This window comes from Equus przewalskii, chromosome 18 (assembly GCF_037783145.1).
Source record: "Equus przewalskii isolate Varuska chromosome 18, EquPr2, whole genome shotgun sequence".
Taxonomy (NCBI): Eukaryota; Metazoa; Chordata; class Mammalia; order Perissodactyla; family Equidae; genus Equus; species Equus przewalskii.
In genome coordinates this window covers 47,950,252-48,238,609 of record NC_091848.1, presented here as the reverse complement: position 1 = coordinate 48,238,609, position 288,358 = coordinate 47,950,252, and the positions used below count along the sequence as shown (strand labels likewise).

Below are 288,358 nucleotides of genomic sequence, written 5' to 3'. Positions count from 1 at the left end.
AAGCCTGGAGTTCATTAGTGGGAGGACACTCACTTATTTCAAGGGTCACTGACTAATGTAGAGGAGCTTGTCTCTGTGCTACCCGAGTCCCAAACCATTCACCTGAAAACGGTTTAGAAACCCTCTCAAGTCTATTAGCTTTCTATGCAACCTAATTTATCTTTGCTGGGCTTTGTATTGTGACCCTGTCGAGTCGAGGGCCTAGCTTTGATTATGTGCTGCCCCTTTTTTTTTTTTTTGATCACTTTTCAGTTAAGCAATTGTCTTGGTTTAATTGGTTCTAATGATTAAAACTTTGTTTATATTACACTGCAATTTTTTTTTATCGTGATGTTCAGGTTAACGATTTCATTATTTACTTCCCAATACAGAAGTTCTACCTGGAAGAAATAGTCTTTTTAATTGGACTGTTTTTATAGGACCATTTTTGTTGTAAATGTATTAAGGTTAAAATCTAAATTTTGGCAAATAAGAGAAATTGCCTGTTCTTGACATTACAGAGTTAGATTGGAAACAAAGAGATTTTATAACATTATTATACTGAGAGAGAGAATGTAACAAGCATAGGCTTCTGAGACTAACAGAGCTGGGTTTGGATTCTGCACTAGGACTTAACGAGTCTTGGGACTTTTATGAACTTAAACTCATCTGTAAAGTGACAATATGAATATCAACCGTATGCAAATTGCTTGAAAATTATAGATGTGTAAAAACATGATACTAAATCTAATGGTAGCTATTATTTGTTTTAGTTTTGCCACTAACCAGCTACGTTATCTTGAGAGAGCTACTTAATTTCTTTCTTTCAGGTTCCTCTGAAAAATAAGAGGGCAGGACTAGATAATTTCTACTTTTTCTGTCAAAACTTAGTTAATAAGTAAACCCTCTCTATTGGTTCCTTGTATAATTTTCCAATAGCCAGAGTTTTTCCATGTTAAAATTTTCCAAATGAGTAAAGATGACACTAGTTGGAATTTGGACAGTAATGCAAGGACAAAGTGACACAAGGAAAATAGCCAGCAGGAAGTGTTTCAGTATGGACAGTCGGGACAAGGACCCGAGCAAAAGCTATCACATTTAGAAGATAAAACCAAGAAAAGTGTTTAAGTCATCTGTTTAAAGAACTTGTATTATGATTCCCTATCAGATTTCATGAGTGATCTTGGGAAAATCACTGGAAAACTTTAATTGACCTGCTTAATCTCAGCTTAATCAACCTGTGGCAATGCGTACGCCTGCTACCTACATAGTTCTTTGAGTTCCCATTAAAAAAGGGAACTAAATACATTAAACATGATCATCTTTATACTTGTCAATTATTTCTGTTTACAACATATTTACAATATCTGTTTATCTGCCTTGTGAGGAAACAATTTTAAAATATGACCCCTAAGCTTTATCTCTCATCAATAGCAGTGGTTTCAATTTTTAATTTTCCTTTATTACTTTGATACAGCTGTACTATTTTCTAAATATATTTTACAAAAGCAACTTAAAAAAGCCATAAATCCTATTTAATAATTCAAACCATAAAGACAACACCACAAAATCTGAAACCTGAGAATATAGACTTTCTCATTTATAAATGCATCAGAGGAGATGGGACATCTTTTCTTCTATTTGCAAGCAAGGGGTCAAGACATATAAGGAAAAGAGTTTCAAAACTAAGTGCTTGCACAGATCTTTCTTTATCTGAAATCTGTACTCTAAATTGGCATAAATTAGCTTTACATGAAAATCAGTATTTTAGCTGGGGTTGGGGATATGGCTAACTAGGCTCTGATAGTTTTTCTGTGATAGAACAGCTCATCCTGAATCATCTTATGATAAGAAAAAATAACAATAATAAAGTATTAAAAGCAACACTAATATCTACCCTCCTTTGAGCTTTTCATAACAGGCTCTATGACTCAGGACTTTACGTACATTATGCTTTGCCTGGTAGGATGTTTCTTGTATTACATTGAGAAAATATGTACGTAAATATAGTTTAGATAATTTGAAATGTCATATAATAGCTTGAGCCCATGGTCAATTAGCTCTATTAAAACTCCACACTCTCTAAATCAAGAAATCAACCACTTTTTAAACACCTATAGGTATCAAAGCATGACTGATTTTAGAAAGGCGACCCATTTTACTCCGAGCACTGAGTACGACAGTTTGCAAAATTTCTAATTCTAATTTGAGATCCTCACCACACCACGAGACTTCTTCCGGGTCAGTTTTTCCCAGTTACCACCAAGGCAGCCTTATGGATCTTTGCCACTGCTCTTGCAACTCATTGTATTCCCTTTCCAACTACATTCTTCCAACAGTACAAAGCCCTGTTTTGGACGAGAAAAGAACAAGCAAGCACACTAGTCATCTTCTCCAATTCTAGTGTACGAACCATCAGGGTCAGTCCTGAGGAAGAAAGAAAATACAGTATACAGCTTCCCTCTGCAGGCACCCTGCACGTTTATTTATAGTTGTACTTTTATTTATTATTCTTATATGAACTGGAAGCTGGAACAAGTAAGAAATAAGTAATTAAAGCTACAGGGAGACTTTCAAACTCTTCTTAAATCTGCTCCATCATAGGAGGGTGTAAGATTAATTTAAATTCTTATTTTATATCCTGGGAAGAGGATTAACCTAGCATGCCAGGACAAGAGGGAAACGAAATGATCTTGAACTTTTTTAAGATGCTTATTTTCTTTAGGATTCTAAGAACTCAGGATTCTGTGAGAGTCTGGCTAAAGAATGAGGAGAAAGTAACACTACCTTGTATGACAACATTTTCAATACAGACGGCTAGAGAACACCAGAGGCAAACTTGAGAAGGAAGATCCAGGCATGTTAGTAACAAGTGACCAAAAGAAATCCAAAGAATGCTTAGAGATGAGGGAGGCGATAGCAGCATCCTGTCCAAGAACAGCAGCAACCACCATCCCTGAGGCATAGCCAAATCAAGCAGGAATGGCAGAATTTCAACAAAGTATTGAACATCAAGAATGCAAAATGAATCCCTAGCTAAAGGTAAAAGTCAATGAGAGGAGTTGGACATGAGAAGTGTCCACTTGGTGGTCGATATTAGGAGATTTTACTCAAAATGATGAAATTGTATGGCTTCCATCCTCAGAGAAGTTAGTGAAAATTAAGCCAACTGAATACATGAGTGAAATACACATGCATTTTGGGAACCGCTGCTCCAGAATGAATCCTACTTCAGCCTGATGGGAAGCAGTAAGAAGCAATACCACTACCAGACACAGTGTCAAAAGCTTCGAAGTAACTTTGCTTTTACTACCTCTTTAGGCTTGAGGATCTCAGCATAAAAACAGCTATTTCTTGACAGACAAGAACTCAACTAACAGGAAAACCACATAGAGAAAACTATAAAACTAAACGCAAGGGAAACCTATGTCTACTTCAACTTGCTAAAGGCTTTAATGAGGCTGCACTCTATTTTTGCCCAGACCCCTCAGCAGGCCAGGTCTCAAAGCCTTACCATCACCTCCAGCCTCATCCTGTTTTGGGCCCTCTCTTCTGGGAGGCTTTCTGCTTCCTAGACCTTGAGAAGGTCTGGCAAACACAGCTTAGGAAACGACCGAAGCAGAGTGGTGATGATACCACAGATGTCACTGCAGGAGAAAAGGGCCCCAGTTCCTGGGACACTGAGAGCTCACAGGGTTGGATCTGACATTCCTGATGCATCACACAGGCACCCTCATTGGGCAGACTCTGCGATCTGTCTTGCAAGTAGAAGAAAGAAATTAAAAGCTGTCAGTGCCAATGCACATCTGTAGAATGAACATGACCCCCTGAGCCAGTTCCTTCATGCTCTATCTGGGCCTGAAGATCCCAGTTTGTTTCTCAAGCTCCTTGTCCCCAACTCCTCTCACTCCGGGTGAAAAGTCGTCATTATTTTTCGTACGGAAATATGGCAAACTCAGATTTTTGCTACCCTCACCCCTACATCATTGAGAAGGTCACCATCATCTTCCTGGGCACTGAGTACCGTTAGCTTTGTATCTACCACCTCATCTTCTTCACTTTGTGGTGGTACCACAGGTGGTGGAAGAATCTGGGGGCAGCAGGTCTCCACTTTCTCCTTCCTCTTGCTCTTTCTTGTTCTCATCGTCCTTACAGCCTTCCTAAGAGGTCTATGTTTTTTGGGGATTGGATCTAACTTTCTCCTCTGGACTGGAGGCATGACAAGATCTTGCGAAATGACATCCACATGACTTTCAAATGTCCCCTCCAATGGCTCTGATGATGACTCCAAACTTCTCTTCACAAGGTCACTCTCCCATAGGTGGAATCTATTCTCTGTATCTTGAGTATCTGGTGGTATGTTCAAGCCATCGGTGACATGTTTTGGGATGGAGAGCAGAGATTCCCAACCTCTCTCACTGAGGGTTTTTTTTTTTTTGACCCACTATGCTGACCCCAGCCAGCTTTGCAGGAACAAGGAGCTCACCACAAAAGAACCAGGAGTCAGATGCTAAAGGAGGCAGTTAGTACCTTGACTCTTTCCAATGATTTATCCTCAGCAGTCATAAACACAACAGCTCTATTGATCTCAGATCTCCCCTCTGGACTTACCCAAAGAAGTTCAATGGCCTTTAGAATAGAGTCCTCAAGGTGATCTTCTTGGCCTGAGAGGTCTCAGATTTCCTAAAAGGACAGAAAAAGTCACTGAAGTAATTTTTCCATGGACAATGGAGTTCCTCCTGCCAAACCTCACATGAATTCCTGGGCAGGAACAGTATTTAATCATTATCACTCAATTTGCTATGTTATCTTTTATTATCTTATAATTTAAGTTCTAAACCTCGTAACTATGTTTTCTAACCAGATTATACGCTTCTCAAGGGCAGGGACTTTCTTAGACTTGTTAGTTTTCTATAGTGGCTTGCTAGTACTAGGAGCTCAATAAATTGAACAAGTGAGTGAAAATATGAATAGGTTTATATCTCAGTGTACAATGACAGGAGATAAAGCTGCTCCATAGAAAGAGTTATATAGAATATTAGAATGCTAACAAGGATGTGGGCCCTAGTGACAACCTAATCCAGTTCCCAAAATTCATAGATAGGGAAGTTGAGGCTCAATTAAGATAATGACCTGCCTAATGCTGGCTTGGAAAATTTTTCTGTAAAGGGCCAGATACTAAATATTTTAGGCTCTGTGGGCCATACAATCCTGTGACAAATACTCATCTCTGCATTGTGGCACAAAATCATCCAAGATAATAAGTAAAAAAATAATCATGGCTGGGTTCCAATAAAACTTTATGTACAAAAACAAATGGTGGGCCAGATTTGACAGCACTCTGTAGTTTGCCAATCCCGGGCCTAAAGTGATATAACTAGTTAGCAGCAGAGCTGGGATTAAAAACCAAATCACCTAACTCCCAGCAAGTACTCTTTCCACAAAAGAGTAGAAGACTATAGAATAAGAAAGGGCTTTTTCAGTTGAGAGAAGGGCTTTAAAGAAAGAAGAGATCAAAATATGCCTGGGTATGCAGTACTTCCAAGATGGTCTCTGACGACCCTGAGTCATTTACACAAACCACTAGTAGCCAAAGTCTGAAATGGTCAATTTTCAAACAGATCTAAATATTCAGGAGTGGACTGAGTATTTTCCATCACATCTGCTTAGGAAAGCATACTATTTAGTTCCTTCTTGACTGAGGAGAAAATCCTGTAGATAGATAATGGAAAATACTTATTATTCATTTCTTGAAATTACTGTGGCCTGGTGCATACAGTTCCACAGTGCACATTCCAGTGATCAAAAGTTTCAAGTAACTACAAGAGGAACATGGAAGCAGAGGTAGGATAGGTTATCTAAGAAGCTAAAACCTCACTTCCTAACCCAAGATACTCCTTAATAATAGAAGTGACCCTAGTATTAGAGATTAAGTTGCTTAGAGCCTTGAGGTTATTTTTATATTCGGGGCTTTCTGAGATCTCTGAGGTCCCTCTAGAACTCTCCATTCTATTTTCTTTTCCACCCCTAATGTGTTTCTCATGTTATTACTTTGCCTTCACACAGTAGATGCTTAACAAATACTGGTTGAATGATGGATTCATAGATGGATGAGTAAATGAATGAATCAATCAACCAAATGCTTTTAGAAAATCCCTTGGTTTGTGGCTGTAAAGAATAAAGCAGAGTTGATACACTCTGCAAGAGGATGCCAAGTACTTTTTAAGTTACCCTTCAGTGAAGCCAGTAGTGCCTTTACATAGTAAATGTCAATAAAAGTTCCAAGAATGAACTAATGCATTTGATGTAAGCCACTTAAACTACATGTCAAGTGCAAAGAATGTTACTTGTCACAAAAGATAGTATCTAAAGACAGAATTTACTAATATAGTAAGATGCAATTGGCTTCAGTTACACACTGTTAGGAAAGTTTGGTAAAATCTTTGGGAGAGAAACAAGCTCATGTAATAAATGAGAGAATTAGGCTCAAGTTCCATCTGTCCCCTCTATCAGAAGCACCTATGGATGCAGGACCTAGAGAAGCAGGAGCCATAGCAGCCCCCAAAGAGGTGAGGATAGGACTGAAAAAGAGAAGTCAGGTGGGCAAATTCAAGCCTCTAAAAGTCAGTTTGGCTTCTCTACCACCTTGGCAATGACCAAGTCAGGCCCTCATCATGCCTCAACTGTACTTTGACAACACTCTACTTCCTCTAATCCACCCTCCCCAAAGGAGCTAGAATGATCTTTCTAAAACAAATCTGATTGTGTCACTCTCCGTTTAAAGCTCTGTTTCTTATTCCCCCAGCAAGATACAAATCTTTTATGATCTGACTCCACATCAACTGTCCAACTTCAAGTCCACCACTTACTCTCAGATATCTTACACTGCTGCAAAAACAGACCACTTGCCATTTCCCGAGAGCATCATACTTCTTTAAACACTTCCTTTTGCCTGCAATGCCCCTGCTCCTCTTCACTGCCTGGCCTAGCTATATATCACCTCTTCTAAAAAGACCTGGATGATTTCCTCAGGCAAAAAAAGAATTGATTCAAAGATCATCCCATCGAATTATAATAAGCTGTTTAGGTACTCATGTCCTTCACTAGGGTTGGTGCTCCCTGAGGGCAGGAACTCTTGCTCACCACTTGATCCCTAGTGTCTCCATGGCACTTGGCACCAGGAAGGTGTTCGATGTCTGTGGATTTCAAAATGCAGGTCTTTACAGGCTATCTCTCAGGGCCTGGGCTCTAGAAGCCAATTCTCCCCTTTCTCTGAATGAACAAACACACTGAAGTTTGGGGGACAAAGCTGAGTAGCACTGGCCAGGACTCAGCTACAAATCCAGGTACCAGTCCAGAGCCTGTAATGTCAGTAGCTGCCTTCACTCAGACAAAAAAAGTGCTGCTCAGGTAGTGGTTAGCACTACTCCACACAATCCCATACTAGAAGCATTCTCCCACCCATGTCCCCACTAGCATCCCAAGGAATGCTACCTAAGAAGGACCTACAGTTATTTAGGTTTCTGGCTCCCTGAAGCCCCCCTTCCCTCCTGCCCCTACCATACTTCTCTATCTTCCTGGCAGACTATCAGCACCCCTTGACCATCCCTATGTCCCTGCCCGGCTCCATGTGGAGCCTCCCTAAAATCTCAGTGATCCCTGGATTGCAAGTTTTTACCTGAAATTGGCTGTCTCCTTCCCATAGGACACACACATTCCCATAGGACACACACCCAACTCCAGGCCCTGACTCTCCCTTTCACTGTCCTACCTGAGGAATCTCTCTCCAAGGAAGGGCTGGATGCCTTTATATGCAGGGATGCTGTTCAACCCACAGAGTTTGTTTGCCTGACAAGATGCAAAAGAGATTTGTACCACATGAATCTCACTGAATCTGAAGTCATGATTCCCCTGGATTGCACATATCAGAACTTATTGGGTGTATAATACATATGAATTCACATGTCACAATCTGAGCCCACTTGTCTCCATAAATCTGCTGCACTTCAATGTGCTTTGTGATTGATTTTTCTCTCCATTTTCACATATTACTTGAAGCAAAGCTGAAAGTATTAAAGCCCTTGATGAATTTGCTGCCTAAGCAGACTCAAAGCCAACTTAGAAGTCCAAAAACAACAAATCTCGGCCACTGAACTTCTGGTTAGTCCTGCAGAAGAAACTAGAGAAAAATTTCACTAATCATTATTGACAGTGGACTGACTATCCCTCTTTAAAAATGGGAAAGAAATGATTGGCATGAACCAACTTTGCTTCTCAGTGACCCTCTAGAGAATTAAATAACTGAGGCATCAGACAACAATTTTCTTTGAAGACGACCTTTCATATTAAATGAAAAGCTGAAGAGCTAGTCTCGAAGGGAAAGAAAATGAATAAACTGTGAGGGCAACTACTCATTCCTGAATACACAGTGAAAAAGAGACTAAAATATGACAGCAAACATCGCAGACTGCTGCTTTACAAATTAAGTATATTTTCATTTTCAGAGTAACATTTATTGAGAGTCATTTACTTATTAACATTTATTATGAATCAGACAGTGGGAAAGTAGCTCTTTGATACGGTTACCGAAAAACGTACACTGATCAACGTAATTTAAATCAGTTGTTTTCTAACTTTAGCAGGCATGAGAAATACATGGAGGACTTCTAAAACACAGACTTCCGGGCCCTCTCCCTAGTGTTTCTGATCAGTAGGTCTGGATAAGCAAATAAGAATATACATTTCTAACAAGTTCCTGAGTGACGCTGCTGGTGTGGAGACTGCACTTTAAGAACCACTGAAGTAGATGATCTCAGTCACAAGGTGAGACACACTGACTCGGAACACATTAAAAGGGGCATTTCTAACCACTTACTATGACCAAATGAAGAATGTACAGACTCTGAATGATTATTTGCTGGGTTGAATTCTCCAATCATGCTGCCTTCCCACCTGCATTTTGAGCTTTTAGGAGGATGTGGCCAAAAGGCAATATGCTTGAATTGTGGATACTCTTGATTCTGGGCTTGCCGACAGGTCTCTTCTTCATGAGCACCTCTGTCCCCCAACAACTCTCCTTCCAGTCTCAACCTCAGACTAGACACAAGTTTCAGAATGTGAACGCCAAAGAAGCTAACTATTAAAAAGCCAGGAATGCACATATAGAGGAGTCATGAAATAGTTTTATTTTTCTAAAGAAAATATTTGAGCATTATCCCTCTATTTAGTTATTGCTCTCTTCTAAAATTTCATCATCTCATTTTAAAACTTTACCCCTCTGGGCTGAAAATCAGTGCAGAAAAAAAGATGCTGTAACCTTTGGTTTAGCCGAATAAAACAATAACAACACACTCAGTGGGTGGTTAAATCTGATAATATTTTGTGCTAAATTTTCTGTAGTAATTCAATTAAAAATCCTGTGGCCAGCCACCAGAAAGCATACAGATCACCAAAGTTTTATAGTATTTCATATTTGGTCTTAAAATAGCCTATATCAATTTGGTGTCTTTATTTATTAACTTAAATACTTCAAGTAGAGTTTCTCTCAAGTATAATTTAGGATAACCATTTATACTTGTGCTGTTTAAAAACTTCAGCTGGCTCACATCATTATGGTGCTTAAAATTCCAATTGAAAGAGGGTGAAAAACTAATCAGAAAGAGAATACATTACAAAAGCTGTATGAATACAATCCCCACAATGTCATCGTTTCTTAAAGGTTCTGGGGATTCAATTCATGCTGGCTCCTCCATGTCCTCCTCCAATCAGCAGGGCCCTGGACAAGGAGTACTGCCACTCTAAGCAGCTGAAGCCATTCAGAATCACTGAATCATGTGGTCACGTCGAATCCTACCAGGGTTCCTAGCCAAAGAGTCAATGATCCTGGGCTCTCTTCATGCCTTCTCTAATGACAGCCTTGGAGCACTCCAGAAAACTTTAGCATTTCCTTTTTTTAACCATAAATTGCACATAACTCTTCCAAAGTCTTAGTGTATAATTTCTCATAAAACTCTTTGAGATCCTCTGGTGAAGATAAATCGCAAGAATTATTGGACTTTAAATTGTTATCCTTCAATGTGATATGCACTGGATCATAACTCTATGGCTTTGGTTCCTTCATAAAACTAAACCACGAAGCCATTCTTTTCATTTCAAGCTTAGAAGCACACAGGCCCCTGGGTGAAGCAACATAAACACTCTTGAGTAATTTCTCAAAACCAAATCTCTTCTACAAAAACAGACTTGCAACTCAGTGGTGTACAATCTCGCCTCTGAATCTGTGAAGTTTGTAGTTCTCAGGCCACCCAAGCAGAATGGTGAGACTAATGTTCATGTGAAGTGGGACAGGCCTTGGAACTTCTAAAATTAATTATGGAACTTGGGTTTAGTCCCATCTCCATGACTCTGTTGCCCTAGACAAGCCACCAAATTAGGTGATTGTTTTCTGGAGAAAAAATGAGACTTCAGGTCTGCAGAATTTTTTTTACCTCAGATTCACAGAATTAGTTTCGCCAAAATTACTGGTTCACGACACACTCTCAACATTGTTCCATGCATGGCCTTCTTTTTTACTTATTGCCTTAAATACTTATTAACAAATACTCTTAGGTATACACCTGAGAAAAAGTTATGTGAAGTTTCTGCACATAAATATGCAAAGAAATTGTTCATAGAAGCACTATTTACAATATGAAAAACCAGGAAAAAATCCAAAGGTCCATTGTCAGGACAATGTGACAGACTCTCACAATGGAACAGTAAACAACTGTCAAATGAAGAAACTACAGCTACCCACAACAATATGGAGTCATTCAATGTTTCTGAGCCTCTATTTTGCCCTGTTAAATGAAGACAATAATACCACTACCTTAGCTTTTTCTGAGGACAAAGCAGACACTATATGTAAAAATCTTTTGAAAATTATAACTAGTAAATATTAGTTCTTTTCCTCCTCTATTATCTATTACTTTTCTCATCGTACAAGAATAATCTGGAAACATCACAGTGAAGAGCAGGAAAGCAAGATAATCTGGACGATACAAATTTGGAATCACACTGCAGGGGTTCAAATCTCTCATCTAGCAATTATTTTCGAGGTAGATTCAGGTAAGTTAATTAACTCTCTAAACCTCAGTTTTCTTTCATGTGAAGTGAAAACAAAATTAGCACATATTTAAGAGGGCTTCAGTGAAGTAAGCCAAGTGCTTAGCACACTGCCTGACACACCGTAAGTGTCACATTGTTGATAGCTATCTTATGAACAGGGATCCCTGTTACATTTGTCTAATGAATAGAGTTGCTTTCCTCTGTCTTCACTCACCCTTCACTCTCCCAATACTACACATGCACACACACACACGCACTCATGCACACATATATTTTCTTTGCTTTTGCCTGGTCTTCAGCTCCTCATATCTAGATCAAGATTAAGGACAATAAATAACCACAATAATTAGGCCCAGAGTTCCTGCATTGGACGTCAGGACAGAAATAGGCTCAATTTCATTAGATTATAGTACCCTTAAATACAAAGTTCTTCTCCAAAGAATTTTTTTCAGAATTTCCATTAAAAACAAGGTTCATTTCCATTTTATTATTTAAAAGACCTGCAAACAGGGAAAGGCAACCATTTTCACAATCCACATGGAGTAATAAAAAAGTATAAGAATAATTCTTTAAACGTAACACAACATAATTGGAGTAAAAATGACTAAACTGCAGTATTTGAAACATAAACATTTGAAGGACATATTTTACATTTGTTGAATTTGTTACACCGGGCAGGTCATAATGGAAGAAGCTGGGACCTACAACTAGACCTGCCACCAGGGAGGATGGCCCAGCTGCAGGTGCTGGGAGGACGTCCAGTCTGGCAGGCAGAACAAAGCCGCTGAAGAATATGCCAGTACACAAGAGTGAATAATGCAGCCAGGAAATTGGCATCAGGAGATAAAGATGAAACGGCGGAAGTTGACTCAATATGAAAGCATAGCATGGTGCCAAGGAATCCAAAAGCAAAGAGTGTCCCAACTTTCAAGCAGGCAGCATCAGACAGCCTAATCTGTGACAGTGGAGCCTCAGTCAGCCTACAGTACAAGGGCTGGACGCTGGTGGCTGAGAAAGAGAAGTGGCAAGAGTAAGGTTGGGTCTTATGTGTTCCTAGAGGACTTGGACAAACCTGGCAAATGCCTTAGACAGGAACTCAGTCCTGAGTAACAAGACAAAAATCCAGGTGCAAGAAATACAGTGCAAGGTAGATACTGAATCCAAGGAATAAGAGACAGGTATGGTTCTCGAAAATGGCATAGGCCAAAGGCAGACAAGAAGCCAAACTAATTTGATGCTGAGGAATAGAAGTGTTGGGTTACAGTTCCTAAAATGCCTCCTCTCCCAGGTCAAGTCTGGCCACAGAGAGCTTAGAAGGCTCAGTGAACAAGCTGCAGTCATGGTGAGAGGAGGGCAGCAGAAACGGGAAAACAAGAAGGACTTGAAAATAAGAAGATCAGGAAAACCAGCCCTGCAGTTGCGAAATTACAATCAATATAATGACCCTGAAACTTTCTAGAGGACAAGTAGCAGCACTCTTATTTAAACCAAATCCCAGTACAACAACCACAAAAATAATGAGGAAAGTCCATGTGAGTTTGTTTTAATGAACCTGACCTACAGTAAAAAGATAGGCTCTTTTTTTTTTTTGCTGCCTTGTGCACAGAAAATGAAAAAGCAGCTTTTTTCCTATTTTCCCTCCTTTTCATTAGTATATGAATTTAACCTATGTGAATGAACTGCCTTTTGAACTTCTTCTCATCTCTGAGCTACAAACATTTTTTGTGTCCTTGTCCTCCCTGGAAAGAATGGAGAGATTTTTCAGGTCTTTGCCATTCTTCTGAGAGCAACAGCTTCTGACATGGCCCTAAAGCACTGAACTCTGATAATAAAAATACGATGTAAAAGTTATTTATGTATTTAGCACACCACTACGATCTATTTCTTGCCACAAAATGGCACACGCACACAAATGCTTGTCATACCCATGGCCCAATTCATTTAGAAGAATCACCACAAAGCCATCCTTGGAAGTCAAAGATCTCTTTTGGGTATAAACATTCATGAGATGGAGAAGGAGTAGTTTCACAAGCCAACTGTGCCCCATTTCTGCTGTGGCAGCCTATCCCTTACCAGTGCAATGACCACTGGCAGCCTGGACCTCTAGACTTTGCAGACGAAACCAATCAACAACTGGAAAGTGCCTTCATAGTCAATGTCAGCATATCCTAATGAACAAGGGATCTTTAGCTGAGTAGGTATTCATGAAACTGCTCGTAGAATGCTCCAAAGCTTGATAATTAACAATTGTGTGCTACAATTAATTCTTGTTTATGCTTCAGATATTCAGGCAAGATATTATTTCTTGTGTATGACAGATTCATACTTCATGCCGAATCTCAAAGCAGCAATAAGAAAACAACATCAATTTTGGTTTTGTTTTTATTTTCTTCTTAATCCAACTGCTCAGCCATTTGTATCTCAAAACACTGTGCTGCCTTGTGTTCAGCAAGCAAATTCCAGAGCCCAGGCAAAGGACCATGGGGGAAAAGCTAGCAAAGTCTTCCAAGGCTTTCCCCAGGCATTCACAAACCCTTGGAGGGTGCCAGAAGGGACAAGCTAAATTAAGGAGATGACACTGAGGTCTCAGCGGTCTTAATTCACTTGCATGGCCCCTGTGGGCATGTTATTTCATTCAGCAATTGTTAATTGAATGTCCACTATGCACATGGTACTACTGTTCAAAGGTTTGCAAAATGAAGAGATTTGATAGAGTTTTTCCAGATCCTTTCTAGGTTTATGATTTCACAAGTTAGTATTCTACAAAACACACAGACCAGCACCTCAAGGAGTTTGCAATTCTGAAGGTGCGATCAGATTACATAAACATAGAAAAAACTCATAATACAAGGCAGGATCAATAAGCGCCAAATACAAGAGGCAAGTGTTCTAAGACTGGAGAGGAGAGAATGTTTTGAGGGCCAGGTTGAAGAGCCCTATGGCAAACTCCAGCATGCATCAGGGTTTGTTGAAACACATCTGTGGGCCTCACTATCAGCGTTTCCAATTCAGTAGGTCTAGGGTATGACCCCCAAATTCACGTTTCTCACAAATTTCCAGGTGATGCTGATGCCGCTCGTTCAAGAACCACATCTTGAGACCCAATGCTCCATGGGAACCCATCAAAGCTTATCCCACTGGAGAAAAACATGCTGGAAGCAGTTTTTTAAAGGTAACCTGGAGATAGTGGGTAGGAACACCTAGAAGGAGGTTGACAGATTTACAGTGGGCCCAGGGAGGGCAGCGGTCCAGACCAAGGATTTTGATTTCAAAGAATCGGCTTGACTAGCACAGAATTGATTTAACTAGCAAACTGGTTATTTGGTGACTTTAGCTCAAAAGGATTCCTGATGCATATAATAGAACCTTGAATAAGGATAATTTAACAACGCTGTGTCTAAATCTCTCCAGGGGTAAAGAATCCCTTGGAAACCACATCTAGCCTCAACATGGGGCTGTCCAGACTGTCCACATATGAGAGGCTCAGAAGTCCCTATTCATATTTCTCTCAAGTTTCTCACAGTACGTGAGATTCCTACCACTTGAGTCACTGCTTTGGGTGAAGGTGCCGACTCCCTAAAGCCTATTAAAGGTGCTGCGTCTTAGCCTGCACCTCAATTAGAAACTTGCTCCTCTGTCAACACCAAGGGACAAAAGTAGTTCTCCTGTCAAAACTCTGGTTTTAGGAACTCCAGTCTCCCTCACGTTATCTTTCATAGGGAGTCATCTGGATCCTCACACACTCCAGCCAGTAATTTAAGACATAAGAATCTCTGCATCTTTACTATATGCAGAGGAATTTTGGAACAGGAGTTATATGCATGTCAGCAAATTGCAGGTTTTTCTAGCTTGCCTTCAAAGGGTCTGCCCTGCTTTACTGTTTCAGGTCAGCCAGCCAAGGCCTCTTAGCACCCACCCACACCATTCACCTCTTTACTCAGCCTCTCTAGGCCAAATGTCTCCACAACTTTAGCTACTTGACTCCCATCTGCCTTTCCCCACACTCAAAACCAAAGGTCATTCCTAACCTCTGTCACAAGGTTACAGAGTTTAAAGCCCAATAATAGGGGAGTCTATCTGAAGTCACACTGAGCTTTTTGTTCCCAAGAGCTGGCCCAGCCTCGCTTTGCTCACCTGTTTTGGTAATTCATAGTGTATGCGAAAGTCCCTGTCTCTATTTCTTGTGGATGTGGGGACCACTGACTCTGATATTTGTCACTTTGTCAGCCCAGGCCCTGTCCCAACCCTTTCTCAAACATTTCAGCATGAATTTACAGCTATCTGTAATCCACCCAATCCCTGTCCAAAAAAAAGCAACGAGCCACAGAGCTTTAATGATGGTCTTTGCTATTCACTGTCCAAAGCACAAAGCTTCCACAGTTCAGTAACAAGGTGGAGGAGATTCCAGCCCGATTCCCTGGCCCTCTTCTGCCCGCTCCTCCCCAATTTGTCCACGTTATGGCAGGGTCTACTTGGTCCCCTTCTGCCCAGGTCTCTAAGGGGCTCTCTGTCCTTTATCCAGGCACTCTTCCGCAGGGAGAAGAGTACCCTAGTCAGCTGGCATAAGGGCCTCAGGCCAAATGCTGAGCATAGAGATGAATTAAAAACACGCAGATAAACAAACACAGTGGTCAGCTATCACTGCTGTGACTTCCTAAATTTAGATAAAAGACCGGAGAATTCATGTGAAAGGGAGAATCCTAATACTATTTGGAAATAGGCCAGAGAGTTTTTTAAATAATCAATATGTATCTCAACGTGTAAGAAGTCTGCTTGAAAATTACTTTAAAAAAGAAAGAGGATTTACACCTGTTGCATCTGTTTGATGGCCCAGACAGAAAAGCATGTCTAAAGATTTTGTCACAGTGTAATGCAATCTCCCTGGATTGTTGCCCCAGGTGCCTGTTCCTCAATGAAATCTATCCTTAGAGCCTCCCACATGTCACACGAAATGGAAGGGAAAAAGAATAAAAGGTCCTTGTCCCCCCTTCCGGAGTTGGCACTAGTAAAAACTGTATTCATGAAATTTTGTTTCTAATACAAACATCAACTTTTCACCCAGCACCGGATTGTAAAAGTAATACATGCTTGTTGTAGAAAATATAGTAAATTATAAAGAAAAAAAAAACACCTGTAATCTCACTAACTAGCAAGAACCACTTTTAATATTTTGGTTTATTCCCTTTCACGGTTTTTTATTTTTCTATTTACTCTCACCATTAGACAACAAACATGTCCTTGTATAATTAAATGTTATTTGAAAATGTCAGCAAGGCTGAGTCTACACACTTGTAATGAGAATGAGCATATATTCTCCCATTAAACTAAACCCCATCTTCTGTGAGACAGAGAGAGATAGACCTACTTCTCATTTACTCTAAACTTGACCTTGATATCAAACAAAAGGAAAGAAGAAAAGGAGAGGAAGGTACTGGTAATTACAATCTCTGAAATGAATTGAGGAATAGGACACCCTGCAAACTGCACTTTCCTCCCTGAAGAGAGTTCCAGTAAACTCAAGAGAGGTGAGTGTGGTGTCCAATTTTCTTTCCAGACCTAACAGGTAGGTCTTTAAGATTTTACAGTAGAGTCCAGTCTCCTGGCTAGTGACCCTTGTCCTGGAAGCATGAAAGGCATTAAGAAAAAAAAATAAAATTCAGAGTTCCAGTTTGAAAACTCAAAGTAACCTGGCTTGGCAATAATCCATGTGAAAAAAAAAAAGAATTCAGGGATTTTTATTAAATTGACATGAGTTTGATATGAACCAATGTGTGATATGTTTTCTATAAAAGCAAGAGAAAAAAACTTTAAAACCCTAATAACTTTTATATGGAGTTTGCAGGTGACAAACTTTTTTATCTGAATTTTTAAATAACTTTTTTAAACATAGCTTCATAGCTATGTTGACTTGGTCATAAAAGTAGCACACAATCATTTAAACCAATTTCTTTTACAGTTTATCCTCTGAACAACTCTGAGGTGAGTGAGCAGTCAGAGGAACATTGTTATGCCACTTTCAGAGATCGGTCACTCAGAGTCTGGAAACGTTAAATGACTCATCCAAGGTCACATAGGAAAGCAAAGAACTGGAGTTAGGAACTTTTCTTTTAACTTAAATCCATCATTCTTTTCAGATAATCTATTTTGAGCGTCTTTTATAGAAATATGGTTTGTCTATATCCTGTCCTGTTCAGAATTTATAGAGTTCTATCCAATTCTGTCACAAAATACATTGTAAGAGGATAATTGGTAGTCTCAAGTTGGCCCTCCAGAGGAGGGTGACCAAGATTGTGAGAACTATGGAAACCATGTTCTACGACCAATAACAGATGACAAAACTTGGTATATTTAAGTTAGAAAGAGAAGATAAGAGGACTCTTTTAATGTTTAAAAGTCTGTCAAGTGGACAAATGGATGGGTGTGCAGACTTGTTCCATGTTGCTCCAAATAATCAGGCAAGAACAACAGGTCAAACTTCCAAAGAAACATTCTTACACAAAAAGAGATTTGTCTTTTGAACCAATGGAACTGTTCAACTGTGCCGAAAACTGCTCTCTAGGATGGCGAGCTCCTCTGCACTGGAGGTACAGAAGGAAAAGCTGTCAGGGATGCCACGATGACTTTTTCAGTTCCTGTATCTTCAGTCTACTTTTCCTTTGTTTTCCTTGGCTCACTAATGCAACATATAGTGCACAGAATGTGACAGAAGACAAACTACTATGAGCCAGGTGCTTCCAAACTGTGTTTCCCAGATGATAAGCATCTCCTGGGGTGGTTGGTGGCCCTGCTGAATCAGGAGGCGCAGAGGCCTCAGAGGAGGAGCCTGGGAAACTGTTAGTTTTAACAAGTTTCCCCAGTGATTTTTATTATCATGAAAGTTTGAGAAACACTTTTCAAAACCTCATTTTATCCATTTAATTTTCACAACAATCCTGGAGGGCACATGAGAAACTAGGTTCAGTGTTAGTAAGCAATGTGGCTCCAGTCACAGAGCTAGGAAGTGGCAGAGTACTCCCGGAGTTTGATCTGGAGCCTGAGATCTCTCTTACCCTCCATGGGATTCTGAAAGAAAGATGTGAAGGAAGGAAACGGGAAACTTGAAGAAGACTTTTATTAGATGTGCATTTTGGATTTTCAAAAACTAACTCATGAGTCCTCGGTATGCATGGTAAAACGTGGAGGGACGTAATTGGTAGTGTTCCAATTTAAGAAGGGACTATGTTGAAGTTCACTTTTTTGTCATCCGTGAATAATTGTGAAAAGAGTGTACTAACCAAATAATAATTATTTCAACATATTACAAAGAAAACAACATTTTAATGCACTTAGCAGAAGCAATTTACATGCATACAATTAATGTGCTAATTTCAGTGATCTTTAACTATTCATTAAAACAGGCTTGGCAGGTCCTGTACTTGGCAACACTGTTAGTCATTTCCTGCTATTACTTTATGTACTCAAAAAGTAATCAGCCTTCTATAATTTAAGACTTTTCACTAATTAAATAGCCCTTTCTCTAATTATGTCCAAATTAGAGAGGTCAGTATGTGGATAAATATGTTTGTATTTGGTACATGTATTCAGAGATGGTGATTTTTCTGTATGTGGTAACAAAGACCAATACGTGATCAACAGTCTTTAACACAGAGTAGAGGGGAATGTTAGAGGGTACAAGAAAGACCTTTTGACTTAAAATCTAAGCAGCAGAGGAAAAGTATTCTCTTTGAGCTGGGCTTTATACTCAGCCTTGTAAACCTCCCAAAGTCTGGATTTGTTGACCTTCAGGGAATATTACAAGGATCATCTGTTTTTTCAGGCCTTGCCCAAGAGATGAAATGGAACAAGGGTTCAGGGAGAAAAGGTGTTAAAGGTTGTGTTTGCAGAAATGTGTTTGCTGACATTGATCAATGGGTAATTTTGTGACTGTAGGTTTATTCACATAGAGGTTCAAAAAACAGATCAATAATAAAGCAATGGTGAAAAAGCCAAAAAAAAAGGTGATTAATGAAAAACACAGTGGAGGTGCAATCTGCCATGCAGTATAAACACTCCTTCATTCAGCACCCTATAAATAAATATGCATCAGATAGAAAGAGAACATTCCCGTGGAATGTCATTAGAGCCAGGCAGAATCTCATCAGAGCACATGCTTCAAAGAGCAGTTCGTCATGTCCACAGAAGCAAGTTTAAATTCTCTTGTGTAAAGTCTCTGTAAGCAGTTCCACTCTTGCATTATGCATGATTCTGACATCTTGTAACATGAGCCGTGTTCTAATAGTGATTTCCAATTTTATTTCCTGTGTTATGTTTTAACGATGCTATTTAGGTTAGCATTTCACTTTGGCCACATAATATCTTGTTACATTTTCTCATACAGCATTTAATTATGGTAGCAGTATGGTAACCTAGTAATGTATAGATACACAGGGATTTACTGCAGGCTTTAGAATTTGTTGCTTTTAAAGCCAGTCTTTGTTCTGCCATTTTCAGTGTGCCAATTTAATATGTAATGATGAGTGTTAGGCAGGATCCCAGCTCCTTACACCAGGAAACTGATAATAAGTAATAACAAGCTGCCCTAAAAGTGAACACCAAAACCAAGACAACCGAACATGACAGTGGGTTGTACCTCTTTCCGAGGGTGACAACATGCAAATTCTTAAATATTAAACTCCAGGAAGGGTTAACCCGACAGAAACTAGTGAAGAGGTCGAAAACTTCACTCTCCCCCTTCTCGTGTCTTCCTCTTCAGCCTCTTTCTCCCAGGCTTTTCTCTCTACTGACCTTTGCCCTTAAAAGAGGATTTGAAACCAGTCTTCACAGCCTAGATGATATCACGTCAGAGAATATCCTCTCCACATTTCATGTGTACCTAAGTCTTCTTTATTATTATGGAATGTCGGTCCCCAACTTAAATTATTTCATCAGTCCATAGATAAGTCTTGGGTGGTATTGAGTAGCAGATGTGAAGCCAGTCTTCTCTCCAGATCTCGGTTTTTAACGGTCCGGAGAGGATACATCTATGTTGCATTAAGGGTAAAATTAAATGCTTTCAATTAATTTCTTAATTTGGTCCATGCCTCACAGCACTGGGAAATACGCTGATTCTTTTTAAACTTTTACGAGGTAGTTTAAGCATCTTTACTGATAACCAAACGATTACCAAGTATGCTCCTCTCTGTGAAATGTGATAGCTACACCTAAGAAAATTATGTTTATGTGTCATATGTGTTATGTATGTAACATACTGTATGAAAAGCAACTGTTACATGCCAGTTGCTTTACATACATTATCTCATTCAAGAACTCTGCATAAACTTGTGCCCTGGACAAACGTGTCCAGAGGAGCAGGCAGAAGTCAGGGCTGAAATCCAGCCCAGGTTCTCCTTGCCAAATTTAGGAAAATACATGTACAGTGTTAGCCCTAACAAATGAATGCTTTTCACTAATTGGTCCTCCCAGAGGGACATCTTTTTCTAATTCACATAAAGACACTGTATGTGCTAGTGTTAGCTGGATCTCATTTCATACTCAAAACAACTCCATGAGGAATGTATGCTTATAGGTGAAGAATACAAGAGTTACAGGGGTTAAATAATTTGTTTCAAACCCCAAAACTACTAAGACAATTCAGAACTTGAATTGCAAGCATTAAATACCATGCATCCTCCCAAAAAGGGAAAGTGAGGGAAACTCCCCTATTTCCCTTCTCCATGTCTTCTTAGCTCAACTGTTTGAAGCACTGTGCTCATGATACTACCGCACCGGCAGGCAGGCTGGGTTAAAGGCAGTGAGCTACACTTTGTGCTAAGTCATGGCTGCACTCCATGCATGGTGTGCTTTAGAATGAAAAGCAAGGAGAGGAGGGAGTTGGATGGTGTAGTTCAGTAGTTCCCAAACTTTAGTGGGCTTCAGAATCACCTCGGAGGGTTTGTTTAACAGATCTCATTTCATGGCTGGACCCCCACCCACAGCGTTTCTGATTCGGCAGATCTGGGATTGACCTGAGAATCTGCATTTCTCACAAGTTTCCAGGTGACGCTGATGCCACTCACCTAAGGACCATACTGGAATAGTGTACAGGATCTACCCATTAAAAAACTAGAACTCAGGCTGGCCCCATGGCCGAGTGGTTAAGTTTGCGCACTCTGATTCAGGGGCCCAGGGTTTCGCCAGTCTGAATCCTGGGCGCAGACCTAGCACGGCTCATCAAGCCACGCTGAGGCAGCGTCCCACACAGCAGAACTAGAAGGACCTACAAATAGAATATACAACTACCTACTGGGGGACTTTTCGGAGAAAAAAAACAAAACTAAATTAAACCTAAACAAAAAAGCCACTAGTCTGCAAATGAGTCAGGACTATTATCTAAGAACACAAAAACAGCACAGGTCTTGGGTCTCACTTTTCCCTCTGCCCAAATGAAACTGCTTGCAGGGTTATATGTTATCTTTAGCTTTCTATTTACAGCCAAATTGTGTTAAAGATTAAAATAACAATAAGAGATAAAAGGGTACCAAACTGACCCGTTTTGGTGTTAAACGTCCTGCTAAATATTACCTTTGGGGGAAATAGTACTGCTGGAAATGTTGGAAAACAAAGAACTGGAAGCCTGCCCTACTAAGTGCATATTTATTTTAGTCCCTTTACTCATTTTTCCTATGTGGACAATCACATCACAGTTAATCATGAAGAGTTTCCCTCAGGACTCTTCCTGAAGTGTGAAATAAATATTCCAATAAAATGTTTAGTAGAGTGCATCCAGTTTCCAATTAAAGAAACCTGCTTGTATGGTGTCATAAATTCCTTCCACGAAACATTTCCTTTGTGCAGAAACACTTTCATCTCAAAATAAATCTTAAGATAACCCTATTTTGTCAAGATAACTGAAAACTGTGTCTGGTGAATCCTCCTACTGCCACCTCCCCCTACACACCCCCTAAGGAATAGTCAGTCTATACAAAATAACTTGATCTTGTCTGTATATGCAGTCAGCCACTGTGATGTGAAGGACACTGTTAGTCATCTTAATAATCCATACGTATCACTCCATAATCAATACTGTTGAGCGTACCACCTGAGGGATCACATAAACCAATTCTGTCAACAGACACTGAATGATTACCTAGGGCCACCAAGCATTTATCCATAAGGGATCCAGAACAGTCTGGTTCTTACTTTCTTACCCTACTTCCTTTTGTCCATTCCACACTTTTAATCTTCTTTTAACGAATCTCAATTCTCCTACTCCGTTAGTAACATGAAACAAACACAATGAGGCACTCCATTTTCTGAATGGTGGAAGCGCAGATTCTCAGCATTTAATTAGAGCTAATTTAAGACAGTTTTCTTAGCCTTCAAGACAAAGTCCCTCAAGGGAAATAGTGACGCAATTGTTTGATGTCTTTCACTTGGCTGGATGGCTCATCTTTGGAGTTCTTAGTGATGTCTGGGAAAAAATCAGACAGGTGGGCTTGTCTTGACTCCCAAGGAAGCAGCATTGCCCTGACAGTTCTGGAAATCAAGTTTTTCTGGCTCTGAGTTACTGACAAGTATTTCTCTGGCTTTAAGGACAGCCTTGCTTGGAGAGCTATTTTCTTTGATGGGGATGTCAAACTAATAGTGATCACACTGCAACAATGAGGCTTTTCCTCCCCTTATTAAAGCCACAGGTAGAAGGTAGTTATCTGGTTTTCACATGAACTATGAGAAATGAGAATTTCCTAAGGCTTTTTTAAAGGGACAAACTACTGAGAAATTTTTAATTGGAAAAAAATTATAATTGTTGTCATCTGAAAAGGACCTAAAATTCAATATATCATACGAGAAAACCTCATTAGAAGACTAGGGCATCTTCTTGTGTATGACAGACCAAAGCTAGAATGGTAATTGACTAGAGTACAGGATTTTAAAAGAATCAGATTTGCCTCTTTATCTCAAGTTGTTTTCTCAAGGAACATTTTTAACTCCTTGATTCTGAAATGATGACAATAATAAGAATAAAAATAATAGTGTAGAGAGATAACTGGTGAGGCAGAACTTTAAGTTTTCTAATGAGAGAATATGCATTTTTAAAACTGCCAATTCCTTCAGCTTCTACAAGTGGAGACATTAATTAGCTGTGGGAAGAACCATTTTTAATTAAGTGGTATAAGACAAATAGTCATCCATTGTTATGGGTAAAGATATTACAGGCTTCCTTTTTATTTTTCCCCCATGACTGAATCTGCTCCACCCTAAATGGCTTGGAACAGGGATCTCCAAGAATGCTGGGTCGGAAATGGGCAAATTTCTAAGGTGATTTCTGGAAAGAAAGATGAAAAACTACCTCCATTCCCTTGGAGCTTGCAGGTTATTCAAACACCTCTAGCTGGTTAAGGCTGAGAAGGCCGAGGTTAGCTGGCGTTACAGGATCTTACAGGCTGTTCAGAGAAAACTTGCCATGAGAAATAGATTCTGGACCAGAGAGCCAGGCTCTTGACCAGACTGGAGTGTCTCAGACACAGATTATTTCTGTGGAAAACTTGTCTGAACCAGCCACCGTGGTACAGTGGGTTTGCCACAGGAAAAAAAAAAAGCTATGCGAGTACATGTATGTTTGAGTGTGTGTGGATGCAAACCTAAGAGTTGTCTGATATTGGAGGTCCAGCTGTCTGCTGGCACTGAGTGACTGTTGCTGGGATGACCCTGGCTAGGAAGGCCTCCTCGCCCTATGCAGCCCTGCACCCTGAGGAACCTCAGAGGGGCACATCAGAAAGGTAACATTTTCAAACAGCCAACACCTATGCTGTGGGGCCAAAGGCTGCAGACAATCAACCAAGTGATTTCTTCTTGATGGGATCTGATTATAAGGCCAACTAACCACAAAGTCTAAGATAGCCTCTGGGTTCCTGGGCTCTGTCAGGATAGAAATGTTCTTACAAAGCCAAAATGGCCACTCCAGGTCATATTCAACAGACTATTTAAAGAAATAAGACCCCATTTTGTTCTGGAGTTCATAATTGCTGGTGAGTCTGTGCAAAAATACATCACTTAACATTTATTTAAAGCTTTCTATATGCCAAACACTGTGGCAAGCACTTCACAACTAACTCAATCTTTACAATGTCTTATTCGACAAAAGGACCTACTTTGACAAAAGATCATACAGTTATTAAGTAGAGAGCAAGAATTCAAACTCAGTCCCATCTGACTCAATGACAGTTTAGCAATACAGAAGAATTCAGTTAGTATTACCAATCTCGAATTTTATATGCTATTACGAAAATATCTTCATAAAGAAAATAATAATTAGCTGAAGCCCTGTTCATTTAACGGGTTAGCTACTTAATCTTTCTAAACAAATCCCCTAGAGATAGTACTGATTTATTAGAGAAAAACGCATGCAGTTCCATATAAAAGCGACATTTTCAGAGAGTAAGTTCTAGCTAATTCCGAAGGTAGTCAATGATGTCAATACACTTAATACGTTACCAATCAATATATTCTATACTGTACAACCCTCCCTCACATACCTAATCTTAATTGTTCTCAATAGAAGGTCCTTAAAGGCCTTGAGATTTTAATAGAATTAAAGTTTTATTTGCCAAATTGAACGGTTTCCTTGTAAAAAAGGGCATTCAGTAAGTTTTAGCAATAATCCAAGCAGAAACTACTTTCCCCTCTTGATTTTCCCACTTCTGTTACTGGTCCCCTTGGGCTCCCAGGCACCCAAACTGAAAACCCTGAGGTCAGTTCTCATGCTCCCTCTTCCTTCACCTCAGGAGTCAGTAAGTCACCAAGGCCACTGACTCTTCATTTACATATTTATTTACTTAATTATTTATTCCCACATCTTTGAGGAAGTTTTTCTTCCTAGAGCAACCGTCAGCCATTATAAATTCTACCAAAGATCACCCCACACAATATTTCAACCCTCTGAATTTCCCTGCTGATTTTTAGTCTCACCTCCCTGATCCATCCCATACAATTCCAAGACTGACTCCCCAAAACACTACTTTGTGTATAATTGAGAGAGTACATTTCAAGGCCATTATATACCAATGTTCAAAAAGGACTCCAATACAAAATCATCCAGCTTCAATGGTGCTCTTCTTGACTATTCAAGAATATATTAAATCCTTAGGCTAGCACTCAAGAGAATTCACAGCAGGACTTCAATCTGCATTTCCAGATTTCTTTCCACTGCTGTCCTTCTAAACTCATCCCTTGGCTCCAGCCTAAACATTTTACTTGCAATCCCCGCAAAACATCTTGTATTTTCCTGTCTCTGGGTTTTTTACTTCATTTCTCTAACAAAAGAGTTCCTTTCCTCTTACTACCAACCTATATTCACTTTTCCCATCTTACAAAGCCCAGCTTAGATTGTATTTCCTATAGGAAATTCCCTCGGCCATCCCATATAAAAGAAATAGTCCATCCAAAGTGTCAGGTGTCTATTCCACTTATTCAGCACAGAACCATGCCATGGAATTACTGGTTCCTTTTCCATGTATATATCGTTATTTGAACTAGATTATAGAAACTTGCAAGTAGGACCTACATTGCATATGTTCTTAATCCTTTGTGGCACTTCTTGTTACATGTATATTTGTACTCATAATATTTTATATTGTATAAAAATATTCATAATTCTACCTCACAAAATTCCACTTAACTTATTTTGGGAAATCCACTCCTGTGTGAGGATTTGTCTCCATGACCCTAAAAGAAATAAAATGGAGTGATGGCAGGAGATTGGAACTAGTCAGATCAAATTTAGCTTCTATTTTGGTTGTTACTTAACATTAAGCTCTTTTTTTCAGAGCCCTAAGGTGAGTTACCTGTCTAGTGGCTAAAGCAGTTCTGTTCTTCCTCATGTACAGAGTCTGCAATTGGCATAAATGTTCAGTTTCGGTAGATCTACCAAGTGTCACCCATCTGACTTTGTGACTTAGATGGATTTAACAGCTCATACCAAAGAAAAAAGACTCTTTGATGACCAGTGACATCCCTTAAGCTGACAAAATCACTTCCTAGTTATCCCTGGTATCTCCCACACCTAGCCCATTAGTAAGTGGCAGCTCTAAAAGATGCTGAAAGTTGAAGCAAAAAATGAGAACCAATATCAGTCATTTAAATACTGACAGGCCTTAGGCAGACCAGATTTTTAAATTAGCCATTCTGAGACAGATACAGGATTTTGCTGTTAACATCACAAAGCTAAGTCCCCTGGCTTTCCTGTGTGGCAGGTTTAACGCCTGGGAGGAGTTTTCACTGTGGCTCAGATGGTGGCTGGCCACATGCACTATGCCTTACTCCCCTCCTCTTAAATCAGTTAACATCGTCCTGAACGCCACTCACACGAAGACAATTGATGTGAATCCTGCCATTTCAGGTTAAACGAGCCTTAGCAGGGTTCCAAACATGCTTGGGGAGATCCTGTGGCCTAGAGACCTGGCTGCTAAAGGCTATTTGCTCAAGGGACTATGAAACCTCTTGCAAGTTAATTCTTCCTGGAAAAGAAGGAGTCAGACCCAAAGGCTCAGCAGATAAAACCAGCTTGGTTTCTGCCCTTCCAGCCCTCAAGGGACTCATATCTGGAGCCCAAGGAGACAGAAGCTGTGAGTAAAAACTGAAAGACATTGGAGTGCAAGTTATTACTACTTTGGAAGAATTTCTAATAAAAGATAACCCCCAAAATGGAAGAGAGGCATTCCCCTCACCCCAATTCACTACAGAGTAAGCTCCAGTTTCAGTGGCAGTGGCAGCCCCCGCAGAAAAGGCCGAGTGCAAACACCCGATAGGGTAGGTAAATCAGTCGAGTTCAGGAGTATATGAGAAACACTTTTGTTGCCATCTCAGCAACACCTGAGCAGGGGCGGGAACGCTGTTCAGAGGGCTAGAGTCCAGCAATGACCAGTGACAGCCAGTGAAATACGGTCAAATGATCAAGGTGACCCCATTTTTACTCAGGGTGCCTTGAGTAGAAAAAAATACAGTTAATGTTCACTGAGTGCTTTAAACACACCAGTACTTTTTACTTACTAGTTTATTTGATCCTCAAGTCAACTTTATGAGGCAGGTACTAATATTGTCTTCTTTTTATAGATGAGAGACCTGAGTCTTAGAGAGATTAAGTAATTGGTCCCAAGGCTAGGAGCTGATCAGTGATAGCCTGGGGATTCAAACCCAAGCTGTGAGGTTCCAGAGCCTGTCGGATACCCACTAAAGTCTACGGGCTACTTGCTTGTGCTACAGAAGGAGCTAGGAGGGCTTGCTGTGAAAGCTAAATATAAATTCTTTGCTCTAACAAAGGCCACAATTGCTGCAGCTGTTTAACATTAGCTGAGAATCCACTACAGCTAAGTGGGGATCAGTACCCAACCCTCTAAAATGAGCCAGGGAATCTCCACAGCCCGGTGAGGGGACATCCCAGAGAAGGCAACCTGCCACCCAGCCAGACCGGTAGAGGCAGGTGCAGGATTCCTGACAACTCCCGCAGCTGCTGCCACACCGTCTGAGACTTTACGGCAAGTGCTCACAGAGGTTAGCGCATTTGGGGAGTTCTCATCCCCCTGATATGGACAGAGGGAGAGTGAGACAGTGTCCTACTTTCTGTATGTTGGGAAAGCTCAGTATGGTACTTTCTTGGGCTAGGGTTTGGGACACTGGAATTCTTCTTCCTGGTTTTTCCTGAGTATCAGTTTCCTCACTCTGAGTATCCATTTCCTGTATTATAAAAGGAGAGAGTTGCAACAGCTCACCTCTGAATTTCTCTCTTTGATCAAGAAAGACTCTCAATTAGAAAACTGGGAAAGCAGCTTTTACATTTGTACTGTAAACCTTTACTATGAAAGAAAGAAAGAAAACATTTCAAAAATAAACCAATGGAGGTAGGGCTTGTAAGAAAGGTAAACAGGCAGCAGAGAACAAGAGAGAGACAGAAACATCCCAGGTTAGTAGCTCCTGCAGAGGGTGAAAGGTTTTCTCCAGGTTTGAACAGAAATAGATGAAACCTTTCTTCAGTGTGTAAAAACATCCTGCAGGGTATTTTATGGGCCAAATTAAGTCAGAGCCTTCTCCATTTAAGACCCAACATACAAAAAGAATGAGGTGGAGAATACTAGAAAGTTCTAAAAGTAACTCTGTCGGCTGACAATCAGGGACACATTTCTTGACCTTGTAAACAATGGGATTTTAGATTCATCTCTTTTAGAAGAGAGTGAAACCTTTGTCCCTTAGAATGTTTTAAACTAAGCTAGACAAAGAGTACCCTGTTTTAGAAGTGTCTGTATTGTATTAAAGAGCACACGGTAGAGAATGGTCGGATGGGGATCCCCAGGGGAAAGAACTGGGTGACCTACAACTTCTCTATTCTTGTGGATTTCTGCTATCTTAAACCTTTTGCTGCAAGCAGCCAGATCCCAGAGGAATGGAGAATTGAAATACAACAGGTGGCTTGGCTGGTTCTTTCCAACAGATGTAGAAGAAGCATGCCAAATGTTCTGTCACCAACATCACCCAGAGTTCGTTGCTCGCTCTCTCGCGCGCGCTCTCTCTCTCTCCCAGACATACACAGCACATGCACACTCATCACCCATGCCTTTTCTCCCTCCCTGCACTTCTGGAAGGGGCCTACATAGGCAAAGGGAAGAAGGCTTTATTGCCGTGCAGTGTTAGAACCTCCCCACACCAGCGAAGAGGCCAGTCATGCTTTTTATCTCGTCCTTGCCCTAACAATGTACCCAATTTAGATCTACCTGTAGGCAGTTGCAGACAGAAACCTAAACAAGAAACCAAAGCATCTTGAAATGTAACAACAATATAAGAATTCATTCACTCAAGAATGATTCAAGTCTCTGATCCTAAATAGAAACAAAAACAAACCACCAAGTAGACAAACTGAGCCGAGATTTTGTTACTGTCTGTTACAACTTTCGTGTCATATATATTTTATAACATCAGATCTTAGAAAATGCCTAAAGATGATTCAGGGTACAAAAAACTGGGGGGAGGGGGGCAGAGGAATCATGTAATTCTCATTTTATTAAATGTCATCATAATTTTACTGAGTGTTTAATATGCACTAAGCAAAATATTGTCCCTGCCCTCAAGGAGCTTTTAGCTTACTAGAGAAAATGGACATGTAAACACCCAATTATAATAAAAGAGAGAATTCTTATTATTGAGGCAAAACAAGCATGGTAACACAGAGGAAGGAAGGATTCTGACTGGGAGGTTCTAGTTAGGGACACCAGAGAAAGCATCACAAAAGAAGGAGGCTGAGGAGGAAAATACATTTTTTTTTCACTTAATCATCTTATCTCCAATTTGCAGATGAGGAAATTAAAGTTCAAAGGAATTAAATAACTTTCCCAAGATAGTTAAGCTGTAAGAGACAGAACTTCTGTCCAAACCTCAATGTCCGTCACATGCTTCTACCATACCTAAGTAGTGACCCTGGAACTGATCCATCAGGAGGTGAAGGTTCTAATAGATGGAATCTGAGGAATCAACGTGAGTAAAGACACAGGGGAGTGAAAGTGCACTGCAAACTTGGTGAACTTCAAGAAATCCAATAAAGTTAGCGCCTCGAACACATGGGTTGATAATAGAAGATGAGATTGGAAACATTTAAGTGACAAATGGAGATACAAAAAGTGGAAATCATAGAAAATAGAAATCACAGGTCACTCTCCCAGTTGCTTATCTATGTCTCGCCCTCCTTCAGATCAACCTTGGTTTAAGACAACCCTGCTACGTTGGGGGCATATATGTTAGATACTCAACACTCACTGGATGACTAAAATTGTGACCGTTTTCTTTTAACAATCAGATGAGAGAGAGATGAATGGAATATTTTAAAGTTTAACTGATAATATGATGTGAAAAAGAAGAGGAAGATGAGAATAGGAAAATATAGCCTAGAGAAATCAAATCCACAGATTAGCCTAAGTCCACGGTGCATTTATACAGTCTTCAAAGCACTTGAAATCCTATCACTGGCGCATGTTAACCTATTGCAAAGCTTTAGAAAATGGGGTAGGAAGAAAAAAGGCATTTGGTGTACATAATTTGTGCAAACAGTATCAGAAAAATGAGCCTGTCTTTGGCTACTGCCAGAAATTGAACTCTATGGAACCTTCAAATTCAGCCTAATTTCTAGATTACTCAAAATAGTTTATCTCACAACTCAATTTATATATGTGGTCTACAAGATGGACATTTTGTATAATGTCATCATTGTAGTCAACCGTATCCACATTACATTACAAAATGTTCCTATACATGATAATCAAATTAACTCAGCAAAGGTCCAATTTTTCCTTTTCAAAGACTATGTTTTTTAATTCAAAGAATTAAATCTGAATATATTTTTCCTTAGTACTACCTCACTACTTCTAGAATATGGATGTTCTTTTTTATATGCTTTATTATCTTTATAAAATATCAAACAAAAGTGCTTTCCATATTTCCCTGCCAAGTCAAGAGAATTCCAGAAATGTACTGAGTTTCTATTGACTCAGTAAACGTAAGGAAGAAATCTAAAGGCTCTTAACATTGTTTATGCTGAAAATGTATCAAATTCTATTCTGAAAGTACACTGACCTATAAAAAGTATTTGTCTTGCTCTGGTAAATAGGAGCCCTAAGTAAGTGGATATCAGCGTGAACTGAAGTTTTCTTTGTTCTAATCAGAACTGATGTATCAGATCACTTAATGATGTCCGTGTCACATAGGAGAATCATCCATCCCCCAGCTTGTCTGCTCTGCAGCGTAAGGTACTCACCAAACTCAAAGTGAATAAAGAAAGTAGAGTTTTTTAATCCTACAAAATTGATAAATCTCTCTGAAGACAGATTATAACAAAAAGATAATTTGTTGAAATTGTCATTCTCAAAAACACCTTCCTCAGAAATAAAAATAATAAACAACTTTCAAAATGGATTTTGCACAGTCTGGCAGCTGAGATCAAGAATCCAAAGGCATCATGGATATCCCAACAGCAAGATTAGCAATTCTATCAAGCCAACGGCCTTATATAAGACTCAAAAGGGTACTAGGAATCTGAATTTTCACTTAGCATTCTTTCAGAGTAACTTTATTTCACTTCCTCTTGCCCTTTGCTCTGTCTACACCAAAGCAAAATATGGAATAAGATGTCCCTTTAAGACTCAGTGCAGGTGTCACCTCTATGGCAAGTCCTCCTTTATCTAACAAGTTCCACTTAAACCTCTCTCCTCTGTGCTCCCACAGCCCTCTTATGCACAGCTCAAAAGGTGCAATTACTTGCTCTACCCTGTAGTCTTTGACTTGTCTGCTCGTCCTTAAGAATAAGAGCATTACTTACCCAATTTTGTTTTCCCATTGCCTAGCTCAATATCTGGGACAGAGGAGCTGCCCAATAAATGTTTCTTTGAATGAATAAATGATAAATGAACAATACCTATTCATATAATAGGAAGATCTTTGTATACATATGTCCAAAATTGCATCTTCAGACCTTTCTATTTATTTCCTTTCCTATATTTCAATACACAAAGATATTCTAATTTTGCCTTTTGTGCATAACCTGGAACATACTGACTTTCAGCACTATGATTTCCATCAGGCAACATATCTCACCAAAAGTGTAAAAAAATACAAATTATACACATATTTTACCTAAATATTACTTGAAACAATGGCACAGCCTTATGAGGACAGTGAATTTATAATCTGAAACTCAGTGATTGTGTTCTACTGTGACTTGGGTATATAATTCTTTCTTCAGGCAAGGGGCTGTCAATAGGCAGCTTCAAAAATAATGAATGTTTGCAGTAATAATTTCATGGGTTGACTGAAAGTTAATAGCCTTTATTTCCAATTTAGGCTTGTGATATGTTCCAGAAGAAACAGTCTCAAATGAAATACGGTCTATTACAATACTACTTAACCCTCTCTTATTTTGTTAATCCTTTGTTGCTGTTTTATTTGGTTTTGTATTTACAGCTGAGACAGACTGTGTTAGCCACTTCATTTTTGACTTTGCTGTGTCTGTCTGAGCCTTTCTCAGTCTCCTTCCCATTACCCAGGAGATGGATGTCCAATGACCAATTATCTGAGTGATGAGGACCCCTGCTTCAGCTCACTACTGCCAGCCTCCCTCTTGGCCCTTTTACTATTCAGCATCAGGGAAAGGAGGAAACAAAAAAGACATAATCTACATTAGTTCATCCTGCTTATTGCCAGTAGATCAAACGCAGGACAAGGTTAAGACTCTCAAATTAATAAAAGTCTTTGGTGTTCACAGTTGTGGAAAGGTTTGACTACCAGGAATACAAAATTCAATAGGCTTGAGTTTGCAGGCCCACATGTACAAAGACAACTGAGCAACTTGTCACTATGTATAGAGTATAAGCTCAGCATTTGGAGGAAGGAAGGAATGAGACAAAAACTGAGGTGGTATTGAAACCTCTTGGTTGCTGAGTGTATAATATCACGCAAAACATTCTTTAAAATATTGGCTCTTATTCAGGGGCATGTATCAGGTTCACTTGAGATGATTTTGCAAAATTATACATAGCTGGGATCTACCCTAGAACAAATGAATCAAAAGCTCCAGAGGCGGCCTAGACACAAGTATTTTAAAAACAGTCAAACTCTCCAAGTGGGTCTGATGCATATTTCTGATGATAATAAACCATTGCTTAATCATTGTCCAGATAGTGCCCAAACCAATTAATTTGATGAGAAAAGTGAATAAAATGGTTTACAATAGTCATTGGCAGGACTTTTCCTTTTGATCCTCTGTCATGGTGCTCACAGCAACAACGGCTAATATGCTTTATATGATACTGCTGCACAGAGAAGCATCTAACACCACAGACTCATTCTGCAAAAGAACGGGTCAAGTCAATAAGTATAGTAGTCACGTTGAATCACCTTTTATCTAAACTAGATTCAAAAAATTCACATATTTAGGCAAAAATTTCACCAAGAACTTATTTTTAAACTCAATGAATAAACTACAGTGGATAATGAGAATTCATTCAGTGTTCCCCTTTGCCTGCCCTAGAATCAAAGAGGTCCTTATAACCCAAAGCTAGTAACTAGATACTCTATAAAAGTGAAGGAATAATTCTACTAAACTACATCATTTAAAAATATTGTAGGTACTACCAGAAAAGATGTGGATGAATCTGAGGATGTTTCTCTCCTTCTAGAGTTGATGTCAAAGTAATTGAGAGTAAAGGGATGAGAGCAGCAGCACCAAACAAAAGAAATTTTCAATGGAAACATAACATCTGGTGTGGGGTTCATCAAAAAAAAAAGGTTGGTTCAAGTAAAATGATTCCTCTGCAGAGTTAAAATATAAGGGACAAGAACACCAAAGAGTTGACCTCTTTACCAGAACGAATGATTCCCTGGACAGAAATCAAGAATGCTTCTATGTTCTCAACAGTACTCATCATCTTGCTGGCCTTCAGTCAATGTTAATAATTGTAACATGTCTGTCCCTACTGCGACCCCCGAGAGAATTTGTCTTCCAACTCCTTTCTCCTGAGAAGAGCATCCCTTTCCCTCTGCTCCGGGGCCAGCCCACTTCCTTAGGCAGGGGTGGCTCTCCTCCAGATCCAGACCATTCCTGCTGGCAGCTCTTGTCTGGATCCAATTGGCCTCAGCTGGAGGTCCAGATGGCTCATTCCTTATTCCCCAGCAGGGCTTCTGCAGTATCCACCCCTTCCTGGTCTCTCTGCCATTAGTGCCATCAGACTTTGAATGTTTTCCCTAAATCCAAACAGCCATTTCGTAAAGCATGTAGATTTTATTCCCAAAGAATAGAGTCAGCAATTGAAGGAAGGCAGTTTCAGGAAGGGTACGATATCTTTAAACAATGTAAATGAACGAGATCCAATTGTGAAGTATTCTGAAAGGTGATTTTTATTCATGGTATTTCCTGCATGTGTAAACAACTTTTACGTCTATATATCTACATCCATCAACTGACAGATATGTCAGACTGACAGTTGGTCAGAAACAGTTTTAAAAATAGCATATAGAGAAAGTCAGAGATATAAACATAATAGGGAGATATAGAAACGTAGAGGTAGAATAAATACTCATACCCACAGCTACATCTACATAGACATGGACACAAAATTCTAAAAACTAACTGGATAGACACCCTGTTTAAAAGTTCTAATAGCTAAATCTATATCCAGATTATCTATATAAATATTTTTAAAGAGTTTCTGACCATCTGTCAGTTTACCTATGGTTGCCATACTATACCCAAATTCAAAGAGTATATTTGGGGTGATCCGACTTAAAATATAGACCCTACGTCAATTGCAAAATTCAATCTGGGAGACTTTCTAAGGCAGCCAAAACTGAGAGTATATTTACCTCATTTGAAGCATACATTTGGAATGGTCTGACTTCAGACTTGGGATATATAGAGTTTACAAATTTCACTTTGTGCACTCCAAAGAACCTTCCAGTCATCTCCTGGAACAGGTGAACTGAGGAAATGTGTTAGTTTCCCATGGCTTCTGTAACAAATTACCACAACCTGGGTGGCTCGAGACAACAGAAATTTCTTCTCTCACAGTTTTGGAGACTAGAAAGCTGAAGGTAGGGTGTTGGAAGGCCACGCTCACTCTGAAGGCTCTGGGGAGGAATCCTTCCTTGTCTCGTCTAGCTTTTGGTGTTTGCTGGCAATCCTTTGCATTTCTTAGTTTGTGTCAGCATCACTCCAATCTCTGCCTCAATCTTTACACAGCCTTCTTCTTTGGGTCTCTTGTGTGTCTTCAAATCTCTCTCTTCTTATGAAGACACCAGTCATTAGATTTAGGGCCCACCCTAATGTAGTGTGACCTCATTTAACTTGATTACATCTGCAAATACCCGATTTCCTTAAGGTCATATTTCCAAATAAGGTACCAGAGGTTATAACTTTAACTTATCTTTCGGAAGACACAATTCAACAAACAACAGGAATTTAACCAACATGACTAGAGAACCCACCTTACGACAGGCACTATCAATCTGGGGAGAGAGGCCACAGGCCATGAGACGCTATGAACAGAGAAAAAAAATAGGGCTGCAACTAGGACTCTAAAAAGGTTAAAGAAAAAATTATTGTCCAAGCTAAGATACTTTCAATAGTGAAAGTGGGTGTGATGAATAATTATGCCAGGACAACAGGCACAAACCAGAACTATCCTGAACAAACTATAATATATAGTCACCTTAACCCTCAAGGGAAAAATCACAATATTAGACTCTTGAGTTGGAAGTATTATCTTGCAGCTGAGTTTCTTCTCAAATGGGCAACTGAATGTGAGGTGCTCTAGAGTGAGGCACAGCAGGGATTCATATTTGTAATAACGGACAATCACCTCTTTAGAGCAACACTAGTTTACTGAAAGAAATAGCGTATCAGTATTAAAGTGTTCTAGTTTATCTAATAATCTGCAACTGTTTTGGCTGTGAACTTTTTCCTGCACTTATAAATACAAAGACTTAGCTACATTTAAGTCTGAATCTCATCTTCCATTTATGTTGGTTAGCAGCTCCCAAAGAACTGTCTCTGTGTTGTCTTTCCTCAGTGTATTTGATCACATTTGGCAGGAATGTTACTGGTTCCCAGAATCTTGTTTCTCATGCCGCCAAAATTACACCTATCATCCAACTCCTTGAGAACAGGAAAAGCTGACTGTACAATAAGTGCTTGAGCTATCCAAAGGCACTGAAATTCAAATGCAATAATAGAGTGAGAAGTTTTGCTTTTGTTTTGATTTTTGTAGGAAAAAAATTCAACCAGCTGATAGTTTATCTTAAAAAGTAGGTCACAGAAGGAAAGGCTAACTACTCAATTAACTAGAAGGTTGAAACCCCAAAGTCGGTAAACCACTGTGTTTGTCTTTTGAAAGATTAGCCTTTTCGACATCTTAGATATCTGCCTGCGTCCTAGATAATAACCAATTACATAGTTTGGAGCCCCTAGATTACCCACCTACAATGTCAGGTACTAGGGTAGCTACATAAAAATAAAACTCCACAAGCCCACAGACATTTTTGTTGAGTATTCAGGATATACTTACACATATAACTAGAAAAAGGCACTAACAAACTGGTGACTCCACCTAAAAATAAGAACATCTTAAGGCAGGACGACAATCAGTGTGGACTGGAATCATAAAGAAATTCTCATAGTGAGTGCTATAAGTGGTACTCCTTGAAGATGAGAGGATAGAAGAAAATATACCAAGAGGGAAAGAGAATATGTAAAGGCACAAACTGAGGAGAGAGGAAGGAAGGAACATTTATGAATTCTTATGTGCTATTCGGAGTACTGGACACCTCATTTACATTATCCAGTGTGACCCTCACAACAAGCCTGGGAGGGAAGTATAAGTGACAAACAGGTCATTAAAGTGGCACAGCTGGAAGCAGCAGAGAGAACACCTGAGCAAAGATTCTCTGAATCCAGAACCTACTTTTGTACCATGCTACCCCATGGCATCTCTTCCACATAGGAAGGAGACTGGCCAAGCAGCAGCCCAGCCCTTAGCTGGAAGGGAACAGGATCTCCTGAGCAAGAGGAACCTCAGCTCTCCAGAGCGCCTCTTCAGGAAACAGTCACCCCACTGAGGTGACGTTTCCTAATTTGGAAATGGCACATAATCTTCATTTTCTCTTCTACAGCTATTTAAAGGAATTACTCTAAGACTTTGGTTGTTACAAGGAAATGTGTGGGGGAAAAAAGTGACTTTACACAGCTGCCTCTGGGAGTAATTTTTAGCAGCTTGAATTTATATTAAATAAGCTATAATGTAAGTGTAAATGTGATGAGTCAGTATACTGCCATTTTGTATATTTCAGGGCCATTTTTCTTTACTTGTCTGACATGAATTAACAAACTTTTTTTTTCCTTTCACATACAAAGGATCATACAGGAAGGGATGGGGAAAATAATCATTTAACTCATTCTAGAAGTTGTTCAGCTTGGCTACACATTCAGAGGTCAAAGTTTCAAAAGTTTTCAAATAATTACTACACAGATAGTCTATATAGGAATGACTAACTGCTAAAGGGCAGGAAAGTTTCCTGGATAAAGAAGTGCCTTGGACTCACATAACTTTTAATATGTACCTTCTCATTAGTGGCTAAGAATCCCTGGGTTTCTTAGTTCACAATGATAAAAGGAGCTATTGATGCTATCTCTTTACCTCAACACATAAGACCTTGTTTCCACTGGCTAATTAGTGTTGGTAAAGCCATGTGAAATCCAAAGATAAAAATGCTGTACCTTATACATATCAGATGTTGGTGAATGTGTCATCAGAGCATTATCTGAATTTTCTTAAACTGAAATATAGATTCTACTTAAGGTGCTTCATACTCCTTAAGATGAGGACTTTAGCAAGGTAAGTTTCATTCTCATTAAACTCAAGGTTTTATCGAGGCAAACCCAAGTAGCTAAAAATATGTAAAAACGTCTTCCTCCCTTGGTTAAAATGGGCAGATGCCTGATGCATGAACTTATAAACAGGTTAAGAGCAAACAACTTTCCTTCCTCAGTAACGCTGAAGAAACCTGTCTAGGAAAAGAAAAATGGGGAGGTAGAAAAAAGTGAAATGCTTTTACAAGTTTGTTGGAAAGAGTAAAATCAGAGCTCCCTCAATCTGGAACACTGGCTCATTTGAAGATTTTTACTATATACCAGACTCTGTGCCAGGTATTCAGGTGCAACCTGAACATGGCAGACACAGAGCTTGCAATCTAGTCAAGGAGGCATACAAGCAAGTCAGCAGTGAACAAAGAATGTGGTAAGTGATGAGGAGATTGCACCCAGACTCGGAATATGAAGGAAGATTTCCTAGAGAAAGCAATGTCTAAGCTGAGACATACTATATGAGGATGAGTTATCTAGATGAAGATTTGAGGTCGTCTGGGATGGGAGTCAGAGTGGGCTAAGGATTTACTGGGGATGTTCCAGGCAAAGGTAATCTTATGTTCAAGGGCCTATGGTATATTCATACTATATTCAAGAAACTAAAATAAGTTCAGTACGCCTGTGGCACTAAGAGCTCCTTAGAGAGGAAGTGCTTCATAAAATCCACTGAATGACACAGCCACGAGCCTGACCCTCAAAGAGGCTAAACCCCTTACGGCAGACAAAACAACTGTGACTCAGTCAAGGACTAACTACACAGAAAAGAAGAGTTCAAAGATCAAATCAGTGGGAGCAAGGATATCTCACTTGTCTGCCTCCTCTCTTCAGCATCCCTGGTCTACCATGAAAGCACTGTGAAAATCAAGAGCAGGATACACATAATGACTCAAGCTCCTTGGAAGGTTTTTAATGTTTGTCTGAGCATAAGTATGCTCTCTGGTTCTCTTGCAAGAGGAAGAGGTAAATTAAAAGAGCACAAGGAAATAGGAGTGTCAGGATTTGATGAGGGTAGGAGCATGTGGTAAAGAAGCCACATGGCAAAAGCATCAGGTAACCTAGGAGAGGGCAGGAGTTGGTCAAGAATTTAGTGAGTCAATACATACGGCCCTTTGATCTCAGTGGGAGTTCAGGAAGTAGACTAGAAAATTGCAACATGAGGTATATATAGTAAAGAGAATAATTTTACTATTCTCTATTCTAAGACCTAGTCACAAAACTATTGGGTAAAAAGTGGGTACGGAGCTCCTTTGAAATGTCAAATCCCTTATAACCCCGTTAAGTTGTAGTCAGAAACTCCAGCTGCTTCCATCACCAGGAAAAGGGCAAATTAACATGGAGGCAGCCACATTAATTTTAACACACCACTCACTGCAATGGTCAATGTTCACAAGGCTTATATGTCACCCACAAATGGGTCATTTTCCAGAAGAGGATTATTAGACACTTGAGTTAATCAAAAGGTTGGAGACTCCATGCTCCTCTGTGGCTCCTCCTTTGCTGGTGCGGACTTACTGCTGTTTCTGGTAGTGAGGACCACGCCACTCTGGGCTATCTCTGGGAAGGCCCACTAGCAAGAGGATTGGTAAGGCTTGCTATGCAGTTTTTCTCCTTGTACAGTTTACATGGTTGTGTGAGTGTGTGCGTGTGGCTTAAAAGTAAGACAATAGAACAAAGAGGAGGAAGGAAAAAAAGAGAAGGGAATGGAATGAGTGAGATATAAGTTTAAAGGAGGAGAAACAACATGCAAGAAAAAAAAATGAAAGGAAAGACAGGGCAACAGAAGTATAGCAAGGGTGGAGAGTGAGGGAACAAAACGCTGGGTGAAGCACAGGAGGCTGTCATTTACGCAAACTTTTACACAGACAGACAGAATTATATGTTGTTTCAGGGATACAATTATAAGCAGTTTTTAAAACTCTGACTGGAGAGATCCCATCACGTTCAGAACATGGTTCCCTCTGTGAGGGAGCAGGGAGGACAGGACTGGCGAGGTGAAGGAAAGAAAGGCATCGTTATCTGTGCTTTAAGTCTAAAACAAAAGGTGAAAATGGCCCCACTTTTAAATCCCAGGTGGGTACATCAGTGTTTGCTATGTTATTCTCCGTAGTTTTATGGTGTGTGTGTTTAACTTTACAAAAGAGAAAAAGGAAAGAGGGCAAGCTGGAAAGGGTTTTGATGACACTGTAAAGCATCAAGGCACATGGTCTGCCAGCTAATTACCAGCAAGGGGGGCAGGCAAGTACTTCATGTCACAGCATGGAGCTGTGGAGCCAGTGGAGGGCAATTTCCCATCCAGGAAAAGGAGAATTATCTTTGGTGTTCCTTCTAGTCGTGTATGCTTTTCCTACCACCACCTCCAAGAACCACTCTGGCTGCTCAGCAATCACACTCTGTGGCTCAGCTTTGTTTACTTTCTGAGGTTGCTGATTAACTGATGTGTTTTCTGTCAACTGAAATTTATAGACACATTACCATGTTTGACAGGCACTGAGAGCTACAGCACAAGAATTTCCTGAGGAGAAAAGTGCAGCACGCACTATCAGAGGGCTCAGACTCCCTGCTGGCCACGCGGCGTTCCCTGGTTGATTAACGCCATTCGTGTGAAATGTTAAAAATCCTTCACTAAAATTCTTGCTCATCAAGTGCCTGCATTTCTGAAAGGTAAATTTTCTTCTAAGCCAAGATATCACAGTATAATAGATACTCATAAACAGATTCTTACTAACAGGTGATGTTCACCAAGCAAGAGAAGCTTTTCATGTCTTACAAAGGGGAGTAGGAATTACAGCTTCCAGCCAACAGGTTACCCAGGCTCTGGATAATTGCAGGGCTCAACAAGAGAAAGTGAGGTGCTCCAAAAGACAAATAAATAGAGGCAAATATACAGAAAGAAGACCGATTTGCGTATTTTATTGTACAAGAGCTATCACAGCCTGAAGGAGTGCACAGGTCAATGAATTTCCTGAGGTCACATACAATGAGGTTAATAGCAGATAGAATCAATGGTAACCCTACATCTCAAGAGGAAAAAACAATGACACATAGAGTGACTTTTAGATAGCCTCAGGCATAAAAGGGGCCTTGAACATAAAATCCAGGTGATCTGAGAATGTTTTATTGAAGATTAGAGGTAAAATGGGATTCTGTGACTTAAGAAGTACAGATTACTTTTTGCCTATTTATATATGTCATGTCAATGCCCACTACCGGCCCACTAGCCCCATCTTACCAGAAATCAAACTAGGCAAAAAGTAGCTGAGGGTCACAATGCAATGCAGATGACAAATCATCACTTCTAGGCCTTTTCCTAGCTACCAAACCAGCCTGTCTTCTTACCCTTATGCTGCCTGTAGCATCACCTGCAGTTGTTTCAATGTATTTGAGCAAACTCTCAAGTAGAAACCAAAAACTATCATATGGATACAATTAAACGAAAGAAAAATTCTTAAGTGCTTAAGATAAAATCTGCGCCCTGGGCTAGAGTCTGAAAGTACTGAAAGGGTCAATTGTGGCTTTGGAGCCTTTCTGGTCCACGGTAGGAATTTCACGAGTAGAACTGGTAGCAAGGGAACAATTGATCGCTCACCTGAAAGCAACTGCCAGGCAGCACTGTCTCTTTGGTGGTTTTGAGCTAAAGGAGAGGCTGGTTTGTTTCCTCTCTGATAGGAATTGACAGTTAAGCCGCCAATCTTCTAACCTTGTTATAAATATATGTTACATACATGATCATGTGCATCCATCCATGTGAATACATACACACAGAAAAATATAACCCCCAAATATATTTACGTCGGTATAAATTTCTTCAGGAAATACTGGCACCTTGTTTGAGATGGGAGCCAAGTATTACATAACCATGTTATAGTTCTCTCCTTACTAAATGAGCCAAAAAAGAAAAGACAAAAATAAGCACAGTGAAACTGAAACAAAAACTGGAGTTCTGGCAGATGCTTTTTTGTGTGATTTTTTTTCTAAAGCGGATGAAATACAGATGCAAATAAAAACTGAAAGTTTAAATGTGTTTTGTATAAATGTGAGGAGTAAACATGTCGAGTGGCTGAATTAGTCGCATATGTGTTGAGAGAGAAGTGTAATATCATTTGAAGAGCTAAAATTGGAGGTGAGCAATGACTATGACTGAGAAACAAATTATCTAGGTGATAGTTTCGATATAGGAGATGAGAAACAGAGCAGAGAGGCTAGAGGGAAGGTGGGGGAACATTCTGATCAAATTAGGTTTGGTGGGGGTTTGATAAGTGTATGGGGAGAGGAAAGTGAGCTAAGTGCATAAATAAGGGAAGGGAAGAGAGAGAAGCTCATACCAACATACTTTAATAAGCAACCAAATAAATATAATTTTAAGTTAACTTGCAACAGTGATATTAATATGCGGTTAAAAGGACAGACGTAAGCAGCAGGGTAGATGAGGAAAAAGCATGCTAAAACTTCGTAACAAAGAGAGGACCAAATGTTTATATCATGACACCTTAGTTATCCGAAGCAGTGTCCCAGAAAGATGGAGTGTAGGTCTTCCAAGTAAGTGGACATAAAGATTAATGAAAACTTAACCTCTTAAATGCCATTACAAAACAAAGTAATCATTTTGCTGAAAATCTCACTGAGATGTATAATACTCCTCCCTGTTCAAATAAATATATAGAAGAGGATTTACTCTTTTCTTGGTAACACAAGAGTCCTTATCATGAGCATCACGCTGATGGTTCTGGGAGTCACAGGCCATTAAGGACTTTGGATTTCAGACTGGACTCAGTGAATTCCTCCCACCTATTAGTCTATTCTAGCTGCCAGTTTTTAGCATCTCTTCCCTATGTGGCAAGTCCAGTGGTATGGAGGGCAGCCTCTACACTAAAGGACCTCAGACTCTCTGCTGCTCCAGTTACTTAATCAGTTTCTTCCTTTGTCCCTGGGCTGGCTTCCTAGACACCTTTTGTTCACTTTCTGGTTGTAACGTAACACAAAGTAAAGGTTGAGAGCGGGAAAATTAGTTTTGGGCATTTTAGGTAGTATTGACTCAAAAAGGGAAAACGTGGTTCTACTCTGCTAAGTAGCAAAATGTCTAGACTTCATACATGGGGTGTATTCTTATTTAGAGATATTTTCTGCTAAATTTCAGATAGGGAAAATTGTATACTACTGGATAGCTAGGAGGGTGGGGTGCCTTGGTATTACCACCTCGCCTTCTCTCATTTCTGAGTCTCCCCTCACACTCCCCCTTGTTCAGACTGCGCACACTCAGCCTTGATCATTTTCCAGTTTTTCACATTGCTACTTCTGTGATGAAGCAAGAGCTCCAAAGAAGTCCTGCTCTGTTATGCAGTCCAAGACAGGACGTACTCAAAACAGCACCTTTGAAAAACATGCCACCCACCTTAAACACAAAATCTTCCACAACTCCTACTTCTTGTAGATAAAGCATTTCCTCCCTAACTTAAGCAACACTAAATTGCTACTAAACCTAATATTTCCTTTGGATTCCTTTGGTCTTAGGTACAAGATACAGCTACGCTGAGTGTGAGTGTGAATGTGTACCCAAGCTTAACACAATCACCTGAATGCCTCATGGGGAGTTTTTTACACTTCCCTCTAAAATTGGTTTCTTTGTTAACATCATCTACTCAATTCCAACTCCTGATGATCCTGTGTACAACAGAGCAGAACCCTGCCTGGTATTTTTGCTCCATCCTCTTACCTTCTGGTGCTATTCCAAACAATGCTCTACTGTTATTCACAGGGTTTTCATGGCCAATTTTTTCAGAATTGGGTGGCCCAGTCCTTCTTCCTAGTCTGTCTTAGTCTGGAAGCTCCCCTAAAACCTGTCCACCATAGGTTACTCTGCTGGTATTTGAAATACCAGTGGTAGAGCCATCAGCATCACAGCAACACACAACCACCACAGTATGACAACCAAGAGAAGGATGGTGTGGTTTCTTGACTGGGAAATGAACCCTGGCCATGATTGTGAGAGTGCCAAATCTTAACCACTAGATCACCAGGGCTGGATCTGAAATTAGTAGGTGTAGATAAATGACTCCTATTATTCCAGATGGAAAGAAAGTTCTGGGTTTGTCATTTGGCTTTGTTTTGTTTTTCTCTCCTTATTAAGAATGGAAATATCCTGCACTCAGCAGTCAGAAAAATGTCTTCATTGCTAGGAGTGTCTGGATGTCATGACAAAGAACTAGAGACAGATAAAGAGGTAGAATGAAAAGTCCTAAATAACTTAATAACTAGACATGAGAATCTGAAATTCCCTCCAACTAAACGGAAAACACAGAATGGAGAGGAAGGCAGCATGAATGAGCAAAGGGAAGGCTGGACGAAAAAGCAAGAGCAAGATGCTTACCTAGACTCAGGTCAATGACCTACTCATTCCTCAGGAAGCAGTTGGTGGTGAAAGGATGAACCGTCCTTACATGGCATGCTTGCTTCCAAATGACTGACGACAAGATGCCTTCAACTCTAAGTCCTCCAGCTTTCTGGGGTCACTCTTCCTTTAGTTTATATTTTAAATAGCTCAAGCCTCCATCCTTCATAATCCTATAAGGATTTTGACACATTTCCTGAGCATTACTGGAGTCAAATGCTCTCACAGTCACCTCTTTCCTGCTTTATAACACAACCAACAACAACTAAAAGTCGGTGTCACATCTGTGTTTTTAAAATCCTTCAATCAGCCTCTACTCTTCCCTCCCTACCATCATGGAAATTTCTCAGTGGAAACCTTTCCTCTCAAAGCCCAGCTTCCTAACACATTGCTGCATCAGCCACCACAAGCATCCTTAAATCTCACCTTTTTTAGTGTCCCTAACCTCTAGCTCCAAGGCTACCTGAGCAACCTCCAGATTCTCTTTTATGCAAAGTTATTCAGCACTCAGCTTTGCCCTCTACTTCGCAATCGTGACTGTACACCGGAATCACCTCAGAAGCATATAGCACACCAGCTTCCAAGACCCGCACTACAGCAAATGACTTCCAGTCTCCGTGGAGGAGACCGAATATCACATTTTAAAAGCTCCCAAGATGATTCTAATGTACAACTAGCACTGAAAACTTCTCTAGCCCAGTGCTTCTTGAGCTTTAATGTGCATAGAAACCACCTGGGGATCTTGTTAAAATGCAGATTCTGATTCAACAGACCTGAAGTGGGGTCCAACATTCTGCATTTCTAATAGGCACCCAGTACCACACTTTGAGTAGCAAGATTCTAAACCAGTGGTTTCCAAACTTGCTACATATTGGACCACCTGGGGATCTTTAAGAACTACAGACGCCTGGCTCCTAGCCCCAACATCAGGATTTTTAAAGTTTCCTGGATGCTTTCAAATCCCTGTTTTAGACCATGAATCCAAGAAGGGTAAGTCTGTCATATCTGTCATCTCTTCCATTTCCAAACCGAAAGCCATCTCTCCAATATGAATTTGGCTGCTCCTCTTGTATTCAAAAGCTTCTGCAACTGGCTCTTATTTTAAACAGCACTTTTCCATCCAAGTTAAAGGATGTTGTATGTGTGTCTAAGACAGCTATTTAGTAATCAGTATGCTATTATCAACTAATACTTTTATTTCCAAAGATCCAATACAATAATACCTTTAAGTATTACCTTTAGCAGATATTTCCAAGCCCAGGTGGACTTTTTCACCCATTAGGTCTCAATAATAAGACGAATAGGACATTGGTCCATAGTTGGTACCCTGACATGGGCTCTTTATAAAATTGGTACCTAAAACAAGGATGTCAAGGTCTTACCCTGGGGGTAATCAATGAGTTATTCATTGCATACGAGTCCCATCTGGATGTCAAGATAATCACTGGTGAGTTTATATGGAGAGTCAGTGGCTGACTACAGCACTGGCTTTATAAGCAGACACTCCTGTGTCTAAATTCTCTTCAAAGTATTACTTGTGTGACCTTGGACAAATTTATTACTTTCTGAGCTCATTTTTTCCCACCTATAAGAATTAGAATAATTAAGTCTGCATTACACACACATCGTATATATAGAGAGAGAGAATTTAAATCACTGCCTGTCCATAACCCTGTGCTCAATAAACATTAGCATCCTTCCTTTGCATATTATACCCCAGCCAGTTTGCAATTATAGTTGGCTAGTAAGATTTTTCAAACTGTCAGTACTTTTGTAGCTTGATTTTATATCTCTCTCTTTCTAATTCAGGGGAATACTATAAAGCAGAGCAGTTATATTAGATGTTGTGGAGAGGTGTGAGGGGAGTAGACATGTTTACCGTATTTGAAAAGTATATGCCCTACTGTCAGACAGGATAAACATAAATATATAATATATAAAAACACATACTGAAACATGCAGCTAGTTTCAGCTGTGCAAAGAATCAGACATGAGGGCTGTACTGTTGCTGAGAGACCAGGCCCTGGGGCCATCTATCTGTGAAAGCTGCACATAATGAAGAGTTTGTACGGAATTGTTAAGGCACAAAGGAAGGGCCTTGGTGTGACAGAAAAGGGAGAGTGGGCAAGCAGAAGACTACTGTTTAAGCAGTGTCGCTGGCAGTCTTCAGACGCAATACAATCCCATCAAGAAAACTTGACAGATTAGAATTGAAAGACCTACATTTGTTAATGACTGAATATAAAATGAATTAGATTTTTAAAACTTAAGATTCAAAGGTACTATGGGATTCTCCTTTTTGTTCTCTGACAGTTCTGCAGTGTTCTATACAAAAGAGAGAAAGTTCAAGGGACTTAAGAGGGATCCTATTACCTTGAAGATCAGTCTGATCTGCAATTGCCTTGCTCGGGGACGTTCTTTCTGCTGAAACTGGAGACCTTTGAACAGTTTTCACTTCAGAGTACTCTCAATTCTTTTCCTAAAGTGAAATGTGCATTTGTCACGTGTATTTGGCAGGAAGTACAGGAAAGTAGATAAAGCTTTTACTGTACTTGATACTCTGACAATTTGAGTTTCATTCACTTATAATGAGATGGCTAAATTCCACAATAAATAATAGCTGTACCATCCTCTGCTCAACAGGGCTCCATACTTGTGTAACCAGATGGTATAAACGGACATGCTGAAAAGTCAGCAGTCTCACTACATATTAACAATGTTGAACTGATCAAATACCCTTTAAGATTATAGGTGAATGGATGCTGTGATATGAGATAGCTGGGATGGGCAGCTGGTTTTCCAGCGCTGTTCAGCAGTATTTTGAGCTTACTTGTCTTCTTACCATTTTTCTTTTTTTTCTTCTTCTTTTTAAAAAATCATCTATCAAGGGCACTCGAAAACAAGGATTTTGCAAAATCCAACTCTTTCACTACATTATTACTACTCTAAAGAGGTCAGGAATTCCCCTCCCAACTTCTTACATGTAGAGCCTCAAATAGATGTGTTTTCTCTACTAGAAAAAGCACAAGACTTCAGTTTGGGAGCACCCCAATAGCTAAGCACTATGAATAGAACAAACGGGTAGATTGTCTATCCTACCTGAGTCCTTATGTATTCAATACCTCCTTCAATTCTGTATTCAAGATGTGGTGGTTCAATATTTAAGTTCCCTATAACCTCACACTGAGAACACAACAATGAAATGCTGGAAAATCTCCAATTCTTGAACCCAGCATTTAGCTGAGGTTGCAGGGCAATAAACTAACCTGATATCTAAGGAAAAGCACTCCAAGGATAGATGGAAAGCAAAACTTGTTGACCTGGCATAGATGCTGCTGTGAACATGTAACAAGAATTCAGCTAAAATATTTAAAGAATTGCTAACGGCTGAGTGTGGGCTAGCAAGAGGATATAGAACGCCTGGGGGCTGCAGACATATGGGGAATTTGCACCGACTTGCAGGCCCACTCTGCATAGACTTTGCCAAATGTTCACAAAAACAGTGGAGAGAATACTAAGAAAGGCTCCCTTGAGACGCAGCACTGAGGAGGGAATAGTCCGTGCTGGAAAAGCATGAAACCCCACTTGGATGCTTCTCTCCTATCTTTCCTAGGATAAAAGACCTTAAACTGTTGAAGAAGGGAAAAAAACCCTGTTTCCCTTCCCTTTGGGCACTGTTGAAAACCCATTGTAGCTAAGGAACTAGAATAGGAAAAAACTCTCTACCCCTACGGGAGGGGTAGGAATAAGTGCTGGGCCCAGACCATTAAAGAACTCCAGCTGGGTAAGTGACAACATCAACAGAAGGTCCTCCTTTCATGACCCAGGACACAATGGCTGCCTGAAACGAAATCTTAATCTGAACAACAGAGAATACCACCCCCCACACCATAACACACACACACACACACACACACACACACCCTTACCATCATACAACTAAAGTTGAGTAACAAGGAACAGCAGTCTACTTTTGGGAAAGGAGCAAGATCATGGAGGGAGACCCTCTCTGAGACACAGCTCAAATGGAAGATCTAAAGCAGAAGGTGGAGCAGCCATTCAGAAAAACTTTCTGGTAAACTAGCCTGCACCCTAAGCACAAGGTAATGCTAAATGATTTGAAGTTGGTACTACACAGAAGGTAACCACAGCAACAACAAAATGCAAACAGAGCTCAACTCCTGACTTAACTGACCCAATTTCTGCCTACACTAAAGGCCTAGCAGAAGAAAAGGTGTTATGTCATCTTCAGGCATAAAAACTACCACAGTCTTTGCTATCTTACCCAAGATGTCTAAAGGCCAACAAAAAGTTAGGAGGCATCCAATAAAGCCAATAAAAAAAAAATACATTGTCAAGAAACAAAGCAATACATATACCCAGTCTCAGACAGATATGATACAGATGTTGGAAATAACAGACTAGGAATTAAAATTAACTATGATTAATATATAAAAGGCTCTAGTAGAAACATGCAAAGTCACATGGTAATATCAGTAAAGAAATGGAAACATAACAAAAGATCAAGTGGAAATATTAGAAATTAAAATACAATAACATAGATAAAGAATGCCACAAGGGGCTCAACAATAGACTTGACTCAGCAGAGAACAGAATAAATGAAATTTATGATAAGTCAAAAGAAATTAACCAAATGAGACACAAAGGTGGAAATGGATGAAAAAAATGAACAGAGCATCCAAAAGCCATGGAACAATATCAAACAGTCTAACATATGTGTAATCAAAATGCCAGAAAAACAGAGAGAGAATAGAGCAGAAAAAAAAGTTAAAAAAAAAAATAGCTGAGAATTTTCCAGAATTAACAACAGACATTAAACTACAGATCCAAAAGTTCAGAGATCACCAAGGAGGGCAAATACAAAAACACAAAAGGAAACAACTAGACATATCATATTGATACTGTTTAAAACCAAAGACAAAAAGAAAATCTTGAACACAGCCAGAGGGGGCAAAAAGATACATTATCTACAGAAAAACAAGCATAAGAATTACAGCAAACTTTTCATCAGAAACAATATCAGCAAGAAAACAATTGAGTGGCATCTTAAAGATGCTGAAAGAAAAACTGTTAACCCACAGTTATACCAATGAAATTTCTGTTGAAATAAAGGAGAAATAAAACTTTTCCCAGACAAACTCAGAATTTGCAGCCAGCAGACCCATACTATACAATGTTAAGACAGTTCTTCAGGCAGAAGGCATATGATACCAGTCAGAAACTTGGATTTACAGAAATACAGTGATGGGGCTGTTCAGGGCAGGCTGCCCCGAGATGTGCCACTCTGGTATGTACATTATTTTGAGCTGAAGACAATAAAGACTAAGAAGACTCAGGAAGAGCGTCCGACCTTGCCCGCAAACTGCCTAAAAGACTTTAACACAGAAGGCCTGTCCCAGGAAGGACCTCATACTATATGACAGCTATAGTATGATGGAAAATAGGTGTGATAAAAGGATACCAACAAACCCATTTTTTGGTCCAGCAAAACCTGCTTAACAAACATTTGCATTCCATCTCCATGTAAATTGTCTTCCCCTCTGAAATCCCAAATCACTACCCCCAACATCCCCCTTGCCTGTAGCTGAAGACATTTAAACAGGCAGCCTCAGCCAGACAGCTGAACTACTCAGTTTCTCCTGGGTTTCTGCCATGTGTATATGCTATTAAAGTTTGTTTGATTTTCTCCTGGTAACCTGCCTTTTTAATTATTTGACCAGCCATAAGAACCTTAAGGAAAAGGGTGGGGGGAATTCTCCCACTTGCCCAACAAAAGGAAGAACACTAGAAATCGAATAATGAATAAAAATATAAAATTCATTTTTTCTTAATTTTAATTGCACTAAACAATGACTGCCTAAAGCAAAACTAGTAGCAATATATTGTGTGCTTATAGTACATGTAAAAGAACAATGTGTGACAATGGCACACTGAGAGGGAGGGACTGGAGTAAACTGTTGTAAAGTCCTCACACACTGGTGGGAAAATACTGCACCTTCCAAGGGGGAATGGAGATGGATTATAAATGGGCAAGGGGAATAACAGATTGTGTCTTTATTTGTTTTCATAGTTAAGTGGCTGAAACCCAGAGGCTTTCAGCAGCAGAGCTGAAAGTGTGGTTTTTAGTTTTATGAATCAATGATTACAAAGAAAAAGCACTTTTTCAAAAGTTGGCAAAATACACTGGTATGAAACACACTGCATGTCCACGGCACTGAAGTTTTAGTTTTCTATTCTGGGCTGAGATTTTTTTTCCCCTATTGTATTATTCAACCATGTAGTTGTATTTACTACACAGAAAGTGCTATAATATAGACTCTGATTATTTAAAGATGAACACTGTAAATGGTCAGGCAACCATCAGAAAAATTTAAGAAAAAGAACAAATAATAAGCAACAGTGGTTAAAAAATGGAGTCATAAAAAATGCTCAGTCCAAAATAAGGAATAAGAAGAGGAAAAAATAAAAAGTAATAAATAGAAAACAACTGACAAGATGATAGATTTTAGTCCAACGATCTAAATAAGCACATTAAATGTAAAAGGTCTAAACACATCAATTTAAAAGGCAAACTGTCATAGTGGATAAAAGAGTACAACACAACAATATACTGTCTATAAGATACTCACTTTAAACATAAAGCCACAGATAGATTAAAAGTAAAAGGATGAAAAAAGTTACACCATGCTAACACTAGAGACAGAAAGCCAGAAGACCTGTATTAATATCAGACAAATCAGACATAAGAACAAAGAATATTGTCAAGGATGAAGAAAAATATTAAATGATAATAAAGGGGTCAATTCTCCAAGATAATATAATAATCCAAAACGTGTATGCACTTAACAACACAGCTTAAAAATACATAAGGCAAAAACTAATACAAATGAAAGGAGAAATAAATGATTTCACAATTACAGTTGGGGATTTTAATACTCCTCTCTCAGTAACAGAAAGAATAAGTAGGAAAAGAATCAGTAAGGATCTAGAAGACCTATCAACCAAATTAATCTCATTTATATTTATACAATACACTACTAAACAACAGAATACACATGATTTTCAAGAGCACATGGAACATTCACCAAGATAGGCCATATTTTGGGTTATAAAGCAAAATTTAACAAATACAAAAGAATTGGAAGTATACAAATTATATCCTCAAACCTCTACATATAATCAAAGAAAGGCAATTAAAAATAAAGATAATACTTTCTACCTAGTCATTTGGAAATAACTTTTTTAACACTAAAATACAATTTTGGAAAAGATTGCTAGAATAGACACACTCACAGCTAATGGGAATGTACATTGGTACAATCGTTCAAGGGAATATCAGACAACTTATTACAAACTTTAAATTTCGAATAATTTTACTTAGAAATTCATCGTAAAAGTTAACACTAAATAAATCATAAGAAATCTGCACAAAATATGTATAAAAATTTTCTTGCAGTATTATTCACAACAGTAAAAAGTGGAAGTAATTTAAATATATATCAATATATTAACTCATATAATAACTAAATATCCATTCAGTGAATACTATGTACCAAGAACTGTTCTATACACTGGACAGCGGGGAACAAGACAAGCAAGTTTCCTACTTCACAGACCTTTCATTCCCCTGGGCAAAACAAACCATAAAAAACCATATAGAAATAATTTCAAGGAGGCTGGCCCCATGGCCAAGTGGTTAAGTTCGCACATTCCACTTCAGCAGCCCAGGGTTTCGCCAGTTCAGATCCTGGGCAGGGACATGGCACCGCCCAGTAAGCCATGCTGAAGCAGCATCCCATATAGGAGAACTAGAAGGACCTACAACTAGAATATACAACTAGGTAGTGGGGGGCTTTGGGGAGAAGAAGAAAAAAAAGATTGGCAACAGATCTTAGCTCAGGGCCAATCTTCAAGAAAAAAATTAAAAAGAAGTAAGTTCCAGTAGCAATAAGAAAATTTATGAATTCACTAAGTAAATTTTGGTATATTTATACAATGGCATGCTACGTAGCTATTAAAATCAAACTGTAGGAAAAACATATTGACTTGGGAAGACGTTTCCACTATATTGCAATTTATAACATGCTCTATGAGATATATACATAAACTGAATGGTACCATGTTTGTCACAGGAAAAAAGTGTAGTATCTGAAAAATAACACAAGAATATACCCTAAAATGTTAATAATAATAATTTTTCAATTGTGGATTTTTTTCATTTGAACTCTGTTTTCCAAGATTTCTGAACTGTACATATATTACTTTTGTAATCAGAAAAACATGTTCTTGAAAATGAGGTTAAGCCAGGAAAGAAAGCAAGAAAATGAAATAATAGAGGGGAATATTTTTGGGCTAGTGGTTCTTTGTCTGTATTTCTTTGTTTATATTAGGATGGGAAATTTCATTAAATGTATAGGTCTAAGAGAAAGAGCAAATGCAAAAGGATATGGTAAAAAATGCAAGAGAGAGTGATAAGGTCCAAAAAAAGATGGAGATTATGGGGTCCTAAGCACAGGAAGACCAGCCTTGAAGAGGAAAAGGGACACATCTTCCTTTGAAACAGGAAAAATTAGAAGGTGAATAAAACAGCAAAGATAGTTTAGATGATGCATAATAAAAAGCTTAGAAGGAAATAAAGTTGGGAAATCTCATAATAAATATGGACAATTTCCTTAATTAAGAGAGAATCAATTGTGTCTCCTCACAGTTAAACAATCAGGGATGAGTACATGGGCTTGGGAAGAGCAAAATCAGATTGGATGGCCAAATGAAATAAACATGAAAGGGAGTCAATTTAGATGAATAAGGGATTATTGAAGAACTATGAGGTACCAATCACATTTGGAGAAACCGAGTAATAGTGAGACTAGCAATATTGCCATGCGACTTTCTCCAGACTCACTTCTCAGTATAGAAACAGAAGCAGAACTGAGATTAAAAAATAAACTGGTTCTCTCCATTAATGCTTGCAAAACACTTTAAATTCCATAATTGAGTTATGCCATAGGACAGAAAATAATGTATTTTAACTGAGTATTTTATATTTTGGAAAAACATAGAAATGAACTGTTTGCTGGATGGGATTCTTCTTTTAATCATTACATAATTCATCTTGTCTTTAAAGGAAAAACCTTTTCTCATAGTTGTGAATAAGGGTCATCGGTGTTAGAATGTGACAGTTTCTGTCACTATCTGAGAAGTGTCACATATCTGAGACATATCTGAATTCTCATGGGTTGGCTAGCTCTAGGTGGTATAAGTAGAGCCAGTGTTTAGATTCCACTATCACACCTTCATCTTTTAAATCCAAAACTTTCCCTTATCTATGGTTAGGAGAACAAGACAGAAAAAATAGATTTCTTTCACATTACCTCAAAAGGCCTCTGATTAGCATGAAAGCAGCTGTATCAAGTGGCAAAGTCTTACTTTGGTTCCCCTGGCTCCTATAAACACCATATTCAATCATGATCGTGATTAACATCATCACCCTTTACCAAACCACTTGTACCTTTCTGTTTGGAACCCCCTACTGCTTCCTTATGTCTTACAAGTTCAAAATTCTTAGCCTGGTATCATCTTTTTTACCCAAAGTTACCTCATCTATTCTTTGACCACTTTAAGGACACTAAGACTGTTTTGCTTACAATGGCAAAAACTTGGCACCTGGAGAAAGTTTAGTAAACATGCCATATACAAAAATTTTAAACACTCAAGAAAAATGTATGCAGGTTGGTCTTCTTTGATCTGTGTCTAAGGCTTCTACATGCTTGGCTGATAAATCTTTGCTTAACTCCTTCATGGCTCTGTAGAAAAGTGGTGGTTAAAAAGAACAGCCAAGAGAAGCACTTCTAGAGAGAGTAAGGACCTATGAAAATCTACTCCTCCATAAAAGATCCTCTAAAAACATGAGGACATTGGTAAAAACTGTTAAAATCAACTTTTTCATAGCTCTGCAAAGTACCCAAAGCCTTTCAACAATCTGAGGAGTGTTCCATCAAGAAAAATGGCTGAATCTCATTAAGAACAGCAAACTCCATGACATTTTAACTTGTCCTATTCCCATTCTTCTCTCCCAGCTGCATGATAGGTTTGTAGACCAGTAGTCTGAGAACCATGGTAGCTATGAAAACCAGCAAGCTAGCAGCCGCTGGAGGGAGCAAAAGGAGTACAGAGGCCCCCACCAGTAGCCCTATCCCAGAGAATTGTCATTATTAGATTTATTTGGCAGCTCCCTGGAAAAGTTCCATTCAGAGAGGTTGTCTTTAATTAATTCAAAATTTCCTCAGTGAGGAAAGTCTTCTCCCCTGGATGTTTGTCAAAAGTAAAAAATATTAAAACAAAGCACTATGAAAATATCCTATGTCAACAAATGAGATAACTTAAATGAAATGGACAAATTCCTAGAAAGATACAAGCTACAAAAACTGACGCAAAGAGAAACAGAAAATCTGAGTAGACTTATAACAAGCAAAGACATTGAACTAGTAATTATAAAACTTCCCACAAAGAAAAGCCCAGACCCAGATAGATAGCTTAGTGATAAATTCTACCCATTAAAGAAAAATTAATTCCAATTCTTCACAGATTTTCCAAAAAATATGAGAGAACACTTCCCAACTTGATCTATGATGCCAAAACTAGACTAAAGACTAAGCTGTCACAATAAAACTACAGACTAACATTATTGATGAATATAGATGCAAAAATCTTTAACAAAATACTAGCAAATGAATCCAGCATTTTGTAAAAAAAAAAAAAAGAAGAAGAAGATTATACACCATAGCCAAGTAGGGTTTATTCCAGAAATGTAAGGTTGGTTTAACATCCAAAAATCAGTGTAATAGACCATATTAATTAACAGAAATGACAAAACCACATGATCATCTCAATAGACAAAGAAAAAGCATTTGATAAAACCCAACCACTTTCATGATAAAAAAAAAATTTAACAAACTTGGAATACATAAAACTTTATTAACCTTATAAAGAACATCTACAGAAAACCCATAGCTAATGTCATACTTAATAGTGAAAGACTGAATGTTTTCCCCCTAAAATAAGAAAAAAGACAAGGATGTCTACTCCCACCACTTCTATTCAACATTGTACTGGAAGTTTTATCCAGGACAAGTAAACAAGTAATAAAAGGCATAGAGATTTGAATGGATGAAGTAAAGCTATCTCTATTTGCAGATATGACCTTGTACACAGAAAACCACAAAGAATCCACACACAAAAAAATTAGAACTAGTAAACAGGTTCAACAAAGTTGCAGGATACAAGATCAATATAAAAAACCAATTGGGGGGGGCTGGCCCCATGGCTGAGTGGTTAAGTTCGCACGCTCCGCTGCAGGCAGCCCAGTGTTTCGTTGGTTCGAATCCTGGGTGCGGACATGGCACTGCTCATCAAGCCACGCTGAGGCAGCATCCCACATGCCACAACTAGAAGGACCCACAACGAAGAATATAAAACTATGTACCAGGGGGCTTTGGGGAGAAAAAGGAAAAAATAAAATCTTTAAAAAGAAAAAACCAATTGGGGGATCCAGGGCCGGTTGCCTAGTAGTTCAGTTCAGCACGCTCCATTTCAGTGGCCCAGGTTCAGTTCCTGGGAGTGGACCTACACCACTTACATGTCAGTAGCCATGCCATGGTGGTGGCTCACATACAAAAAGAAGGAAGACTGGCAGCAGATGTTAGCTCAGGGCAAATCTTTCTCAGCAAAACATGAAAGAAAAAAAAAACAATTGGGAGCCAGCCCTGACGGCCTAGTGGCTAAAGTTCAGTGCACTCCGCTTCGGTGGCCTGGGTTCAGTTCCCAGGCACAGAACCACAGCATTCATCTGTCAGTGCCATGCTTAGCAGCAGCTCACATACAAGAACTAGAAGGAATTAGAACTAGAATGTACAACTATGTAGTGGGGCTTTGGGGAGGAAAAAAAGGAGAGCAAGACTGGCAACAGATGTTAGCTCAGGGCAAACCTTTCCCAGCAGAAATAAAAGCCTGTTTCATTTAAAAAAAAAAAAAAGCCAATTGGAATTCTGCACACTAGTAATAAACAATTAAAAAAATAAAATTGAGAAAACAATTTCATTGACAACAGCATCACAAAAAAATAATTAGGAATACATTTAACAAAAGAAATTAAATACATAGACACTGAAAACTAACTTTGTTGAAAAAAATTAAAGAAAACCTATGTAAATGGAAAAAACATCTCATGCTCATAGATTGGAAGACAATAATTATCAAGACAGCAATACTTCCCTAATTGAGCTACAGAGTCAATGCAATCCCTATCCAAATGTCAACTAAATTTTTTGCAGAAATTGACAAGTTGATCCTAAAACTTATATAGAAATTCAGGGAACCCAGAATAGCCTAAACGATATTGGAGAACAAAGTTGAAGGTCCCAGACTTCAGAACTTACTACAAAGCTATAGTAATCAAGACTGTATCATATTGGCATAAAGACAGACATACAGATCAATGGAATAGAATTGAGGTTTTTTTTTAAATCATACATTTATGATCAATTGATTTCAGACAAGGGTTCTAAGACAATGTAATGGAGAAAGAACAGTCTTTTCAACAAATGGTGCTAGGACAACTAGGTATCCACATAGAAGGAAATTAATTTGGATCCCTGCTTTATACCATACAGAAAAATTAACTCAAAATTGAGCATAGATCTAAATATAAGAGCTGAAAATTTTACATTTTAAATCACACCATCAAAAAAGTGATAACCCAACACAAAGAATTAGAGAAAATATTTGCAGATTATATATCTCATAAGGGATTTGTATTCAGAATATTAAAAGATCCTTAAAGCTCAATAATAAGAATACACTTAACTCAGCTGAAAAATAAGCAAAGGACCTGAATAGACACATCTTGAAAAAAGATACATAAATGGTGAAAACACACATGAAAAGATGCCCAAGATCATTAGCCATCAGGGAAAGTCAAATCAAAAGTACAATGAGGTACCACTTTATATCTACTAGGATGGCTAAAATCAAAAAGATAGAAGACGACAAGTGTTATCAAGAATGCGGAGAAATTGGAACGCTCATATATTGCTAATAGGATTATAAAATGGTACAGCCACTTTGAAGAACTGTTTGGCAGTTTCTCAAAAGGTTAAAGATATAGTTACCATAGGACCCAGCAATTCCACTCCTATGTGTATATCCAGGAGAAATGATAACATATGTTTATGCCAGAAGTTGCATACAAATGATGACAGAACCATTATTCAAAATTGTCAAAAAGTAGAAACAACCCAAACGTCTATCAATGGATAAATGGATAAACAAAATAGGGTACATTCATACAATGGAATATTATTCAGCCACTAAAAGGAATGTAGTATTGGTAAGTACTGCAAAATGAATGAACCTTGAAAAGATCATTCTATGTGAAAAAAGCCACACACAAAAGACCACATATTGTATTATTACACTTATATGAAACGTCCAGAATAGGCAAATCCCTAGAAACAGAACATAGACTCGCGGCTGCCAGAAGCTGGAGGGAGAAGCAAGGGGAGTGACTGTTACAGGATACGGGGTTTCTTTTTAGTGCAATAAAAGTATTCTGCCAATAGATATTGTATAGTTGCACAATTCTATGAATATACTGAAACTCACTGAGCTGCACAATTTAAAAAGGTAAATTTTATGATATGGAAGTCATATATCAATTAAATTGTTATCCCCCCCCCCCAAAAAAAAGAAAAAGAAGAGCATCCCAGTAGCTGAGATAGCCACAGTCAAAATGATAAAGGTGTCAAGGAAAGAGGCTTGCAGCTTGGGTGATGGGGGAATGGCACATCTGGCTGAAAATTTGTGTATCTTTCCAAAGCCCAACTATTTGAACCAAGGAAGTAGTGGGGAATGACAGGAGATAAAACTATAAATGTGGGTCAAGAGCACTTAAAGAACTTTGAATATTGTTGTGTATGTGGTGCAGAGCCCATGAAAGAGTTCTAGTGAGCAGGTGACCTGATTTCATAAACATAATCTCTGTTCATGAGGATAAATCCATAACAAAATTGAGCGCCAAGCATGCTACAGCATGTTGGAAAGAAATATAAAGGAAATAAATTACATGTTCTCTAGATTTAAAAGTCTTCAATAATGACAAAGAAGAGAAATTTTCAACCATAGTGAAAACCGAAAAAGAAACAAAGTCTTTCTTTTCTTTTCAATGCAATAAGTCATAAAGAGCAGAGATCAGTAAAAATTGGAATGAACAAACTACAAAAAAAGCCACATGGAACACACGGAATTCAAAGTAGGCCTTAAAGAGTGAGTGGAATTTAGATAAACTGAGGAGAGAGGTTATCAGAGGTCAAAGTATTAGAAGGTGAAGTGACTTTGTCAAGCCATGACAGATATGGATACAGTCATGCACAAAGCCAATTTCTTGGAATCTATGATTTGCTTCATTTTTCACCAACTCTGGATGAGATCATGAGAATTGTCTCTTAAGTTCTAAACTTCCAATTCTACCCAACTTCAAAACTACAGGGTCACCAGAGTAATATTACTAAAATATCATTACCCTGGCTTTGATGGTTCTTTACTGCCTCCATTATAATTTTCACACACCTAGTTAGGAATCACGGCATACTTAGCTCTTTAAAGACAGTCATCTTTTCATCTTCCAATTTTCATCTTTCTTCTCCCAGTTCCCCCCAGCAAACCTTGCTCCTGGCCACTACCACAACCAGCCCTCCTCCCAGGAACACTCAACTATTCGTCAATCTCCAAATCAGATTTTCCTTCACATGCCACCACATGTCATTGCCTCTTTGCTCACTTTTACTCTGCCCACCAAAACGCTGCTTATTCTTTAAGGCCAAGTTCAGTTAACACATTTGTTAAGTTTTCCTGAGCCTCCCTCCACTCCCCCATGCCCAGATGGTAATGGGCCTCTCATGGCTGCTTCCACAACATTTCCTATAAACTGCTTTACCGTTTCTTCTTCATCTCCCTTCACTTCATCTCCAACACTTACCTTTGGAGTGACCCGAGGCTCAGCCCTTCGACCCCTTTTCTATCTCTCTCACTCCTTTAGTGAGTAACATAAATGGCACGTTAGAAGATGATGATAATATGATTTGTTGCGTCTACTTCCTCCAAGTCTTTACTCAAATGGTGCTCTATTTTAAAGCTGCAATTCTCATCCTAACCTCAACACTCCATATTCACCTTCCCTACTTTATTTTTTTCTTTAGAACACTCATTGCCTTCTGACATACTATGTATTATACCTGTTTATGTTTCATTATCTGCCTTGCCCATTAGAAAGTAATCTCATCTGTCAATTGTACCTCAGTAAAGCTGGGGGAAAAAAAAGAAATTTCCACAAGGGCAGGGTTTTTCTTCTGTTTTGTTGACTATTGTATCCCTAGCATTAAAACACTGCCCGGCACACAGAACTCACTCAATAATCTTATGTTACAAAGCACATTTGTTATATAAATCAATTTTCTAACATGAGTTGAATTCACTCTCTTGGAAAGTATACATCATTTTCATCAACTCTTCATTTGACTGAATCCTCATATTCCTAACTTTCATGTTTTCCCAAGAGATGAACAAAGTGTTATCCTATATCTCAACTAACAACTTTTATTTACATTTTCAATGTGGATAGCTTGCAAATAAAGGAAATTTAACTGAATCTCCTCATTTTTCTCATTGCATAGTTGACTTATGACACCAATAATGCCAAGAAGAATTTTATAGAAAACCATTAAATTTAGAATTTACGTAAATGGTGTTTATACACTGTCACCAGGTTGACCACAGAAAATCCCAAGAACTGAGAAAACCAAAGTCACCACAGCCAGATACCTGATAGAGTTAACGTTGACTTACATTCAGCACGAGACATAACAACTAAGGACAACAGGCTAGTTGGCTAATGGAACCGAACGTCGCCTTTCCTACTACTGAAAGCTTGAGTCGACACAGGGAGCCACAGTGCACTTCCCGATGGTGAGCTTCAGGACTGGGGAGACCAACCCCACACACTAACTTGCAGCACTGGACAGACGGCCAGACGTCCCCACTCAGGAGCCTTTCCGGGAAAAGACAGACTCTACCTGGCACGGCGCCGAGGGCCAGGCCTCGACCTGCACACCCTTAGGCGTGAGCGCTCCCAAGACGAGCAGAACGAGCACAAGGCAAACCCAGTTTCTCCCCTCCGTCAAGTCCGCCAATAAGATGAAATCCTTCCCCTTGCTGAGAGAGGAGCCAATGAGGCGGGAGAGAGTAACGGAAGTGTTCAAAGAAAAGCCTCCTCCCGGAAACTAGAGGAGCCGGAAATAGGGATTCCTACCAGTAAGGGGTCTTCAACCTTGACTCTGTTGATGTCAGGGCTGTCTTTACAGAGAATATTTTGAAGAATATTCGCCTGGCCTGAATCTTTGAGATCAGTATGCATGTACTACAGAAGACTCTAGTTTCCACTCCAGGCAACATTTCAGGGTGAACGGAGAAATACGGTGCTCTTATTTTCTCGCAGTTTCGTAGGGTACTAGAGACGTTTGGACACTTTAAGCACCAAGGTAAAATGGATTGAGCCTTCTCAATCTCCGAAAAGCAATTGTTAATTTTTATATTTATCACAGTATTGTATGCAGAGTTTAAAGGCTTATAATGAAAACCAGGATTCCCTGCCTCCAACCTATCCTGCTACCAAAGATAGTCACTTTCAACATTGTGGCTCTTTTTTATGGCACTTAACTTTGTATAAAATGCCTAATCCGTTATGTCTTGATTTATCAAGTTAAACATTAGTTCCTAACTTCTTCATATTTGGAGACATTAGCAGTCTTACCCTGTTTTATCTTTCCCCTTCCCACAAAATTAAAAATATCATATATCAGTATTTGGTATCTGCAGTAATGTTTTCTGCCAGACCACACACTATTACGTTTTCTTCCTAATCAAATTTCATTTTCTCCCTGGAGTTACCAATTTCTTCACTTTTCTTTTGGTTTTTTCTTTACAATTTTAAGTATTCTTTATTATCCATGCTAATTTTTCTCACATTTGCCAACAGGCTCATTTCACTTTTCCACATAGTCAAACCTCTTTTTTAAAATATCTGTAAGTTCTGTGCTTTCCTTGAAGTCACTGACCCCTCGACTAGTTGCTCTCTAGATTTCCTGTACAGCTCTCGTCCTGGCACTTGCCTTTGCCATCGTCTTAGAAATTGCTGTCTCTTCTCTCTAGTGTTGGATCTCTTGTTTCCAGATTCGATGTCTTCTTCTTTTTCTTGAATTAACCCCTCATTTTAGAGTAACTGCCTAAAAATTAGAGAGTGGGAGGTAAAAGTTTTTAGATCTAACATTTTTTGAAAGTGACATTATTCTGTTCTCACAATTTCTTTATAATTTGTGGATAGAAAATGGGGGTTGAAAATCGTTTTCTTTAGAGTTTTTAAGGCATTCCTCCTTCTATGGCTGTTGAAAAATCTGATGTCATTCTTAATCCCAATAATTTGTATGAAACCTAGTTTTTTTTCTTCTGTGGAGAATTTTAGGATTTTCTCATTATACTGGTGGTCTGAATCTCATGAGGAAGTACCTTGGTTTGGATCTAATTTTCTTCTTCTTTTTGTAATTAATTATCCTGGAACCTCAGAAGGAACTTTCAATCTGGAGGTTCATGTCCTTCATTAATGGAAATTTTCTTGTTTTATTTCATTAGGAATTTTTCTTCCCATTTTCTCTATATCCTCTTTCTGGATCATCTGTTATCCAAATATTAAAACTACTCAATTGGTCTCTGATTTTTTTAACTTTTTCTCTCCTTTTACCCTTTTATTCTATTTTCTGTGATATTTCCTTGACTTTGTTTTCCAACCTGTATACTGAACATTTTCTTTCTTCAAGTATTATGTTTTTATTTTTTTAAAACGTCATTCTTAATTTTCAATCCTTTAATTTTTTTATCATCTAGTTCTTATTTCATGATAATAGCATCATTTCATCTCTCAGAGAGTGTGAATCATAATTTTTTTAAAAAGTTTTCCTCTGATTCCTGGATTGCTTTTATTTTGGTCAAGTTCCTTTTCATTTGTTTTGCTCTCTTTCATGTTGTCAGGAGATCCTTGATTGCTCATTAAATTTGAAAGTGATGTACTGTAAGACTTATTGGAAACTCCATGAATAGACAAGTCTTATTGAGAGTGTGCACTTCACTGTGGGGATTGGGTGGCCAGCTAGCATTTTCCTAGGTCATACAAAAATGTCAGTATCTTTGGTTATTTTCTCTGTGGCTTTTCAATTTCCCCAGAGAAGGATCCTTCCAATTCTTGCCTTTGGGAGGAGATGACTGCTTATTTTCTGGGATTTGAGCAGGGGAAGGAGAGGGCTGTGTTCTAATCGTTCATTGTATATATTTTCACTTAATCTATTCTGCTTTGAATTAGCCAGTTTACCTACAGCCATCTTTGTGCCTGACAACCACAAGTCTAGAGTGCTTATGGTTAAATTTCTTCTGAAACCAAACCTTTCATTTCTTCTGGAGGGGGCAGAAGGGTGGGCACATGCTGCATGGGGTAGGGATGGGGACCTAGATGACTGTCTAATCTTAGTTCACATCTTAAACCAATTCATTTGTTTTTAGTCCTCATCATACCTCTTGTCATTCAGGTGGCTATAACAAAATACCATAGACTGGGTGGCTTATAAATAGCAGAAATTTATTGTTCACAATTCTGGAGGCTAGGTGCCAACATGGTCAGGTTCTGGTGAGAGTCCTCTTCCAGACTGCAGGTTGCAGATTTCTCATTGTGTCCTCACATGGTGGAGGAGGCAAGGAAGCTCTCTAGGGCCTTTTTTATAGGGGCACTTATCCCATTTATGAGAGCTTCACCATTGTAACCTAATTCTCCCAAGGACACCACCTCCTCATAGCATCACCTTGGGGATTAGAATTTCAACGGATGAATCTGAGAGGAACACAAATATCCAGACCATAGCACCTCTCCTTGTGATTAACTGGTACCTCTAGTGTCTGAGCTTTTCCATGGTTTCACAAATGAATAGATTTGCAATTTGTTATCTTCCTCTGTTACTTTTAAGATTCATCTCCCTCTGCTCTGTTAAGTATTTCTTCCATCCACTTGCCATATTTCCCTGATTTTTATCTTCCTTGTTCACTGCTATATTCCTTCCCATTCCCATTGTCTTGTATTGTATAAATCAGTACCTTTTTTATTCCTTTTTGTAATTTTTCTGGAAATTTGAACACATTCATAGGTGAACACATTTGTTCAATCAGCCATGTTTACCTGACAGGTTTCAGTGAATTTTAAAGTGACTGTATTCTGCTAAGCATATAGAGCATACCAAACAGTTCAGGATTTGGTTTCTTCCCTAAAAATCTTGAGAATTAAATTGCACTTTGAGATAATAGTTCAACAATAGCCAAAGGGAAGTAGAAATGAATAGCATTTCATAGTATAGACAAGAAGCAATATGGTTGTTTAAATGAAAGATTGAATGATATGTGACCTTGATGTTGAAGAATCCAAAGGCTCTGGACGTTGCACCAAGTTGTGGTGGAATAAGAATTCCAAATTCCAGTGCATGTTTGACACTGATGATTGAAGTCTATTTGATCTATTGATCTATTCCTAAAGTTCCTTCTCATACCCATCAGCATACACAACTCCTAAAATGCTTTAACGGACTTGTTGTAATATTGTGGTTTAAATTTTTCATGCATCTGAAACTGTAATAATTTTCATCTAATCTGTGCCTATTATTTATCTCTAAAATGTTTTCTTAAAACGTACTCATCCAGCCGTATAGTCTCTTACTTTTTCCCTTAATCTTCTGACTAAAAAGTAATGTAATATAATAGGAATATTTCTGATGGCTTTCTCCCCATTCTCCCAAAGTCCCAATAAAAATCGCAAACACACATTGAATTCTTATCTGGTATATGTGTATAGATATGTTTCTCTAGACCAGGAAAGAGGTACTTGGAGCTGTATTTGCAGAGGTAAAAAGAGCCACAAGTTGCTATTGTTTGATTTTACAAAATAAAAACATGAACAAATCCTGTCTTAGCTTGAAGTTTTAAAGTTTTAGGGCTTTACAGAACCTTACAGAATTTCAATCACAGCTTTCTAATATTTTACAGCCCTGCCAAGTTAAACAGCAACAGTTGTGAGATTTATCTGCGGAACACGTGGTTAATGACCTTTAAGGCAACTTGCCTCGCATGTCAACTAGAAGAAAAACATGAGCTATAACTATTGAAATTAGTTACTTTTCTTATTTTTGCCCATTTGTGTAACTCAATATCTGGTATAATAGTTGTAACATAAGGGCATAGAGGTATTTTTAAGGACAGTTTTTCTCTAAAAGACGTCATTTTTGAAACTAATTATTAAGAAAATCAGAGTTTTTGGCATTTTGATCTAAAATATGTCAGTGTTTCTCGAAGTAATTGGGTTGATTTTTTCTACAAATGTGTATATTGGCTTATGTTAATCTTGGCTGAACAAACTGTTACCATGAGATGGTGTTTAAAACAACTGGTGGGATTTGTGGAAAACACATTTCAATGGCTAATAACTTGCCTTCGTATTACACATCTCTTCAAGCAGCTCAAAGGAGTTTATAAGACATTTGTTTTTATTATAAATGTCTTATAACATCTTATGAATACTAGACATTACTTTTATTACAAAGAATTTTTATTCTTCCCATAAGGAATAATTGTCAATGAAACGTTACAGATAAGAAAACTGGAATAGCGATGGAGATTTTATTCACCAGTAAAAGATCTTTGTTCTAAAACAGGGAGCAACAATACTTACCTTAGGTTCTGTATTTGTGACCCATGCTTATCACCAAAAGTAGGATAGTGTCTAGGTTAACAACAGTCTACAACATGGAAACAGAAAGGGTTCTGGCACTCCAGGGTGCCTAGTGGGACATTTGCAGGCTTTAGTCACATGGGCCTGAGATTAAATACTGGTCTACTGCTTCTAAGCTGTTTAGCCTGAGAAAAATTGCTTTACTTCTCCATTTGTTGATGTAAGTAAAGGCACCAGATCATGGCAAAAAACAAATGGAGAGTATTACTAACTTGTTCAACAGAGGCAGCAGCTAATGGGTCAAGACTTTCCGGTCCCTGGTCAAAGAGGCAGGAACCTGCGTGTCTCGAGGGAGACACATTTAGGTGAAGAGAAATTTTGACAGACTTCTTCAGGAGAAACCTGGCCTATTCCCTTGTGTCCTGTATTTTAGACATTACTTTGTAGTTTTGACTGTAACCTAAGGTTTTCTTATTTTTTTAATTCTATATATAAAATAATTGTTGCCTTCACTGATCCTAAAAATCCAGAGCTAAGAAGAAATCATAGCAAACCTTCATAACTTGTATTATTCTGGAAAACAAGTTTTTCTGCATTCCTGAGGATATGCATCATGCTTAAAATGTTAAGTATTTTGGAAAGAAGTATTTTTAAGCCATATTACATACTTTTCTGCCTTCTTAAATAGAGTATATGAAATATAATTTAAAATCTTTAATGATCCATAATCTTTATTGTGAGCAACTATTGGATCATGCTCTATTCATTCTTTTAATAAACAATTTTGAGTGCCTCAATGAAAGGAAAATTTCTTCTTTGATGGACTTACACTTTAATATGTAAGAGACAAAAGAATTAAAAGTTATAGAGCAACTTTACAGTAACTATGCTATAGATAACCACCAGGTACTGCAGGAGCTCAGAAATGATGCACCTAATTCAAAGCTGGGATGTATGCTTTCTAATAAGGAATAGGACAAGTTTCCCAAAGACAGCTGGAGAAGACGGAAGGGCATAGAGAATTCTCGGTACTCAAAGAAGTGTGGGTTGGCACTATAATTGCACTATAATAGGGTGAGGTGGCAGAATTGCAAGATATTTAATGATGGAGAGGTAAGTATAGACCAGATAATGAAGAATTTTGAATGCCAGGATTAAGAATTTGACATTTATCATGAAGGCTATTCGGAGCCATTGGAGACTTTAAGGAGGAGACTTAGATGATCAGACTCATAGTCTGGAACGATTTTTCTGGCAGAAATTTGAAGATTACATAGCAGGAAAATGAGACTAGTGATAAAAAGACAAATTAGGAGCCTACTGCAGGATTCCTGGTGATGCAAGTTCTTATGACTCTGGAAGTGTGGTAGTGGCTGTGGGCATAAAAAGAAAGAGACAGATCTGGGAGTTAGGAATAGTATCCGGGAGTTAAGAAAAGAACTGACTTCTGGTCCCAGCAATTACAGAGTAAGGGGTATTGGACATATTCTCCACTGTAAATACCTATTAAACTAGAAAAATATACGAAGCAATTTTTTTTCTCTGGCATTAGATGAGAGAGAGAGGAGCTGTGATCCTAGAGAGAAAGAAAATAGATGGCATAAGCTCGCATTCACCGCAGGTTTCTGGGTAGGGACACTTTCCAAACTATAATATACATTAATAGAGCCCACATAAAGAGAAGTTATCTTGCTGGTAAGAAGAGAGATTAAAGTTCATGGATTGTGAAGTGGCTGGAATTAGTCAGTCAGGGTACCAGATAGCAGGGAACTAAGTAAAGATAAAGCTGCAAAAATTTGCAGAGTTCTCCTTCAGTCTTTGGCTGTATTCTAAGCTGAACAAACATAGGGAAAGAGTAAATTAAACCTAGCAAAGAACAAATACTGGGAAGCTATGAGCTGGATGTAGATATCCACATTGCACGATGCTGGGAGATATTGCAGTTAAGACCAACAGAAGTAGTGAAACCTTACTGAACACTCTGGGCATTTTGAGATCTCCAAAAGGCCATGCTTTTCTGAGTAGGGCTTTTCCAATCCTAAAGTAAGGATTGTTCCAGATCCATCCCAGTAAATCCTAAAACAAAAACTAAATATTTAGAAAGCTAAGTTGCCAGTAAACTAACTTACCCCTTAAAGGGTCAGACTCTTTAAAGAAAAACAAAATAATCCAGATTCTCCACAATGTGTCTTCCACAACATTAAGCATGCGATCAAATATTATAATACATATGAGGCAGCAGGAAAATGTGATACATGGCTCCCAATCCCCTAAAAACCAGCAGTAGAAACAGAATAAGAGATTAGAAAGATGTTAGAATGACCAAACAAGGATTTTAAAACAAATATTATAAATATACATTCAAAGATTAAAAGAAAAATGTGTACATAGTGAGTGGAGAGATAGAAGATCTCAAGAGATAAATGGAAACTCTAAAACATACTGAAATTAATTTTAGATCTCAAAATTACAATATATGTAATAGGGAGAAAATTGCCATCTGGTCTTAACAGCAAATTGGACTCTGCAGGAAAAAACACCAGTGAACTTGAACAGAGATGCATAGAAAATAGCCAAACTAAAGCACTCAGAGAAAAAAGACCAAACAAAAAACAAAACAAGACAGTGACCTATGGAAAATTATCAAGAAGTCTGGCATGCAAGTAATCAGAGTTCAGAAGAATAAAAGGAGAATGTGCAGAAAAATATTTGAATAAATAATAGCCAGAATTTTCCCAAATTTAATTTAAAAATCAACCCACAAAGCCAAGAAACTCAATAAACCAATAACAGTCAAAATGCCAAACACCAAAGATAAAGTGAAAATGTTAGAGACAATCAAGGAGAAAAAGACACATACAGAAGACTAGCAATATGAATGATCACTGACCTCTCCTTAGATCCAATGTGAGCCAGAAGACAATAGAATGGAATCTTAAAGCACTGAAATAAAAACTATCAATCTAGAATTTCATATTCTCCAAAAAAAAATCCTTCAAAACTGAAGACAAAATAAATACATTTTCAAATAAAAAAAGGCTAGAAAACCTTATTTATCAACAAATCTGGACTCCAAGAAATCATAAAGGAAGTTTCTTAGGCTGAAGTGAAATGAGACCAGATGAAAATTTAGACATACCAAGGAATGAGGAGCACTAGAAATGATAAATATTGAGGTAAATATATAACATTTTTGTATTTGTTTCTTAATATCTTTAAAAGATAATTTACTTTTTAAAAGAAAAAGTAATAAGAATTGTGAGAAATCTCATAAATGTAAAAGTAAAATGGATGACATCAACGGCACAATAATCTGGAGGGGAGTAAATACAAGTATAATCTTCTAAGGTTCTTAAATTAGGCATCCCATGATATTATATTAATCCAAGTAGACTATGATAAGTTAAGGATGCATATAGTAAACCCTAAAGAAATGACGCACACCCACAAAGAAAGAGGAACAGTAAAAAGCCAAGATAAGAGATACAATGGAATACTTATAAATACTAAATTAATCCCAAAAAAGGTAAAGGAGGAAAAAAGTGAACAAAGAACAAATGGGATAAATAGAAAATGAAAAATGAGTGGTAGACTTAAATACCAAAGTATCAATAATTATATTAAATGTAGTAGCACTAAACTTATAAATTAGAAAGCAGAGATTGCCAAACTCAATAAAAAAGTAAGATCAAAATATATTCTTTTTTTTTTTCCAGGAAGACTGGCCCTGAGCTAACATCCGTGCCCATCTTCCTCTACTTTATATGTGGGACGGCTACATGGCTTGTCAAGTGGTGGGATGTCCGCACCTGGGATTCGACCTGGTGAACCCTGGGCCGCTGAAGCGAAACGTGCGCACTTAACCTCTGCGCCACCAGGCCAGCCCCAAAATATATTCTATTTAAAGAAAATCTCATTGAAGTAAGTAGACACAGAGAATTAAAAGTAAAATAATGGGAAAAGAAATACCATGAAAACACAGTAAACTGAAGTTTAAGTAGCTATATTATTAGCAGACAAAATAGACATTGGGACAAGAAGTATTACCACAGATATAGAGGGATATTTCATAACTAAAAAGGAATCAATTCACTAAAAAGACATAACAATCATTAATGTGTATGCACCTAATAACAGAAGTTTAAAATATCATGGAGCAAATACTAAATGAAATAGAAATAGACAAATTAGAGTGTAAGATTCTGAAACGTCTCCTTAAGTCATTGACAGAACTAGATGAAAAAAAGTAAATACATGGAAGATTTGAAAAATAGCAGTTACCAACTTAAACTAATTTATTTTATAGAACACTACATCCAACAATGGGAGTATATACATTCTTTACAGATACATATGGAATATTCACCAAGGGAGAGCATATGCTGGACCCCATAGCCTGCCACAGTTTCAAGGATGCTAGCGGAAGACAAAACACTCCAGGGTTAGAGATAAAGGAGATTATTACTCATGCCAATAGCTATAGCCAAAGTATCAACATTAGTGCCAGTTCACTGAGCACCAATTCCCACAGGCGGACACAAAGATCATCCGATGATAACTGCATACACAGTGGAGTACATTATAGGATAGGAACCCTGAGTTTAGGGAACCCAAATCTTTTTATAATAGACAGTAAGCCTGCCTGACCTTTGCCTGGAAGGGAGACATTATCTTTATTGTATTTATTATAATGGACAATAAATAAGGCTGCCTTTTATTCTGGAGGGAGACGCTATCTCTGTTTTCCAAGATTGTTTGCTATATAAATATCCTTGAAAAGATATTCCAGAACAAAGGCCATCAGTCCCTCTGCTCACAAGACATGCAGAAAGGCAAGAGATCCATAGAGATGTGTTTACTAACAGTGGCAATGGCATAAAAATAGGCACATAGATGAATATAATACAATAGAGCATCCATGAAGAGATACGTACATTTGATCAATTGATTTTCCGCAAAGGTACCAAAACAATTCAATGGGGGCAGGAAAGCCATTTCAACAAATGGTGCCAAAACAACTGGGTATTTATATGAAAAAAATGGACCTTTTTCCCTACTTTAAATAATACGTAGTGGTTAATTGGAGATGGATTTCTGACCTAATTGACTTCCATTGAAAATATGTGAGAAATTCTTCATGACTATGGAATAGGCAAAGATTTCTTAGGACACAGAAAGCACCATGTAAGAAAATTTTACAATTAAACTTGATAATTAAAACTTCTGTTTATCAAAAGACTATTTAAGAAAATGAATAAGCAAGACATAGATTGAGAGAAAATATTTGCCACAAATATATCTGATAAAGGACTTGTATGAGCAGAAAAACTAGATTGTACCTGGATCAGGAATTTTTAGAATGACGAGGGGCAAGAAAGAAGAGAGTACTGAATGAGTATGTGAGGTCTTAGGTCACCAGATGTAGACTAGATAGGAAAACATGTGAGAAAGTGGACTTGAGATACTGGAAGACAATTAAGCCGTTATTGGACCAGAGGTTATATCCTTTCTGAAAGCAAATACAGGTGCAAGCAAAGAATGAGAGTGGAGGAAAAGGAGACAATAATCAGAAAGAGCATTACTTGGAATTTAAGATTTCGGAGGTAGAGCAGACCTGAGAAACAGTGAGATGAAACAGTCTGACTAATACCAAGGTACAGGTCAGCCCCTGGCGATGGGCTGCTTAAAAACTGTGAAGTAATAATGGTGTGGGAATAATGAAGGGATGTTGGCAGGCACTAAGAAGGAAAGGAAGCCAGTGAGCCAGGTGCCAAAGCTTTCCATGATTATGGAATAATCACAAATTCAGCAAAGGAAAGTGAGAGCAGCTAGTTTATAATGGCATAGTGGACACTTATTATATACCATGCGTGGGTAGGCATTTTCATGGTCAATTTTCACAATACTCCTATATTATCCTCATCCTCATTTCACAGATGATTAAACTGGAGTTCATAGAAGTTAAGCAAGTTGCCCCAGCTGATAGAGTTTGTGCATGGCAGGACTGGATTCAAAACCATATCTTCTTGAATCAAAAGTTAGTGTCCATTCTGACATATCATACTAACAGCCAGATAACCTGGGCTATAATGAGAAGGAATGTGAAGGGGGAGTGGTGCTGGTCAGGAAGAGGTCAGAGGGTCAAAAGTGGGGACAATCCACTCCTAGATCTCAGGAGACCAGAGTAGGATCATAGGTACCTACACCAAGAGGGTTGAGAAAGCTTGGAAGAGGTCTTTTACCCTCTTCAAGCAAGGTATCAGTTAGTATAATCAGGTTGATGAATCATTCTATAAGGACCGTGGGTGTGTAAGGGAGGTTTCTATGGTCCTTATGGTCTATCATGGACCACTCAAGGACTTATTACTCCAAGCGTAAACTGAAATTTTTGAATAATTAGGTATTTTATTTATAGATATTTTGGCTCTTTTGCCTTTGTCTTCAAGCTCACAGTTCTTACTTCCCATAGTTGCCAATGTCTTTGAATGTAGAAGTACCTCTCCCCTCTCCTAATGTGTTCCTTCTAACCTAGAGGAGGGTTATAGGCCAGATAGCCACGCTTATTAAAATCACAGGCTGTATAAAGCTTAATAAAATTATGTGCTGCGTAAGAGCAGGTTGGTTTCGAGAGGGGGCTGAGAAGACCTTCTACAAATAAGGAGCAAGAGCTTTTGTTCATGACATCTATTTTGGTTTTGTCTTTGGTTTCAAGCTATGTTCTTGGCAGTTGAGTTTGCTGGTTAACTAATTTCCAGATAGGTAAATATTTAAATATTATTTAATCAACCTTTAGTAAATTTAAAATGAATGATATTAAGCCAAAAATTGTTCAATTATGATGTCTTCTTTTTGTTCTATATATTTATTCATCATTTGGAAAGTAAACTAAAGACATTTTTAATGAGCCAAGATCTAAATTCAAACAAAGTCAATTTCTTCTGCACAACTGCTGACAGCATCATTGGATCTATGAGCTGAGCCTAGAGCTATCCTTTACATTGGCTTGAAAATGGTGGTATCATGATTAATGAGGAGAGAAGAAGCCTAAGAAGGATCAGAAAAGATATATTAAATTTTAGGGCCACATATCCTGTGACAATTTCGGAGAAACCTAACTACATTCAAATTTTGTGTATTATCTTTCTCAGTGACATAGACTATCAACTTACTGTTTTAAGCTACATCATGAAGAGTCCACTGGTCTGAACTACTAACGTCTTTGGGAAAGCTTGTAGGAGACATATGACTATAATATGTGGATTTTATATAATGATCATGTATTACTCTTGTGCTCAGAAAAAAAGAAAGCATGATAAAAATGAAAAAAAAAACTAAGAAAAAATATACACAGAATTCACTAGATGTTCAAATCTGAACTCTGAAACAAAATTGAAATTCCACTAATTCAGAAAGTGTGTAACAAACTAATTCTTGACTCTGATGGTCTTTATTACAAGTGCTGGCTCTGAACTACCATGTGGGCCCCAGCAAATCAAGCCAAGTGCCTGCTACATTTTTCCACATATTAAAATACCTCAAAAAGAAAATCCAGGACTATCTTAGAAAGAAAAAAAAAATTGACATTAAAAAGACCAACCTTACCCTGAGGAGAACGCGGGAAAGAACAGAGTGTGTAATCCCACCAACTTGTGTTGGTGAAAGCTTTTATCTGAAGATGGGAGGACAGAGAGAATGGATGCCTAGAGCTCTATTTTCTTTCTCTCTTTCCTCCTTTTGACTGTTCCCTGCAATACTGACAAGTCATCTGATTCTTGCACCAAAGCTCTAATATAGGGAGCAATTGCCGTTATTTTTAGGACCATCACCACCTGCAAACAAAAGAAATGTTAACTTGCCTCTGTTGTCTTTTTTCCAGCTTTCTAAGTTGAGATTGAAGCATTTTTTTCCTGCTTTTCATAGAACAGACCTATGTTATAATTTATAAATAAACCAAATTGTCAGTTGTTTGTAACTCATTATTTAGGTAGAAAACAGTTGTTTGAGGCAGTTGTTGCTTTTTAAAGAAAAATCACATCTGTATGTATTTGAGGTAATCATGAATTCCAAGTTTGATTCGGTAATCAACATATTTTCAGTTGAAATTCTGAGGAAGAGTATGAGTAAATGTTACTGGTTTTTTTGTCTTTGGGATATGTGTTGTATTTAAATTTGAAGTTGAAATCTTGGGTAATTCATATATGAAGCGATAGAAATTATATTGTAATCAACAAAGTTGAATTTGTGTTTCCTAACTGTGCAATTATGTTTATATGCAGAATACAAAGCAGAGGGCCTTCTAAGAAGAAGGTGGTATGAGTGAATTTAACCTTGAAAAAAGAATTTTCTCTTCAACCATTCTATAGCCTCTTGTGAATGTTTATAGAATTCATAGAAGAATTGCAAGAGAATGTGCTGGAGAATCTAGGGAAATATCATTTAAAAAAAATAACCTTAACATTTAACATCATCCGTGTTATATTGATTTTCTTAGCCGAAGTTCCATAAAGTCAAATTGCCTGCACATGTTTTCCAGCATGTAATATTTGTAAAAAATAATCCCACTGGAAACGATGATAAATGAATTTTCCTATAATTCACCTTGGCCAAAGCCACTTAGTCTGGCTGCACTAGCATGATTATTGGTATGAGGACCAAGAGTGGGATACAAAATCAAACTACAACCGCCACAGCAATGGGTGGGAGCAGGCAGAGGACTGTGCAGGCATAGGTCACAGGCATAGGGCCAAAATCAGATTCTTCTCCTCATATGGGCAGAACACACAGCCACTCACAAAGTGTGATTTTGAATCATGGAATGTTACAGCTTATGGTACGACTGAGGACCAAAGAGATGAGCGCAGCAGAATAATTACTTAAATGTTCCTCCCCTGCCCTCCGTTTTCCTAGTCACCATCTTGCAACTTGAGCCACTCGATGGGAAGACTCTCCCTGCTTTATGGTGGCCAACACTGGAGTCACCACAAATCTCAAACACTCATTTTTCTAAGATCAAAAGCCTTGAGGCAGGTGTAGGAAAAGAAAAGATTGAAAAGGCATACCGTCAGCTATGTGCTCTCTCAGCTTTTCCACACCCATCCGAAAGTCCTGGTTGACTTTTATTGCTGCTATCATCATCTCAGCACACCAGTCTTCGTGTTCCCCCAGAGGTGGGTTTGTGTCTACTATGAGGCCTGGGGGCACTGGAGGGCCTTTCTCAGTGTTGCTGTTCCACCCTCAGCTTGCAGCAGTCCCTGCACACCTGCACCTCAGAGGGCATTTCCTGAAAGCTCTTGCCCCTCCCTCAGCAGTAGACTGCTGTTGCTTATTATCTGGTGCTGGACTCCTGCTGGGACTGGGGGTGGTTCTTGATTCTCCTAGCGCAGCCCCACTGTTAGGCAGAGTCTGTGCGCCTGGGCCTTGAGGATGAGGCCTTTTCAGTGTTCCTGCCTCTATCCCCATGGCAACCAAACTTCCCCTTGTTTCTGAGGCTCCAAGAATGTCTCTCTCTGGTCTCCTGCCCTGACCCCAATCTTTCTTGTGAGCATCCAGGGTAAGGCCATGGAGGAGAGTTTGCAAATGACTGTGAACTCCCCTTGTGAAAAGGGGTCTCAGTTATTCTAAACTGATATGCTAGCCCACATTTGGCCTGTAGGAATTTGTTGACATTTTAGCTGATTTCTTCTCACCTACTTCCATGAAGGCGACCACTTCCTCTCGTGCTCTACTACAGATGAAAGAGTTTCTGTGTCCTGTCCCTTCTCAGAAGGCTTTGTTACTCTTTGAGATTCAGTTCCCTTAGCTGCCTTGCAACTTCATTTCTCTGATGGGTTTAAGAAAAGATATGGGAGCCAACCCCGTGGCCGAGTGGTTAAGTTCGCACACTCTACTTCCCAGGGCTTCACGGGTTCAGATCCTGTGTGCAGATATGGCACCGCTCATCAAGTCATGCTGAGGCAGCATCCCACATGCCACAACTAGAAGGACTAAAACAACTAAAAATACGCAACTATGTACCAGGGGTCTTTGGGAAGAAAAAGGAAAAATAAGATCTTTAAAAAGAAAAAAAGAAAAGAAAAGATATGGTTTTTAGACTATCCAGATTATTTCTGTTGTTGATATGGGTATGACATTTTTTGTGGCTTTCTGTGTCTCAAATAAAAGTGGAACCTCTAGTTTCTCATTATTGTCTCAAAAAAAATCCTTAAAACTTCCTTAAATTTTTTAAAATCATAATAGTCTCAGTAAGTTGAAAGAAGATGAGGACCGATCATTCTGTTGCCTATAGTACTTTCTCTGGCTTTTTCCTCCCAGGGTTGGGAAAAAAGATTATGGGCTTAAACCAGATATCTGGCTGGTGAACTATGAAAGAAGGGTATGGGAAGTGTTCCCTAAAGCTTCCAATACTCAGGGTCCTGATCACCCAGTGTTACGGACTGAATGCTTGTATCCCCCCGCCCCATTAATATGTTGAAGCTCTAACCCTTGGTGTGATGGTATTTAGAGATGGGCCCTTTGGGAGGTAATTTGGATTAGATGAAGTCATAAGGGTGGGGCTTTCATGATGGGATGAGAGCCCTTGTAAGAAGACAGCTTGCTCCCCCCACTTCAAGTATACAAAGAAGAGGTCCTGTGAATACACAGCAAGGTGGCAACCACCTACAAGCCAAAAGAAGAGGCGTCAGAATGAAACCCACCTTGCCAATACCTTCGTCTTGGACTGCCTAACCTCCAGAACTGTGAGAAATAAATGTGTTATTTAAACCACATGGTCAATAGTATTTTGTTGTGACAGCATGAGCTGACTAATACACCAAGTATTGAGCAGTCAGGAATTATCTGAGAGAAATTCCTTAGACCAGTGAAATGTTATGGTTGATCACGAGTGTGGGAATCTCTAATCTAGAGAGGTTTTAGTTGTGGGGTGGCTTTTTGTATGACCCCAGCATAGGCTTGCATGGGTGAACCAGGCCATTTAAGAGCTAGAAAAGGATGGACCCAGGCGACTTGAAGATCCAAAGTCACTCCTATGGGATGGTCAACAAAGAGAGCAGCAACATTGTCGCAAGGCTCTGATTAAAACACACGTTTTCCCAGATAGACGAAGTACCCTAGTGGGGACTTCCCTTTCCTGTGTCTCTCCTTTGTATATCTGAAGGCCTTTTTTTTTAATTGATTTATTCATTTAGCAAACACTTATTGAGTGCTTACCACATGCCATGCACTGTCCTGGGATGTTGTAATATATTAGAACACAAAACAGACAGAGATCCCCACCTATACTATGGAGTTTTCATTCTGGTAATGAGAGACAGAATTAAACAATGTGTGTGATAAGTAAGTAAACGATATAGAACAAAGAAAGTTGTACATGCTACAGAAAAAAAGAAACAGTAAGAGGAATCAGAATGGTGGGGATGTAAGTTACAATTTTAAGTTGGGTATTCAGTGTAGACTCCAGGACAAAGGTACCCATCTGAGCAAAGACTTGAAGGAGGTGTGGGAGCTGGCCATGCAGGTAACTGGGGTAAGACTATTCCTGGCAAGGGGAACAGCCTGCAAAAAGGCCCTGAGTGGGAATGTGCGCAGTGTGTTCCACAAACAGTACAAAGGCCAGCAAAGGGCTCTGAGAGTAGTAGAAGTGGGTGTTAGAGAGGCAAGGAACGGGGTTGCAGATCAGATGAGTATAAGTAGCAGGGCTTCTAACCCCATGCCAAGTCCCCCTTCTACGGACGAATGATCCCCCTCTTTTTGTCTCTGGCTTTTTAAATAAAGAAGACCCTTATAGTGTTCCTGCTGGCAGTCACCAGACAGGGACTGGTTGGAGGGAGGCAGGCAATAGATGTGTCCCAGATTAGTAATACAGTAGTTCACAGAACAATTCTTACCAGATAAGTGGAGCAGCTTACCATCGAGAAACCTTGAAATCAAGGCAGGCCGTTGAACAGAGTTGCTAACTGTGTAGAAATATATCAAGATTGTAAACAAATAAAGAAGTAAAAATGATCCATAAGCAAAATGATAAAAAAGAAAATTCAGTCTTACTAGTAATCACCAACATATAATTTTCTACTATCAACATAGATTATTTCTATATAGTCTAGTTTGATATTCAAGTTTGACAGACTAGTCCTGGTGTTATCAAGGGTAGGGAAATAAATTCTCCTACAGTATAATTGGACGCGTGAATAGGTTACAGCTTTACTGGAGGGCATTTTGGCGGTATATTAGCAGCTCCTCTTAACCAGTTTTTGGGATTAACCAGCACTCACCAATCTCTCTACAAAGCACACTGACTTAGTACCCTCTGCACACTGAACGCTTGGAGCTAGGGGGCTGCTCTCAAATTCACCTAAGCACTGCTGCTTTCTCAATGCTTAGTAACCAAAGGGATTTATCTACCACAAGGCAGTTATGTTTTTCCTAAACTTACCATTTCAGTTCTATCCATTATTATATTGTTGTTTAACTAATATTATACAATCTGATGAAATAAAAATGATTTGTTTTCTGAGTGGAAACCAAGTGCTTTGGAAAGACTTAATGAATATAAATTTAAAAAAAGAAAAGAAAACTGCTGTCAAATTAGGTGTGGGTGAGTCAAATCCAAAAGAAAATTGTGAAAGTCTTGGACAGCTGTTTTTCAAGTGCCTTAGGTTCTGTCTCCATTTTAAACACAGTGAAACAGGAATCATAAATGATGTGTTCGTTATAGTTGTGATTTATTAAAGAAAGATGACGCAGAACTCCAATAATTAGAATGTATTGAAAACAGAAAACCAAGCAAACAAATGAAAACTCTGACCCAACACTTAATTACTGGCAAGTGAAGGTACATAAAACAAATAAAATAAATAAGGTATGCATGAATCATTTGAAAAGATTTCCTGCTTTACACAACTTCTTTCAATTAGCCTGTCGCTTATATTCGGCAAGAGGGCTTCTAATGTATTTATCAAAAAGCTTGAAACCATAGGTCACATTACCAATCTAAAACACCAGACAAATACAAACTAAGGGACATGCTACAAAATAACTAATTGGTACTCTTCAAAGGGGTCAAGAGTTTAGAAAACAATTTGGAAAAGATTAAGGAGACATGATAACTGAATCAACATAGTTTTATGAATTGGAATCTGGAACAGAAAATAAAATATTAATGCTGTAGCTCAATTTAATATTTACCAATGCTAATTTTTAGCATTGGCAAATGTGCCATGGTCATGGAAGATGTTAATATTAGGGAAAGCTGGTTAAAGGATAAATAGGAGCTTCCCATACAAGTACTCTTTACAACTCTTCTGTAAATCTGAAGTTATTCAAAATAAAAAAATAAAATTTCATTGTATGGAAAAAATACCCTTTACCCAGTTCCAGAAATTCTACTACTGATAATTTATTCTAAGGAAATAATTTAAGATGTATGCAAAGATTTAGTCACAAGATGTTAATTGGAAATAAATACAAAACAGGCAATTGGTTAAATATAATTAATCAATGGCATATTCCACAGCTATTAAAATGATATTTTAGAAGTATTTTTAATGATATGGAAAAATATTTGCAATATACTATTAAGTGAAGAAAAAAGATTTGAAAATAGCCTGTAGAGTTTGAATCTATTTGCGTGTGTAATTATACCCTTCCACAGAAATATACATACACACAAATATGCACAGACAAATCTGTAGAAGGCTAAAGATATTATGTTAACAGGATTTATTGCTAGATTTTGGGGTCAGTGCTACTTTATTTCCTTTAATTTTAAAATGTAGTGCATTTTATGATTTAACTGTGTCCAATGAACTTCAAATTTTTTCTTTCTCTCTTCTTTTTTTATGCCAAGTGGGGAGGTAGAACTATTTTTTTTCCTCTTCTTCCTCTTCTCTCTTCCTGCCTCCTTCCATCCTTCTTTCTCTTCCTCTCTTCCTTCATTTCTCCCTCTCCCCTCTCTTGCCCTTCCTCCCTTCCTTCCCTTTGAAGAGAAACTATTGCTATTATCAATATCTTTGAAATTGCTTTAGGGAATCTTATTTGCATAAGATTAGTGGCTTCCTGGGATATAAGAGTACAGGAGCTAAAACCACTTGGCCCCAAGATTAAAGATTATTGAAGTCTGTTTGTTGGAATAAATTAGGATAACCCCAACAGAGTCCCAGTGACCAGGAAAGGCAAAAAAGCCACAGAAATTAAGTCACCATGAGGGCCAAAAACAGCTCAGACCAAGTGGCATGGCTGACAGAAGGGAGGTTCTGCATAGGTGAACCTGCCCCAAATCAGTCTTCCCACAGGCAGGCTGTGTCTTCCCAAAGTAATCATGTGACTGAATCCAAAACGCTAGAGCACAAGAACTTCAGTACGATTTTACCATGGATCACCATTGTCCTAGTCGAGCACTGAGGAAGGTGTTGGAGGGAACGAGGATCCTTCTCTGAAATCTTGAAGAGTCACTGGACAGTGATCTGCACTGGCTGATGCAAAAGCTCCTGGAGCACAGAGTCCATCCTAAGTCTCATCCTCTTGGACCCCAGCCACTCTTAATGATTACCAGGCTTCCGGTAGCATCTGACTTTGGCAGCAATGCCAGCCACAAAGCAGCAGCACAGTGTTGGAGGAGGTAGTGGCTTTTTAAAGAGCAACCAACATCCACTGGCTGTTGTGAAGTCCACCAACTCAAAGGGGTAGAGTTGCCAGATTTAGAAAACTAAAATACAGGATGCCCAGTTAAATTTGAATTTCAGATCAACAGTGAATATTTTTTAGTATAAGTTTGCCCCAAATGAGGCCTACTTATATTAAAAAAGTTGCTTATCTGAACTTCATGTTTAATTGGGAATCCTAGGCGATGAGTGCAAATCCCCACTCTAACAGGGTACTCATATATTACTTCTCATTTTTCTAACTTAGAATGTTACGAAATAAAATATTATAATGGGAAACATTTGAGCTACACCTCATTGCAGCTCTAATGTCTTAGCAGATAGATATTACAAAGAAGAGAAAAGATGGGAGAAGACAGCTAACCCCAGGCACTCTTCTAGTAAGAGGGTTCGTATTACTCTTGAACTAGAAGTCTCTACAAATTGGATTTAAAGAAGCACTGTTAGTCACAGGAATTGTTTTAGGCATTGTTTAATTGCAAGGAATATAAGAGCAATAGAGCTGGTAAGAAGACAGGAAGGAACAGAACCGGCCCTTGAAATATGAAAGGGAGGCTGGGGAGGAGAGGTGTCAGGGAAAAAGAGATTGGATTTCTCATTGACCTGTTAATGTAAGGAAGTAAAGTCGAATACAATACTTGGAAGTGTGGTTCGCTGCTGGGGGCTGTTATTCACACCTCACTTGAAAATTGGGACACTCCCAATTACATCTGCAATGATCATTTGTTACTTGGGTAATAAAGAATAATGGTTATTAAGAAGCAAAAGAAGTAAGCCAAGCTTTTGGAAGTCAAGAATTCAGGTAAGAAAAGGGAGAAAAATCAGGTCACTGATGTCAGGGCAAGCAAATCTGGACTCTAGAAACCGTGTCATAATCAACCACCCTGCCAGGATAGCATGGATTCATAATTCCTGCCTAATTCCAGGGCAGGAAATACTTGACCTTTTAGTATTTTCTGTTAAAGGGGGAAGATGGTGAGCAAATTCAGGGCTCCCTGGGGCTGCAGGTGATTGCAAGGACATTATCATAGTTACCCTTGTGATTCTAATGTCTAGGCCTTTGTTGGCATATAAATCATTCAAACTGTATGGAAAGAATTAGTCTTACAACTGGAGTCCTAACATGAGGTATAGGTCAAACAAAGTTGTTAAGCTTTCTTCAGGAACAAAGGATACAGCCCTTTTGCACCAATCCATTTTGGAACCATGATTCTTGCAATACAGTGGATAACTAAGTGCTTAATAAATGCTTTTTGATGGGAATTGGAATGTTTTGAATGGTAATAGAAGGGTCAGAAGAAGACTTGAAGGGAACATTGACTGCCACCCACAGAGAGACCAACTTGACAGACAAAGTCAGCTGGGCAAATATTTGGCTTGCTGTATTTGTTTCTATCTGTCCTTGTCCCAGAAGGTTTTAAGAGGGCTTACCTGGGCAAATGTGTTCTTGCTTGGTGGCCTAGCAAGGAACACACATGATGGAAATGAGTTGTCTCTTTCTAGTTGTGTCATGTTTTCTTCGGCAAGGGTGTAGTTCCTTCTGGAACAGTTAAATCAAATTAAACAATTACTAAGTCTTCACCTGACATTCCATCTGCAAATGTGTTCTTCATATTTTTTCTTCAGTACATATTTGCTAGGAAATATTAAAAAGACTTTAAATCAACTATCAAATTATTGAAATTAATTCACTCAAGCATTTCTCAGGTCCTAATATGTGCTAGGACCTTTGCTTTGTGTTAAAAAAAAGATTCTTTTTGATGGAACCAAGCAATCCCTCTGCTAAGCATATGTCTAAGAATGTCCATGAGTATTGTCAACAATAGCAAAAACTGGAAGCAACTCAAAATTCATCAACAGTCTAATGGATAAATAAATTGTAGAATATGCATACAATGAAATGTTATTCATCAACAAAATAAATGAATTTTACCTATACTCATCAACATGAATGAATCTCAAAATCATCTTGCTGAAACCACAGACAAATTCATGAGTATGATTAAATCTGTATAAAGTCTGAGATTTAGGGAAACTAAACAATATAATAATGTTTAAGGATAGATATCTAGATGGCAAAACTACAAAGAAAAGCAAGGGGAATAAAAATTTAGGATAGAGGTTACACCTCTGGGAGAGAGTAAAAGGGAGACATTTGGACAGGTACCTACAACATGCTGGTAATGTCTTGTTCCTAACACTGAGTGGTGGGTTCAGATATATTTATTTTACTATTATTTAAACTTTACAGATAGGTTTTGTATATTTTTTTGTATGTATGATATACTTTAAAAATTCATTTTAAAGTGGAGGTTTAAAAAAATAATCGAAGGAGAAGCCACTGGGGGATATTTTTTCTATTTGGTCTCAGAATTACCAAATCTATAAAACATATTTTAGCTAGCTACACTTAAAAAGAACTTTCTCTAGGTTTGTAAGTATTCAGATGTTGATGTAGTGGGCAGGTTAGATGATTAACGGGGGAATGTGGAGAAATGGGGAGTATCTCTAAAGAAAATCTGTTCTCTGTCTTTGCCTTTAAAATCGTCACATCTTGTTAAATAAGAAACTCATGTCTCTATTTAGGATAAATTTAAAAAGAGACAACGAATTAACTGAGATGACATCCCACTATAGGTGACTACAATATTTATTAGCTGAGAGTAATCAACTGAATGTCACACAAAATTAAGCCTCAGAACTGACTGGAGGAGTCAATAACCCCATTATACAGATGGTGAGACTTTGAAGCAGAGCTGGCCAGTATTAAAAATATAATATTGGAGATGTTTAAAATTTTTTCCTGGGGCACTTAATTCAGAGGCCAGTTTTTCTTTAGTAATGAGAAAGAGAAAAAAACGATTTCTAAGTAGATTTAGCAGGAAAAGGTAATGGAATTGGGAATGCTTAACCTGGAGAAAGGAAAACTGAAAAACAATTAATGGCTTGCCTCAGACCCAGGAGGGTTTATGCAGGAGAGCTCCGAGCAGGTGTTTCCTGTGTCTGGAGAAGAACAAACAAGAGACATTGTATTTAAGTGGAAATAGGACTAAGATAGATAGATAGATATAGATGGATGAATACATGTACATTGCTGTATGTTTTTGTTTGTAAGTACATAAATCTGGAAGGATTTGCATCAATAGTTAACAGGAATTTACTTCTGAGAAATGGCATCAGGAGAGAGCAAGACTTGGGATATGCGTCTTTAACTTTCCATACTTCTGTATTACTTGATTTTTTTTTTTTTTTTTACAATGAGCATGGATTACTTTTGACTATTGTAATTTAAATTATTAATAGAGAGAAAAATTGTAAAGGGAAAGCTTTGGGTTCAACAGCAGTGGTGGCTCTGATTATTGCGTCGGTTATCCCTGTTACTCCATTATCCCTCCATTGGAAATAAGGAACTTTTAACCATGAGCCTTGTCTTAGGAAGCATTGTTTACTTCCGAGAAATAGAAATTCGCTTGGGCTAGCTTAAGCAAAGCTTTCCAGAGGACAGAAAGTACATCTGGGCTGGCCAGGAACTGGAAAGCTGACAGGAAATCTCCAGCTCGAAGTCTCCCTTTTCCCTGCTCCTCGGTGCTTATTCACTTTACTCTTCTCTTTTTCTACGTGGGAACAATTTTCTTCTATTTTCTGTGCACAAGAGACGATGTCCTCCATCGCTGAATCTACATTCTTTTCCAAGACTAGCTTCTACAGCCAACTGCCTAAAAATTCCTCACATTCTCAAATCCCAGATTTCCCTCTGAAGTCAGTCATCTGTACAAAGTGTTACATTAATATATCTGTCTCTCCAGTTCACAGGGATTGCAGGCGAGCTCTGAGAACGGGAAGTGGGCAGGGTCTCTAAGCTGGAATGAGGGGCAGGAAGGGAAGAATAGCATCATTTCTAAAGGGTCATAACTCATTGTAATGGCCCGCTAAGGTTTAATTTTGGGGGAATATGCTATCTCCTCCATATTTCAAAGTTCAATGTCATATATATTTATAGTATTTACATATGGTTTTTTTAGTAATATGACATTTGAATTTTCATCAGACTGTTTTATCCATGGAAATTTCTATCCAGATTACTCAGAAAAGATACAGTTAACAGGGTATGGTTTTAGAAGTCAGAAGTAACTCTGCAAACTGTAAAGCCTGGGAGAAGCCTAGGGGACATCAAACACCCGTGTCAGCAGGAAAGGCGAGAATAACGAAAGTCCCCCTGGGCCTCTGGAGGAAGATGGCAGGCCATCAGCTCCAGACTACCTTCATGGGAGTCTGTCCATGGAGATGCCACCAGTCTCCCCTAGACTGATGCTTTGCTGAATGTCTAAAGTGGAAGGAAAGGCTGAGAGCAGAAGTCATGACTTTAGATATGTTCGTGAAGATATTGTGTGGAAAATGAGTGATAGAAACCATTTTCTAACAGAAAACTGAAAAGGTCCAATTTTATGTATAGAGAGACAAATGCAATTAGATCAAATTAACAAGAAAACCCTTTGAGAGGATAATTCCCTTTTTATTGCTGTGACCCTAGAAATGGATTGTCTGCTCCTTTGTTTTTCATCTTTATTTCAGCAGTACCTTCCTTCAAACTGGATATTTGATTGAGTAAAAGATAGTTGAGACGAGAGAAATCTATTTACAGTGAGAATCTATCCATTGTGAATCATATCTTAATAGTTTGGCATTGTACACCTGATCACATAAATTTTTTTCAGGCAAAGGAGATAAGAAAAAGTACAGACTAGATCAAGGACACTTCCAAAGTCAGCTGGGTTCAATGGATTAATAAAGAGTACCAGAAATTAGTTAGTGTAAATAAAGTATGAGACAATCAGTGAATATAATCCAAACTAGAAGAGTTTCATTTAATATTATCTATAATTCTCTTGAGTTAATTAATTTTATTGGTATGAGGAGATGGAATTCATGGGCCAATAGCTTTTTAAATATATAGATGCTCCTCTCTAGATAAGACTTCATACTTTGCGTAGGTCTGCAGTCTCGAGACATATGCTGTCAGTAAGCCCCCAGTAAGATTCAGTAAGACACAGTAGGGAGCTCAGTGCATTTTAAAAATCAGGTCTGAACAATCTATTTTAAACATTTTTTTGCATGATAAATAAAATCTTTCCAATTAAATAACGCTCATAAATTCCAACAAAACGACTTATGGGTTAACCACTTGCCTGAATTTAAACTAGTGGTTCACTGCTCTCAGAGTATGATCCCCGGGGCAGCAACATAAGCACCACCCAGAAACTTCTTGGAAATACGAAAGTTTAGGCCCCACCCTGGACCTACTGAATCAGAAACTCTGGGGATGGGGCCCAGCAATTTTAATAAGCCTTCCAGATGATTCACACGCACGCTGAAGTTTGAGAACATAGATTTAAACCATTCTAGTCTGATGACCTTTATTGAAAAAAGGAAAAAATCCAGGCCATTGATAGGAATGAAGTTCCCCATCAAAACAGCAGCATACGTGTTTTTAAGGCTTGATGGATTAATCATCCAGCCTGGGATATAAAGATTAACCAAAATAATTGCAATTCAGCAGCCTTTAAGCATTATATTATTTTAGATAAAAGAAGGCAAGTTTCCATTTTTCAGGTAAAAAGTATTACAATAGTGTTACAATGATTTTTCTTTTGCTATTGAGGATTCTAATTATGACATTCTCTGTAATCATAGCTCTGCAGAAACGATATTCTGGTAATGACAGAGAATACTTGTTTCATGAGGTTGTCTAATTCAGGAACTTGAATTGAAATTTTCAAAGTAACTTTCCCCTGGCCTAAAGATTTTTATACGAGTATTCTATGTTCCAAAAGATCATCCTTTATTCATACCTCATTTTTTTCACCTTCATATTTTTCCCAGGCCTGAAACTTCTGAGGACTTCAAAGGATCTTATAAATGCTCGTTCGCTTAGGGCATTGATTGCTATCTATTTTATGGCCTAATCGCTCTGTTTCTTTTTCCTACATCCTCTCCGTGCTTTTCAGATCCCCCCTTGTTGATCTGCAAGAACCCTTAGAGGCTAGTAATATTGTCCAGGGATTAACGAAGCTAATTATAGGTTAGAAAGCCAATCTGAGTTACTGAGGATATTGATAAAACTTTTACAAGACTTTCACAAAAATCTGCATTTGGATAGATTTTTAGGCCTAATCAAACTCGCCTGCAGACATATGGCCTTTTTTAAAATGCACTCATTTAAACTACATTATTCTGGAGAAGGGTTTTAAATGCACTGTCATTTATACAGAAAATAAAGTATTACTTTGATTGGAAAGGAGGAAGATATCAAAGACAAAGGCAGAAAACACAACCACACTTACATAAAACTATGTAAGCTATGTAAAAATAAGTAAATAAAGTCCTGTTCATTTACAAAAATGTTTCCTTTTTGGGCTTACAAATAGAATAAGAAGTTTTCCTTTTTTAGATCTCTGTTCCTCTTCAATATATATTCTCAGTTATTTAACTTTGAAAGAAAAGGTATATAAAATATAACTTTTGAGAACAACCTGAGATACTGTTGAATTAAAAATTAATTCCTAAAAGTTTTCCTCTATGAATTTTATGATGAATATGATTTAGATATCACATATCTTAAGATATTCTCATTACAGCTGCCCAGAGTTGTATAGCCAAATTTTCCCTAAAAGATTCCCAAATATTTGAAGCTATTCATTCAGTACCAAATATATATTTCTCAATCACTGGTGGTAGTATTATTCTTGGATATAAAGGCTTGGATAGCAATGCTATTATTATAGTATTTAAAGATCCAGAAACACCAGAGATTTGTCCCAGTAGGCGCCCTACTATAGGAGGAGTGACATGTCCATTTATTTAGGCCATCTGTATTTATTGAGCACCTACTCCTGGCCAGGTTCTGGGATATAGTAATGGACAAAAAAAAACACGTTGCTACTTTCATAGATCTGACCTGCTACTTGGAGTGACAGGTCATAAACAAATATACCACATAAATATTTAATGTATCAGATGTCCAAAATTGCTGAGATGAAAAAGTCAGTTAAGGGACTAGAGAGTGAGTGGGATAGAAGTGGACAGGGAAAGGTACTCTTTTTTTTAAGGTGGTCAAGTTAGGAAAGGCCTCTCTGAGAAGGTGGCCGCTGCAGAGAGCAGAAAATTAAGTGCGGGAAGAAGCTTTATGAACATGAGGGTTGGGAGAGAAGGTGAGCGAGGGGCAGTAGAAGAGGATGGTTAGGTAGCCGGGCACCAGATCACCAAGGTCTGTGAAAAACAAGGTAAAGCATCTGGGTTTCATTCTGAGTGGCATAGAAAACATTGAAGCATTTAGAGTAGAAGCTTGACTTGGGTTTATAAATAATCACTCTTGCAGCTGTATTAGCGGCAAAGTTAGAAGCAAGGACATCCATTGGAAAGGATTAAAACAGCCCATGCCAAAGGCGATAGAGACTTGGATTAAGATTGTAAAGACCGATGGGGTGAAAAGTGGTCACATTTTGGATATATTTAAAGGTAGTGCCAAGAGTGTTTACTTATAGGTTAGATATGGAGTAGGAAAGAAAGGGGGGAATCAAGGATGATTCAAGGTTTGAGACTTGAGCACTAGAAGAATGAAAGCAGAGCAGAAAATACACTCATGGCAAGAGCAAGAAAACATACTTTATGATTAGTGGAAAGTTCAACTTCTCAGAGGACTCTGTCACATCCACTGAAGGAGAACTTAGTAGAAGAAGGAAATACTAGGCAAGAGAGAGCAATGTCCGGAAAGAATGAGGGCCGTTTCTGTCAGAGCATTCTGCAAGAGAGGAGCAGGACGTCAGTGGGAGTCAGGCACGCTTGTCATGGGCCACCTGCATGTGGCCTATTGACAACAGACCTCAGCATCCTCCCATGCAGATCAGAGTTGGAGATAAGGAAAATGGAGATAAAGAAAATAGTGACACCATATAATAGTAACTGATAGAACTTGGGAATAATAATAAACCTCCCCAGAGAAACCTTAGAAATAACTGGGAAATTTCATGTCTACTGAAGGTTGTGCAGTAGCAAATGCGAATAAGAGCCATCAAACACAGGTTAAAGTTAGCTTAATATTTATTTCATTCAAATAGAGCATGACTAATCTAGGATTTCTTACATGTTTCTTTGGTTTTAGAGATGTTATAAATGAGAAATGGGAAACTGCTTTCATTGCTACCATTTTTCACTAGATATTTTTTTTAATTGCGACTGATATTTTAATGAGCATTTGGGCTTCAAACATCTGTTAACTCTTTTCGTCTTTTCACTTTTATCATCCATTTTTACAGATGGGAAAGAGGAAACAGGCACAGAGAGGTTAAGTAACTTGACTAAAGCTGCACAGTTACGGCAGAGCAAAGATCAGATGCTTGACAGTCAGGCTCCTGCACACTTTTTATCAAAATGGCCCTGACAACTGTGATGCTTGCTTGTTATTTTCTTTCTGTCCTTCGTCCAACCTCAGTCTTGGAACTGTCACTTTTTGCCACTGTCAGTCTATATGCAACCAAGCACCCTTCTCTGTGTCCCCCACCTGAACAGACCACTCTCTGAGCCACCCGGGTGGTAATCACAGGAACGCGCTGGCTAGCGCTCTGTTGAAGGGAAGAGCAGAACCCTCTGGCATCAGGCATGGGAGAGGGTCCTCCTGCCCGGAGAATCTTAGAGAAATATTTTGCAATTATTTTTCTATATTATGATACAGAAAATAAACATTTCAAAGTGGCACAAAATGGCATTTTAAATGTCTAAAACCATTCTTTCTATATATTTTACCAATAAAATATATATACAGCTATCAATATATATTTCAACACTAATAAAAAATCAGATTTCTATGTGATTTTACTTATTTTGATATTTCTTAGGCAAACTATTTGTGATCTTCCAGAATCAGACATATAAAGACAGTCTACCAAGAGTTTCGCTGAAAGTTTTGTTCTAAGATATATTACATCTTTCTGTGCACAGTATACATAGTACATGCTGTAAATGGAATTTAAATCACTACAAATATGGTGAAGGAGAGATAAGAGGGTTTATCTAGAAATATAAACACCTCTTCTCTGAATATACAATATCAACTGTCACTAAGAGCTGATGATTATTTATGTAATAGAAAAGATGCATTTTGGCTTTTGTGATATACACAGCTATTTTTCTCAATTATTCTTGCCATTTCACCCATCATACCAGGAACTACCTCAGAGATAAGAAGCAATGACCATTTTCTTCCAGGAACAAAGTGAGAACTATTTTGTTTCGTGATGTGATTTTTCTTTCACAGCTCTGAAAGCCTTGTTGGTGTGGAGGAGTTATTTCTTAAAATTCTCTTCAAACCAAAGATAGAGTAGAAAAAAAGAGAGAGAAGCCATGAGTATAGCACTATTTTCATATTTTAAAGGAGCACTGAAGAGAAATTAAGATCAAAATGTTCAGGAGAAGTTTTAAGATTATAACCGATGGAATCCTAAGTGGAAGGCTGAGTTTATGGCTTAATACACTTTGATAAGAAAAAGTGAACTGTATGAGTTAGATGAGAGAGCACAGATGACTTATGACCAAGCTTTGTTCTTGGGAGCAACCTTATGACAATTAGGAACCACAGTATATTAAAAACAACTGCTTCTGTGTTTATCCTGGATGATACGCTGGTGAGCTTGTCATTGTGAAAGGGAATAGAAAGAACTATTTTTACAAAACCTATAATTAACCCAAGGGACTTTCCACTGAATTTATAGCTTAGTAAGGATTCTAAATGGATTTAAAAAGAAGGCGAATGTAGCTATTGCATTTTCATGAATAACTCTCAAGGGCTGCAATTGACATGAAATAAGACTATCACTCCTCCTTTCCAAAAACTAGCACTGCTTCCAAGATTGGGGAAAATTTCAGTGAGACACAAGTGGAAGATTCCTTGAGTGAAACTTGGAGCATAATCTCTGTTAGAGTAGGGAGGCTATTGGTCTTGTTCATGGCTATATCTTTAGCACTTGCAACAGTGCATGGTACTTATTAGGAGCTCAACAAATACATTCAATACATGATTGAGCCTAACTAGGGAACCATACATGTTAGATTTATGACACTGAGAGTCCCTGATAAATGAGAGGGAGCCAAAAGGAAAGATTACCTGGAAATGTTGCAGTAACTCTCTTCAGGGCCAGTTAAAGAACTTCCTGTGATCTCATCTGAAAAGTAAAATTAATTAGAGGAAAAAGTGTCTCCAGTTTAAATCTTTGAACCCGTAGCATGCACTGTTGTTGTCCCAGCCATATCCTTTTGGGCTTTTCACACTGTGGTCCATTCTAGTCTCCAGCTACCAGCATCTTCATCTCTTTGCCAGAGGGCTCACCTGGCTGGCAGACTCAGGGCTGGCTTCTTGGGTTTATGACCAATGCAGTCTTACAGGTTCCTGTACTCAGAAGGGGGCCTCATGTTTGGGGTTTAATTCTCTGCATTGCTATATTGAAATTCGTAGTAAGTTTATCCTTAATTCTGTGTTCTGTAAGTGAAGTCCAGTGGGACAATAAAACATGTACAGGAGGCTTGAAACCGCCACTCATATGCATTCCCTTTTCTTGCTGCCTTCCTGCCTCTCCTCTACCCTGACCCAGTGACTTCTGCCACCCTCAGCACATGGTGGTGGCCTGGGCACAAGTTGAATGAGAGTCAGGGTGAGGTGGTATGCATTCCCTTTTCCTGCTGCCTTCCTGCCTCTCCTCTACCCTGACCCAGTGACTTCTGCCACCCTCAGCACATGGTGGTGGCCTGGGCACAAGTTGAATGAGAGTCAGGGTGAGGTGGTTGCACGCAATCTATCCCATGTGCCCCGTTGTAAGATAGGATGGGGGAGGGAGCAGGCACCTGTGAGGATCTGCGCTTGTCCCATGAGCATGCCTGTGCCAGAGGGCGCACGACATTGAGCAAACAGCAAACACTCACACGCTCCCATACACACCCACACATGCACCGTGACAGACAGAGACAGAGGCACCTTTTTCTGGCTTTTTGGACAAGGAGCTCCACTGTCTTGTTTTGCTCTGGGCCAGGCAAACCCAGTAGTTGACTCTGCGTGGAACCCTCTCGCCCATAGGCATGGCAGACCGGCAGTGCCAGAGAATGAATCTCTACTCCACCCCCTTTACCCCACATTTGATGGCTGGAGTCTGTGGGAGGATTCTGAGGGACGTGGTCTCCATTGGCTCCAGAGCTCTCCAGCAGGATTCAGCTCCTTCTATCCTGTGGTTATTTGCTTGTTAAGGCTCTTTATTGGCTGCCTTCCCTGCTCTCCCTCACTTCCTCACTTCCCCACTGGTACTTCCTAAGATCACCTTCCAAATAAACCACTTGGATTTGAATCCTTGAGTCTGTTTCTGGAGAAACCCAGAGTAAGATAGATTCATAAGCCAACATTTGAGGCATTTCTTATATCCTTCACTAATTAAAAAATGAATACCACCAGTAGAGTGGAGTGCTTTCTTCCACAGGCTTCTCTGTGATTCAGAGGCTTTGGGATTTGTATTTTTGTTTGCTTTTTACTATCTAGGATACATAACCAAACTTAATCATCTCTCTTTCTTTATTTCCTCCTTCTCTGATTTGAATGCAAAGCATTGTACTCCCCAAGGTCCTCCCTACTCTATAATTCTATGAACCTCCTGGCCTCTCCCTGAAAGAAAAGGAAAAGTTGTTCTATACCTGTTACCACAAGACACAATAATTTTCTGTGGATTTCTGAATTCTGCTATGGAGGTGTTTTTGTTAAACATGACTCAAATTACAAAGAACCTACACAATGTATTTCTGATGATTGTTTATTCTAGAAAACAAACGTTCAACTGAATTGAAAAATGTGACTTCAACATTTCTTTCCAGATTTGGGAAAGAAATTGGAAATGGTGGAAAGGTGTTGGGATATGGGTTTTTTTAGTAGACCAAAATATGTTTCATACTTAACTTTTTCTAAGTTTTAAATCTTTATTTTATAATTTTATTTTTTATACCATGAAACTTGATTTATTATTATTCTATGTGCTCAGGCACAGCTCCTTTCTGCTAACATGAAAGCAAGAGAGAATTTGGAGAAGATGCTGTCAGGGTATTGGTCAAACCTCCCATTATGGAAATGCCTTTGAGGCAAAAAATATGATGCTGAAAATTAGAAATTAATTTCCACCTGCTCCCTCTTCCTGCCAATGATTCATGGACACTTGGATAAAACTAGTTTCAATCAAGGGCCAGCCCAATGGTGTAGTGAAGTTCACGTGCTCCACTTCTGTGGTCCAGGGTTTGGCGGTTCTGATCCTAGGCATGGACCCAGCACTGCTTATTAAGCCATGCTGAGGAGGCGTCCCACATAGAAGAACTAGAAGGATGTGCAACTAGGATATACAACTATGTACTGGGGTTTTGGGGAGAAAAAACAAAAAGAGGAAGGTTGGCAACAGATGTTGGCTCAGGGGCAATCCTCCTCAAAAAAAAATTTAAAAACTAGTCACAATCATTGATGAAAAGGTCCCCTCCCTTAGCATGTCTGAGACCTAATAGATGCAGAATAGATAAAACCAAACAGGCTGCTAAGGAAAATCCCAGATCATCTCCTAACATAAAGTACTTTATGCAGACCTGAGAACCTCTAGGTATAACCCTGACTACCAGGTCTTGACTTTGAGCTCTCTGCTTGACCCATCTCCCCTGATTCTTCAGTTCTAACTATCCTCTAAATCTATCTACTTCTCCGTCCTAATTCCTTGTCCTGGTGAAAAGTTCATTCTTTCATTCATTTGTTCATTCTTTGAACAAAGATTAATGGGTAACCTACAGTAGGATTCAATGAGCTATAATTAAAGTATAAATGGGGTCTGCATAAACCTAGGATTTTGTTAGAAAGGCAAATTCCTAGTCCCCACCACAGACCAACTGAATGGGAATCCCTGGTGGGACCAAGGATCCATGTTGTAACTATCTGTCCAGGTGATTCTTATGCACCTCAAGTTTGAGAGCACTGGTCTTTGTCTGGATTGGGCCCTATAATTTGCCTTTCTGATAAGTTTTCAGGTGATATTGATGCTGCTAGTCCAGGGACCACACTTCGAGAACGACTGATCTAGAAATTATTGTTCCTGCTACCTAACAAAAGCCTGAGTCCAAATCTTCCCAAATTATCTTTCAGCTTCAACCTCTGCTTTGTCCAAACTGAATTCAGTTTTATGGTGTATGTTTCAGGCCCAAGTTGCCAACTCACAGCTTTTTAAATTTGGTAGCAGTTTGAGACAGCTGCCACTGTATCCTGTTTGTATCATCGCTCTCATTATCTTCATTTTTGTTTCACGTGCTTTATCTGAAAGCCTCATGGCATGTTGAACTGGGAACAAACGTAGAATTAGATTCCATGAGTTTAAACTATAAATTTACCACATTACCTGTCTACTTTTGAACAAGTCACATACCATTTATGAAACTTATTTCCTTATCTGCACAATGGAGATGAGATGGATTGGAAGAGATTATCCATTTGAAAGAAGCTAGCGAAGAGGTCTGGCATATAGTCGGTGCTCAGTAAATGTTATTTAACTTTTTATATCACAGTACTCTCCCCTTTTTTAATACCATCTTATACCAAGTAATGACATGAGATATGTCAAAATCATTAAACTTTTCAATCTTGTGTATGTCTTCAGACTGCATTTAGTTTTATTTAAAAATTGATTTAACTGTATTGTCTATATTTTATTCCTCCTTCATTTTAGTGACTTCTAGGAAGTATAAAAATGCTAATTTTTCAAAACATCCAGAGTTTTAAAAATTAAAGCAGACTATATAAATGTTACAGTGGTAGTACAGTGGTAGTACAGTGGCAGTACTATATAAAATGTACAGTGGTTCTAATGTTCAGTTTCCTATACTATTTCCTTGTTATTTGATGTCAAATAAAAGTCATAGCTAAATGTACCCTAAAATTTCTCATTAGAAAAAAATAGCTTCAACATTGACTAAGGCTTTCATTCATGCACCTGAAATCGCTTTATAGGCAGTAGCTAATTAAGTTTTAAAACACCTCCATCAGGAAAGAAAGAATTAGAACACATGGATTAGAACCCTGTAGCCTAGTTTAAGAAATAGGGGCTCACACCAGATCTATCAGAGTAAACTGAAAAGATTACAGCACAGCCAGTCCGTTCATTTCTATCATTTTAATGAGTGATGTGGAACTCCAACTTTGAAATAGGTTTTTTAAAAAAAATCATATTTACATAAAAGTAATGCATGCATGCATATGCTTACAAAAATCAAATAGGACCTAAAGGGTTATAATGAACATCAACAATTTCTTTCTCTACACCTCCCCAACCCGGAGTCCTGTGTCCTAGAAACAACCTCTCTTTAACTACCAGCTTCTGTGTTTATGAATAGTATGCTTATGTTGCTATTTTTGATTGGCCAATGTTAGATACTGTTCATGTCATTCTAGGATAAATGAAGATTTAGCTGTTCCAGCACAACCACCACCACCCCTCCCCCATTCCCTCCCCTGTACTTACATCACTTTTAATTAAATAACCTAACAGTGTTTAGAGAATTTTGAGTTTGTATGAATGTTCACTGCCTATCAAGTCGTTGTGCTGTCAATCAGTTGTGCTGTGGTTACATTTCCCTTCTCATACAGCTTTTTAGTTTTTTTCCTGGAATTCCTAATTATTTTACTTTGTTCTTGCAATTTCTTCTTATAACCATCCTTATTTTTTTTCTGAAGACCCATCACATCAGGTATATATCAAATGAGCCCCCCTGTCTCTCCTGCCTGAACCACAGAAAGTTCCCGTGTCAAGGTTCTCCGTCACCTGGAGCTGCTGCTCTCCAGCCCTGCTGCATAGTTGTCCTGGGACGGCCCTTGACTACTCTCCTGGGTTGCAGCCACTGTTCCCTTGATTTCATGCCTTTCTATTTGCTAGTTTACTCCCTGTATTACTGAAGACAAATTTTCCAAGTCTTTGATGACTGAAATGTTTTTCTTCTACTCTCTACCCTCCACTCATTAGATACTTTCTATAGGTATAGAATTCTTGGTAGAAAATCATTTTCCATCAGAATTTTGAATGGATTTGTTTGTCGTCTTCTCAAGACAATAAATGACTGTAAATAAACCCAAAGGTAATGGATTACATGTGCCATGGTCTAGTTTGGTGTCCCCATATATAAGCATCTTAAGAATTCTTGGGGAATGGAAGAAGAGTATAGATCATGTGGGAACAAGATTTTGTTTAAGGCAGAACTGGCTAAATAATTTGACGGGCCCAGTGCAAAAAGAAAATGTGGGGCCCTTTGTAAATAAAGTATTAGAAATTTCAAAACAGTGACACCAGAGTGTCAAACCAAGCGGGAGGGCCTTTTAAGCGCAGGGTCCTGCTCAACCGCATAGCAGCACACCTGGGAAGGTGGCCCTAGTTTAAGATCTGGCCCTATGGACGTCTCCTTAATCTTCAGCCCCTCACTAATTTCACTGAGCCTTATAGTCCCATTTATGAAATAGGAATAATAGGATCTGTCCTTCCAACCATGCAGGGTTGTGGTGAGTTATATACAGTAGACCCTGCCATCTGTGGTTTCATTTTCTGTGGTTTCAGTTACCACGGTCAACCACAGTCCAAAAATATTAAATGGGAAATTCCAGAAATAAACAATTCATAAGTTTTAAATTGCACGCAGTTCTGAGTCGCATAATGAAATCTCATGCTGTTCTGCTCCATCCTGCCCAGGATGTGAAACATACCTTTGTCCAGTGGATCCACACTGTATCCATGACCTGCCCATTAGTCACTTAGTGGTTGGCTACTAAGAGACATCCGGGTTATCAGATCCACTGTCACGGTATCACAGTACTTGTGTTCAATTCACCCTTATTTTACTTAATAATGGCCCCAAAGTATAAGAGTACTTTGTGATCCTGCCAATTTGGATATGCCAAAAAGAAGCATAAAGTGCTTCCTTTAAGCGAAAAGGTGAAAGTTCTTGACTTAATAAGAAAAAAAATCATATGCTGAGGTTGCTAAGATCTATGATAAGAACAAATCTTCTATCTGTGAAACTGTTAAGGAAAAAGAAATTTGTGCTAGTTTTGCTGTCACACCTCAAATATGTATGTATAGGGGAAAACATAGTAGATAGAGGATTCCGTACTATCCTCAGTTTCAAGCATCCACTGGGGGTCTTGGGGCATATCCCTCACAGATAAGGGGAGACTACTGTATAACATGGTAAAAATAATATATGTGTAAGCACTATGTAAATCAGAGGAGTGTAAAGAAGAGTAAGCATATGTAGAATATTTTCCTGTACCATTGATAAAAAGGGTCAGGTTAGCATGTACTTCATTGTATCCTCTTTTATGGTTGGATAACTGATGTAGATACTCCATAGCTTCAAATATATCTTTTAGAGCCACTCCAACAATGGAGTTTTATACAAGAGAAGCTACAACTCATTGTTGATCATCACATCATAACCTGAATCTCTAAAATAATGGACTGTTCAGCTGAAGTCTTCTACAAATTTCACCTTACAAACAGCATTTTAGAGTCAACGCTTAAGTTGTGAAATACAGGTAGTAACTGAGAGTGCGATTTACTATTATTCTGCCCTGTGCTTCATCTGGTGACCCTATTATAAATGATAAGCTTTTACCCAATCTCTAACTATATTCGTTGGGAAGTGTGTAGATGCTCTGTTTTGGTGTGTGAATCCTGGCTTAGTTTCTAACCAGCTTTGTGACATCAAGTAAATTATGAAATTTTTCAAGCCTCACAGGGTTGTTGTGGGGATTAGCTAATGTATGTAAGATTTCAGATCCATAATAGATGCTCAGCAAATGGTTACCACTATTGTTATTATCTTAAAAGGAAGAATAGGAATAATAATTTTATCTTTTAAATGACCAAGCATACCAATTTTTGTCCAGGCAGATTGTTTAAAAGACAACCCAGTTCAAACATGCTAATGTAGTTTCGTGAACAGAAATGAGTGCTCAGCTTCTTGCTAGATCAGCTCTGAGGCTTTCGCTCAGGGGTCCATAACCACTGCCTGTTTTTGTACAGCTCTTGAGCTAAGAATGATTTTTATACTTTCATTTATTTTTTTATTGAGCTATATTTGACATACAACATTATGTAAGTTTACAACACAACATATTGTTTTGATACATTTACATTTGATACATTGCAACACAACATATTGATCTGATACATTTGTCCTGCAATATGATTGCCACTCAGCATTAGCTAACATCTCTATTGTGTCACATTATCATTTCTTCTAATGTTGGGATCAAGTAAGATCTGGTCTCTTAGCAAGTTTAATGTTTATAATACACGGGGTTTTTTTTGTCTATAATGTACTTGTAAATGATTGAAAAATAAAGTTTTGTGACATCTGAACATTATATAAAACTTAAATTTCAGTATCCATAGTTTTATCGTAACACAGCCACACTCATTCATTTACTATTGTCTGTGGCTACTTTTGGACTACAACAGCAGTTGAGTTTGCAACAGAAACTCTGTTGCCTGCAAAGCCTAAAATATTTACTATCTGGATCTTAAAAGTTTGCCAGCCTCCCCAGGACCAGCCCCATGGCCAAGTGGTTAAAGTTCTGCATGCTCCACTTCATTGGCACTGGTTTGTTGGTTCAGATCCCAGGCATGGTCCTACTCCACTCATCAGCCATGCTATGGAGGCATCCTACATACAAAGTAGAGGAAGATTGCCGCAGATGTTAGCTCAGGGTTAATCTTCTTCAAGTGAAAAAAAAAAGAGGAGTATTGGCCACGGATGTTAGCTCAGGGCAAATCTTCCTCACCCAAAAACAAGAAAAAACATTTTGCCGACCTACCGTTAGACCATCAGCCCTGACTTCTCACTGTATAGCCACAACCCAGTGAGACCATCCTAGCACCGTCATGCTTTTGCCCCTCTATCTGGAAACAGATCACCCTGCAGCACCCGGTGTTCCACCCATCAAACCATCCTGACTCTGCAGCTCCTGATCCTTCACCCATCTCCTATCTTCTGCTGCTCTGGTGACTCTAACCTCTGCTTCTTGTCTTAACTACAACTTGCACTTGCCTCTGACATGACATCTGCCCCTGCCAGTCAGAGAGGAGAGACCAGCACATCCCATTCACATATAAAACCCATCTGGTAAGAATCTCATGTGTTTTCTGGATGCAATTTTGGAAAATTTGGTGCATTTCTTCACTGTGTATATTTTCACTCTTATCCACTATGGATATTAAACATCTGCTGTATACCCAGCACTCTACTATGTAAGAGGAAGGGGGCAGGGAGCTAGAAAATGGAGAGAAAGCTGATTTAAGGAAGAGGAAAGGGACAAAGGAAGATGGTGAAATAAAACAATCAGGAAAATGAACCAGTTACTGGTAGACTATAAGGCACAAAATAGAAGAATGAATTAATGAAAAAATAAATAAGAGATTAATGGGAGTGACTGAGAAAAGCTTTGCTGAGAAGATAAGTGGGAGAAACAGGTAGGTGAAATGAATTCTGCATCTGAACATCCCACAATATGGGTCACAAATTGCGGAGCCACCTGCCTCCCGTCTCCCACCTTCCATCACCACTGTCCTGCCACCCAGTCCCCGCAGCAATAAACTGCAAAAACGCCCCTCCGCTGAGACTAGAAAATGGCAACCCTCTGGCTGGACCAGTCATGTAAAGGCCCTCTCTCCTCCAGCGAGGGAGGCAGGGCTGCACGAGGGCACAAACGTGGGTGGACAGGGGTGGCTTTCAGTTTCCATTTGCACCCCCAGAGCCCAACACCCTCATGTGCAACACAACCTGACCAATAATACATTGCAGATCTGAAACAGTTGGATCCCCAGCTGACTCTCATGTTTAGGCATGTTTTGTTGGAATCTTCCAGTGTGTTGAAACAACCTGAATTAACGTTTGACAATATGCTCTGTTGGTGAGGCTGTGGTTAAACAGGTACTCTTCTACATTGCTGGCAGGAAAGCAAAAATCGCACAATCCCTACAGAGAGGAATTTGCCAAATTCTAGTACAATCACATATGCATTTACCCTTTGACATGGCAATTTCAATTCCAGGCATCTGTTGTAAAGATATCCTGGCAAAAATACAAAATGACTTATGCCCAAGGCTATCCTTTGAGGCATTATTTAGAATAGGAGTAAATTGGAAACAACCAAAACATCTATTAACAGTAGACTGGCCAAATAAACCAGAGTTGGCAAAGATTTTCTATAAAAGGCCAATAGTAAATATTTTAGGCTTTGTGGGCATATGATCTCTATTGCAATACTCAACTCTACCATCGTAGCACAAAAGCAGCCACAAACAATAAACGAATGAGTGTGGCTGGCTGTGTTTCAATAAAACTTTATTTATGGACACTGAAGTTTGACTTCATATAACTGTCATGTCACAAAATATTATTCTTCTTTTGATTTTGTTCAGCCATTTAAAAACAAGATTCATTCTCAGCTTGAAGCCCATACAGAAACAGGTGGCAGGCTAGATTTGGCCCCCGGGCTGTAGTAGTGTGTCAATCCTGAAACAGACTAGGGTACATCCCCACAATGGAATCCTATATAGTTGTGTAAAGACATGAAGAAGATATGTATATACTGCTTTGGATCCACAATGTAGTAAGAGAAAAAAAAAACAAGGGGCACAATAGCGTTTATAGTGTGCTTTCGTTTGTGTAAAAAATTGAAGGAAATATGAGTATATATGTATAATGTTTATATGTTCAAAAATAAGTGAAAAAAGGATAAACCAAAAACTAATGAAAGCAGTTACTTATAAAAGGAAGGATGAAACAGGGTGCAAGGAACAGGAATGGACGCAAGATTCCCGTGAGTGTAATCTGTAATATTGTTTTGACTTTGGAATATAGTTTTGACACAATTAACAAACAAACTGAAGTCACGAAAGAGAAAATTGGTTTAGCTGTCAAAATTTAAAAATTGAGATATTTTACAAAGAAATCTAAATTTGCTTTCTCTTGAAATATTCAAAGATGTGGCTGGCATCACTGAGTTTGCTTTCCCACGTGGCAGCCACCTGAGGAAAGCAAGTTTTAGCACCTTCCTTTTAGCAAGACATGTATTCTCTGATCTGATGTAGGACCCACCCAGTCGGCTTCACTTTATCTTGCCTGCTTGGCCTGTGCAGGCATTTAAGTTTGCGACTTCCACTTAGGAGAAGCAAATGAATTAATATTTGATGCTTAGTATGACAGTAACAGGAAACTCTTCAGTGTTTTGAGCACAAGTATACAATGATAAAAGTAGTATTTCAGGGAGATTAACCTGCCAGTGTTATGTGTAAGGATTTGGAGTGGGGAAGAGCCTGATTCCAGAGAAACTAATCCGGATTCAGTTATGCTGTCATAAGCATGAGATACATTGACCTGGAGGGGTGATGGTTGCAGGATGGAGAGAAAGTGAAGAAAAAGCCACCAGAATAGGAAAAGAAAGAGAATGAGGAATTACATTAGAGCTGGAAAGGACCTGTGAGAGCATCTAATCTCAAGCCCTATTTTATAGGAAATGGAAGCCCAGAGTGCTGAAGGATTGTACTTGAAATTTGACATCTGGTTAATATTAGGTTAAGATCACTATCTAGGTTTTCCAAGTCTTTTGTTTGTTTGTTTGTCTGTTTGTTTGTTAAAGATTGGCACCTGAACTAACATCTGCTGCCAATCTTCTTTTCTTCTTCTTCTTCTTCTTCTCCCCAAAACTCCCCAGTAGATAGTTGTATATTCTAGTTGCAGGTCCTTCTGGTTGTGGTATGTGGGATGCTGCCTCAGCATGCCTCAGCGGTGCCATGTCTACGCCGAGGATTCAAACCAGTGAAACCCTGGGCCTCTGAAGTGGAGCACATGAACTTAACCACTCAGCTCTAGGGCCGGCCCTTCCAAGTCTAAAAATGGTGTAATCGTCACTAAATTTTTATTATCTTGAGATTGAAATGCACAGTAAAATACAAAACTAGTAAAAGAACTTTATACGCTTATAACCATATAAGCACTAACTGCACCATGGTGCCCCCAGCATAAAAAGCAGAGGCCAGTCTGCCTGGTGGCAAAGTTGTACCACTGACAGAACTGGATTCTCGGACAGAGAATTGTTCTTGGGAGAGAAGATAATAAATTTGAGTTTTAAACATGATGAGTAGCGAAACATGTAATTGGTGATTCTAGCAGGCAGTTGAAAATCTTTGCAAGTAAGCACCTCTACATAAGATATTTCTGTTTATTGCTATTATAAATTGATATCAATTTATCCAGGCTACTGAATCTGTTATATTAAAAAAAGAGTTGTCATTATACATTTGTCAAAATGCATAGACTATACAATACGAAGAATGAATCCTAATGTAAAGTATGGACTTTAGTCAATAATAATGCATCAATATTGGCTGATCAGTTGTAACAAATGTACCACACTAATGCAATATGTTAATAATAGGGAGAAATGGGGAGGATAGAACATATGGGAACTCTGTATTTTCTACTCAATTTTCTACAAACATATAACTGCTCAAAACAATAAAGCCTCTTGATCATTTTTTTAAATCTTATTGGTCAAAAGATCTACCAGTAACCTATTATGAGGCTACAAAATCAAAATTGCCAATTTGCTCCCTCAGTGGAGCTCTACTGGAAAATATATTCTTACAAAATGCACAAATGGCTAAATGCCAACCTAGATTTAAGGGAATATTACTGTTTGCTTTTAAAAAGAATTGTGAGAATGTTTTAAAAATCAATTTAAAAATCAGTAAAAAAATTGATTTTACAAAGGGAATTGCTTGAAACTGATACACAGTGTTCCAGGTGTTTCCTACTGAAATTTGATCTGTTGGTCATTGACATTATTGACGAGATTGGTCTTTGTACCTGACAGGGGTTTTGTACTACAAGGTGGATTGCAACACACACTCACTGATTCTATGGCCAATGGCTGGACACTATACGTACAAGACTGCCAGAATGAACCACATCATCACCAACCCAAATGTTTCAACCCTGTGGGAAATAAACACTGATCTCTAAGCTATACTGATAATATAGTGGTCCTTGGGTCATTATCTTCAGAGTAATAAATCAATCCAGGGTTGTTCACATAATAATGTAATCGCATTTTCATGACCTTAAAACAGGAAAAGAGTGACTTGTCATTCATGTTTTCTCTCCAAGGACATTCTAAAAGTTCTTTTTCTCCTCCTCCTTATTCTTGATTATTATGTTTTTTAAATAAGTTACTGCGTAATGAAAAGAAAATGAATGAGAACATATGTAGACACTGGCTCTGTTATGCCACAGATTTAGAAAATTAGAGTGTTAGAACTTCAAAGGATTGACTTAATTATTCTGTTCCAATGGGTCTCAACTGGGAAGCTTGCACACAGCCACTCCACTGAAAGCCATTAGTGTCATGTAAACTCTTCATTTTAAGATGAAGAAACCAAGATTCAAAGACATTGGTTGATTTGTACAAGCTCTTTTGTGATAGGTTCTGGACTTGAATCCATTTCTCCTGTCCTGTATAGCATCCTTCTTTTCACATCATGTTACATAGGTCAATTGATTCAGTTCTGTGTATCCTCGGCCTATATCAACAATAAGCAAATATGTTAAGATGGGATGATCTCTACCGCCCGTTGCTTCCAGCTCTTTGATTCCACCAGTTAGTGAACTGTGGGTGGGTGGGTGGGAGTGGGTGTGGGGGAAGAGGTAGTAGGATTTGGTTTTGATTCTTTTTTCCCTCTTTCTCTTAATTCTAAAGCAAACAAGGAAATAAAATATGTTGGATCCAGCATGCCTATGGAAATTAGACTGTAGCTGGTCTGAACAGTGACTTCTAGGGTCACCCTGTGTGTCACTGCACATACCAGGATGATCTCATGTGGTCTCATCTTTTGCAAGTAGACTAGCCTATCACTACACCTTCCACCCAACTACTCCTCCGGGAGTAGGGTTTTAGTCAACAAAATACACACACTGGCATAAACACTCAGTCTTAAAGTTCTACTTGTTTCCAGAACACTCAGGCTGTCAATAGCTGTTAGAGTCATCATTCCTACTTCACGTGAGTATAGTTTTGTATAATTCCCCTTGTACAAATGAATACCATCTCCATGGCTGTCTTACTTCTCTCAATTAGGATGATAAGATCTCATTCTCCTTTCTGCCTGGCAGAAAGGTCTGGAGAAGCTTTAGGAAGCCTGGTAAATTTCTCTTTCTTTTGTACTTCCTCACTTCCATAGTTTATAGTCCCCATAATACAAGGAAGACTGCTTTTCAATATACTCTCCAATTTTGAGAAAAGCAAACTGCCAGGAGCTGAATTGCTGTCCTATGGCCAAGAGGCAATTCCTGGCTTCTGGCTCTAACTTCTCTGTGTACCTCTTTGAATTGTGAAGATTAGTGACACAGTAGGTCCCTGTGGGCTGTCTTGCCTTGTGAGAAGGCCTTTGGGTACGTGCTCTTTCCTATTTATCCCCTGATCCAAAGACGTCATACAGCAGGAATTCTTGAGATCAAAGGTACACTTCAAATGCCACGTATTATAGTACACTATCTTTGTATAGTGTAATAGAGAGTCCAGTGTCCTAGAGAAAAAATAAAATTGGAGGTACCATCCTCGAATATCTAGAAACTACTCTTTAACAGAATCCCATTAATCATTAACACATTTGAGATTGTTTATTTTACAAACCTGGGAGAGAAACTTAAGAGTTATGGCTTATACGATTAGAAATCACACTTGCAAAAATATTTCTAAATCTTCTTAACTCCACAATGTTCAATATACAGTTGCACATACACTTTAAGAAGAAAAAAAGAAGATATTGCTTCAAATACACTTAATTTTTACATTTCAAGATAATAAGCAGAGCTACCAGGACAGGCTACTTAGGAGCTTCAACAGCATCCATCAGTTTCATCATTAGCAGCATCACTGTCCTTTGGGTGAACACTTTGTATGAGGTAGAATGTGTCTCTGTTCTCACCAGAGCAAATAAGAGAGCTGATAGAGAGGTGAGAGCAAGCCTGCCTGTTCCCCATGAAGGGCAGGGAAGGAGAACTAGTCAGACCTCACTCTGCCACCTGCCTCCCACATGCCTTTGACTCTGTGTGCCGTATTCGTCTTTTCCTTTAAACTTGGACTGTTTGCATAGACAGGCAAAAAATTGCCTCTAACCTTATCACAAACACTGGACGATTATACCGGACTTTTAAGAACCGCCGGATGCCGCTTCCTCTGGGCAGATTTTCAGGTTTGGGATCTGAAACTTGAAAATAAAGGAAAAGCTCAATGCAAGAATGCCTTTTTAAATTGCTCTTTTTCTCTTCTTTCCCTTTTCTTCTACCTCCCAATTTATGGAAGGGGGAAATACGTAAATAAATATGGACTATATTCATTAAAAGAATTATCTGTTCTTTGCTTTTATTCACTTGTACATTTAACAGATATTTTTTTAATGTATCTATATAGAGGCTAATTGCTGGGTTTGGTAATATTATAAATAGACTTAAACCCTTTTTTGATTACATGTTTATTGTTATTGCAAGCAAAGCAAAGGGGATAAAGAACATACAAACATGTGGGAAAAATTTTTCTAGACACTGTCTTCATTCAACTTTAAGAATTTGTTATAAATCCAGGAAATACCATCTACCTCAAAGCAGGCCCACATTGGACCCACTCACAATGAAATTACTGAGTTAAGAAGATTATGCATTTATAACTTGATTTCTCATTTGTAAAATGCTTAATTAACATCCCACTTGATTCTCAAAACAGGTCTTTGAAGTCAGTATTATTATTACCCCCATTTTAAAGAAGAAATAGAGTTTAGATGATATGCTGGTAGTGAATGAGTAAGTGGGGAAACTGAGCTTCCAAACTTGGTTTTCTGACAAAATGCCTGTGGCCCTGCCGTATCACCCTGCTGAGCCTCATTCGAGTCAGAGTCCCTGCGGCTGTCCCGAGAGGAGTGACGGACAGATTTCACACAGCAAAATGTCAGCTGGACAATCATATTTTTTGTGTGTCACTTCAGGGAGACCACGGGGTCACCACCTCTTCTAGTTTTCTTCAGAGACCTGTTATAGGACCACACGTTCAAAAGCAGAAGGGAAGATAAATCTTTACTCTGAATGTGGTTTTGAGGTACTGTGTGGCCAGCACCTGCAGAAGGGGCTAGACCCTCCTCAGGGCTCAGGCGAGACCCACAGTTCCCTATGTGCATTTCTGTCATGAGTGTCTTTCATAAAGATGGATGCAAAAAAAAGGGACAGAGGTCCCTGCATAAGGTGAGAACTTGTGAGCCGAGAGTATGTCTCCCCGAGCAATATTCTGTGGAGATGGTTCTTCACAAGCCTGATTTGCTCTTTAAAGGAGACCTAAAATCCCTCTGAAAAGAGGGGTGTGTGTGTCCCAATAATTTCAACAATTAAAGAAAAGCAAGTTCCTGCACTCAAGCAAGATGATAATAATAATAATGACAGTGTGAAGAATGGGACACTTTTACTTATTTTGTCTCCATTATTCTGAAATAATTTCACTTCAGGCAATTCAAACATCCTCGAATTTTTTTCCATCTCAGAGTATTTAGGTAGAATATAGCTAATTTCTAATTATAAGAAAAACTGCTTTCTAAAATCACAATAGCTGTGAGTAATTGACATTTGTTGGTTAGATAATGCTGCAATCATTCCTAAGACAATTCTTGCAAAAGACCCATACTTGGAGTAGCAGTGTGACCCGATCCTAGCCAAAGAAACATGAGGGAGGTCTCCTGGAAGGCTTCTGGGAGAAGTTTTAATATAGTGTTGAAGAAATGGTTGTTGACTTCCAGTTCTCTCTTCTTGCCTTTAACTTGGCCATGATGCTGGAGCTGTTGCAGCCTTTTTGTGATGATGAGTATCAAGGTCATCATGGTGAAGGGCCAGACATCTCTGGAGACCATAAGTATAAAGACTGAAAGAGCCTGGGCCTTAGATGGCATTGTTAATCAGCTGAACTAACACCCACAATTGGCTACTTCCAGCCTTCCCCTCATGTGAGGAAGTAAATCCCTCTTTGTTTAAGCTACTATTCTTGAGATCATCTGTAATGTGCAGCTGAAAGCATTCAATTGTGTAAATTTGAGCTGGTTACTTAAAGGGTTTGAACCTTGGTTTCCTTGTGTATAAAACGTAAGAAGGTTGAACCCTTTTAGATCTAAGAAGTCTCTGATTCAAAAAGTACATTGGCCCTATTATATTAAGAAACAATTTTTTTTAAAAGATACAATACACATTTCAAGCTTCTGTTTTCAATTTTATAAATAGTATTTTCTTTGTAGTGACATGGGAATAGGAAACAGTACATATTTTAAACATATTTTGCTATTATTTGTTTATTGTTGAAATGATTATATCACTTTAATGCAAAGTGTTTTGTGTTTCTGTAATTCTTCACAAGCGTGGGTCCTAGTCAATGCAATGGGAATATTCCACTGAACTTATAGGTAAAGCAAAAAGGCACAATTTATGTTCCCGCATACAAATACTTTCAGAACTATTGGCTTATCACTGAAAAGTATCTATTTTAAGAGGACTAAGACTTAATTACAAAAGGCCTATCAATCCAGTCACTACTCTGAGCAAGCACAAAAAACATACCTTTTCCAATGACAACTCCAAAGAAAAAGTCTTTTTATTGTTGCTATTTAAAGATCACAATAGGAGGTCTTGCTTGGTGTCATTGAAAAGGAACTGTCTCCATAGGGAAAAGAATGAAAGTAAGGAATTTTTAAAGCATTTCCTAAGTAGGATTTGCAAGAACAGACTTACAGGGAATGAATATTACCTTCGTTTTCAATAGGATTCCAAGTTATAACAAAAACTGTCGTTGTCTTCTCACATATAATTTTAAGAGTTTTAAATGATAGAAGGGTCTTAGCTACGTCTGAAGATTAAATTCCTGAGAAATTGCATTTATTTTAAATCTTAAAAATTAAGATTTGTAAGAGCAATTCTAATGAGCAGAATCTTTCAGAGTATAATATTTGGAGTGAAAGGCTTAAAAACGACACTGTGTTGTTACTTTTATGTCCTTCAATTTCTTAACAGTTAATATGTGAAAAACAGCAGATACAGTCTTTCTACTCTTAACATTTTAATAATTATAAATCAGCATGATTCATGATATAATTCTACTTTAAATTTTGGCTGAAATGGTAGAATATTTTAAAAATTCAATTTAGTCTATTCTTTTTTAAGTTCCTTTTCAAAACTTCTCAAAACAATTCATATTATACTGGATTTAACATGAGTAATAAATAAGTAAAAAAAGAGTTTACACTAAGCTGACAACTTGTTTATAGTTTTTATAGATGGAGCTTAAACTAGTCAGAATCTCACAACATTTCTGAGAACTTAAGAAAATCAAATCGAATTTGTGTTGCTTCTGTGTAAGCAAATCCTTGTAAATTTGTTCTTGCCTCCGTGTGACAGATGACGGCAAACAGTGAGATGGCACTTTTCCTTACCAGGTGGCACTTCCAGGCAGCCTAATCACCCGTCTTTAGGGTGTCTTTCAACTCACAGAGATCGTCTCTTCCTCACTCTCACTATTAGCAAGAAAACAGAAGGGAAAGTTATACATTTCACTCCCATTAATCTCTCACTCCGATGAGCTGGGAGGTGGAGACAATCAGACACAAGCGGATAGGAACTAGTTCAGCTCTCTAATGACCGACCTCTCCTGGGTCCTCAACACTGCCCTGCAATTTGACCACATTCCTATGGTCAGCTCACTCTTTTATACTCCATAATAATTATTTCCAACTTCTACTTCTCAGATTCCATCCTCTTCTGTACCTCTTATACTCCCAGGACTTTGCATTCTCCTTTAAAAAAATAAAAATTTTAAAAAAAGCTTCAGGGGCTGGCCCAGTGGAGCAGCGGTTAAGTTCACATGTTCCACTTTGGCAGCCTGGGGTTCATCAATTTGGATCCTGGGTGCAGAGCCACACATGGCTTATCAAGCCATGCTGTGGCAGGCGTCCCACATATAAAGTAGAGGAAGATCAGTGTGGATGTTAGCTCAGGGCTAATCTTCCTCAGCAAAAATGAGGAGGATTGGCAGCAGATGTTAGCTCAGGGCTAATCTTCCTCAGGAAAAAAAAAAAAGCTTCAAAAAGAAAACGTCTTTAACCCTTCAATCTCCTGCCACCAAACTGATGCTACATCTCCTCTTCTTTCTGACCCAGAAAAATGGAGGAAACATTTCCTCTTCTTATTCAAGGCCAATGTCTCCACATATTCTGGCAATTACATTCCTTCTTTTTTTTTTTTTTTAGATTGGCACCTGAGCTAACGATTGTTGCCAATCTTCTTTTTTATTCTTCTTCTCCCCAAAACCCCCCAGTACATAGTTGTATATACTAGTTGTGAGTGCCTCTGGCTGGGCTACGTGGGATGCAGTCTCAGCATGGCCTGATGAGCGGTGCCATGTCTGCTCCCAGGATCCGAAAGGGCAAAACCCTGGGCCATTGAAGCGGAGCGCACGAACTTAATGACTTGGCCACAGGACAGCCCCAACATTCCCCTCTATATTTCCAGGAAATTCACAGGCTTTCTCTTCTCAAGTTTTAATTGTTTTGAGTAGGCAATATATATATGAATGGTTGAAAGTTCAAAAATTACAGAAGAGAATATGGTGAAAAGTCTCTTCCATTCCTAGTCCCCGTCACCTGTCCTCTCCTTGGGGCAAGTGTGCTGCCAGAGATATCCTATGCACGCATGAGTCAAGGTACACATACATATTCTTGCTTAAGTCTTTAAAAAAATACACTTTACACACTGTTACATATTTTGCTTTTTTGGAGACAACATTAATTCATAAAGTATTAGTTCGTTCTTTTTTAACTACATAGTATTAATTATGAATGCCCCACAAATTATTTAACCTGACCTCATTGATGGACATTTAATTTGTCATCAAAGTCTTATTATTATAAACAACATTGCGACAAATAATTTTATAAATTATTTCACATATGTGAAAATATATCTATAGGTTGAGTTCCCATTAGTGGGATTGCAGGGTTGAAGAGTAAACACAGTTGTAATTTTGATAGATATTGCCAAATTATCCTCCATAGGTGGCAAACCCAACTACAGTTCCACCAAAAATGTATGAGAGTGATGACACCTAACAGAAGGCCATCACAAAGTTTTTTGCTGATGTCATACTATAACTTTAATTAGCATTTTGTTTTTTATAAGAAAGATTGAACATCTCTATCAAATATTTGTAATTTCTTTTCTATGAATTTTCTTTGCATATCCGTTTTCTATTTTCCCATGTTGTTGTGTTTTTTAAAAATTGATTTGTAGAGTTATTTATATGTAAAGACGGCTTTTGTAATATGAGCTGCAATTTTTTTTGGCCATGCACAAAATTTTTTATAGTCATATTTATTAAAGTGTTACGTTTATGGCTTTTGGCTTTTGTGATACACTTAGAGAGACCTTCCCTACTCCAGGTATATGGGAAAAAAATTCTTGTGGTTTCCTCTACTGCTTTTGTGATTTCTGTTTTAAAGTTTACTTTATACAAATTTTACAGATTTCTTGCTAAGATCATTTCTAGGTAGTTTATCATTTTTTATTGTTATTGTAAGTGGATCCTGTCTTTTATTAGATCTCCTAACTTGTTTCAATATATGAAGTCTACTAATTTCCGTATATTAATTTTGTAGTCAGTCACCTTACTGAATTCTCTGATTGTAACAGGTTTTTAGTCAATTGTCTTAGGATTTTCAAGTGTACACTTATATTAACTGTAAATAGTGATAATCCCACTTCCTTGTTTCTAGTGTTTAAACCTCAACATTTTTCCTCTTTTTCATTTTCTCTATTAGTATCCCCAGGATAACTTTAGACCATAGTGTGATCCTAGGCATTCTTGTCTTCTTAGTCAAGTAACTTTAGATTGTAGATTATCTTCCAACTTCCTAACATCATCATCTTCTTTCGTCTCCTAGATACTTCTAATCTTGAAAAACTCTGTGAGGACCCCATATTGTACTCCAACTACTGCTCCCTCACATTTCTTTCACAACCAAATGCCTTGAAAATTTTGTCTATACTAGTTCTTATAGAACTATAGAGAGAAGGCTCTTCCACTCATTCCTCCATTAATTTCAGTCTAGTTTCTGTTTCTACCACGAGGTACATCAGATGCACTGGCCTACGAATCATGTGATACTCAAGAAACTCTCTTTGGTGTGGTGATGGTTGCAAGAAGACTCAGTTTCTGAGGTGACAGTGACAGCGGTGAGGGAGGTGGTGTCTGATGGGGTTCAGAACACACTACCCCCAAATATGGCACCTTCGCATGTTAAATATTTTAAGCTGAAGGAGTTTGAGAAAATGGTGGAAACAAGAAGGTCACTCTGACGTTCCCCCTCCCCTTCTTCCCTGAAGCAGGTCTTGGGCTCTCTTGTGAGAGATGCCCTCCCTACACTTGGAGGAGAGAAGCATCCTTATCTCCAAAGACAAGGGGACATGGAGAAGAACCAAGCACGCCTTGCTCAGTCTCCCCAGTGTACTACACTTACTTTGCACTCTTTGCCCTTTCATATTTCTCCATGACCATCGACTGTTCATCAAAACTGGGACAAAAATACTCAGGTTTAACTGTTTCTTTGGGTCTTTATCTCCTATGATGGCTCCTGTGTCACATAAAACTTACATTGTATGTTTTTACAAAAATTTATTGTCTGCTATTCTCCTGTTAATCTGTTTTTATCAGTTTAATTTTCAGACCCAGCCAGGGACTCTAAGAGGGTCAAGGAAAACTTTTCCCTCCTCTACATGTCTAAGGTACAGTTCAAGCCTTCTCCTTGGTGCCAAATGTGGCATCTAGTGTTCAGTGAATGCAGCAACAGCATCCTCTCTTGATCACCGCTGCTGAGTGACTTTGGACATTGTTTCTGGCTGCTAGTCTCCAATCTACTTTACCAAACCTCCCAGAGATTTAATGACTGCCCAGAGATTTAATAACCCAATATCCTTTTAATAAATTCTATTATATGTTATTAATATGATAAATTCTGCTTATATCAGCTACAGTTGGTTTCTGTTACTTGCTCTTCATGAGATTACCAATGTCCTCATTTTAATCATGACATTCAACCTAACTGATCATTCCCCCTTTCTAAAACATTCTTGTCCCTCGGTTTCTGTGACATCACATTTGTAGTTTCCCTTTTTCCTCTCTGACAACTCCTCAGTCTCTTTTGCTAGACCTGCCTTTTCTTTAACATGTCATTTAAATATTCCCATTTCTCTGGATTAGACCTTACCACCTCATACTACACTCATGTCCTAAGTGAACTCATATACTTACATGGCTTGAAACACAGCCAATTTGCTGATCACTTCTAAACCTATCTCTCCAGCATAGACCAACGTTATCAGTTCTGCAGCTGGATATCTGAGTACACAGCATATCTGTTTGGGTGTCTCATATGTACCTCAAACTCAAAGTTATAATATTTTCCCCTAAAATTGTCTTATCTCAGTGGATGGCATCACCCTGTATTCAGTGCTCATGTCAGAACCTTAGAATTATTCCTGACTTTGTTCCTCTTACCCTCAAAGCTAGTCAATTTCCAAGTCTTACCAATTCCTTTTCAACTCTGTTAACTTCTCTATTTTCATCACTTTGGTTCTAACTACCATCACTTCTTGCTTGAATTCCTATATATACTTAACTGATTCTTGAATTTACTCTTATTCTTACCAATCCATTCTCTCAATGATATTCAGGTTGCACTTTTTAAGAATGGAAAGTTGATCATGTCACTTCTCTATTGAGAATTGTCAATGGCTTCTCATTACTGTTAGGATGAAATCCAAAATATTTAATATGACTAAGAGCCTCCTTTACCTGAACCCTTTCTACCTCTCTAGTCTCTTATGCCATTCTCCTATCCTGTGGTAGTCAGTATGCAGCCAGAAAGCCAGAAACCGAGGACTATGTCAATGAGTGAGATGTTACCTGAAGATCGGGAAGCTTCTATTCCCCCTTGGCCAGAGCCCACTAACCTTCACTTCTATTTCTATTCTATTTGTCTCTTCTGGAGACACAAACCTGGTCCTACCACTGTTGGAACTAAACAGGCACTTTCCTTTCTACAGATGCCGCTGAAAACCTCTACTCACTACTCGAGCCCAGAGTCTTCAACCACTTTTCTTGCTGTGACCAGAGCCTCCACCAAAAGCGGAAAAAAAATGGCATCTTCATTTCTCCTACTCAAAATGTCCTGCCAGTGCTGCCTAGTGGCAGAAATTAACAAGAAATGTGCTGACAAAGGAATCTGCAAAAATGTGGTTTGCTGGTTTCCAGCCCCCGCAATTCAGAGAACACAGGTCAGGAATGGAGCTGAGAGCTACGTACAAATACTGGCACATGCTCCTATTCTAACTCTTCAAATGGACCAAACTGTGGGCTTTCCACTGAACCCTTCCAAGACACACACACACTCCCATAGTTTTCATAGGTTAATACCAATTGATTTTCTGGGTCTTAGCTTAAACAACAGTTCATCAATGAAGCTATTTCTGACTCCACATATTAAGGCACCCTGTGACTTCCCTCACAACATTAATAAAATTGTGACAAAAAAATCACATAATTATTTATTTAATATCTACCTCCCCTGCTAACCTGAAAAGTCATTGAAGAGAAGGACCTCTATATCTTACTTACTGCTACATCTCCACTGCATGGGGCATGGACAACCTGGAATAAATATTTGCTGAATAAATGAAATGTGTCTTCTATCATAGCATTTGAAAGAATACTTCCTTCATTCATTGCCAATAATCCCTCCAGGGACAAAATATTTAATAGTTCTGAAAGGTTATTTTATCATTAGGCAAAAGGATCAGTTTCTCAGGGATTTCTCTCATGTTGTTATAAACACAGAAATTGGCAGAAATGACATATTAGTTTCTCTGGGTGAGTTGTATTAGAAGTATGAATGCCTCGATCTTTTTCGATAATATAGTATATTTCACAGTAGTTTAAGTAACCATGGAGATAGTTATGGAAATAGATAGGAAAAGACAAATTCAATTAAATAGATGGAACTTTTATGAAATGCGTAAAGGGCAGTGAACGGTAACAGCTAAGCATTAAAGTATTTGATCCTGAGAGGGATAGAACTGATTCTCTTGACAAACTGGCTTGTAGCTCCTCAACTTAGTTCTATCCATTAGGTCAGCTCCTTTGTTTGGCATTTTACTGCCATAACAGAAAGGCTACAGGGTACTAGAGAGCAGCAGAGCTATCAGCAGTCTGTTATCTTTAAAGCTGGCTTCCTGATTCTGAGATTGGATTTTAAGAATTTTAACACTCAAAGTGTTTGATCTATTCCTAATAGGTGAGTTGTATCTCTGCTCTTCCCTCCTCATCTGCTTAGAATAGAATAATCCATAGGTTATGATTTGTGGGGGAGGGTGGAGATGAGGTTACTGTCAATGAACTTTAAAATATTACTGAGGCAGAGGAAAGAGCGAGAAGATAAGTTAAATTAGAAGGCGACTGAGGGCAACTCATCTTGGAGAGCTTCAGTATTTTCAGGGAAATAAGCAGTAATGTTATCCAATGGGAGTGCATGGGTAAGGAAAGAGATAGAGGCCTGAGGAGAAAGGGAAAGATTTGGAGCAGTCACTGTAAAGGTTTCAATAAGGATGACTATACGAGTTGTTGAGTAGCTTTGAGAACCTGAGGGGAAGTTTGGTACCATAAAATTTCAGGAATCATAACTAGTGCCCTGTTGTGATTTTATCAAACAACTCCTCTTCTATGGCAAGAATGCCAAATTTTGTTAGTGAGGGTCCACAAAGCAGACAAGGACTGGTGGTGCATTATTGAAAGTTTGCCATGGAGTCCAGTCTGGATAGGAAGGTAGAAAAGCCAGGATGGGAGTAATGAATTTGCAGATAAGTGTTAGAAGACAAAAATTGGAAGACAGAGTAAATTCAACAGTGATGGTAAACTAGTTGGAAAACAGGAGGCTAAGTTAGAAAAGCTCTTCAATGAGAAATTTCCACAGAGACCAAAGGTCCACAGGAGGTTGAAAAGTATTGATTTGTCAAAGACTTCAGGTAGAAGCAGAGTAAAACTGTGCACAGAGGTTCCAGAGAAGACAGGTTGTTGAATAAAGGCTACAGAACAACCAGCTAGAAGTAGACACACCGAGCCCTGTGACAGGCAGCATGGGTTGAAGAAGTGGGAAAAACCAGAAGCTTTCTGTAGAAAATGATGCAAAAGATCTTAAATTTTAAGAGAAAACCCCATGTTATGTTTTGTTTGAGAAGGTAGGAATGTGAAAGGCAAGGATATGGGAATATTTGTTCATAGTGGAACAGTGATTCTAAAGAGTCTCATGAAGAAAACAAAAAGACTGCTCAGGAATGGAGTGGGCCTAGGGTGGTGTTAAGATAAGCTAGATAAGATAGTCAGAAGTAACGCTGAGTTTTATGTTAAGGTCCTTGAGTGTTGGTCAAAGAAAATGCCTGTTTCCCCTCTACTCTACTCACACCAACTTCAGACACCAAATGTGTGTGTGTCGGGGTCGGGGGTGGGGGTTCCCACACAAAATAATTCTCCACTCTCTAGACCAACTGGGTGTGCTACAATTCAGTTATGACACTACCTGGAGTTACCACAGGTTAAGGGCCCAGTCCCACAAGATTGCCCCCATTTCAGATGCCAATCACATGTCCCAGGTTGTCACCTGCACTTCTGACCAACTGGCTATAAATTGAAGGATTCCACAGCCCCCTCCTGGGGTTCAATAATTTGCTAGAAGTGCTCTCAGAACACAGGGAAACACCTATATTTGCTGGTTTACTGTAAAGTGATACAACTCGGGAACAGCCAAATGGAAAAGATATGTAGGGCAACGTATGTGGAAGGGGAGCAGAGCTTCGGTATCCTCTCTGAGTGCATCACCCTTTCAGCACCTCCATGTGTTCACCAGCCTGCAAGCTCTCTGAACCACTTCCTTAGAATTTTTAATGAAGGCTTCATTATGTAGGCATGATTGATGAAATCATTGGCCACTGATGGTTAAGTCAATCTCCAGCCCCTCTCTTGACCCTGGAGTTTGGCAGGGTAGGGCTGAAAGTTCCAACCCTCTAATCACTTGGTTGGTTTCTCTGGCAACCAGTCCCCAATTCTCCAAGAGCCACCTCATTAGCATAAACACAGATATGGTTGAAAGGGGCTTATTATGAATAAAAAAGACACTCCCCTCACCTCTGTCACTTAGGAAATTCCAAGGGTTATAGGAGCTCTGTGCCAGGAAACTGGAAAGACAAAGATCAAATATATATTTCTCATTACATCACGATTAGTTTTCTACTGCTGCTGTAACAAATTATCAGACTCAATGGCTTACAACGCAAATTTATTATCTTATAGTTCTCTAGGTTACGAGTCTAACCCAGGTCTTACCTGGCTACAACGAAGGGTTGGACAGAGCTGCATTCCTTTGTGGAGATGCTAGGGGAGAATCTGAGTCTTTGCCTTTTCCATCTGCCAAACATTGCCATATTCCTTGGCTTACTGTCCCTTCCCTCCGTCATCAAAGCCAGTAATGGTGTTTCTCTCTGACCGTTTTTCTATATTTTCTATAGTCATATCTCCCTCTGACTCTTCTGCCTTCCTCTTTGACTTTTCAGGACCCTTTTGATTACATTGGGCTCACCTGAATAATCCAGGATCCTTTAGCTATTTTTAAAGTCAGCTGGTTAGCAACCTTAACTATTTGCAAACTTAATTCCCTTTTGCCACATAACCTAACATATCCACAGGTTTTGGAGATTAGAATGTGGCTATCTTTGGGGGACCATTATTCCACCTATCACGGGAGGTACACTGCAGAGGATGCTGAATTAGCACAATCTGGGTAATGAAAGGTAGAGTTTATCAGAAGTTTCAAGATTTCAGTTGGATGTGGGAACATGAGCCTTATCAAAATTCCACTCCCAGTTTGCTGATGATTGCTATGCAATTCATGAATCTATGTTTAAAAATACTAACGCAGCTGCTAACTACTACTAATAAAAACAACAAAAAGTAACACCTCTTGGGCTTTATACATCAGGCCGGTTCTAAGGTCGTTATACAAACTAATTTTATCCTTTAACACTGGGAGGAAGGAATAATCATTTTCCCTATTTTCATATGAGGAAACTAAGAAAACTGGTAACTTGCTCAAGGTCACAAAGTAGAGATTTTGAACTGAAACCCAGGCAGTGGAGCTCCAGGGCTTTTAACATTACATTATACGACCTCCCTTTGTGCATCTCTCTGGGTTGGGAGACTTGGGTAGCTGAGGAGTTTCTGTTTGGGATTAGATACCAAAGGGTACAAGTTAGACACAAAGCTCCAGGTAATTAATTAGGGCAGGATCTGTTGAAACACCCATGGGAGGGTAGGGGGTGGGGGAAGGGAGAGTGGCTATTCATTGTACTGAACCTACACAGACACCAGATTTCTTTAGTTCAGTTCAATCTAAATACAACAGCAAAACCATGCACAAAGCTATCCTTTCTTTTTCCCTGCCTTCCATTCAATACATATTTGTTGACTAATGACAATATAAAAGAAACTGTACTGGGCATTACATGAAACTGAGAGATAAGACAAGGGAATAATATAAAGTAGAAGTAAATCATACAATTTACTCAATAATTCATAAAAGCATCAACGACATTATTGTAACCTTTGTCATTTGACGCCCCCCCTTTTTCTTCTTCATGATCTCTCCTTTTAATATCCCTCTGCTTCTACCCACGTCTTCATTACCTTGAGTGCTTCTCTTTCCATCCTTTAGTCGTTCCCATGATCTACCAGACAAAATCCGAAATTCTTTATAAGGTTTAAAAATACCCTGCCTACCCATCTAACTTCAATTTACTTTTCCCCTAGTTTCCCTTTGCATGTTACCCTCCAGCAGCACAGAAATACTTGTGGTTTCCAAAACACATCATACTCTGTCATGCCTCTGTAACCTTCCGCCTGTCATTCTCCTCTTCTTTCTGCTGCTTCTACCCATCCATATGGAAAACTAGTCCTTCTTCAAGACTGTTCAAATGCTATCTTTGCTGTGAGGCCATCCCAGTCTCCTGTAGGCAGACCAGGGACTCCTCCTCTGCTCTCTCCTATGCTGTGCATCCCTCTACTGTTTGCAAGAATATTGTCATTGGTATTTGGGGTCACGACTTGGGTTTTTCCATTCCCAACACCTAACACACACTCCAGCACATAGTAACTCTATTATCTTTGCTAAATTAACCTACCATATTGTTATGGCATAGCTCTTCTTCCTGCCTGAATATCAGTTCCTCAAACTGTATTGTTTGGAACCCTAGTATCCCTACAAAAGAGTTATATTATAAATATTATAAATAGGGCTGTATCATAAATAGAATTAGGCTTTAGATAGCTGTGTGAAATGTATGTTTGTTTTTATTGTAGATTTAGGAGAGAAGTCTAATTCTTATTTTCCCACAAAATCCTTTTATCTTTTAGTTCCATAATGATTCTCAAGTGTAATCAAGGTCTGTAAAAAGAAATAAATCACCTAAACCTCCTAAAATTAGAAATTTCTATTTGTTTTTACCACAATCTAGATGAGGAACAACAAGAAACACAAATCATACATATATATGACTAAAACACCAACATAATTAATTCCAAATTTACTTATTTCAAACCCACCTCTGTCTAACCTGAATTATTGCCAGTGAAATAGAACAAATGTTGCTCATTTGCCTTATTGCTTTTATTTACATTAATTGACAGATTGATGTTGGCTCTGTGATTTTAAACAGTCTGATTTAGAGAAAAATAACTGTTACAAGGGCAGATTTTGGGAAATGGTCACTGAAAAATAGAGCATCAGTCAAAGTCCAATCAGGAAAACAGAAAACATCCTACATTCCAGAGGGAGCTTAGTAGTAGAGTATTTTTACACAGGGGGTGCAGGGGGCTCCACACCAAAAAGGGGAACACTGAAATGATCCAAAGAGAGGAACCATAGGGAGCCCTTTCCACCCTTGGTGCTGGGGGAGCAAAAGGAAAAGGTTGGGTTACTAGATCTCAGAAGCTCAGAGGAGGGGGTCCTCTGACAAGGGCTCGGACCTTGGAGAAGTGGGCACAGCCTGACTGGTGCTGGTACCTCTGAGGAGTCGTGATGAGTCTGGTTTTTAGAGTGTAAACCAAGTGGGAGGCTGGGACCAACTGCTGACGGCAGGTGAAGGGCTATTACCGGTGAGGTAATATTGACAGGAACAGGAAGCAGACAGAAAGGAACAGTGTCTTCTCCTCTATCCCAGCCTCCCACCCTCCCTCCAGTGACTTCTACTGATAGAACCTACCAGGAGGCCAACGGGTAAAGGAGGTGTATAGTTTGCAGAGCCCCAGCCCCCCTATTACAAATCCCAAGTGTGGAAGTGTGAATATGGAGTAGAGAGGCGATAGCTTAGTAAGCAGCATTAAGAGCAATTAAATCGAGAGACTCAAGCAAAAAGCAATGGTCAGTTAAGAGTAATCATCTTCCAGCTTAAAAAACTCAGCATGATCACATACTCAAGACTTTAAAAATTAATATTCTTCTGTAGAGTTTGTCTGCCATTAGACATGCACTTGAGCATGTTATGTCACCATACTTATCATTTGATCATCCAATCTGGGACCTGTATGGCAGATACTGTTCTGGGTGGTTGGGTTTCCACAGTGAAAAAATAGATAGGTCCCTGCCTGCCCTTGTGGGACCTTCATTCTAGTGAAGGGAAAACAGACAATAAATAAAGACATAACGTGTCAGATGGGGAGTGCAATGGAGGAAATAAAGCAAATTAAAGGGAATGGGGATTGGGGGTGGGGGCAGCTCTTTCATATAGGGTGGCCATGGAAGATCTCAATAACAGAGTGAAATCTGAGCAAAGACTCTAAGGAAATATGAGGGAGAAAGCAGTATAAATACATGGGGGAAGATCTTTTCAGTAGGAAATAGTTGCATTTGATAAATGTGAGATTGGTGGAGATTTTGCAAGTGGGTGGACTTTTTTTGTGGGTTTGCTGTTTGTTTTTAACTATTTGCATAGTTCTGCTTCAGAAGACTGTGAGTCTAGCTGGGTAACATCAACTTATTATCAAATGTAGTACCAAGTTCAAACATTGCACACAGCGTTGCTCATCTCCACTACTGAGGGAAAAGCTATACTTTCTCACCCAGCAGATCATAAAAAGTTTGCTGATGGTAAAGGGAACTAGTTGAAGTACATAATGGCCTATCACTCCCATAAAACACTTCCTTTGTTTCAAAGTCAGCTATGAAATTCTAATAATAATTGCAAACCTGCAATTCGGATTATTTGAGTAAATGTAAGGTACCCCGCACTATACATAATTACTTCTTTGCTAAGATGTCAACCTTTGTTTTTTGGTTGAGTTAATGAACGTCGATAATTGGCCAACCATCTTTGAGGCAGAAAGTGGGATGGACACCATTGGTACTCTTAACTCAAAACAATGAAATCACTCTTGGCATTAGGATCATGTTGCTTTTTGTTCAAATCATTTTTTTATTGGAAAATACATGCATACTTTGGATTCAATGGTGCCAGAAATATTGTTAGCCATACTTAAGTATTTCTCCAACTAGTTTGTCTCTCAAACAATAAAGGTGAACTTAGACAACTAAAAATGGTATAAAACCCAATAATACTCTCACGTTAAATGTTTTTAAAAAATCAACAGTAATTCTGGTCCTTGAAAAAAGAAAACGAGCTGGACCACATAATGTAAAATCTTTTTCTATAGCTAGTAATAATTTCCAACAGGAAAGTGGAATGTCTTTGGGCTCTTGGGGTGTCTTGATGTAGCTATGTCTTCATTTGAGGAGATTATAATTTAAGACTAGACACTTAAAAAGTAGAAATCTGAGCTACTTCAGTAACTTTGTTTTTAACTTTAAAAAGAATCTTGAGAGGTCAGTGGTGCCCACTGGAAGGCAAGAACTTGTTCTGGCAGGAAAACCACCACCCATGGCTTGTAGTATTTGCACTTAACCTCTGTGCCTAGGTTCCTCTGGCTGTCAAGTAGGGAAGAATAGTAATTGCTACCTTCAGTGAGACATAGGAGTGTGCTTTGACATCCTTGGCTGAGGATGCTATATCAACACAAATTATTGTTATTAGAACATAACGCATGTAGGCACATAAAACACCAGCATAGTGTTCTTTTAATGCTCCTATAACATCTATAAATACTGCTCTTCTATGCTTTCCCTTCACTTTAGTTGAGAGGAGAATATATTCATAGCATGCCACTAATCCGATTTCTCAAAATATGGAAGAAATATATTTCTTAAAGCTCCGTATCATCCTTTTGAGAAGCACTAAACCTGTTAATCCCTCATGGTCTCTGTAGCAATTGCACGATGGCCCCCATATTAAGCCTTTGGCATCTTTTCAACTGTTGGCTAAATTACTTTTTCTCGTGACTGGAACCATCAGGGAAAGGCTGGGGTAATGAAATTGGCTAGCGATATTAAAATTTTGGTTGTTTAACATTTAACTGAGTATCAACAACGTGTTAAAGTGCTGTCTAAACAGATAATTAGCTGGTTGCTGCGCAGTGGGCTCTGTCTAAATTTAGCAGTGAAATTAGGTTTAGGGAATGAGAAAATAGGAAAAGGAATTTTCTCAAGGGAAAACGGTGGTGTCAGCACAGCTGAGGAATGTCACAATAGCTACATTTCGTCAATTATGATCATCATCAGGGGATCTCCCAGAGCGAGGCAGGACAAGGTTTATTCATAAGTGCATCCCAAGGATAGGTGATGGAGAGGAGTGGCTGCAGGAGACAGGCTTACAGGGACAGCAGAGGCAGGCAGGCTTCCAGAAGGAGAGAGAAGAGGAAGGGGGTGGAGGAAAAGAGGTGCTAAAAGAGCGCAGGGAGATACGATGGGAGGCGGAAGTTAGGGAAGAAAAAAGAGAGGTGGGCAGGGGTAGAAAGGCGTATAGCCTTGGAGGTGAGTAAAACATTGTGTAAGCCAGTGGGTGGAGGGCGGGGAGAACCTCGTGAGTGAAGGGGGAGGACAGCGTGATCTCGGCGGCAGGCAAGCATTACTTTAGCTGAGACAGACGGCTAAATCCTTATTCGACTTTCTTACTGGAGCACATTTGTAGCTCTCTGGTGAAGATGGCAGGACCTACGTAGAATTAATGGTGACAGGACTGAGGACGTGTGTCCTCTGCCTCCAGTCCCCCCACAGGACAGTCCACACTGTCCATCACCCCCGCAGAACCGCCAGTGGCTGTGGCTCCGAGGTCAGGCCACCAGGGCTGTGCGTGGCGGGCGGATGCAGAGGGCAGGGCGCGCAGCCGTCTGGGGTGAGGGAGGGTCGTGGTAGATCACAGACGCTCCCCTTTCAGGCAAATGTTTAATACTTCCCGAGGTCGCTTTCCCTCGGTCAGTTCAAAGGCAAACAGGCAATGAAACTAAAATTACACGTGCGAACATGCAAATGAAACAAAACTAAAGAAAAACACCACCGCACTCTAGGCGCTCCGATTGGGGAAATCCATGGCCTCCTGTTGCCAGTCGCCCGGCGAGGATAGCGGACAGCCCGGCCGCCGGAGAAGCAAGAGGGAGAAAGAAAACCTTCCGGGGACCCTCTCCTCGCCCGGCTCCGCTGACCCTTCCACCAAGCCGCCCTCCCAGAGAAGGGGGCAAGAAAAGCGCCCGTGCAAACGTGCCTCGGCGGGCTGGGGAGTGGCGCCGGGGAGAAGGGCGGCCTTCGGAGAGCACAGCCGTCCCGGGAAGAGGAAGGAGGAGAAAGCCCTCCTTTCAGCCCCCCGCGCCCCGGGCGAGGAGGGAGGCGACGAGTCTAGCAGGCTGCGTCCCAGAGCCTCCTAGACCTTTAGCATGGGCGACGGAAGGGCAGCCCCATCCGGCCTTCCCCTCCCCATCCCCCTGCCCGTCCCGGGCCCACGCCAGAAGGACAGAGCCCGCCCGGCGAGGCGAGCGGCAAGCACGCCGGGCCCGCCGCCCTCCGCCTCCGTCTGCGCCGGAGCCGCGGTGGACCCGCGAGGGGCGGAGTGGGCGAGACCATTGGAAGCGCTCGGGAGGGGGGACGAGGCAGGAACGAGGGGCGGGGCCTCCTAACCTATTCCAGATTTCCCCGTGCTGTCTAAAGCCCTGCGTTGGGAGAAACCCCGTTATCAAAGTGGAGAGAAGAGATTTCTTTTTGGAAAGGGGAGGAGCGTGTGTAGGAGGGCGGAGGGTGGGGGGTTGCCGCGGCCGGCACGCCGGGCTCAGACCGGAGCAGGGAGTTGCGCGGGGAGGGCGGGCGAGTCCCGGCGCCCGCTCGGAGGGTCGGCTGCCTCTCCCCCTCCCGCGCGGGCCGGGGTGGTGCGTTCCGAGTTCCCAGGAGTTCGAGGCGGGCGGGTGCCGGGGGGAGGGGAGTGGCGGCGGCGGCGGGCGGCTCCCGCCTCAGCCTCGGCAGTGGCGTCGGCGGCGGCGGAGTCGAGGCAGCCGCGAGTGCTCGGCTGAGAGGCAGCCGGCGGCGACGGCTCGAGAACTGGGAGTTGAGGGCGCGCGCGCCGGACCTTCCGCCGCCGCCGCGCTGCGGCCGCTTCTGCCGCCGCCCAGAGCCTGAGGCGCGGGGGCCGGCGGAGCCGGGGGAGCCGGGGGCGGACGAGCGGGCCGGGGGGAGGGTGGGGGATGGCGCGGACCCCGGGGCCGGCTCCGCTGTGGCCCGGAGGCGGCAAAGCCCAACTTTCCTCCGCCGCTCCCCCCGGGGCCGGGCTCCTGCTGCCGCCCCCGACGCCGCCGCCGCTGCTGCTGCTGCTCTTCCCGCTGCTGCTCGTCTCCCGGCTCTGTGGTAGGTGCCCGCGGGCGGAGGGCGGCGCGGCCGGGGGGCCCGGGCGGCGCGGCGGCCGTGTTCGGCGGTTGGCTGCGCGAGCGGGCGCCGCGCACTTGGGGTGGAAACTTTTCGCCGCGCCCGGGGCGAGGCCGGGAGGGCCGGGGCCGCCGAGTGCGGGGCCGCCCGCTCCCGCCCCGCCCCTCCCCTCCGGCGCCGCGGGCCGAGCGGACGGCCGGGTTCGGCGGCGGTGCTTTCTGCCCGGACGCCGGCAGCTGCCTGCGCGGGCTCCTCCGGGGACCGTTACTTGTTCGCGGTGTCGCGGAGGCAGCCGAGAGCGCGGACTCGTGGGCCGGGGCCGAGGTGCCGGGATGCCCGGTGGCCGCCTCCTTTTTCCCCGGTGAAACTTGAGCTGTGAGCCCGGACACCTTTCGGGAGCGGAGCCCCAAGAACGAAGCCTTCGGGTCCCCGCCCCTCCTCGTCTGCCACCCGGGACAAGGCACCATGTTAGCCCCCTCCGCAGCATCCCCTCCGGCTCGCTTTGCTCGGTCCTCCGGCCCCGTCCGCCCGGGCAGCCCCGGATCGCTTTGCGTCGAGCCCGTCGCTGCCTTCCAGTTTGCGGGACGTCTCTCCCCCTGCCCGTGTTTATTTTAGCGAACCCTGTTTGTCCTCAGGGCTTCGATTTCTGGGTGAAATACCTGATTGCATCGACTGTGCCCCGGCTTGTTCTCGTCAAGACAAACCCCACGCCTCTTCCCCATCTCTTTCTTCCCTCCTGTTAGGTTACAGTTTTCCTGTCGCATTTGGGAGCTAGTCTGTAAGTTCTGTTCCTAGATATTTGAGACCTTGTTAAGGGTCGTATAAAAAAAAATCTGCTTTTCGTGCAAGAGAGATGTGGACGTAAGGGATCGATAATGGAAGGCGGCGGTTTGGGAAAGTAAGACGGCCAGGCTTTGGGGCTTAGCTGTTTTTTGGTAACACCGAGAAACTGCAGGATATTAGTCATTTGGAGACTCTTTGGTGAGGAAGGTGGAGAAGCAAAACTTAAGCTCGCTCAAAGATTGTTTTGCTGCGACGTTTTTCTAGTACGTACAGCTGCTGTTGGATCTCAGTGTTTAGGGAAATCTTAAATGAAACCAGAAGTTTTCCCAGTATTTATTAGAAAGAGAGGTGTGTGCGGATTTCTTGGATACTGTGGTTTAGAAGAAAGAGAATCCTGTTCCGGGTAGGTGTGTCAGCGTAGTTGGTTATGAGGGAGGCAAAGTTTTCAAGAGATTGAGTGCCCCTTGCAGGTTGAGAATTTCCACTTGCAGTTCGCCACCACGTTTCAAGCACTGTAATGAAAGTTTCTGATTTACGGAGTATAGAAGGATAAGTGGCATGTTATCTCATCTGCATTGTTTCTGCAGCGGCACTCCCCAGATGTTTGGTTCCACGGCACAGTTTTTAATGCTGTTACCTCTTTCAATTGATGCAGGATTCTAGACTGAACTTGTGTACTGTTCTTTTCCATTGGAGAGGATTGTGGATTACACTTGGGTGGGAGGAAAGATGGAGGGGGTGTTAACAAGTTTACTATCCTGATTTAGATTGTGTTAAGGACTGAGAGAATATTATTTGTACCTCCAATAAGTACTTACTGGATAAGGCTTATCTAGCTAGGCAAAGCCCTATGGAAGACTGAAGCTTGGTAAGAAGGACAGCTCATACAGGGAACTCGAATTTGGGTAATGATTTCACAGTGATTGTGCACGTGAAGTGTTGATTACTTTTTGAAGGAAAACATTGGTTTTAACGTGGAAGAAGAAAAGAGTTTTATTTCAAGTAAAATTTCTTTAATGTGCTGTTGGAGGGATGGACTTGATATTTTATTTTAGAGTCCTAAAAATTCAGTCAGTATAGGCAAATAGACTGCTTTAAAGAAGGTGTAAGTTGAAGTTATTAGGGTCAATTCTGCTTGTAGTTGTAGAGACAGACGCTAGCTTTGTGTTGCTGTGCACTGCTCGTTTGAAGAGCTTCCTTTTTTGGCGTGTAGTGTTATAACACCCTAATTTGTGAATCCTTATGACAAGTTTTTTTTCATGAACTTTTCTGTATTTTAGAATTCAGTCTTTGAGTAGGGTACAGTTGCAACTTATGGGTGCTTAGTAAGTGCGGAGACAGAGTTTTCTTCTTGTAACCTGTTTGTTGATCTAGTGTTCATAGCACTCCTTACACACCAAACTTACAAGGTTTGGCATGTACTAATGCTTGACTGAGTAGTCAGTTTTAGAGTCGAAGAGATTTTTAGGCTTCAAAGAGATGACTGTCTGATGATATGTTAATCAGAATGCTTTACTTCTTGTATCACATTCGGATTTTGTTTCTTTTTGCTTCTATTTTTGATATGCTGCTTACATTTAGCATTGCTTTAACTATGCTCCACTTCTACAATATCATCTGTTAGCACTGCATAATTTTTATATCATGTTAATTTGACTGTTAAAAAAAACCCCTCGCAACAGGTAGACTTGATATTCTGAAAGCTATAAAAAAGTTACATAAGATTTGCTGTTTTGAGGGTGTACGTTATCTGCCTTATTTGAAGAACAGAACTTTTAAAATGAGAATTTTCCAGGTCAGTTTTTTTTAAAAAGTCTAAGAAATCCCTAGGTATAAAGGTCAGGGGGACTAGATTTACAATACCATGTGACTTGATAAACTTTTTTTAATTCTGGGATTCCATATTTCTTTATGATGGCAATAATCAATTCGTAAGTGATCAGATTTATCTCACTTTTCCTGTCATCGTTTTTCTTGAAGTAGAGCGTATTAGCAGGAATGTGGTATTGATGTAAGAGAAGATAGACTATTTGACCTGTGCAAGTTCCTGTTTGAATCTGGGATTCTACAACTCTTTCCATTTTTTCAGCAAGGTTTTTGTCTTAAGATGGATGTTTAGAAGATGATAGGAAAGAAGAGCTAGTATCATATTGAATCTTCGACAGCACTGTCAGTACTTTATCCCTACTACTGGATAGGCACTTTGGGACATGAAATGTAAATAAGGCAGAGTCCTGGCTTCAAGGAGCTTACAGCATTGTGCTAGACATAAAGGCAATAGATGACTATAGGACAGTTTGGTGTTTATGATAGACATCTGCTTGAGGTACTGTGGGTTGCCCCAAAGAGGGATGCATAACCTGTAAGGTAAAGATGTGAATGTGAACTGAGAAAAAAAATTACTTTTTAAAATAGGAATTGAGTCAGATCTTATTGAGATTAGACGTTGTGGTAGGTAGTACAAGTGTGTTCTCTCTCTCTCTGCCGTTTACTGTTTGATTCTGAAAAGACTGCCACTTAACTAGCTGTGTGGTGTTGGTGAGCAAACTTAAAGGTTCTCATCTTTTAAAAAACAGACAATATTATCATCTTGCCTATAGAGTTCTTGTGAGGATTAAATGAAAGAATAAAATATAAACATGTAGCAGAGTGCATGGAATATAGTAAATGTTCAAATGTTAGCATTTGTTATATTACACATTATAAATCAACCAGCCTTGTATTCATCATTCTTAAATTCTACCCTGATGTCTTGAATAATTGAATTTTCAAGTTTGAGTCTATAGCCCAGTCAGTACTCTTTAAATATTTGTTAAATTTACTTCAGCTAAATATACAGATGACTAGTTTTCAGGATATTAGGATACAGTGAAATTAACTCAACTGTGTAATTGTATAGGACCTAGTTGAATCTTCTCTTAATAAAGTAAAATGCATTTTAGGACTTGGCAGTGCCATAAGGTCGCTTAGAACACTAGTGATTATATTGAAAATATGGAATTGGAGAGGGGAGTCACAATTTTGCTTCTACTTTATCAAGTTACTCATAGTATCAGGTTGGGGCCTATAATATATTGCTCATATGAATCTTCTGCATCCTAAACAGATATGATTGGAAAGTGAACCAGATTTAAAAGCAAGCCAAAAATATCAAATCATCCTTTCTTGCATTTAGCTACAGCATCAGAAATAGGAATTGGAAAAAGCTGGGCAATTATATATTTGTGGTGTGTGTGTCTATTTATTGTCTTAGCTTGTTTATCTCCCTTCTGCTTACATGTATTTATATGTATTTAGTTTAGTGATTCAACAACTCTGATGCACATTTTGCATCTGTATAGTTAAGAAATAAAACTTATGGCTTATTACCTACTTTTTGAGATTATTTGAAGAGAAGCTGGCTGTGATACCCTTGTTAAAAAATGGAGTATTTTGATATTCGGTAATTTACCCCTTAAAAATTAGCGAATAAATAATATATTGCTATACCATATTCTCTAAGTCCTTGTAAAAATTGACAGTGAGGACTATATGATTTGCAAAAGATATGGCATTCAATTAATAATGGCTATTAATATGTACTTGTAGGATAAAATCAAATAACCCTTAAGTCAGTAATGGAATGAATACTAAAGATGATTTTGTGTGCCAAGCACTCAGATCCAAAAGTCTAAGTGCCATTAATGTCATTCTTTTGATTACCTTTTATATGTTTACCTAAAATTGTCCGTAAAGTCTTAAACCTGTATCTTTTCCTGAATTTCATAAAACTTATGATTTTTATTTACAATAGGCTCTGAAATAGTTTAATCATTTATTTACATAAAATTTGTTGTGAATCTTTATCAAGGATGAGCTTTTTTTCCTAAATGACTCACTTGTTATAGCGTACGTCATTAATTTAAAATTTTAGTGAGAGCCTCCTCCTCTGAGTTTAGATACAGCCATGTTGTAGGTACCATAGTGGTTTTAGAAAGGATATTGTACTGCGTACTTAAATTGTGAATTTTACATATTCTCTTTAATATAGCCTCCAGGGAGATTGTTTTTTTACGAGTCTGTTGACTGCCTGACATTCATTCTGCTTGTTGAGTAGGAAAGAACTGTTGCTTTGTGAGTAGATATTCATAAACTGGAATTTGAGGCTTCTGTAAAAACATACCAGCTCGTAACTGGATTAAGTGGCTAAGAATTAACAGTCTGCTTTTCAACACTTCAGATTGTTATTTTGTAGGTATAAGATAGTAAATTATACATGTGACTCTGTAGATAGGAGAGGTTATAATAGTTTTTCTTTTTTTTGTTAACTTTACTTCATTTTCTTTAACTTTAATGGTTAAAAAAAATCATACGTCTTCTTATTTTAAATAGGTTGCTGTTGTACACAGTAGAGGCTCTTTAGTTTCTCAGCCTAGGTTTCTTCAGAAGAAATAAAATTTAGAAGCGGGGAGGGGCTATAAATCATTATTCTCAGTTGGCCAGGATCAGGAAAGTAGGGTGTGTGGTAGATTCAGATCCTAGTTACCAGAGAATCTTTGTCAAAACAACATTCCACACCCCACTGTGGACTTACTGGATCAACAGTTTTTGAAACAGGAGTGGGGAGTGGAGCCTTGAGATTGGGGCATTGTGTTTTGAGAGACATCTTCAGATCAGGCTTTCTTTCCTTGACAGGTGCTATTTATTACAGCATTTTTATTTCAAGAGCTTAGCAGCAAAATCAAATTTAGTCTAAACCAGCATTGTCCAATAGAAATATGGTGTGAGCCATTAACATAATTTTAAGTTACCTGATGCCACATTAAAAAAGTAATAAAAAGTGAAATTAATCTTAGCATATTTTACTTCAACACAGTGTATCCAAAATATTATAATTTCAGCATGCAATTGATATTAATGAACTGAGATATTTTACATTTTCTTTTTTAGTTAGTAAGTCTTCAAAATCTGGTGTATGTGTTTTACACTTACGTATGGTTATTTGTACTAGCTATATTTCATGTGCTCAGTAGTCAAGTGGGGCTGGTGGCTGCCATATTGGACAATGCAGGTCTAAGCTAGTCATTGTCTCTGATAGCTTCTGCCCTTCTCTGGTCCTTACTCATAAGGCCTAAAATGACATTACTTTTCCTTCCTACCTAGTCCAAATCTGAAGTGCCCAGTTTAAGATTAATTTTCTCTTTGAAGCCCTCCCTCACCATTTCTTGCATACAGTGAGTGAGCTTTTCTTCTTTCTAAAGTAATTACTGTTTATATTTGTTATTTAGTATTTAATTATTAGTTTTTTCGTGATGTGTGCTCTTTGCGGTAAAGACCTTGCCTCAGGCTTCATTGTATGTATCATAGCATGTATCACAGAATAAACACAAATTATTTTTAAAGGTATATAGATTTTAACATTGGCTTTCCTTCCCCACCCCCATTAATAACTATTTAAGGAATTGACCAAATTTGCTATACCATAAAATAATATCAAGAAATACTGGGTTTATGATTTTGTCTTCCAGATTGTAATAAAATAATAAAATAGAATAATAGCTGTAATAAATAAATACTAAAACTTTTCTGAGTTTGACTTCATTTACTGTCTGTTCATAGATATCTTTCAAATCCTTCGTCCCTGGAAGCCTACCCTTGTCTGTGTTTAACAATGTGACATGTAGTCATTAGTGGGAAAAACATGCAAATTCTATTCATTTTTGTGTTTTTAGGTATAGAGCAGTTTGCCAAAGTGGTTCAATGGAAGACCAGTCTCAGAAAATTTGTTTTTTGAAGAAAGTACCATGGTTGAATACATTTAGGAAGGGGAAAAAACTAACCATATAACCCCCTCATGGAAAGTCACTATGTATATTAGTTTTATTAGTGGTCTAAGAAATTCTGAAGTAAAATATCCTGTTTCACTAACTAATTAAATGCTTCTTTGTGTAATACCTGTTATATTGCAGAGGCTATGTTGTGCAGAACATACTGTAGGAAATATATCCTTAGAGACATTTGTATACTTGGTATTATTTCTATCTTGACATTATTCCTATTTCTGCCTTCCAAAATAGGGGAAAATAAATATATTAAATAAATAGGTATATTTAATAAACTAGGTTGACAGTTTTAAAAATGTTGTTTGATGAGATAGTTCTTCACTGGTTTTTCTTAAAATTATTTTTGCTGTCTTTAGTTCTGTCTCTTTATTCCCCATTGTCTTAATCATTTTGAATCTGAGGTATTTGCAAAATTGACTTTCTAGGAGGAATACAGTTCTTCCTCTTTGGTATTGCAGACTAGGCTATGTATCAGTCACCCCAAGATATGTGTAGTTTAAGCAGCTTCTTTGGGAAGTACCTCACTTTATGTAAAACACATCTCATTCTGGGTTTGAGTTTTAGGAACAAAGTGCGTAAATTTAAGATTTTTTGTAAGTTTGGTAAATTTTGTAATGGAAATATGTCAGTGGTGTTATTGAGAAGGCATGAAAAAAACCAAGAGGCCAATATAAAAATAGATACACTCGGCTAGGACTCCAACTCAGCCTTTGAAAACATTGTATATAATTAAGAGTGTGCTTGACCCTTCTAATGGCTTCAATTCAGACAAAAAACAAAATTATCAGTGAAACGTTAGCATTGATATACTGTGGTAAGATCAGTTTCATGTAGTAACAATTTTTGTGAGTTATCGGTGATAGACAAGGTTGTCATTACTAAAACATCTTAGGCCACCACTTTTGAAACAAATTTGTATGATTTCTAATTTAGTCATATATACTGTGGGCTAGATTAAGATTCATTTCACAAGTGTCCTGTCACCGTGAACTCCAGACTCCCTTCTAATTTGATTTAGATTAGAAGTAATCATTCATGGTTGTAAGTTCAATTTAATACTAAGACAGTAAACTATCTAGTTTTTAAACTGCCTAGAGATTACCCCGGTTCCGGTATTTTAAATGCAAAATTTAAAAACTTCTTAATTTTTTTATATTTATTTTTTAGTTGAAGAGATTCAAGTGGGAGAAGGTACATAGGTAGAAGTTCTGTCCTCATTAAGGACACAGGGCTAGAACACCATAGCATTTTTCACTAAACCATGAGTCTGCTGTGCATGTGTTAATGGCTGTAGCATCTACTCTAAATCTCTGATTTCTGCTTGTTAAAAGAGGTGAAAAATTACTACCAACATAACATCCTTGGGGAACATATGCAAATACTGCAGTTATATTGAATATCAACTTTTATAGTAGTTTCCTTATTCCTATAAGCAATTCTGAGATTATAAACGTAATTAATTTGATGATAGTTTCATTTGCCTAGTTCGTATTAAAACCTGAATGAACTTTAATATTGAAATAACAGTAAGGAACTCCTATTCTCTTTCAAGTTGTTATCTTCTGTTTGTTGTATTCGAGTAAAATGTCAAAAGATTTATTATTTTTTCTTTTAAAGCTAGGATAGCCCTTACAGTTGACTGACTGATTTTGAATAACAAAAAGAAGACATATCAACACTAGAATTAGTAATACTAATGAAAGCGTCTATTCTTTCTTAGCAAGAAATGAGTGTTGAATTAGACTGTTGACATTCTTTTCTGTATTTAAGTAGATTATTTTTACACTTTTCAATGAAAAAATGTTTTCAACTTCTAGATTAGTAAAAGAGTCAGCAATTACGGTGGCTATTTTGAAGCCATGCGTTGTTTATCAAACTTATTTTTCCATTTGTATATGAAAGAATCTGAGCCTTAATACTTTTATTATTTTTATAACTGATAGTGAAAATGTTTGAATATATAAGTAGCTGGTGAAATTTGTATATAGCGTGCCAAAAAGTCTCTTGTCTTCTAAAAGCTTTAATCCTAACAGCATCTGTTAAAATATAAAAGCAAATCTGAAGTTCCCTAAGAGAAATAACACATTTGTCTTTGAGGGTACTACTGTTGCTTTGCTGCCCTCTACCGTCTTCTAAAATAGTTACTCTAGATTTTTTTTCCCATCAGATGATTAAAATACTTCCTTGACCTGTGAGTGTTAAATTTCAGGAATGGGTTGAGTACTATTTATTGTTAAAATATGGTAGTGTTTTATTAGTCGTAACAGTTGATCTATCCTTGTAATGCAAAAAATAAAACGCTTAGAAATTGAAGCAGGGGATAGATTGGGGACTATTGAGTGTCAATCAGGAAACACGTTCCCTCTACATAGTGTATTTTTCATGTCTTTGATGATGTCTATGGGTTTATTGCTGTGGACCCTAAAACTGGGGGAGAAAGACCCAACATCCTCTCTGATTTGCTGAACTTGAAGCAGCCAACCAAGTGCTAGGTAGTATTGAAGGTACCACAGTGGAAAAAGACATGGTGGCTGCTCCCAAGCTTATAAACCCATTAGTAAGACTAGCTGCATGTTAGAATATATACGTAAAAAAAGATATTTGTAACAACATACCAAGTGATATGATTCAGCCTGTAAAACTCAGTGAGGCCTGGAAGAATCAAGGAGAGCTAATTAGAAGAGGTGAAACTTTTGAGCTATGTCTTAAAGAATAGATTAGAGTTCAGATAGGTAAAACAGGGTTATTGCAAAAGAGAAGAAAATGTTTATTAAAACACAAAGCATCTGTTGTACAGAAGGGACTATGCTCGGCCCCGTGGAGTCTTTGCCCTTAAGAAATGTACAATTTAATTGTTAGGAGATTGAAATTAGAAAATTGTGTATATGTGTGTTTGTTCTAAACCCAGTTTCTTAACCTCTCTGCCTGTTTTGTTTCCTATACAGTTGGCTAAATAATACTTCTTTTACAGAGTTGCTGTGAAAATGAAATGAAGTACTAATTAAACTGCAATAAAGTGCTTTACAAATACAACTAACAATAATGCAAGGGAAATGAATTGTCTTAGAAATATAGACAAAGTTGTGGGATTATAGAAGAAGGAGCACTTTAACTGGGAATGGAGGAAGACTTGACACAGGACCTAATTTTCTAGCTGAACCTTGAAGGAAGAGTTTAGATTTCCACTTATGAGGGAAGGTCAATGACAAAGAAGGCATTCCAGGCTGAAAAGATCACTGACCTAAGGACTCTGTGGAAGGAATTAATGTTCCCAAATGGTTTAAGCATGAGCTTTATGGAAGGAACTCATGGATTTTTAAATACTTTGCTGATGCTGAGATTACACTGTGTGTGGTAGGCAGTGAGAAGCTTTTGAAGGCAGGTAACTAGTGAGTCTGTGATTTGAGAATATTGTATAGCTCTGACAGCAGTGTAAAAGATATATTGGAGATATGAGAAACAAGCAAAAGGGAAAACCATTGCAGTCATCCATGGGAAGAGTGGATTGTGGAGATAAATGGCAATTTGGCAGAAGAATTTGAAGAGAGGGTTGGATCTGAGAAGGAGATTACATGGTATTTGAATATTATTGTGGGTGGGGAAGGAAGATTGGATATGAACTTATGTTTCTCTGTTAAATGACTAGGAAAGGACAGTAAAAGGATTGATAAATCAATTCAGTAACTTTTTGGAGATATTTTAATTGCAGTGCTTCTGGGGCATATTTTAGATTTATGGTTGGAAATTTGTTATGAGAAAGTAGGGGATAAGATTTGGAATTGGGAATTAGGAGGATTTAGGTATTTGAATTAGATGAGCTGTTTGAGAGAGATAGGAGGCAGATGGGGAGGAGAGAAAGAAGGAGGGAGGAAGGGGAAGTGGAAAGGGGACTGGGAAAAATTTTCAAAGTTGAGGCATTTTGATTGGATAAGAGGGTGGGAAGAAGGGAAGAGAGAATCTGGGGAAAAAATCTTGGTAAAGAGACCACTACATTTAGTAGTGAAGAGGAATGCCTTGATGACTCAGTAATTTGGTAAAAGTTGTTAGGAGAAAGAAGTCAAATTCCAACAAATTTACAAATGAGGGGATAGTGAAGAAGTAGTAGGGTAGAGCCTATCAAATTCCAACAAATTTACAAATGAGGGGATAGTGAAGAAGTAGTAGGGTAGAGCCTACTCTTGGGTAAGATGAGAGAGAGAAAGATGAGAGATTAATTTGAAGGGAAAGAATAATGTATCAGTTGTTATAGACTGTGAGTGTTTGTGCCGTGCCACAATCTGTATGTTGAAGTCCTAACTCTCAGTGTGATGGTATTAAAAAGGGTTCTTTGGGAGGTAATTAGATTTAGATGAGGTCATGAGATTGGAACCCCCTTGATGGGGTTAGTGCCTTTATAAGAAGAGGAAGTGACACCAGAGCTTCCTCTCTCCACCATGCTGAGCACACAGCCAGAAGGCTGCCATCTGCAAGCCAGGAAGAGTTCTCACCAGAACCTGACCATGCTAGCACCCTGATCTTGGACTTCCTATCCTTTAAAACTGTGGGAAATAAATGTTTGTTGTTTAAGCCACCATAACAGCCTGAGCTAAGACATCCATCAAGGTACTTAATTACAAACATCAGAAACTTAACTTTGGTTAAAACAAAGCTTACTGAAGGATATTAGGTGGTTCAGGTAAAAATCAAGAACCAAAGAAGGGTAGGCATCTGGAACCATATCCAGAACCAAAGCCAAGATAATGTCAAAGGGCAATCTGTCAAGGTCATTGCTTGCTGCCTGTTGAGACTGGGTATTATAGCTTTGCCTCTTACACTGGCATTGCTGCTCTTAGAAAATGGATATTATTGTTGTTGCCCAAGAGGATATATTTTCCCTGGGTGTCCACTAAAGAAAGTTGGAGAAAAGCTTTACAAAAAATTTTTGTGGTGAGACTTCTCTGTCTTTGAGAGAGGAGTGGGAGAAGCACGTTGATATGGCAAGGTCCAGGAACAGAAAGTAAGTAGAAACATTAAAAACACAGCTGAGAGCTAGTCTTGGAAGAGCTGAGAGGCTCTTTTACTGGACAGAGAAAAAGAAAATGATAGGTGAAGATATAGAGATACTTCCATGTATAAGAGGGGAAGTTATGGAGAGGCTTTGATCTTTAGTGATTTAAGTGTTATATTTTCAGAATAAATGAATGTAGGGTGATGTTGAGACTCACTAGTAGAACCTTTGGGCAAAAATGGGGTAAGATATCAACTAAGAATGAATAAAATGATGGATCAGTATTGAAGGCATAAGATGAACTTGTAAAATATGAATGATGGTGTGGAGGTAGTAATAAGGTTTATATTGGTGGTGGTTAGTATTTAATTGAGCGCTGTGTCTGCCAGAGTTATCCTAGGTACTGTGAAAAACTATCTGATAAAAGAATAAAGTGTGTTTTTGGGGACCAGTTGTATTTATGTATTGAAAGAAATAGCATAGTGCCAAACTATGGAATGTCTTTGAATATGATGTAATAGCGTGTTATAGGAAGTTTGGGAAGAGAGAAATGATATAGAGAAAGTAGTATTTAGGAACTACTGATTTATCATAAGCAGGATAGTCTAGATGTAGAGTTATAAAAGCCTGAATTAGGATGGTAATGGTAAAAATGAAAGGGAAAAGTTTGAAAATGAGATAATTGAAAGGCAAAATAATACCTCTTGATCCCAGGATATGAGGAGTGGGGAAAATGAGTGTATTTGGAGTTTTTGCATTAGACAGATGGGAGAATAGTGTAAATACTGCTGAACATGAGGTTTAGGTAAGAATTAGTTATCACATGAAGGGTGTATTAATTTCCTAGGGCTACCATAACAAGGTACCAAAAGCCGGGTGGCTTACACAACAACGGAAATTTCTCTCTCATAGTTCTGGAACCCAGAAGTCTGAAATCAAGGTGTCAGCAGGACCATGCTACCTCTGAGACTCTGGGTAGAATCCTTCTTTGCCTTATCCTAGCTTCTGGTGGTGGCCGTCAATCCATGGCGGTCCTTGGATTGCAGCTGCATCACTCCCATCTTTGCCTCTGTCATCACATGATGTTCTCCCTGTGTGTTTGTCATGACATGTTCATCATCTTATAAGGACAGCAGTCATATAGGATTAAGGCCACCCAACTCCAGAATAACTTCATCTTAACTCAGATCTTAATTATATCTGCAAAGACCATATTTCCAAATAAGTTCACAGGTGCTTAGAGTTAGGGCTTCAACATGTCTCTTAAGGGGGACACAACTCAACTCATAACAAAGGGATAATGATTTTGGTTTTGACTGTTGACTGTGAGATTTGAGGCTTAATGTAACTCAAAGTGCCAGGTAAATACAGCATTTGAAGATGTGAGGTATGAGCTGGTTTGAACAAGACTTGCGATATATATTCATGAAATACTAAAATTTTTTATTGACATATATGCACACAAAAGTTTGTGTGCAGTAGTGTGCAGTCGCATGAACTATTATTAAATGAGCATATCCATGAACCGTCAAGGAAATCTTTACCAGCACTCCAGAAGCCCCTCTTACACTCCTTCCAATCACAAATCCTTCTCTCTTCCTCAGTAATAACTGCAATTCTGACTTCTAGCATCATAAATTAGTTTTACCTGTTTTTGATCTTTACCTAGTACGTCTTTGCTGATATTGTGAAATTCATCCATGTTGTTGCATGTGACAAACAGTAGCTTGTTCTTTTTTTTTATAGCACTTTGCAGCATTCTGTTTTATGACTGATCCATAATTTATCAGTTTTAATGTTGGGCGGACATTTGGGTTGTTTTCACTCTGAGGCTTTTATGAATAGTACTGCTATGAGTATCACTGTACCTCTCTTTTGGTGGTGAAATTGCTGGTTTATTTTTTGCATGTTTTTGTTGAAAAAGTTTTCCATCTATGCAGTCATGCCATCTGTGAATAACGAAAGCCTTTTTTCTCTCCAATCCTTGTGCTTTTCTTTTCTTTCCTTTGCTTATTGCACTGGGTAGGACCTCCACTATGATATTGAATTAAAGTGGTGACTGCAGGCATTGTTATCTCATTCCTGATCCCAGAGGTAAAAAGTGTTCAGCATTTCAAAATTAAGTGTGATGTTTGCTGTAGTTTTTTTTTTTTTTAATAGAACTCTTTTTTATCAGATTAGGAAAGTTTCTATTTCTGCTTTGCTAAGAATTTTTAGTATGAATGGTATTTAATTTTATCGAATATTTTATCTAAGTTTTGAGATGATCATATGATTTTTTTTCATTTTTTTATAATGTGAATTACATTTTAAAAAATGTTAAACCATCTTTGTGTTTCTGGAGTAATTCCAGTTTATTTTTGATGAATATTTCCTTTATTATATCACTGGATTCAGTTGACTGTTGTTTTCTTTATTTTTTTCCCCATCTATGTTTATCAATTAAATTTGCCTGTAGTTTTCCTTTCTTATAATGCTCTTGCCAAGTTTTGGTATCAAGGTTATGCTGGACTTACAAAAAAAATTGAGAAATGTTTCATCTTTTTCTATCCAGTGCAAGAGTTTAAGATTGGTACTATTTTTCTTCTTTAACTGTTTGGTAGAATTCATAGATGTAAAGCCATCTGGGCCTGGAGTATTTTTTTTATGTATTTAAAAAAAATTCTTTGCTAAAGAATTTTTAGTTACAGATTGTTTTTTAATAAGTATGGTACTATTTAGATTTTCTTTCTTCTTGTGTCAGTTTTGGCACATCATGCTTTTGTAGGAATTTGTCAGTTTTACGCTTTCAAATCTATTGACATCAACTTGTTCTTAATGTCCTATTACCTTTTCAAAGCCTGGAGGATCTGTAGTGATTCCCCCCCTTTTCATTCCTTATATTCATATTTTGTGTCTTTGGTTTTTGGATTAGTCTTGCCAGGAGAACCCACCTTTGACTCCTTGTTAATCCTCTCTATTTTATGTTTGTTTTCTATTTCATAATTTTCTGTTCTATGTTTTCTTCTACTCTTTTTGGAGGGTTTATTTCCTATTTATTTTCTGTTTCTTGTGATGGTTAGATTATTGATTTTCAGCCTTTCTCTTTTTCTTATATATGCATTTAAGCCCATATATTTCCCTCTAATTGTGTAACTGCATTGCATGAGATAAATGTTCACAACATTCTTAAATTTCCATGTAATCTTTTTTTACTCTCGGATTATTTTGAAATTTATCACTTAACTAAATGTATGGAAATATTTTAGTTACCTTAGTTATGGATTTTTAGCTTAATTACATGGGTCAAAAAACTTGTGTCTGATTTCAGTTTTTGGATACAGCATGCAGTTAATTTTGATAATTCATGTATACTTAAAAAGAATGTACATTGCCCTTTTTGGGTTAATTGTTCTCTCTCTATATATATATCACATAGGTCAAGTTGGTTGCATTGTTCAAATCTTCTTTATCTCTTCTGATTTTTTTCCTGCTTTTTCAGTTAATAACTGAGAGGTGTATTAAAGTCATATACTATGATGTGGACTTGTCTGTTTTTTCTTTTGATTCTGTGAAGTTTTTTTTTAAAGATTGGCACCTGAGCCAACAACTGTTGCCAGTCATCTTTTTTTTAATTCTTCTCCCCAAAGCCTCCCAGTACATAGTTGTTTTTTCTAATTGTGAGTGCCTCTGGCTGTGCTATGTAGGATGTCGCCTCAGCGTGGTGTGCTGAGCGGTGCCATGTCGTCGTCCAGGATCTGAACCAGTGAAACCCCGGGCCGCAGAAGCAGAGCACATGAGCTTAACCACTGGGCCACAGGAACGGCCCCAAGTGTGAAGTTTTGCCCTGTACATTTTAAGGCTAGGTTGTGAGATACAATCAAATTTGGAATTGGTATATCTTTCTGGGACTTGACCCTTTTATCATTATTAAATAGCCCTCTATCTCTAGCGGTACTTGTTGCCTTAAAGTCTAATTGTCTGCCTTTAGTATAGCTACATTAGGTTTATTTTGGTTAGTGTTTGCATTTCATCTTTTTCCCAACCTTCACTTTCAACCTTTCTGTGTCCTTAAATGTAAGATGTGTCTCTTGTAAGCAGCATGTAATTTTTAAATCCAGCCTGCTAAGTTTGTCTTTTATTTGACGTTTAGTTATCTATAATTAATTTAATCACTTTCATATTTGTTTGAATCCGCTATCTTACATTTTGCTTTCTGCTTGTCCCTATGTTCTTTGTTTTATTCATTGATTCGTTACTTTCCTTTGTATTAGTTATTTTTAATTCCATTTTTTCCCCTTTTTGAATTGTTAGTGTTATAGTCTTTTACTATTTATTTAGTGGCCACCTTAGAAATTATAAAATACATCCTTGACTTATTAAACACCGAATACAAATTAATAAATATATAATTTCTTCCCTGACAACGCATGGACCATCAAACCCTTCAGCTCTGTCCCCATTCTGCCATTAATGCGAGTGTGTTTGTGTGTGTGTGTATTCCTTAATACATTATTATTGTTTTATACAATAAATGTTCATTTAGTTTTCCCTATGTGTATTTACCTTTTCTGTAGTTCTTCATTTCTTTCTGCATCTTATAGTTTCCATCTGGAATCCTTTTTCTTCTGCCTGAAGAGCATCCTTTGTATTTTCTTTCTTTATTTTCTTTATTTTATTTTCATTATTTATTTTCATGAATCTGTTCATTAAAATTCTCTGAGTTTCTTTGCCTGAAATTTTTCTGTTTTCTTTTGAAATATATAACAGCTTTATTGATATAACTCACATACTGTACCCTTCACTGACTTAAAGTGTAAAATTCAGTGGTTTTTAGTATATTCACAGAATTGTGCAACCATCACTACAGTCAATTTTAAAACATTTTCCCCACTTCTACCCCCACAAAAGTAATTATTCTCCCATTTCCCCTCACTCCTCCCAATACCAGGCAACCATTAATTTACTTCATGTCTTTATAGATTTACCTGTTTTGTACCTTTCAAATAAATGTGTAGTCTTTTATGTCTGGTTTATTTCATTTAGCACAATGATTTCAAGGTTCATCCATGTTGTACATATGTTAGTACTTCATTCCTTTTTATTGCCAAACAATATTCTGTTTTGTGGATATATCATGTTTTATTTATCTGTTCCTCAGTTGGTGGACATTTGGATTATTTCCACTTTTTGCCTATTATGAATAATGTTGCCATGTACGTTCATGTACAAGTTTTTTTGTGTGGACGTGTATTTTTTACTTCACTTGGGTATTTAACTAAGAGTGTAATTGCTGAGTCTTATGGTAGTTGTAACCTTTTGAGGGACTCGCAGTTTGTTTTCCAAAGTGGCCGTACTATTATACATTCCCACTGGCATTATAGGAGGCTTCTCCACATCCTTACAAATACTTCTTATTATCTGACTTTTTGATTGTAGCCATCCTGCTGGGTGTGAGGTGGTATGTCATTGTTGTTTTGATTTGCATTTCCCTAATGGCTAATAATGTTGAGCAAATTTTCATGTGCTTCTCGGCCATTTATATATCTTCTTTCCAGACATGTCTATTCAGATCCTTTACTCATTATTTAATTGTTTTATTTGTGTTTTTACTGAGTTGTAGAAGTTCTTTTTATAGTCTAGATACAAATACCTTAGATATATGACCTATAATATTTCCTTTCTGTCTGTAGCTGTATTTTCATTCTCTTCATGTCCATTTTAGCACAAAAGTTTTTAATTTTAATGAAGTCCAGTTTATTTCTTTTTTATCTTTTTGTTGCTTTTGGTGCCATATCTAAGAAGGCTTTGCCTAACATAAGTTCGTGAAAATTAGCTGCTGTATTTTCTTTTGGGGTCTTATAGTTTTAGCTCTTACATTTAGGTTTATGATCTATTTTGAATTAATTTTTGCGCATGCTATGAGGAAGGAGTACAACTCGTTTTTTTAAATGTTGATACCCAGTTTTCCTAAGACCATTTGTTGAAAAGACTGTTCCTCCCCCGTTGAATTGACTTGGCAGCCTTGTTGAAAATCAGTTGACCGTAAATGTGATGGTTTATAACTGAACTCTCCGTACTGTTCCATTGATCTATATGTCTATCTTACGCTAGTTTCACACAGTTTTGGTTACTGTAGTTTAGCCACATATTTTTTATTACTGTAGTTTTGCAGAGTCTTGAAATTTGGAAGTGTTAGTCTTCCAACTTTGTTCTTTCTCTTGTTTGGTTATTCCTAAACCCTTTAATATTTGTATGAGTTTAAAGTGAACTTGTTATTTTCACCAATGATGCCACCTGGGATTTGGAGATTGTGTTGAATCTGTAGATCAATTTGGGGAATATTGTCATTTTAACAGTATTGAGTATTCTGATGCATGAACATGGGATGATTTCCCCTTACTTTAGATTTTCTTTAATTTCTTTCAATGTTTTATAATATACCGAGGATAATTTTTGTACTTCATTAAGTTTATTCATACTTATTTCTTTATGATGCTATTGTCAATAGAATTGTTTTCTTAATTTCATTTTCAATTGTTCATTGCTAATTTATTGACATATAGTTGAATTCTGTGTATTGGTCTTATATCCTGATAATTTGATAAACTCTTTTATTAACTCTAATGGTTTTTGTGGATGAATCTCTTAAGATTTTCTGTATATAATATCATATTCTGTAAATAGAGATAGTTTTATTTCTTATCAATTTGGAAGCTTTTAATTCCACTATTAAGTATGATGCTAGCTCTGGATTTTTGTAGATACCATTTATTGGGTTGAGAGATCATTTGAATTGCTTTTTCTAATTGCCACATGTTATATTAGGTACTATATTTCTTTGTGCTTTTAAACACATTCAGTTATGAATGTTTCCTGTAGCTTCCCATTAGCTTCACTTGTTACTTTCTAGAAGAGCTTAATTTCATGGGTAGAATTGGAGATTTTCCTGTGTACTTCCATTTCAGAATTATAAAAATCTTAAATAATGCTCTAACATCTGTGATTTGAGTGCTATATTATTATTAGTAACTTCAAGATAAATCCCTGTTTATATTCAAAAGTAGTTTGGGTCTGTTCAGGAGACAAAAACTATGCAATAGGTTAATTAGGGAAAGTTTAACTTAAAGAATTATTAACTTTAGTAAGAGAAAAACTATACAGTATAAGGAGACTCTATGGTATGCTAGAGCTGAGGGAGTGTACCCAAGGGAGGACAAACTTGGAAGGGGCTCAGACTTTGTTGAGAAGGTGTAGTTTACCCCACCTGATAGTGGAGCAGGCTGGAACTCGTCTGGAGATATTAGGCAAGAAATAAGTTATCTTCTGGGAGTGCAGGTGGTGGTGAGTGTTTAGTGGGAGTTCTAGTGCTCGTGGGGGCATTAGACTTTTGAGAACATTTGAGCTGCCTGGGGTCTCTGGTTTCTGTGTTGTGAGGACTGAGGAATGGTTGTTGCCAGGCTGAGGCTACAAAGCTGTGGAGGGACTGAGTTCTGGGCTCATGGCTGGGGCTGGTTCTACCTGATATCCTTACACCTGCACTGGCTCTACCCAATGTCCTCACATCCAAACTGCCAACTGCTAATCTGCACTGGATGTGGCAGGAGAGCCTCTTCCTCCTGCAGTATCCTTTTAGCACCATCGTCTGAGAAAGTTTAACACCATGTTCACATTAAGTGGAAGTACTTAAAGGAATTTCGTTTATCACAGAGCATGTATGGAAGATGCATTTGGAATTGAGAGGCAATAAATCGATAACACGTGTACCTGCATAGCATAAAGGTACTTAATAGGAGTTCCTGCATAAGATTAGAAGCTAAGTATTATGTGTTTTGTTTATCTCTTAGGGTAATTGAAGTGGAAAATGTCTCTATTAATGCTTTTCTAGAGACTTTGAGAATTATAGATTCATGTAAATAAAACATTTTGATTTAAATATCTAGAAAGTATGTGGAATAAACAAAATATATGTAATTCTTTTCATATCTCTTCTAATCTGTTTTTTTGAGTGTTGTAACTTGCGTTAACATCTGACTTATATGAAATACTTGTTTTTTAGGATGCTGATGTACTGCTTTAGGCTATCAAATTTTGATAATTACTATATTTCATCAAAATAAGAAGTTATTGATTAAGAGATACATTATGATTTTATATACCATTAAGGAATTAAAAAAGAAACTATGACAGTACTTTTCTATCACTTAGAATTTTTATTTTGTGTGTATTGCTTCTACTTATTGGGCTTTTATTTCATACTTATCAATATTTATAGGCATAGTTTTTTAAAATCATCATAACTTGTATGCATGCATGAAAAGCACAGTATAAGTAGAAAATCTGTTTAACGTATTCCTGTTGCTGCTTCACATTCAGAGTCCTACTTTGTATTGATTTTTGCCTCCGTGCCATGAACAGCTCTTCGATGCTGTCTTTCTTCAAAGATGTGTTATAGGGTCCCCAAGAACACTGTTAGATTCAGTAATTCTCTAAGAAGTAAGACTCACAGGACTCGGCATATAGTTGTACTCAAGGCTATGATATTATAGCAAAAGTTCCCACAGACAGCAAAGGGGCATAATGCAAAGTCTGGGGAAAACAGAGTCCCAGTTGAGTTAATAGGGTACTCTTAAGTCCCCCAAGAATGACTTGCAACAATATGGATGAAATGTTGCCAACCGTGGAAGCTCATTAGAGACTCAGTGCATAGAATTTTATTGGACACTGATCACCTGATTACATAGGCACTCCCTCCCTAGCACATATGCAAATTCCAGATTCCCAGAAGGAAAGTAGATGTTCATCATAAACCATAGTGTTTATACAAACAGTTTAGGCACAGTGAGCCACTATTATCAATTAATGATGGGAACTTTCCCAAAATCTGAGTTCCTCACCAGCAGCCAAAGCCCATCCTTGCAGAAAGGCCTTTTCAAGGATAGCAGTTTATGGTTTCTGTGGTTAACCCTTTAATACACAAAAGACCATCATCTCTGAGATTTTTTTTTTTTTTTTACAAGCCTCTAATATCCAGCCTGCAAGTTTCCATTTTGGTGCTGTCCTGATCTTACCAGAAGGAATTAGTGGAACATACAGTTCTTGTTGTGTTAAAGCTCATATCATAGGCTCCACACCATCAGCCATGCTGTCAGGAATTATAACCAAGTTTGCATATGCACAGGCCACCTGTACCCCAATTTTAGAGATGTGGAAAAAATCTGCATCTTGGAGTCAGTGGAAAAAAGTAACCTAAAATTTTCTTTTTTTGAGATTGCTTGCTGTATTGAAGAATTTAACCAGATTCAAAGAACAGTAAATGTTTACTGCTGAGAAGATTTTTATGGAAATTTTGGTGGAAGAGAGTAGCGTGGTTAGATTATAGTATAAATTTTGGGAGTCTAGCTTTGACCATCTTTTGTACAGAATGTACAAGGACAAACTGTGCTGAAAACGACTCGAGACGTCTAGCCTGGCAACATTCAGACCCCGTCCTCTTCCGCTTCCTCTTCCCCCTTCAACAATTTTACATGTATAAAAGTGAAACTGCTCGGAAGTTCTAAGCCCTGTACTTTGAAATTGTATTGTAGTGCTTTCTCCCCACCCACTCCTCACTCTTTCAGTCAACATTACTAGAATTGGACCTGGAGAACAGTTTGAAACCACTTTGCTAGTCCAGATTCTTCCTTTTCTAGATGAGGAGTCTGAGACCTATCAAGGTTATAATTGTGGTTTTTGTCCGTCTTAATTTGTAAAATTCTTCTCTAGATTTGGAACAGAGAAGAAAAATACAGTGATTCTGGGACTTTTGAGTGGTCTCTAAGTCTGAACATCTTCCCTGTTTCTGATTGTATTGTTACTACTCTTATTTTGGGCAGTTATTCTCTCATGCCTAGTTCAGTGCAGTAGCCTTCTCTCTATATTAGTTTCCTAGGGCTGCCATAACAAATTACCATAAACTTGGTGGCTTAAAACAACAAATTTATTCTCTCACACTTCTGGAGTACAGAAGTCCAAAATCCAGATGTCTGCAGGGTCAGTTTCCTTCCAGAAAGCTCTAGGGGAGATTCTGTTCCTTGCTTCTTCCATCTTCTGGTGGCTACAGATGTTCTTTGTCCTGTGGCTGCGTAACTCCAGTCTCTGTCTTTACATGGCCTTCTCTTCTGTCTTTCCTTTGTGTGTCACTTATAAGGATCTTTGTCATTGGATTTGGGGCCCACCTAGATGATCCAGGATATTCTCATCCTGAGATCTTCAATTTGATTACATCTGCAAAGACGGTTTTTTCAAATAAGGTCACATTCACAGGTTCACACTTCCTAATTGTTTTTTCTGTATCTGTGCTTTTTTCCACTGTCATATGTGAACCTTTGCTAGATAAATTTTCCTAGCTAATTTTTTGACTTCTTATATTTTCACACTATGATATTCCTTATTTTTTCCCTCCTGCTTATTTACACTTTCCCTGACTTGGCTTTAAGCTCTTGAAGGGTAAGGAATGTTGCTTCCTCCTTGTCCTTCCTCAGCATAAAGCCTGGTCAGTATAGGGAGGTGTTAAATAAGTGTTAGTGAAAAAAATGGATGTGCAAACAAAGTGAATTAAGAATTTGCCTTTCTGGCTTCATCTCTTTTATTTTGTTACCAATTCTGGGATTTTTCTGACTTCTCCAAACTGTCCTTGCACTTTCTGTTTCTGTGAATCTCTTTGCATTTGTTCTTTTTCCTACAGTGCCCTTTCTCTGCTTGGAAAAAACTTGCCTTGCCTAAGATCCAGCTTAAATTCCACTGTTCTTCCACAAATTTACCCAAATAAAATTAGAATCACTGGGTTAGGCTTAGCTGAAGGAAAATTTCCCTTTCAGAAGGAGCTTTTCTCACTTTACAACTCCTCTCATTCCTTCTCCCAAATCTCTATAAGTTTGCACCTTTAACTAGCATGGCTCTTGGAAAGGTGATATATCCCAGTTTAGCTTGGAATGTCTAGGTTTGCAACTGTTATTCTGGCAATATTATCAGTAATGCTCCTGCACTTCCCTTTCACTCTAAAGAATATTTTGGCTTGGATAACAAATGATAGAATCACTCTACCCATAACATTCACTGCCTTGTGTGTCTTATTTTCTCTTCCAGATTCTCAGCTCTTGGAAGTCTCAGGCTATACTATTTTCTACTTTATGGTACCTAGTGCTTAATATTCAGTGAATGAAACTCAGTAAATATTTGAGGACTTACTATGTGCCATACATACTGTATTTTGTCCATATTAGCTCACTTCTTTTTTCAACCTAGACTTGTTTTGTAATATCTAATCCCTTCCCCCAGATGTTTTTCACTTAGACCGGCCTTGGGAAATCTTAACTCCAAATCAGTTCAGGTCTACACATTCTTTATGCTTCTCTCTTGACTACTCGTGGTGCTTGGGTAGAAAAAAACCGTATAACCACACAGATTGGTGCCACTACGGAGTCAGGCTTTAACTTGAAATGGACCTCCAACAATCCTTCTAGCAATTCTTCCTTTGGTGTTTAATCAGTGCATGCTCCCGTATTTGAATTTTTTCTTTTAAATTTTACTGAAACCTTGTTAATTAGCTGATAATAGTCCCATTTTATAGGTGATAAGACAGGCTCTCAAGTACCCAGGGTTACACTGCTAATAATTTAGACGTCTGTGTGTTGTTGAATCTAGGTTAGTCTGGCTCCAAAGTTCTTGCTTTTTTATTTCACCATGTTAGAGTTCACAATTTTAAGCCTCATTCTTGGGTCTGAGAAGTATTGTACTGCTGAACCATAAGCTCCATGTACTTGTTTAGAGATGTCTCTTTTAAAACAGTAAGTTTGAAATTTTTGGATTATTAATGCATATTGTATAAATTTTTATGTGGATCATTATAGAAGGCTTTCATTTATGAGAATAATAGATCAATGTCTTCGAAGCGCTAGTTCTGTACAATGGCTACTTCATCTGAGAATATTTACATATTCATAGGCCTTCTGTTTTTATGTATCACTTGTAATAAGGTAAAAGTAAATTAAAGAATCAGAAGTAAATTCATTGTATGGTTAAAAAAATAATTCCATTGGTTGAAAATTGTTTACTGTTGATTATAAATTTTACTGCTGAATAACAGTAAAGCCTAGGAGAATACAATTACTAGAGTATTTTGGGGAATAAATTTTATGATGGTGATTAAAACTCATAATTTTATTAGTGTTTAAAAATTGCCACAATTTCACAGGTTGAAATGGAATTCAAAGAGCAATTTGTTAGTAATTGTTAGGAAAACCCATTCTCCCAAGCATTTCACGTTTGGTGGAAGTAGTGCTAATTTGAGAACTACAGCTCCCCTTCACCTTTTATTTTGAAAATCACTAAGCTTTTGAATGTCTTCACTAATAAGGCTTCTAGGTTTTCTTTCTGTGAAACGTTTAGTATTTATTCATAATGTGCTCAGCATAATGAAGTTGGAAAGATTACTTTTCAAAACCAGGAGGCTTCTTTTCTGTGTTTTGCCACTAGCTATAGGATAAGGGCAGTTCACTTCACTGTGACTCTGTAAAATGAGGTAGATCAGATGTCCTGTAAGTTTTCCTCCTGATAGAAGATTTTGTGCTTCTGTTCTGAAAATTTGAAGGAATTGTGCTTTTAAGCATAAATTCAGCTAAAGAAGACCTTTATTGATGTTGGTTGGTTAAACCAAGATGTTTTCTTTATTTGAAATTAAAAGGTAGCGACTGAGAATATATAGTGGAAATGACATTTTAGAGCATTTTCTAAAGGCTGAAATTGATACTTAAAAATTAGTAAAGATGATATGTTACAGTGGGATGAAATTTATAGTTAGTGTTAATGTATAGGAAATACTGTAGTAGAAGTTTGCTATCTCTTGCATCTGTCATGCCCTGTATTGGTTTCATGTAAATCATTATTATAGAAAGCCTCTAGAACCTCCTCTCCTCTTATTCTCACGTGAAATCCTTGCTTCCTATTTTAAGGAGCAAATAGAAGTAGGCAGAAAAGAACTTTCACTACCATATCTACCAACCTACCTATCTACTGGTAGACTCTGCCTGCTACAACTGATGCACAATGAACGGCCAATGGTATCCTTTCCAGTCCTGTCCCCTACTGTCTGTTCTCAAAGATACCACTTCAACAATTGTCCCCCCTTCTCCTGTAAACTTTCCTTTTCAATCAGCATAAAAATATGCTGTAATATCTCCCATTAAAAAAAATACTCTCCCTGAGCCATCGTCTCTTTTGAGCTACTTTAATCAGCAAGTCTGATCTCTTTGCCTGCCTTTATAGTAAAAATCCTCACAAAAGTTACTTATGTGTTAAATGTTCTCTAATCCCTCTCCTACTCTCATTTTTTAATAAAACAGCTTTACTGAGTATAAGTGACATATAATAAGCTGCACATATTTAAGGTATACAATTTGGTAAATTTTAACAAAGGTATGCACCTGTTAAATCATCACTACAATGAAGGTAGTGAATGTTATCCATCACCCCTAAAAGTTTCCTTGTAAGTCCTCTGTAAATCATCCATCTCATCCCTTCTACCCCTCTTCCCTCAGGCAGGCACTGATTTGCTTTCTGTCACTATAAAGTAGTTTTTATTTTCTAGAGCTTTCTGTAAATGGACTCATACTCTATGTACTCTTTTTCTGTCTTTTTTTAATCATAAAATATTTTGAAATTCATCCATGTTGTTGCATGTGTAAGTTTATTTCCTTTTATTTCTGTGTAGCATTTGGGTCTATAAGTATTCCTTTTTAAATTTTTAAGTAGACTTTATTTTTTCAGAGCAGTTTTAGTTCACAGCAAAATTGAATGGAAAGTATGGAGAGTTCCCATATATACCATGGATCCCCTTCCCCACAGTGCCCCCCCTAACATCCCCCACAGGAGTGGTACATTTGTTACAATCAGTGAACCTACCTTAACACATCATAATCATCCAAAGGACGTAGTTTACTTTAGGGTTCACTCTTGGTTTTGTACATTCTATTGGTTTTGACAAATGCATCTACCATTATAGTATCATACAGAGTAGTTTCGTTCCCCTAAAAATTTTCTGTTTTCCACCTATTCATTCCTCTTTGCCCTCTCACCCCTGGCAACCACTGATCTTTTTGCTATATCCGTAGTTTTACCTTTTCCTCAGTATCATATTCAGTATATATATATATATATATAGTCATTCAGTATATAGCCTTTACAGATTGGCTTTTTTAACTTAACCCTATGCATTTAAGGTTCCTCCATGTCTTTTCATGGCTTGATAGCTCATTTCTTTTTAGCACTGAATAATATTCCATTGTCTGGATGTACTACAATTTATTTATCCATTTGCCTGCTGAAGGACACCTTGGTTGCTTCCAAGTTTTGGCACTTAACGAGTAAAGCTGCTGTAAACATCCATGTGCAGGTTTCTGTGTGGACATAAGTTTTCTGCTCATTTGGGTAAATAGAAGAGCACAATTGCTGAGCATAGGGTAAGAGTACATTTAGTTTTATAAGAAGCTGCCAAACTGTCTTCCTAAGTGACTGTACCGTTTTTCATTCCCACAGCAATGAATGGGAGTTCCTGTTGCTCCACATTCTTGTCAGCATTTGGTGTTGGTCAGTGTTTGGATTTTGGCTATTCTGATAGGTGTGTAATGGTATCTCATTGCTGTTTTACTTGTCACTTCCTTAATGGTATGATGTTAAGCATATTTCATACGCTTATTTACCATCTGTGTATCTTCTTTGGTGAGGTGCCTGTTAAGGTCTTTGACCCGTTTTTTAATCGAGTTGTTTTCTTTCTTATTGTTTAGTTTTAAAAGTTCTTTGTATATTTTGGGCAGTGGTCCTTTGCAAACATTTTCTCCCAGGCTGTGACTTGACTTCTCATTCCCTTGATGGTGTCTTTTGGAGAGCAGAAATTTTAATTTTGATGATGTCCAGGTTATCCATTATTTCTTTTGTGGATCCTGTCTTTGGTATTGTATTTAAAAAGTCATAATCATACCCAAGGTCATCTAGATTTTTTCCAATGTTATCTTCTAGGAGTTTTATAGTTTTGCATTTTACATTTTGGTCTGTGATCCATTTTGAGTTAATTTTTGTGAAGGGTGTAAAGTATGTGTCTAGATTCATATTTTTGCCCGTTGCTGTTGAGTTATTCCAACACCATTTGTTGAAAAGACTCTCTTTGCTCCATTTTATTGCCTTTGTCAAAGATCACTTGACTATAGTTGTATGAATCTATTTCTGGGCTCTCTATTCTGTTCTGTTGATCTATTTGTTTATTCTTTTGCGAATGCCACACTGTCTTGATTATGTAGATTTATAGTTAAGTCTCGAAGTCATGTAGTGTGACTACTCTGACTTTGTTCTTCTCCTTCAATATTGTGTTGGCTATCCTGGGTGTTTTATTTCTCCGTATACCTTTTAGAATCAGTTTGTTGATATCCACAAAGTAACTTGCTGGTAATGTGTTGAATCTATAGATCGAGCTGGGAAGAACTGACATCTTGACAATATTCAGTCTTCTTATCTATGAACATGGAATATCTTACATTTATTTAGTTCTTTGATTTCTTTGATCAGTTCTGTAGTTTTACTCATATAGATCTTGTACATATTTTGTTTGATTTATACCTAAATATTTCATTTTTTGGGTGTTAATGTAAATGATGTTTTTAATTTTGAATTCTAGTTGTTCATTACTAGTATATAGGAAAGTGATTATATCCTGCACCTTTGCTATAAGTGCTTATTAGTTTGAGCAGTTTTTTGTCAGTTGTCTCTGATTTTCTACATAGACAATCATGTCATCTGTGAACAAAGTTTTATTTCTCCCTTTCCAATCAGTATACCTTTTATTTCCTTTTCTTCTTTTTTCTTTAAGATTGGCACGTGAGCCATCTGTTGCCAATCTTCTTTTTTTTTTCTTTCGTTTTCTCCCCGAAGCCCCCCCAGTACATCAGTACATAGCTGTATATTCTAGACGTAGGTCCTTCTGGTTGTACTATGTTGGATGCCACCTCAGTGTGGCCTGATGAGCAGGGCCATGTCTGTACCCAGGATCTGAACTGGTGAAATCCTGGGCTGCTGAAGTGGAGCACGCAAACTTAACCATTTGGCCATGGAGCTGACCCCTATTTCCTTTGCTTATCTTACTGCTTTAGCTTGAACTTCTATGATGTTGAAAAGATAGCATAGAGAGGACATCCCTGCCTTGTTCCTGATCTTATCACGAAGGCTTCTAGTTTCTCACCATTAAGTATGATGTTAGCTGTAGGTTTTTTTAAATAGATGTTCTTTATCAAATTGAAGAAGATCCCTTCTATTCCTGGTTGCATATTTTTTTTTATTGCTGAGTAGTATTTCATTGTATGGGTATGCCACAATTTATTTATTCATTCACCTGTTAATGGACATTTGGGTGGGTTCTGGTTTTTGGCTGTTACAATTAAAGCTGTTATGAACATTTGTGTACAAATCTTTATATAGACACACACTTTCTTTTTTAATGAGTAAAGACATAGGAGTGAAATGGGTGGTTGATATGGTGCTTGTATGAACTTGAAGAAATTGCCAAAGTGTCTTCCAATGTGGTGGTACCAGTTTACAGTTCAGCCAGCAGTGTAGGAGAATTTTAGTTCCTCCACATTCTCTCCAACATTTGGTATTGTCAGCCTTTTTAATTTTAGCCACTCTATTGGATGTGTAGTGGTACCTTGTTTTGGTCTTAATTTGCAGTTCTCTAATGATGTTGAACATCTTTTCATGTACGATTTGGTGATGTATCTGTTCAGATCTTTTGCCCATTTTTTTTTATTGGCTGTTTGTTTTCTTTTAATGAAGTTTTGAAAGTTCTTTATGTATTTTGGTTTCCAGTTCTTTATCAGATATAAATCCTTTATTAAATACATTTTGCAAAGATTTTTTTCCCATTAAGCAGCTTAAGTATATCTTTTTTTTTTTTTTTTTTGAGCAAGATTAGCCCTGAGCTAACATCTGCCACCAGTCCTTCTCTTTTTGCTGAGGAAGATTGGCTCTGAACTAACAGCCAAGCCCATCTTCCTCTACTTTATATGTGGAATGCCTGCCACAGCATGGCTTGATAAGTCGTGCGCAGGTCCGTGCCCGGTATCTGAAATGGCGAACCCTGGGCTGCTGAAGTAGAGCACGTGAACTTAACCTCTACACCACCGGGCCGGCCCCTCTCAGCAAGTTGTATAGTTTTAACTGTACAGGTTTTTCATAGCTTGTATCAGATTTGTCTCTATTTCGTCTTTTTAAATTTTTGATGCTATTCTAAACAGCAGTGTTTTAAATTTCTTTCTCCAATTTGTTGCTACTAATACATAGAAATACAATTGATTTCTGTATTTTGATGTTAGGTCCTACGTAAGGACTACTTAGTGTTCTTGCTGAATACCCTTGTGTAGCTTTTTTATAGATTCTGTCATGTTTTCTACACCGATGAGTGTGTTTTCTGCAAATAAAGACAATTTTATTCTTTTCTAATTGGATGCGTTTTATTTCTTTTTCTTGCCTCATTGTACTGGCTAGTACCAATGTTGGACAGAACTCAGGGAGACTGGCTGGCTGTTTAGGTTCTCTTTCCCTATGTTGAGGCTTTGGAATTGATTCCAGGTGGTAGGCTGAGGCTATTCATCAAGCTCACCTTGTGTGTTTACTGTCTCTCAGGGATCAGTATCCTTTTGTGCCTGTTGATCATTGTCTTGAAATGGTTGTTTCAAGCAGGAGGGTGAATCCTGTTACTCCTCCTTGGCTAGAAGTTGAAGTCTTTATAGGATTATAAATTCATTCCAATCAGACTTTTATCCTCACCACTCACTGAGACAGTTGTTAAATTTATTGATTACTTATCACTTCTTCTCTTTTTTGGCTTATTGGCAGCATTTGGAATAATTGATCACTCTTTTTCTAGGTAGTTGCTTCACTGACTGTGCAGGATGCTTCTTGGTCTTCTTCCTTCTTCCCTGGCTACTCTTTTGCTATCTTTTTTTTTTTAATTTTACCCAACTTCCAAACCTTTAAATGTTTGAATGTGCACCATGGGTGCTTGTTCTTCATGCCATTAATACCTTGTAGATGGTTTCATTCAGTCTCATGACTATTATATGTTGGTTACTCTAAATTTGTATCTCTAGTCCGTCTCTTTCTCCAGAAGAGCATACTTTTATATATCTAGCTGCTTCTTCAGCGTATCCATTTGGTTGTGCAATATGCGTCACAAATTTAACAAGTCCAAAACTGTAAAACTGCACTTCTGAGCTCCTCTCTACCTCCACTTCTGAGCTCTACCGTCTGAGCTACCTCTAATGCTTAAAAATGCTCCATTTGCTAGTTGTCATTTTGGTAAGTGGTAACTCCATCATTCCACTTGCTCACACCAAAAACTTTGGAGTAATTTTGGCTTCTCTCTTTCTCTCTGACTCAATTTTTTGTTCCATCAACAAATCCTGTTTGCTCTGCTTTCAAAATATAGTTTAAACACTGTCACTTTGATTACCCTGGTGCAAAGCCCATCTCTCTCCTCCATTAACAAAATAGGTTCCTAACTGGTATCCTTTGTTTAGTACTTGCCTCCCTGTCATCTGTTCCCAACATAGCAGAGTGATCCTTTTAAAAGTTAGAATATGTCACGTTTCTGCTAAAAATTTTCTAGTGGTTTCTCATTTAGGATTAAAGCAAAATCTTACAATGACCTGTATAGGTCTGGTTCCCTCCTACCGCTGTGGCCTCATCTCCTATCATTCTTCCTCTCCTTTCACTCTAGGGACACTGAAAGGTTCTTTCCTCTCTCCCCCTCACTTGAAAAAAGTGCTTTAATGTTTTCTCAAAAAGGCCTTGTTTTATCACTTCTAGATCTAAAAGCTATGGTGCTACCCTAAGCAATTAGCGTCCCTCTTACCTTCCGTACTTTCCTCCATAGTTCTTACTTTCTGAGATGTCTTTTTATTTTCTTGTTAGTTCTTTTTCTCTGATTAAAATGTAAAGGAAATAAAGACAGGGACATCTGTTCAGTACTCTTCCCAGCACCTAGAACAGTGCCTGGCTCAAAGTAGCCACCTAATACATACTGAGAAATTAATGCCCGGGGTTCTCTCAACCATTTTTGGTATGTGATTCAGGTTTCTCCTTAGAATATAGGATGTCCTATGATCCCAGACTTATCTTTTCTAGTTATAACATGACAGGAAGTTAGAGATTCTTTCATAGAACCCTAATAGAATTTGAATTTGCAGCTTATAAATAGTTTCACATTTTATTCTTTAATTCACTTGGCTCTGCTCTTCTATGCTTTTGTGTTTTGGGAATTTTGTTGAAAAGACTTTTTCAGTACATTTTCAAAGTTGACATGACGTAAACATTTATCAGTTTAAAACAGTTCAGATTAATTATTGAATGTGCTGGTGATAAATTTGATTCATCTAAAATGTGTTTATGCTGAAGTTGTTGAGGATACCTAGATGCTGTGATTTTACTAATTTTTTGAGAATGTATGCTTCAATTGTTGCTTCAAAAAGCTGTTCTAAATTCAGAGGGGTCTGAAAGGATCCATACCTCAGAGATCCTTGGAGGTTTCTAGTTGGACATAGAGTACAATAAATGTTTCATTTGTAGTATATTTGAATGTACCTCTTTGTAGATCCTGACATTTGAAAGATCCTTGGACCTAAAATGTCCAAGATGTCTGCCATTTCCTGTAGGTTGAGAAATCAAAGGTGATAAAAGATGGTATCAAAGTGTCAGAAAGGATAGTTTTAAAGATAGATTTGTGATGACTTCAACTACTTCTTGGTTCGTTCCTGGGAGTGAGAGAGGTAAGAAAGTTAACTGTTGCCACTTTATTCATACTTCCATTTCAAACACTTTAATATGATCTCTAATAGGAATCTCAAGTCTTTTTGTTTATTTTTGTTTTTAAATAACTCATAGAAGTTATAGTACATGAGTCATTATATTTTCTTTTTCTGACACAAGCTTCTTGTTGGATATATATTTCCAAATGATTTGTATCGTCTGGGCACTCTAAATCCTGACTGAGTGACTACTCAGATACACATGAAAACTCCAAAGAGTTGTATTTTTGTAGTTGTAGTGTTTTCATGGGAGCTACAGTTAGGGGAACTTTCTCTCTGAAAGGATAATAAATTGGATTTAATTAATTAGTTAATGATACAAAACTTATGAATCAGATAGACACACAGAGCAGAAACAGAGCATCATATCTTATCATGTTTTTCCTTGGCCCCTTGAGTGTTCAGTAGCTGGGAACACGTTATGACAAAGTTAGGGTTTTGCCAGATATGATGGTTCAAGTCTTTGCTCTTCCTTAGACTCTTTATATTCTAGGCTTCTATCACCATTAATGAAGAACTTACTTCACATAATTTAGGTCTTTAGTAATAAACATTTATGTTTCCCCGAGACATGCTTCTGCTCTGCAGTCATACTCAGCTTCATATGGGAAAGTTCGGAGTGAGAGTAGGCTCAGTGTTTGCGATGCCTTGAGTAGTGAGGCATTCTAAGATTCTTTGGTCTAAGAACCACAATGGAAAATCTGTTATTCCACAGGGAAAATCATCTTCAGAAGTGATTTTTAACTTTTGAGTTTAGTTTAGGATTAGAAATGTATTAGACACTTTGTTTGCAAGCAACTGAAACCAACTCTGGCTTAACTAAAACACAGAAAAGGAGATAAATCATTAAAAGCTAATAGAATCTAACAGAGAACCAGACTATCAATATTTGAAGGGTAGTGTAAAGCCTTGCTCAGAGGTTTAAGGATTGAAACAACAAAAAACATTACACCAAAATTTACCTTTGCAATAAGCAAAAACTACTCAGAATATTTTTGTAGAAAGTAAAAAATCACTCATTACTTCCTAGAAATTAAAACAAAAAGTGAGTGTGAAAAACCTGATAGTTACATTAATATTTATTTGTTTACTAGTATAGTTGAACACATTAAAAATAACCATTTATAGTTTTTTGTAAATATCTAGTCAAACTCTTTGTTTACTAAGGGGTTAGTTTTTCTGGTCAAATCTGTCAACCTTTTGCTTGGTGTTTTTTCTGTCTTTGCTGATATGCTGAGAGAGTGGCTTTCACCATTTAAATGTTGCAGAATATTTTTTGTGTATTTTTGATTCAGTGGATCTGTGTTTTTCTCCTATCTCTAAATACTCCCTTGAGTAATAGTGGCCCACGAGGCCATGGTTTTCATAGGTGGAAAGGAGATAGAATTAGCACTATCCCTCCCGGGTTATTCTGATACTTAATGTCTTAGATCAGATTGCTATAACAAAAAACACTATAGTCTGGTTTAAACAACAGACATTTATGTCTCACTGTCCTGGAGGCTGAGAGGTTCAAGATCAAGGCATGAGCAGATTCAGTTTCTGGTAAGGACCCTCTTCCTGACTTGTAGGCATCCACCTTCTCACTTAATCCTCCTATAGTGGAGAGAAAGAGAGAAACAGTGAGAGAGTTCTAGTCTCCCTTTTCTTATAAGGACATTAATGCCGCCTGGGGGCCCCATTCTCATGACCTCATATAAACCTAATTGCCACATAAAGGCCCGTCTCCCAGATACCATCACTTCAGAGGTTTGGGCTTCAATATCTAAATTTTGGAGGGATACATTCAGTTCATAACACTATCCTTATCCTACCTCTTCTCCACTTCTACCTCAGGAGGAGAATTCTGTTTATTTTTATTTTTGATTTGCTTTTATTACTAATATTACTTATTATAAATGATTCTCATGTCAAAGAATAGCACAAAGTAATAACTAAAAGTTCTTTTTTTAATCCTTAGTAATCCCACACCATAGGAGTAACTAATATTATCTGCCAGAATATGCAAAAAGTAACTGTCAGTATATGCACAGGTGTATGTGACTAATTTTTTACATTTAGATCTTCAGTCAGTCCATCAGGATTTGTGTGTGTGTTTAGTATAAAGCAAGGATCCATCTATTTCCAAATATTTAGCTGTTGTCCTTTCAGCATGTTTTGACTAATTCATTTCCCCACACATATAAAATACTAACTTTATACTATATGCCAGTATATGTGTTGATGTATTTGTGTACTTTCAGTTGTTTTAAGATACTAATAGTAAGCTTTTTATTATTTTTACTTTAGTATTTCCACTCCCTCCTTCTGGGCCATTGTTTTTGAATATTTCTTAGCTATTGTCCTTAGTCTAATTTAAAAAATTTTTATCAATTTTCACTGCAGTTACATTGAATTTGTTAATATGGGGAGATCTGATGTCTATGTGGTATTAAGTTTTCCTGTCCAGGAACATGACATATCTTCCATCTATTCGAGTCAGTTGCTTAGGTTTATAGGTTCTTTACAACTCTATTCATAGATGTTTTGAATAGTAATATTTTGCAAATATTGTCTTTTTCTGCAATAAATTTATAGACGTTATCAACTGTTATAATGTGTTAATTATATATTTTCTATACATTTTGCGTGTCTTCTAAGCAACGCTATTATTTAATAGCCCTTTACCTGACCTTATTAGGGTTTTCAGGTAATAGGTTTTTCAAATAATAATTCTGTCTGTTCCTTTCTAATACTTATCCTTCCGTTTCTCTCTTATCTCATTACACTAGAATGTCCAGTCTCAGTTGAACAATGATAATGATACTGCACCATCTTGTCTTGATCTTTCTTTAATAGCCATGCCTCCTTTTTCTGTTTTAGTGTTGTAATGGCCACTGATTTGAGAAGAATCTGTTATTAAGAAAGCTTTTCTTAGTTGTTAGGTTTTGTTTTTAAAAATCGGATAGTGAATGTTAAACTTTATTAAATGCCTTTTCAGCATCAAATGAGAAAGTCTTGTGAGCTTACAGTGTGATAAATAGTGTAAAACTATTCTTAAGTTCTTGGAATATCCTACTTGGTCATTGTGTCTTTTTCTTTAAATACAGACCTCAGTGTTATTTCATAATATTACATGCAATTTATAATTAATACTCATAAACTGCTCTTTCATTTGTGTATTTTCTGTTTTATTATTAGGCTTATGATAACTTGCTAGAATAATTTAGAATACTTATGTATATATTTTATGTATCTTGGATTAATTTTAAAACAGTAATTATCTATACTTGAGAGCATGATGGTACATATTTTGGGCTTGATACTTTTGGGGGGCAATGATTCAAAAAAATATTTTTCTTCCATAGCTGTTAAATTTAGTAAGTGTGAATTGTCATTTTTTGTAATATCCTCAGTCATCTCTTGAATGGTAAAGTTTTCCCTCGTATTTATTTATTTATTTTGTTGTGTTTTTTTTCCCTCCCAAAAAAGGTTCATGGAATAATATTGTATAGTATTTGTCATTGTTTAGAACTGTTTGAACATGTTTAAACATATTTTTCTTGATTATCTTTTAAGCGATACCCTTCTGCATTTTTGTATTTATTTAAAAATGTTGTTAGACATAACTCTAAATTTTAAAGGTATTGTTTATGCAATTTCCATTTTTGAGTGTTTATATCAGTTGGCTTCTTAATCTGAGTATTTATTTTGTCAGGACACATATGTGAGTCATAAACTCTTCAAGAATTTGTTATGTATGTTCTAATATTGTCAGTGAGCAGCATCTTGCTTGACTTTAGTATTCATAAATGTTAGTCTTCTTTCCCTTAAACTGATTTAGATTTTGTCTGTTGCTTTTAGGAAGGAAATCAGTATTATAAGAGAATTTGATGTCATTTCATTTTAACTTTTGTTTGTGAAATTCTTTTTTTCTTCATGATGAAAAATGGAAAAAATTGATTTCACATTTATATGTGTTTTTAAATTTTAATTAATTAATTAATTTATTTTTAATGAGGCTTCTTTGGGACTGCCATGCTTTTAGTCTCTTTTTCCCATACCATTTTGTCCAACTGGAGAGCACCTTAATTCAATGGGAGGTGGTGTTTTGGTTTTTTTTTTAAAAGGTATGCTTTTTTTTGGCGAGGAAGATTGGCTCTGAGTTAACATCTTTTGCCAGTCTTCCTCTTTTCTTCCCCCTTCCCACAGCGCTAGCACATAGTTGTATATCTAGTTGTAACTCCTCCTAGTTCTTCTATGTGAGATACCACCACAGCATGGCCTGATGAGTGGTGTGTAGGTCACACCCAGGATATGAACTGGCAAACTCTGGGCTTCCGAAGTGGAACGTGGGAATTTAACCACTATGCCACCAGGCCAGTGCCAAGTGTTTTTTTAATTAATTATTTTTTGGCAGTTGATCTATCTTAAAGTTTTTTATAGAGATTTTTGGTAGAGGAATCCTCTAAAAGAGGGTACTTTGGACAGATCCTACATGTATTAGTTATCTTTTGCTGAGTAAAAATTACTCTAAAACTCAGCAGCTTTAAAACTACTGTTTGTTATCTCTCAGTTTCTTTGGGTCAGGAATCCAGGCATGGCTCAGCTGGTCCTTTGCTTCAGTCTCTCACAAGGCTGCAGTCAAGGTGTCAGTAGGGCTGGGATCTCATCTGAAGACTTGACTGGGGAAGGATCTGCTTCCAGTCTTACTCTTGGTCCAGTCTAGTACTTTTCCCACTGCAGCAATATTGGCGGGTATTTGATCTATTTGAGAGTCACTCTTTGGGTCTTATATCTAGCCCCAGGAATATCTAGCATTTTTCAGTCCTTCTTGTTATTCAGTCATAAGTGTGTGTGTGTGTGTGTGCCCCTATAGGAGGGGAAAAGGGAGGGAGGGGGGAAACAGTAAAGGAAGGAGAATGGTCATATGTTAGCATAACTTTTTTCCATTTTAAGACCTATACTTTTTTTTTCCCATAGGTGCCTTAGCTGGACCAATTATTGTGGAGCCACATGTTACAGCAGTGTGGGGAAAGAATGTTTCATTGAAGTGTTTAATTGAAGTAAATGAGACTATAACGCAGATTTCATGGGAGAAGATACATGGCAAAAGCTCACAGACTGTTGCAGTTCATCATCCTCAATATGGATTCTCTGTTCAAGGAGAGTATCAGGGAAGAGTCTTGTTTAAAAACTATTCACTTAATGATGCAACGATTACTCTACATAACATAGGATTCTCTGATTCTGGAAAATACGTATGCAAAGCTGTTACATTCCCCCTTGGAAATGCTCAGTCCTCTACAGTTGTAACTGTGTTAGGTAGGTATGCTTGAATTGTATGTTTTGGTGGTATTGGTGAGGATTATAATAAAAGTATTTTCAAGAATTTAAAATGATTGAAATTATATATAAATTTATGTTTAAAAGAATTCATATATGATTTTTCAAGTTGTCTTAAAATTCTGTGATTCTAGGCTCTCTTAAACAATGTCTGTATCTACCTGCCTATCTTATATATATATATATATGTAGTTTTTAGCTATTTTTTCTTCATGAAAGATTGCTTTTTATTTTTAATAATGCTGAGTTTCTTTGACATATTTATTTTCATTATTTTCCCTCAAATTTTCAACCTTTAAATAATCTTTCTCCTTTTTTTTGAGGAAGATTAGCCCTGAGCTAACTGCTGCCAATCCTCCTCTTTTCTCTGAGGAAGACTGGCCCTGAGCTAACATCCGTGCCCATCTTCCTCTATTTTATATGTGGGACACCTACCACAGCATGACATGCGAAGTGGTGCCATCTCTGCACCCAGGATCCGAATTGGTGAACCCCGGGCCGCCGAAGTGGAACGTGTGCACTTAACTGCTGCGCCACTGGGCCTGCCCCACCCATTTTTTTTAAATGACTGTTGTCTTGGAGCCATTGACTCCTTCTGTTTGGTTTTTAAATCAATTTTATTTCTGCTGTTGTGGATTTGCATAGCTGTTTGAATCTTGGTCTCCTGCTCATAATGAGTGATCTTTTACCTCTTCCTCTCTGATAACTGTTAAAGTTTATGGTGGAATTTAAAATGAGCTTATTAGCATTAAGATAGCCTCTTGCAGTGAAAGGTAAACCAATTTGGAAATGCTGTTGAATACTTTTGGAATATTAGAACAAGAATTAAGGAGTAATAGCAATGTTAGCCATTTCCACCCGAAGTGAGACTCCTTTAGTGAGCAGGAGGAGGAAGATTGTGCCGAGTCTTCCTGTTGCCTATCAGGGACTTTGTCAGGTCTGCTGATAGATCCCCATACTCAGTCCTTCTCCAGTTTTCTCCCAGATGTTATTCTCTAATGAACCTTTGTGCTCCTCACATGGTCTCAGTGTCTGCTTCCAGAGAACCAAACAAGTACACAGCTCCTATCATCTAATGGTTTAATTTCCTGAAATGCAGGAAAGCAATTTTGTCCAGATTTGTTATGTTTTTTCATGTTGAGAGATATAATATAAAAATAGAAATAAAATTAAATATTTGAGGACTTTATATGTTTAAGACACTGCCCTAAGAGCTGTGGGGAAATATAACTTAATTTACGAATTTGGTGCTTCTGAGAAACATTTTGATTGGAAAGCAAGGCATAAATATCTGAAATATCAAGTGCAGGCCATCAGGTTTTTTACCTGAGGTCGCAAAGTTCAGTGTCAAGAAAATAAAAGATAAATAGTTTGCATGTGGAAGAGAGCTCATGGGAATGAACTTATTTTTTGCTTTAAATTTTAGTAATTTTTCCTAAATTAATACAGTAACAATGGTTTAAAACTCGACTGTTTATAGTATAAGACGTCATGATTTTATCAGCACCTACTTCTCTAGCTTGATCCATTCCGTCCCTTGCTCCACCTCTCCCAACAACCAAAATTTTATGCTCATAACAGACTATTTGTAGTTCTCTTAACACCTGTCTGTGTTTTTACGTGTATTTTTCCTCCTACCTAGATTGCCACCTTTTCCTCCTGTCTCTCCCTGCATTCTTCTATTTAACTACTATTCATCAAACCACATCCTTTTGGAAACCATACTGGAAATATCTAGCCCCCACACAATTTGATGTTGTTTTGCTCTTTTGCTGTTCTATCTTGAGCATATTTTTGTTGCAGCAGTTACCATACTGTCTATTATGTTTTCTCCAGTATAAACACATGGTGGACTGCAACTCTGAGCTTTAACACTTAACTTTATATTTCTAAAGCCTATGAGAGTTCCTGGTATGTAGCAGTCATACACTAAATGTTAAGTAGGGTGTAGGAATGGATTGGCAAACTTGGTAGTCTGGAAGTGTTTTCTAAAAAAACAGTTGAGCCAGTCCTTGAAAGGTGGGTAATTTTTGGGTAGGCACAAAGGAAGCAAGCATAGGGAGAGTAAGTGAGCCAATGCAGGGAGGCAGAAAACATTTCTTAGGGCAGAATTTCTTCAGTGTTGGCATAGTTGAAATTTTGGTCTGGAATTCTTTGTGATGGTAAGCTGTTCTGTCCATTGTAGACTGTTTAGCAGTATCCATGGCCTCTACCCACTAGATGCTAGTAGCAATCCCATGGTTTTGACAACTTAGAATGTCTTCAGACATTGCTAAGTGTCCTCTGGGGGAGGGTGGAAGAGATCTTTAACTGTTGAGAAGCTTCGTTGGTGGAACTACTGAATAATTTGTTGATGGTTTAAAGGATTTATATAGAGTACAAGACTTGAAGGCTAGAAATGTAGAGTAGGACCACATTAAAGGAACTTGAATGTTAGGATGGGGAATTTGAGCTTTATGTTATGCAAACTTAGTATACAGTGTTGTGTTTCTTCTCACTTCCCTGCTTCTGCTCTCAGACTCTTGCTGTTTAAAATGTGGTTCATGAACAGCAGCGCTGGCATCACTTGGGAGCTTGTTAGAAATACAAAATTTCAGACTCCTCCTAGACTTATTAAATGATAAATCTACATTTTAGCAGGATCCCCATGTGATTTATATACACAGTAAAGCTTGAGAAACACTGCTTTGACCACCTTCTCACCTTGCTTAGAGGGATGCCTAACTCATATTAGACCTGATTTAGGAAGTATTGAGATGAGAGTTGTGATTTAGGAAGATCAGTCTGATGTTTGGGTTTTTTTTGGTGAGGAAGATTGTCCCTGAGCTAATAACATCTGTTGCCAGTCTTCCTCTATTTTGTATGTGGGATGCTGCCACAGCATGGCTTGATGAGCAGTGTGTAGGTCCATGCTCCAGATTCAAAACTGTGAACCCTGGGCCTCCGAAGGAGAGCATGCGAACTTAACCCCTATGTCACTGGGCCAGCCCCCCAGTCTGGTGTTTCTGATGGATTGAAATGAAGAGGTCCTGAAATCATGATGTCTCAGCCATGAGGCCATGAAGGCTTGAAATTTTCTAATTTCTGCCACTTGAGTGAAGAAAGAAGCTATTACAAAGGAATAACTAGCAGTACTTTATAACTGACTGGATATAAGAAACAAGGGAAGTTTGAACAATAACAGGTTTTGAACCTTGGTGATTGAGTAAATCTTATTACCATTAATTTAAATAGGCCTGTCTGAATGAAAAACAGGTGTTGGGGATTGGGAGGATGAGATGATGATGTTCAGCATTTGGTTTTTTAGTTTGAGGATATATAGGCAAAAAATATGAGGCAGGTGGTTAGAAACTGTGGAGTCAAGCCTTGTTTCAGAATTGGAGAAAATTAGGGATCATCAGGGAAGTAGTGTTTATCAGATAAAGGTTTTTAAGGGAGATACAAAAAGTAACTGAAGGCCTAGGGCTGAGTATTTTATTATGGAGAAGGTTGGAAGAAATAGAGATGAAGAGCTCAAAGAGAGCTTTCAGGAAACTTGGGCAAAGTCATATTATTTCTATCAAGAGAAAAAGTTTTTAAGATTACTCCAGCAGCTTTTTTCCACAGTGAGAGTTAAATGTTACAGAAATTGAAGTGAGTGACCGTTTTTTCATTTCTCCTATGGATGATGCACATAGTATCATTCCAAATGCATAGCCCAGAAGTTAGCTCCTTACAGCCTTAGGGAGTTAGTGCTTAATTCTTCTGGAACTGATTGGGAAGAACTGCGCTGAAGTAGCAAATTCTACCAAGTTAGTCAAAGACAATAGCAAGGAAAAGTATTGAGCCTGTAGATTAGGTGGTGATGTTAAAGTTTCAATGGAGTAGTAGTAATAGAAACCAAATTAAGGGAATGTGATTTAACACAGAACTTTGGGAAAATTGAAGAACAAATGCCCCATAGTAAAAGAGTTGTTACACGATTGGTTACTTCCTCTTGATGGGATATTACATAGTTGTTAAAATTATGATTGAGAGGTATTGCTGCTTGAAAAACAAAGCCTCAAAGTTGTAGGCATGCCATGATTACATCTGTATAGAGACTAGAAATAGAAAAAGAGAAGGAAATGGAAGAATATGATGACTGCATTAGCATATCGGAGCTGTGGATAATTTTTCTCTGTTTTCCCAAATTTTAGTAATGTTACTTTTTCAATTAAAAAATAGACTTCTCTTGCTGGACGTGCTGGAGTAACTGGGATTGGACTTAGCCTCTCTCTCTAGGAACAAGAGTACCAGGCAAATAAGAAACTTTCTGTTTTGAGGAAGATTAGCCCTGAGCTAACATCTGCTGCCAATCCTCCTCTTTTTGCTGAGGAAGACTGGCCCTGAGCTAACATCCGTGCCCATCTTCCCCTACTTTATATGTGGGACCCCTACCACAGTATGGCTTGACAAGTGTGCTTAGGTCTGCACCCGGAATCTAAACTGGAGAATCCTGGGCCGCCGAAGAAGTTAACCGAACTCAACTGCTGCACCACCAGGCCAGACCCAGCAGTTTTTAGTTGTTGGACAATAGGCACTGTAGGATTATGATCTCAAACAAGGTGAGTCCTACAGTTGCTTCAGCTCTCTCCTTAGCAGTTTCCAGGCTACTGCTCAGTGACAAGGAATTGGAGCAGCGCTTGGGGCCTCACTGAATTTAAGAGATTGGACTTCAGGAAGGACAGGTGATTAGAATTTGTGGCGTAGAATACTGGAAAGAGGGAGCATCAGAGAGATGGGGAGAGTGAGAGTGAGCGAGTGCTTTAGAGACATATAGAAGGGCTCTCTGAAGTCTTTAGTACTGATGTGTGTACATGTGAGAGGAGACTTTTGAGGTGGAAGAAGGAAGCAACAGAAAGCAGAAGACCTAACAATATCCTGGCGTTCATATAGGGCTGGGGAAACTTCGTGTTCCCTCCAATGAGAGTACACAGGGCATTGGATAGCATCTTAAGGGGAGGCAACAGCAAAACTGCTGGACAAGGAAGGGGGTGCAGAGAAGTTAACGAAATACTGAGGTATTTGACAAAAGTAACTTTAGAAAGCCAATAAAATTGATAACCAGGAGATTGAGTCCCTTCAGAGGAAATAGGAATAATGTAATTTAAAATTGACTTGAAAATAAATTTTTAAGTTCCTCAAAGATAAAAGTTTCTATTACTAATGGCATAATTCGTTCAGACCAACTCACCCACAGGGGTTGAAATATTAAAAAACACCATTGAAAGCTTCAAAGAAATAACAACATAATAAGGAATATAACTAGAGCAAAATCTAAGGAGAGGATGAAAACGTAGAAATCAGCCTAGCACTGAAAGCTGAAAGGTGCATTCAACCTGAGGACATTTGACAATTCAGAAGAAACACTGGAGATGCTGAGCTAAGATTTTGGGAGCCTTGAGAAGTGAGAGAGGAAAATAAGTGCAATTCAGCTCAAGATGGGATTTCTAATAACCATTCTCATATTCACCTGGTACCTAAACGCTTATATTTTCAGAACAGTAGTAAACCAGAAGTAAATCAGCCTTCTCATGACTTCTAGGCCTAGTTTATATGACCCAACTAATCTGAACTTAAATTAAGGAGATGCTGGACTGGTTAGTGTTTTCAAGAGCTTGGCAGAAGAAAACACATCTTTTCTGAAGGAAAGCTACCTTTGTTCTAGACCTCAAATTTGCTTCTACCTTAATTAGTCAAACATGGGCATGTAGTCTGCTTGAATAGCAGGCATACAAGTAAGGCATACCCCAGAAGCGGTAGCCAGCACAAACAAGACAACACAAACAGATGTGCAAAGATATAAGATGTTGGAATTATCAGACACAGACTGTTAAACAACAATACTTGCCATTTGAATAAATAAGTCAATCTGTAAAATTTCTGTAGAGAACAAGAAACTATATACAAAAACATCACACAGCAGTTGGCCTCAAGTATTTCTTAGTATATGAAAGCAGTTAACATAAAAGGAAAATAAAAATTGATATGTTTCACTACATTTGAATTAAAAACTTCTGCTGATCAAAATATACCAGAGGGGCCTGGCCTGGTGGTGCAGTGGTTAAGTTTGCACATTCTGCCTTGGTGGCCCAGGGTTCACTGGTTCAGATCCCCAATGCGGACCTATGCACTGCTTGTCACACCATGCTGTGGCAGGCATCCCACATATAAGGTAGAGGAAGATGGGTGTGTATGTTAGCTCAGGGCCAGTCTTCCTCAGCAAAAAGAGGAGGATTGGTGGCAGATGTTAGCTCAGGGCTAATCTTTCTCAAAAAGGAACACACCATGGTGTAAAAAGACAAGCCCTAAACTGATAGGAGATACTTGCACCAGTTATAATCAAAAAAGGACCCTCCTCCCAAATCAGTAAGAAAAAGCAATTGGCTTTAATAGTCATTTTTCTGAAGAAGAAATTCCAAATTGCCCATAAACATGAAAAGATCCTTAACCTCATTCATAATCTGAGAAATGAAAAAGTCTCAGTGATATGCCATTGCGTGCCTGCGAGACTGGCAAACATTGCGAAGTCTGACAATATCAGTTGTAGTGAGTATACAAACTAACAGGAACTCTAAGATTGGGAGTAGAAGGTACTTTGGAAAGCTTTTTGGCATTATCTGGTGAAGCTGAAAATAAACACAATAGTAGCACTGCCACTGCAAGGGATAAACTTGAGAAACTTTTGCTCAGAAGATACCAAGGTAAATGAATGAGAATGCTTTTAAAATTGTTTATACCAAACAGGAAACAACACCAGTATCTAACAGTAAAGAAATCGTACAGCAGTTAAAGCTAATATTTATACAATTGCATGTAAATCTGAGTGATCTAAAAATAAAAAGTAAAAGAAATGAGTTCCAAAATAAGAGACTAAGGCTAAATGTTGCCACCTAAATGAACTTCAAGAACACAAAGTTGAATCAAAGAAAAACTATACAAAAATACATGTAGTCTAAGTCCATTCATGTTAAGTTTACAAACAGGTAAAATGAAACTTGTTTAGGTTTGCATTTGTTGGTTGTAGAACTATCATGAAAAGTAAGCAAAAATTTATTTCTAACATCAGTAAGAATGGTGTCACACTTGGGCAGATCGGGTGTTAAGATCAAGAAGAGGCCTATGAGGGACTTGGGAGGTGCCAGTATTCTTTATTAAGATGTATGGTGGTTACATGGATGTTTGCTGTAAATTATTCATTACATGGGTTGTATGCACTTTTTATTATTTTATGATCATGCATCTTATAAAAGAGAAAATACATACAGAAAATATTAATATCCCTTCAAGTAAATTGTGAAACAAAAATAGTAGATACAAATCAAGAACACCTGGCATTGAAAGAACCAATTGGAAATCTTGGAAATGAAAAAAAAGTCTTTGAGATAAAAACTTAATGCACAGAATAAACTATAGGCTTAAACCAAAGAATTCATGAAGTGAATACCAAGGAATTTATGCAGAAAGAAGCACATAAAATTTGCTAGAAAATGTGAAGAGAGAGCTAGGATATCTGGAGCGTAGATTGAGAGTGTCTAACATTATGGTTACTTTCCCTTGCTGAGGAGCTTTCTTTTACCAGAAAAAGGTAGGTGGCATGTACATTCCAATAAACGTAGCTCTTAATGATGTTACATTTTAACAGTGTAGGTCCATACTGGTAATGTATTTTAAAATGTATTTTTCTTTAAACATTTTTGCTGGAAAATGAAGCATTATATATTAAAGGTCCCCTTTTTTCCAGAGTAATAATATCTTTAATCTCATAATGGAACTTATCATCCAATTCACAGGAATTTTTTTGTATGTATTACTAATTTTGAGGAGAACTGTAAAGAAAAGCATCTCCTTCCCAGAGAGAGCCGTCTTTGTAATGGTTCTATAGAAAGACGGCTTCTTGTTTGTCCTGGCTTATGATCTCTTGTTCCAAGAATCCAGTTGATGTTGACATTACCTAAAAAGCGTGTGTGTAAATTTTATAGGCAGTTACCTCTAAGTTTATGAAATATGGCTAGATGTGGCTTGGAAGGGTGTAAATATATTCTTAATTGAAATGTAACTAATTTTTTAAAATTTAAACAGTTGAACCCACTGTGAGCCTGATAAAAGGGCCAGATTCTTTAATTGATGGAGGAAACGAAACAGTAGCAGCCATTTGTATCGCAGCCACTGGAAAACCAGTTGCACATATTGACTGGGAAGGTGACCTTGGTGAAATGGAATCCACTACAACTTCTTTTCCAAATGAAACAGCAACAGTTGTCAGCCAATACAAGCTGTTTCCAACCAGATTTGCTAGAGGAAGACGAATTACTTGTGTTGTAAAACATCCAGCCTTGGAAAAGGACATCCGATATTCTTTCATATTAGATATACAGTGTAAGTAATGATAACGTTTGCTTTTTAAACGTCATGCATTTTAATTTTCTTCCTTTGATGTAATTGTATATCATACTTTTTAGTTTGAATATTTAGTATTCAGGTATTCTTACAGCTTTTCCTTGTTGACATTTTTTCTTAATTTTTAAAATATTTTTGTGGAAATTTCATTTAACCAGAACATTTTTTATCAGTTTGTAAAAAGAGAAAATGACTTTAAAACTGCTCTCCAACAAAATTATTTAACCCTATCCTATTTATTTACTTATTTTGGTGAGGAAGACTGGCTCTGAGCTAATATCTGTTGCCAATCCTCCCCTTTTTGCCTGAGGAAGATTGTTGCTGAGCTAACATCTGTGCTAGTCTTCTTCTATTTTGTATGTGGGACGCCACCACAGCATGGCTTGATGAACCATATGTAGGTCCATGCCTGGGATCCGAACCAGCAAACCCTGGGCTGCTGAAGTGCAGTGTGCAAAATCAACCGCTATGCCACTGGGCAGTCCCCAACTTTATCCTTTTTAGATCTTGAAAATAGACTGGACTTAAGTGAATTGTGGAAATTTATGCCTCAAAATGTGCATTACTTAGAGACAAATGACTCCTCCGAGCCAATTAACTCAGCTATTGTTCAGTTATATTGACACTACCCATGAGGTTTTTAGCAAGAATATTTTACTTCCTAGGTGCATTTTAGTTAGTTTGAAAATTTGTAGTTTTTCAGTATTATTTCTAATCTGATTTTATTGACCATGTTATAACATTCTTATATAAGTAAAACAATATTTTAAAGACATCATTGAGATAATAACCATTATAGATAAGGTTCAAAGCTGACCCATCTTGTACTTTTATTTTTTTGTTAAGGGGTACTCTCTCATGTGTATGTGTGTGTGTATATACTTTTCCCTTTTCTATAAAGTTTCTCAGTTTTTGATACATTCTTCGTGTAGCATTTTAAAATTTTAAACGAGAAAAAGTGGTGGTGCTGATAGCTTATAGCAAGGATAATGAAAATTAAGCAGATTAGAGAGAAAATTAGAAGTTTTTGGGTTCTGTTGTCATTTCCATCCATGAGCACATCATAAACCTAGGTAGATTTTTATAGGAGATGTCTTTTTTGTTGTTATTTGATATGACATGCCTGGAATTTTAAATTATAGATATTCATCACACTTGGTATGATAGTTTCTAAAGCTAATTCTAAGGATCTTTTTCAACATTTATAATGTTAAACCTGAGAAGTGATCTTATGTGAATGTTATTACCATTGTATTCTTCAGTTCAAATACCTTCCTTTCTCCGTACTTCTCTGGAGAATGCAAATTTTTCTTTTTCCTTTTCCTACTTTGCTTTCACAGACTTTTAACTTTTTCCTTTTTCTTGTAAAATTCAGATCCCAATTGTAAGTACTGTTAATATTTTTCTCGTATGTATTTTTTCCTTCCCTGTGTCTAATAATGACTGAAATTTTCAATTTGTATTATGTATATTTTTTGTTTACTTGAGTGCAATCCTAAGTATGTAAAAATATTTCTTCTAATGTAAGACTTTATAATTATGGCTTAGATTTATTGGCTTGCTCTTAAAATATTTTTAGAGTACTCATGACTTCTTTTCCTCTTTGTAATTGGGACCTGTAAAACATGTGAACAAAATTTAAGGTGATAAAATCTTACATCCAAAATTCACATCTCAAAATTTGGAAGTATTGTTTGGGGATACTTTAAAACCTATCCTCTCCTCCTTTTACAAGAAATTAAACTCACAGATATCTGTACTGTTCAGCAACATCTTTTTAGTACCAATTTTAAGTTACAAATGTGTTTAATTCTTGATTTTTATAAGAGGCAGGCATTTCTTTTTAAAATTACTAAGGAACCTTAGTAAAAGTTTAATTCTTTACCACTTTTCTGTAAACCTTGGTTGACAATATGTCAAGCTTCCCTGGCAGAGTTAAAGACTGACCTGGTCTCTCTCTAACTTCACATTTGGCCATGTACTATTATCTAGTTCACTATGTGGCTCGCAGAAAGAAGGAGGGTTCTTGCACCATGAGTAAGTAACATTTCCTTGGGGAAGTCTTTTATGACTTTCCCCAACCCTATGCCCAGTGTAGATTAGGCTCTTTCTCTTTTTTTCTTAACATCCTATTCTTTTCCTTCTTGGCCCTCATAACAGATGTTTAGTTAAATATTTTTAAAATGTCATCTTTCCTATTACTGTTAGAACATAGATTTTATGTTCTAGTCTAGAGTGTATATGTATAGCAAATGCCTAAAACAGTGCCTGTTACTTACTAGGAGCTAAATAATATGATGGTTGAATGAATGATTAGTGTTGGATTTGATAGTTTGAAGGCATAATTTTTTTTCCTGGTAGATATGGATAATTGCTTTTTAACTAGTTGTATTGTAAAAGACCTTTGGGTGCATTGAATGGATAAAAGTTCATGTTTTAGAACAGTTGAGGCCTTGGATAATTTACTTTAGTTGTAATTATAGTCTTTGAAAGTTTGTGTCACATCTCTACATGTCCATAGAATATTAACTGTAGTATAAGAAATCTAATCTCTGTAATTGAATTGATATCTCTTAGGGGATATTTCCTTTCAGATTAAACATTTCTTTAAAGACAGTTTTATGTGGTGATTTGGTACTTAAATGCCAAGTCTCATTATCAAATTAAGTACGATAATGTATTTTCATTGTTCATATGTCTCTACATATCTCATAATAGGACTCTCGTATTTTGCTTTTTCTCATTATAGGTTTGTGAATATTCTTACATTCAGCCTCTAATAACTAGAACTGTGCATGCTTATATAGTTGCCTAGTATTTGGGTACTCATTGTCCATTCATTCACTCATTCTTTTAGTCAACTAATATTTATTGAGTACTGTCTTCCACATTGGTTATGTATATTGAGAGAAGGAAAAATGATTTCTGTTCTTCTAAAGTTTAGTGTATTATGTTAATGCTTTATTATTGTATGTTGCATTTATCATTAACAAAAGATAATCTGGCTTGTCATGAATTTATTTTATAGATGCTCCTGAGGTTTCAGTAACAGGCTATGATGGAAATTGGTTTGTAGGAAGAAAAGGTGTTAATCTCAAGTGTAATGCTGATGCAAATCCACCACCCTTCAAATCTGTGTGGAGCAGGTAACAATGTTAGATACTTCTAAAGATAAATTATTGCAAAGTGAAAAATATTATTAAATCGTATTTAAAGTAATTTTTATCAGTGTAATACATGATAATAGTAATAGCTGAAAATTAAATTAAATGAAGAGTTTCTAAGTGTTCTTCTGTCCCACCTCTCCCCACCATCCTTCTCCCACAGTTCTATTCCTCAGAGGCTACTTTAGCAATTCCTTCTGGTAGTTACCATCATAGGTCTTAAACCTAAGATTTACTAATTTTTAACACTATCAACTTATTATGATAAATGAAAATTTAATTTTGTCTCCCCCTTCACACACAAACATGCTCATATATATTCCAATGTTTCATAGCCCCAGTGAAATTAAGCTACTTTTAGTTCAACTCTGTAATCATTGTTTGCCTCCCAATGACAGATGAATATTATTTACTGAGAGCTAAGTAGTATACTGGAATTCTGTTTTCTTTTGTCTAAAGCTATTTGTTTTCCCTGAGGCTAATAATTGCTTCTTTTTACTTGTGTAGTTTACTGTCTGAGTATCCTTAATTCTCTTTACCTATTAAATTTCAAACTTATACTGAAGTTTTCCTTTGTATTTCTCAGTATTGGGGGCTCTTCTCCAGTATAGAGACTTGTATCTGTCAACTGTGGATAATTTTCTTATTTTTCTTATTCTCTGTTCATTTTTCATAGCATCTTTTTCTTGTTTTATGCATGGTAGTGTCTTCTTGTTCCTTCCTAGGGATACTAGAGTTGTTTCCTCTGCGGAGAGTTTTTTCTGCTTTCTACCTACTGTCTCTTTTGTTCCTCCAAGGTTTTGGTGGTTTTTTGTGTTTGTTTGTTTTTGTTTTTGGTTTTTTTACTGAGGAAGATTGACCCTGAGCTAACATCTGTTGCCAATTTTCCTCTTTTTGCTTGAGGAAGATTGTTGATGAGCTAATATCTGTGCCAGTCTTCCTCTATTTTGTATGTGGGATGCCACAGCATGGCTCAGCAAGTGATGTGTTGGTCTGTGCCTGGGATCTGAACCCACAAACCCTGGGCCACTGAGGTAGAGCATGTGAACTTAACCCCTATGCTACTGGGCCAGCCCCTCAAGTTTCTTTGTTTGGTCTTTTATTTTGTAGATGTTCCTTAATTTCTCAGTGTCCAGTCATTTCACATTGATGTATTAAAATAAAATGCTGAGTGGAAACTGCCTCTATAATGAGGATTACTCATTAGTAGATTCTACTTAGAGTGATCAGGTAGAGAGCTCGTTATTTTCCTGGGGAAGCTTCAGATGGCACTTATGGAAGAGTGGAGGTCTTTTTTTCATGACCGTTCAGTTTATTTATTGAATTAACCTTCATTCTTTTGCTTAAAACATAAATGCCTGGTAACTGTACAGAGTTGGGAGGAGTCTATTGTCTTTTCAACTTTCAGCTAATCTTATTTCTAGCCCTCTGCCTCACTCTGGCCTTCTGCAGTACAGTGAGTCAAATTCCAAATCTTCCTTGTGTTCTTTGGACCAAATTGGCTGCTTTCTCATCTGTTTGCCTTCTGCAAGCACTTCTTCAGCCCAAAGCAGAACTTTTCAGCCTTGGCACTCTTGACATTTTGCACTGGGTAAATGTTTGTTGTGGGAGGCAGTGCTGTGAATTGTAGGACATTTAACAGCATCCCTGGCCTCTGTTCTCTAGAGCAAGTAGCACTTTGCTCTCCCCGTCTCTCCCTCCGTCTCCCAGTTGTGGCAACCAAAAATGTCCCCAGACATGCTGCCAGCCAACAATGTCTCCAGATGTGCCAAACACCCCTCACAGACAAAATCACTCTTGATTGAGGAACACTGGCCTGAGGCGTAGATTGTTTTCTCCTTCTGCTTTCTGTCTTCTAAAAGTTTGTTGAAGCATCTTGTCTGATGAATCCTGCCTCCTGTTCTGTTTCTCCTCATGAGTTTTTAATAGCTTTTTAATTCCTTTACTCTTGTTTTAGGTGGGATTTTGTGGGAGCAGGGAAACAGTGTATTTGGTCAATCTATTGTCTTTAAGCAAAGGTACAATTTTAAAAATAGAGAGGGCCTTTTTCACTTACATTTTCTTAAAAGTGGGGAGCAGTTATTGGGTAAGATGTGTGATAGGGTATTTCTGAAAGTCTTAGAATTCTGAGTTCTCATCCTAGTGTCTGTAGTTGGAGATGTCTTTTTTGAGTAAGTTATTTAACCTCTCTAATCTTTTGTTCCTATTGATAATAGTACTTTATAGAGTTTTTACTAAGGTAGAGAAAGTGGATATAAATCACATAACGTAGGTAAAAGCGTAGATGATGCTTAGCATGTCATTTGTTGTTGAGTTTAATGTGATGTTTAGATTTTTCTTCCTGTGGCTTATTTGAATGAACAACTTTAAAGGATTATAAGCCATGTTTATATTTCTCAGAAAGGGAATAGAATTTTGGGCCCAAAGTATAGAGATAATTGATAAGATATGTATGTTCACTCTTATCCTTCTAGAGAAAGAGTTCACCTTTTGAAAACTAATGCATGTAAAAAATGTTCTTTCCAAAGTCCTCTTAAGAAGAAGTTTGTGTGTTTTTGTTTTTAGTTTTTAAACCATGTAAATATTACCTTTATCCTTCAATGCTAAATTAAAGTACTAACAACTGCATGGTAAATAGTAAGTTTCTATTGAATGGACGAGTGGATGAGCTTTTTGAAAACCTACTTATCTCAAACTATAGTAGTAGAGTGCCTGGGTTTACTTGACTTTTATCCTCTTATCTTAAAAAATAACTTATGGACTTTAAAAACAGTTTCAAAATAAAGACCTGTTGGTGGTGTTTTTTTCTTTTTTCTGTACCCTAAGGTTGCAAAAATGATGTATAACAGTATAGTTAGTTCCATTGCAGTGAATGGCTTTAGAGTTCTTATAGTGAGATTTTATTCCTGTTATGGGTTATAGTAATGTTTATACTAGATAGAACCTCTTAGTAAAATTAGTATAGGCACTGTTTAAACAGAGCTACTATTGATACTAAAAGGTGCCTTGGTTTTTATTATTACAGATGCCCACCTTGCAAATGAAATTCTTTTATAAGAAAACCCTTCTTTGTGCTTTAGAAACTAACAATCTTTGGATGGGGCACAGTATAGATTTGCTTAGTATTAAATGGTGCTCTTTAAATATGTTACAGCAGGTGCTAAAACATTATCATTTACTTAGATGACTTTTCTTTAAGAAAATTGTAGATATATCATGAATAGATCTGTAATTCACTGAGGATTATTTTAATTCCTTTGATATTTCAAATAATATACTTTTCTAATTTTCCAAGTTTTCTTTAAAATCACTGTTTTTTTCCTCTCCTTCCTTCCTATTCTAATATATTTGCCTAGCTATACTTAGATGAATGGATATTTTGAAAGAATGGATACTCTTAATGGACTTTATTAGTTCATCTTTATTAAAATGAAAATTCATAACTTATATGCTTTCATTTCATAGTGAATTTTACCTGAATGATGCTGGTTCTTTACTAACACTTCAAAAATATAATATCTTATTTAAATAGCTGTCAATGAATAGAGTCTTAAATATTTAAAATAATTTCATGCTTTTTAAAATCTAGGTTGGATGGACAGTGGCCTGATGGTTTATTGGCTTCAGACAATACTCTTCATTTTGTCCATCCACTGACTTTCAATTATTCCGGTGTTTATGTCTGTAAAGTGACCAATTCTCTTGGTCAAAGAAGTGATCAAAAGGTCATCTACATTTCAGGTAAGTTACTATCTACTTGAAAATGTGTTACTTAAATTATTCCTATAAGGACAATCATGACAATAATACTGTGACCTACGTGGTAATTTATACTTGTGAAGGTACAGATTCCTCAGGTTGGGGTTTTCCAAATAATCTAAAAGAGGTATATTAAAGTGTATATTTTAAGACCTATGTATATAGTTAATTTTTCAGTTAAATAGTATTAACCATTCCTTTTCTAGGTAGTGTGTGCACTTTTCTAGGTTCTTTCATCTTTACACCAAGAACAGACATTAGGTTTGTTTGGTTGGTTGGTTGGTTTTGGTGGCTGCTCTACCCACAAGTGTCTGATAAGTAAAATGGGATATCAACTTTGATGACCTGGCTTATTAAATAACATTGTATGTCACTCAATATGGGACTATACCAGAGTAGGTTACTGAGAGGTGAAGTAGGAATGCTACCGAAAATGTTCTAATGAAATAAAATTTAAGCTGTTTCTTATTGTAAGTCCTTAAGCCACTAAGAACTTAGATTTTTCACATTCTGTTTGTTTCATTGTGAACATTTTTGTTAATTTGACTGAGTATAAATTTGGATAGTCACAAAATTTAGTTAGAGCTAAAAATATTTTTTTTCTGGATGTGGCTATAAATAATAAATTATCAATGGAATGCTTATTTATAAAAATTTATAAAATATTTTGAGCATCTCCTACTGACTCTAAGAATGTAGCAATCTTCTTGTCTAATAAATGGAAAATTAAAGGAAAAAGGAAAAGAACCTTGAGAAATGCAGGTTTGTATGGTAGTTATAAAATAGTTAAGATTTTTATCTCTGTTCAAATCTAAAACTAACTAAACTACAGATTTTAGAGCAGTTTTAGATTTGCTTTAATGTTGTATGCTCAGTCATTATATGGTCACTCACTCTAAAAACAGTCTTCCTTATTCTTTCTTGTGGCACTTACCACCATTGGTAGTTGTGTGCATTTATTTACTTATTATCTCTTCTCATTAAGCAGTTTTTGTTTGCTTTATTTACCGTCTTAGACTCAGCACTTACTTAGTACCTGGCACATGATAGGGACTCAAATATTTTTTTGTATGAATCTCACAAGAAGCTTAAAGCTGTCACATCCCAGCCTAGCCCTTTCTGCCAGCAGCAGTGCTTTAGTGGAAATCTGAATGAGATTAAAGAGTAATATATTAGTTTCCCTTTCTTCCCTTAGGAGTCTTTTATTGAAAAAAGAATCTTAAATCCACAGGAGATGCATATTTAAAATGTAGTTACCTAAAGACTGCTTACTTTTTTTTTTTCTGTAGTACAAAGTTTGGTGTGAGATTTTACTTGTAATTCTTAGGCGCAATGTATTATATTTGTGTAATCATTTAAGTAAAGGCTCAGTTTGGGCATTCTTATATATACCGATTTCATTGGTGATATCCTAAATTTATACCTTTTGACATTCTGGGTCCACATCCCAGTACTCCTGACTTGTGTGTCTAACTGCCTGTTAATGGTCATTAATGCTATGTAGAAATATAATAGGCATTTATAACTTAACATTCAAAACTGAGGTCTTGATCTTTCTCCTGCCCCTTGCCACCAAACATCTTCCTCCAACAGTCTTCCTCCTTTCAGTTATTGGTAGCTCCATCCTTACATGTGCTCAGGGTATAATCCTTGATACTTATCTTTGATTTTTGATTTTTCTTTCATACCCCACCCAATCCATCAACAAATCGATGCCAGCTCTCCCATTATATTATATGCAGAACTTACCAGTTCTCCACTGCTAGCATTTTGGTCCAAGCCATCAGAAACCCTTTCTTCACTATTAGAACAGCCATTTAATCTTCCTACTTTCAGCCTGTTATCAAATGAGCAGGCAGAATGATCCTTTTAAAGCACATGTCAGATCATGTCACTTCTCTCCTCCAAACCTTCCATGGTCTTCCCATTTTACCCACAGTGAAAACCGTATCTTTACAATGACTCATAAGGCTCTGTACATGGTCTGGTCCTAGGTTGTCTCTCTGCCCTCATCTCTTATCTCCCTTGCTCACTTAACTTCCGCCACACCAGCCTCCTTGTTTTTCCTTGAACATAACAGGCACATTCCTACCTCAGAGTCTTTGCACTTGTTGTTTCTACTGTCTGGAATGCTCTTCAGATATCCTTATGGATCTTTCACTCGCTTCCTTTAGATCTTTGCTCACATACCACCTTCACGTCTGTATTTCAAATTCAAAACTTCTCCTTTACTACTTTCTGACCTCTTTCTCTGCCTTATTTTCTCTACAGTACTTACTGCCATGTGGTAGGCTACATATTTTATTTATATGCTTGTCTGTTCTTACCCCCACTAGAACATAAGTCCTAAGAGGACAGGATTATTATCTGCTTTAATTACTATATTCCCACCATCTGCAATAATGTTTAGCATGTAATAGGTATTCAGTAAACTTTTGTTGCATGAATGAATAAATTTGAGAAGAAAACAATCAGAAAAGAATTAAAAATCCGGAGTCTGCTTTTATGTTTATTTTCTTTGACAAAGGAACTAATGTAATACGGGTGGTGAACTTTACACATTTTTTTATCAACCTCTACTGAATCATGTAAGAGGGGAAATCGAATTTTGAGTAAATATGGTTTACTGAGAAAAATTACAGTTAATTACCACTAAGTACTTCAGAAAAAGATAGCATTATATGAGATAGTTTTCTTCAAGTAATCATCAAGAATTAGACTTTACCTTTCTATCCAAAGTCTTTAATATAGTACCTTATGCTGATTTTAGTTAATTTCTCTAAGAGCTTCTTGCAGTATATCAAGTATCCTAGATATAATATTGCCTTTCTAAAATGACTAGTAAAGCCTCGTAGGCTTTTATCAGAATAAAAGGCCATATCAAACCATTAGTCTTTTTTTTATTGTAACTTATATGTACTCTTTTTCCTCTAGGAAAAAATTTTACCTTAGTATTAAAATTGATATTTTAAAATTTCAGAAATGATTTTTAAAAATATTTATGAAAAGAATGTATCTTATGACTGGAGATTAAAAGTTCTGCTCAGAACAGAGTAGAGTTGGCAACTCTGTTTGAGAGAAATTGTTCATAATTTTATTACACATTGTCCTATATTGGTATGCATAAGATTTTGGACAAGAGGTGATTGATTCAAGATTGCAGTACATATTCAACTTTAGTTGTTACTCATGGGTACGGTGGCTCTTTGTCCAGTACTAACCAACTGCTGTAAATTGTCGTTTTCTTGTTGCTTTTGGTATGTCTTTTTTTTCTTAACTGATACTTCTTCTCTTTGAGAATAGAGAAGCAAATTTTTACATATCACATAAGTTCCCCTGTGCCTAAAACTCAAAGTATATTCCTATGAAAATACTGAATTTTACATTGTTGATTTCACATCAAGGATCCAGACATAATATCAGACTTAAGACTTAGCAGTCCTTAAACTTTAAAATTCATAGATTTTGTTTATTTAAACAATTCATATAAAGTCTAAAAGAAAAAGAAATAATTGATTTAATTTCTTTCAACATAATATTTATTAGGCTGAAATATACTTTATAGCAACAGAGGCCTTACTGGACTCTTTATTTTCCTATTTGACAGACCTCATTAATTTGAAAAAGAAACTTAAGAAGTTCTTCATTTGGGTGTGGAGAATGCAGTCTACTAGTTCATTACATTTGTTATATACTCGTTTATCACATATTTAGCAAAGGATGTAAAAAAATATTGTTTGAAAAAATAAGGAATGCTGTTGGGAAGGATTTTAAGTGATGATAATTAAGTAGCTATTAGTGATTTCAAAATAGTCCTCCTGCCACTTTACATGAATTGTGACTCTTACTGCAATTATCTTGGAGTACAGCAAGAATTAGAAAACATGAATCATTGTTGTATATGCATTGTTATATGTCCATTGCTTAAAATACAAAATAATAAAGTATTATCAGTAGTCCTTCTTTCATGGAATCATATTAGTAGTGAGGCTGTGCTATTTTTAACACTGGTTGAGAAGGGGATGGTAGGTTAAAAAGTTTCTAGAACCTCTGACAAAATTAAATAACAAGATTTTTAAATAGGTTTTTTTTTTTGGTTACTCTTTTTTTAGTTAGATTTTCTCAAAGCTATATTTTGTTAAATCTGAGTTAAATAGACAGTAGACATCTATCTGTGTTCACATAGAGAACACTGCAAGTAAAAATAAGAAATGTCAGGGATTTTGTGTTTTTTTGAGGAAGATTAGCCTTGGGCTAACATCTGCTGCCAATCCTCCTCTTTTTGTTGCCCATCTTCCTCTATTTTTCTTTTCATTTCTTCTCCCTGAAACCCCCCAGTACATAGTTGATGTATTTTAGATGTGGGTCCTTCTAGTTGTGGGATGTGGGATGCCACCTCAGCATGGCTTGATGAGCAGTGCTAGGTCCATGCCCAGGATCTAAACTGGTGAAACCCTGGGCCACCGAAGCAGAGTGCATGAACTTAACCACTTGGCCTCGGGGCCAGCCTCGAAATGTCAGTGATTTTTAGTTTTTATTTTTAGGATACTTGGTAAAAATGTTCAGTTAGATATCTTAGACTTGGTGAAAACTCAGATGTATGCAATCTTCTGAGAAAAAATAGCATTTCATTAAGAGCTGTCAAAAACTCTTAAAATCTTATGTTCACAAAAATGTGTGAATTATGACTAATTACTTAGGTGATTTGTAGTTTTGTTTAAGCATGCCGATACCAGTATTGTAATCCTTTCTTCTTTGGGAATCATTGTAAAGTTCACATTTAATACTTAAAACTTGACTTTTCCGTAAGTCCTCTCCTTTCAGAAAATACAAAAATTGTCTTACAAATGATTGATTTTTAGTTTGTTTCCTTAATATTCTGGTTCTGTGAAGTTGGATTATATAAGGCTTTATACTTTTATACTAGAAATGATCCTACAATTCCACAATTGTTTTTTTAAAGATTGGTTTGGTCAGCTAGTGAATGTGTTTTCACAAATTAAAACTCTTCCTTGATTCACTTACTTACATAGAATCTGGTAACTAATATTCACTTCAAGGTGCTTGACAGGATTGCCTGTTATATTGGTTTAAGCTCACAGGAAATTAGTTATGCTGTGCTTGTTAAATTTTATACTGTACTTGCTAAATTTTTACCACATTCTATACATATGGCATTCCGTGATGAAACCTGTTTCAGTAAGTATTTTTCTTTAGCTTGTAATTTTAGAATAACTTACCCCATGTAGATTTAGTATTTTTCTAACAATCATTTTTTAAAAGCTCTATCAGTACCACTCATTTAAAAATTAATTATAGGAGGTTACCATTTGGGTCATTTATTTTTGTCTATGAAGAAATTCAAGATTTTTTAACTCATTCTTTCTTCAAACTCAAGAATTTTGTGTAACATGACCTACAAATACCACTTAATTGACAATTAACCAGTCTTTAATTTTTACTATTTATGTTTAGTTGCTTTTTAATATTAATGGCTATTTACTTTGTAACCTAGTGGCAATACACAGGATCATTTGCATCTAATATTCAAGTATTATTAGAATGTTCTCTCTAAAATATTAGCTACTCTTTTTGGAACTCGGTCCTAAAGCAATGTGACATTAAATTTTGCAAATATGGTTGAAATTCCTCAATTTCCTAAATGTTCATATATCCTGCCCGTGGGGTATAGACATGATGACGTTTTTGTAACACTTTATAACTTGTTTTTACTTTGTGTATTAGTCTCATTTGATAATAATCCATTTGGCTAACACAGTTTAAACAATGCTTTTATTTTGTAAATTGCTAAATAACGGTATGTATTACATATATCCTTTCTAAAAATTGAACAATTCTCTTTATTTAAGGAAAATATTTTTGAGAGAATTATTAAACCAACAGCTTATACTGTGGCCACTTAACAAGACTCTATAGTTTTTCATTCTTTTAAAGATTAAGTTCAGATCTTACAATAAACAATATTAGGTAAAGATGGATATTAAGAAAACATACTTTAATTTTTTCATTCTTTCATTTTATTTCCTAGTGCTACTGGCTAAGAAAATGTATGTTTGCATTATTTCATTTAATTTAGTTTTTTGGTGTGATAATTCTTAAGCCAGCTGTATATAGGACACTTAAGTAATACTCTTCATTAAAAAAAAATATTCCTTGGAGTACAATATTATGCAAAAACTTGGAGTAGAATAATTTAGGATTTACACTGTAGGTAATTTTTCATTCCTTTTACTTCATTGGTAACTGTCAGTTTTGTTATTTTTAATAAAATGTGTAAGTAGCACTACATTCTAATCTTAAATCAAATTAAGAATGAAAAACTATTGTTACTATGAATATATATTCATTAACTGTGCTGTCTGTTCAACTTGCTCCTGGATCAGCCTGCATTGACATTCTTTGCTTTTCTGTGTCTTGTCTATCTTTACTGTTTCCATTAGATCCTCCTACTACTACCACCCTTCAGCCTACAGTTCAGTGGCATCCCTCAACTGCTGACATCGAGGATCTAGCAACAGAACCAAAAAAATTGCCCTTCCCATTGTCAACTTTGGCAACAATTAAGGATGACACAATTGGCACGATCATTGCTAGTGTAGTGGGTGGGGCTCTCTTCATAGTACTTGTAAGTGTTTTGGCTGGAATATTCTGCTATAGGAGAAGACGGACGTTTCGTGGAGACTATTTTGCCAAGAACTACATTCCACCATCAGATATGCAAAAAGAATCACAAATAGATGTTCTTCAACAAGATGAGCTTGATTCTTACCCAGACAGTGTAAAAAAAGAAAACAAAAATCCAGTGAACAATCTAATACGGAAAGACTATTTAGAAGAGCCTGAAAAAACACAGTGGAACAATGTAGAAAATCTCAATAGGTTTGAAAGACCAATGGGTTATTATGAAGATCAAAAAATGGAAATGAAGTTTGTCAGCGATGGACATTATGACGAAAATGAAGATGATTTAGTTTCACATGTAGATGGTTCCGTAATTTCCAGGAGGGAGTGGTATGTTTAGCAATCACTAAATGTGACTTAACAATGTATAATCTTTCATTCATACTAGTTGATCATTTTCAGATTGTTCATACTTTTTCTTGAGGAAGAATAAGCTTTTTCAACTTGATTTTCAAGCTTACTTTTTATATTCTAATTTGACAAATGAAAATGTAAAATCTGGGTTAAATGTATCTGAGCTGCTTTACAATTTTTTTTCAATGCTGTACTACTGTCTCAAGATTTAAATTTTAATGCAGAGTACTTTATTGGTCTGAGGCACACAGGTAAGAAGAAATGTCAGCATTAAATGTATGACTTTTTTTGGTACAAAAAATTAAAAAACAAAAGGAAACTACCTTGGCATTGTGTATTAAATGTTTACCTAAGACTATAATCTCAAGTATAATGTTTGTTAAACATATACCTCTCAAAATTTATCACCACTGAATACTACATCAAAATTGACTATAAACTAATTCAAGAAATGTTTATATATATTTTTAGTATACAAAAAATATTCAGCCTGGTGAAACACCTTTCCTTTTCAAACATTATTTTCTAAGTTTCTATACAAATGGAATCTTTACCTCTGCATTTTAATGAGCCTTGCCATAATTACTGTAGAGTGGCTTTTCAAAGATATTTTGTTGCACTAAAACTGTGGTAGTAAATGCAGTGAATGTGATGTGTGGAAGAGTATAATTAGCTGATCAATATTTTTGTCCAAAATACATGCAAGAGTAATAAAAACGCCTTTTAAACATAATTATTACAATTTCTTTCATCTCTGGAGGACAATTTTTACATTGTCATATGAACATGGATTTTGGTGCATTAAGTGGTAATTTTGTTTTAATGCTTTATGTCCTAAATATAAGAATAATATGAAAAGATGGCACACAGTTTAGTACAGACAGGGCATTTCAGTATATGAAAAAACATGGGTAAACTTGGGAGTACCAGTTTTAGAAATGAGACATATCAGCCAAGAATCTATACAAAGAATTTTCTAGACCATCTTGTTTTAGTCATTTAATGTTGATGTAGTTCAAACGGGTAAATATGCAGAAAAAAATAGAATAAACTTGGAAATTTGTGGTTTAAGAAGAAAAATCTGAATTATAGAACTCATCACTAACGCTTGCTGATGGATATTGGCAAATCATCCTGGTATTTTTTACTCCTAAATGTATGTGTGTGTTTCAAGATTTTTGTTTTTCCGATTAAAACTGGAAACATCATGAGGTGTTTTACGTTTTTGCTTTTTACGTAATTAAGTATATCCTTTCCAGAAATCATGTAATTTTTGAGAAAGAAATGTCGTCTAAATCTTCAAATGTAGATCTTCTTTGTAACGTAATTAAATTGCTTCTACAGTGAAGTCCCATAAAATTGTAATAATGACAACTATTTTGAAGCCCAAAGAACACCTTTTTTTCTGTAGATGATTCATTTGAAAAAAGGACTGTGTAGAATTGCCTTAGGTGTTTTGCCAGGAAATTGAAGTGGAGGTTAGTAGGAGAATCATAAATTAAATAAATTATTTTGTTAATAAAAAGGCAAAGTAGGTACTTTTTTTCAACCCTCCCAACCACCCCCCTCCTGATCCTTGTCAAAGCTAAAAAAATGTTTTAAAAGGCAAAGTTCTAACATGTTTATAGAATTTTGCGAGTAGTGAAGGCTTTATTCTAAATGATTATGACCTAGTTTTCTTTGTTTTAACTAGCAGTGTTTTGTGGAAATTAGAAACCTATTTTCTTTCTTTTCCCAAACACTTATTGTAAGACTATAATATGGGTTAAGGATACAGTTAAGTAAAGTTCACGATTATCTTGTTAAAAATATCTAGTTTTATATATAATTAACCACTGCTGTACAAATAATAAGACGCTTTGGTCCAAGTCATTGGAAGAAAACTTTCTTGATACTAACCTATGATTTGAAGTGGCTTTATTTTTTAAATTTAAATATCAACAGTAATATGGCCACAAGGAAGATGGGTCTAAAATTTTTTCCCTGAAAGATGTACATTTGTGTCTTTTTTGATCAAAATTTCATCTTTAGAGCAATGATTTGAAATTCTATATTAATCCGAGCAGGCTAATCACATTTAGAATAGTATATAAATCTCAACTTGAGTATAATCTGAAGGAAATTAATGTATTTCAAGAATTGTATTTCAAAAATATAAATATTTGCTTAGCGATAATGAACTTCCTTGTATATTGTGGTCATTGTGCAGTTAGATTATTTATTTTTTTTTTGGTGGGAGAGGCTGACATGGAAAACTTCAAGTGAGTATTTGATGTATTCTGTATCCTTAATCGAAATCATTTGGCAAACTAAATTTCAAATTTTAAGAATCTGATACTAATACTTAAGACTTTCTGAAGCATTGCACTGTTAGAATTTTGTTTACTGTACATAGACTTGTTTGTAAACATCAATAGTCATATTAAATAAACATTTTGTTAATTAATTTTGAATATCAGTGATGTGCACAGCTAATTGATAGGTATATCAATTATATATCCTGCTCTCAGAAAAGGTGGAAGAATAGTTTCCTTTTACTTTGGCCATGTTTATATTTATTTCTCTCATATTCTTTAAACTTTTTTCATTTTTGTATTCACTTTAGGGCTGTCTTTCACACTGGTTAAAATATTTCAATAATACAATGGAGATGAATGCAACTCTTATTTTTTCCTACCATTTTTAGTGAAATACATTGAAACTTTAATAGGGTAAGGACTAACTTTAAAGTGATACTTGAGAAGTAGTTTATAGTTGAAAGGTTCAGTATTTTACCACGTGCCTAAAAGGTTTCTATTTGATATCTAACATAAAAGAAACCATTAAGGTTTTTCAGTAGTAAATATTACTTTGGATAGCCATTTATAGGGAAGTTTTATAAAGATAACCCTGGCTAAATGTTTAGCATAAGGGGCTTTAGGAAATGCAATGTGTAAGTACAAAATTTGAAAGAAACGTAGCAATTTTATATTCAAAATCGTCTGATTTGAGTTTGATTCTCCTTTGGGTAAATATTGCTAAAACAAAGTATATGAACAAGTAAGAAGTTACTGATATGTGGAAGCAATCAATGTAAAATATAAGAAAGGAAGAAGTAGTACCTATATTGAATTTTTAATTCTAATAGGGGAATGATTTACAGACTGAATTGTTTTTCCTGTTTTCTTGTTAATTAGAAATGTATCATCCTTAAAAAGCTCCTTTCTCAAATTTTTGGTATGTTGAGTTTGAATTTAATTTTAATTTGTACCAGTGTTTTTTTGTTTCATTTTGTTTTTTTCATATTGAGTTACTTATCAGGTGGTAGCCCCAATAGCTGTGCAACAAATCTTTAAATAAAAGTTAAAAAAAATTCTTTAGAGGCATATTTCTGTAACAAGCCTTTGGCTCTGTATTGCCTTATTTGTCTTTGTTACGATATTTGCTGGAGTGGGTGAGTGAGTGAGTGAGTGAGTGTGTGTGTGTTTGTGTAAGTAACCTATTTTCATTAATGATGTTTTGTGGGAATTATAAACCTATTTTATTTCTCTTCCCAAAAAAGACTATAGCAGGTTAAGGATAGAGTTAGATAAATTTTGAGGAAGCATCTAAGTTGACTTTTAGCCATTATAGAATTTGCTTTTAATTAACCGTTTGATTCCCATCTCTTACATACACATCATGAATAACATTCTCCAGAATCATGAATTATCTTGTCTCTCTAGCCCTAGCAGTTAAACCAAATTTTAAATATTTTTGCTGTGACTTTGACATAAGTCAAATTTTATATATTTCAGCCTGGAATTAACACATTTCATAAGATATTTTTTAGGTTGGCATTTAGTGTTTTTCACTTATTGCTTGTGAGCTGCTTTGATTAGAAATGCCATTGTTTCTAATTGTTTGTAATTATGTTTTCCCTGTTTCCTATCTGTGATATTTAAAATTATTAAACATTTTTTCCCTAAACTTTAAATTATTTTAGAGCAAGCAGCAGTTTTTTAAAGTATATATAACGTAATTCGACTGGATTAACTTTGGTGTCTTTCTTGTTATGCCAGTAAAAGTTCATGCATGAAAGAATCATTGGAGTAGTGTACACAGTATACCAACTTTTTAAGGTTTTAAAAAATACTTTGTTTCTATTTTCTATTCCAGTAAACTTCACTTTTGTTTTTTTCAATACATAGCTACTTTGAGTTGAGTAGTGGTAGGTTTCCACCAAGAACTTGAAACAAAACATTGCTTGCAAAAGCTTTTGTGGGATTTACCCTTACAGGGAGCATTTCTTTTCTTGAACCTTGATAATTTTTATTTTATCATGTTTATTTCAATTTAGAACGATAAAACTTGATTCAATTTTGAGGGGTCTTATTTCACTTGCCTTTTAGTTAATGGCTGCTGTTTATTCTGGCTGGGCACTATGGATGAAACAGAGTGAAACTGAATTTAGTGGAATAACTTCAAAATATAAATAATCCTAAAAACTTGAGAATAATTCAAGGCCTCATTTCCTTACATGCATAATATTTCTGTTGAGACATGATACCTAATTTCAGTCTCAGTTATGAGAAATATCTCAGGGAAAACCAAGTCTTGAATGGATGGGTTGATCTCAGAGCCAGAGGTTACTAGATCTCGTCCTTGGCCTCTCTTTTTAAAAAACGTTCTAGGAGCCGGCTCCTTGGCCGAGTGGTTAAGTTCGCGCGCTCCGCTGCGGCGGCCCAGGGTTCGGATCCTGGGCGCGGACATGGCACCGCTTGTCAGGACACGTTGAGGCAGCGTCCCACGTCCCACAACTAGAAGGACCTGCAACTAAGATATACAACTGTGTACAGGGGGCTCTTGGGGAGATAAAGCATAAAAAAAAAAAAAAAAAAGATTGGCAACAGTTGTTAGCCCAGGTGCCAATCTTAAAAAAAAACAAAACAAAAAAACATTCTATTATGGAAGATTATACACAAGACAGAATTATGAAATGAACCTCTATTTACTTCAGTTATTATCAACTCATGGTCAATCTTGTTTCATTTAAACTCGTACCCACATTATCCCTCCTGCCATTAGTTCATCTGTGAGTATATCAGTATGTAGCTCTAAAAGATAGGAAACGTTTAGAAAAAGTAACCACAGATTCATTATTACACCAAAAATTAGTAATTCCTTAACATCGAGTATCTAGTGAGTATTCAAATTTCTAACATACTTTTTCAGTTTTGACTGGAATCCAAATAAGATTCATATGTTATGATTGGTTGAAATGCCTTAGTTATATGTTCTCCGCACTGCTGCCCCATGCCTCTGTTTTTCCCTTGCAATTTATTTGTTGGAGAAATGGCTTCATTTGTCCTACAGTTTCCCAGTTTCGATTGTGCGAATTGCATGTCTGTATTCTTTGTAAATTGATGGTGAGAGCTAGAGCCTTGACAAGATTAAGGTTTAATTTGGGGGGGCAAGATTACTTCTTAAGCTGAGGTATGTTCTTCCATCAGGAGGCACATAATGCCTGCTTTTCTTTTGTTATGGCACCCATTTGATGCTCCAAGCCTAGATCTACTAACAGGGAACCTACTTAATGTCTAGATCTGTTAACTTTGTTCTTTTACCATACCATGTGCTTTGATTTCTGAATAATTATGTCCATGCTGGTGCTTTCTGAAATTCTCTTCCGTCCATTTTCCACACTGGGGAACCAGTCTGTATTCAAAATCCAGCTCAAATGGATAGCTTTATGAAACTTACCTTTCTCCTTTAGAATTAATAACTGCTGCCCGTATTCTTTTATGTCAACTTAGATCTACTCTACCATAACTTCACGCTTTATTCTCGTTTTGACTTATCTTCTCTAGGTCAGTGCTCTTCAAAAGTTTTGACTGTACGTATCAGTTAAAAATTAGTATGTACTCCTAATATGTACAAGTTTCTAAATTATATAAATGCTTCTATAGAAGATTGCTATGTACATTGTAAAATATTCAAAAATGAACATTTTAACATCTGATGAAATACTATTTTAAAAATATTAATTTTTTTCTCACTAAAACAGAATTTGGGAAAACAATGTGATTGAACTTCATTTTAAAAGTTAACTTCTTTTCTCACTAAAACATTTTTGAGAAAACTGCATCATCGAATTTGCTTCATTTGGTTTTTTAATTTTGGTTTTATACTTTTTGATTCAGTGATTCAAAGGTGTGATTCTAGTATACTTTCATAGTTGGTTTTTAGGTATGATAGCTACAGTGCTACCTCTCAAAAACAAGTAGATTCAAATGGAAGAAGTCCATTGTGGAGGCCTTAACAGTTTTCATCCCAACTACTGTTTATAGAGCTTGTCTTCATGTTCAAGATGTTTGGTTTTTCGATATCCTGCTAATCCCAATGACCTCACTTCTCACATTAGCTACAATTTCAGCACAGTATGGGTTTAGCGTGAGGTTTATTGTTAATTAAGAGTGAATGTAAGTCTCTATTTTATTTGGCTTGCTAACGAATTTGAATTTTTTTGGTTGATGTCACATCTGATTAGATTGCCATGCTTTTACTTCATAATGTAACTGATAAAGTTTGTGTATTATTGGTGTTATCTTCATTCTGCCAGTTCTTTGCAAGAATGGTATTTACTAGGAAGGAATCCTTATTAGTATGTAGCACGGATTAGCACGGATACCCTCACTTGGTCCATGTGTCAGATGTTTACCTGTCTCAGGGCACCCATGTCATGCCTCCTTTACATTTTTTACTAAGTCTAGATAAGTTGTTAGTTCATTCAGCTGAGCTCTCATACATCACAATGTGTCACAAGATGCTGACTGTACTGAGAGGGAACAACCAAGTGAATTTGTAACTGTCTACTGGATTTCGTTCTGGAACTATCCCACTCCACACTTCTTGTAGGATATTGTTGGTGTCCTGTGTGGCTGGACAACACCTGACACATGGACCAAGTGGGGCTGACAGTGCCAATCCATGTATTAATACTAGTACAACATTTATTTTTATTAAATGCCCTCTCCCCACCTTTTTTTAGATGTGATAATCTCTTCTTATACTTCATTGGAAAATTATGTATTTTTAAGGATTCTGTGACCCCACTTGGGGATTTGGCTCTTGATTGTGATGACAGGGACGATGTAAAATTCATCCTGCATTCCTAGCCCTTAGCACAAGGCCTGTTACATGTTAGGTTAATATTGGTCGTTTGTTGGATGAGAGGCTGAGGAGACTGACCTGACCCAAATAGAAGACTTTTAGTAAAAAGTAATGAGGTAAATATTTGGATGGTTGTAAATAATTAGCTGTCATATTGAAAAGATAAGCATTAAAAGGGGCTATTGAAAAATAAAAGATGGGATATATTTATGGGGAAAATTGGTAATACAGTGATATGTATTATGGGAGCAAATAAAAGGTGGGAAGATAAGTTTGTAGAGTGTCACATTAACCTGTGAATCACGTGATGGCATCACTGAGGTTTTGGTGAAGGGAATGAAGAGAAAAAAGAGGATGAAACTTAACATTTCAATTAATTATTAAAACTCGTTTCAATGTAAGTGTGAAAAGAGACTGTAGATTTCTATACTCACCCATTTTGAATGATTTTAGCAAATTGATGTAAACAAGTATTTTAGGATATTTAATAGTATTTAATTTTTAAAAATATTGTCATACCTCAGTTTCAGATATGAATTAGGTGAACAAATGTTTGAATAGCTTTCACATATTTTTTTATTCATTTGTATCAGAGTAAGACTTTAATTCAGTTTAACATCTGTAATATTTATACATGCAAATATTTTTTAAAAAGTAATGAAAGTTATTTCTTACATCTGTACTGAGTTTTTTGGTATGATTTGTAACTGGTTTTTGAACATTTTCCACATGAGACTTATGCCTGGTACCTTTAATTGTGGTCAGTATACTATTGTATTGAGGAATGCTATTTTTCTGTTTTTGAAGGTGAGTTTCCAAAGTATGTGGGTTAATATAGCTGCTGTGATAACAGGAAGCTGTACTTCTGAGAGACACACACACCAACCCTTTAAAGCTAAATATTTTAACGCTTTTGTCTTTTTGTCTTCTTCTGCTTGTAAGCATTTAATTAGATTTAGTAGAACATCTCTTTAGGTGATGATGTTGTTTCATGTCATTCACTCAGTAAACTAGCTTAACATTTAAAAATGCCAAATTTTTATATATTTGCTTACTTAACTTTTTTCTCCTTGTAGTGGTTTTATTGGGATATAGAATCTATGTAGCTTATGTGGACAGGGATGTGGGAAAGGCAATGCTGGGGCTCAATTCTCAATTTTCATCAAAGTTCTTTGACTTGAATGCAGGAAATTTCATCTCTTCCTTTGCGTGCTAGTGTTCATCACTTGTTACTACCCTTAGAATATTAATACTCTTAAGTATATTCTTTTTTATAAATTAGAAGAATCAGAAAAGGAAATATGAAATATATCCCTATATGTATTTAACATAATTAATTTGCCTGTATATAGATTATCCAATTGGTAAATAGATTCATACCTAACTTTTCTTCCAGTTGTTCATTTCAGTACTTTCTAACCTTTTCTGATACTGAGAAATGTGCAAAAAAGAGAGGATAAATAAGAATAAAGATTGAATGGAGCCAGGTGAAATAAATATGCGCAAATTAAGATAGAAGGAAGTGTTATGGGATATATATAGTCAAGTCTCAGTTATAGAATCCCAGAGCTAGAAATTATAAGGCTAACGGTAGTCTGCTGGATAAAGTAGACCATAATTAAATGTTTAAAAATACGTGTTTAGACTTCAGAATTACTTTAGGATATTAAAAATAGTATATATTCAGATTTGGGAATTACTATATTGAAAGCCTGTGATTATGTTTATTACTTACAAAGCACTACCAAATTTAATATTATTGCTAAGATTAAATCAAAGGCTTTCTTGGAGGGAGTGTGAGATTTGATAAAGAATTTATAGTGATTTTGTACATTGAGGATCTTAATTTGGGCTAATTCAAAGAGCAACCTGAGTTTTTGAAAAATAATTTCACAAGTATTGCTATAAATATGACATTAACTTTGTCATTATCATCAAAAGAAGAACACTAAATTCTGTACACTTAGGCAAAAATGGTAGCTGCTGAGTGTAGAATAGAAGGATTACTCCTAAATCATCCCAGATCTCTTTTTCACATTTACAAAAGCAGAGTAATATTTGACTATCTTGAATTGCAAATCTTTTTGTCATCTATCACATATTCAAATGGAGATAGTAGCGATTAGAGAAATGAGCAAGAACAGGAAGATAAACCAGATGTGTATTGGCAAATGAGGGTACCCTCCTGAGTGACTGAACTGATTATATTGTTTAAAATAATTGTATATTTTACTATTTTTAGATTCTTTCGCTGTTTGAAAGGTTATTGAAATGGGTTACTTGCCATTCATTGGTATAAGATTTTTAGTCTAGAATGAGGCAATAAAATGGCCCATTAATAAACCCAGTATTGTTAGTTTGCTAAAGAATTTTTTTCTTTTTTTGAGGAAGATTGGCGCTGAGCTAACATCTGTGCCAATCCTCTTCCATTTTGTATGTGGGATGCTGCCACAGAGTGGCTTGACAAGCAATGTGTAAGTTTGTGCCCAGGATCTGAACCCACCAACCCCAGGCTGCCAAATCGGAGCACACGAACCTAACCACTGGTCCAACCCCTAAAGAAATTTTTATAATTGGAGAGAAAGTAAAACATTCTTTTAGCAATCTAAAACACCATGTAACTCACATTTTAATAAAAACAAGAGTTGGAGAATATTTCTAAATATGTGTTTAAATGGAAATATTATGATGCTAAGTAGGTGAAACATGTTTCAAAACTGATAGTGCTTTAATTTCGTTTAAATTTGCCACGTCTGGATCCCAACAGTAATTGCAATTATTTAAGAGTATATGTGAATGTCAATCTAAGTGAAAGCTGAGTTCTTTGTTACCAAATAGGGGGCCCAAAAGGAGAGTCTACGTTAGATGTTGCAAAAAAACATTCTCTCCCAACAAGGGTGTAAGGGCGATGGTTCCTCTCCTACCCAACCTTGCTTTGTTTCACTCTGTGTTCTCCAATACTCACTGATTGAATGACTGGGAAGAACATGTAGCTTTAGGACTGCAGTGTCTTCATTTAATAGAATGTTATATCTTTCGTATTGGATAGAAAGACAAAACAAAATCGTGTATATTAAAGGTACTTAGTAACTGCTGAGTCACCCCACAAAATTTAATTACTGGATTTAATGTGGCTGAAATTGTCAAAATAATACTTACACAGAAGGGTTGATCATTTTGTCATATCCATATACTTAGATTTGAAAATATATAGTTAGAATTTTAGTCAATTCCCTTATTTGAGGGTTCGTAAAATAGGGTGACAGTTTTTCAGAATTGTGAGAATTGCTAACTGCTAAATATCTGTTTAAAATCCTTGTAAAATTTGTGGGGCAGACTGGGAAAGAGAATTTGATGTTCAGAAATGATATAGTGTGTCTATAGCCAGGAGAAGGCAAAGAATTTCCATTTAATTTTATAGTAGAGACACTATCTTAAGTATGCTTTGTATCAAATGTGCATGAATTAAGAGAAATTATCTGCAACAAGTACTGTTTTAATACTACTATTTTTAAACCTCTTAAATTTTACAATGTTACTTTTGACTATATTGATTTGGTCTGGGATATGTTTTGTTTTCTCTTTTGCCCCTTTTTGAAGGTTTTTGGTTTCGGTAAGATAATTTATTTTATATTTAATAGAACAAAAATGGTAAATGTCTATATTGTTGGTTAACTCTATTAAAGAATACTGAAATTTTTTTGTTTGTCTTATCACCTTTTAGAGTAAGAACTTAAAATAGTTTTCTCTATCTCCTTTTCTCCTCCAGGCATTTTTGCCCATAGAGAATAGACTCCCTCATTGATATCTGACTAGGGATATTCTTTTCATAACTTGAAAAAAAGCAAAGCTGGAGTGCTAAGGTGACATCTTACAAGGAAGAAGGGTGTTAAACATAATGCTACAAAAAGTAATGAATCAAATTTGGGGTCCTCTGAACTTGCTGTTGGATAGCATACTTCAGTCAAATAGTCCTTGCACATTGTAGAAATTAGGGTAGCAAATTTAAGAATTCTTCTAAAAATTGTTTGAAAAGCCTAATTTTTGTTACTTTACAGATGTTCCATTTAAGCAGACATCTTCCATAGCCGTAGCTGGAGCTGTAATTGGAGCTGTCCTTGCCCTTTTCATCATTGCTATCTTTGTGACTGTGCTGCTGACTCCTCGAAAAAAGAGGCCATCCTATCTTGACAAAGTGTAGGTAACATTTTTGCCTGTGTTCAGCTATGAATATTTAGTATGCATCAGTCTTTACATCTTTACAGCTACTCATATGTAAAGTGTCTGGGAGATAGAAGTAAAGGTACTGTGAGAGCTTTGTGAGATGACCACGGTTTCATCAGAATGTCTCAGACTACATGTAGGTAAATAAATGGTGTCGAGGAGCTACTGGAGACAAATATGGTAGACACCTTTTCCACCTACAGTATATTAGACATCTTTCCAAATGCTAACATAGTGACACTTCGTGTTGTCCTGCCTTCTGAATAAAAATGCTGGTCTTTGATGAAGTAGTTGAAAGACATAAAAAATCTTATAAGTTTAACTCTTCTTCAGATTGTATATGCCTATCTTACATATAGATACAACTTAACTTTCAACTGCTTAGAGTTATTAAATACATCGAGTTTTAAAGCTTTTTCCTTGAAGAATTTTGGTTTTGGTGATTTTTTTTCTGAGGAAGACTGGCCCTGAGTTAATATCTGTGCCAGTCTGCCACCACTTTATATGTGGGTCGCCACTGCACCATGGCTGACAAGTGGTGTGGGTCTGCGCCCAGGATCCAAACCCATGAACCCGGCCGCCGAAGTGGAGTGCACTGAACTTAACCACTATGCCACGGGGCCAGCCCCAAAATGTGCATCTTTTTTATTTAAAGAGAAAGCAATGTTTTTGGCCCAATCATTGAGATAGAATTATAAAGCAGAAATTGCTCTTTACTATAGAATCAAAAGACCAAAGTTCCCAGTTCACTTAATTCCATCAACGGCTTTGTTGCTTCATCTGTGAAATGTGAATAGTACTTTTCCTACTTACCTCACATGGTTGTGATGAGAGCAGAATAAGATAATGTTTATGGACAGTGAAGTTCGATACAAATGGCGTTATTTCTTGTGTAGTTATTTATGTTTTTGTGTTAGAAACTAAGGCTGGCTCTCAAAGAATGTATTTCTTCTGTCTTCGTAAATGCTTTATGTGGATCTCTGCCTCCCTAATCTGGCACAGTGACAGCACTAATCTCTTAGGATTGAAGACACCTGAGTGTTATCTTAGCTCTGTCACCATCAAATGAGTGGTATGACCCCAAACAAGTCATGTTGCCATAGGCCTCAGTTTTCTCCCCTAAATGACCTATGGCACATTGGAGCTATAAACTTGCTGTGATTTTTGTTCAATGAAAGGAGATAATTACTTTAAATACAAGGACTGTAAAGTGCTCTTTCAGTGCCATACCTGTAAGACTAGGGTGCTTTAATATTTCAAGAGTAAGTAGCATGTGGTTAACTTCATCTTAGTTCTCAAATTATCTCAGGTTTTTCTACAATTTCAAAAACATAATATACTAGTAGGCTAGGAAATCCCTATAATCATTTTATGTACTCTTTGAATTCTATTCATTTAAAATATTATTTCATGCCCACCTTGAGAAGTTATAAGGCCACAGAGAATTTGTAATTACTTTGGCCTCTGTAGCTTTTATTCTCTTTATCCTTTAACATAGGTAACATTTCTGTTTGATTTACTAATCACAAGTACTAAAAGTTAGTTATATGTGATCTTCGAAAGTATGAGAATACATAAAAAATTATTTTCTAAAATGCAGAGAGCTAAAGGTTATATTTAATTCTTTTGTTGTAACTCAACAATGTTTAAAATATATGAAAATATTGTGTTTTTTAATAGATTAGGTCATTTTGGCAAAAATAAATGTGTTCCCGAAGGATGTAATGGTCCCTGTTTATTTCAAGTGGCAAGATTTATAATAGTCTGTAGATTGAAAATTTTAATTTGCATGATGAATAGTCTGAGAGTTGACCATGGCTTTTGAAAATTAGTTTTGGAAGTATTTTCAAAATACAGTATAAACGTTTTTCATTATCTTTTTAAGATATAGCCTTTTAAATTGCTTTTATGACACTTCGGAGGAAGGTGCCTTCCCTTACACATTTGACTGTCTTTAAAGTGTTGATAAGCACAGTTAGATATAAAAATGTGCAATACTGAAGTAAATTAGTATGTGCTAGCTTACTTGCTTAATAATTTTCAAAAAATTCTTCTACTTTATTTGCTTCTTTAAAAATGAATCACTTAGATTGGTCCTAAACACTGGAACCTTTAAAATCAATTTACTTTTTTTTTTTCCATCTATGATAGGTTAATGGAAATATAAGAACTGAATTAAACATGTACTAATAAAAATATTAGTATGAGGAAAATGTCCTCAAAACTTGAGAACCTTAATTGTCCCTCCTTTTTTTCTTTTTTGCTAAATGTGGCAGTCACGTTTTTTAACCTTTTTAATGCAGGATCGACCTTCCACCCACACATAAACCACCTGCTATGTATGAAGAACGATCCCCCACTTTGCCTCAAAAAGACCTTCTATATCAGGTAAATTTTCGTGAGTATACCTAAAGTAGAATGAAATAAAATAGAAAATACTAAGCAATGTATATTATTTAGTCATTTTCCATTAAATATTGCATAATATTATATAATCATTTCTTTGAAACATTTAGGGGATCAAATTTTGTCTACAGATTGCTAAGAAAGGAAGTTATGGTTAATGTAGCTACGATACATCAACAGTGTATTTATTAGTATAATTTTTATTTTTTTGCTGAGGAAGATTGGCCCTGAATGACCATCTGTTGCCAATCTTCCTCTTTTTGCTTGAGGAATATTTGCCCTGAGCTAACATCTGTGCCAGTCTTCCTCTATTTTTTATGTGGGTCACTGCCACAGTATGTCCACCAACAGGTAGTGTAGGTCCATGCCTAAGAACCAAACCCAGGTAGCCGAAGCAGAGTGCACCAAACTTAACCACTAGGCCATGGGAATGGCCCTGGGAGTAGAAATTTTTACTAAAAGCATATGGCTGAAGACTTATTATTTTATTGACATACAGATTCATTGTAAAATATGCATTTTTATATAAAATAAAAGGTAGAAAAATTGAATTATTTTGTAGGGTATAACGAAGAGCTCTTTTTCCCTGGAGTACATATTTTTGTTTCTTTTCAGTATACTCAAGGTCTAAATTTTAGCATTCCTTTATTTAGCAACAAAACATTTATATTCCAGTTTAAAAGTCTGGGTATGAATATTGGACCCCATATTAGATTTATGATAACTTTTAAAATTTCTTTTGGAATCATTTCACAGTAATTCATGTAAAAGTATTGTTTTCAAGGCATTTGTCTCATGTTCTACACCTAAAGTAATATGCTCTATTTGGGAAAGCTTAAGCCATCAGAATATTTGAATACTTTTATTAGCTTTTGTTTTTTGGTTTGTTTTTGTTATTTTTTTTCTCTATCACTCATGCAGTCTATTGGGGCTCAACCGTGTACTGGGGTTTATTACCTGTTGGAATATCCTATAATATGTTTCTCCTAAAATATTTCTTATATCTTCACCTTGAGTAAGGCAAATCATTTGCCCACCAATTAATTAATTTAATTTGCTAGAAAGACTCCAGTGGAATTTATCTGTTAAGATGTTCTCCACTTCTGTTCCTTAGCTGAGCATATAGTCAGTCTACTGCCTGGGCACCGGGCAGGGAGGAGCATTCTCTGGCATGTGCATTCACTGATAATGGGCACCAGTTTTGCATCTTACACAAGTTTGGTGTCTTAGGAGTGAAGATGTACAATCTTTTCAAACCTCTTGTTTTCACCTAAACAGTGTAGACTCACCATCTCTTTTGGCAAATAAATGAGCTTAACAAGTAGTATGAAATGTCAACAAAATAATTAGCTAGAGTGCTTGTTAGTTGCTACAGAAGGATAGCTGGCTTCCTCCCTCCACAAAGCTGGTAATTAACCAGAGGATTTCTAGATTCATTTTTGGGAATTTTGTTAGAATGTTGTTAATAATTTTCTAGGACAACCCTAATTGCATATAATTTTATTCTTGTCTGTAAAATCAGTTGATTTTATAACTTGTTGTTACTTAATATTTTTAAATTAAATATGTATAGAAGCTTATGAATTGGAAAAAAATTATTTGGTCCAGATCAGGTATCCTGGGTTTTAGTTGAGAATATATGATTGCTGTATATGTAGGCACTGCTAAATAAACACAAAAGGAAGATTTTTCTTGAGTGATTTGAGTTGACAGTGGTACAAACCGCAATTTTTAGTGTTGTTGGAGTCAGAGACGGCTTCCTCGATGGATCGATTTTGCAGGTAGGAATTTTGAAGCATGTGACTAAATTACTCAGTTGTGATTAGAGTAAATTTAATTTGTAGTAAATTGCATAATTGAAAGCATAAACCTAGATGGAAATGAAGAGTTATGTGGAAAAGTAATGGAAATTTTAGAAAGAACCTTGACGAGAGAACCCCTGCAATGGGATAACAGATATTGTTGGACTTTGGGAGTCAGAGACCATTTACTAACATTGTGACTTTTTCCTCATCTGTAAAATTAGGCAGGGGAAACACATCATTATTTCCCTCTTCTAGCTATAAAACTGATTCTATAAAATGTTGTTAGGGTCAGCTAGTTGCTGTCATTTTCCTTAGGAGAGTCAGAACTTGAGTTGGAGATGAAATAATTCTTAATTCTATCAAGATTTTAAGAATAATTTAGGCTAAAATCATTATCCGTAAGTAAGATAATTTGTTAAGATTCATGCGTTATAATGTCTTATGTTAATATATGGCTGTTTGTGTTTTGATTAATGTTGTGATATAAACATGCAAAATATGTAGAACTGGTTACCAAGAAATCTGTAAGTGTGTAATTACTGTCTAATTAGTTTCATGCAGTGATAACATGTTGTAATAGTAAATGCCTTCATAATGTTCCAGTTCACTAGAGAGCTTGTCAACTTTAAACTCACGAGGTAATTCCTACTTGAAGTCATCATCAGCCCTCACAGCCAGGCCTAGTGACCTAGTGAGCCAGGCTATGCCCCCAAGTGCCACCGTGGCTGAAAGGAAGACAGAACTACTGTTCCACCCATCAGTGTTCTATCCTTGGGAAACCACAGAAAGAAGCAGTGCCTCATGACCTACGTTTGTCCACCTTGCTTAACCATTGCTTTTATAGTAATAGTGCCAAAACTTATCCCTGAGAATTCTCCCTCTAAATATTAGTCAAGCAAATGAGGCCAGGTATTGTGAAGAGGCAGTTTCCTGGTATGAAACTATTACCATTCAGTTAGATGCATGGAGGCTTGCATACGTGTGAGGGAAATCAAAAGGTATGTCTTGACTGGAGGCAAAGAGTAATTAAGAAATACCACTGTTACTGGAACAAACGTGGGGCCCTTCTTGGGAGTTAAATCAAACTGCTGTAGAAGTAGTTGTCTCACAAAACAGAAATTTTATTTGTGGCATGCAGCAAAGAAAAATGGAGACTATAGGAAATAATTTCACAAAGCTATGGCTCCCCGAGCATGGGGAGGTGGGTACCTGTATCTGGGGTAGGAAATGAATATTCAAAGGGGACGTTTCATCATCGCATATAGAAGTGGGCATAGGCTTACATGCATAGTTTGAAATCATGCTTTTACATACATTGCATGATCTAAAAATGGCTGCTTTGCTCCTCCCACAGGAGGGGAATTTACAGTGTTAATGAGGGCAGATTACTTTGGTACAACTCTCAGCCTATCTGTGCAGGTGCCAGTGCTTGTGGCTGTGGTCTGGGTCGGCCTGATCCGGTTCAGCGCAGCTGGGTCCATGGCAGTTGTTGCTTAGAGCTTCTTCCTGGAATATAGCTGAAAGCTGCATAAGCTCAAGGCCCCAAGGTGTTAGATAAAGGAACACCTGCACCTCACAAGAAGACGAGAAAATTAGGTCAAACATAAAAGTGAGATTTTTAAGCAGGGCAAGAGAAGCGATTTTTGAGCAGAGTAAGAGAAGCTGGTTAGGGTCCATGTCTGGTGACACCATTTGCTTGTCATATTACCGATGATAATCCTACAAAAGTGAGTCTTCATTTAGGAAATAAATATTAACTCGTAACATTGAAATGTATTTCACCTTTTTATTATGTTTTATTTTCTTAACATTATATAGGTAATAACATAAGTATATTTTTGGTATAAAAAAATCTAATACTACAGAAATTCATAGAGTCAACTGTGAAAGTCCTCTTTCATTCACCCATCCCCAAATATATCCTTCCCTTCCCCAGAGATCACCATCGTTAGGAGTTTAAATGTCCTCCCAGACTTTTTTCCATGAATTTATTTTCATGTGTACATCATCCATATTTACATTTACAGATATTTTTAAAAAACATAAATGTGTTTATAGAATACATATTGTCCTACAAATTACTTTTTCCTCTCTGTTATAGACCAATATTTTTCAGAGTGGCCAGTGTTGCCATCTTTATCAAAATCCTATGGATTATTAAAGTGAAGATTCTTGAACACAATTTCAGGTTTACTGAATCAGAATCTCCGGGGTTGGAGACAGTGGGCATTTTACTAGCTCACCAGGTGAATTTTAATGCACATTCAAGTTTTACAAGTGTTGCTGTGTCTCTATCTCATTCTTTTTTTTTTTTTTTTTTAAGATAGGCACCTGGGCACCTGAGCTAACAAGTGTTGCCAATCTTTTTTTTTTTTCTGCTTTATCTCCCCAAACTCCGCCTGTACACAGTTGTATATCTTAGTTGCAGATCCTTCTAGTTGTGGGATGTGGGACGCCGCCTCAACGTGGCCTGATGAGCGGTGCCATGTCCGTGCCCAGGATCCCAACCCTAGGCCACCGCAGTGGAGCGCGCGAACTTAACCACTCGGCCATGGAGCCGGCCCCTCTGTCTCATTCTTAATGGCTGTAATAGTATACTATTGTGTTGATATACTACAAATTACCTAATGATTTTGCTAGGTTGTTTCTAATTTTTTCTATTATAATAATTGTTGCAATGAGGGTACTTTTCTATACTTTATAGTACACATGTATTTATAAAATATATGCAAAGAAATAGAATTACTGTGAACATTTTTTACATTTAAATAAGTGCCATATTGCTGGCCAAACTAACTGTATCAATTTGTATTCCCCAAAATAGCATATTAAAACCCATTTCCCTCTCTAATACTGTTTAGTAGAACTTTTTTTTGCCTGTTTGATAAAACTGGAAAAATAGCTCATTTAAAAGCTGTGTAGATTCCTGGATGACGTTTCAGAAATGATTGCCTATTTGTAGTTCTGTAAACTGCCTATTTACATCATTTTTTATATTTTCAGTTATTCTTTGAACTTGATAACTTTTTAGCAGCTGTTTGATGCGGACAGTAATCTTTTTTTTTATAACCATCTCTTATTTTTTAACTTTATTGAGTATCTTATACTGAAAGTTTAAGTTTTTATGTAATCCAAATCTGTGTGTCTTTTTCCTTATAGTTTCTGGAAGTTGTATCTTGTCTATAACGACTTCCTCCCATTCCCCCTCTGTCCTTAATCTAGAGTGTTAAAAAAATCATTTAAAACTCTAATAGTTTTATGGGATTTTATTTTAAATAATCTGAAACTTATTTTTGTTTATGATGTAAGGTAATGACTATTTTTTCCCCCAGTGGAATAACCACTTGTCCCAAAACTATTGAATTCTTTCTCCATGATTTGAGAGCACTTTTATCCCAAAATAAATTCCCATATATATTGGGTGTATTTCTGAACTCTTAATTCTGTTACATTGCTCTCTGTTTCTTGTCCTAAACCAAGATACCAGTGCCGTCATTACTGTAGGTTTCTTGTATGGTTTGATATTCAGTGGAGCAAATTCCCTCATCCTCTGCTCTTCGTTTCCAAAATTTTCTTGGCTTTTCTTTTCCCTTTCAGCTTTAGAACTGACTTCCCAGGTTCCATAAAAATCCTATTGAACTTACTAATTAATTTAGTGAGAATGACAACTTTATAATGTCAATTTTCCCTCTCCAGAAACCAGGTAAGCCTCTATTTCGTCTTTTTTTTATGTACTGGAATAGAGTGTTTTGTTTTTCTTTTTTTTTTTGGTGTATGTTTTCCACATTTTTTTCTACATTTATTGTAGAATTTTAAGTATTTTAATTTTCAATGGGGTTCTCCCCATGCTACCCCCATGGCTTTTTCTAATGGGCTATTATTAGCATATTGAAATGCTGTAGCTTTTTAATATGATCTTGTATCTAGCTTCTTTTCTCAAATTTCTTACTCATTCCAATAGTTTTTCAGTTTGTTTTCTTGAATTTTCTATATACATAATCTACTTGCTGCAAATGACAACAGTTATCTTTTTCATTCCTTGTTTATTGTGATTTTTAAATTTTTTTGCAATGATTGGGACCTCCAGCAGAGTGCTAAATGCTGACAGCTGTAGGGGGCTTCTTTATCTCATTCAGCTTCAAATCCACATGCAATATTCAACACTGATATAAAGTTTCTTTGTATTAAAATTTTGGACAACTTACTCTATGAGTAAGCTATTTTTAGCCTTGTATTGGAGGAGTTATATACTCTAATGTGAAAAAATATTTACCAAACCAACTAAAATGATATAGAGAACATTTTCAGGAAAAAATATGTAATGAATACAGTTTGATTTCTGATATGAGAAAATCTGGACATAAATGTAAATCTTTTAGAATACCAGTGTTTCAGCCTAAAACAGCATTTATTCTTGGAAAGTCAGGTCTAGTAGATTCCTTGAAAAAGATACTGTTACTTGACTCTACTGAAGATCATAACAGGAATTTTAGTCAAGCAGCAATATCATAGGAAATGTGGCTTTTGAAGTTATTTTTGCAATGCTGACATATCATATTATTCGAAGTTTTGTTGTCTCTTGAAAAATGATGGGATTTTTTTTCCCCTTGATATCCACATTTGCAGAAGCAGTATCACATCTGTCAGATGACTTTTGGTAAATTTTTAATTTTTAGCAACCTTGAAAATGTTTTATGAACAGTATTTCAGATGTTGGAATACATAGATCAATTTTCATGATTTTAAAACATTTGTTTTAAATATATGTAAATATGTGTGTGTATTAATATTCTGTGTGATAAAATGGGATATATGCAAAGAGTGCTTATATGACCGAATTCCAAGCTGAACTAGCTGATTTTTTGAGCAGATACCATTTTTACTTAAAAGAATGGCTAACAAAATGTGGTCATTCAGGCTTGAGTATTTTGCAGACGTTTTCTCAAAAATCAATGAAATGAACCTGTCACTCAAAGCAAACAACTGATAGTATTTGTTGCCAATGAAAAAATTTGAAGTTCCAAGTAAAAATTCTAATTTTTATAAAACTGGCCTCTGCCATCATGAGATTGACATTGGTGGAGAAATTAATGAATATGATGTTTTTTATATTGAATAATGAAAGAAAAGTGCCAGCGTTTGGAAGATCTGCGTAACTTAGCGAACCAGTAATTTCCACGTGACCAGTGCATGCTGTTACAAAATCGTTCATGAGTTAAATATCCATTCAAACTACAAGATAGACGTGTGGATTTTCACATAACAAATATGAAAAGTTTATTGATATGTTTTCAGATTTCATGTAGCAACTAACCTTAAGAAACTGCCACTTGTCCAGTTTGGATGTAGTATCAAAGGAGAGTTTTCCTGATTATCTGAAAAGACAATTGATATATTCCTCCCTTTTCCAGCTGTGTGTCTATATGAGGCCATTTTTTCTTCATATATTTCAACCAAAAAACATATTTCAACAGATTGAATGCTGTAGTAGATATGAAAGTCAAGCTTTCTTTTTTTGACTCAGCTATTAAAAATATTTGCAAAATGTAAAACAAAGCAATATAAGGCCACTCTTGTCACTAATGTTTATTTGGAAAACATGGTTATTGTTTTCATTTAAAAGATGCTATTTATATTACCATATTATGGATTTATTACTCTTTTTAAATGAATTAATTATTTATAAATTCCTTAATTTTAATGTTTAATATGATAAATATAGATAGCTATTACCCACATAAATAAAAGTACTTTGGGTCCTCAAAATTTAAAAGTATGAAGGAGTGCTGAGGCCCCAAATTTGAGAACCTCTGCTGTAGACCATAAGCAGTGTGAAGGCAGGGGTCGTGTCGCCTTACTTAGTTTTGTAGTCCCAGTGAACAGCACAGTGCTTGGCATATTGTAGGCACCTGATAAAGGTTTATTGAATGAATAAGTGAAAGAATCAAGCCCTTCTTTATATTCTCTTTAGTCTGCAGTCTGTTAAAATTTCTGCATTTCTTATTCTAGAATATCTATCCCAGAGGCTGTGTTTCAGTATATTTAACGTCAGTATATCTAATATCAGTGTATCAGATACCAATATATCAAGTATGAAAAAGAACAGAGAACAAGAGACTCTATAGAAATATTCCAAAATGTTAGCAATGCTTATCTGTGTATTAGAGTTCTCGGTGAATATTATGTTGTATTTTTCTGTAGTTTCTGACTTTTCTGCAGTGGTTTTTCTGCCCTCTGTCACTGGCCTTTTAGTATAGGAAAATATAGATCTGTTGAAAACCTGAATTATTGGACTGGAATGTTTAATCAGCCATACTGGCTATGGCAGTACTTCAGCAGAATTTACTGTCTGGAAAAATTATGATTTCCCCCCCCCAATAATTCAGTATCATATAATTACCATCCTTTAATAAATTTTTGCAAGTGTTAATGGTAGAGTGTTGTGGAGGAAGAGTGTTTCTACATATTTTTTTAAGTAGGTGATGCATACAAAGCAATATAAAAGTAATTTCTAAAGTCTCACTTCCATTTCCATTCCTATTTACCCTACCTCCACCACCTCCTACAGAAAACCACTTTTATAGATTTCTTGTTTGTCTTAATATGGTTTATTTAAGCATAGACAAGGAAACACACACACACACACACATTTTATATTTTCTTATACAAAAGGTAGCATATATGCACTGTTATATATCTTGCCATTTCCTCCTAGGATATACTGGAGATCTTTATTAGGATGCAGAGCATTCTCATTCTTTCTTATATCTACATAGGATTCGAATGTGTATACTATACACTGCATAGTTTGTAACTATATATTACATAGTTTGTAATGTCAAAACATTTTAATAAACCAATAATGCTGCAGTTAATAGCTTTGTGTATATAGTACTTTGTATCTTGAAAGTATCATCTGCCAGATAAATTTTTTTTATTGAGTTCATAGTAGTTTACAACATTGGGAAATTTCAGTTGTACATTATTAGTTGTCTGTCATAGTATAAGCACTCCCCTTCAACCCCTGTGCCCACCCTCCAGCCACCTTCCCCCGTAACCACTGAACTATTCTCTTTGTCCATGTGTTTGTTTCTCTTCCACATATGAGTGAAATCATATGGTATTTGTCTTTGTCTGGCTTATTTCGCTTAACATAATACCCTCCACTTCCATCCATGTTGTTGCTAATGGGACAATTTTGTATATTTATATACTACATCTTCTTTATCCAATGATTGGTCGATGGGCACTTGGGTTGCTTCCATGTCTTGGCTATTGTGAATAATGCTGCAATGAACATAAGGGTGCATAACTCACTTTGAATTGTTGATTTCAAGTTCTTTGGATAGATACCCAGTAGTAGGATAGCTGGGTCATATGGTATTTCTGTTTTTAGTTTTTTGAGGAGTCTCCATACTGTTTTCCATGGTGGCTGTACCAGTTTGCATTCCCAGCAGTTATGGGGGTTCCCTTTTTTCCACCTCTCCAACTTTTGTTATTTTTTGTCTTAGTGATTATAGCCATTTTAATGGGTGTAAGATGATATCTTAGTGTAGTTTTGATTTGCATTTCCCTGATGATTAATGATGTTGAACATCTTTCCATGTGCCTTTTGGCCATCTGTATATCATCTTTAGAGAAGTGTCTGTTCATATCCTCTGCCCATTTTTTGATCAGGCTGTTTGGTCTTTTGTTGTTCAGTTGTGTGAGTTCTTCGTATATTATGGAGATTAACCCCTTGTTGGCTGTATGATTTGCAAATACTTTTCTCCCAATTGTTGGCTTCTCTTTTTGTTCCAATTCTGGTTTCATTTGCCTTGCAGAAGCTCCTTAGTCCAATAAAGTCCCATTTGTTTCTTTTTTCCTTTGTTTCCCTTATCTGAGAAGACATCCTATTTGAAAAGATCCTTTTAAGATGGATGTCAAAGAGTGTACTACCTATATTTTCTTCCAGAAGTTTTATGATTTCAGGTCTTACCTTCAAGTCTGATCATTTTGAGTTTATTTTTGTGTGTGGCATAAGATAGTGGCTTTTGCATGTGACTCTCCAGTTTTCCCAGCACCATTTATTGAAGAGACTGTCTTTTCTCCGTTGTATGTTCTTAGCACCTTTGTCAAAGATTAGCTATCCATAAATGTGTTGTTTTATTTCTGTGCTTTCAGTTGTGTTCCATTGATCTGTGTGCCTGTTTTTGTACCAGTACCATGCTGTTTTGATTACTGTAGCTTTGTAATACATTTTAAAGTCAGGGATTGTGATGCCTCCAACTTTGTTCTTTTTTTCTCAGGATTGCTTTAGCTATTCGGGGTCTTCTGTTGCCCCATATGAATTTTAGGATTCTTGGTTGTTTCTGTGAAGAATGTCACTGGGATTCTGATTGGGATTGCATTGAATCTGTAGATTGCTTTGAGTAGTATGGATGTTTTAACTATGTTTATTCTTCTGATCCACGTACATGGAATATCTTTCCATTTCTTTATGTTGTCATCGATTTCTCTGAATGATGTTGTATAATTTTAATTGTATAAGACTTTCACCTCCTTGGTTAAATTTATTCCCAGATATTTTATTCTTTTTGTTGTTCTTTTTGTTGTGATTGTAAATGGGATTGTATTCTTGAGTTCTCTTTCTGTTAGTTATTAGAGTATAGAAATGCAACTGATTTTTGTAAGTTGATTTTGTACCCTGCAACTTTACTGTAGATGTTGATTACTTCTAATAGTTTTCTGATGGATTCTTTAGGGTTTTCTATATATAAGCTCATGTCATCTTCAAACAGAAAGAGTTTCACTTCTTCATTTCCCACTGTGATTCTTTTTATTCCTTGTTCTTGCCTGATTGCTCTGGCCAAAACCTCCAGACTATGTTGAATATGAGTGGTGGTAGTGGGCATCCTTGTCTTGTTCCTGTTGTCAGAGGGATGGCCTTCAGTTTTTGGCCATTGAGTATGATGTTGGCTGTGGGTTTGTCATATGTGGGCTCTATCATGTTGAGGTAATTTCCTTCTATCCCCTTTTTGTTAAGAGTTTTTATCATAAATGGCCTTTAGATCTTGTCAAATGCTTTCTCTCATCTGTTGAGATGATCATGTCGCTTTTACTCCTCATTTGCTAATGTGGTGTACAACATTGATTGATTTGCAGATGTGGAACCATCCCTGTGTCCCTGGTATAAATCCCACTTGATCATTGTGTATGATCTTTTTGATGTATTGTTGTATTCGGGTTGCCAATATTTTGTTGAGGATTTTTGCACATTTGTTCATCAGCGATGTTGGCCTGCTTTTTGGGGTTGTCCTTGTCAGGCTTTGGTATCAGGGTGATCTTGGCCTTGTAGAATGTGTTAGGAAGTGTTCTGTCTTCCCTAATTTTTTTTAATAGTTTGAGAAGGACAGGTATTAAATTCTCTGAATGTTTGGTAGAATTCACCAGGGAAGCTGTCTGGTCCTGGACTTTTATTTTTTGGGATGTTTTTGATTACTCTTTCAACCTCTTTACTTGATCTTGCTACAACAAATAGTAAATGTGATTATACTTTTGATAGATGTTGTTAAATTGTCCTATATCAATATTGTAATTTTTGCACTCCTATGAGTAATGCTTGAAAGTCCTTTTTTCTCCACATCCTCACCAACAGCATATGTATTCCACTTGATTATTGGTAGGATGATTGGTTAAAAACAGTATATATATATATTGTGCAATCTCATTATTAGTGAGTTTCAGCATCTTTTCCAGTGTTTAAAAGGCCATTTTTTTCTGCAAGCTGCCATTCTTTTGTGTTCTTACTTGTTGGACAAACTTATGATGACCATATAAACGTTTTATAAGTGCGTATGAAATTTTTGTTTTGATTCTAGCACAAATAGTATGTACATTGCTCCTTGGTATCCAAATTTGTGGTACAGAAAGTTTAGTAAGATGAATCATATATTCTCATTCCTTTATGTTATAAAATAAGGAGATAAAAAATGGAAAACTGTTTTGTGACTAGAGCTCAAATGTTATCAAACTGTGTGGTTTTAGAAACATATGATGGTCCTACTTGTTATCAAGTTCTAGACGTAGAGATATGTCCTCCAGGTATCTTAATTTCAGTTACCAATCATGCCATATTTCATTTAAGGCTTTCTTGAAGCTGTTCACCCTACTGCTGTTTATAGTTCTGTGGATTCCATTATTTTTTCTCAAAACTCATATTTCCAACACTTTACTGCCATTTTCCAATAATATTTTTAGATAAGCTGCTTTTGTTAATTATTACCGATGGCCTCATTTTCCTCCCAGGGTCTGAATATTTTAACATGTTTCCAGATTCTACCTGTAGTTATGGGCTTTGGGGTCAGGGAGAAGGGAGAGAGGAAGATGATAGAAGAGTTAACATTTTTCTCTCAAATTAGAGGAAACTGTATGACTGAGTGGGTTATTCAAGTAAATGAGCACTGAGTATTTCTAGCATGGTTTTGCCCTTGAATAGCAAAAAAGTATTTCAACTTGCATACGACCTCCAGTTGATGGGATGTGGCAATTAATAAGACAAAAAGTGAAAGAATTGTGGGGCTTTATTCTGGTCTGAGGAGGGAAAAAGTTTTGTGATCAGCAAAACTTGGATGAAATAATGATTTATAAACTAATAATATTGAAATAATATATTCAACTGAAATATAGATGCAACATTTAAAGTATAAAGGATTGCCGTGTTTACTAAATCAATGTCCTTACTGATGGATCTTATAAAATGAGAAAAAAATAAACCTACTTTATAACGTTTTATAAGGATTAATAAATTACCATATGTTACGTTCTTAGAACAGTGCCTGACACATAGTAAGTACTATGTGTCTGGTGGTGTTATTATTGTTATTAAAAAAGAAGCTGCGTAATTCTTAATAAAAATATTAAAAAGACCAAGCAGTGAAATTATTTCATTAGAAGAATAAAACTGATAGTACTTTGACTCACGTAAACTCAGCATGTATTTCTTTTGGAAATTATTGATGCTTTTATTATAAGTAGTGCTTGAACTGAAATTAAAATGTATGAGCCTCCATTCTTTGATTCATAGTGCTGTTTTATTTTTTTCTCTGTCATTTATCAAACACATATTTCTTGAGTACTTAATATGTGCCAGTACTGGGAATACATAGTTAATGAAACAGACAAGAAAATATTGTCTTTCGGGAGCTTACATTTTAGTGATGAATAGACAAATGCCTATGATGATATCTTTTTTTACTTTTTTAAAAAGAACTTTGTCGAACTATAATTGGCATACAACAAACTGCATATTTAGTGTGAGTTTGATACATTTTACATATAATACACAAACATATGCATACCCTGGAAACATCAACAAAATCAAGATAATGCACATACCCATCATTTTCAAAAGTTTCCTGGTGCCTCTTTGTAATCTTCCCCTTCCACATCCCCAGGGAACCAACCACTGATCTGCTTTCTGTCTATATGTATTAGTTTACATGTTCTTGAATTTTATATAATAGAGTCATACAATATGTTCTCTTTTTCGGTCTCACTTCTTTCACTCCATATAATGATTTTGAGATTCCTTCATGTTGTGTTGATCAATAGTTCATTCCTTTTAGATAGGTATATCTTGTAGATACGCTACATTTATTTACCTGTTGATGGACGTTTGTGTTGTTTCCAGTTTTAAGCTATTGTAAAACAATGCTGCTATGAACATTTATGTATAAGCCTTTGTGTAAACATATGCTTTCATTTCTCTTGGGTAAATAAGTGAGGACTGATGAGTCATAGGTAAATGTAACTTAGAAAAGTGTAGCTTTTTGAGAAAAGGCCAAACTGTCATCCTACATGGTTTTATCATTTATGTTCCCACTAGCAATGTATGAATTGCTCCGTATCCTCACTACCATTTGTTATGATCATACTTTTTAAATTTTAGGCACTCTGATAGTTGTGTGGTTGTATTTCATTATATTTTAATTTGCATTCTTTTCCTGGTTGCTAATATGTACAACAATTTTTTCACTTGCTGATTTGTCATATGTTTATCTTCTTTGGTGAAATCTCTGTTCAAATATTTCCTGATTTTTTATTGGATTTTTTTTTTATGGTTGCATTTTGAGAGTTCTTTATGTATTTTGTGTTATGGACTGCGTGTTTGTGTACCCCCCCAAATTCATATGTTGAAACCCCAATTCCAAGTGTGTTGGTATTTGAGAGGTAATTAGGTCATGAAGGTGGAGCCCTCATGGTAGGATTAGTGCCCTCATAAGAGGAGACAGGGGATAGCTTATTTCTTTCTCTGCTCTCTGCCATGTGAGTATACAAAAAGACAGCCGCTTGCAAACCAGGAAGAGGGCCCTCACCAAGAACCAAAATCTTAGACAAATATGAGGCTTAGATTTCCCAGCTTCCAGAACTGTGAGAAATAAGAATTTGTTCTTTAAACCACCAGTCCATGGCAATTTGTTATACAGCCCCACAGGAATAAGACATTTTGGATACAAGTCCTTTGTCAGATATGTGACTTGGAAATATTTTCTCCTGTTCTTTTGTTTGTCATTCTCTTAACAGGGATTTTTGAAGAGCAGAAGTTCTTAGTTTTGATGAAGTGCAGTTTGTACGATGACAATGTCATGCCATGCTTTCTTTCTGGAATGGGGGGAGTAATACCTATTTTTGGTAGTTGCTATTAGTGTGGTTAATATATCTTTATGATACATCATTTTCTTTATAAAATTCATCACTAATTAGGAAATAGTTCAGACAGTATTTTTCTTGCTCACTAGAGTTCCTTTAGTATCTACTATCCTCAGAAGATGTAAAGAGTGTACGTAATTCTCATCTCACCTGAGAAATATGGAGATTAGGAAGACTTGGCCTCTCTAATAGTGTTTTGTGGCCTATGGCACTGAAGTAGCTATTATCTCTTTGTATGTTCTGTTCACCTCTTTATCACACAGTAATTAGCACAGAGAAGATGCTTAATAAAAATTTTAAATAGGACATAAGTAAGCAGTACATGAAGGAAAAATATTTTAGAGTCATGTTGTTAACTCTTGTTTTTAGTAGAATCAAATGAGATCTAACAATCTAGTTATAATTAAGAAGACTGGGATTCATTTATTTTGACTTGCTGTAAATTGTAGGACTACTCTATGAAAGTTTATTTTAGACTTACTGTATACATAAAAACCAGTACTGATCTGGGGAAACTGGAGTGATGATTTCTCGGCAATAAAGATTCTGAGTTTAATTGCATTTCAGTGTTTTTAGTGGTATTGCCTGCATCAGTGCATTAATTATGCGGTTTTTCAGAAGGGTTTGGAATCCTCTGACCTCAGTTCTCATTGCTGTTTCTGATTTGTAGCTGAACTGCTGGAGTGGGAGAGTTAGGACTGTCTTAAGAAAGAAAAAAAACTTAAGTTATGCAGTTGTTCCTTCAGAGCTATTTCTAATACTGATTGATTTATTTTATGCAGATTGAATGAACAAAAAGAGCTGGCTTCACCCTAGTCACAAATCTTCAATAACAAGGACAAAAAATTAGATGATTAAATAAAAGATTAAATGTTGACCTTTTAAGATGTTCTGAGCAATCCAGAGAGGAGAGCATCTTATTCACACCTTTACATAAGGCTTTTATAGTATAATTCCACTTGGTTCTATTTATGTTATAAACATATCATCTTCTTTCTTCCTTTTGAATCCTTAGCACTAAGTTGTAAGAACTGATTAATTATAAAAATTACATACTATTTTTACTGAGCTATGTGTGTTTGTGGTTCTTCTATTTTTCTATTAATTATAAGCTCTTTAGAAATGGAAACTATGACTACTACTGCCTTTGTAATGTTTCTCGGTACCTAATAAACTACCCTGTGTAGAGGCTACTCAGTAATTGTTGTTGAGTTGCAGTGATAATGGAATTAATTATTTATATATCACAGTTTTCCCAAGGTAGCTGAGAGTAATTCCTGGAATTTTGTGGAAGAGGGAAGACAGAATCTATATGCAGTGTCACCTCTTCCTCCTGTCTATATAATGCTTAGAAAATTTATTTTAAACAACTTGGAAATTTTATAGCCAGTCCATCATTGTTTTTGAACCAGATGATGTAACAAGGTGTCAATCTATACTATCTTATCATTTCCAAAGAATTATCACTATCAGCTCATGATAACTGGAAATGAACCTCAGCTCTTTTAACTTTACCACTAAAATATTTTTAAAGCACCTCATAAACCATGTTAAAAGCTGAAGCATTAACTCAGATGTAATGTTAAACTTTGGGGGAAACAACTGTTTTAATGGCTCAGTGCTAGTTGGGAACTCATGCAAAAAGGTATTATCCGAACTGCTAATTTACTTAAATTGTGTTTTTTGCCTTGATTTTTGAAGAGTTAAATTTAGATTATTCATACTTGAGATGCAATCAGAACATTAAATCTTGAGTGGTTTATGAGACCTCTGTTAAATTCACACCACCATCAGGAAACTGTAAGTCTTCATTAGGGGTGACTCTTGATTGACTCATGAGTAAGTAGAAGGAAAAGAACTAAGTTAAATACAGTAAGCTAAGCACAGTGAAATTTCCTCCCAGATGTTAGAGGACCTAATAGCTTTCTTCATTTAAAAGTGCTCATGGTTTTCTGTATTGAGAGTGATTCCTTTTTAATACTAAAAGCAGTCTGGACAGAGAGCTGAGTTATTTTAAATGTTCAAAACAAAGCAACTAAATTGTTTTCAGAGAATAGACTGATTATTTGTGAATTAAATTTTACAGACATTATCAGTCTAATTTTACTTTGAATTTGGCTCTTAGTCTTGATTTTAGTCCTGGCAAATTGTTTTTTTGAAGTTCTTTTGACACGTTAAAAATTGGTAAAGGCCACATATAGACTTTTGAGAGAATAATGTAAATAATATATTACTTAAGATAAATGTTACCCATATGTCTAAACTTATAAAGTTCATTCAGTTACTCAGTGAATTGTAGTAAGCGTGACTGAGTGGGTTTTTTTTTTTTTTAGCCTCTTCTTTTAAAGTATGGAGATCTTCAGTTATAGAGATCTGGTTAAATTAAGCTGACCTAAATGGAGAGTTGCTTTAGGCTGCTACATTCATATTCTGACGTGTGCAATGACAGCGAGGCCTCCATATCTGCCAGTGCCAGACTTCCTATCAGAGAATAATAGTAGAGATTAATAACACATTAATTTAGTAATATCATATTACCTGTTAACATGAAAACACTATGGGGAAACTATCTCAAGCTATTGATTATTATCAAAACCCTTATTATATATTGACACAGCAATCTTATATCTGAGAATTTCCAGGATGGTCCTGATTTCATATATTTGTGCCCTAGTGTCAGGATGTATATAAGTGCATCTACCCCAATTTGGAGACTGCTCTTTCTCCAAGAGACTCTCCAGCACTTCCCACTCTTATTCCTGTGCCTTTTCTCCAATTCCTTAATAGCCTCTTTCTCCATTTCTGATCATTCCAATTCAAAGTACTTTCTTCTCATAATTAAAACGGCTCCTATATCTTATCCTCCTTTAAAAACAATCTCCATAAGGTAATTAGAAGAATATCTAATTAAGAATAAAATGTACCAATGTGAACTCTAGTAAAAGTATTGTTATTGTGATGGTCACTTGCCAAAGTGTAATTGGAAACCATAATCTTACTTGGAGAACTTTAAGAGGTAGAGAGTAACCTGGATTCTAATTTTGTGATTTGCTATGGATTATATGATTTATTTCATATTTCATTTTTATTCTCTGTTTCATAAAATGGTAGAGTAGCTAGAAAACAGCATAAGATTTTTCAGAAGAGCCAGAAAATTGATAATTGATCACTTCATTTAAAACAAGTTCATTTAATGACAGATTTACTGAATACTTACACTTTTGATGGTTTTAAAATCTATTCAGATGTCTTAAAATAAAATTAGAATGAACATTTTCAGTAAAATAAAATTTTAAGTTTGAAACCTTAAATTTGAAGAAAGCATGCTTGAGTGAACTAATTTAAACCTTTCTAAAGAGTTCATTGGTTTAAAAAAAACCTTCAACAATAAAGCACAGGCTGTAATTTTTTTAAATACTAGAAATTAAAAATTGGTTGGAAATACTAAATTAAATTCAAGATGCTTGTGGTTTAGAAATCTTTAAAATACCAAAACCTAAGAAATTTTTTAAAAAATCTAATAGATGGAAAAACATTCAAAAGGGTTTGTTTTGGGTAAAGTAGTTAGGACCACACTTCATCCTTGGTTGAGTTAACCTTAGTGGTTTCACCTAGAACCACTAAATCATTCCGTTTTCTTATACGAGTAGGAGTCTTTCACCCAGTCTGCCTTGGCAACTTGTCAGGTGAATTTCCATAGTTACCAAACTACCACAGTACAAATTTCCTGTTTCTAGCGGTGCTAGTAGACACAGTTACCACTCTCTTTCCCCAGAGATGTGATTTCACCTGGTTAAGTTTGATTGTGGCATGATTCCAAATTTGTTTTGTTGGTTCTTTGACACATACTATTCTCAAACCAAGAAGGTTGTCTCCTCGGTTTTATGTGCAGTAGTCTCCCTTGTTTGCTTTACTGGTATTTGTCTAATTAGGAATATATGCAGGACAAGGAATCAGCCTATTGCTGACTCAATGTTTTTTTTAATATATTGCTTGCTATTTGGGAATCTGATTCTGAAAAGAAATAAGCCCCCAAGTGACATAAGTGTTTCCTTGGGCATGTAAATTGAAAGGTTAATCTTATAATTCACTCTAAACAGCATTTTATTATTGAGGAATTAATAAGACCCATTATTTTGGGGGAAAAAACTTATCTGAAGTGGTACTTTAGTTTGCATCATTGAAGCTGCCTTACAAATATTTTGCAAAAATCATTAGGCCTGTTAAAATCATTTCCATATTTACAAACATGTCACAACCCACTTTCTTTACCTTTGTGTGCTGATTACTAGCAAATACATGTATAGCACATTCAAGATCATCCTTTACATAAATTCTTTTAGACCTACTTCTTGTTTTTTAAGAGACCCAGCTTGAGATCATTTAGCATTTATGGTTACATAATTGTCTTTTTTTTCCACAAAGCCGAGCTTCATGATGACTTCCTATTGATCCTTGATTTGGGGAGTATGATTTTTCTTTGTAGTTTTAGAAAACAGAGCTAGGAACAGAAGGTGAAGGTCATAGGAATATAGATTTGAATACTCAGTATAAAGAAGACCTTACCAATAATTAGGTCTGTCTCATAATGGAGCTGATACCTCAGGAAGTGATACCTATTTCCTAACTGGCCTTCTTTAAAGGACTCAACTGTTGTCCTTTGTTGTATGTTATAGGAGGCTTTCCACATTGAGAATAAAGCTGAATTTTAAGGTCCCTTCTAGTCCTCTCTCTTTTTTTTCCCTAAGAGAATAATATAGGTGGTAGATTGAAAAATAACATTGGTGTTACTTGCGAACAATGTTTTACATAGATATCTTAATGTGATTCTGAGTGTAATATTTAACTACATAATTGATTAGATAGCTAATGAGTTACTAAAAACACACACATTAGTTCACTGACTCTTTTCTGTACGTGTTTTCACTGAGTTTAATTTTAAAATCTGTTCCCATTTCCAGATGTTATTGAGTCTTCATAAAAAGCAATTTGACATGAGCAAAAATTACTTTAAAATTTTTTTCACCTTTTTTTAAAGAAGAAAAAGATTTTCTCCTTAAAATGCAAATTATGCATTGTTTTATGGTTGGTTTACAGTTATCACTGTTTGACTGCTCACATAGATCGTAAAGCTTAAAATACACTTTAAATGATACCTTTACAGTAGCTTTAACTACAGTGAATATCAGATGAGATATAAAAGTTGCTAACTTGCAGAATATTTCATGCACATAAGTAACTTTGGAAGAATGAGAATTGTTAAAGTTCTTTAAAAGGAAATACTTAGCTTTATAATGATTCCTATTTTAAATTCATTGGCACTTTACATAAGGTAATAATCTCAGTTTCAAATGTTTGGTGGGCAGTAATTGTTTAGGCTATCAATCGTGTTTATTAAAAGAAATGCCATGTAAATGTATTTGTTTGAAACATTTGAAATTCCTTATTACTGATGTATTTGTTCCCATGGAAACCACCAATACTCCTTTAGAAAAATGATGTGAAATAGTGGCTCTACTTTTAAGTAGAACCTGAGAAATTGCAGGCTATATTCAAGAAAAGCTAGTTAGAAAGTTGAAAAATTTTCCTGTGGTTACTTCTTGCTGAGATATCAACTACATTTGAAATTGTAAAACCACGTGTGTTTGTTCACACACACACACACACTCACTCCAAACAGATTAATTATACTAGAACACAAAAATATGGAATAAAAAAGAAAAAGAGTGATAAATTAGATCTCATTAAAGTTAAAAATGTTTGATCTTCAAAAGACACCATTAAGAAAACAAAAGCAAACCACTGGCTGGGAGAAAATATTTGTAACACATATATCAGACAAAGGAATTGTATCCAGAGCAAATAAAGTAGTCTTACAACTCAGTGATAGGAAGACAGCAACCCAATTTTTAAAAATGGCCATAAGATTTCTATAGACTTTTCATCAAAGAAGATATGCTAATAGACAATTAGCATATGAAAAGATGATCAGTATCATTAGTTTTCAGAGAAGTACAGATTAAACCACAATGAAATGCCACTACATGCCCAAATTTGTTTAGTTTATATAAAAGCAATTTATGCTTAAATTTATTTTCCATTTTTGTTCTACTAGGTTAATTTTCATTATTATTTTTTGTCCTTATGCCTCAAAGTACTGTACATAGTTAGAAGTCCAAACATCAAAATTGTTCCAGAGTGTTCCGTCACCTTCATCCGCATTACAGTTCTTATATACAAGGATTTATAGTGAATATGTGATATGGTTTTTGGCTCACCAAGAATTAACTCGTTTATGTTTTTATTTCAAAGTCCTCCACAACTAAGTAGACCTGTTCTTGATGGTGGTTTTTTTTTTCCATAATAAACTATGATCCACAGTACGTAATTTGTTTAAAATGGAGAATGTGCTATTATGGGTTACCTGACTTGCAAAGGGAGAGAGTTGTCAGGGCAGCATATGGCAAATCTGAGTCATTGCCCTGGAGTTGGAAACACCATTTGAGGTTTCATATCCCAGACTCCCACAAAGGCAAACTTTCCTTCAACAATATCCCAAGAAGGCAGTCATCCAGCCTCAACTTAAAACACATGCATTAACAATTTCACTATTTCACAAGGCATTATATTTTATTTTTGATAGCCAAAATTGTAGAAAATTAGAAATCTAGCCTCCTTTCAGGCAAATTAGTCCTGATTCTGACTTCTGTAATTCTTAAAATTCTTTTATACAACCATTCAGAACATATTTTTTTTAAAATCCTGATGCTTTTCATACATACCTCAACTGATTACAACAACCCTTCAGGAATTGTGGGGTAGCTTTTCAAATATTTAATGTTCTCTAACTTGCTGTCACTATCTTTGAAAACCAACTTGAATGTTTTCAACTATTCCTTAGATGATGTAGTTTTATCTTCCCTCCCGGGTCCCTCTCATCTGAGTGAATTCTAGTTTAATATTTCTCATGAAATATGTTTTCTGGAACAAAATATGATACTGCAGAATGGTAAGTGCCAAATGAACTTAGACTGTAACCTCCTCTTGTCTACTCCCTGTACTTCTGTTGAAATGGTCCGCTTCCATTTGTGTATGTGTGCATGTTTGACAGCCAGCTATGAAGGATTGTCCTGTCAATCCAAACATCTTCCTTGCAGTTAAACTGATTTTCTTAACCTAATTATATTTCTCTCCAAAATTTAACCTTTATTTTAGATCAAAATTCCAACCTATTGTAAATTTCTTGTTTAACTAATTCAGTCAAAATTCAGAATTTTTGATTCTTAGTGCCCTGAGCTGGTGTGAGAAATAGGAAGCCAAAGTGATATGACTCCAGACAAGTAAAAGGAGATGGCAAGACCTGGTTGGATTATCAAAGTCAGTTATTGTAACATTCATGCCTCCATATTTCAAGTCAATCCTGCTATGTTCCCCATGCTCTGCATCGACCCCTTTGTGTGTGATTTTTTTTTTTTTACTTTATATAGTTTCCACTACGTAGATTTTTCAAATGATGGGCACATATTTTCTAACTTTAAAATTATTTCTAATCAAGGAATTAGAACTGACAGAAGAGAAAAGTTAGAATGGGGTATAGGGAGGAGCCATTGTTGAAAGCAGAAGTAGAGAAAGAATGAACTTGCATCTCTGGTAATTTTTTTTTTTTTTTAAAGATTGGCACCTGAGCTAACAACTTTTGCCAATCTTTTTATTTATTTATTTATTTTTATTTTTCTCTGCTTTTTCTCCCCAAATCCCCCCATTATGTGGTTGTATATTTTTTTAGTTGTGGGTCTTTCTAGTTGTGGCATGTGGAATGCCGCATCCATGTGGTCTGACCAGCAGTGCCATGTCCGCCCCCAGGGTCCGAACCAGCGAAACCCCGAAACCCCCGGCTGCCAAAGGAGTGTGCGAACTTAATCACTCGGCCAAGGGGCAGCCCTACATCTCTGGTAATCTTGAAAGTGAGATTAACTGTGAGGGTGTGGAGTAAGTGGAGTAGAGAGAAATGTAAAACATTACGGATTCTAAAGTTTTTCAGACACGATCTGATGACATAGGGTATGTTATACTTATGAGGTAATTAGACTTTCAAACAAAAATTAGTGTCCTAAGAGTTGTTAGTCTGGTACCACAGCCACCTTTTTCTAGTGGGTAAGTGCTGCCACTTGGCCTCTGCCACCCTAGGATGCCATTTTCTCCAATTCATTCAGAGAGCCCGGTTCATTGACAGCAGCCCCTGCTGTCATTCTTGGCCTGCAGAGAATAGCCACCTGAGAGCTCTTCAAGGATGCCGGAGCTCCCCTGGTGAATGCATTTCATACAGAGTTGGTCAAGAGAATGTTCTCAGGGCTCTTCTGGAGGGCACTATTAAGGAGTGGCTAAACAGGTCTTACATGGTAAATCTACCTTAACATTTGATCTCCTTAAGTCTTTGGATACTTTCCCCTACAGTATACCAAGGAAATTCTAGAATTTCACCTTCATTTATTGTAGTCCACCTTTGGGCCTAGATTTCAGTCATCTAACCAAACTGTTAGAGCCACTACCAGCCACTCAAATTAGTATATTGAATCCAGAATCTTGAATTAGTACATTTGAATAAACAAATTTTGTTTGATTCAACATTATATTCCTTCCACCTCATCCAAAACCCTTAGGTTCCCTTAATTCCATGTAGGTTCTTAAGGTTTCTGTTTCTATAGACTGACAAAATCTTGCAATTTTGGGGGCCACATTTCGTAGCCTAGTCTGGGGTAAATTGAAGTAGAAAATTAAACAGTTTCTTTTGTTAAAAAGAAAAAAATCTCTCTATATCATATGCAGCCAAAAGAAAATAGCACTTACAGCATGCTGCCTAGAAGTCTCCTTAGGTAAGTCTACCATTTCATTATGTTCTGATTTTTTTCCACATCATCACAGGCAATGCTGTTGCTAAACTTTATACCACTGTGTAAGAGGGTTCCCTTTCCTTCAGCTTCAACAGCATTTTCCTAACTGCCCTTTAATCGTGCACCAAAAAGCTACCAAGTTTCTATTAGTTCTCTCTTCAAGGCCCTCCCACCTGTTGTCTGTAGCATGGTCCCAAAGCCGCTGCCACGTGTTTTAGGTTTTGTTAATGCAGCATCTGACTTCCAGGTACCAAAACCTCTTGTTTTTCTATTGCTATATAACAGACCACCTAAACTTAGTGGTTTAACAAACAGCAACTATTCTGTTACTATCGTGTCCTGGGATTGACTAGGTGCCACTAGGTGGTTCTTGCTGAGGGTTTCTCACAAAGGTTTCAGTCAGATGGTGGCTGGGACAGTAAACATCTGAAAATTCACTCATTTGTCTGGCTCATGAGCTGGGAAGACTCAAAGAGCTGGTGGCTGAAACAGTTTATATTCCTGCGCACCAAGAATCTCTCTTTGATCTCTGTGCATGGTCTCTATAGCACAGTGGTGTCAGGGTAGCCAGACTTCTTACATGGCAGCTCAAGATCAAGGATGTAAGACAGGGTGACATAGACTCTACCTCTTGTGGGGGGAGTGGCAATGTTCTGGAAAAGCATGTGTGATTAGAAATAACATTGCAGCTATTTTTGGAAAATAGTTTGCTTTCTCTGTGTGTTCTCTCACATCCAAAGCCTTTTGAAGCATGTAAATATAAAACTAAAAGGGAGGTAGATAGCAATGTAGGTAAGTAAAATTTTTGCAAGACTTGTCACTTTAGTCTATGTACATTATATTTGCCATACCTTGTTGGATGGTCACAACATTTTGTGACCAGTGAAAGACTCAAGGCAAAGATTTATTCCCATCACCCACAAATACTGTGACTGCTATGTAAGTATATGACTGTGTGTGTTAGTTTCTTAGGGCTGCCTTAACAAATTACAGGTGTACGTCATTTTATTACACTTCATTTGTTGGACTTAGATAAAATATTTTTACAAGTTAGTTTGTGGCAACCCTGCATCAAGCAGGTCTGTTGGCACCATTTTTCCAATAGCATTTGCTCACTTTGTGTCTCTATGTCACATTTTGGTAATTCTTGCAATATTTCAAACTTTTTCCTTATTATTATATTTGTTGTGGTGATATGTGATCAGTGATCTTTCATGTTACTATTGTAATTGTTTTGAGGTGCCATAAATATGCCCATATAAATGCTGAACTTAAATGTTGTGTGTGTTCTGACTGCTCCACTGACCAGCCATTTGCCTGCCTGTCTCCTTCTCTTTGGGCCTACCTAGTCCCTGAGATGCAACAATATAGAAATTAGGCCAATTAATAACCCTACAGTGGGCTCTAAGAGTTCAAGTGAAAGGAAGAGTCACACCTCTCTCACTTTAAATCAAAAGCTAGAAATGGTTGAGCTTAGTGAGGAGGGCATGTCAAAAGCTGAGATAGGCTGAAAGCTACGCCTCTTGCACCAAAAGTTAGCCAAGTGTGAATGCAAAGGAAAAGTTCTTGAAGGAAATTAAAAGTGCTACTCCAGTGAACACATGGATGATAAGAAAGCACAACAGTCTTATTGCTGATATGGAGAAAGTTTAGTGGTCTAGATGGAAGATCAAACCAGCCACCACATTCCCTTAAGCCAAAGCCTAATCCAGAGCAAACCCCAACTTTCTTCAGTTCTTTGAAGGCTCAGAGAGGTGAGGAAGTTACAGAAGAAAAGTTTGAAGCTAGCAGAGGTTGGTTCATGAGGTTTAAGGAAAGTGTCTCTATGACATAAAAGTGCAGGGTGAAGCAGCAAGTGCTGATGCAGAAGCTGCAGCAAGTTGTCCAGAAGAGCTAGCTAAGATAACTGAATAAAGGTGGCTACACAAAAACAATAGATTTTCAGTGTATATTAAACAGCCTTATATTGGAAGAAGATGCCATCTAGGACTTTCATAGCTAGAGAGGACAGGTCAATGCCTGGCTTCAAAGCTTCAAAGGACAGGCTGACTCTCTTGCTACGGGCTACTGGAGTTGATGACTTTAAGTTGAAGCCAATGCTCACTTACCATTCCAAAAATCCTAGGGCCCTTAAAAATTATGCTAAATATACTCTGCCTGTGCTCTATATATGTAACAACAAGGCGTGGATGACTGCACATGTGTTTACAACATGGTTTACTGAATATTTTAAGCCCACTGTTGAGACCTATTGCTCAGAAAAAAAACTTCCTTTCAAAATATTACTGCTCATTGACAGTGCAGTTGGTCACCCAGGAGCTCTGATGGAGATGCACAACAAGATTAATGTTGTTTTCATGCTGCTAATGCAGTGTCCATTCTGCAACCCATGGATGATAGAGTAATTTTGACTTTCAAGGCTTATTATTTAAGAAATACATTTTGTAAGTCTATAGCTGCCATAGAGAGTGATTCCTCTGATGGATCTGGGCAAAGTAAATCGAAAACCTTCTGGAAAAGATTCACCATTCTAGATGCCATTAAGAAGATTCATGATTCATCGGAAGAGTTCAAAATATCAACATTAACAGGAGTTTGGGAGAAGTTGATTCCTGTCCTCATGGATGACTTTGAGGCGTACAAAACTTCAATGGAGGAAGTAACTGCAGATGTGGTGGAAATAGCAAGAGAACTAGAATTAGAAGTGGAAGCTGAAGATGTGACTGAATTGCTGCAATCTCATAATAAACTTTAACGGATGAGGAGTTGCTTCTTATGGATGAGCAAAGAAAGTGGGTTCTAAAGATGGAATCTACTCCTGGTGAAGATGCTATGAAGGTTGTTGAAATGACAAAGGATTTAGAGTATTACGTAACATTAGTTGATAAAACAGTGGCAGGGTTTGAGAGGATTGACTCCAATTTTGAAGGAGTTCTACTGTGGGTAAATGGTATCAAACAGCATCGCCTGCTACAGAGAAATCATACGTGAAAGGAAGAGGCAATTGATGCAAACTTCCTCGTTGTCTTATTTTAACAGCCACTCCAACCTTCAGCAACCATCACCCTGGTCAGGCAGCAGCCATCAACATTGAGGCAAGATCCTCCACCAGCAAAGAGACAACAACTTGCGGAAGGATCAGATGATGGTTAGCATTTTTTAGCAATGAAGTATTTTTTAGTTAAGGTGTGTACTTTTTTTTAGACATAATGCTATTACACCATTAGTAGACTACAGTATAGTGTAAACATAACTTTTATATGCACTGGGAAACCAAAAATTCATGTGACTTCATTGTGATATTTGCTTTATTGTGGTGGTCTGGAACTGAACCCAAAATATCTCCAGGGTATGCCTGTACCACAAACTGGGTGACTTAAGACAAGGGAAATTTATTTTCTCACAGTTTTGGAGGCACAAGTCCCAAATTAAGGTGTCTGCGGCTCTGAAGAAGAATCAGTTCCATACCTCTCTCCTAGCTTCCTGTGTTTATCAGCAATCCTTGACATTCCTCTTCACGTGAGGTTCTCGTCTCTGTGTCCAAACTTCTGTCTTCTTGCAAGGGTACCAGTCATTGGATTTGGGCCCACCCTAATCCGGTATGACCTCATTTTAACTTGATTACATCAGCAAAGACCCTATTTCCAAATAAAGTCTCATGCAGAGGTACCAGGAATTAAGACTTGAACATATCTTTTTGGGAGACACAATTCAACCCACCACACCATGTCACTCAAGCACTGAACTTATGGCAAAAGAAGATTTAAATGACGGGACGTTTCATGCATATTTCATCTTTTATTGACAACGTTTTTGCTATTAAAACAATTAAGCTTAACTTTAATCAGGAAGCAGATAACTCTTTTAAAGCATTATTTTTACTTTCCATATGCCAATGGAGTTTTTCAGCCAAAAGGAGTTATTCACATAATTTGTTAGATCTTTACTACTTAGAGAATGATAGAGATTTCTTCAGAATGGCTTTCCTAAAAGACTCTGAATAACATACAATAGAGAAAATGTTTGAAACTAACCCATATTGCCTGTTTATTGTGAAGAATTGACTGACTAGCATGGCAGAGAGCAGAGGAAGCCTTTGAAATTCTGGTTTTTCCAGAGGGCTAATTTGGATGCTTCACACATGCTTGTGAAATTAAAAAAACCTTGCACAAATAAGTAACTTGGCTACTTCGAACGAACATCACTACCTCCTAATCTTGTTAGATGCACAATGGGAGACTTAAGTTATGGAATAATAAATTAGTAATGATTGAGATACTGTATATTTCAGAAACAATATTTGGGAAATTGCCTGGCCTGAGTTATAGACAAAAGTGTTCAATAAAATAATTTTTAAAACTCTTCAGATACTGAAATTAATTCTGTATCTATATCTATATATGTAACTATATGTATCACATGTAAATATATAATTAAAATATGTATGTTCATGTAAGATTTTTTAGGTGGCCTTATTTTCTTTCACATTTATTTATTTTTCAGCTTTATTGAGGTAAAATTGACAAATAAAATTGTAAGATATTTAAAATGTACAACATGATGACTTGATACTCGTGTACATTGTGAGAGGATTTTCCCGTGGAGTTAACACATCCATCACCTCACGTGTTTACCTTTTCTTTTTGTTTGTTTGAACACTTATGTTCTATTCTCTTAGCAAATTTCAATTATTGATAAAATATTATCAACTATAGTCACCATGTTATACATTAGATCCTTAGACCGTATTCATCTTATAATTGAGAGTTTGTACTCTGTTACCCACCCACTCCCCGTTTCCCCCAGACCCCAGCCTTTGGCAACCACTACCATTCTACTGTCTGTTTCTATGAGTTTGACTTTTTAAAAATTTTTTATTTTTTTAGATTCCACATATAAGTGATACCATGCAGTATTTGTCTTTGTCTGTCTGGCTTATTGCATTTCGCTTGATGCCCTCCAGCTTCCTTCATGTTGTCACAGATGACGGAATTTCCTATTTTTTTTTTTTAAAGATTAGCACCTGAGCTAACATCTGTTGCCAATCCTTTTTTTTTTTCTTATTCTTCTCCCAAAAGCCCCCCCAGTACATAGTTGTATATTCTAGTTGCAGGTCCTTCTACTTGTGCCATGTGGGATGCCACCTCAGCATGGCCTGGTGAACAATGCTAGGTCTGTGCTCAGGAACTGAACCAGCAAAACCCTGGGCTGCCAAGGCGGAATGGACGAACTTAACCACTTGGCCTGGGGCTAGCCTCCTTTTTTGGGGGGGGCGGGTAGGGTGTCCTTTTTAAGGGCTGAATAGTATTCCATTGTATATATATACCACATCTTCTTCATTCATCTGTTGATGGGCACTTAGGTTATTTCCTTACCTTGGTTATTATAAATAATGCTGCAGTGAACACAGGAGTACAGGTATCTCTTCAAGATAATGATTTGAGTTTCCTTTAGATATAGACGCAGAAGTGGGATTGCTGGATTATATGGTCACCATTCTATTTTTAATTTCTTGAGTAACCTCTAAACTGCTTTCCATAGTAGCTGCACCAGTTTACACGCCCAGGAACAGTACACAAGGGTTTGCTTTTCTCCACATCCTCACCAGCATTTGTTATCTCTTGTCTTTTTTATAATAGCCATGCTAACAGGTGTTGTTTTTTGCTATTGAATTGTATGAATTTCATGTATGTTTTAGATATTAACCGCTTGTCAAATATGTGGTTTTCAAATATTTTCTCCCATACCATACGTTGCCTTTTCATTTTGTTGGTGGTTTCCTTTTCTGTGCAGAAGCTTTTTAGTTTGACGTAGTCCCATTTATTTATTTTTGCTTTAATTCCCTTTGCTTTCGGTGTCAAATCCAAAAAGTTACTGCCAACACCAATGTCAAGGAGCTTATCCCCTATGTTTTCTTCTATGAATTTTATTGTTCCAGGTCTTACACGCAAGTCCTTAATCCATTTTGAGTTAATTTTTGTACATGGTGTAAGATAGTGATTCAGTTTCATTCTTTTGTATGTGGCTGGCCAGTTTTCTCAGCATCAACTGTTGAAGAGACTGTCCTTTCCCCACTAGGTATTTTTGGTTCCTTTGTTGAAAATTAATTGACCGTATATGCACCAATTTATTTCTGGACTCTCTATTCTATTTCATTAATCTGTGTGTCTGTTTTTTATGCCAGTACCATAATGGTTTGATCACTGTAGCTTTGTAAGATAGTTTGAAATCAGAAAGTGTGATGCCTCCAGCTTTGTTCTTCTTTCTCAAGTTTGCTTTGGCTATTAAGGGTCTTTTGTAGCTCCATCGAAATTTAGAAGCCAGCCCTGGTGGTCTAGTGGTTAAGACTCGGTGCTCTCACTGCCACAGCCCAGGTTTATTTCCCAGTCAGAGAACCACACCACCTATCTTTTGGTTTCATACTATGGTGGCTGCATGATGCTGTGATGTTGAAAGTTATTCCACCAGTATTTCAAACACCCGCAGGGTCACCCATGGTGGACAGGTTTCAGCAGGGCTTCCAGACTAGGAAGGACCGGGCCAGCCACTTCCAAAAGAATTGGCCGTGAACACCTTATGAATAGCAGCAGAGCACTGCCTGATATAGCACCTGAAGGTGAGAGAATGGCACAAAAAGACTGGGCAGGGTTCCACTCTGCTGTGTACAGGGTCACCAGGAGTCGGTGTTGACTCAATGACTCTAACAGCTATCAAATTTTAGAATTGTTTGCTCTATTTCTGTGAAAAATGTCTTTGGAATTTTGATAGGGATTATTTTTAATCTATGGATGGCTTGGGATAGTAGGAACATCTTAACAATATTAATTCTTCTGATCCATGAATATGGGATAACTTTCCATTCATGTCTTTAATTTTTTCATCAATATCTTAGTTTTAGGTATATGGACCTTTCACTTCCTTGGTTAAGCTTATTCCTACAATTTTAATGCTATTGCAAATAGAATTGTTTTCTTTATTTCTTTTTCAGGTAGTTTCTTGTTAGTGTATAGAAATACAGCTGATTTTTATATGTTGTATTTATTAGTTGCAACAGTTTTTTGGTGGCATCTTTAGGATTTTCTATACACAAGATCATGTCATTAGCAAACAGATAGTTTTACCTCTTCCTTTCCAATTTGAATGCCTTTTATTTATTTTTGTTGCCTAAATGCATTGGCTGGGACTTCTCATACACTGTTGAATGTGAGTGATGAGAGTGGGTACACTTATCTTGTTCCTGATCTTATTACTTTATGTTTTTTATGTCATGATATACATCTTTTTATATTATGTATCCAGTAAGAAATTATTGTAGCTAAACTATTTTTAATACTTTTATCCTTTAACCTTTATATTGGAGTTAATTGGTTAATATACCACCATATTACAGTAGTAGAGTATTCTGAATCTGACTATGTACTTATCTTTACCAGCATTGTTTATTTTTATATGTTTTCATGTTGGTAATTAAGATCCTTTCACTTCAACTTGAAAAACTCCTTTTGGCATTTCTTGTGAGGCAGCTCTGGTGGTGATGAGCTCCCTGAGCTTTTGTTTGGGAAAGTCTTTATCTCACCTTCATTTCTGATAGACAACTTTGCTAGATAAAGTACTCTTGATTGGCATTTTTTTTTCTTTCAGCACTTTGAATATATCATTCCACTCCTGGCCTGCAAAGGTTCTGCTGAGAAATCCGCTCAAGGTATTATGAGAGTCAGCTTGTATGAAAGAAATTTTTTTCTCTGCTGCTTTTTAAATTCTCTCTTTGTCTTTGATTTTAGATAGTTTTATTATAATGTGACATGGAGAAAATTGTTTTGGATTGAAATTACACAGTGACTTATTACCTTCATGAACTTGGATGTCCAAATCTCTCCCCAGGTTTGGGAAGTTATCAACCATTATTTCTTTAATAAGCTTTCTGCCCCTTTCTCACTATCTTTTCGGTCTGGGACTCAGTGATGCATAGATTCTCTTAATGGTGTCTGATAAGTCCCAGAGGCTTTCTCCATTCCTTTTTCTTTTTTATCTTTTTTCTCTTCTGAGTGGATAATTTAAAATTATCTGCCTTCGAGCTCACTAATTCTTTTTTCTGCTTCGTCCAGTCTGTTGTTGAAGCTCTCTTTCAAACTGTTCACTTCATTCATTGTATTCTTTAGCTCCAAAATTTCCGTTTGGTTCTTTTTTATGTTTTCTGTCTCTTTCTTGAACTTCTCATTGTGTCTTTGTATTGTTTTCCTGGTGCTGTTAAATTTTTTATCTGTGTTCTATTGTAGCTCTCTATCTTTAGAAGAATTATTTTGAATTCTTTGTCATGCAATTCCTGGATCTCCATTTCTTTGGGGCCAGTTACTGGAGGTTTACTTTGCTCCTTTGGTGAGGTCATGTTTCTCTGAATCTTTGTTATCCATGTAGCCTTGCAGAGGTGTCTGCATATTTCAAGAAGCAGTCTCTTCTAGACTTTATGGACTAACTTCAGTAAGGGAAGACTTTCACCTGCAAATGGGGGACATGCTGGAGCATGCTGTGACCCTTAGTCTATGCAGGATGCCAAGTGTGGGGGCATATGGCAGCATTGGGTTTGGCAGTGGCTTCAAGGACTGTTGAGGTCCTCAGCAGCACCTCTAGGTCCAGCAGCTAGGGACCAGAGCAGGCAGCAGTGGTGGCCAGAGACAGTGATGTGCACACACTAGGCTGCAGGGCCAGCTGCAGGTGCCTGTATAGTGGCAGGAGCTGGTCACACAAAAACATGGTGGTCAGGGCCAGCTGTAGGCATACTGGGAGCTTCAGGGGCCCTGGCTGTCAGCATGCTTTACTGTGGCTGCTGGGTCTCACTTCAGGCATGCACATGGCAGTGGAGGCCAGTGATGAGAGTTGGGCTGGGAGTTGCAGGTGAGTCCAATGACACAGGCCAGTGATTTGAGATAGAGCTGAATCTGGACCCATAAGCAGCTGTGGGGGAGTTGGCTGTCAGCGTTTACTTCCATGACTACAAGGTCTTGGCACAGGCACACACATAGCAGTGGAGGCTAGTGATGGGTGTCAGGCTGGCTATGTGCAAATGCACAGCTAGAGAGACTAGCCCCAAGTGCACAGGTGGTAGTGGGGGTCAACTGTGGTGGTCTAGGCTGGTATCTTGCACTTGTGCAGCTGCAGGGCCCTAGGATGGCTGCCAGAGAGGATCCTAGGCTGTGTTGGGGGTAGGGGAGGGTGGGAATGGGAAGGACTCAGGCCACAGTGTCTGCATACCCTAATACTTTGGGTTGAAAACTGGTAAAATCTGCAGGAGTTCTGTGTTGGCTGTTGGTTTCTTCAGTGGCAAAAGCTACTGGGGTCTGCCGCAGAGCAGGTCACTAGGAACTGTGATTGCTCCCACTGCAGGGGTCATATTGTAGCCTCCTGCTCTACTTCCTTGTTCCTGTTCATCTCAATAAATCTCAGCTTTGCTCCTCCCTGAGTGGGATGAAACCAAAGTAGATCCTTTGTTTAGTGCCCCAAAAGGCTGGGGAAGCTAGTCATTTGCCCCACGCTCCCTTTCCAGGGAAAGGAGCTCTTTCTAGCTGGGAAGTTCCCTCTTAGCACTGAGTGGTGCTGTCCTGGGGGACGAGACGATGCAGCAAAATGAAGCTGTTCTTCCTTCCCTTTTTGTGCAGTTATTCTCAGGTATTTTGTTCCGCTGTGTGGCTGAAGTTTCTTAAGTGGACCCCCAAGCCCTCCCAGAGCTGTTTTTGTCTGTGGATAGCTGCCTAATTGTGTATCTTTGTTGGGGGGATGGAGGCTGGGCTCTCCTACTTTGCCATCTTGGTGATATCATTCCCCAAAGTGCTTAATTTTTTAAAATCAAAATTTGGCATCAAACATGATACAGCGTGATATTGCAGTATTGTCAATAAGCACTTTTTTCTCCTTAGCAAATTGTGCTCTGGACTAAGTAAAATGCACTAACATAGAAAATTAGTAGATTATAAGCATGGTTAACAGAGCCTGTTTTAAAGTTGTTTATGATTTTATATTTGCTTAACTTCTAAGGTATAATGTGAAGCTATTAACGTCTCCATTAAAACCCTCAATAATAGGTGCATGTGACTAGATACTGGAAAGATACCTAGAATCTTGAACTAAGAATTAGGGAAACAGTTTTACATTCAGCTGCAATGATTAACTTGTAAATACAAATTTTCATACACGTAGAAGCATATCTGTTAGATGAATCCGTAAGAAGTGAAAATTAATGGGGATATGGATTTTTATTTTGATGGTTATTGCCAACAAATTTATGCTTTATACCAATGTACGCTACCACCAACAGTGTATGAGAGGAAAGCCTGTCTTTTAGTTCATTTATTAGCTAGTTCTGCATTTAACAAAATTACTGCTGTACCGTGTTAGGACCCTAAGTGCTATACTGGTGAGCTGAAAGTGCTCTCCTGCATCCACTTTTTCCTGTCTTCAAAGTGTCAGCTCTTATCCTTTGCTATATTGGATAAATTTGGCTGTGTATATCTTAAATGAAATTGTCTATTTTTTAACTTTTTCGCTTCTTTCCCTTATTTAATATTGAAGAATAAATCCCCACTCTTTTCTTCGTTATTGGGCGTAGGGATGCAGAAAGGGGAAAGGGAGAGGGAGACAGTAGTGAGTAGGGAAGGAGGAGGGAAAGTTTAACTGCATTATTGTTTTTTAATAATATCTACTATTTATTGAGCACCACTTACATGCCAGGTACCATTGTAAGTATTTCACCGGAATTATTTCATTTAATCCCTTACAGTCACCTTCTCAGGCAGGAATTATTATTTTTCCCATTCTATAGATGAGGAAACTAAGGCTTTGAGGAGTTAAGTACTTATTTTCCCAAGGTCATTTCTAGTAAAGGGCTTCTAGGTTTGGGCTCTTCTATTCCCTGCTGCCTCCCAACTGAGAGAACATATATTAACACTAACTAAGTAGAGCTTACATTTAGTTAGCATTTGTTAAATGTGAGGCATTGTCCTAAGTGCTTTGTACGTATTAACTCATGTAGTCCTCATAACAACCTTGTGAGGCACATGCTAGTATTATCTTCATCTTTCACATGAGCAAACTGAAGCTCAGAGCATCAAAATTTTACCATTGTCACCCAGCGATGAGCCAGGATTAGAACCCATGCAGTCTAGCTCTAGAGTCCACACTGTATTGCAAATATTGGAAAGATTGCTGGCCTGAGAGTCAAGAAACGTAGATCTGGATTTGTGTCCCAGCTCTGCCATGAGTGAATCCTTGGGGAGATCCCTTTACCTCTCTGGAACTCTCTTCCTTTATATGAGAAAGAGAGCATTTGTTTCTGGATAATTCCTGAGGCCCTTCTTGCACTAACATTTTAGAATTCCTCAGATGAAAAGGGCTAAGCAAGTCTGCTGCTTCTGATTCATCAATTATTAAGGACCATCTTAGACTTTAGTAGCTGTGTTATCCCACAGCCTCTGGGATTGTACCCAGAAGATGCTCAGCTGCTGAAATTAAATATCTCATCCTTTCCAACACATCAGATGCCTTTGCATCTGTATAGAACAGGGCTCCATACTCCAGTACATATTGCCATTTGAGAGCTATTTATAAGGAGATATCATATGACCCCACTGCACATGGGTGGAACCTCGTAAGGAAAAAAGCTCTTAAATTAAAAACAGTTGAAATCTCTATATACATACAAACATATATGTACATATACATACATATATATATATATGTATGTATGTATGTATATGTCATCTCCTGGTAAGTTAAAAAAAAAGTTTAGCTACAATGTGAAATGCATGTACTTTCTCAGAACAACTCACCTCATCATCCAGCTTGCCCTGTTAAAGGTCTGCTGCACAGATTTGTAGCCAAGTACTTGAGGTAGATTTGTTTTTTCAGCATTTCACAGAATAGGGAAGCATTCAGACGTTTTGCTGGCATTAATCATCAAAATATTCTGAGCCTTCTCTTCTTCTTTTGAACTAAATGCAGATTCAACTAAAATGATATTTTAAAATAAATAAGTTGAGGTCTTTGTACAGTTACACCTTTTTCTTTTGGACAGTTGCCGTATTTTATGACTTTCCTCTTTGAGTTCTGCAAGTTGATTTTCAGCCCTACAGTCTTGGTGCTTACCTTTTTTCCTTGTGTGTGTGGCAGCTGCCTCTTTCCCTGACCCTCGTCCTTCCTTCCTCTAGTGCCTGTTGCCACTGTTCCCCCCCCCAGCTACACATACACTCAGGCATGTGCACGCATGCACTCCTACACATAATGTGTCATTCTGGGCCTTTGTTACTTTGTTGCAGAAGACTAAATGATGCTAAGTTAAAATACATATTCATAAATGAACATGAGCTTGAAATGTCACAAACATTTAAATCTAGATGAGGAAAGGTGGAAATAAAAACAAGATCCTTTCCATCTACTTCTATGCATTTAAAAAGCCTAAAGTTAGCCTGGGTTCTATTTCACAGAAAAGAAATTTGTATTACCTAACTTCTTTATGTACTTATTTAAAAAAAATTATGTTTCCCCAAACCATACTAAGTATAAGATGGTGTGGTATTCAGAATTAGTTTTAGAAGGAGGAAATTAAAGTGGGTCTTCAGGTTCAATTACCGAACATGATAAGAAGTAAAATTTTCATCCTTAGTGGTGCTGTGATGTCTGTTAGAGAATTCTCCACCCACAAATTGTTATTAGGAGGATATCGTTCCTGTTGGCCTGTTTTCTTTGATCTGCCATGCACCATGCACATTGGTCAGAGGCCTCATTTGTTTCCTGAACACAGTTGAGCACCTAGACTTACTGTGAAATCCCGCAGATGTCTTTCTCTGAACCTTTGTCTGTTCTACCTGTATTGCTGAGTTTCCCCAAATCCTTTTGAACTAAAATGAGATTCTAGCAAAGCACTCTGAGCTGCTTTGGAGGAAAAGTGATAGATTTTTGCAGCTTTTGAAGCCACTTACATTGAGTATGTTCTTTCTCTCTTCTCCTCCAAGTAGCCTACACAGAAATGCAATATATTTTTTTTTTTACAAACCAGGCTACGATCAAAAGCAAACGTTATGCCTTTTCCTTTAATACACACATGGTGCTCACTCTCTTTGATGTGTTCCCCATTCAGGGTCTGTTAGGAAAACATGACTCCTCGTCCAAGTGCATGCCACTCTTCTTTAATGCAATGTGCTTCATCGCTGGGAACAAGCAAGGGCTATTTCTGAACCTGCAGCTGCTCCTCATCTTCACATGAGCAGCAGTGTTTTCCTCCATGTGATAACATTTAACCCCTCCCGTTGGGTTGCATCTTGTCATTTTCTGGCCTCGAGCAGCTTTCACCTCTTCTGGGTCTTTCACCTGCAATCATGCATGGTCCTTTCAATCAGAATTCCTTGATTCAGCTCTGATTTGCCTTTGTCTTTTATTAGGGCGCATGAAGTCTTACCCAGCTTTCTCCGTGCAGCAGCCTTATCCCTACTCCTCCTCTTCCCCAACCTCACAATTAGTTCAATGTCTGTAACTTGAGCTGCTTACTCACCACCTGGAGATTTTATAGTCTTTGTCTTCTTCTCAAGAACAATCCTTTCCCCCCTTAGCCAGCCCCTATAATATACTCCCTCCTACATTTGAGCCAGTATTCCTTTCTCCTTTCATTGTACTTTTGAAAAATCTACATTCTGTTTTCCTGGATGGAATGTGTTTGTTCTCACGATTCAACTCAATCTATAGTTATAATCTCTGATCCACACTGCTATTCTTTTCACAGACAAATAGATCTTCTGTCCCATAAACCTCTAATGAAGTGTATAGCCTACATTTATTCTTTTTTCCTCTTATTCTCTCTTTGTGTATATGCTTGCATCTGCAGACTTGACTTAGGCCTATGGATCTGTTGGTGTTTTCTGTGTTCTCTCATTTTCCCTGCTCTGCTCCCTACTATTGGTAGTCAAATCCTGCATTCTCCTGCACTCTGACAGCCTGGCCACACTCACCATCATCATCATCATCATCATCATTATTGATCAGATTAATATTTCTCAGCCCCTACTTTCACTGCATTGCTCCCATAACCTAGGATCTGGGTGGCTCTGAAGGCTTGGGACTCTCAGCCTGGCGCTCTGTGATCGGACCCCACCACACCTAGCCCAGTACCTCAGTGTGGTCTCGCGAGTCCTCCCATCCCACCAATACGGTCTGGGTCCTCGCTAATATTGTTTAACCTCTGCCTCTCCGTAGCTTATCTTGATTGTTCTAGCCTCTGAACTCTGGTTGTTCGTGTGATATTTATTACAGGTCCACAATCTATTGTCTACCTTTCTAAAAATCTCTGAGCACCTGAAGTTTTTCCTAACTCATTTTGCATCAAAATCTGACCTATACTGCTGACTCTCATGTGGTTATACGTAGTCACTTCTTTCTTCACTTAATGTGAATACTCATTTTCCACTGCAGAAGTATTTATATGTTTGATTATGAAGTTGTATACCAGACCCTGCTGGAGATGTTTTATAAATATATGAAATAAGTACCTATCACATTTCTGCAAATCTGAAAAGTTCCGAATTCCAAAATACATCTGTTCCTAAAAGTTTTAGATAAGAAATTGTGGACCTGTAGTGATTTGGGCATATAATCAGATCAGATCACCAGGTGGTTATATGCACACAGTGTGCTGGATACCATGGTAGGAAGGTAGGCTTCCCACTTTTAAGGAGCTTGCATTCAAACTGCCATGCTTTGTTGTTTAACTGTTTGGAAGAGAAGCCATATGAAACAAGACAAAATTGCTGGAGAGAAGGGGCCCCTGAGTTCTTTTGCATCTCCATTAGTAGAGTATTGCTGATGATGAGGTTATTTCAGAAGACAGACTATTAATTTCTGGTCCATTTAGAGGAGATTAAGTTCATCTCTGTAGAGTTCCATTCTCATAGAGAGCAGAACCAAAAAATTTCCCATCAGATCTCAAGCCAGATGTCCCAAGCATGGTGGCACTTCTCAGAAATGCTGTCTGAGCTAACTAACTGCACGGGACTGAGGAAAGGGCTGCTGTGGCTTGAGTGGCACCTTCCAATCGTTCCTAAGGAAGGCTTTCTAGATGTGATCAATTCCAGCCAGGGTCATCCTCAGCCTAAGGCCATTCCAGCTGGGGTAAGGCATAGATAACGTATGTCACCTTAAATACTGTTAATATTTAATTAATCTACATGCTTTTGAATTGATATTTTTAAGATTTTATTCATTTTCTACTGTAGCCCCGAAAGTCCGCATTTAGTTCTTTGTTTTAAATAATAGAAATGTTCATGTCATAGCAGAATGACTGATTCCCCTCACTATCAAGTGAAGGAGTGTCATCTTGCAGTGGCATTTATGAATCCCAGACTAAGTAGATGACCTCTTGTTTATAGTTGTTAGCCAATTGTAGCAGCTAATAGGAAATACTCAACCTCTGTTTGGCCATTTAAATTATGTGTGCATGAAGAGAAAGTGCTATTTTAACTGTTGTTTAGTTTTAGTAAGCCATGTTTCTTGCCTCTTAGAGGAGTAGCATCTAATATGAGCATATCACCATGTAAACCTTCAATACTGACACTGTAGGGTAAATTGAAGACATAAAAAAGATCTTTGACTCATTTTATTAGCTAAGCAACTTATCTCCACTGGAAGGATTCCCTTCCTCTTGTATCATCTGCCTCACTTTCCTCCTCAGACCACTGACCCTCTGAACCTTCATTCCAGTCCCTGATGCATCCTGGTTGTGCTTAACTTGTGAGCTGGAGTCCAGCCCAAGCTGCCTTCATGCAAGTCGCTTAAGACTTCAGTGTCTGGATGCAGGGAATTGCCAAATGGATTACAGTCACTTCTCTAATTCAAACAAAACTGCCTACTTTGGGGTTTATATTTACAAAATTGGTGTCCCTGAAGGTTAATGTTAGCTTTCCAGAGTGGGTGATTCCTCTTTCTTTCTTTCTGCTTTACTGTTATTAGGTTATCTTCCTTCAGAATGAGAAATAGTGTATGCCGTCTATATTTTCTTTTTTCCCTTCAGGAAAATGGTGAAAAATACCATTCAATTAAATTTAAGACCCCAAAGAAAAATACATGTAATTATTAACTAAATATGTTCAAGGAATTCCTTAGATGGTTTGTGGAATAGTATCCATTAAGCAAATGGATAAAGACCTTTCCATATTTCATTTTCTACCTTTTAGTTACATCCTCAATAGAAAAAGTAGATTATTGGTAAAGGAAATGATTCCTGTATTATCTCATCTTTCAACAGGAAGGAACATAAGGGTAGTGGTGTTCTATGTTTTGTATATTGCCTTTTGTTTCACCATCTAAAATATCTTTAGTATTAAAGATTTTAGGAGGCTCTTTTTAGTTTTTTTTTATCCTTTTTGCTAACAATAACATAAATTATTAACCACAGAGAAATTCTTACCAGAATATCTTTTTCCAGGGCTATGAGTTAAGGAACTTAGATGCTGAATTAAATATGAGATTTGGGAAGGTCCATATTAATAGTATCTAGAGAAATTAGAGGTTGGATCTTATTTTAGCGTGTAAAATTTTGACCGTTGCAACAACTGAGCCAGAAATGGGATGATTTTTGTCATGTTTTCTCCAAGGTAGTACATGGTAGTATGATGAATCATATTTTTGCACGTCTTAGAGTACAATTTTGCATGGCTTGAAGTACAATACTGTGCTTGACACAGAAGAGGCAATTAACGTCTTTTTTGAGGGTGTTTGGGTATGTGGATGAAGTTACATTAACAGCGCTGAACTAAAGGTTTACCTTGTGGTCTCTTTTGGAGATAAAGTGGTATGAGTGGGTAATCTGGTACAGGATTAGGACAAGGGGTTGAAGAGTAAAGATGCCCATTGTGACAAGGACAGCATAGCATTCTGATGTTAAAATGTGAAGGTATTTATTAGTTGCATAAAATGGCACCTATGAATGCATAATCATTTGATTTGTGCCCTGGAAATGGGTAGGTTTATGATTGGGGACATCTTAGCATTATATATAGATGTCTAGTTTGCTTGCAAATAATTTTACATCACCTTTATCATCTGTCTGCTTTAACTGGATACTTTGCATATATATTTACAATTTAGGTGAAGTATCACTTTCTTGTGTATTTTAATGTGAGGATTAAGTGAGACCAAAACCGAGATAAGAAATTTCATTAAAACGTGTCATATCAAATTTCACTTTGAAAAATTAAAATCTAGAATGTATACTCAGTAGAAGTAATAAATTTTATTTACCAATGATAGGAAGGAGCACTGTCCTCCTTTGGGATAAGACAACGTTTTCAGCAACAACTAGGCTGTTGTAATTCTATGGTGACTTGAGAAAAATCCAATGCTACCTTGTGGGATAAAATATCTAATCTTATAAATAAACCATGGTTTAAGCCTACATTTGAAAAGTTTGCATTCAGGGCATTCTGTAGTCATTTCTTCTTGTAACTGTCTCATTGCAATCTTTAATATTATAAATTAGGGGACTAGACATTACATTTTAAGGTACTAACTGTATCACTGCAGGGTATAAACAAACAATAAAACAGGAGGGAAAATGCCCTCTAAATTGATTTTTTTAAAGTATTATCCAATGGCAAATGACCATGTGTTCAGCCCTGGGCTGGGGCAGATAAAAACACTCTGAGAGGCTGAAACTGCTCAAGAAAAGCCTTGCCTTTGTTTTCCTTTAGCTGAGGCTGGAGCTCAAGCAGGAGGTGCAGTAACTTAGGCCATAGCTGCTCTTTGACCAGTTCAGATAACTCAGGGCAGATGGCAAAGCTGGCAAGTGTGGAGTATCACCAGTCTGTCTACTCAGTGTTATGCCTTCTCCCCTCTCAAATGCTCATTGTCTTCCTGCTTTTCAGTCCTCTTGTGCAGTTAAATTAGGAAGAGATTGGATATACTCAAGATAGGCAGTCTTGTGTGATGGTTTAAGGTACAGACTTTGGAATTACATAAACATGAGTTTGAATCTTAGCTCTATGAACTTGGGAACGTTGCTTCTTCCCTCTAAGCCTCAGCTTCCTCATCTTTATTATGTGAACAGCAATAACATTACCTCAAGCAGATAGTATAAGAATATGAGCACATCTAAAGCATCTTGTACAACGCCTACCTTATGGGGCAGGGAGTAGAAGAGTCTGTCCTTACAAGCTACAATTGTTCTTTTGCCTAAGCTGTGCCTAATAATGTCTGTTTTAACCATGTTGGCATTATTGAGCCAGCTTCTATGCTCCCTTTCTCTCTGACTTCCTTTAATCCAGACCCCCTCCTCCAGCCTTTCTTTACAAGATTCCTGAGTAGCAAAGATCTAGAACCTATTTTCATGGTGTTCACTCCCTTCTCAGGAACCATTTCAGATCTAACTGCCTTGTTCCTTACAGTTAGGAATTCAGACACCAAGGTTTCCAGTCCAACTGTCACAGGTTTTCCAACATACTCCAGCTCCCAAGACCTCTGTGGGGATCACTGACTAAGAGTAGGAGTCAGAACAGGTCCCGTGCATGGATAGTACGTCAGCAAGTGTTCAGTGAGCATCTACTCTGTGATAGCCCATGTGAGGTTTAGGGGAAACCTCCTTGTCACCCTTTTAGGGGTTAACAGGAAAGGATTTTTAGGATGGGATGCACAGGCAGAACACAGAAGTGAACCTCACTTCTCAGACATTGGGAGAGAGCAGTTGGAAGCAAATTAATCTCAAGTCTTGTGAATAAGATCCAGGCAGACCTTATACATTTAACCTGTATAATGTGCTGTGGCAATCTGCATTGATTATGATTGATTGTAGATACCAGAGAACTAAGAATTAACTGAAAAATAATAAGGAAACATTTCTAAATCTAAAAGATAAAGGTTGATTAATAGCATAGTACCTCCCTTGACATTCGTAGAGGATACCTATATACCTGTTTTATAAAAGTCATATATAAGAGTTGAGAATAACAATGATACATTGAAAGGTGGATGTTGAGTGGTTGTTAAGCTCATTAACTAGCTAAATCACACTAGCCCATCACAAAAACCTCCTAGGTCTTGATTCAAAGTTGTGTCTCAACAAATTACAAAGTACAACCTGTCATAACCTTTTTAAACTCACTCATAAATGGTTAAAACCAGCAGTATTAAATTCATGAATGCCAGTGGTCTACTATAGTAATAAGAGATAGTCATGTGAATAGCTTACCCTTATGGGTAATTATCATGGAGAAATGAAACAATTATCTCATTAAACAAGTACCTAATTAATGTTGTAAATTTTACCTGATTAGAACACGATCTTTATAGTTGTTGCTCAGGCAATGTGGTCGGCCACTCTCACAACTATTTAAAAAAATGAAAGGGAAAATTGACCTTTGGTTCACAGTTTTAATAACGTTTTATAACTTCTTTCAGAGAGGTACTTAATAGATAGGAATGTAATATCTTTATGCCTTGAGGAATCCATACTTTGTGAATTATGTCTGGTAGCCATTTCTTTGTGTTACTCCTTCAGTGTGGTGAAATCATCTCTATAGATTAGGAACTCAGTCACTAGAACACAAATAAGCAGCTGGATTCTATAGCCGAGAAACTCCTGCATCAAGGACAATCTGTCACAAAGTATTTGTAGAGAATTTATATATGCATCATGACAGGTTCCAGACTATGTCATTGCTTCTCATTCTACACCACCTCCCCACACATGCTTCTCCAAAATGGAGTAACTATGATGAAATGGAAAGGTGTAGTTTTAATAAAACTTCTTTACTGAGGTGAATTTACACAATATTGTGCCCCATTTTAAGTGCACAGTTTGATAAGCTTTGCCAAATGTACACATTGATGTAAACACTACCCCAATCAAAAACATTTCTGTCACCTAAAAATTTTCGTACACACTCTCCACCACCACCACTTGCCCCCAGCCCCACACACCTCTCCTGCCTCAGGCAACCACTGATGTGATTTCTATCACAATGTATTAGTTAGGCCTTTTTTAAAGAACTTCACCTGAAGGGAATCACTGTGTGCTCCTTTGTCTCCAATTTCTTTTGTTTAGCATAATGCTTTTGAGATCCATGTTGTTGTATGAATAAATTTCTTTTCATTGCTGAGTAGTATCCCGTTTTATAAATAGTTTATAATTTGTTTATTCATTCAACTGTAGAGGACTGTTTTGGTTTAATGTTTTGGGATATTATGAATAAAAATCTTTAGTTTTCCTTTTTTATAATATCTTTGTCTGGTTTTGGTATCAGGGTGATGATAGTCTCATAAAAGAAGTTAGAAAATGTTCTCTTTTCTCTCATTTGCTGAAAGAATTTAAGAACACTATTAGTCCTTTAAATGATAGGATTTACTAGTGTTTCCATCTGGGCCTGGAGTTTCTCTATGGAAAGGATTTTCATTGTGTCTTTCAAGACATTTGTCCGTTTCATCTTGATTGTCAAAATTAATTGGCATCAGATTGTTCATAACACACCTTTTTTATCGTTCCAACTTTTATAAGATCAGTTATAATGTCGCCTTTTTCGTTTTAATATTGGTTTGTGTTTCTCTTTTTTTCTTGCTAGGATGTTTACAATTTTATTAGCTTTTCAAGAACCAGCTTTTGGTTTCATTAATTTTGTTCAATGTTTGTCCATTATTTATTTATTGATTTTTCACTCCTTATTATTTCTTTCTACTTCCTTTGGATTTAATTTGCTCTTCTTTTTTCAGCTTCTTAAAGAAGAATCTTAGATCCTTAATCTGAGATCTCTCTTCTTTCCTAATACAAGTATTTATAGCTATACATTTTTCTTTAAGTAGTTCTTTGAAATCCTGCAAAGTTTGGTATGTTATAATTTCATTATCATTCAATTCAAAATATTTTCTAAATTCCCGTGTTATTTCTTCTTTGGCCATTGAGTTATTTAGAAGTATGTTGTTTAATTTCCAAACATTTTGCAGTTTTCCAAATATGTTTTTATTATCAATTGCTCACTGATTCTGTTATGGTTAGAAAATATATCTGTAGAATTTAACTCCTTTTAAATATATTGAGATTTCTATTATTGCCCAGCATACAATCTATCTTACTGAATGTTCCGCGTGCACTGAAACCAATCTATGTTCTGCTGTTGTTGAGTGTGGTATTCTATGAATGTCAGTTAGGTCACGTTGGTTGATAGTATTAAGTCTTTACACATAATGATTTTCAGTTTACGTATCTACCAGTTTCTGAGACAGGAGTGTTATTTCCAACTATATTTGTGAACGTGCCTATTTCTCCTTTCAGTTAGTTATTCATGTGTTTTTGTAGCTCTCTGAGTGGGTACATAACACATTTAGGATTGTTACGTCCTGTCATTTTGATAAGTAGATCCTTTTATCATTATGAACAATTCTTCTTTATCTCTGGTAATTTTCCTTGTCCTGAAGTCATTCTGTCTGATATTAAGAAAGCTGCTCCAATTTTTAACCATTTTTTTATGATTTGTGTTTTTATGGTACATGTTTTCCATCCTCTGACTTTTAGACCATCTATATCTTTATATTTAAGATGCATTTCACATAGATAACATCTAGATGAGTATTGCTTTTAAAAAAGACTGGGTAAACCCAATCTGAAAATCCCTGGCTTTAATTCCTATGTTTAGTCTATTCTTATTTATATATTTATTGCTATGGTTGGGCTTAAGTTCACCATCTTGTTATTTGTTTTCTATTTGTTCCGTCAGTTCTTTGTTCCTTTCCTCCTCTTTTCTTGTCTTCTTTTAAATCAACTGAGTATTTTTAGTATTTTTTATCTCCTCTATTGAATTATTTAGCTATACCTATTTATTCTACTTTTTTAGTGATCTCTCTGGGGTTTAGTATATGCATTGTTAACTTAGCCCTGTCTGCCTTAATATAACATTATACTACTTCATGTATCATGTGAGAACCTTAACGTATACTTCTATTTCTTGCCCCCCTCCTTATTATTCTTATACATTTTATTTATGTCTTAGACTGTAATGTATCTTTTTTAAAACTTTAAAACTTCATGAAGTTTTGTTTGGAATCAATTTTCCTTAACTTGAAGAACTTTCCCATAACATTATTTATGGTATGGGTCTGCTGACAACTTCTCTTAGCTTTTGTTTGTCAGCAAATTTCTTTATTTCACCTTAACTTTTGAATATTTTTGTGGGATATAGAATTCTAGTTTGGCTTTATTTTTTCATTCAGTGCTTTAAAATTGTAGCTGCATCCTCTTCTGAACTTCTCGTTTTTTCTTTTTTTGTGTGAGGAAGATTGTCACTGAGCTAACATTGGTGCCAGTCTTCCTCTACTTTGTATATGGAATGCCACCAAAGCAGGGCTTGATGAGCGGTGTGTAGGTCCACGCCCAGGATCTGAACCCGTGAACCCTGGGCCACCAAAGCAGAGTGCTCAAACTTAACCACTACACCACTGGGCTGGCCCCCTGACCTTCATTTTTTTCAGACGAGGAGCCAGTGATAATTATCTTTGTTTCTCTAATATGTACTCTATCTTATTTTTTCCTCTGGCTACATCTTGGATTTTCTTTATCATTGGTTTTGAGCAATTTGATTTTGAAATGTGTTGGAGTAGTTTTCTTTGTGTTTACCGTGGTTGGGGTTCATTGAGCTTCTTAGAACTATAGGTTTATATTTTACATCAAATTTGGAAAATTTTAACAATTCTTTGAATATTTTTTCCTACCTTTCCTTCCTTTTGTGATTCCAATTATGCAAAAGGTAGATTTCTGGATATCATCCCACACATCTCTAATGCTATATTCAATTTTTTTCAACCTTTTCCCTTCTGTTCTTTGTATGGATAGTTTCTGTCTTCACGTGCACTGATCTGTTCTTTTGCAGAGTCTATTAAGGCCATGTAGTGACTTTTTTATTTCGAACATTGTATTTTTTCAGTTATAGAAGTTCTCTTTGGTTCTTTCTCATAGTTTTCAATTATCATATTCTCATATTTTCTTTTATATCCTTAAACATGTTTATAATAGCTGTTTCTAAATTCTTGTCTACTAATTCCATCATACTTGTCATTTCAAGGTTTGTTTCTATTGACTTATTTTTTTCCCTTGTTCAATGCATTTACTTGGATGCTGGGCATTGTGAATGTTACATTGTCAATCATTTGAATTTTGCTATCATTCCTTGGTAAGAGTTTGGTTATTTTCTGGCAGTCAATTAATTTACTTTAAGGTCAACTTGATATTCTGGAAGCTTCTTTTTAAGCTTTGTTAAGGTAGTTCTAGAATATTCTATCCTCTAGAGCTACTTTAGCCTTACTCCTAACGCATGACCCAGGGTCTTTCCTGAATGTCTGGTGTTCAATGAGAATTGTCCTTCTCTTTAGTACCCTGTCCCACGGACTACAGCCACCTCAGCTTGTTGGAAAGCTGAACTCTGTCTCCTCACCTCAGGCAGACCCTGTGCTCTTCTTGGGTTTTCCTTTTCCTGAATCAGCAGAAAAGTCAGGGCCATCAGAGGATCACTGTGTGTATGTGTGTTTGTGCACGTGTGTATATGTGTGCATGTGTTCCCATTCTCTGAAATCCCACTCCTTTGCAGCACAGTTTTCTAGTGTCTGAAAACAGTTGTTTCATATATTTTGTATAGATTTTGACTAATTTATGTCAGGAGGGCAAGTCTGGTATTAGTTCTCCATCATGACTGGAAGCAGAAGTAAAAATGTATCACTTGTCAGTATAAGGAAGCATCAGAGCAAGATGTGTCAATAGGATGAAACCCTTTAAAATGCCATGTGGGGGCATAATGGAAAGAAAGAGAGAATGCCAACAGATGCAGATGTTGTATAAAATAGACCAGGAAAAGGACACTGAAGGTTGTGGAGCAAGAACTCAGCTCAGAGAAAATGACTGGGTGTCCTGTGACCCAGTAATTCCAGAAACTTTTCTATTTAGAGTTTAATAGAAAGTAATTTCAACATGATTCCTAGGTATTAAGCTGAAACTCTGATGCAGGGAAAAAACAAAAGAAACATGATTCCCCCAGTCACCCGTGGAATTGAAAGAATAACAAAACCACAAATAGAAGCAAACTAAAAAGCAAGGAGTCACACCAAGTATTGTATTACCAAGGGTTCAGAGTTTCTTGACAGGTATAAGAGGGCAATGTGTAGTAATTTGCTCCATTTGTAAGAGACTGGCCAAGATTTTAGGTAGAATCAAAGTAATTCAGTAATATATTCATTATTCATGCATTCTTCATATAATCTATACTCTAAGGTTCTCTGGTTCCATAAAAAATAGTGAGCTCACATTAAAATATTTGATTATGTCTGGTATGCAGTGGAAAAGTTACCCAAGGATGTGACAGGGAAGCTTAGCAAATGCTTGAATTGGGAAGGCATCCGTGGAGGAGAGACCAATTACACACTAGGTGTGAGGGTGTAGGGTACTTGGTATATCTTCACTTACAGCCTTAGGCACTGAGGGAAGAGGAGGGCCTTCAGCAAGTAATGAGTTAGAGGTATCTTGTTAAGCTGAGGTTTCAAAAGGTAAGTTAAGGACCTTTTGTAATTTAAGAAATTGAGGTTTTAATAAATATTATCTTTTCATTTCTCTCTTAAGATGGCAGATGCTTGAACATGTTTGTATGCCAGGAGGAAGGAATCCATGGCAAAAAAAAAAGTAAGAGAGCAAGAGAGTTGAAAGTGAAGAGAGTAACATGGAAGTTCTTGTAGATGGGGGAGTGATGTGCAGTAATTAAAAGGAGTCTTGCTTTCTCCAGGCTTAAGAAAATTCTGGAAAAGACATATGTCAGTCGGGGCGAGGAATTAGAGGGAACATGTTAGGGAAAAGGTTGGGAAGGTGGGAGAGTATGTTTAAAAAGAACAATGTTTAAGATTTATAAATCACAACAAAAGAGTTGGGGCAAAAGTGATTGCCCCAAAGGTTGCCCCATGGTTCCAAGGAAGGAAGTACAGAGCATTTTGAGGATGAAATCATGAAACAAGATGGAAGACCAAAAGGACTCAGATTTGCTGATGGGGTTAATGGATCCAAATGGAACTCTCATTTGCAGTTTTTACATTGCCAGAGCAAGCAGAGTATCCAGAGTTACTGTAGACCTCCTGACAATAGCCACTTCAAATCTTGCTTCTGTCATCACCGAAAATAAATCTTAACAACTCGGAAAGCTCTGCTTATGGAATTTTAAAATATTATCTAAATGGAAACAGGTTAAGATATAATACATAGTAGAGAGTGGAGGTTTTGGTTTATTTATATGAGTCAGAGAAGGTAAAATATTTGTTAAGATAACATCCAATAACACTTGAAAAGCTAGTGTTGTTAGCACCTTGGAAGCCAGGAGTGAGAGTCTACGTGACTTTTCTAAGTCAGGAAAGTGAATATGGGTTGTAGCTCAATAGAAATTACTGCAAGATAGGCCCTGAAAGCAGGGAAATTGAAATATGTATTAGAGACTCAGAGCAGCCGGAAACTTTCTAGGAAAAAAATGCAAAAATAGTAGAATAATATATGCCGTGTATCCAAAAAGTATTATAGGTTGATTCAGTATTTATATATTAAGCACCAAACGTGAGGTGTTTATTATGCAAGACACTTTTCTACATACTGTGGTCATTAACTTCTTTTAAAAATCAGAATATGCGTGCTCGCTTCGGCAGCACATATACTAAAATTGGAACGATACAGAGACAATTAGCATGGCCCCTGTGCAAGGATGACATGCAAATTCGTGAAGTGTTCCATATTTAAAAAAAAAAAAATCAGAATATGCAACACTTTAGGTAGTTTATGGATTAGCAGAAAGAGAGCACGTGTACCCACTCACTGTTAAATTAAGTTCCTTATGTATCTTGTCAGAAATTGGATGGCCTCACAGTGCAGAGGCAAGCGCAACACACTTTTCCGTTGCCCCCATCCCTAATGCAGGCCTGTCCCTAGGATATATGGCACTCCTGTGTATCTAAACAATTTGAATAAATGCTCTATTACAAAACTCAAGAGGTCTTGTGAGGTATAGTGGTTACAGATGAAGGTTTATGATATTGCATAGAGAAGAAGAACTTAGGCTTTTGCTTGTTGTCCAGTAAGTGCCCATGAAGATCGTTCATAGTGTCCTGGCACCACTTCTTCCTGTTCAGGTCTAGGAACTCTCTCTTCTTGTCATTATTGTCAAATGTACCACTTTTGGCTAATTTTGTATCTCTTATCATGAGAAAAAGGTAACAATGCTATTATTACTCACAAAGCCATGGCTCTTTGAAGTCTCTTTATATTGAAACAAAATAGATTTTCCTGCCTCTATAATTCCCTGATGCTACTGATTTAATCCTGGTTGTATTGTTACTCATGACGCTGCATCATCCATCGTGTCCTCCCGGAATACTGGCTTCTAAGCACTCAAAGCTTGTTACTGTGTTTCGTTGATAATGATCAAATGCAAATCTTACCTAGAGTGCTCAGAAAAATTTATTTTCTGCTCGTTAAATTTACCATTTGGAATTTTATAGTATAATCATAGGAAAGCACGCATTCCAACCCAGTCTTCTCTTGAACTCTTGAGATCGTAATCACTATTTCTAGACTGTGATCTCCTTTAGTGTTGCCTGCAACCCTGCTTCTCCCTCACTGCCACAGCGGGGAGGAAGGCAGCAGCTCCTTCTGCAGAGAAGCTTCTCACTGCCCTGCGTCTTGTCAAATTAGCTACAGTGATGCTGTAGCATCCTTCCTTAGTTACCTGTATGAATGGAGAAGGGGAACAGCAGCAGGGGTAATCTAACACGGCAAAGAAACAATGCTAATTTTAATTTTAGGTATTTTTCTTCCAAGTCTGTTTTCCTTAGACCAGGAACAGCTACATAATTTGTGAGGCTCCATGCAAAGTGAAAATGCAGGGCCTCTTGTTTAAAAATTAAGAGTGTCAAGATGGCAATACTGGGTTCCTAGATCAGGGGTGAGTGGAAGGCTCGCCCTCACTGAGACGTGTCCTCCAGCCACCTGCCAGCTGTGCCATGATGTACAGGGTACACACTCCTGACCCCAACCTCCTTTGTACCAGTGCTCAGGGCCCTGCCAGGGCAGAGGGCAGCTATAGTCACTGGACAGGGAGGGCGGGGAAGGCCAGGGTGGCCTGGGACACCAGAATGGGGGAGTGGTGGCCAAGAACCAAATCAAAGACAAGCAGCAGGAGGCAGGATGCCCTTGCACTGAGGCTACAAGTTCCCGAGGAATGTTGCATTGTTCCATTATACCACTTTCAAAACACTAATTCACAATAAAATTAAGAAATCTAAGATACAACCACAGAGCATTAAACCCCAAAGTGCGACCCTTCTTAGCACTAGGTCCTGTGTGACTAGTCACATGTCCATGAAGCTGGCCCTGGCTTGGACTTTTACCATTGGGCACTGTCAGTATCGACTGGTCATGTGGAAAGCACCCTAGAATTAGGCAGAATACAACAGGAGGAATGAATTTCTCACAGGTAATTTATAATTTGGATGATGCTGACGTGGGATATCAAGAATTGGTAATTTAGATTTCAGTAAATTCATTAGTTTACTACTGACTTCTTACTATTGCAGAACCACAGGCTGGGGTATGGGGATGGAGCAGGAGGGCCAAGAAAGGCCCACTGTTTACTGGACTTGAAAGATACAGACATTAGGGGCTATAAAACAGATAGATGATTATGTGTGCTGTAATAGAGGCATAAACAAGAACAATAGGAAAGCTGGGAGTAAAGAAACTGACTTGATGGGCAATGTGGAAAGGCCTCCTGAAGAAAAAAGGACTTTAGTTAGGCCAATATAGATGGATAGATTTCAACTGCCAGAGACTAAGGGACCGACCTTCCAGACCAAAAGGATAGCATAAGCAAAGGCAGTGAAATGGAGAGCACGTTGATAGATGTGCCTACATGCTGAGACGTTCCAGCTTTCTTTTATTATATTTATTGAACATCTATTTTCCACACACTGAGCTAGAAGCAGAGGATATAAGAATATAGAATTAGGAATCAGATAAACCCATGTTTGAACCACAAACCACCACTTCGCAGCTGTGTAACTGGAGACATCTTAACCACTCTGAGCCTCAGTTTTAGTCGTCTGTAAAATCGGTTTTATAGAATTATTATAAAGATTGCATGAGATAATCTTTGTAAAATACCCCAGCCAGCATCCTCAATCTAGTGAAGGAGACAAGCAAATAAGCACATGATTGTGCTAAGACATGCAGTGAAAGCACAGAAAGGAGAGTGGCTAGCTCTGCCTGAGGGTTTTGTGCAAGACTTCCCAGAAGAGGTGATGTTTGACCTGGGGGCTGAAGGGTGAGTATGCCTTTGTATATGAAAGGGAAGCTGAGAAAGATGCTTCCTCTTTATGAACTCTGTGGGGTGGGGGACAGGGAGGGACAGCAGGAAGAGAAAGGTGACCATATATACATCTACAGCTAAAAATAAAAAACAACTTTTCATTTCACCTCAACCACTTTTAGCAGATTTAAAATACCAGACCCTTCCGCTGAGAGAAGGCAAGAGACCCTCTGTGCCGAGTCCTCCCTCCAGTAAGACGTAAACAAGTTTGCATGAGAGATTCTGTAGCAGACGTTCTGTATATTTTCCTTCCAGAAGAAGCCTGGAGCCAGGAGAGAGAGAGAGAGAGACAAACTCTCAAGAAATGAGGTTGTTTCTCCCATCCTCCTCTGAAACACTTTGCTTAGTTGGCAAACCCTTAACAAGACATGATTGGCTTTTTAAATATAGGTGTCTTCGTGGTCCCGGTTGATCTGTTTTATCATGTGCTTGGGGCTTTAAAGAACATGTCTTTCTGTCTTCCTCCTCCAGACCGAACACTTGCCTTTGCAGACTCACTTCAAAGAAAGAGAGGTTGGCGGCCTCCAGCACGCTGTAAGTAACGTGGTGCTGTTGTGGGGGGATCAGCCTAGGTGTAGTCGTGGCCACCTTGCTTATTAAAATATCATCTGATTTCCATGAAGTTTCATTTTATTCACGTCTCTGCTATTCGAGCATCTTTAGTATGATTTTATGAAGTCCTTGAGCTTGCTTGTCTCTCTTAGAAGTAATCGATTTTTATGAAACGAATAATCAGGAAAGGGGTCAATACCAGAGATACCACAGAGCATCAGGGGAGTTCATTTTATGGTCTCAGCTATGACCAAAGATCCAGCAAGGAAGAAAGGTCAAGATGAGGATATGTTTGACAGCATTTCTTAGTCTCATTCGGGCATCCAGTCAAATACCTGTTCATTCCGCTGTGTCTTTTCTCTCATTCCCCGGTGCTGAATCGCAAGGTTTCTTTTGGTTGTTTGATTTAATCCTCTGTATGTCTCATGGACTCCTTCTGAGCTTGAGCCTTGCTGGGGGACTCCTGAAGTTCACAGCCTTGTTTTTCTCCAGTTTACCTAAACCAATACCAATTCCAAATTTCCAAACCTGAAACTGACTGGAGTCTCCGTTAGTCACAATTTTCTATTTAGGAGCTGCCATCACTCTTGTTCAGGTATTGTAAGCAACCAAATGACTGGAAAATGATAAGTTGTTGAACTCTACCTTGCCATTGAATAGCTCGTGGGATAATGAATCGGGGACACAGACTGTAATGAATTCTGTTCTTGCCTGTTTTTAGCAAGGTGCTAGAGAAATGCAAACAGCTGCTCTGAGCTAACGCAAGCAATGTTTGAACTTTTAGAATGGACACAATAGCAGGAGATTTGACTACGAAGCCGAGAATCCAGTGGGGGCAGACGGGATTCAGCAGATGTACCCCCTTTACAGTCAGATGTGCCACCGTGACCGGAGCCCCGACAGCCATCATCAGAGCAGCGGCCCTGAGAGAGTCTACATCAACCCGCGGGAACATTACGTGTGATTGTCCTCTTTTGTCCAGTGGGTGTTCTGACAAATGTTTATTCTTAGACTGGGGAGAGAAACTGAGGCCAATAATTATTATTTTATTCTCTCTCATATAAAACCATCTCAGTCCAAGTGTATTGGAAGTCGTGATGAGTGACTTGGAGCCAATAGCGAATTTCTTTCCTTCATTAAGAGTTTCTTAACCGCCAGCTGTGTTTGTGAACTTGACTATAGCTTTGTGTGTTTCTGTGACGGTGGTGTTTAACTACTAACGTTTGGCCTACAATGGCATGTTCATTTAAAAGCAGAGCATCTGCCTGTGATGACAGCAGTGATTCTCCAGAAAGAAAGGCCCCAGCTGGGAGTATTGACCTCACTGGGTCTCAGGCAGGCCAGCCTGTTCATCTGTAACTCAAACTGCCAAAAAAGCACTTCAAAATCCATTTAACTGATTATTTAGTTGGGATTTGGTTTTCCCTGACATGCTTAATACAGCTGTAATACCTGTGTACAAACAAGAGGCCTGAGGAAAGAGGCAAAATTGGTTCTATATCCAAAAAATCCCAACAACACAAGGCAATTTAAAACTTGAAGCCTGTTGGTTGCTTTTAGACTCTTGTGATATTGTAATATATATTCCTTCTTGATCACTAAGTTCCTAAGGGACACCTATTTCTTGCTGTTATCTGCCTTGTCTTGATTAGCTGTGTGCTAACCAGGGTTCTTCCCTTGCTCTGTATTGTTCCCACAGCTCTGTTCTTTACTAGCCAGATGAGCCTATTTCCCACCTATTAAATTCTAAAAGCCCTGTCTAGATGGCAGCCAGCCTTGAACCTGTCCTTCTTTTCTGTAGTATTGTATATGACAAGCTCAGCTTTCACTACTGACATTTCCTTCAAATTAATCCTACCCACACAGGCTTTAGCTACCCTCTGCATTCTTCAGACTACTTATTGTCCGTGTTTTATCTACCTCATAAAAGCCTGCTGGAAAATCACCATGAAATAACTCCTACTCTTAAAAGCTAGGTGGAAAATTTGAAAACTTAAAAAAAAAGCCCCTTCAGTATGACATGTGTACTAAACCTAGGTGTTGTCCCTTATCTCTCTTCCCCTCCTGTGCCTGGTCACCCACAAGAGTCAGGAGGCGCTAAAAAACAAGTAATATAGTGACTGACTTACTAGTGTGTCCTGCTGTACTCTGGTGCCCGCCAACGTCTGCCTTGACTTTTCTCACTTCCCTTTCCAGCTTTTCCTCAGAGACTGAAGGTACTAATTATAGTGGGGTGAGCGGGGGGGCTAGGAGGGGAGCATAGGTACTCGTGCAAATGTCGATCACCCTCCCTCACTTCTTAGGAAAGGTGTTGTTTTACTGTGTGTTCTGCAGGATTAGAGGTATATCACAGACATAAAAAACACTACAGGCTTGTCATATGTTAGGAAAGAGTGACATGAGCACTAAAATAAAATAGTACACATTTCCAACCTAAGCTTCAAGGGAACAGGAAAATATTAATATGATTTCTAATAAGATACCAAAGATAGGTTATGACTCATGTTGCGCGGGCTCTGGTTCTTGCTTGTGTTTCCTTTTTTTAGTTCCATGCTTTGCCAGACAAGTTATCCAGGTTGTTCTGCAGTAGTGTATTACTACTCCCCATTATCTGGGTGACCAACAATTCTGGGAGAAACGATGATTAAATTCTAACTCAATGTGTTAGCCAGGTTATTAGCAATTTAAAAGGTGATAGTTATATGGGATCAAAGGGTAAATTCCAAGGACCCTCATTGCTGTATGGCTGTGCTACCTCAGAGTTAGATTACTGCCCTTTGTAGCAAGCTGATGCAGAAAGAAGATATTTGACTTTATTACTTGGAATCCCATTGGTGAGTAACTGAAGGTGCAGGAATTTGCAATTGTTTTCCAACAGAAAGATGACTCTGGTCAGAGCTCTCCTTGACAGGGAAGTGTTTTATAAATGCTGGATGTTACAGAGGAGGAGATGTTGCAGTGCATCACCTCCTTTAGAAAGCTTTAAAAACATCTTACACATGGGGGTTGGTTCCTAGGGTCCTGCTGGGAAGCAGGTTGTTGAATTTGCATCACAAAAGCACACCCTGGATCTAGGGGGGGAGTAGCAATGTCTCCATTTGCACCAGGGAATGAGATTTGGAAGCACTGGGTTTCAGAAGCCCTTTGACTTGTCTTCAGCACCCTCCTTACCAGGAAGAATCCACTATTGCATTTTTAACGTTCTCCGTGTAGTTACGGAAAAGAAATTTCAGGATGTAGACACCTGTCTCACAGCCTGCTAGCTCAATATCCCCTTTGCCTCTCTGTCATATCTTGTTTCTTTAACAAACTAGTAGATTTCCTAGCTGATGGCCCCTTACATGGGTCACATAATCTATATGATTGCTTATCCTGGTGCCTCTCATCTGTTCTCTCTAAACACTGAGTGCACTAGAAAGGAGCTTTAAAAGGGTTTGATCAACCAGCCCCCTCAACCAAAAAGTGCCATCCAAAATTAGCCTCTTGATCTCTAAATTTGCAGCCTAGACTACTTGACGATGGCCATTTAAATTTGGAAGTAAGACTGTTAAAGGTCAGTGAGTGAGGCTTAGGAATATAAGCCACAGCTGATACTAGATACTCTTCCTGTAACTGGCTTACTAAAACACCCCGAAACAGAAATAAATCCCCAGAGCGCTTATCCATTTATGGTTGTGGCTTTGCATTTCAAGGTGGGGTGTGCATGCTCCATCTTAAACACACAGCCTTTATCGCCTATTTTGTAGGCAGCTCAAGCTCCAGGAGTGCACATTGTTGCTGCAGCAGCAGATCACCAGGTTCTTTGCACACCACACGAAAATAAAGCATCCATACCTCTTGGGACTCGTCTGACATAATGGGATAAAAATTTAGATTAATCCTTAAATGGCAGTGATTTATTATCTGTTCTGTGAGGGTTCCCCTATTCCTGGCCTTATGTATCTAAGTTTGTAGAAGTCCATGCTCTTTGGGGGATGTATTATAAAATTCTTACCTGTGCTAGGCTTCCCTGTAACATGAACATAGTAGATACTACAGAAAGGTGCTGTAAACTAAGTGAGCTGGTCCCCTCATTAATTTTTAACGGCCTTGTTTACCCCTTGGGCCAGCAGTTTGACCATCTTTTGAGAGTGATTTCTTAGGTCCTCTTTCACAGTGGTCTGAAATGCACTATGTTCTTTTTCATCATGTGCTGTTCCCCTAGTGCTGTTCTTTGTATGCAATAGAGCTTCCTGCAAGCCTCTGCTTCCCTGGGTGTAGCGGACAGATCCTTAGACCAAGAATCAGAGGAACAGGTTCTACTCCCAGCTCCACCCCTTTCCAGCCGTGGGAACTTAGACAAGTCACTAAACCTGTCTAGTGCATCAGTTGCCCCTATCCATAAAGCAGGGATTAGAACCCCTGCCCGTCAGCCTCTCAGAAATGTAGTGAGCGTTGAACAAGATAGTAATGGATGGGGAATTGTAAGTTCTCTTCAAACTGAAAATGCCTAGGACTCTATGACTGTTGTATGTTGAACCTAAACTCCCAGGACACTGGCCAGCATTTGAGTACCATAGTGTCCTCATGGAGAGCCAAATGGCAACATGAGAATTTCAGTTAGACCTGATTTGAATATAGTCAAGTGCGAGTGGGAGACATTCCTTTTACCATAATAAACATTTGTCAGATGGAAAGCTTGGTATCTGGATCTTAGCCTTTTAAGCTTTATCTAAAATTGAAAATGCACGTTGCCATAATGAGCGGGTGCTCTTATTTCACAGATTACTACGACTAACAGCTACCATTATTGAGTATGTAGAATGGACTGGACTCCAAGGCAGAACACCTTGCATGGAATCATCTCTCTGACGAGGGCTACCTCCTATTCTGTCCCCTTTCCAGGAGCCCCTGTAGGGACAAAGGCTCACACTCCTATGCTGCATCCCTACAGATTACGTTAATCATCAGTCAGCTGTTACTTCTTTCAAATCTACTTTTGAGCAGTGGTGTTAAGGAAGAGGTTGTCTTGATTTTTCTTTTTAAGCAGAGGTATAAGGCTACATGGAAGAAAACCATAAGAAATGTTCATTACAATGAGAGCAAGTACATATGCTTGTTTTAGTTTTTGAATTTCTCAAAATGCTCAGGAAGACTTTCATATCCAATAGATTAATCACAGCTGCAAAAATAACCAACCAAATAATTAAACTACTCCATCCCAGGTGGTTCGGTTTGGGTGGGCACAAACTAATGCCTCTTCCTCAACTGAGTTCTTTGACATACTCATCGCTCTGTCCAATTTGCTTCACCTTTATTGAATTCTCGGGGTGGTGGCACTCTTAGAGTGCACAGCTGGAAAGCTGGCTTTGGTAGAAAGCCAGAAGAAGAATAGGAAGGGTGTGAAGTAGAAATGTCAGGGCCCCACCTGTGGCTCAGCTCTGTGCTGCTCTTGTTCCTATGCTTGACTGACAAGCCTTTTCTTCCTTGGGCTGTTTGCAGACCTTATCAGAGGACGAGGGACTTCCAGTTCTTCTGTTAATCTAGAAACTATTTGCAAGCCTATTCAACTATAGACCATGATTAGATTAATCTTATTACACCTATAAAGGTATTTGTTTTTCCTCCATTAAAGAAAATTGTTGTAAACTGGACTTGGCCCATTTGGTCACTTGCAATTATTAGGTTGTGTGGTGGCCTTCAGTAGGTGGAGGTGGGTGAGGGCTGTAGTTGTCCTCTCCCCAACTTCACTAGGTGGTAGTTTACACTAAAATCAGATTTTGGACCAATTTCTGCGTCATTCCTGTTTACAAACAACTGGGCACCAGAACAGACATCCTTGTAACAATCAACCTGTCTTGTAAGCTTGAAAAAGTCCCAACTCTGTCCTTTCGGGAACCCAACAATACCTTATATGAAAGGGTTATTAGATGTGAATCCAGCAATATTCCAGCATATTCAGTGTCAGATGACCTGATTGTGTTTAACTTGTAGACACAGAACAGGTTAGTAATCTGGGAATCTCAGGGATAATGGGCTTGCTAGAGTCTTACACCCTGTTCGTGGAAGGGCTCGAGTGCCCTACAGTAGTTGGGTCAATCCACATGCCTTTAACACCACTAATTTGGCTATTGAAAATAATAGCTTATTAACAAAGTCTCTGATGTTGAGCTACAGATAAAGCTCTTGTGGTAGTAGCCTCTGAAGTGACTCGAGCTTTTCACATGCTAACCATCAAACTTAAATGTTAACTAACCACTCCTAGAGTGTATATTATGACTAATTAACATCTGCCAAAATAATTTAGATTACACTGGATATGACAGAAGTTATTAAGGATTCCTGCACTGGGGTGGGGTAGATGTATTCACTGCTCTGAAGTCAACCCCCCTGCTGAATAGAGTGTGACTGGCATTTCTCCTTGGTGACAGCCTTTACCTTCTGAGTGGGGTGTGTGTGAGAGAGAGACAGACATACAGGGATGGAAGTCTACTTAAAATTTGCAGTTGAAAATAATTTTGCAGTTCACACATACAAGAGAACCCTCACATCTGCAAATGTCTCACTATTTCAGGCTTATTTCATTAGGTTTGCTTTAACATTATCTCTGCAAAAATGGTTAGAGGCAGGAACAGAGGGGCCATATTTACCTTGACAGCTGAAAGACGTAAAATATTAGGTTTATTTCTACTATATTTCCATTATTAGTTTAGTTATTCTTTATTCAAGTTTCGGCTTGATTGTGGAGATTTGGAGCTGAGTAGACTGGAGTAAAAGAAGATGTCAGAAATTCAGATGACACTAAATGTCTTTTTATCATACATTATCAACGGAAACCATGATGTGGAAGTTCCTTCTATATGTCACGGAAAAGGAAACGACCAGGGATAAATAAAAGGACTCTCCATTCCGATCTTGGGAATAAATCCCATCAGTCCATTCCCCAGAATTCTCAGCAGTGTTTGGGGGCCAAGTCCATGATGTGTGTCAAAATATACACCCCTCCACACCAAAAGTTTCTAGTTATATTCTGTATTCTTTTCCTCTAGCTGTGAGGTTTAGGGATAAATGCCTGAGTTTCAAGGGAACAGATGTTGTGAATATTTATGGAAAATAGCAATGTCTCCATGAATTGAAAATGGGCAGGCCCTGTCCTCTCAATGCTCCCATTCGAGAGCTACTTTGTTTACAGTTGCCACTTGCACACGATTTACACAGGAGACATGTCAGCTGGAACCAAGGAGATAAATTCTTATACTTAAAATTATTAGTAGATTATAACTGCCATCCCAAACAATCTTCAATAAACAAAACCCAGCTTTCTGAGATAGTTGACTCTTTCGCTCCATCTAGAGGTGGAAGACCAAATGGTTGCCCTCTTGAGGTTTTCCCAGCCCTGCCATTTACCGTTTTATGACCAGGTGCCCTATGGCCCAGGAGGATCCTTGGTAACATGGCCTAAACTGGTTGTATTTATTGTCATGGCATGGGATTGGACTATGAAAGTTGATTAGAGGAGAGCTTGAGGGAAAGCCTCCCTGGGAATCCAGAACATCAGATTTGCTACACTGGCTTAGCACTGGGGCCCATCCCGCTACAAATATGTATGACAGCCAAAAAGAGATGTTTTATGTTTCTCCTCCAGAGGTTAGGAATGTACTTCAAACATTCACAGTGTCCTTTAGTAACTCACAGGGGATCTGTGAAGCCCAGGGTTGCACGTGATTTTCTAAGTGAAGGAACACCATTGTTTTGGTTTTCAATATTCTTTCCAATAACGACCGGTATTTCTTTTAATCCGCCCTAACACATTGATCAGGCTAAATTAAATTCCTCTCTTAAGCTGTGTTGACGGCTCAGTATCCATCCTATTTTAACTACAGGCAGCAGTATTTAGTCCTAAATGCATTAGTTTGCACTTGCTCACACTGTGGCTCATTTATGCCTCTGCTTTTTCACGTGGTCCTATGAGAACTTATCATGTATATTCGGCTGAGCACTTCGATACCCAGAAGAGCATTCGGCATCTTAGGTTTCATTGTGTACTTGAAATTCCAAGTCCTTTGTAAAAAAAAATGTTAAGTAGCTGGTGTTGCTACTGGATCCCTAGATTATTCCACTTGTCCATCCCGAAAAGTTCCTGTTTATCCTCTGCCTTCTGTTTCTATTTCTAAGCCAATGCTTTAAGACATAACATCTGCCGCAGCCTGTTCCCTCTCCACGTGGTCTTAACCTCTTAGCTTCTTTACTTCTCACTTTCACCCCTGTAAATTAGTACTCTCTACCTCACAGGGGTTTTAGGGAGGGAAAAATAGGATGTTTAAGGGTTGTCTTCAAGAGAGGTCCTACTTTTAGAGTGATTTTATAAACGCCTCTTGGCTTAGAAATGAGAAACTCTATAGCTATTATTTTTTTCCTATTCTTGTTTAGCTATTTTTATTTCTGAAAAGTGATCTCTGTCTAAATAATGTTTTTACTCTGGTTTTGACTTTCTTCCCATTAACCCTTTTCTCACTAACTCCTACCTTACCCATGCTCTGAACTTTTTATGTACAGAGCCAGAACGAATTCTCTCCCAACAAATCCCACATAGTTTTACTTCCATCATGGAGCAAGTTAATGTCCTCTGTAAAGAGACATCTGGCTAATGATCTCATTTGGCCCTGGCAAGATCTCACCACGTGCCTTGGTTCTCCCTGTATAAACTGAGGTTAGTTCTGCTATTTCACAGCACATGGGTGTTGTGAGTCCTAACTAATAAATAGTGAAAAGCATTTTGTAAATGCCCTGTACCATATAAATGCATAGTGAATAATCTGGAGAGTCTTCAAGGAGAAATGTGTTCTTGTGTAGCTCAATTCGCCTATTTTTAAAAGAAATATTTTACTAACCTGTTTTTTTTTTAAGTGAAAATTAGTTTCTAGTCATTTGAACTATTTTTATTTTGATATATAGGAATAAATCAATAGTATATATTCTTGCTTGTCAGAAAACACCCAAGTTGTATTTTAAGTGTTAAAACTGAAAGGGTTGCATAACAATGTAGTGGAGCAGGGGGAGGATTCTAGCTCAAATGTGGTGAAATAGAGAACTATGAAGATTAGGTGTGATTTTGAGATTGTATTATAAATAGTAGATGTTAATGTAGTTGTTTTTTAGATATTCTTTATTTTTGAGTTACCAGAAATTGTCTTTTATTTTTGCAGTTTTGAACTATATCGTTCCTGATGTGTTTTGAATAAAGTTTTTATCAACTAAAGTTTTTCATTTACATTATTATCAATAAATCAATTATGATTAAAATACATGTAAAAATTAATAACCTAATTACATAACTATAAAATTCAAGATCTGAAGAACATCTTTTATCAAAAGGGTAAGTTTCTACACTGGAGTCGTTTTATCAAAAAGATTTTAAAAATAGTAACCAAAGTACTTTTATACTTCAAGCAGTATTGGAAATGTTTTTTTAAACATGTAACAAGTTACATGTTATGATAATTTCTTTGAAAATTGCGTAATAGTTTTTTTTTATGAAGCTAAATTTATTCCACTTAAAGAATTGTTCTTCATGCCTGATTAATCCTTAGGTGTTAAAATGTACTTCCTCGTGAAATGATTTTGGTACTAGATGGTAACTTCTTAAGTGTTATTATGGCATCTATGATGGATCCTTGAATTTTGTTTTAGGAATGGAAGCTTTACTGGTCTGTGAAATCTCAAAGTCTGGGAACCACTTTAATAAAAAAAACCTTTTATTGAGATACCATAAAATTCATCTTTTTAAAGTATAAAACTTACTGGTTTTTAGTGTATTCACAGAGTTGTGCAATCGTCACCCCGCAGTCAATTTTAGAATATTTTCTAATTTCTAATTTTAGAATATTTTCAGCCAGAAAGAAACCCACTGCCATCCTCTCCTCACGCCCCCCCCACCCCCACCCCAACCCCTGGCAACCACCAGTTACTTTGTGTCTCTGTGGATTTGCCTATTCTGGACATTTCATATAAATGGAATAATATGATATGTGTCCTTTGTATCTTGCTTCTTTCATTTAGCGTAATGTTTTCAAGGTCCATCCATGCTGTGGCATTTATCATTCATTTCTTTTTATTGCTGAATAATATTCCATTGTAGGGATATACCATATTTTATCCATTCATCAGTTGGTGGACATTCGGGTTGTTTCCACTTTGGGGAAATAATTATGAATGATTATGAACATTCGTGTACAAGTCTTTGCGTGAACATATGTGTCTATTTTTCTTGCATATATATATCTAGGAGTGGAATTGCTGGATGATATGGCAACTCTATGGCTTAACCTTTTGAGGAGCTGCCAAACTGTTTTCCAAAGCTGCTGCACATTTTACATTCCCGCCAACAGTGTATGAGGGTGCCCGTTTCTCCAAATCCTCCCCAACTCTTTTTCTTATCTGTCTTTGTGACTATAGCTATGCTAGTAAGTGTGAAGTGATATCTCACTGTTTTTTATTTGAATTTCCCTGATGACTAACAACGTCTGTTTTCTACAACGCTTTAAGTTTATTTCATGGGCCACATAAAAACAGGCTGTAGGCTGGATTTGACCCACAGTTAGCCAGCCTCTGACCTAGAGGATAGAATCAGTAGACAAATACATTAAAATGGCATTATAAATACAATCTGTTGTTCAAGACCATAGAGGAAAGCATAAGCCTGTTAAAGGGAGAGGTGGAATATTAAGAAGAAAACATGTAATAGGGTGCTGATAAATCTGCTTGCTGGATTAAAAAAAAAAAACTTGGTTTGCAACATTTGCTGATTCCCACAGTGTAAATACTCCCATCATAGCCAATTCTAAGCTGTTGACGTGACACCACTAAAGTTGGGAAGGGACATGCGCAATTGGCACCTGCAAGCTGATGCCAGCTGACTCTGACACATCGCTGACATAAGCCGTGTCTAACTGTGCACGTACCACATGCGATCAGGAGCTGCAGCTCCATCTTCAAGGCTATCGTCGGTCTTCTCCACTCCTCCAACCGACCAGTAGGAGGGAGACTAGCCATCCCCTCCCAGTGTATTATTAGACTCTCAAATAGCCTTTAGCTCTTTCTCAGTCTTTATTACTCTGGAATCATGGCCACATTTCCACAAGGCCAATAAGTGCAAACACATGCGCACTCCTCAGAATGTCAAAAAAGTGTTGAAATAAAATCAAAGCAACAAAGGTGAACATATTCTGGTCCATCCAAAAAACTTCCTGGAGAATATATTTTACCTGGGTTTTGAAGGGATAGGAAATGGCCAGGTAAACAAAAAGACCAGACGTGGTCCAAACATATAGATGGTTTGTGCAGGAGTTCAAAACTGGGAGTCAAAAAAATAAATTGGAAAAGATGTGTCTCGGTGGTGAAATATGAAATCGCGAACTCTTGTGATCAGATATTTTCCCCGTGAGTTTCTTCTCCCCAGAGGTTCTGGGAAAAGACTCGAAAGATTTGTGCCTTTATCAAGAAGCACAATATAAGGGAAAGAAATGTCCTTCTACACCCTCTGAAATTGCTGCAAGAAAGCTGTAGAAATTAGATGATGAAACCTCCAGACAATGAGTAGTTCATATCTCAGACTTTCAATAGCTCTTTGACATTCTGGTCTAATGTGTTCCCAGACTGGTGTTAGTTCATGGACTGTGTGTAAGAATAACCTAGCCTTCCTGTCCACTGTCTCCTGGGCTTCCCTGCCTTTTCTAAACACTTCCCTTCCTGCTGATGGTAAAGCCCAAAGGTACAGTGTGGGGTGATGCTTTTGACCCATATTTGTGAGCTCAAACCAAAGTGAAGAAGCACCTGTGCTGGCAGAAGTGGTCCTTATGTTACCTTGCTCCATGTGGCAAGGGTGGAGCTCTTCATTGCTTAGAACTCACAATTGCTAACTCCCCAAATTTGAGATTTCCTAGTAGAAATGTGTAGGGCAGAGAGACCTGAAGAATCTGTGACTTCTCTGTAAACTCTCCTGTTCTTTTGTTGGCTAAAGAGAACACAAAGGCTTTTCTAAAATGCAAAGGACATTCTAGCACAGGGGTCCCCCACTGTGATCTGTGCCACCTTCCTGGGTTTCCTGGCTACAGGGCTACTTCCCAAAGTCAGGCCTGTTATACCTGTGTTCACTAACTCAGGTTCTCAAACTTTAGCTTACATTAGAAGCACCTGGAGAACTTGTTAAAACTCAGATTTCTGGGTCCCACCCAGAGTTTCTGATCCAGGATGTCTGGCAGGGCCCTGAGAAGCTGCATTTCTAGGAAGTTCCCTGGAGCTGCTGCTGCTGCTGCTGGTCCAGGGACCCCTGTAATCTTCTCCAGAACTCTCTGTGGGTCAGGCCCCCGTGGCTGCTACTCTCACCTTGCTGCTCACTAGGATAATTGCATCCGCCTGGCTTGCTTCAGGCAGTTACACATGGCCTCTGTTATTTTGGGGTCCTATCCTTTGGAGTTTGATCCTAGCACCATCCGTGGTCCTTCCATTTCTGCTGAACATTTCAGTGATGCTGGAGCCCCTCTTGCCAGCATGTTCCTGATGGCCTTGATAAATCGTGTGTCCTCCCAGACTTTCTGTGGAATATAATCCTTTGGTTGGTTTTTGGGCCTCGCATGATATGTAATATATCCACTCTAGCTTGTCCACATTCCTGAGCCTTTTAATTCTTTCTTCCTTAATCTGCCAAGGAAATTTTGGCCTTCCAACTTGACTTAGTAGGGCCATTGCTTTTTCCATGCTTCTAGGAACCATCCTAGCAGCAAGGTAACACCATCTCCTAGGGTTCTTGCCAAGATGTAATGAACTCTCCTTTCTCCAACTTTAATGTTCCAGCTCCTCTTCATCAAGGCGCCTGAGCACCCAGGCCCCCTGGTCCTGCCCTGGCATCTGCCAGTATGCGGTGGCCAGGCCTGCAGCAACTTTGGGTTAGGCTCCCTCTTCTCCCTTATCAGGCCCAGCATGTCCCTAGGTGATTATGCTATGACTTAATCCTACTTACAGGCCTAGTAGCCAAGAGGAGAGGTGGGGGTGGATCTTGAGTGGGCACATGCTGTCTCGAAGAGGGGGAAACTGCCTTGTTTTCAAGCAAAAAGAGTGCTAACTCCAAGTAGGGAGAGTAGGCCACTTCTGCAGGCTCAGAGAGTGCAGAGGAGTTCGAGGGTGAACAGCAGGCCGGATTTGCCCAGGATGGTCCCACTTTTAGCATCGAGAGTCCCACATTCCAGGAAACCCCTCAGTCTCTGGAAACCGGGACAGCTGATCACCCTAGGATTCTGGGGATTCAACATTTTCAGGGGGATCTTCCCAGATGTTCCTGTCCCAAGTCTCAGGGTCCCATTTTGCCCACCAGGTCTGGGTGACAGGCATGCTTGGCTGGGTGTTTACCGTCTCTGGACATCAGCACTCGATTTAGTCCTGGGTTGGGCCTCAGCTGCAGGATATGAGAGCCTCTGTAAACTACCGGGGAGACTGGCTAGTGCATTCACTCCATAGATGTGTGATTCCATTCTACCGGGCCGCAGGATGCTGCGTTCCATCTCTCACCAGTGGGTCCTCATTGACTGCCAGGTGGCTAGTGATTCAGCTCCAAAATCCTATCTTATTGACTCCTTTCTAGGACCACTCCTAGATGAAGGTTGCGCCTTGGGTTCTCTCAAAGCAGAGGCTGAGGTGGATTTTGGTGTGCAGGGTCGTTTTTTAGAGATGAACATCTGTGGAAGGGACAGGGCAGAAGCCAGATCGGGCGGAGTGATGGAAGAACTGAGGCAGGTCCACAAAGCCTCCCCCACCCCACGGGGAGTTCTGAAGCATACACAGCCCGTCAGAGTTGTCCCGCCTTGGGCTGAAATGGCCAAGTTTCCATACCCCTGCCTCGCTCGGTTGCTGCACATGGGCTGCCCCAGGAAGGGTATGTTTTTGGGTGAGGAGGTCCTCTGCAACCATGCAGGCTGAGAGCTGGGGCGACAAGTCCTTCTTCAAAAGGGGATATGGGCAACATATTTCTACTGCCCACACCAGGAAGCACATTGAAGGAAGCTGGTTATTGTCATTAGATTGGCTACTACTGATTTATTTATAGGCTAGGAAGGCTCTGTAAACAGCAAGATAATATTTAAGTTATAACATGTTATCTCCCTATATTTTCCTCCTTCCTTTTCTCCATCGAAGGGGGTAGTGACCTCTTATGTTCCCTCATCTCAGAGGAGGTTCATTCTGTTCTTTTCTGGATTTTTCCTTAGAAGCCTAAAACTATTGTTCTGTGAAGAAAGTGTGAAGAGAAGGCAATTTCTCTCAAACTAAAAAGGATGCTGCGGGCTGGTAGGTCCTACAAGAAATACAGGCATTCAGGTTGCTTCTGGAATTTCCCTGCATGTGTATCAGAGCCTCAGAGGGGATAGTTAGCCAGTGAATATGGGAGGCAGGACTGGCCTGTGTCCTCATCCCGGCTAGGAGTCAGCACAGTGTAGGCCTGAAGAGACATGTGGGCTGAAGCAGCAGGTGTCTGAGCAATAAGTTCCAACTGCCACTGCCGTCACCACCACCTTGGTGATGTGCAGGACTCCAGAACTTTGAAACAACCCTGAAATAGAAAAGGTAAGCCAAAGAACGTTGCAAGAAGAGCTTCAAATTTCCAACTCACCTGCTGGGATGGAAACATGGCTTTAGAAGAAGTTGACTAGAAGAAAATAAAGAGATGTGATATTTCTTGCACATCTAAGTGTATGGACTGATTCTTACCTGCTTCACACATGTAAAGGGCTGTCATGTCTGTCTCTCCATCCTTCCCCATCTCTTAATGGCTCAGGTCCTCTAAGCCCCCCAGTTCCTTCCACACATACCTTTTGTGCCCTTCGGCCATCTGGACCACAGATTGCCAGATGGATGCTGAGAGGGTGTTAAGCACTTTATGCAAAGCCTGCCTCCAGCTCTTCTCTTGTACACCTGAGAACCCGAGCCGGCCCACGCCGTCCCCCCCACCACCCCACCTGCTCATTCTCGCATCCATCTAACCTCCACTCTGGTCCCACAATGTTTTCCTTACAGCCGCCCTTGAGGAAAAAAACTTGACTCCACCCCTTTCTTGTTTATATCATCAACTTTTTTTCACTCTCACATTCATGTTCCTTTCCTTTATATTCACATCTTTTTTCTTCCTTGTTTTTGATTTCCACATATGAGAGGTTCTTTGAGATTTCTAATTATAAAACAATGGATTATAGTATTTGTCATAAGAAACCTCAAAATGCTATTTTAAAAATGAACTTTTGAAGTGAATACAACATACTGATACTGATTTTAGAATTCTGACCAGTATTAAAATGGACTTTTTTTTTGCAGTAATATCAAGCAGAATTAAAGATAGAAGGGAAAAAGGTACATGTTTCAAAACCTCATTAGGACTATGCTGGGAAGGGAAAGTTGAGACTTATTCATGTGGGAGGTCCCTTCACGGGTCTCATTCAGACGTTCATCATGCTCGTTATAAACCTGGCCATACAGCCCGTGTCTCAGACGCTCTGAGTAACAGCAGGGCTTCTGCAAAAGAGCGTGCATTCCTTAATTCTGCCATCAGTAATGCAAAGGCTCTGGCATCTTTCTACAGTCTCTCCATTGTCACCCTCCTTTTCTCCATTCTTACAGCTGTCCTCCACTTTACACCCTCAGCCCTTCTCAGGTTCCTGTGACATTCACTAACTCACTCATATATCCATTCAATACGTACAACTGAGTGCATGAGTTCTGCTCTAGGTGCTGAGAACGTGGCAATGAACAAGCAAACAAAACCTCTGCCTCCTGGGGATAGGGGAAGAGAGAGACAGTAAATGATTAAGAGTGCTAAGTATGAATGAAAAACATAGTAGGGAAGGGAGTTAGTGTTGGGGGCACAGGGTTTATAGTTTTAGGTAGGGTCGCCAGACAAGGCCTCACTCAGAAGGTAATACCTAAGTAGAAGTGTGAAGGGGTGGAGGGCATGCATCTGGGGAAAGAACCGTCCAGGCAGAGGGAGCAGCAAGTGCAAAGGTCCTGAGGCAGGACTGTGGCCACCATGTCTGAGGAACAGCAATAAGCGAGTGATGGAAAGAAGTAGAAGATGAGGTCTGAGAAGGCGTGGGAGGGGGTCACTGGATCAGGTATGACTTGGTGAGGCATTGTAATGACTTAGACTTCTCTTTGCATAATTTAGGAGCCATTGGAGGGTTCTCAAAAGAGGAATAATATAATCTGCTTATAGTTAATGGGATCACTCTGGCTGCCATGTTGAAACTGACCAAGGAGGGCAAGGGCAGCAGCAGGGAGTCTGGCTTAGAGGTCAATTCAAGCGTTTAGCTGAGAGGTTCTGGTGGCTTAGCTCAGGGTGGTGGCAGGAGAAGGACTGTGTATACTGGAGGCATTCCCTCCTAACCATCCGCCCTGCTCTACTCCTTCCTGCATTCTCCGGGGCTGAACCTCTTTCTAAAAGTCCACTCTTCTCGGGTCGCTCTCTTACTCAAGAACACCCAAATCCCTCCTGGCTGCCCAAATCACGCCCTCATCTTTTCTCTAGTACTCTAACCTTTTGCAACTGGGCATTCTTCCCACCTGCTCTTTCCCTGCCCCCGCCCCAGCATGAGCTCTCTATTCCCACCAGCTGATTTACTATGCCCCCAACATACACGCTTCCTGCTATTCCAACCTTGGCAAGGAGAGCCCACTTCTCTTCTTCCCTAGATCCTTCCCATCCTTCAAGCCCGTCTCACATGCCCCCTTCTGGCCATCTTCCCTAATGTGCAGAGGCCACGTGAGCACCTCTGTTCTCTGGCCTGGACCATAGGGCCTGCCCCTCACACGCTGACGGTTCAGCTTACACCATTTTGCCTTGTTTTCTCATTTGGCTTTTGGTGCCTCCATGAGTTCATAAGCTCCACAAAGGCAGGGACTGGATATAACATGTGTCTGCGTCCTCCATTCCCACCAGCACAAGTGAGGCATGCCTTTGGCAAATGTTTGCTGGACTGAACAAAATATAACACATGCTTTTCAAAACTAAGGTAGTTCTTTGCAGAAGTGCCTTTCGCAGTGATCTGTCAAACTGTCTTGAACATGTTAAAGACACTCGGAGGAACGTGATGATGTTGACTGCCACCCACAACTCGTTACCTGTGTTCCTAACTACTTGACTGTAAACCGTATTTTCTGGTGTGTAACACACTTTAATGCCTGCTTCCTAGGACTGTAGTGAGGATGTCTCGTGTGTCTCTTAGGTAACGCCTATCTCTTCCAGCTTCCTGCATGCACTCTACTAGGTGCGAAATAGCTGGCTGCCTTCCCTCCTTCCTTTCCCCACTCTTCCTGCTCCCTCCCCGCTCTGCCTACCCCTTCCCTGAATTCTGTGGATTATTTGCAGGCATCACTTCCAGGAGGAATCTCATCAAGACCCGCTGAGCTGCAGATTTATGCAGTCTCCAAGCTTTTCTTACCAGCTGTGGACGTTTTTGCAAACTCCACATTACCACCTAATTGAAATGGCTGCTTGGTTCCATTTCTCTTATTAAAGACAGATTAAGAAAATCAGTTCAATACCTGAGCCATTTGAAAGTCATCATTAATCTCATGATCATGATTTACAAGCTGGCTTTTAAAAAGAAATGTGTCCCTACAAATTCTTCTGTTGCTTTTTAGTCCCCCCTTGCTGGTATCAAAATACACTTCATTTTGGCTGCTCATTTCATTCCTTTTAGCCTACTTTAACAGTTATGGTTTTTGTTCATTCCCCACTGGGCCTCTTCTAATACATATTTTTTTTCCTTATCCATAAATCTCTTGTAATTTATCATTTGAAGTTTCCAGTTGATCATGAACTTGAATGGTGAGAATGAAATGCAGTATTTCGAGTTTCATTTGGGGTGTCCTCGAGAGCTGTCTGCTGGTTTCTCTGATGACATTCCTGGCTCCTTGCCTCCTCAGTCTGCCAGTCTCCACAGCTTAGACGTCTCAACCCCCATCTGGAGGCAGAATCTGGGCTCAAACCCAGGCTTTGCTGGAAGAATGTACAGAATCGGTGTCAGGGGTCTTGAGGATAGCCTCACCCAGCCCGCACCTTACATGTAAGATGGGCACATGACTGGCCTCCTCTTTGGACGTCTGGGCCCAAGGATCTGACCCAACTTGTCCAGATCGTCAGATCGTCCAGGGTCCCCCTTACCCTTGCTAGTCCTTCCCTGAACCACAGCTAAGGGCCCGTGGTTTGCCTTTGCATGTTGCGACACCCTGCTCTAGCCTCACGTTTGGGCAGACAATATATTTAGCTCTCAGTGTCCTGTCAAGGTCTGGGACACCCACCAGGGATCCCTCAAGGAACTCCTCAATGTCCAGTGCTGTCTGCTTGGGCAACAGCTGCACCTTATCCTCCGGCTGGGGTGCTCTGCCTTCCTAGATGGACGTCCTTCCACCACCTGCTGCCTAACAGGAGGCTGCTCACCGATGGGAAGGTCTGACCTCTTTCATTCCTAGCAAGCATCTCAGTCTGACCCCCACTGCTGCAGGAGTGTTTAATGCCCATTCCAGTGTCTTCTCTATGTTTTCCTCTCAGTGGGAATGTCCTCAGAAAGACGAGCTACCAGACAGTATTTGTCTCAAGACCTTGACATCCTCCAGGACTCCTTTCTATGCCCCAGAATCTCCCTTCCAAGTGTCAAAGTGCCCCTGCTGCAGCACAGCTCTGATGGGGCCTGCCTCCATGGGCTGTGGTCTGCTCCAGGCTCCAGAACCGCCCCCTCCTCACACCTGCCCCTCCTCCTCTCTTTTGGGCACCTCTGACATTTTGATCCCACAAGACACAGCCTCAGTTTCTCTTGAAACTCCACACTGAGACTGTCTTACTTACCAACAAATGGCTCCATTTACGACAGTTAAGGAAGGCCCTTTGGATAGACCTACGATAGATACTGTGAAGAAAATACACCATACATGCAATAATGCTTCTTTTTTTCCTAGAAAAATGAAACCTCTTAAACACTATGAGACTTGAAACAACAATGAAATGGCCGTTTTTCACTCCTTATAGTAACAAAGAATTTTTAAATATTATAGTATTCAGTATTGAAAACAGGATAATAAAATAGCTTTCATATCCTGCTTCTAGGAATATAAATTAATGCATCTTTCTAAAAAAAGAAAGCACATTCTCTCTGACCCAATAATTTCCCATTTAGCAACCTACCCTATGAATATAGTAAAACAATCAAACAAAGATCATGTATTAAGATGTTTTTTAAATCATTGTTTAAAAGCACAAGTATTTGGAAAAAATACAAAAACTCATTAATAGAGAAAAGCTAATATATAATGATATATTTCTACTAGGGAACATTATGCATTCATTGAAGTGTTTTCAAAGAATATTTTCAATTATTGGAAAATATTAATGATATTAAGTGAAAACAGTAAGATTCAAAATACTGTATTCTGTGACCTCAATTATGTCACAAGTGGTGCGGCATGTATATGTGTTTGTGTATGTGTGCTTTGTATAAATAAGGTGGGGATGTATGCATTAAAATGTTAACAATGCTCCTTTATGGTGTTAGAATTGCTTTTTGTTTTATGTTTATTTTGTGTTTTATTATATATTTATGTTGTATTTTCTCAGATTTTCTGTAATAAACATGTATTACTTTTATAGTCTCAAAAGCAGCATTAAAAACACATAGATAGTTAGGCTTGAGTTCGATGTAAACGTTTCTAATGACTGGAGCCATTGAGACGTGGGTCCCTCCAGCATCGCTAGGAAAGACATTCAAGTAGAAGAGCAATGTGCCCCCATCGGGGAGTTTTCTTATTACAATTGCTTGAGAAATTAAGCCCTTTCAGTTTCTGAGCTTACGTGTGTAACTCAGATTTTCTCACGTTCAAGAGGAACAATTAAGGGGTTGAGCATGACAAGCATAATGGCGTAAAACAGCGTTTTATGAACTCCATGCAGCAAAAATGCTGGAAAATCAACTGAGCAGCTAATTTGGCCCGTTGTGTCCTCCTGATTCCTGCCAGCGTCCCAGAGAGAGTGTACAGCTTCGGTCTCCTGTGCTGGGCCCTCCCCAAACACAAAAATGGCGTAAACTGTGGAGATTTTCTCTAACGGAGCCGCAAATAAACTCAGGATGTATACAAGAAAATTGAGAGTAGCTTTGAACTCCTAGAACTATGAGAGTCTTCTGACTATTTAAACAACATTTTCTCTTTCCCTGAAACAAACTTTTTTTGAGTAACTTCCTAGAGAAACTGCCCTCCAGTCTTCTGTGTGAGGAGGGAGAGAACGGATGGTTGGATGCAGGAGTCAGGCATGCGAGGAAGGAGGGAAGCCAACCTCAGTGCCTTCCTGGGCTGGGCCCACATGTGGTTTTGGTTTTCTGAGCCACAGTGAAGCTCTGGAATAAAATGCTCTTCAGGATACTACCTCCCTCCCTGTTCCAGCAGATTCACTCCAGTTGGAAGGCCTTGCAGATGGACTTTTTGAACTCCTTGCCTGTCCTGCCCAGATTCTAGTCAGGTGAGGCATCTCTCTGCCCGCAACAACTCCTCACTTGTCTTGGCTTGGTGGCTGTCAGCAACGCTTCTCTTCTCTCAGCACCAAGCTGTCCAGCTCTGACTTATGCATTCCTTACTGTAAAGGCTATATTTTCCTAACCTCAAACCAGAACATGTGGGACAGGACACTTTTTTTCAATTTGTCTTGGAAAAGTCTTTTCACTACAAAAATTAGATCATGTTTAGTTATATTTAGCAAAATGCTTCTTTTGAGGAAAAAATGCAAGACTTTGAGCTGTCCCAGCACATCTGGTTCTTATGGTCACCGTACTTCTGCTGACTATCCTGAGGAAGCCCTGGAGAATCAGAGACATCTTCCTCGGGACTCCTCGCAACCCAGGCAGACTCCTCCGACCCTAGTGGGCAGCAGCACCGTCTTCCCTCGAATGTGCCTGCTCCCATGAGAACTTTGTGCAGAATTGCTTGGCCATCTGTGAACTAATAGGCTAGCAGTTTTCAGCTATCTACAAGCTTATTCCTAAAAGAGCTTTAGTATTTTCACCACTAAGCTTTTAAAATAGTCTATATATTTGATAAGCAGTTAAAAAAATACGAAATTAAATCTGCCCTCTCCTATTTTTCAGTGGTACCTTCATTTTCTCGAAGGTCAATTGAAGACAGAAACAATTTATCTCAAATTACAAATTATTTGCAGTGGAAATCTGAATAACCAATTCTGAGGGGAGTAGGCAGGGAGGGAGGAACTGCAGGGGCTTCTCGCGGCCTCGAGAGCCGTGCTGGGTGGGTAAGCACCCCTTCTGTGTAAAGTCGGCTTCACCACTAAGAACTCTTTCTTTGAACTGTAAATGTCTTTCGTGAGTCCTAGGAGGGTTTAAATGCCCTCATGGATGTTGTAATGTGACACAGGATCTGAAATAGGATGAGACTTCAGGAATTTTTCTTAGGAAAGAAGGAAAAGTCTCAGGATGTTCTTGTAAAGATAGTTCCCTGTCTTGGTCCCTTTACTTTAGAAGAAAGCCAAACTGAATGAGATGAGTCCCCACCCCTGCCCTCTTTGGCTTATACTGTCTTTGACTCTGTGGCTGGTCAGTAAAGCACAGAACTATCACAAGCAATCAGGGGTTTGATGGTGTAGACTGGCACTGTGCTTTGTGCCATGGCTATGGAGAAAACCCACGTTCATAGCCTGAGGTGGACATCTTGAAAACATAATACCTTGGTCAAATAGAACCAGAGTGTAAGAGTTCAGTGATGGGCCACATAATGACATTTCAGTCAACTACAAACCACATATACAACAGAGGTCCCATAAGATTAGTACCAGATAGCATAGGTGTGCAGTGGACCAGACCACCTAGGTTTGTGTAAGTGCTGTAGGGGAGGAAGAAATTTTACTCCACCCTTTTAGGTTCTTCTAGCTGATCTAAGAATTAAATTGACATGAGACAGGTTAACAAGAGAAAAACAAAAGTTCAGTAACATGTACACATGGGAGAAACCCAGGAAAACTGAGTAACTCACCAAAATGGCCAAAGCCCTCACCTTAAATACCATCCTCAGCTAAAGACAAAAGAGGATGTTGAGGGTGGGAGGTTCAGGGACTTCAAAGGGAAGGAAAGCAATTCACAGGTAGGTGAAAAGGAGCAAACTTTTGGAAAACAAGTGTTTGGCCACAAAGAAACAGAAGAACACAGAGAGGAGCCCAACAAACAGGCTTTTCTAGGTTCCTCCCTGTCTACCACCTAGTTCATGTGATGCTGAGGTGATCGCTCGCTTCCTGATACAGGTTTTTTTATCTGAATTCTTGTAGGCAGTTGAAGGGGAGGTAACAAGAAAGATTTTCAGTCTTTCGTTTCTTAAAAATAACCAGCCTAAAATAGTCCTCATGTTAAAGGGACACATTTTGAAGTGGCAAATTTTGTTCCCCTTAAGTACACTCTATAGTGTTCACACAACGACAGAATCGCCGGATGACGCATTTCTCAGAACATTTCCCAGGGATCCCGGTCGTTAAGCAACATAAGAGTGTACTCAGGAAGAGTGCAAATCTGTTACCCCAAGGCAGAATCCACTCAAAATACTTGTCCTGCACGTGGGAAACAGCAGTGCCACCTTTCTCTCTGCAAAGGAAATCATTGCTATTATTCTGGGTTGTAGAAGTTTTTATTTAATATAATTAAATACTCTGTTTCATAAAAATGGAAAGCCAAAAGGAAGCTTTTTTAAAGCTATTGTGATAGAATGGGCTTGAAATAGATTAATGGACTCATCATTGAAAAAGAGGAGGGGGCAAGGATGTCTTAGTTCCATTTTATGATTCACTTCTTTTCCCATGGAGATTCAGATAGACCTGTTTCTTTCTCCCTAATCATCTCCAAGAGTGGGAAAGGATTTCCTCACAGAATTTTAATGCAGGAAGGAACCCTAGCGAATGTCAAGCCTGAGGGTAGATTTACCAGGAAAAAAACCCACTTTTCTCAGACATTCAAAAGATGGTCAGAGCTGGTTCCCTCTTCTGAGAGAGACCCCTAAAGATCACTGATTCCCTCATTTGAAGCATAGTTTCACCCAGGAAGACTGGATGAGGCAGGAAGGAGGAGAGCCAGATTTATCCAGGTATTTTTAATATGAAACAGTGGAAAAAGAAACAGTTTTATTAAATGACAGATAGGAAAAAGAAAGTCTTTGAAAGTAATAGACACAAGCCATGAAGTATAAGTTTTCAAACAACACATGGTAGTAATAACACTGATGGCTAACGCATAGCTTGTACTTGCCCCGTACCACGTGTCACTCTGAGTGCTTCATATTTACATTAACTCATTTCATCCTTATGAAGTAGGGGTACTATTATCATCCACACTTTACAGATGAGGACACTGCTGAATGGAGAGATGAAATAGCTTTCCCAGCGTTATATAAGTAGAAAGTGCTGGAGCTGGTATTCATAGCTTGGCTGTCTAGCTTCAGGATCTGTGCTCTTCCCCACCACACACACGCCGCCTTGAATTGACCGTAGTCCCTGTTCAACAGCTCCACTCTATTACCTGAGAAAATCTCAGTAAATGACTAGAACAAGCATTTATTGAGTACCTACTGTGGGCCAATTATTGGACCAATTCACCCAACAGTGCAAGGAAATCTGTTACTCAAGAAAATCTCAATAAAAGATTTGAGTGAGTAGGGGCCTGCCCCATGGCCGAGTGGTTGAGTTCATGCACTCTGCTTTGGTGGCCCAGGGTTTCACTGGTTCGGATCATGAACCACTCATCAGGCCATGCTGAGGCTGCGTCCTACATAGCACAACCAGAAGAAGCTATAACTAGAAAATACAACTATGTGCTGGGGGGTTTTGGGGAGAAGAAGAAGAAAAAAAAAGAAGATTGGCAACAGATCTTAGCTCAGGTGCCAATCTCTAAAAAAAGATTTGAGTGAGCATTTATCCAGCACCTATGGTGTACCAGTTTTGGGTCAATTCTCACAAAACTTTGAGAGGTAGTTTTCCTTAACCCTGTTTTACCAATGAGGAAGTAGATTCAGACAGGTGAAGATCAGAGAGGTGAAGTGACTTGCCCAAGCTACAGCTGGTCAAGAAAGAGAACGGACATTGGAACATGCGTCTGTTTGATTGCAAATTTGTAATCCTTCCAACCTTCCACCATCCTACACTAAGAAATACAGGCAAGTAACCTAATATCTGAATTTGGTTTGCTCTCTAGATTTTTAGTTTTAAAAATACATATTTATTAAATTTACCACATGAAGTTTTTATTGAACAACATGATCATGACCAGTCCACACTACTCTGTCTTGACCTAAGATCTTAAACACCTTTGCTTTGAAAGCAATAGCATGAGAAATAGCCCAAAGGATAAACAATGTAATTAACTTTCCCAAGGTAATTCCTGGTTGGGTCATACAAGCACCAGAAACATACATGCAATTGTAAGTCTAGTCTAACTTGAAGGACCTTCTAGAAGGAGAGATTTTAGAAAGAGAGACCAGAGCCTGCTGTTTCAAATCAGTCCTTTGCTGCTCTACTCTGATTAGGGCTTCTTGTTCAACCAGTGATGAGCAGGAGCTGAATTACAGACTTTGGCCTTCTCTGCAGGCCTCCATTATGCTAAAAAGCCACTGACTGATTTATCTGACAGATCTGTGTACCAAATGAATTGCCCAGACAAACAGATGGCCTGGCCGGGGTGGTATTTCACAGCAACATGTGTTTGTTTGAATAACATGGCCATAAACCCTTCACTCTGGGTCTGAAATTAAATTGTGGCTTTTGGAAGTTACCTGGGGCTACTCAGGAGAGAGCATTCAAATGTCAAATTAGTGCAGTTTCATCAGTAAGTCCTACATAATTGTCTATGTTCGTTTAGAACTTAAAATGTGTAAATGTTTTGGATGTGTGTGGTGGGGGGAGTATTGTACATAAAGATCAAATTCTATGGTTCTGATTTACAGTTAGACAGATTAATGCTTGGGTTTGTGCCTTATCATATGAAAAATATGCATCGCTCAGTTCTGAGCCTAAAATTTCACTTTCCCACACAACAGCAGGACAAGACTCTGGGATCCATTCTTCAATAAAGTTACTGATTGTTACTGTATCTTAAAAAATTAAGAGGAGGTAGGGAAATAAGGCCTCAGTTTGGGTAGCAGTCTGCCCTAAATGATGATACGATGTTACAGCTGTGGCTTTTAACATGACTCTTCTCAGGAGAGCCAAGGGTAAGATGGGTAGGAGGATCCACTTAGCAAAGGTGGAGTAGGATGAATAACAGAGAAAGCGGAGTTAGCAATGCAGTTCTGTACTATTTTCTCCTCACATTTTATGTTTACAGAGAGTAAATAAGACTGAAATTTTTTGTCTTTTAGAATCATTCATTATTTGAGGGATGCTAATAAACCCCATCCTATTCTTTGTGTTTATCCAACTACTACCCACAAGAATAAAGGAAATGGGCATTACTGTTTTTTTCTTAATTGAGGTGTAATTGACATATAACATTATATTAGTTTCAGGTATACAACATAACGATTCCATATTTGTATACATTGCAAAATGATCACAGTAAGTCTAGTTAATAACGGTCACCTTACATAGTTAAAAGAATTTTTTTCTTGTGACGAGAACTTTTAAGGGCTACTCTCTTAGCAACCTTCATATATGCAATACAGTATTATTAACTATAGTCACCATACTATACATTATATTTCCATGACAACATTTATTTTATAACTGGAAATTTATCTTTATTTTATTATTTTTTCTGGTGAGGAAGATTGGCCCTGAGCTACCATCTGTTGCCAATCTTCCTCTTTTTACTTGAGGAAGATTCTTGCTGAGCTAACATCTGTGCCAGTCTTTCTCTGTTTTATTGGGATGCTGCCACAGCATGGCTTGACGAGTGGTGCTAGGTCCACACCCAGGATCTGAAGCTGTGAACCCTGGGCCACCAAACAGAGAGTGTGAACTTAACCACTACACCATCAGGCCAGCCCTGGGAATTTTACACTTTTTGACCTCCTTCCCTCAATTCTCCCACCCCCTAGCCCTGGCCTCTGGCAACCACCAATCTGTCTTCTATATCTATGAGATTGTTTTTTTCTTTTTCTTAATTTAACATACAAGTGAGATCATACAGTATTTGTCTTTCTGTGTCTGAATTATTTCACTTATCATAATGCCCACAAGATCAATCCAATCGTTGCAAATGGCAAGATTTCACCCTTTTTAATGGTTGAATAATATTCCTCTGTGTGTGTGCGTGCACACATGCATGTGCATGTATCTCACATTTTTCTTTATCCATTCATCCATCAGTGGACAGTTAGGTTGTTTCCGTATCTTGGCTATTGCACATAATGCTGCAACAAATATGGTGGTGCCTATCTTTTCAAGTGACTGTTTTTGTTTTCCTTAGAAGTACACCCAGATGTGGAATTGCTGGATCATATGGTAGTCCTATTTTTAATTTTTTGAGGAACTTCCATACTGTTTTCCATAAAGCCTGCACAATTTGCATTCCCACCAACAGTGCACAAGGGCTCCCTTTTCTCCACATCCTTGCCAACACTTGTTAAATCTCATCTTTTTGAAAATAGCCATTCTAACAGATATGAGGTGATATCTCATTGTGGTTTTGATTTGCGTTTCCCTGATGATTAGTGATGTTGAACATCTTTTCATGTACCTATTGGCCATCTGTATATCTTCTTTGGAAAAATGTCCATTCAGATCCTTTGCCCATTTTTTATCGGGGTTTTTTTGTTTTTTTCTGTTTGCTATTGAGCTGTATGAGTTCATATATATTTTGGATATTAACATCTTATCAGATATATGATTTGCAAATACGTTTTCCCATTCAGTAGATTCCCTTTTCATTTTGTTGATGGTTTCCTTGTGCAGAAGCTTTTCAGTTTGATATAGTTCCACTTGTTTATTTTTGCTTTTGTGGCCTTTGCTTTTGATGTCAGATTAAAAACTATCATTGCCAATACTTGTGTCAAGGAGCTTAGCCCTATGTTTTATTCTAGGAATTTTATGCTTTTAGGTCTTACATTTAAGTCTTTAATTCATTTTGGTTTAATTTCTGTTTATGGTGTAAGATAGTGATCCAGTTTCATTCTTTTGCATGTGGCTGTCCAATTTTCCCAACACCATTGATGGAAGAGACTGTCCTTTCTCCATTGTCTATTCTTAGCTCCTTTGTCATAAATTAATTTACTATGTATGCGTGGGTTTATTTCTTGGCTCTCTATTCTGTTCCATTGATCTACATGTCTGTTTATGTGCCAATACCATACTGTTTTGGTGACTATAGTCTTGTTGTATAATTTGAAATCAGGGAGCATGATGTCTTCCTTTGTTCTTCTTTCTCAAGATTGTTTGGCTATTTGGGGTCTTTTGTGGTTCCATATAAATTTTAGGGTTGTTTGTTCTATCTCTGTGAAAAATGCCAATGGGCATTATTGCTATAATAGTGTGACAGCATTATGGAGAGAATTTTCTCTTTCCTGTTTACTATTACGTTAGAATTTTTTAATAAATACTTTACTGTGAGATAATTATAGATTCACATACAGTTGGAAGAAACAATATAGAGGGTTCCCTGTATGCCCTTCACCCCAGTGACAAAATCTTGAAGAAACTATAGTACAACGTCACAAACAAGAAATTGACATTGATACAATTCATGGACCTTATTCAGATGTCATCAGTTTTATGCACACGTGTGTGTGTATGTTCTTGCGTTTAGTTCTATACAATTTTATCACATGTAAGGAGTAATATGACCACTACCACAGTCAAGATACAAAACAGCTCCATCATGAGGACCCTCATACTATCCTTCTATAGCCAGAGCCACCTCCCTCCTTTCCCCACTCCCCAACTGGTCATAATCACTAATCTGTTCTCCATCTCTCTACTTTCGTCATTTCAAGAATGCTATATAGATAGAATCATACTGTATGTAACCTTTTGAGACTGGCTTTTTAATTCAGCATAATTCCCTTGAGATCTGTTCAAGTCGTATTTCACAGTGTAGAGGTAGCATAGTTTATCAAGTCATTCACTCCAGTGAAGGGTAAATTGTTAAACACACTGTGGTTTGCTTCCGGTTTGGGGCTACTATAAATAAAGCTGCTAGGAACATCTGTGTACAGGTTATTGGGTGAAGACGTTTTCATTTTTCCGGGATACATGCCCATGAGTGCATTGTCGGATTTTATGGTTGGCCATATATTTAGCTTTGTAAGAAATCTACATACTCTCTTTGAGAATGGCTGCACCATCTTACATTCCCACCAGAATATGTTATATTGTTTTTATAATAATAAAATGACATTCCACATACTTTGATAGCCCAGATCAATTCAAGTTCTCAGTAGCATCTTTCATCCCTCACCATTCTCATCTGTGCTTGCCTCTTTTGTATCTTATATCTCCTAATATTTGAACCTTTCATTAACATTTGTAGCCTTCTAATATTTAATATTTCTTATTTTAAAGTCTTCTCATTCCTACTAAATTGAAAATTTTCTGAGTCCTAGGATTGTTATTTTCCTTTGGTAGTTCCCTTGCTGAGCTTGGCACGATAATTAGTGATCAGAAAGTAGTTTTTGAATGATTAAAGCTGAATAGATAAAAAGTAATATGAATTAAAAAAATGTGTTGTAGTTTTCAAAAAGTACCAACTTTAGAAGTGATGTTATCAGACTTAGGTAAATTCTAGAACTATTGTTTTAAGTAACTTATCATAGCTACAGCAAACTAAATGTGTGATTATTCTGTTTTGTCTGTAAAAAACCTTCATACTTTATTAAGATGTTAAACCATTAGAGAAATAGCAAAATACTGTATCAAATTTTTAATTAGAATGGCTTAATTAAATTACTGCTTTTTATTGCCTTACTCCAAGTGTTTCTTGCTGACCACCCTGGCATTAGTTGACCATGTGCTGGTAAATGTTTAACACCTGGCTCTCTGGAAGGAACAAAAAGAAAAAGAAGCCCTGATCTGTAGCCCTTGCTAATGTCCGTGAAGTAGGTACTCTGACCACAGCCAATTTCAAGCTACCGTTTTGATGTCAATGAGTGCAGGCTCAGGAAGAGATGCTTACAGTAGGTTGTAGTGAGCCGGTATGAGCTAGCTCCAGCACACCAGTGCTAGGAATATATTAAATCTAATGAATGGAAAATGTTCTACAATATATCCCAAAATTCAAATGAGTCATCTGCACATGGACACTGGGAGTTTTTGAATGCCGTCAGTCTTGAAAATCTGTTTTCTCACCAGTAACCTCTAATTTTAATGCTTCCCCAGAAGTAACCCACTCTTCCCCCAGCTAACATCTATTCATTCTTTTCATCTGTGTTCAGACGTCTCTTTCTTAGTTTCCACGGACCACTCCCCCTCCCCCCCACACACCCAGATTAACACAGGACCACATCATAATTTCTCATCACAGTCTTTACTTTTTCTTCAGAGTACTATATATGTTTTATGGATATATATTTTATTTTGCTTCTATTTAATGTCTGCAACCCTTCACAGACTAGACACCACATGAGGGCAGGGACTGTGTCTATTTTGTTTACCTCTACCCCAGCAGCACAATGAATGAACGGATGAGTAAATTGCACTGCCTGGACGTGTGAAGACTGGTCTTTACTGCAGGACACTCTGCAGACTTTGCTGAAATATCTGAGAACGAGAGGATGGGCAATGAGACCGTCAAAGTCAAGGCCCAGGCACCAGTGTAAAGTTTTTGGGAATCATATGGATAGATAAGATGCACATTGTCCCAGAGGCTGTTAGTGACAAGATACAAGCCCATCCAACCCCTAACAACGTGAAAGGGATGCAAGCCTTTGTGGGGATTTGGGGGTTTTTGAGGACTTTTATTCCCCACCTGACACAGTGCCTCCATCTCTTATACCACCTGGTAAAGAAAGGGCACGTGTGGGACTGGGGATCAGAGCAGCCAGCCACCTTTGAGAAGATAAACATACTAGGGAAGCAGATTAAAGCTCTGGGCATCTCCCAAGCAGGGCTACCATTTGAGTTAGATGTGTCTGTGATTCCAGAAGGTATGGGTTGGGCACTGCGGCAGAGACAAAAGAAGGAAAGAGATCCCCTAGGATTTTGGTCCCAGCTATGGAAGGGGGCAGAAACCCGATATACCCATAGAGCAACAGCTCCCAGCTGTGTCCACAGCACTTCTCCAGGTAGAGCGTCTCACAAAGGAGCAGTATATCATGGTAAGAACTTCCCTTCCTATCAAGGAGTGGATTGAGAATATGTTCCATCAACCCACCTCTGCCATGGCTCAAACTCCCACTTTGACTATATAAAGTATGCTTATTTGCAGCAGAGGAGTACCCTGTCCACCACCCCACTGATTCTGGAAATGTGAGTGGAATCAAGATATATGGAAGGACATTTGAGTTCACCTATAAGAGCCTGAGGCAGGCCTCACTGTCTTTCATGGCCTGGCTCGTAAGGCACTGATACTCCTTGGCAATCAAGAGGCTAATGCCTTAGCTCACACACAAGTCCTAGCAACTGACTCTTCAGTAGATACAGTAGATTGGGTACATAGAAAGAGAGACCACTGTGGCGCCAAGGATGCCAGATTGCCCTTGAAATACAGTGACTTGTTTAATGTGGTAAGAGCATGTCCTGTATGTTCTAAACAATGCCCAAGGCAACTGCCACAGGAGTCTGGGGTCATCTTGGGAGCCATTGGCAAATTAATTATATTGGCCCTTCTCTGCAAATGATGGTTCTAAATATGCCTCTAAATATGGACACCACATCTGACTTAACCCAAGCTTTCCCCTGTCATTGTGTAAACCAGGCTGCCACCATTAGGAGATTAGAGAAGCTGAGTACAGTGTACAAATACCCTTGTGAAACAGTCAGTGACTGGGAGTCATATTTTAAAGGTCATGATGTGCAAGACTGGGCAAAAGAACATGATATTAAATGCAAGCAGCGGGATTGAAAGAAAGGAAGACTGGATATTAAAGCAACAGATTAAATTACTAAGAGGTAAACCCACCTCGGTCGGATGGACTAAAGTACTGTCCCGGGCTTTAATACATTTCAATGATCAACCACTAGGGCCTGTTGCCCCATATGGCAGACTAGAAACCCCAGCTGAGGCACCCAATACCATAAAGGTATAGAAGTTGTAGGAGACAGCCATGGCCCCGACTCTCAACCGTGGATCAACACGCTGTGCTGCTGAGAACACCGAACCCCATCACACCCGGGAGAGGCTTTATCTCCTGGAATTTGTAATGGGATGTTCCACAGGGATGGGTGAGTTATCATACCCCTGGGTGAAGGGGAACTACTCAACCTTTTCTTGGGTCCCCTTGTCCTGCTGCAAGCTGGACCTATGGAAATGCACTAGACATGGAATGGAACACGCACCATTGAAAGAGAGGAGAAGGTGGGGGTCCTGCTCTGGCATATCCAGCCCCCAGCCCATCTCTTCACACCTGGCAGTGCCACCTCCCCCAGCCAACAAGTATGGTGTGTACAACCAGGTGGAGTTCCTAAAGCTGCACCTACATTATTATCTAAGGATCAGGCCACAAGCATAATTCTTCTAAAAGGGGAAGACCTTCCCATACAAGTTACCACTAAATATCTGTCTTTTCAGCCTTAGACTTCTCTGTCCTATGCTGTCTGGTCACAAGGTGGGCACCTGATGGAAACATCTTTCTACAGTGGGCCCACTCGTATGCCTGGCAGAGGACTCAATCCAACTATTGGGTGTGTGGGCAGCTGCCCCTCTCCATCACGATTGCCATGGTGGTATCACCACTCTAGGGAGGGGATTGGAAGGCCCTAAAACAAAGAAGAACAAACTAAGACTAATATGCTGAATTCAATGACCCAGAAACCTGGCCTGTGGCACACACTATGAATAACACTGGGTGTGGGTATTCTTTTTCTGTCAATCAAACACAGGCAGTTGGTCAAACTGCTGACTGGAAGTACTAAAAATACAACATCAGAGCCAGATTTGGGATGGGTTTGATGTGACTTACCCCGGGTTATACACTCATGCACCCCTATGTTGGGAACCAAAAAAATCACTCTAAATAGAAGCACCAATTGTACCAGGGATATGGGATGGATATCTCCGGCACAGATCTTTGGCTGTGGTTTCTACCTGGGTGGTGAGGTCCTTACAACCTATGTTTTCTGTAGAGAAAATCTGCCTCACAGTAACAAAAGTTGCCAACCTTCCTTTCCTCAAAACCAGGTGGGTACATTCTGTTTTCCACTAAGGCTACTGTCTTTGACACCCCCGTTGGCCTGGAGGACAGTATAGCACACACAGAAGCCCCTACTAAATTCACCCAGTAAGCTTTAAATGATTTCCAGCTAAGCCTGTCCTTGCTGAACCCTGAAATATCTCTAATGAGAAAAGCTGTCCTCCAAAATAGGATGGCCTTGGGTATCATCACTGCCTCACAAGGAGCCACCTGTGCCATTATCCAAACAGAAGGTTGTGTGTTCACACCTGATGAGTCTGCTAGTGTATCATCTTTATTAAATCACATGAAAATACAAATGAACGCCCTGAGTGATCCAAACCCCAGCCTATGGGACTAAATAAATCAGTGGTTCGGGTCATGGTGAAAAAAATCATTACTCACTTTGGGAATCGTTATCCTGATCCTTGTTTTCTCTTCCTTGTGCCTCTATTTCTGCTGTGGTATCTGCCTCCAGTGCAGCCAGATATCTGCCAAATGAGCCTCCTCCACATTAGTGAAGCCCTTGCTGGCCGCTCGGGACCATTGCAGAAGAGTGGGGCGTACAAGATTGTAAATGCTGGATACAAGGGGTGGAGTGTTGGAGGAGGTCATCATGAGGATATGACCCCCAGGTGATCTGAGCAATCAGAGGTCCCTCACCCCCTTCCCTATCCTTGGACAGTACATTCTGTCCAGCATTCCCACAGCCAGAGCCAATTTCAAGGATGCAGCCTTCAGAGAGCAATGTTGAGACCACTTGGACCATAATCCATGAACCCAGGTAAGGCCTTCAGATAAACTTTAAGATTCCAGTGGGTGGGTATGGAGATCTACTCTCCTTGTGGCACCCAAGACAAGCCTGGTAAGTATGTTCTCTTGCTTATTAAACCTGCCACCTACCAATCTGGAGCGGCTGCCTCTTTCTTCTGTCTCCTTGCCCTCCATGTGTGGGGCCAGCTTCAGCATCATCACAAGTCACACCCACAACAGTACAACACTCTGCACTATCACCACTGGTTAGGGGTCGGGTACAGGGGAATTTCTTTCTTTCATTAAGGTTTACCAACTCTTTTCTTTTCCTCTATTGTTTTTCCTGTCCTTACCATGAAGTCACTTCCTGTTCAACAAGTTCCTTCAGCTCTGTAAACGTCGTCTCTCTCTCTGTGTGTCTCTTTCTCTCTCTCATCTTTGTTTAACAATCAAGTTATGCTTGTTTTATCATTATAGAAGTAAAGGAACATTGAGTGGTTTTTATTTGTTTTTTCTTTGTTTTTGCATCACTCGCAGAAATTTCAAAACTAGAAAGAGAAAGATTTTCTTTGCCCTTTGTTCTCTCTCTTCCCCTCTGGAATATAAGCTCCCTGAGCATAGTTTTTTTAATATATATGTTTGGTATGCTCCATTATCTGTGACCTATACCAGTGCCTGCTACACAGTAGGCATTCAATAGACATATGTCAAACGAGTTAATATATTTCTGAATCGTTCATAATTTATTTCTGAAGCATTTTGATAAACAAGGAGAGCATGCAATGGATTCTAAAAAGAAACCATGAGGACAGATTTTTTACGAAGGTACAACACTTAAATATTTTCAGAAGAAAAGCAATCTGTTAATAGAAATAACTCTACAAAAATCAGCAACCAAATACATCCGAAATTGAAATAACTGTTAATTGAACAGAAAAGAAGTAGTTATATCATGGGATTGATCCTGGTCCTGGTCCTGGTCCAAAACCCCTTTCAGACTCTGTGTGTTGAAAGTACCAATTTCCTGAATTAATAGCTAGTAGATTTTTATCTTCAATGATAATATTTTACATTTATGTGGCACTTTTTAGATTACAAAACTTTTTCTTATATTGTCACACTTGATTATTATTCAAACTAAATGGAGACTTTCCTATGCTTGAAATCAGGCTATATGCTACAGAGTATAAAAGAAAAAAGGATAATGTGTTAACTTCTCAGATTCATATCTTCTTCTTCCTTAGAAATAAGAACACTAAGTTTGAGCTGGACACAGACCACATAGCTAAGAATCTATTTTTCTCAGCTCCTTTGCAACTCAGCGTGAATATGTGGCTAAGTTTTTGTCAATGAGATTTAAGTGATAGTGTAGACAATCCCTCCCTTAAAGGGAGGAGACATGCTCTTCTTTATCCTTCCCTACATCCTAATGCCTGAAATACATTTGTGAAGGCTGGAGCTTTAGCAGTCATTTCAGACCATGAGGAAAAAGGCCACACCATGCCCATCTTATCCAGCATTGTATTCTCAACACTTAGCACAAGACGTAGTATATAATAGATATACAATAAATATTTATTGGATAAATGAATAAATATGATTTCCTTGATCATATTCTCTTCTGCCTCTATTTTTGTCTTGGAGAAGCTTTGGACAACTATATTCCAAGGAAGCAGCTATAATCATAGAGGTATTAAAGGTCCACATTTGCACAGTCCTATGCCATGCCATAAATCATCTCTAGCCGGTTACACAATTAACTAGTTCTATAGAGCTATAGAATTATTTTGAAGTAGTCCTCATTGTAGTTCTTGGGAGAGTTGCTGAAGATAAGGCTTCACCATAGCATAAGGAACTCATGCAAGAGAATTTATATCACACAGGTTGATACCAGATAAGAGATATACAAGATAAGGACTAGATTCTTACAATCTTCAAGAATTTCAATAAGCTAAGTTGCGGGAAAGAAGCAGGAGACTTAAGGAGACGTAAAGTATGATTGGAGCCAGAAGATGAAGGGAGCTCAATCTCAGGAAGGAACTGAGGGCAGCGTTGGGGTGGGATTCAGGGTGGGGTTCTGGGGCCAGGGCTGTTGCATATGCAGTAGCTTTTACCCATAGGGTTCTTACAGTTGTCATTCGGTCACTGATAATTCCTGCAAATTCATGACTACTTTAGTTAAAAGTTCATTTTGGTAGTAGCTGTCTCTGGTTGTCATTACATTATTGCTTTAAGAAGTTTCTTGTTGTTAGTGCCATCAAGTCACTTTTGTCTCCTAGGGACCCTGTGCACAGCAGAGCGGAACCCTGCCCAGTCTTTCGGTGCCAGCTTCTCCCCTTCCAGTGCCATATCAGACAATGCTCTGGGGCTATTCACAGGGTTTTCCTGGCCAATTTTTTCAGAAATGGGTGGCCAGTTCCTTCTTCCTAGTCTGTCTGAGTCTGAAAGCTGCACTGAAACCTGTTGACCATGGGTGACTCTGATGGTATTTGAAATACCAGTGGCAGAGCCATCAGCATCACAGCAACACACAGCCGCTACAACATGATAACCAACAGACGGGTGGTGTGGCTCCCTGACGGGAAACGAACCCGGGCTGTGGAGATGAGAGCAACAGATCTTAACCACTAGAACACCAGGGCTGGCTGCTTTAAGATGTAAACTATATTAATGCTTTTGAGATAGCAGTACTTTATATGGCTATTTAGTATACTTCCAAATGATCATTTAGAATATCCTAAACTCACAAACTTCCAAAATTCCTTAACAAATTGCTCAGGCAAAATAACGTTAGTATATTATCAAAAAGATTTCATGGCAAGCTTTATACAAAGTGATAGTATATTGTTTCTGCCTAACTGGTTTGAAAGATAATGCTCAACAATGTCCAATAAAATACCTTGAAATGTTATGCATACTCTAAGACTGAGTATGCATAATACTCATACTGGGACTGTATCCCAGATGGACTCATTGCCTAATCTTTAGAAAAGATGGATTTTTTGGTATGTTTAATGGTGGCAGTTTTTGCAGTAGCTAATGCCGAGATTTCAGGAGAGAAATTTGGTGCCAGAAATATTTACTATACTGCTGGCACATAAACCAAGAGCTATTAGACTTTAATGCTTTTTTCCCTAAACTTTTTATAGCCTTTCATTTTTAATCGCTGCCAATCTGCTGATTTTATTTTAGATAGATACTTCAAGACTGTGCTTTGTCAAAATAGACAGATGTATCATTAAATTCCCTCCCAAATTACACATTAGAAATGTCTTTGTTTCGTGCGCTACTGAGGTATTTGAATTTGTTATAATCTGGAGGCCGGAGAGCTGATTTGCAGAGCAAAAAGCTCTGTAATTTAGAGCTGATTGTTCTGATTGCATCTGGCTTTGTGAATTGCATGTTGGCCAAAGCGAGGGTGGCCATGGTTCTGAGCGCTCACACTCGAGGTCATCATGGCTCGGCTTCACTGGAAGAGGCTAGAGAAGACTCCACGCCAGAAGTCTCTGGGGTTGCTCTTCCTATCTATCAATCACCTCTTTTTTTTTTTTAAAGATTTTATTTTTTCCGCTTTTTCTCCCCAAAGCCCCCCAGTACATAGTTGCATATTCTTCGTTGTGGGTCCTTCTAGTTGTGGCATGTGGGACGCTGCCTCAGCGTGGTTTGATGAGCAGTGCCATGTCCGCGCCCAGGATTCGAACCAACGAAACACTGGGTCGCCTGCAGCGGAGCGCGCGAACTTAACCACTCGGCCACGGGGCCAGCCCCTATCAATCACCTCTTTAAAGAAAGGGGTGAGGCATAATTTGACTAATTCTCAAATGTCCCTTTTAAATTAGTTATGTAGTAGCTGCCCTGTTGCTGCTACAACAAATTACCAGATACTGAGTGGCTTACAACAACACAAATTTAGTATCTTACTGTTCTGGAGGTTGGAGTCTGAGATGGGTCTTACGGGGCTGAAATTTAGGTGTCAACAGAGCGGCATTCCCTGGAGGCTTTAGGCAAGATTCTGTTTCCTTGCTTTTTCCAGTTTCTAAAGACCACCTGCATTCCTTGACTCGTGGTCCTTCTAGCTTCAAAACCCGTGATGTAGCATCTTCAAACTTTCCCTCACTCTGACCTTCCTGCCTCGATCTTTCACTTGTAAGAACCATTGTGACTACATAGAACCCACCAAGAAAATACAGAATAATCTCCCCATCACAAGATCCTTAGCAGAGCCACATCTGCAAAGTCCCTTTGGCCGTGTAAGGTTACACCTTCACAGGTTCCAGAGTTGAGGACGTGGGCATCTTTGGGGGAGCCATTCTCCCTTCCACAGATATTTATCTAATGAATACATGTTAAGCAACTTCTGTGTGTAAAGCCCTTTTCTAAAGCCCGTGATAGATTTCCTTTCAGCTGGATAACTCTGTCTGGAAAGTTATCTTTTTACCAAATAACTCTTGTTAACAGTTTTAATAAATGAAAAGAAATAGAGATTATCTTGAGAACAGGAGCCCATCTTCAGATAAGGGAAGCATCTAAGTAAATTGAAGCTATGTGAGAACTAGATGCCTATCTTTGCCCATTGCACCCACCCCATGATACACAGGACAGCGATGCCACAATACCGTCTTTAGTGACCTCTCACTCTCTCATCCCATAAAGAATGTTCAAATTCTTAATCTCAGAATTGGAAGAGAAAACGTTCAAAGAAATGATACCTGGTATTCCACAGCTGTCATGTTCGCATTACGGTTCACTCGGGTCAAAGATTGAAGTGAAAAAGACAATTCAGAATCTTCAGAAAAGGCATCTCTGGATGGGAAAATCTGAAAACTAGCATTAGAGGCCCACATAATGGGGATGCTGGAAAAATTTCCGTCAACTCCGGCAGCTGCCGTGTTCTACGAGTGCTGTGGCTTACTCAGTTGTGTGAAGTGACTGTGCCTCCCAGGGTGAGCCAAGCTATTGAGGGGGATCTGGTTGATCTGAATGATAGAGAAATGACGGAAGAAAAGCAAGCTCTGCCTTTTGTGCACAGCCTGTCATTGGAAAAGCCTGTGCATTGTTATTAGTAAGCCTTACTAAATCCTGAAAATGTTCTTTTTGCTTCTAAAACTGTCCCTATTTTTAAGACTAAATGTTCTTTCTCTTCCTTTTACTGCCTCCAGGGTGCATTTAAACCTCCGTTTACTACGTGAAGTTTGTCATGTGTTGGCCACTTGGTTTTTGCTGAGCTGAGTGATACCCCATTGGGTTCTGGAGGCTCCTTAATCAATCGCCTACTGGAGCTCCTTTGAGGCCACTGAATTAAGTTTTCTCTTTCCCACTAGGAAGAGATAGACATTTTTACATTTCTTCCGAGTTCTTTGGACCCCTTAAGCCCAAAGAAGGATCTGTGCAGAACTTCCTGTGCATTTCCATCATCAGAGTCATTTTGACTTCCTCTCTGGGGACAAGTCCTGGCACCTGATGCCAAAGTGTGTCACAGACAGTGGTAGATGTTCTACTTTTAAGGTAGTTTTGTCTCTGTTTTTTCTTGTCGTCTATCAAGTTAGGAAAACGGAATTGATGTTTTTTCTAGAGTCTCTTTTTCCCCCATTTAAGGAATTGATCATTAATGTTAAAAACTTTCCGAGTTCATTTTTCTATTCTTCCAACTTCACTTGTTGAGGGTGTACTGTGTACAAGGCTCTGAGCTTGGAGTCCATAAGGATTCTCCATCTGAATCCAGAGAATATGCAGCATGAACACAATGAAAGGAGAGATTCTCTCTGAGATTCTAGCCCAGGGTTTTTTTTTTTTTGAGGAAGATCAGCCCTGAGCTAACTACTGCCAATCCTCTTTTTGCTGAGGAAGACTGGCCCTGAGCTAACATCCATGCCCATCTTCCTCTACTTTATACGTGGGATGCCTACCACAGTATGGCTTTTGCTAAGCGGTGCCATGTCTGCACCTGGGATCCGAACCAGCGAACCCCGGGCTGCCAGGAAGTGGAACATGCACACTTAACCACTGTACCACCGGGCCAGCCCCATAGCCCAGAGTTTGTTATGATGTCACCAATGCATCCTGACCTTGAGTAAATCCCATCTTCTCTCAGGAACTCTGCTTCCTCTACTGAGAAAGAGGGTGGTGCTGGTGCATCATCAAGGTCACTCCAGCTCTGGATTCAAATGAGAATAAGGCCAGGGGTGCAGCTCTCCATGCCTGCCCTGTTTCAGCCAGTGATGGGGAAAGCGCAGGCGAAGGCAGGATGGAAAGACTCCTTCTAAAAGGTGATTCACTTTAAGGGGAAGACTCCCTTTACTTCTCCCAAGATAAAAACTTTCCCCCTCTTAGTATAATGCCTGGAATGAGAGATTAAACCTGTTTAAAATAAACCCAAGGCAAACAAACAAATAAAATGCCTAGTTATAAAACGATTTTATTTACAGTAGCAATTTTTAGAAAATTAACCATCAAAAATTTAGAAAATAATAAAAAGCAAAGAGAGGAGGGATAAAATTTAACAATAATCCCACTGTTCAGAGGTATCCACTATTAACATTCTAGTGTGCTTCCATAGACTGTTAGAGCTCTTTGTAGTCCTGCCATTGACTGAATGTTTGTGTCCCCCCAAAATTTATATGCTGAAGCCTAAGCCACAATTTGATGGTATTAGGAGGTGGGACCTTTGGGAGGTGATTAGATGATGAGGGTGGAGCTCTTATGAATATGATTAATGCTGGTATGAAAGAGACCCCAGAGAGCTCCCCGTCCCTCCACCGGTGAGGGACACAGTGAGAAAATGCCATCTACGAACAAGAAAGCTGACCTTGCAGACATGGAATCTGCTAGCACCTTGATCTTGAACTTCCAGCCTCCAGAAGTGTACAAAATGAGTTTCTATTGTTTATAAGCTACGCATCCTCTGGTTATGCATTGTAGCCTCCCAAATGAACTAAGACAAGTCCCAAATAAAATTGAGAATACTTTCCATATAAGACGTCTTTTTATATATATATACATAACTGTATTGTCAATAATTATAAAATAGTGCATACCTACTTTTATAATTTTGGAAACTACTTAATAATACAAAGAAGAAAAAATAATCACCTTAATTCTTCACGTTAATTCTTAAATAGTGGTGAGTTTCTGTCTCTTTCCCACTTTGTGCTTCATGCTTTATTTTTCTCAAAGATCTCGTTTGAGACTCGGGACTATTTTCAGGCAGCATTATTTCAGCAGAGAAGCGTGACATTTTCCTCTTTAAACACAGGTAAAACAGCATGTGGCTCCTGCCCTGTGGACACTTCCTTGGCTGGCGCAGTGATTAACCTGGCATCAATTACACTAAGTGCTATTTAAGCAGGGAAGACATGCAGCCTGGAAATTAAAGCATTATCACTAAATTAAGGCTATTGTGAAACAGTCAAGACACCTTTTAGACACAAATGCGCTTTCCTCTCTGCCTTTCTGCTTGACACAGAGACCTGGTAAATTGCTCCAAGTTCAGCAGAGTTGGTTAGGTGGATGTTTGAAGAGGC

At 38.1% G+C, this 288,358-nt stretch overlaps 1 protein-coding gene and 1 non-coding gene across 4 annotated transcripts; both read left to right on the top strand.

Moving 5' to 3' along the window:
- Nucleotides 1-122,077: 122,077 nt before the first annotated feature.
- On the top strand, nt 122,078-257,521 carry NECTIN3 (nectin cell adhesion molecule 3). 3 transcript variants are annotated; one of them, XM_070582764.1, is made up of 9 exons: nt 122,078-122,482; nt 158,923-159,264; nt 167,389-167,685; nt 170,735-170,852; nt 174,460-174,611; nt 192,875-193,013; nt 195,344-195,428; nt 247,698-247,760; nt 248,563-257,521. In XM_070582764.1, exons 1-9 carry the CDS (start codon nt 122,323-122,325, stop codon nt 248,740-248,742), a joined length of 1,536 nt encoding a protein of 511 aa, XP_070438865.1. In that variant the 5' UTR covers nt 122,078-122,322; the 3' UTR covers nt 248,743-257,521. The 3 variants fall into 3 exon arrangements, with proteins under 3 accessions (XP_070438865.1, XP_070438864.1, XP_070438866.1); XM_070582763.1 differs by lacking the exons at nt 192,875-193,013; nt 195,344-195,428; nt 247,698-247,760; nt 248,563-257,521 and adding an exon at nt 181,091-185,050; XM_070582765.1 differs by lacking the exons at nt 167,389-167,685; nt 192,875-193,013; nt 195,344-195,428; nt 247,698-247,760; nt 248,563-257,521 and adding an exon at nt 181,091-185,050.
- On the top strand, nt 244,497-244,603 carry LOC139077156 (U6 spliceosomal RNA). Its single transcript, XR_011529496.1, has one exon. It is a non-coding gene; the product is annotated as a U6 spliceosomal RNA (small nuclear RNA).
- Nucleotides 257,522-288,358: the final 30,837 nt, after the last annotated feature.

What these genes read in the sequence shown, in the direction of transcription:
- NECTIN3 (XM_070582763.1), top strand. Translation starts at nt 122,323, where the DNA reads ATGGCGCGGACCCCGGGGCCGGCTCCGCTGTGGCCCGGAGGCGGCAAA. An exon ending in TACAGTTGTAACTGTGTTAG is followed by an intron (nt 159,265 to 167,388) that starts GTAGGTATGCTT and finishes AAATTTAAACAG; the next exon opens with TTGAACCCACTGTGAGCCTG. An exon ending in TTCAAATCTGTGTGGAGCAG is followed by an intron (nt 170,853 to 174,459) that starts GTAACAATGTTA and finishes TTTAAAATCTAG; the next exon opens with GTTGGATGGACAGTGGCCTG.